The sequence below is a fragment of the Sceloporus occidentalis genome, unplaced genomic scaffold, assembly GCF_023333645.1.
Source record: "Sceloporus occidentalis isolate IW3139 unplaced genomic scaffold, rSceOcc1.0.p SCAF_1, whole genome shotgun sequence".
In the NCBI taxonomy this organism is placed as follows: Eukaryota; Metazoa; Chordata; class Lepidosauria; order Squamata; family Phrynosomatidae; genus Sceloporus; species Sceloporus occidentalis.
The window spans coordinates 48,858,286-49,121,105 of NW_028316981.1; the positions used below are offsets into that span (position 1 = coordinate 48,858,286).

At 41.5% G+C, this 262,820-nt stretch overlaps 7 protein-coding genes, 1 non-coding gene and 1 pseudogene across 15 annotated transcripts; 4 read left to right on the forward strand and 5 right to left on the reverse strand.

Annotated features, from left to right (window-relative positions):
- Positions 1-203: 203 nt before the first annotated feature.
- SEC13 (SEC13 homolog, nuclear pore and COPII component) lies at positions 204-14,972 on the reverse strand. Of its 2 annotated transcripts, none has more exons than XM_089520565.1 (9): positions 14,873-14,972; positions 12,339-12,383; positions 11,031-11,146; positions 9,523-9,674; positions 5,930-6,063; positions 4,120-4,253; positions 3,250-3,370; positions 1,513-1,659; positions 204-598 (listed from the first exon to the last, which is right to left on the reverse strand). In XM_089520565.1, the coding sequence occupies exons 1-9, from the start codon at positions 14,873-14,875 to the stop codon at positions 488-490; spliced, it is 963 nt and encodes a 320-aa protein (XP_089376691.1). In that variant the 5' UTR covers positions 14,876-14,972; the 3' UTR covers positions 204-487. The 2 variants fall into 2 exon arrangements, with proteins under 2 accessions (XP_089376691.1, XP_089376700.1); XM_089520574.1 differs by lacking the exon at positions 14,873-14,972 and adding an exon at positions 14,816-14,834.
- A 36-nt stretch (positions 14,973-15,008) lies between these two features.
- On the forward strand, positions 15,009-44,033 carry LOC149321373 (cullin-associated NEDD8-dissociated protein 1-like). 2 transcript variants are annotated; one of them, XM_089520551.1, is made up of 16 exons: positions 15,009-15,079; positions 19,096-19,280; positions 25,007-25,150; positions 25,964-26,118; positions 27,665-27,788; positions 29,076-29,332; positions 30,400-30,505; positions 31,133-31,281; positions 32,614-32,906; positions 34,564-34,705; positions 35,780-37,279; positions 38,405-38,500; positions 39,936-40,105; positions 41,226-41,390; positions 42,015-42,122; positions 42,849-44,033. In XM_089520551.1, the coding sequence occupies exons 2-16, from the start codon at positions 19,213-19,215 to the stop codon at positions 43,074-43,076; spliced, it is 3,705 nt and encodes a 1,234-aa protein (XP_089376677.1). In that variant the 5' UTR covers positions 15,009-15,079; positions 19,096-19,212; the 3' UTR covers positions 43,077-44,033. The 2 variants fall into 2 exon arrangements, with proteins under 2 accessions (XP_089376677.1, XP_089376667.1); XM_089520541.1 differs by lacking the exon at positions 15,009-15,079 and having other exon boundaries at positions 19,013-19,280.
- Positions 44,034-45,159: 1,126 nt separating this feature from the next.
- LOC149321374 (large ribosomal subunit protein eL32) lies at positions 45,160-50,638 on the reverse strand. Its single transcript, XM_089520587.1, has 4 exons — positions 50,535-50,638; positions 46,943-47,043; positions 46,389-46,570; positions 45,160-45,344 (listed from the first exon to the last, which is right to left on the reverse strand). Exons 2-4 carry the CDS (start codon positions 47,036-47,038, stop codon positions 45,215-45,217), a joined length of 408 nt encoding a protein of 135 aa, XP_089376713.1. The 5' UTR covers positions 47,039-47,043; positions 50,535-50,638; the 3' UTR covers positions 45,160-45,214.
- On the reverse strand, positions 47,094-47,232 carry LOC149321375 (small nucleolar RNA SNORA7). Its single transcript, XR_016279593.1, has one exon. It is a non-coding gene; the product is annotated as a small nucleolar RNA SNORA7 (small nucleolar RNA).
- A 2,349-nt stretch (positions 50,639-52,987) lies between the features above and the next one.
- On the reverse strand, positions 52,988-78,240 carry EFCAB12 (EF-hand calcium binding domain 12). Of its 2 annotated transcripts, none has more exons than XM_089520610.1 (10): positions 77,949-78,240; positions 73,315-73,825; positions 71,971-72,159; positions 66,748-66,910; positions 65,050-65,240; positions 63,707-63,920; positions 61,074-61,218; positions 59,188-59,283; positions 57,703-57,810; positions 52,988-54,862 (listed from the first exon to the last, which is right to left on the reverse strand). In XM_089520610.1, exons 1-10 carry the CDS (start codon positions 78,047-78,049, stop codon positions 54,604-54,606), a joined length of 1,977 nt encoding a protein of 658 aa, XP_089376736.1. In that variant the 5' UTR covers positions 78,050-78,240; the 3' UTR covers positions 52,988-54,603. The 2 variants fall into 2 exon arrangements, with proteins under 2 accessions (XP_089376736.1, XP_089376726.1); XM_089520600.1 differs by lacking the exon at positions 77,949-78,240 and adding an exon at positions 76,027-76,470.
- A 3,671-nt stretch (positions 78,241-81,911) lies between these two features.
- Positions 81,912-92,606, reverse strand: MBD4 (methyl-CpG binding domain 4, DNA glycosylase). 2 transcript variants are annotated; one of them, XM_089520670.1, is made up of 8 exons: positions 92,421-92,606; positions 89,857-90,093; positions 87,438-88,216; positions 85,528-85,602; positions 84,807-84,941; positions 83,919-84,068; positions 83,104-83,207; positions 81,912-82,175 (listed from the first exon to the last, which is right to left on the reverse strand). In XM_089520670.1, exons 1-8 carry the CDS (start codon positions 92,465-92,467, stop codon positions 82,095-82,097), a joined length of 1,608 nt encoding a protein of 535 aa, XP_089376796.1. In that variant the 5' UTR covers positions 92,468-92,606; the 3' UTR covers positions 81,912-82,094. The 2 variants fall into 2 exon arrangements, with proteins under 2 accessions (XP_089376796.1, XP_089376788.1); XM_089520662.1 differs by having other exon boundaries at positions 92,362-92,437.
- A 59-nt stretch (positions 92,607-92,665) lies between these two features.
- Positions 92,666-199,875, forward strand: IFT122 (intraflagellar transport 122). 4 transcript variants are annotated; one of them, XM_089520622.1, is made up of 30 exons: positions 92,670-92,922; positions 95,024-95,090; positions 95,398-95,482; positions 98,003-98,081; positions 100,152-100,228; positions 100,999-101,065; positions 102,365-102,511; positions 108,357-108,524; positions 111,072-111,147; positions 116,276-116,467; positions 118,675-118,813; positions 123,661-123,863; positions 125,024-125,161; positions 125,743-125,907; positions 127,882-128,079; positions 132,537-132,677; positions 142,228-142,281; positions 161,317-161,478; positions 173,603-173,769; positions 175,178-175,349; positions 177,831-177,933; positions 181,401-181,541; positions 184,177-184,274; positions 186,133-186,233; positions 187,746-187,911; positions 190,775-190,886; positions 191,428-191,556; positions 192,264-192,343; positions 194,923-195,087; positions 199,463-199,875. In XM_089520622.1, exons 1-30 carry the CDS (start codon positions 92,882-92,884, stop codon positions 199,547-199,549), a joined length of 3,720 nt encoding a protein of 1,239 aa, XP_089376748.1. In that variant the 5' UTR covers positions 92,670-92,881; the 3' UTR covers positions 199,550-199,875. The 4 variants fall into 4 exon arrangements, with proteins under 4 accessions (XP_089376774.1, XP_089376748.1, XP_089376756.1 ...); XM_089520630.1 differs by lacking the exon at positions 125,024-125,161; XM_089520640.1 differs by lacking the exon at positions 108,357-108,524 and having other exon boundaries at positions 92,671-92,922.
- Positions 199,876-214,374: 14,499 nt separating this feature from the next.
- RHO (rhodopsin) lies at positions 214,375-221,538 on the forward strand. Its single transcript, XM_089520683.1, has 5 exons — positions 214,375-214,794; positions 217,229-217,397; positions 218,310-218,475; positions 219,121-219,360; positions 220,845-221,538. Exons 1-5 carry the CDS (start codon positions 214,434-214,436, stop codon positions 220,965-220,967), a joined length of 1,059 nt encoding a protein of 352 aa, XP_089376809.1. The 5' UTR covers positions 214,375-214,433; the 3' UTR covers positions 220,968-221,538.
- A 19,266-nt stretch (positions 221,539-240,804) lies between these two features.
- Positions 240,805-251,228, forward strand: LOC149321380 (uncharacterized; annotated as a pseudogene).
- Positions 251,229-262,820: the final 11,592 nt, after the last annotated feature.

The window sequence follows — 262,820 nt, forward strand, 5'->3', positions numbered from 1 at the left end:
CTCTTCTTAAGGTCAGTTTTTCTACCACATATTTGTATAGCTTCTTCCCTCTTGTTAAGAGAGAGTATGTACAAAAAGGCTTCTAAATGAGAGCACTGTAATTAGTAGACAAATAATTTTGAAAGAGACTATTGAGCCACAAAACCCTAACCTTTCCCCCTTTCCATGGAAGACAGGAATTAATTGAAGGGTCAACAAAGCTCTCCAGTAAAATAATCAAGAAAACGAACCTTTATTCAAAAAGAAGAATTATACAGCAAAGTATAATATATTGAATATCATGTATAGTTTGCTTTGAATTTTACGAAGTGTCACTACAGGGGAAATGATAAGGTGTAAAGCTGGAACAAAAGCAGGTACAGAATGTTCTTCCAGAGTTTATTTTTGTGAAGTGCAGATTCAGAAAATCTGGTTTAATTAGAAAGGTAGTAAAAATCATGTTGACTTCTTGGGACTGAAAATTCTTGATTGCTGTTCACCCAATCTGTCACTGTTCATTCTGCTGCCCTTCTGTAATCGCAGATACTGCTCCTTGGCCCTTATTAACATCACTGATACATGCCCACTGTCCATCTACCGATTCTTTCCATAAAGTTACCTTAAACAAAAAGGATCAGAGTTAGAATCTTTAGTTCCACAAGGATTATCTCAATAAAGAAGATGCTGTACCCAGCAAGATTAATTTTGCCCTCATTTTTTCTCTTCACAACATTTCTGAATACTACAAATACCAGTCATTCCATATCTGAAGTGGCTGTTCTTGAACAAGACAAATATTTCTATTTATGATTTAAAGATTTTACAGAGAACTCCCACCCAGGTTAGATAAAGAGAATGATGATAAATAACATTTTCATAATTCTAATTTTAAAAAGAGAATTAACAAGCTTAATAAAAGGTGCGTTTAAAAATCAAATCTATTAATTGGTAGACTCAATAGTATGGAATCATTTAAGTTGCAAACACACCCACACCAAATTCTTATTTTCAATACAATCCTAGCTCAATTAACTTGGCAAAGTGGTATTCCTTTTGAAAGAAGAGAAAATAAAGGCAGTGTACTAAATGATGGTGAATGGTACACCAAGGTAACATTTGGGGTCAACTTGTAGTTTGGAAACAGAAGATGATTAACTGATATTAAGATACACACACACACACACACACCCCTATGAAATGTATGAGATGAGTAAAGATTTATTTCTTTGTCCTATCATATCAGAATTCAAGAAGAGAATGATCCTATTCAGACACAAATATAGCATAATAAACCATAATTTACTAAAACCAGGAAAATATATTGTGTTTGAGTTCTCTTTCCTCCTCCCGCTATGACACCATAATTTAATGGATTATTAAACCAGTCACTTGTTACATCTTCTGGAAAACTGGGTTAGTTTCTGGGTAATAATCAACTTGATTCAATTGGAAACTCGTAAGTCACAAGCATTTTGTATATGGCTCCCTGACTTCAGAAGATAAAGGTAATGTATAAACCGCTTTACCACTCACTTTGTTGTCTCCTCCAGAAACTGCAAGAATATTAGCAGTGATAGACCAGCTAACATGCCAGACTACATCATTGAACTTGTGTAACAATTTTGGTGACCATGAGTTTCCTGAGGCATCATCACACATCCAGATAAACACTCTGCCATCCTAGGGAAAAAAAGCAAACAGAAGATTAAGGACAATGGCAAACTTGTTTTCAGTATGTGTGGTAAATAGAAAATGATACCATATTTTTACCACTAATGCAATATCCAAGATGGGTGGATGCAAACCAGCATGAGAATCTTTGAGCTTCTTCAGATTTAGACATTGTATAAATTGGTCCATGTCCAAATTTTGTGGCAGTTCAGAGGTATATAGTTTAGAATAAAAGTTTTGAAATTCTTTATAATTTTGTCAGGAGCTTTCATTATATTCCCTTCAGGGCAAGTGAGAGTGGATATGGTTTTCCTCCCTACCTTTTGCTTGACAGCTCTAGCGAGGAGCTGAGAGCTTTTGTTGTTAAATGCATAACCGTAAGATTTAGTGTAATGTAAGGCAGTTTGAATCTTTCTATTGTCAAGAGCTGCCAGCTCCACTTTTTTTCCTCTGAATACCTGGGAATCGAGCAATTTTTTATGAGCTAATAATAGCTTTTCTATCTCTTGGAGGAGGCTTTCCATCTTCGCTCCCTTAAATCTCTTTTGTGTAGCCCCTTCCTTAATTAATAAGCCTCTGAGGACCACCTTCAGGGTATCCCATAACAAGACCTCAGATGTCTCACATGATCTGTTTTCAAGGTAAAATTGTTTAAGTTCATCTTGAATCTGTTTTTTAAAATATTCATTTATGAAGAGATATGGATTCAATCTCCAGATACACATTTTTGGTAGATCAGGTCGAAGCTGCCACGTCAACGTTGTGGCAGTATGTTCTGAATAAATGATAGACTCTACCTGTACATCAGCAATGTTAGGTAGGGATAATGTTAGAATGATGAAGTAGTCTATTCTAGAATAGGTGTGGTGTGTGTTTGAATAAAAAGTGTCCAGGATGGATGTAGAACTCTCCAGGGGTCTATAAATCCATGTCTAGTTAAGAGATCAGATACTGGTGATGTTTTCTTTTTCATCTTTCATGTGATTTGTCTAGTGTGTAATCTAGGACTGCATTTGCATCACCTCCTATAACAATATTGTCTTCTGCAATCTCCCCTAAGGTTTGTAGGGAAGAAGCCAGAAAGGTGTGTTGGTCATTGTTTGGAGAGCAAAATGTGGCCAATATGAAGATTTCGTTGGTCAGGATCTCTTTCAATATTAAGTAACAACCCGAAGGGTCCCAGATTACTTTGTCAACCTGAAAAGGACATGCTTTATCAAACAATATCGCAACCCCTCTGGATTTGTTAGAATTTCCAGTTGTATATTGTGAGTCAAAGGGAGATTGTGATAGAATATTTCCCATGCCCATAGTACAGGTGATACTAAATCATCTCTGCCTCAACTCAGAGGATAGCCTATCCTACAGAAGTCAGTCATTTATAAACAGGCAGCTCAGAGTTAGTAGCTGCCACCCCCAATTACTGCTGCCATCAACTTTATTATCTTTTCCTTGCTTCTGCTGTAGTTCTGTCAGCTTTCCACTGCTTATGCCTCTGCCAGTGGGATAATTCTGATGGGGGTAGCCAATAAGATTCTAGCAGAAATATTTTTGCAAAAATGGTTCCATTCCTTCCCCATCCCTTTAGCCATTTTTTACCTGTGAGCAGCTGGCAATAGTACTTGTTGGTAAACCTATGGAGGGGGCCCAGGCCACATCTCTGACCCAATCACTGTGAGCTTCTAGTTTCTGTTCTTCTTTCCACTGACCATCTTCTTCCCTGAAAGGATTGTGAAAAAGAGAGGTACTGAAACAGTGGTACTGACATTTACTGTGTTGCAACAAAGGAAATTGTGTTATTTAAGAAAGGAGAAGCATAGCAAGAAAAGTAGTAGAACTGGGACTATAATCAATTAATCATAAAAGCGCTTCTCTATTTTACGGCAAGATATGGCCAAGATACTTAAAGGAGTAGAGTTTCCCAAAGGCCTGTTTTGCAGTCCTATTTACAATTACATGTTAAAGTATCTGCTTTTATAGCAGGACTAAATTTATTTCCATTTTGAACAGCAGTTACCCATGCTATGTGTAAAGTTGCTTGGGGATATCATAGTAGTTTTTGTATACCATCTTTGGAAAACACCCAGAGAACTATCCTTTGAAATTCATGGGGTGGGAAGCAGAACCTGCTGCAAACGCAGAACTTCCTTGCTGGGGGCTTGAGTAAGAATCGCTACCCTTTAAGTGACTGAATTCCTCCAAGTGATTGAGGGCAAGGCTGAGAAGAGATTAAGCAAAGGGGAGCCTTATTTTCTTTTATAGGGAGCTAAGAGATACATTTATCAGGACAAGAGGCAGTGACTGGCTAGCATGTAGCACTGGAACTTCGGAGATCCACATTCAAGACCACATTGAGTGAGAAAACACACTGAGTGGCTTCAGGAAGAGGGAGGACACATGCCCCCTTGAGCTCATTCAAGGAAAAATGGGAGAGAAAGGTAACTATCAAAGAAAACATGAACAACTCACTTCCAAATCTTGATAAGATTATCACAGCCACCTGAAGCAAAACGCTTGATGTAGTTTGGTTTTTGGCTTGACGGCTGGTCTATGAGGCTTCCTGGCACAACAGCAGGGGCCCAGCTAACAGCATTGCAGCCAATCTAAGAAAAATGAAAAATTTATGCAGCTCCTTTTTATTTACAGCCACAACAAATACCCATACTTCATCCCTGAACACCTACTAGGCAGTTATGGTGAATCATTTAGTGGTAACATACTAAGCAGTCCCTCTCACATGATGTTCTGAATGGTAGTACCGTATGTCAAATACAATAGGAGAATCACTTCTTTTGTTTTCATGGCTTAATGGCAAATACCATGCCTTCTATATCAAAACCAAAACCATCCATACAGTGTGTGTGTCTGTGTATTTGTGTATAGATATGTCTGTATATGTTTAGCTATGTCTGTCTGTCTGTCTATGTATTTGTCTATCTATCTATCTATATGGGGGAACCCACTAAAAGAGGAAATGCTTCAAGCAGTGCAATGAACTGCTGGGGATGAAGGGAATAGAAGGGAATATCCTGAACAGAAGCATTACATCACCATGGTCTACTTATTTTGTGTAACACAGATTGTTATTACTCAAGGTTGAGAAGGAAGTTTTAAGCCCTCAGATATCTTTCCTGATCTTTAAAGGTATGAGGCAACTTGGATTATTCTGTGTCACTCACAGTTAGCTACTAGTTTTTAAAAGTGGGAAGAGAATAAGAGTACGGTTTCTCTGGCTGTAACCACAATCCCTGGACTGAGCATGGCACCACCCATATGAATAATGTACGTTAACTCTGACTTATGCTACTTAGCCCAAGATAAATGAATACAGTGTGTGACAATAAAACACGTGGTGTGCACACTGCGAGCACATGCCCCATTGTTTTCAATGAGGCACGAGCATATGCGGAATTCCCCTTACGCTGGGTGAATCCGGAATGGATCCTCCACATAAGGGAAGGGACCACTGTACTCTGTTTTATGCTTTACAGGAGTATTTTGTAAAACGTAAGGACTGATGTCTGATAGCTTTTGTGAGCAATAATAATAATAATTTTAAGAAAAATTATGATTCTAAATCAATACTCAAACTCCTCTGTTATTTTGTTTGAAGTATGAAACTGGTGTATAATGTCAGCCCTTCCAGACTACTACTCCAATCCTTAAATATACTATTTCCACTAATTCATCCTTGGAAACTGGATATTCAGTCACTACAACATGACAGCAAGGTTGTTTTTCATCATCACTTCAACTCAGTATTTTATGCGTGGGCAGAAGGAAAACTGTATTCTACTTGTTAATATTTATCTAATTTGTCCAAGATCAGCTTCTAATTCTCAGCTATTTCACAATTCAAACACAATGCTCTTCTCTTACCCTCAATTAGGCTGTACAAACAAAGAAAACCAGAAGGACATTTGTGTGGGAGGAAAGTATGAATTAGGTTCTACGACCTGGAACAAGAGACCTCTAATTCCTTAGTGTTGCGTGTGCTAACTCTCTTTCTCAAACATTCTGCACCTGACTCCAGTTGATGGATCTTAGAGTTCTAGTTGGGGGGGGGGGGGAGATCCAGCAAACAGATGCCATATTTGCTTTACAAAAGCAAACCTTTTTGTCTACAACAAATCCAACATCATGTCTCCACGATGCCCAACCAAATAGCCATGCAAGGCTCACAAGCAGTATATGAGTGGGAAAGTGCTCTCTCACCTATGTTCCCCAGCAACTGATATTCCCAATTGTTACTGGTATTGCAAAATGAAAATATACTCACAGTGTGTGCATTGCTGATTTTTTTCACCTCCCACTGTCCATCACCAGTGTAGTTCAACAGAGAGATGGCTCCATCAGAACTGCCACAAGCAAGGATAAGACCATAGTCTTGTGGGGCCCAACACACAGAATTCACTGACAAAATACAGAGAACATGGCTAGATTATTGTACACATGAGGCAAAAATCAAGGGGGGAAACATCTGCACTTTGTCCTTAGAGATGTATGAAATACAACAGATGTAGCTACATCATCAGATAAATCTTTTTGAGTGGGAAGTCATTCACACTATGCCAACTATTAGGCATTATGAATTTTAAATGGCACCAGCATAGATTGCTTTAGCACACATGCGTTTAAAATGGTAAACTGACTGTTGACTGCAGTGTTGCTTTTACATAAGCAGTGAATTAATGCAATAGCATTGTATCACATCTGCAAATACTGATGATGGCAGAATAGTTAGTATGCAACACTAAGGAAACACCATATGTTATGAACTCAAAGTTAAGAAGAGTTTTAGTAAAAAAAAAAAGGCAGAGGAGAAGAATCATAATGTGCAATAACAGTTTGAGGCCACACTTCTGTTTCATATTGCTCTGTTTACTCACTGACTGTTTACAAAACAAAACAAAACCCTGACATCATCCAACTTCGTTATGTCGTTCAATTACTAAAATTCAGCTGAAATACTTTGTGGCAATGTTCCTAAGGATCAGAATAATTCTGGAAAATGTAATCCAGTAATTGAAAGGAATTCAGGATTCTGCATGCTGAATGTGTCCTATGATACTAAGGCAGAACTTACTTTATTTGATATGAATAAAAGCAGCAGCAAGGATTAAAGGTAAAGGTATTCCCCATCAACAAGGTTGTCAGGTTGTGTCCGACCACAGGAGGTGGTACTCATCTCCATTACTAAGCCAAAGAGCCAGCGTTGTCAGAGACTACTCTGGGATCATGTGCCCAGCATGATTGCACAGAACGCTGTTTACTTTCCCACCGAAGTGGTACCTATTTATCTACTTGCATTTGCATGCTTTTGAACTGCTAGGTTGGTAGAAGCTGGGACTAGTGACAGGAGCTCACCCATCACACGGCACTTGGGCCCCAAACTGCTAACCTGCCGATGTTGCAATCAACAGAGTCAGCAACTTAACTACTTGAGCCACTGCGTCCCTTAGCAGCAAGGATTACTGACTTATATTTTATCGAAAACAAGCTAAAATCTGTCTGAAGGCCTATGGTGGGGCAATAAAGGTAACAAAAAATACTTTGTTGGCTAATGCCACTGCATCCTCACAGAACTGTCCAGCAGAGCTGTTTCAATCTGACCCAAAGGAAAATTTAAGTCATTTAATAGCCCACTGCAAACAATTTGGCAACCACCTTTTGCAAATAAAATAGCTCAGATTCACTATGACTTGGACACCAGAGTAAGTACAGGTCTGATGGATGTAACCTTGGTTCCTGCTTTTCCAGTGTTGATGGATACTTTTCAGTTTGTGCTACAGGTTCCCTGGAGAGGCAAGAGGCACTACATGTACACTGGACCCTTATGAAACAGGGCAGGGAAGGTACTAGAGCATGTTGAGGCTTCTCAACTTCAGGGGATCCTGAATGAGGTCCATTTCAGTCTAGTTTCAGACCCCGTTATAGAATGGAGACAGCTTTGGTTGCATTGGTGAACAACCTATATGGGAAAATGGACAGGAGGAGTGTGTCCCTGTTGGTTCTGCTGGACCTTTCAGTGGCTTTCAATACTATCAATCATGGAATACTTCTGGGTCACCTTGCTGGAATGGGGCGTGGAAGTATTTTCTACTATGGCTTTGTTCTTTCCTGAAGGAGCACTCTCAGAGGGTGGCACTGGGGGATTTCTACTCAACTCCTTCCCAATGGCCTGTGGCATCCTTCATAGTTCTCTCTTTACTCCTATGCTATTTAACATATACATGATATCTCTGGTTTCTCTGAAATTTTGGGTTAGGTGTCACCAGTATGCTGATGATACCCAACTCTATTACTCCTTTCCACCTAATTTCAAGGAAACTGTTTTTGTGCTACGTGCCTTGCAGCTGTAACAGACTGGATGAGTGCACACTAACTGAAACTTAATCCAAACAAGAATAAAGTGTGCCTTGTCAGTCAAACTGCAGATCAAGAAATAAGGAATCTGCCTGTGCTGGATGAGGTTACATTTCCACTGAAATCTCAGGCTTGGAGCTTGGGTGTACTCCTGCACTCAACCGTGAATCTGGATGTCCAGGTTTCAGTAGTAGCCAGAACATTTGCACAGTTAAAGCTAATGCACTAACTGCACCTGTTCTTTGATAACAGGCTAAAATACATGCCTTGATTACTTCCTATTTGAACTTCTCCAAGGCACTCGATTTAGACAACTGTAACATACTCTATTTGCAGCTGCCTTTGGAAACTGTTTGGAAACTTCAACAGATCCAAAATGCTGTAGGCAGAATACTGACAGCGGCAAGTTTTAAGCAGCTAACCCCCTTGTTAAAACAGCTTCACTGGCTACCATTTTGTTTTCAAGCACAATTTAATGTGCTAGTCATGACCTATAAAGCCCTATATGGCTTAGTTCCAGACTATCTGAAATCCCATGTCACCTTGTAAGAACCAGCAAGAGTTTTAAGCTCCTTAGGCTTTCTCTCAGTCCTACCATCATCACAGGCTTCCTTGGCGAGGACATGAAAGGCAGCTTCTAAAGTGCAGGTTCACAGTTTGAGGGTACTTCTAGATTCAGTCCTGACTGTGGAGGCCCTGATCGCAGTAGTGAACAGGAGTGCATTTGCACAATTAAAATTATTGCATTAACTGTGCTCTTTTCTGCACCTCAGATCTGTTGAATCTGCCACCCCAAGTTACTCTACACCTATGTTAGTTGCAGAATGAGCAGCTAGTTTGAAACAAAAACCAGTCATACCCATATATGCATACAGATGCACTTCAGGCACAGGCAGGAGGTTCTTTGCTTCACAAACGAACTCTCATATCTACACCATTTATGCAGTTAGGTCAGGTTTCAACACAGTATTACATTTAAAAGAGCACTGAGTTATGCAACAGAACCCCAGCCTAAACCAATTAAGGAGTACCAACCAAAGATCTTTAATCCCATGGTGGCGAACCTATGGCATGTGTGCCAGAGATGGTATGCCAAGCCATTTTTGAGAGCATATGGAGGATGGAAAAGAGGAGGAAAAGGTGTCCACCTGTTCCTCATCTTCCCAGCCATCCCAGACCTTCAGCTGTCTCCAGAGAGGCAACTGAAGGCCCAGGAGGGCGGGGGGAAGAGGAGCAGGTGCTCATCTGTTCCTCCTCTTCCCCCTGCCCTTCCCAGCCTTCAACTGTCTCCAGGGAAGTCCCAGCCCCAAAAGGTGGAAGTCTCCCCCATAATGTTCCACCCCTGGACATCCCACCACCTGGCACCTGGTGACACCCGTTAAGGGAACACTTTTGAGTTTGGGCACTCGGTGTTGCACACTGCATCAGTATGTGTAAATTAGAATTAAACCACAGAGAGGGTATTACACTGCTCTGTCCAACCAGCTAGCACTGGAACATCCATACCTGATGAATCGTGTCCTGTGTATTCATAGGCCTTTTCCCATGTACCATTCTCCTCCTTCCATATAATAACTTTCCGGTCATAGGAACAGGAAGCCAGGATGTTTCCATACATGGGATGAGCCCAAGCAACCTGCCACACAGGGCCTTCATGCCTACAAAATAAATAGTAGCAGGAGCAGAAAGAAATGTTAAAAGGTACCAAGATTTTCCTTCTTTAGTTATTAAAGATAGAGAGCATTTTGAAAAATTCAGGCCTGTTACAGACCGCCAAAATCAAGCTGCTTTGGGTCTCTTTGGAGGTATGCTATTTAAATGATGCATGGGTCCTAAGAGTCCGGAGGTCGCGCCAAAGCCACACTCCATTCCTAAGTACTGGAGTGCAGCTTTGGTGCAGCTTCCGGATTCTTAGAATGCATGCATCATTTAAACAGCATACCTCCAAAGAGACCCGAAGCAGCTTTATTTTGGCAGTCTGTAACAGGCCTTAGTATCATGAAAATATTTCACACTACTGATACACAGCATTGAAGTGTTAACTGTAGGCTTATTTATATAGTCTACTGATCCTATGACATTTTCACATTGCTTTTTTTTTTTTACTCTGATAATGTAGAAAGCAGCAGTGTGACAGAGTAAAGTGTATACCAGTTCTTTGAACAGACTGGTAAGACACTTATTCTCATTTGTCATTCACCTGATGAAAGAGATCAAAGCATGTACCAACTTGAAGAATATTGTTTTAAAAAGAGAAACATGTGCAAGAAAGGTGGTTGGTGGTAGTGACAGAGACCAACTATAAGAAACAATCACAGAACCTTTTTCTTAAAACACCTCCCATACGTTTCAGCTCCCTAGTTTTTCAATTAAGGGTGGTAGTCATTATGTCCAACCTCTTTTACTTTTGCACATAAGCTGTTCCCTCTTACTTTTCCCTCTGCCCCAACCACCATCTTAATAAGACCGTATTCAAAAAATGTTCCCTCCTATTCTGTGAGTGGGAAATTTATAAACTAAGACATAACAACAATTTTTGCCAACTAGATCCAAAACACACTGCAGAAGTAATCCAATTTGAGACAGCTTTAACTGCCTTGGCTCAGTGCTAGTGAATTCAGGGAACTGTAGTTTTGCAACACATTTAGCCTTCACAGTCAGAGAGCTCTGGTGCTACAATAAACTACAATTCCAAGGATTCTCTGCCACTAAACCAAGGTAGTTAAAGTGGTCCCAAACTAGATTATATCTGCATTGTGTTTCCGACCCTGGAAAAGCTAATATGCCTTCCAAGACGATTCAGAATTTGTATCTTACATAAACAGCTTCAAAGGAAGAAAATGTCAAGTAAATTAAAGATCACATTTAAAAACAACATCATGCACATTTTTACCATCCTCTTCAAAAGCTAGAATTCTACATATAACCAAGAGATAAAAATGAAGAATACATTATTATTATCATTATTATTATTACTGTTGTTGTTGTTGTTGTTTTGTCGCACACTAACTCACCCTCTTAAGTCAGCTATGAGAATTTGTCCTCCATTCCGTACATCAAATATTTTAACTGATCTGTCTGAAGAGCAGGTTGCCAACCGCGTGCCATAATAATCCATCTGAGCATCGTGCTGGGAAGTAATAAAAAAGCTTTCATGGTCATCTAGCAACTCTGCTTTCATCAATACAATTGATTTTGTAAACCTTAAATAACCAAACCTTACTCTGTAAAATGCCACAGGACAACAGGATGAGAAAATATGATCATGCAGCATTTTACTGAGAAGGAAGCTATCATTGTACCAGACTGCCCAAAAAACACAGACAAAACATCACTAGGGACTTAAAAAGGAAGAAACTTCTCCATCTTCTAGTGTGAACAGGAAAAAGTTACCAGTTGCCTGTGCACTGACATAAAGTATTTTAGAATGATCTGGAAGGTCAGATTAATTCTCTTTTGAAATAGTAAATACACACACACACTATACCATTAAATGCTATTTTGGATTCATTATGGTGCAGCATGGCCAAGTAGCAGTAATCCGTAACAGAACCTGGATTAAACAGTCAACAAGGGACGGGATGATGTAAGATTGACAAAGTGCTCACTACGATATCCAGAAAATATGTTATTCATACTAGGCAGTGGGCTAATAGCAAGAATGGCTTTGGAGGCTTTTCACACCAGATGCCCCGACCAGAAATGCTGAGATAAATGAAAATTGTAACAGAGTCCAGTTTTTGCACAATTTCATTTATTTCAGTGCCTACTGCCATTTAATTGTATCTTTTCTGATATTACTATATTCACCTGCACCTCCTACACACACACACACACACACACACACACACTATTGCTGCAGCTTTCAGAAAACATAAGTCTAAATCTAATTGGTAGTCCCAATTACAACAGAACCACTGAATTAGTACTTTTTACATTTGTGCTGACTTATCATGCAGAAATTGATTCTGTGGGTCTATTGTAGTTGGGACTGGCATTTGGACTGGGGCCTAATGCATAACAAGGATCTTAATACTCTATATACAAACATATCCCAGATTTACTAAATGAAAAAAAAAATCACCAAGTAGGACATTTCTAAAACATGTATATTATATAGAGTATAAATGCACTAGAGTGTATGGGGAATCTGCATGAAACCTTAAAACGACCCCCAGACTCATTGCTGCTCCCTCTTTCACCTCAAGAGTTGAAAGGCGTTACCAGCAACAAGCAGTTCCCTTTTCAATCATATTAAAATCAAATTCCACACAGGTATTGGGGGAGGGGGGCAGATACTTTCAAAAGCAGCAAATACTTACTATCATATCCTCATGGGAAGTGTCTACTGTATTAATTACAGACACCTAATTAAAAATACATAGTTAGAGATGATAAGACCATGAACAAATTTTCATCCTAGATTTTTAAATCAAGTATTAAAATAAATATAAGCTTTTGCTTCAAGTTTTTACATAGCATTTGATTGTATTAATCAATGGGTGCAGACGAGGGTGATTTAACCCTCAGATGGCTTTCTCCCCATCTGTACTGTAACCTGTGTCCCCAGTTAATCTGAGAAACTCCACTAAGATAATGCTGTAACTGGTGCCTTTAGGGTATTTAGGCCAGTCCTCTCTCAGGCTGAAGGCCAAACACTCAATCCAGTTCTATGAATATATCCAGAAGGCTCTAATTTAAAGTATTTGCAACCTAACAGATTCTAATTTGAATAATTTTATGGGATGCTTAGTACTTCCAACTAATAACAATCTAAATCAGAGTTGGACAACTATGGCCTTTCTGATGCTTTTGGACTACAGCTCCCAGAGTCCCTTATCATTTGGCTATGATACCTAGATTGTTGGCCAGTCCTCCCAAGGTATCAATAGGGCACTAGATTAGATCTGAATGTTCCTGTTATCACTTGCTTCTAATAACTTTAATGTATGAGCAAAAAGGACAGAAGACACCGCAGGAGACAAGCTAATGGATAAAACCAAAGGTATAACCAAATCCTTTATATTATTCCACAAATATGATAAAGGAATGCTTAAAAGTACAACTGTGTTTCACATGGGCATAAAAGAATCTAGAATGGGAAAGAATGCCCAAAACACATTGCAGAAATAATCCAGTTCGAGATGACTTTAACTGTCCTAGCTCAATGCTAGGACAGTTAAATCTTGGGACTGTAGTTTATGGAGGCCCCAGAGCTCTCTCTGACAGAGAAGGCTAAATGTCTCACAAAAACTCCAGTTCCTAGAATTCCCTCACACTGAGCCAGGACAGCTAAAGCACTCTCAAACTGCACTATTTCTGCAGTGTGTTTTGGACACACATTCCCAACCCTACAGAAATGGGGGGGGGGGGGGTCCACGCCTTTTATTCTGACATTTCACCCCATCCCTTCCCTCTACTCCCTTTTGCTTTGGGTGCCTTTCAAAACACTCAACCGAAGTTCCCACAATGCTATAAATAATAATAATAATAATAATAATAACAATAATAATAATGCTGAAGGAAACACAATTCTTATTGGTGATGTCTAAGCTTTTATGGCCGACATCCACAGTTTTTTGCAGGTTTTTCAGGTTTGTGGCCATGTTTTAGAAGAGTTTATTCTGGACATTTCTGCAGCATCTGTGGCTGACATCTTCAGGCAATACTGGCAGGGAAGAGAGTGGGGTATGTGTGTATACACACACACACACACACACACACACACATATATATATACACACACACTGTGTGACCCTGGGTAAGGAGGAGTGATTCCCATGCTAGTCTGTGTATAGGAATACACAAGTCTACATAGGGACCACCAAACGTGGGGTCTAAACACAGATCAAGGAACACGGGAGACACTGCAGACTGGGTCAGCCAGAAAAATTAGCAGTAGCAGAATGTGTTATAAACCATCCGGGACATAAAATGCTGTTTGAAAACACTGAAGTTCTGGACTATTCCAACCACTACTATGTCAGGATGGACAGGGAAGCCATTGAAATCCACAAACACCTGGACAACTTCAGCAGGAAAGAGGAAACCCTTAAAGTAAACAAACAGACAGGCCAAAATAAAGCTGCTTCGGGTCACTTTGGAAGTATGCTGTTTAAACGATGCATGCGTCCTAAGAGTCTGTAAGCTGCCCCAAAGCCATGCTCCAGTCCTAAGGACCTCTTAAGATGCGTGTGTCACTTAAACAGCATATCTCCAAAGTGACCCAAAGCAGCTTTATTTTGGCCTGTCTGTTTGGGCCCAAAGTCTGGCTGCCAGTCCTGAAAAACACCAAAATCAAGACCCAGCAAATGCCAATGAAATCACCCAGAGTCAGGGGTCTCCCCAGCAAAGAATGGGTCTGTAATTAAACAGACACTCATCTTCCTTGCATGTCCTCCCACCCTGAGTCCCTGCCATTCAACACACAGATTAACATGGAAGTCACCCCTCCTCACCCAGGGTCTCACAGTATACGTGTGTGTGTGTGTGTGTGTGTGTGTGTGTGTATGTATATATATATATATATATATACACACACACACACACACACCCCACTCTCTTCCATGGCAGCATTCTCTGAAGATGCCAGCCACAGATGCTGCAGAAACGTCAGGAATAAACTCTTATAGAACATGGCCACATAGCCCCCAAAACACACAAAAACCAATTCTCATTCCTAATCCTAATCTTGTTCCTATTCCAATTCCTATTCCCGCAGCAGCCTCCCTCCCTCCCCGGGGAGCCCATTGGGACCCTGGGGCTGAGGCCCCTCCGGGGGACCCCAAAAGGGACGGACCCAGGGCCTGCCGCCCTCCGACCAAGGCCTCGGGGCGCGCGACCCCTTCCCCCTCACCATGGCGGCGCCGGAGGGACGTTCGGTTCGGCTGCACGCGCCGCCGCCGCCGCCGCTGCTGCTGTTCCTTTCCCTCTCAGACGTGGCAAAGCGCTGGCCGGCTGCGGGTACGTCGGAGAAAGCGCCCCGGGCAGAAACACGGTCTCCCTGTGAGGGAAGCACAAAGGTTCCGCCCGCTCCTTGGTTCCGCCTCTTTGCTCCTCACAGGTTCAGACTTCTTATGACTTCCCTACTAGCTTTAGTTTCTGTCGCTGCATCCTCACTGCTTCAGGAATAATAACCCAGTTTGAGCCACCCCTTTCACTGCCACGGCTCAGTGCTAGGGAATCCTGGGGATTGTAGTTTATTGTGGCACCAGAGCGTTCTGACACAAGGACTTCCAATTCCTTATACTAATGTTATTGTAATTTGTTTGGTGTTTATATGTGTTTATATATGTTATAGGTTGTATGCATATGTTGTGTATGTGGTATTTTATGTGATTGATTTTAGTTATTGTTTAAAAAAAGAACTACACTTCCCAGAATTCCCTAGAACTGAGCCAGGGCACTTAAAGTGATGTCAAGCCAGATTATTCCTGCAGTGCAGACACAGCCTTTAACTAATAAGTAGTTTGTTATGGCGACGACACAGCTTTCTGACAGAGAAGGCCAAATGTCTCACAAAACTACAGTTCCCAGAATCCCCTAGCATTTGTTTATTTATTTATAGTTAAAGACTGCGTCTGCACTGCAGGAATAATCCCGTTTAACTGCCCTTGTTCAATGCTATGGAATTCTGGGAAGTGTATTCTTTTCCCCCCTTTTTATAATAACTTTTATTTCCACTACAATCAATCACATAAAATACCACATATACAACATACACATGCAGCCTATAACACATACCAACATCAAACAATTACAATAACATTTCTATAGGGAATTGTAGTCCTGTGAGTCATTTGGCCTTCTCTGTCAGAGAGCTGTGTGGTGCCACAGCAAACTACAATTCCCAGGATCTCATAGCATTGAGCCATGGCAGTTAAAGAGGTGTCAAACTGGATTATTCCTACAGTGCAGATGCAGCCTCTAGTCTGGTTAAGGCTGGAGGGTCTTGATGTGGGTTGCTGGATCTTTCCCTGAAGGACCAGTGTGTTTTGGGGTGTTGTTGTTTATTATTATGTTTATTTTTAATTTTTTTCCTGTGTGTTCAAGCTGTTTCCGACTTATGGTGACCCTAAGGCCACCCTGTCAGAGGACTTTCTGGGGCTGAACGGGGAATTGAACCCTGGTCTCCAGAGTCACTCTCCATCATTTTAATTAACATGTAATTTTGGATATGATATAATTCATCCCTCCCCACTCCTTCTGGTGCATACACAAGTCAATCCCCAAACAACTCACAAGTTTGTCTCCAAATTAAAAGCCTAGCCATCGATAAATAGGATAACATAACATTGCCTCAGTTTCCTTTTACTTCCTTTGATGGGGAGGCTGAAGGTTAAAAAGTAATTTTCTTTAAGATGCTATTTAACAATTAATGGTTCCATAAAGGTTTTAAAGTAGATTTTGTGGACCCAAATCACTCCATCCAATGAACAACCCCTTCTGTACTTACTCCTATTCTGTATGCCATTTCCTCCCTAGGGAGTTTTTCTTCATAAGTCACTTTTTGAAACAATAATTGTCTCTTTCAGCTATTGATTGATCCAACAGGTTCTTTTCAAATAGCTGTGTATGGTAGAAGATACTTGGATGTAAATAAGATGTAATTTGTTTTGGTGAAAAACAAACATGATTTGGTAACTTCTTTAATACTTGCAGCTCCACTGGGCTAGCAAGGCTTTACATTTTCCCTCAGTGTTATTGACTTGAAAGACAACAAACAAAAAATATCTGTTTATTTGATAATGTTCGTAGACACTGAAGATGCGCTAATAATAGATTTCACGGTGTTTTTTCAGTTACTATTAAATACTTTCCGACTGAGCTTGTTTCTGACAGAAATGGAAATATCCAGTAACCTGATTTTTTTTTTAAGCTTTGTTCCTGTGAGGGTTTAACCTTGTACTGAATTTTTTAAACTACGAACAGTTGCTTTGATTTTATGTGGAGAACTGGATTTCTTAATCACCAACAAAGTGCCTGTTATTTAGTGTCTGTTTCAAAGAGTAAGGTTTATTTGTTGTCCATTGGTTGCTGGCAGTTAGTAGTTTCCAGCTACTAACACTACAATATCTTGCAAGAATATTCTTTTAGCAGGGACTGTGCAGAGGACCAGATAACCAATATGTAGATGTGAGGATTGTGTTTTGGATGCCAGAGTGCGCATATGATCCATTACTAGAGAGTCAAACTATGACTACAGGCAACACACAGTTATTTGGGAGTAAATCCTATTGAACGTAATGGAATTTTCTTCTGAGTTGTCATGCATATGATTATGTTGTTCTGCTGTAGACTCATTATGTGGCCTGGTGAAATTCTTTCAGCTTCTAATTGTCATTCCTACAATGAAAACACTTGAGAGGGGATGAAAATAATGTGAACCTCTAGATATTTGACCTCAGACCACAGCATTCCTCGCTATTGTTCTGGTTAGAGCTTCTGGGAGTAGCAATTCCATGACATCTGGATGTCCACATGATTTCCACCCCTGCACTAATGTTTTACCTGGTAATGATTGTGATGAATTTGCAAAATGCACTTAGCAAACGTTTGCAGACCTTTATGAACTTTCTGATTGTAAAATGGGATTCAAAACATCACAGTCATTTATTTCAGTGTCTTAAACTTTGTGGGATTAAGATGTACAGTAAATATTTTCTTAACAATCCATTTTGCATAAAAAGATAACTTCACTCTTCTGTATTGGACAATGAAGTGTTTAAAACAATGTATTAGTTTAAAATAGTTTTGTATGGCTTTTATATATAGGTATTTCAATGTAAACCAGTCTAGAGGTTATGAAGTCTGGCAGTATATCCAGCAAGGTGTAGTGGTTTGAGCATTAGACTACTATGACTCTGGAGATCAGAGTTCGATTCCTCACTGAGCCGTGGAAACCCACTGGTTGACCTTTTCTGTCAGCCCCAGAAAACCCTGTGATGGGCTTGCCTTCAGGTGGCCATAAGTCAGAAATGACTTGAAGTCACACAACAGCAACAAAGCATATAAATGCTATCAATAAAGTACCTCATATTAGGTAAATATTGGAAATAAAATGTTAATCCTTCAGACATTTCATCATATGTATAGCTGTTTGGAAATTATGGTTGTACATGGGTTTTGTGATTCAGAATTCGAAAGTGTTATGTGAACAGCATGTATGTAGTTTTGCGGTTGTTTGCCTTCCAAGTCATTTGTAACTTATGGATACCCTATCACAGGGTTTTCTTGGCAAGATTTCTTCAGAGGAGGTTTGTCATTGCCTTGCCCTGCCTTGCCCAAGGTCACTTGGTGAGTTTTCATGGCTGAACTGGGAATCAAACCCTGATCTTCAGAGTTGTAGTCCAACACTCAACCCACTATGCCATGCTGGCCTATAGCGGCTACTTCTAAGTTCAATGAATCTAAACCCAGCATGGTATAGTAGTGGTTTGAGCACTGGACTAGGACTCTGGAGACCAGGGTTTGAACCCACATTCGGCCATGGAAAACCACTGGGTGATCTTGGGCAAGTCACAGTTCCTGGGCCTCAGAGGATGGCAACAAAATTTGCCAAGAAAACTTAGGTTTGCCAAAGGTGTGCAACAAGAAGCTGCTGATTTATATTTAGAGGGAAACTGATCTTCAAAACAAATCCTCCTGGGCCTCTGTGGTGAGTGTTACCTTCAGCAGGTCAGCTACAGGGGTGGTGTGTTCTCCTTTCAACCTGGGCCGATTGGGTTGCAGTCACTGGGGTTATTGCAGCGTGTTTGCAAACACCTGCAGTCCTACTGCAGCAATAACCAGAGTAGCCACTGGGATGGATGGGAGCTGTTCCTCTGCCTGCTTTCCTCTTTTCCATCCCTTGTAACCTGAGAGGCTGCAGATGTCTGTCGCCAGGTGGCGCCCTCAGCTCAGCTGTAGCTCTGACTATTGGCTATATATATCCTATGAGAGCAGTGTAGGGGCTCAGCTTTTCCAGCGACTTCTAACCAGGGGAGGGGGGTAGGGAAGAGAAGAAGGGGGGGAACAGAGAGAGGAAAAACACTACCCCAGCCTCACTGTGTCCTTTCTGTCGCCATATTCTCCATGCAGATCTCCAGTAGCACACAGGACAGCAAGAAACTTCCAACTCTGCCTTGAAATCCACCCTGTTAAAAGCAGGCTGCAGAGAAGAAGAGGAGATCACCTTTCAAGGCCAGCTGATCCAAGATGACAAACATATCCTATCACATCTCCAACCTCCTGGAGAAGATGACATCCACCGACAAAGATTTTAGGTGGGCTCTGAGCTGGGGTGGAGGGATTGGAGGGGGGTGACAGGCAAGGTTTGTATCTGGGGGTGTGCCTTGAAAAGCCCTGTTTGGGAGGTTGTTTTTGTGGGCCTCCTTGTGCACTGCACACGTGCATGCTGTCTTGCAGACCTTTTATGGGGAGGGCATTTTGGGAGGAGGAGGAGGGGCAATGTTTTTAATAGAAAAGGAACCCAAGGAGGATGGGTGGCTGTGACTCCGCACCCAGGGTCCCTCCCCCTCCTTTAGTGTATTTTGGAGCAAGCCAATAAGACAGATCAGGGTGCAAGCTTCCAGGGTGGGGAAAGAGACAAGCCTACCTCCTAGGCTTTCTTTTGCGGCCCTTAGGATCACACATGATGTTAACCTTTTATGTTCCGCCTCCAAGATAGTAGAGATGCCCTGCTAGACAGCTGCAGTCAAGAGGAGGGAGAGAGAAAGACTCAGGAGGGGGGTGTCTCTTTCTATCAGCTGTTACCATCTTGGAAATGACAGGCCGCCTTTACTGTGTTGTTTCAGAAAAACACATGTGATCTCTCTTACTAATTCGTAAAGCTGGGGAATGACAGTCAGCAGGCATCAGTTTATCTCTTGTCTATGAAGTTAAACCCAATTAGAGTTTGGTGGGCCTATCAGAAAGGAGATGCATTTAATTGCATTTCAAATTTCAAAACAAGTGCTGTCAAATTATGTTGTATGTATCTGGGATGGATGGTTGAAGGAATCAGTCTAGGACCAAATCAAAGAGAAAAAAATTCCGCTACTGGATTTGTTAAAGTGGATTTGTAGGTCAATCCAGAAAACAAGCCTGAGTACAAAAGCTGATGTCACAGGATGATAACGAGAAGTAAATCCCTTTGATTTCAGTGGAGCCTATGGCCTAAACTGGCTTAATTCCAAGTGCTGTGATTCTATTTTATCCTATTTGTCGATTGGATTGCTACAGAATCACTTTCCTGTTATTTGAGAGACACAAAGTTATTTTTTTGCACATCACCACATAGAAATCTAACTGTATTTCAATAATTCTGCCAATTATAAGGTCAAATTCTATGCACTGATATTCTAGTAAATATCCCACAGGTGTCAGAAGGTGATGGAGCTCTGTGACAGCCTGATACTCTTTAGTGTATCTAAAACATTATACTTTGCCTAATTCCTTACACCTTTTTGGATCACAAAGCCTATGTTTTGTTTCCATCAGATACTTAGGCCTGAAGCAGACGGGCAAAAAGGACTGTGCCGGGACTGCACCGGCCCCAGTCACACCGGGACCCTAGTGACCACACAGTCTCAGTCCTAATGTGGGCTGCCACCATCCTGAACTATACTGCAGAAAGGAGCAGACTATACCTGCTCCTTTTGGCCCAGTTCTTCTTGCTTGGCATGGCATCAGTGCAGCTTCTTGCTGTGTTAGTCAAGGCATGTGTCATCTAAATACCATACCCCCAATGTGGCCCAAAGCCAGCATTTTTTTGCCCATGTGTTTTGGACCATAGAGAGATTGTAACAGCTCTGTTGGAGTTAGAGTTGAAAGAGACCTCAAGGGCCTTCCAGTCCAACCCGCTGCCATGCAGGAACTCATGATCAAAGCACCCTTGACAGATGGCCATCCAGCCTCTGTTTAAAAACCTCCAAAGAAGGAGACTCCACAATTCTCCATGTTCCACCATCGAACAGCTCTTACTATCAGGAATTTTTTCCCAATATTGAAGTGTAAACTCATTTCCTATAGTTTACATCCATTATTCCATATCCTAGTCTTTGGAGCTACAAAAAACAAGCTTACTCCATCCTCAATGTGACACCCTTTCAGGTATTTAAACAGGGCTGTCGTATCATCTCTTAACTGTCTCTTCTCCAGGCTAAACATACCCAGCTCCCCAAGTCTCCTCTCATAAGTCATGGTTTCCTGGCCCATCACCATTTTGGACATGCTCCAACTTGTCAACATCCTTTTGAATTGTGGTGGCCAGAACTGGAGATAATATTCCAGGTGAGGCTTGACCAAAGCAGAATAGAGTGACACTATTGCTTCCCTTGATCTAGACACTACTATTATTGATGGGAGCAGTTGGCCTATTAACTCCACTAGTTCCTTGACTCATGATTACTCAGTGGAATTGGCCTGTGGAATAATAATGCAAAGAACTTCAGTTTTTTGTTTAAAGGAGATTATGGACTGCCTGCCAACCATGTAAAATGCTAAAGTGCTAAAATGTAGTATAACGTACTAAAGTGCAATGGGCTGCATGGGGGCAGACACATTGAAACTTAGTGTAGAAAAGACAAGTCTGCCTAGTCAGTCAAAAGGCAGATCAGGAAATAGGGATTCAGCTTTTGCTGGATGGGGCTACACTCTCCTTGAAGATGCAGGTTTGCAGTTTGGGTGTACTCCTGGATTCGACCTTGAGCCTGGAAGCTCAAATTTTGGTAATAAACAGGAGTGCATTTGCACAATTAAAGCAGCAGTTGCACCCATTCCTTGAGATGTAAGATCTGGCTATGGTGGCACATGTGGCATGCCTTAGTTACAGCCCAGTTGGGTTACTGTACCACACTATACACGAGGCTGTCTTTAAAAGTGCTAGAAAACTTCAGCTGGTCCAAAGAGATGCAGCCAGATTGCTAACTGGGCTGGCTACAGAGAGCACACAACTGTCTTGTTGCAACAACTCCAGAGGCTTCTGGCCCATTTCCAGCCACAAGTCAAAGTACTGGTTTTGATGTATAAAGTCCTACATAGCTCAGGTCCAGGTTATTTGAAGGACTGTATTCTCCCTTACAAACATGCCCGTACAGTATTTTGAGATTTGCTGGAGAGGTCCTTCTTTCTGTCTCACCACACTCATAGGTACATCTGATGAGAACTTGAGAGAGGGCCTTCTCAGTGTCTTCCCCATGCCCCTCCCAAATTGGTTAGACTGGCACCCTGTCTACTCTCTTTTTGTAAACAGCTGCATTCTTTTCTGTTTCAGTAGGCTTTTGAGGACTGATTGTTACACAGGACGGGTCTTGTACAATGTACTGGATTATCAATTTGTTATTTTTGTTGTTCTCTTGTGCTTTTTATGTCATGTTTTTAACTGATTATACATTTTTGATAGTTTAATAATGTTTTAACTTTTGTATTTTGTGAATTTTAACTATGTTACTTTAAAACTGTTGTATACCACTTTGAATCTCAAACTGGGAAGAAGGCAGGATGATGATGACGACTGGACAATATGGTATATACCGTATATGCTTGGCTATACGTTGACATCATGTATAAATCGAGGGCAGGTTTGGGGGCCAAAATTATGGTGTGACCCATGGTTAAGTTGAGGATAACCATAGCAATAGCTATACCGCTATCAGTGCACTTAAGCACTCCCTAAGCAGTTTACAATGTGTAAGCCAATTGCCCCCAATAAGCTGGGTACTCATTTTAGCAACCTATGGAAGGATGCAAGGCTGAATTGACCCTGGAGCCCTACCTGGGACCAAGCTCACAACTTGTGGCTGTGAATGGCTGCAGCATTTAACCACTGTGCCACCAGGGCTCCTTAAAACTTAGGGGCAAGTAACAAAGGATGTAAAAGATGAAGCAATGAAAAATGATGCCTAAGAGCTTACAAAATTCCAGGAGGCATGACTGTGATCACCCTAAAGGCTGGATGGATGAGAGAGTAGGGGGAAGGGGGATGGTGCTGCTTTTAGATGCTCCCAGGATGGACTCTCTTCTCCACCACTCTGCTCGAAGAGGATGTTTCTTATATTTGATAAGAGTTAAAGTACAATACTTACATTTACTCATAGTTAAGCCGATCCAGGGTTTTCTAAGTCAATTTTTTTACTAAAAATTTCTGGACTTATACATGAGTATATACAGTATATCTTTAGGTCTGATATGCTTGATCTTCCTCCTGTGCTCAATTAATTCACTTCTTATAGTGTATGCAGTATATTTATAAATAACTGTGAGCTTCAGCTGGTTCAAAATGTGGTCACCAGATAGTTGATGGGCTGGTTAAGAGAACCTATAACTCCCATTTAACCAGAGCATCACTTTCTATGGTCTATTTCTGGGCACGATTCTAAGTGCTGGTTATAGCCTTTAAAGTTCTATATGACTGGGATCTGGGCTATGTGAAAGATTGTATTCTCCCTTACAAGCTTGCCTGGGCTTTGAGATTTGTGGAAGGGCCCCTTCTTTCAGTCTCACTGCCTTTGGAGGCACATTTGGTGAGGATGTGAGAGGAAAGTGCTAAACCAGGCTTGGTGCTGAACATTAAGAAAACAGAAATAATTGTACCTGTAATTGCTGAGTTGTACCTGTAATTGCTGAGATTTATTAAACACCTATATAGCATGCTTCCTCTCCCAGTCTGTTTCTTGTGAATTTCCAGGACTAGCAATTTTTTAAATCCATGTCTGGATGTGGGTTTGTTTTTTTCCCTGTCCCAGGAGTTTCCCAAAAAGACAGGTAAATTTCCAGTGTATTTCTTCCTCTCCAGATTGAATGTTTCTCCTCCCTCTCCTCTTTCTTTTACAGTTATAATGCCAAAATGGTATAGCATTTCAGCAGTATAACTGAATAAGTATATAGTATAAGCCGCTCTGATAGCCTTTAGGACTGAAGGGTGGAGTATAAATACCATAAATAAATTTTAAAAACTATAATAATTTTTTTTAAAAAAACCTAAGGGAGATATGCCCAACCCTGGATAGTCTTCACAGTGAGATCGGACTAGTTGTATTCAGGATGGTATGTTGGTGTTATACCTATGGCTCTAGGACAGGGCTGGGAATTGGAAACCATGCCTTATGAGGAGAGACTTAGGGAGATGGGTATGTTTAGCTTGGAGGAGAGACAGTTAAGAGGTGACATGACAGCCCCCTTTAGTATTTGAAGGGATGTCACATTGCAACTGGAGCAAGTTTTTTGTTGTTGTTGTTCCAGACAATAGGACCTGGAGCAGTGGATTCAAACTATAGGAAAAGAGATTCCAGCTCAACATTAGGAAGGACTTCCTGACGATAAGAGCTTTTGGACAGTGGAACACACTCCATCGGAGTGTGGTGGAGTCTTCTTCTTTGGAGGTTTTTAAACAGAGACTGGATGGCCATCTGTTGGGGGTGCTTTGATTATGAATTCCTGCATGGTAGGGGGTTGGACAGGATAGCCCTGGGGGTCTCTTCCATTATTCTATTAATTCTGCCACCCTTCAGATGCTGTTTGACTGCATCTCCCAGCATTCCTCACCATGAGCTAGGGCTGCTGGGAGTTGTAGTACAACATCATTTGAAGGTTCATATGATTCCCACACTGCTTTAGGATCTCTGTAGGAGAAAAGCAAGGATGCTCTGAGTTGTAGGTAAATCACTGGCTGTTCTTCTGTCACAAGGACTGAACAGCAAGCTGAGCTGCAAGTATAGTTAAGCTGTGACCTCTAGGAGCAGATATGTATAGAATTCAGTGGTTTACACAGGGAAAGTGGCTCTCTTAATGCTTTAAACTAAGGCCTTTCAAATAGTCTCTTATTTTTAGATAAGGAGGCTTTGCATTTATTTGACAGCCATCAAGTTATTACTTTGCTACTACTTGTGAAAGAGTTGATCTGATTTGTATTGTAGGTCTAGATTGCCATTTGCTTTATTACTTCCAGTAATTGAAAATGGATCACTGACTACCACATGATTAACCTAGTTCTGATTATTGTTCTTTTCAGGTTTATGGCTACCAATGACCTGATGATGGAACTGCAGAAAGATTCCATAAAGCTTGATGAAGACAGTGAGAAAAAAGTTGTGAAAATGCTTCTAAAATTGCTGGAGGACAAAAATGGGGAGGTGCAAAATCTGGCTGTCAAATGGTAAGGCCCCCTGCTTCGATCCTATGGGAAAGGCGGGGAAACACAAATAAAATGTATTATTATTATTATTATTATTATTATTATTACATCTGTCCTGGGAGAGGTCATGCATAATCATATCTGTGCTTTTGAATGCTTGCCTGCCTTTTTGTATGACTACTGGGATACCAGAAATGGCCATGTTAGCTGTGGGATTTGGGGAGTGGTAGTCTAAAAGACAACAACAACTATTACTAGTACTACTATTACTAATATTTCTTACCTGCCTCTACCCATGGATTGAGGTGGGGAACAGCAACAGATTAATATGATTCCAAGCTCTAGGAGAAACTAAAAGTATTGAGGTATAGCAGGGGAGAAAATAATGGGGCCAGATGCTGTTGGACTTCAATTCCAAGCATTCCTCACCATTGGCTGTGCTGTTGATGGTTAGTGGAAGATGCAGCATTGAGCAGGATTCCCAACCCTAAGGAACATTTAATTTTAGGGGCAGACTTTAGTGCTAAATACTTGGTCTTTTCTGACTGCGTCATCAGTGGGCTCTTCTTGGCTGAGAAGGTACATATTACAAGAATGGGCAATAGGAAGGACTTTGGATTGTCCTTGACTTACTGACTCCTAGTGTGGCCTTGAAAAGAATCTCCTATAATTATTGCAAATCAGAGCAGGGAAAGGCAAATGGAAGGAGAGGGCTGTGTATATTGGCATGTTAGAAGGAGAGGGATTTGTGTCCCAATTGATATCATCCTGAGCTCTGCTGGGAAGTGTTCTGTCTTTTCTGTGTGATTTTGTTAGTTCTTCTAATTCTTGCAGTTTGGGCCCTTTGGTGAGCAAAGTGAAAGAATATCAGGTGGAAACGATTGTTGATACATTATGTACGAACATGTTATCAGATAAAGAACAGCTCCGGGATATCTCAAGTATTGGACTGAAGACTGTAATTTCCGAGTTGCCGCCTCCATCTACAGGTTAGAAATGCCAATTCTTCTCTTAAGAGGATCAGGATGATCCTGCCTTTCCCTCCAGCCTATACAAGACAGGATAATACATGGTTCTTAATAGTTTTTTTTAGAATTTCTTTTCCAAATCCTGTCAGTTATTAGAAAAAAATGGATATCGTGAGCGAGTAGGGTTATTTCAAACATTGTTTTTAATGCAAAAAATGAAATGATTGGGATTGATACTGTGACAAAAGACACATTTCACTACTCATTGGTGAAACAAAAGTGGAAATAGTTCCAGTTAAGTCCAAAATTTTCAAATAAATGTTGACCTTACTCCAAAATATTAACTATGGGGAATTGGTTTACTAATGGCAGTGTTACTATCCATAGGGTCCTCCACTGTTTTAAGGGCAGTTGCCTTTGTCATGCTTTCTTGATCCATCCAGACAGAAGAACAGAGCTGATTTGAAGAGATGTATATTTGAAGAGATGTATTGGATGAAGTATACTCTTGGCTATGAGAGTTCATGCCCTAAGAAATGATACTGGCTGTGACCCTAACCTGTTTAGTTGGCATAACACAGAAGCAAAGTATGCACATTCTGGATTAGGGAACTTTTGCCTCACAGATCTGATTTGAGATTTGCCATTGGTCCGTGGAGCCTATCCCAAAAGCTTCATACTCATTCATCCCAGGTGAGAGAGGGATCCCTGATATCCAGAGATCCATGGATCCATGAATTATAGTGTAAGGACTTTACTTCCCCCCCCCTCTGTACAGGAAGGAGGAGGAAAGTCAAAAGTGCTCTCAGCCAGTATTTGCAGGCTTCAGCTGCTCCTCAACATTGGGCCTTAAGCAGTACTTACAAGCACTGTTTGAAGGTTCTTTGTTCCTTCTCCCTATTCTTCACATGAGAGAAGGGATAGAAGAGTGGAGGCAGGTCCTCCATGAGGTATGTAGGAATACAACTCTCCTAGTCTCCACCAGGTTTGGAGATCATGGGAACTGCAGTCTATCACACCTGGAAGGTACCAGGGCAAGGAAGGTTGATGTAGAAGCCATGCAGAATAAGTTATGCTCACCTCTGGGAGTGCATCTACCCTGTAGAAATAATGCAGTTTGACTTCACTTTAATTGCCATGGCTCCATCCTACTGGGATTTGTAGTTTTGTGAGGCACCAGCACACTTTGGCAGAGAAGGCTAAAGACTTTGTGACACAGCAAATCCCAGGATTCCATAGTATGGAGTTACAGCACTTAAAGTGGTGTCAAACTGCGTTGTTTCTACAGTGTAGATTCACCGTGGGTCACTTGATGTCCTACACAGTAACTTGTTTATCCAGCATGAGGAACAGACTTGGTGCTTTTTGGTACTTGGAAATGCACTCTAATATATCCTGTTCAATGAAGCCTTATCTGTATGCAGAAATAATACATTTGAAACCATTCCATAGCATTGCCATGGCCCAATGCTATAGAATTCTGGGATTTGTAGATTTGTGAGATATTCAGCCTTCTCTGTCAGAGAGCTCTGGTTCCTCAACAAACTACATTTTCTTCTGCTTTTAGGTTCTACCATGACAGCCAATGTGTGTAAAAAAATCACAGCTCAACTGACTGGAGCCATTGGGAAGCAAGAAGATGTGTCTGTGCAGCTTGAGGCTCTTGACATTTTGTCAGATATTTTGAGCAGGTATGGAGAAAGTTCCTTTTTAAGCAGCAGTGTAGCAGGTTGCATCTATTGGTCGCTATACAAAATGTTAAGGCTGGGATAGGGGGGCTTTTGCCCTCCCAAATATTTTGGGCCTCAGTGTCAGCTTCATCTAGCTTGTCCTGTGGTAATAGACTGTGGGAGTTATAAGCCAAACCACCTAGAAGACCAGGGTTTCCCCATCCCTGCTTAGAATTGTAGAATCCTAGAATTAGAAGATACCATAAGTGCCAAGTAGTCCGGCCCTCTGCCATGCTTCAAGGAATTGTAACTGTACAGAACATATCCTCTTGGAAGTCAGTACTATTGAATTTATTGGGCCGACTCCAAGGTAACTAGGTACAGGACTGCAGCTTAGAAAGCTGGTTTAACAGTGCAACTCTTAAACATTTTTACTCAGAGATAGGTCCCTCTGTAATCAGGCTTACAACCTAAGTAGTGTTTCACTGAATAAGGCTATGACGAAGGCTTGTGATCCTACAGGTGTGTTGAGCTCCAAATCCCATCAGATGTGGCCATCAAACCATTTGCAAGGGTTGATGGGAGTGGTGGTTCATCAACATCTGGGCAGAGCTTGTAATTCTGCTTGGTGGTGCAAAAATTATTGGGTGCTCTTGACTATGACACTAAATTTACAAGTTACGTTTGGTGGTAAAATAATAACAAGAGCAACAACAACAACAGATATTTATTACCTACTGGACTGAGGCAGGGAACAATAACAAGCCCAACATACAACACAGTTAAACAAGCATATGAAACCAATACATATTAAAAACAATCAATACTAACCTTAAAATTCATAATTTAAAAATCATCTGGATAAGCTTGCTAGAAGAGACAGGTGTTTAGTGTTGTTTTAAATTTGAGCAGCATATCTAAATGAACAAAAACTATATTTTTACCCAGCCTGTTGAGTTCTTGGTTACTATGGGAAATGAGCATGAATAGAAAGTGTAAATTCCACTTCTTTTGACAAGTTTCCTGCTAATAACAAATTCTGTTATTTTTTGAGCACCAAATGGAAGTGACACATATTTTTATTTTTAAAAAAATCTTTTAAAATATTTAATCTTAGAAAAAGATTCATAACTTCATTTTAATAAACTTGTTTCATAAGCAAATGTTTAATGTTTGGTATTTGTATTGTATATTGAGAAGTGAGGACAAAATGGTTTTCTTCATAACATTATGGTAGAGTGTATTATCTCTCATTAGAGGGTGCTTCCACTGATGGACCTTTCTTGTGTCCCTTGCCCATGGCTGCAGGTTGGGGGGGACTCTATATTCCTTCCATTCCTCCATCCTGAATTGCCTCCTTCCTCAGCTCACAAGTCCCAGGTTGGCTGTGCGCAAAAGGGCCATCATTGCCCTCGGCCACCTGGTCTTGACTTGCAATGGAAACATCTTTGCAGAGCTTATGGAGCACCTCTTGGCAGAACTGAAAAGAAACAACTCTACTTCTACTACAAGAACATACATACAGTGTATTGCTGGTATCAGCAGGCAGGCTGGACACCGTATAGGTAAGTCTTGCTGTTCAGATTTTAATTTTCCAGAGTCTCCACCTATTATTAGGTTTGTTAGAAGAGACAGGCGTTTAGTGTTTTTTGTATTATCCCCCTATCTTTTGTATCCCAAAGCTCTACCCAACTCTGTTTTGTTTTCTTTCTGGGGTTTTTTAAAAACCTTATCATATTCTTAAGGTATTCCAGTATTGCTTGGAGTTTGTGTTTCTCCTTCTGCTGCTGATGCATCTCTTAAGTTCATTATGATGTAGGAAGTCACCAAAGATAGTTTTTATTGCCTGGATAAGTAGAGGACCCTTTATAGAATCAAGGGAGCTGGAAAGGGCCCAATTGTGAAGCAGTCTAGCTCTTTGGCTTATGATCAAAACCTCCTCACACACACTTCTCACCTACTGTACATCACCTAATCCTTATTCTGATAGGCCACAAGGAAAGAATAGCAGTGAAGAAAGTGTTCCATGTCAAAGGTACCTACAGAATAGATTGCTCCGGATGGCTCAAGGAAATGAGCTTAACCACAGAGGATAGGGAAAAACTTCCTATGGATGCTGGTAGGAGTTAAAAAGAACTTATTATATGGGTGAATTTAATAATGGGGATAAAGGGAATATTCTCTCTATAGCTGCCACTGTTTCTGGGGGTGGGTATTTGCAGTTCTGGAGCTTGTAATCTCCGACACTCACTCGCTGCACATCTATTTTGACTGTGTGCCCCTTTTTATGTCAGAGAGATTGAATAATTGGTTATGGTCTCTTTGAAAGACACACTTTAGTCTAGATATTATTTTCAGGTCTGCTTTGCAAAGAGGACCATATCATGGTCTGTTTGGAGTGTTGAAGTATACAGAAGGCACATTTATCTGTTCTTTAACTCAACCAGGCAACTCTGAGAAGGAAGGCTGTCTCTTTTTAAGATATCTCTAGTCTGGTGTTGCACAGTAGCCTTTGTTTCTGAGGGTCTGATCACATCTTTGCCTGTTTCACTTCAGCACTGGTAGTTTGTGGACAACTCACGGGATGCGGGAAGCATTATTGTTGGTAGTTTATTCTGTTACTCTTTCCTAGGAGACTATCTGGAGAAGATGATTCCATTAATAGTTCAATATTGCAAGGTTGAGGATGATGAGCTGAGGGAATATTGCTTCCAGGCTTTCGAGTCCTTTGTCAGAAGGTTTGTACCTTTATTACAGGGTGTTTTTTTTGGAGCAGAAGAGCTAGTCCATTTCCCTTGTGGAAGTGTACCTACTCTTGCTACATCCCAGCTTCCAACTGCTGACCAGATCTGCACCTGTAGTTTGAGATGATTAATTTGATTATCCATGTTTGATGAGGGTTATGGAAAATATCTCTCAGCAATTCTCCAGGGATGCTTTAAAGAAGGCTGGCCAGCCCCATTCTGTCCATGTACAATAGCTTCTTCATGTGATGTAACTATGCCCTCTAGAAGAACCATCTACCACTAAATAAGGAACTGTCAAGGTTGTCACATTTTCAGTGGTTTTTTTCTATTTTCTTTATTATTATCTTGCCGCCCCCCCCCCCCCCCCCTCAATCTTAACCTAAATTCTATTTGCAACTGAAATTTTTGGAGCTTTTCATTAAATTGTTTGTGGGATATAAAAGGGGACTTTAACTTTTTTTTAAAATGAAGGAAACTTTTGTGGCACATAAGGGTAGAACAGATAAGATTTAATTGAGTATGTAGGAAGAGATGCTGAGCAGAGAGAAATGAAGCACTGTTTATGAAACTGGGATGTTATTCTATATTAACTTGAGGTTATCTCACTGTTTTTCAAAGGTGTCCAAAAGAAATCGGTCCTCATCTTCCAAGTGTGACAGGATTGTGTCTCAAGTATATCACTTATGACCCAAACTACAACTACGACAATGAGGAAGATGATGAAGAAGAAATGATGGAAACGGAAAATGGAGAGGAGGAGGAACAAGGTGCTATATGTTTAGTTGAGTTTCCTCTGCTATTAGCCCAAACATTTCTTACAAGGCTCTTATGTGTTTCTGTTCAATCATGGAATCCAGAGGCTTGAAACTCTTTCCTTTCCATGGCCAGCAGAACATGAGGAATGTGTGGCGCTTTGGAGGCTATTGAATTATTTCTTCCATTGTCCTGCACTGTTGGTTATGCTGGCTGTGGTTTATGAGCAGTCCAGCATCTGGAGAGAGAGTGACATGCACTGCAGCACTGGTTTAAATGATCCAAGAATCATTTGAACAGGAGGCATTGAAGGCTATGATTCACTGCCACTCAGCTTTCCCTCTTGTAGAACAGCACGCACCGGGGTTGTTCTATCCTTGCAGTCAGCAGAACTCTCTTCACTGGTCTGGCTGAGACAAAGTATTATTTAACTTACAACTCCAAGACAGTTCAGCAGTTAGGAGGAGGAAAATGACAGGACTGTCCCTTCTGTTGCTCTGGCTGAGACATGAGGCAAATGTCTTTATCCCTCCTCACATACTTTTTGGCAGTGGGGATACTGAAGGATCTCCAGGACATTCCTTATGTTCCTAACCAGACAAAGATTTGCATTAAAAACTGCTTCTATTGAAATGCTATGTGAGAGTTTGATATGATTATAGAGACACAGTATTACCCCCCTTGGCTTTTTCCTTTAAAAAAGAAAAATTGGATGGATGGATCTTTTGGATAATATAGTGGGATATAACTATTTAAACAAAAAGAGATACCATATATACTCATGTATCGGTCAACCTTGTGTATAAGTTCAAGGTAGGTTTTGAGGCTAAAATTCTGGATTTTTATATGACCCATGTATAAGTCAAGGGTAAAACTTAAGGGCATGTAACTATGTATGTAAAGGATGTCCTGCTCCCTCCTTCTGCATCTTTCCAGCCCAGCTTCCCCTTCTGGAGGTAACCGGGCTGGGAAGAGGTTTGGGGAAGGGAGTGTTTGCTCTTCTTGCATCTTTCCAGCTGGGCCGTCACCTCCAGAAGCAACTGGGCTGGGAAAAGGCTTGGGGAGTGAATGCTCCCTCGCCCTGTGTCTTCTCAGTCCAGCTGCCCCCTCCAGAGGCAACCAGGCTGGGAAGAGGCTTGAGGCGTGAACAATCATTCTCCCTATCATCTTATTACTGTGTTGACTCGTGTATAAGTTGACCCAGGTTTAGGAGTCAATTTTACAGTATAAATTTTTTGACGTATACACGAGAATATACTGTAAGTGGGTGGATAGATAAATCAACCTGTTAACTTTTCAAGTGATTTAGCCCTATTTGTCTAACAGTGTTGTTTTTTCTTCCTCAGAAAGTGATGATGAGTATAGTGATGACGATGATATTAGTTGGAAAGTTCGTAGGTCTGCAGCCAAGTGCCTTGAGGCTATTGTCAGTACTAGGCATGACCTTCTACAAGATTTCTACAAAACACTCTCACCAGCGTTAATAAACCGATTCAAAGAGAGAGAGGAAAACGTTAAAGCCGACATCTTCTGTGCATACATATCTTTGCTGAAGCAAACACTGCCTATTCAGAACTGGCTGCATGCTTCAGATGAAGCGAGCAAAGAGGACATACCTCTCACTATGCTTCAGAACCAGGTGAGTGATGGAGCCAGGAGCCAGTGTTCTGAAGCAGGGAGCTTTCACATAAGGGAGAATGTGATTGGGCTGCTAAAGCATACAGACCATTGCATGCAACCTCCAAGTAGTTGCTGCAGTCACCAGAACCATTTCTGCAACCCCTTCTGCCCCTCCTTTGCTGTTCATGAAAAGAGAGCACCATCTTCACCCATTTCTGTGCATACTGCCAGGACTGGATAGTACAGGAGGATGTTCTGGCACACTCTGAAGCCACAATGGCACCATAGTTGCCACTAAAATTGTGTGTGTCCCTCTCTCTTTCTGTGTTGTGCGTGCATGCATGGACATGTTCTCTCCCTCCACTCACTCACTCACATACATGTATTTCTCTTGGGAAATAAAATGGTTGTGATGTATGGTAGTCCTATTCTATTTAGAGCAAGAAGAGGAGACAACAGGCATATATGCAGCAACAGTGGGAGGACCAGAACTTGAAGAAGTTTGGTCTACAACTCCCCAAATCCCCTAGAATTCTGGGGAGCTGTGGATCAAAAAGTAACATTTCCTGCCTCTGAAAAGGAAAATGGGTATTATATGGAGGACCCCTTCCTATCTGGAGGTGTTTTTTCTTGGAAGAGATTTTTTTTAATTAGAGCTGTTAATTATGGGCCAGGCTATTCAAGTGTGCTAGTAGCTTGTGGAAATGAGACAGCCTGCGAGAATGCAAACTAATGAAATAATAAAATAAGCCATTGCCAATGTTTGTGTTGCATTGTTTTCAAAATAATGTGGTCCTAGCACAAGAAGCAACACAAGTACATTGTTCATATATGTAAATTAAAAAATAGCTAGTGAACTCTTGTTTCCAAATTATTCTTCCTTGGTTATTTATTCCTGACAATTGAACCTCACACATTGTGAAACTGAGATAACATTTGATACTAGTGTTCTGTTTTGTAAATGCATACCTTAACTCAAGGTCAATTGGATGTGGATTTTACAGCAGTGTGTGAGACCACAAATTTATAATTTCTTCTCAGATGTTAGATATGCTTTCAAGACTCTGCAGCATATAAACTCAAATAATGCCATATTGATGTTCTTGATTTGACTGATCCTATTGTATGGTTTTGAGGGAGGGAGCATTGTAGCTCACCTAGAATTTAAAAGTCATTCTAGTTCAAATGAATATTTTGCCCTAGCATTCTTTTCAGTCTTTTTGAAACAGTACTTTATCTCAGTGCTACTCAAAGTGGTGGTCTGCAGATCAGTGCCAGTTTGTGAGTCATCAGCTGCCAGCCCCTGGAGAATTTCCAGGATTAAAAAAAAATATAGCCAATGGACACAAATATAGTAGAAGTCCCTGCCCCATTAGGAGAAAATACCCTGGTTCTCTAGATGTGAGACTGCTTTTTTCCTGCCAATCTTTTGAGCTAAAAGTCTTGAGCTGATCTTCTGGCCTTTCCCTTTCAAAAAGTCCCCTACATGCCCACATCAGTGAATATTAAGAAGAAATGACTCACAGCTGTAATCCTTGCTGACTAAAGAAACCATTTACCAACTGGATCACATTTCATTTTTCTACTAAATGATTAATATGGTCTTAGGCTTAGATAGCTTGCTCCTTTAGCTTTGTGTTGGGTTACTACTACTGAGTGTCTTTCTAATCTTACAGGTTCCACATATCATTAAGGCCTTGCACAAGCAGCTGAAAGAGAAGAGTGTCAAATCAAGACAGGGATGCTTCACTCTCCTGACAGAACTGGCAAATGTTCTCCCTGGTTGCCTTGCAGATCACATACCTGCATTAGTGCCTGGTAAAGCTTGTCTGTTGGCTGGAGGGATAGCAGGGTGGAAAGCTTTTCAGCGGGTATTGGTCAGCACATCTGCTGGGTGCAAGGCTGGTGTAAAACCTTTACCCCCTCTTTTCTGATGTGAAGCACGTCAACAAAAAGCACCTCAGCAAAAGTGGTTTCTTTTCTTCTTCTGTTCCTTTTCTGTAGCTTATGCTACAACTTCTTTCACACAGTTTCAAAGGTGCTACAGGATCTCCTTGCATACAGAATCTCTTTTCTTTTTGTTCACATTTTCTTCCTTGTATCTAGAGCTAGTCTTCTATTCTTCAGTGCAAGTCACCAACATTATGCTATTTGTTTAATGGATACCAAGAGTTGGTTCTCAGACCTGAGAATAATCACTTTGTTACAACACCCCAAATCCTTTTCATTTAAGAAACTTGTATGAATTTGTCTTGGACTGAATAGAATTTTGCACATTCACTGCCTTGTTTAATTTTCTGGATAACTTTAGTATCTTGGTAAATTCAGTGTTAGTATTTTATTGTTGTATTGATTGTAAATTGTACTAAGTGTCTTTTAAGGTTGTAATCCTGCCTCGATCCATGGGAGAGGCGGGAGGTATAAACTGTATCATCATCATCATCATCATCATCATCATCATCATCATCATGAAGAATTACACAGAGCTCATAGGAGGATGGAGGGTATAAAGTGACTAAATAAAGCTGACTAAATTATGAAGGATCATATTACCATAACTATTTCTGTTATCCCTTCTAATACAGTTTCCCCCCCAAATTCTGGTTTTTTTTAATGAATTAAGAGTGTAGACACACATCACTTATATACCAGGGTGTTTTCTAAAGCTGTGGCATGCATATGTTTTGTTGGTGGAAAAGTAGTCCCACCATGCCTGTGCTTTGGATTTGATTGGTTCATTGAATTACTTCCTTTGCACAGACACAGAGCAGAATTGTTGGAGTACTACTATCAGTTAATTCCTCCCCTTTGTTATTTTTTGAATTAGTTTCATCTATTTGAAGGTACTTCATGTTCCAGAACAAAATCAACACTAATGCTTTCTCCAAACAGGTATTGTTTTCTCCTTGACTGACAAATCCAGTTCATCCAATATGAAGATTGATACACTGTCTTTCCTTCATGTTGTTCTTTGCAACCACTCCCGAGATGTGTTCCACCCCCATGTTAAGGCCCTGCTACCACCAGTTGTGACTTGCATAAGTGATCCCTTTTATAAAATAACCTCAGAAGCTCTGCTAGTTACTCAACAGCTTGTGAAGGTGATTCGGCCCCTGGATGGGCATTGTACATTTGATGCTAAACCTTATGTGAGAGACCTGTTTGCTGCTACTCTGAAGAGACTGAAAGCTGCTGACATTGACCAGGAGGTGAAGGAAAGGGCTATAGCTTGCATGGGGCAGATTGTCTGTAATCTTGGAGACTACCTGAGCAGTGATCTCCATCCCACCTTGAAGATTTTTCTGGAGAGGCTGAAAAATGAAATAACGAGGCTGACCACGGTCAAAGCGCTCACTTTAATTGCTAGCTCTTCTCTCAAAATTGATTTGAGGCCCATTTTGGCAGAAGGCTTCCCTATTTTGGCATCCTTTTTGCGTAAGAATCAGCGTGCCTTGAAACTAAGCACCTTGACAGCTCTGGACATCTTGATCAAGAACTACAGTGATAGCCTGAAGCCAGCCATGATTGAATGTGTTCTCATGGAGCTTCCTGATTTGATTAGCGAGAATGACATGCATGTTTCTCAGGTTGCTATCACGTTCCTCACCACTTTAGCTAAGGTTTATCCCTCTTCCTTGTCCAAGATCAGTGGTACGGTTCTGTCAGAACTTTTTCAACTTGTTTACTCTCCCTTGATGCAAGGGGGAGCCCTGAATGCGATTGTGGACTTCTTCCGAGCATTGGTTGTGACCAAGACAGTCAACATGAGTTATGGCGAACTCATGAAGCAGCTGACGAAACCCATATATTCCTCAAGTGGAATATCTGCAAGTTTACACAAGCAAGCCTATCATTCTGTTGCCAAGTGTGTAGCAGCCCTTTCTTCTGAATGTCCCAAAGAAGTCCCTGGTGTAGTAAACCAGTTCATTCAGGATGTGAAGAACCCCAAGTCCAGTGCTGCTGTGAAAATGTTGGCCTTCCTTTCACTGGCAGAAATAGGACGCACCACGAACCTCAGTGCTCAGAAGGAACTCAAAGCTGTGATACTTGATGCATTTGCTTCTCCCAGTGAAGAAGTGAAATCGGCAGCTTCCTATGCTCTGGGAAACATCAGTGTTGGCAGCCTTAAAGAATACCTCCCTTTCATGCTCAAAGAGATTGGAGGTCAGCCAAAGCGGCAATACTTGCTGCTCCACTCCTTGAAGGAAGTCATCAGCTCTTCCCCAGCAGACAGCCTGAAACCCTATGTGGAGGACATCTGGGCCCTGCTTTTCAAGCACTGTGAATGTACTGAGGAAGGGACGCGCAATGTTGTTGCTGAATGCTTGGGGAAACTGACTGTTGTTAATCCTGCTCAGTTGCTGCCCCGGCTGAAAAAACAACTGTCTTCAGGTAATGCAAAGGCTACTACAGTAACTGTAGGCCTACGTAACATGCTGTTGGCTGCAAAAATCCAGAGCTTGGGAAAGTTAATGTTTGGATCACAACTCTTAGGACTGTTCTGTCTTCAGTGACCATTTCCTAGGCTGGTTGGAGATTCTGAGGGTTGTGGTCCAAAGAAGTAATTATTCTATGCTCTATTAAGACTCCACTGCCTGTGCAATGCTATGGCAGGCCCGTCACCTCTTCCTGTGTTGATCATTTTTTTTTCTCCTTTTCTAATATTAATATTAGTGTTAATAGTAATAGTGTAATTTTTATCCAGATCTCATAATATCTGCTGAAAGAAAAGTGTGTCATAACGAGCAAATCTAGATTAGTCACTTCGTTAGGTTTGCTGTAGAATGAGATTCCAGCCATGTTAGGCTGTCTGTTATAGAGGAATTATCTGAGTGCAACTTTGAGGCTTCCCCAACATTTTGCATGTTTAAAAAATGATGTCTCCACCCTTTGTGTAGCCGGGGAGCAGTGGCCATTTTCCTAGTTATGTGTGTAGGTGTGTGTGTGTGTGGGGGGGTGTTAGGTTACAACACTGTGGTAACTTGCAAAAAAACCAACATGGGCAGAAAGCTCTGTCACCAGGAGTACAGCAATTAGGCAAACATTTCAGATGACTGCAAAATATAGTTGAGTGTGTGTTAAGCCAGTGCTGATCATGGGAAATAAAATTCTGAATAGGTGTTTTAAAAATTCAGTTTTGGCCGTGTTCCATTGCCAGGCTGAAAGTTGTCAAAACAATTCTGCTCATACCCTCAATCTAAATAGTTGTTTTTATTTTTTGCTTTATTTCCTTTCTGCTTGCAAATCTTCAACAGCTCGAACACTGCCTGGCAAAACAAAACTGATAAATTGTATTCTCAGATAAGCATACTGCTAAAAAAAACAGCTGATGTCTACTATGCACAATTGCTGGCATTACAAAGCTTGCCACCTTAACTTCTATTTGTTTGCTGTTCTGTGTGATCTAGATAGGGGGAGATGGGAATAGCAACCTTAACTGAATAACAACCTTAATCTTGCTGTAGGTTAATATCCTTCTTAGCTCAATGATTATTTATCTTCCTTTTTTTATTATAGGTTCCCCATATGCTCGAAGCACAGTAGTTACTGCAATCAAATTCACAATTTCAGATCAGCCACAGCCTATTGATCCTCTTCTGAAAGGATGCATAGGTAATGTTTAGCTCTTCCAGAAAATTCACGATTGAGATCAGAACAGCAGGCAGTGTTAAATCTTAAAATGCATATGGGACAAGTAATAGATGGGGTATACATCTATTGGAATGCAAATTTTACTAATTCAAAATAATATTCAGGGATGGGTAGGTAGGGAAGTCATCTAGATATCATCTGTAGAACTATATGGCTGAATGTGTGCTTGTAGATGAGAGAGTAAGTATCTCATGGGGCTGTGGGCCTTATCCCTTGCCTTTTTGTGGCACCTACAGCACACTACCCATTTTTTTGTTAGTAAAACATAGTGAATCACACTCCAGGAACGATGGTTCCCCTTAACAGCAAGACACATAATATCCTGTGTGCCTTGTTTTTGTAAAAATGATTTTTTTTAAAAAAAAACTTAAAATGAAATTTTGAGCACTTTTGGTTTCAGAAGGAAGAAGTGGTGTGACATGGGCCTGGAGTGTGTGTGCACAAGTGCAACTTCCAGACCTTCAGAAGTTGTCCACCCATTTCAGAAGGTCTTTTGTTGTAACTTTTTTTTAAAGGAGGCTAAAAACCGGGAAATGGATACTGGGTTTGATTTAAAGTTGGTCTGTTATTCTTTCTTGCTCCTGTGACTACGTTACTTAGGACTGATTACATCGAAAATGGTGCACACATGGTAGAAGAGCACTTCTTAATTTGTGTTACTCACACTCCTTTGGAAGTAGTCTTGGACATACAGTCATCCCTCCATATTTGTGGCTTTGATTATTCACGGATTTCATTAATATGTTCTCTTTAGGACTGCCTAGGTCCTCCAGTGCAACTCTGTAGTCAACTTTAACTAAAAGTTGCACTGAAAGACCATTTGTAGCTACTCCAGTGCCATTCTATGGTCAGTGTATGTTGGACATTGACCACAGAGTTGCACTGGAGGACCTAGAGATTCCTAGAGAGGTGTCCTCTCAGGTAAAAACAATGTTTTTGTTATTTGCGGTTTTTCCATATTCATGGGGGTCTTGTTCCCCTAACCCTAGCAAATATGGAGGGACAACTGTACTGTCTTTGCAGGAACAATATGAAGCTTTCTTTCTCTGGAATACAGATTGATTCCACTATACAACCCTAAATATATCCCAGGCTGCATCTGCACTGCAAAAATTCACACCACTTTAACTACCGTGGCTCAATGCTATGGAATTCTGGGATTTGTAGTTATATTACATATTTAGCCTTCTGTGTCAGAGCTCTGGGGCCTCTACAAAGTACAATAGATGTTGCATGTTTATCTTTCCTAAAAATAAGTGAAGCGGGGCTGTGTGCACCAGACTTTGAGGAAGGCAGTTGTAGTGTGCTCTTTCCACATTTTGAGACATAACGTGTGATCTAGGCTGTATAGGCTTATGAAGTACCGTCTTGATAGTTTTGTGCTTTTGCCATGCAGGTGACTTCTTGAAAACACTTCAGGATCCTGATTTGAATGTTCGACGTGTTGCGTTAGCCATGTTTAATTCTGCTGCTCACAACAAACCATCTCTAATCCGAGACCAGCTCAGCACAGTCCTCCCACACTTATACAATGAAACAAAGATTAGAAGGGAACTTATACGTGAGGTATGGATGTGGATGATATAATCCATTTAATTTTATCCTCTTAGAGAAAATGGTGGCAAAGACAAATTGCCTTTTTCTACAAGAATATGTTTGTGTTACTGCAGAGTGCAGTGGGTTCATATTACTTTTGCAGTAGGGATCAACTGCAGTTTATGCTTTATGAACAAAATACATAAATGAGCGTTTTTTAAAAAAACAGTTTCACTATAAAAATAATTACAGGCTTCTAATTCTAAAGACACAGGCCAAGATTCTACATCATCATCTTGTTGTGTGCCTGCAACTCATTTCTGACTTATGGTGACCCTAAGGCGAATCTCATGGGGTTTTGTTGGCAAGATTTGTTGAGAGGAGGTTTGCCATTGCCTTTCCCTGAGGCTGAGCATGTGACTCGCCCAAGGTCACCCAGTGGGTTTCATGGCTGAACGGAGATTCGAACTCTGGCCTCCAGAGTTGTAGTCCAACACTCACACCATTATGGCACAGCTCAACATTTTATAAATTTATGAATCCATAGCTATTTTGTAGAAATGCAATAAAATCCTTAAATTGCAAAGATGTGCATTTGGGCATTGGAAAAAGTGTTCCAGTGTGCCTGAGGTACTCCTTTTGCATTCTAGTATGAGCCAGTGTCTGGATGTGACTGGTCCCCAAGCCACATTGGGCTGTGATACAGTAGTCACTTCACTAGCTACCATTGTGTAAATGACACCTGTATGTTGTAACATCATGGCAAACCTAGGTGAATGTAGATGTTGTGAACACGTATGTCCCATGCTGAATTCCAGCCGTAGTATCTTAATCCTTTTGGAGTTCATTGCTGATAGTGACTCTTATGGGTAACAGATGGTACAAATGAGTTTTGCAATGAGATTGAAACTGGGAGGGATCAATTTTCAAAGTTAAGGGGACAAGATGGCAGATGATAGCATGAGAATTATATAAGATTTGCCTTATACTGATTTTATCATGGTTAAATGGTGCCTTCATACACTGAGTAATTTAACTGTATAGAAAAGTTTTACATACTGACTGTAAGTGTCCTATGTACGCTGCTGACAGAAAGGCTCTCGCTGCTCCAACTTGCTGAATGACAAGCTCTTACTTTTTCTTGTTTTAGGTTGAAATGGGACCATTCAAGCATACTGTTGATGATGGCCTTGATGTGAGGAAAGCTGCCTTCGAGTGCATGTACACACTTTTGGAAAGCTGTCTGGACCGACTGGACATTTATGAGTACTTGAACCATGTTGAGGATGGCTTGAAAGATCACTATGATATCAGGGTAGGTACCTCTTGGTCCCAGCTTTTAATTTCATCTTTCACCGAGGCCTTAACAATGCTGTAAGGATGATTCAGTCCCTCTCCTTGCTCCCATTTCTTGAGACCACCACTGTCTTCTTCCTTCCCACATGTAAAAGAATGCCTAAACTCAGTGATCATTTTTATTTGCTGTGTCAAATTGATGGTTACCCTACCAGTTTTTTTTTTAGCAAAATTTATTCAGATGTTGGCCATTGCTTTCTTCCAATACTGAGCTAAGATGGTCTGTAAAGCTGTGTATCAAGACATTTCTCCAGTGGCTTCCAGAGACCCACATTCAGACATATTGTATGCAGAATGGTGGGGTGGGAGAAAGGTTCAGGCCTGGTCCCTATGGTCAGTCTTGCTGTACATATAAAGTGTGTGTGTGTGACAGACACACAGATAGCAGCAAAATGCCACTTATTTCTTCCGCCTTTATCTTGGAACAATCTATCATTTTTGGATGTGAAGGAGAATAGTGATTCATTTGGAGGAAGGTTGCTTGTTTTATGAAAATCAGTATGCGTTGGAAACCTAGCACTACAAATCTTCAAGGGAAAATAATCTTAATGCTGCCTTTTCTCCTCTCCCTTCAAAACTCAAGATGTTGACTTTCATTATGCTGGCTCGTCTGTCAACACTCTGTCCTAATGCAGTCTTACAAAGATTGGAACAGCTTGTTGAGCCCCTGCGAGCAACATGCTCTACAAAGGTAATACTTTACTAGAAAACGCAAATGTATTCATTTTTTGAAGCTTTTTCTCTCATGTCTTATTTAGACTAAATCAGGTACACCAACCTACCTTTGCTTGTTGTAAGTCATCTGGAGAGTGCCAAGTTTCAATAAGGCATGAATGATGTGCCTCACTTCTGCTGCTTTAACCCCATCTCCCTCTTAACCCCCCCTCCCCCCCCCCCCATGGCTGTTAAAAGCTTTATAACAAACTATTATCAGTTGCTGCTAAACTTTTTTTTGGCCCTAGGACTCACTTCCTGTGGCTTGCATTCATGGAACCTGCAGGTGGCTGCTCCCTTTACAACTATTGTAGCTAGAATGCCTCTCCCCAATCACTTTTAATCACCGGTAGCAGCTTTCTCCATGTGGCTTACAAAGGGTGACTGTCATGAGGTTTGGTTTATATTGATTTCTATATAGGTAGGGGTATGAATAAATAAATGCAATAGGAGACCTTGTACAGTCACAATTAAGAATGTGGTTGTGTTCTTCCAACTGTACTGTTACCAGTGCAGTTATTTCAGATAAGATTGCAACCTCACCTCAGCCTTCTAAATGAAAACAGAACAGAAATAGGTTTATTTAGTGGTTTTGAGCAGAACATGATGGGTCAAATCTCACTGGACTATAGGGCTGTGTTCTGCCTGAAGACTGTCAAGGTGGCTATCTCATTTTGCTATTCTTTAAAATGCTTTTCTTTAGGTAAAAGCTGGTTCTGTGAAACAGGAATTTGAGAAACAAGATGAACTGAAACGTTCAGCGATGAGAGCAGTAGCTGCTCTACTCACCATCCGTGATGTAGACAAAAGTCCTGTGATGGCTGAATTTTCTTCCCAAATCAGAGCCAACCCTGAAATGTCTTCACTTTTTGAAAGCATTCAAAAGGATTGTACTTCGTTATCCACCTCAGAATTAATGGACATGAGTTAGAATGCCTCCGTTCTATTCTTCCTACAAGTCACTATACTATGAGTATGGAAGAACACACACTAAGGTTGGTTTTAAATAACAAATGTCATTTTAAAAATGGCGCCTATTTCTACTGAAAGGCATGGTTTCAGACATAAAAATGATGGCTAGTCCCATTGAGATCAACAGGGCAGCACCACACTGAAGCTGTCAGTTACTTTTGTTTAAATACAATCGTGAATAGTCTGCCATGGTAAGCACTGACTCTGGCTTAAGCTAGAGTACTGAAAATTGTATTTGCTCATTTGATTCTATCTGAAGTGACAGCACTACGTTAGCATTTTTAAAAGCAGTGATAACTGGTCAAATCCTGCTCTACCCAAGAACGCCAGTGGCTATTAAGCTTCCATAATCACCTTGGTTAAGTAGTGTCTTTCATGTGTGTAGTATTACACAGACTTTTACAGTAGCAAAAGATGACACAAAGCTATTGCCCTGAATTCCTTTTTGAAACCTCAGTGTCAAACTATGGAAGTGAGGTGACCCAAGTTGTCTTCCAGAATGGAATGCCTTATGCTTGATTACTGTACTTTTGGCTGCTCCTACATCTTCCTGAAACAGTTTGTTCCTGTATGCACCTTCTGGCTAGTGTTTACTAATCTTTTCTTAAAGAGGAACTGATACCAAAGCACTGATTAAACTACAAAAAGTTAGCATGTTTCTCTTAAGAGCCACTCATCTGGTATAAAGTATGTAGTAATGAAATGGCACCACCTAGTTATATAAATGCTATTGTAGTTTTAATCCCAACAAGTGTGTTGCTCTTTTACTGTCCAGCAGAGATGTTGAGTTCTTGCAACCATGGATTACTAAGATTCACTTCTGGATTTACTCTGCTTAAGTCAATCTATGAATCACTCAAGTGCTCTATTTATAAATGTGTGACACTTTCTGTTCTACATCATAAGAAAATAAAGTTCATAAATGCAAAAGCATCTTGATTCAGCTACATTTTTATGGTATTTGTAGGGATAAATAGAAGATCCTATCTTTCCTGGCCCTGGTTAAAAATTATTACTTAGCAAGCCATTGTTGTTATCTACCTAAATAGCAATAGCAAGTACATTTTACTGCTTATCAGTGAACTAGCACTCCCTTAGCTGTTTACAATGTGTAAGCCAATTGTTCCCAACAAGCTGGGTACTCACTTTACCCATCTATATGCTGCATAGGCTAAAACGATACACATTTCTAGTATCGCAAAAAATGACTGAGCAGAAAGCAAAAGGAGGAAGTTGCTGCTCAGTTCCCTGAAACTTTCAACTATATTACATAAACCTGGCACAACTGGAGTATCTTCCAAGACAGGACATATAGCAGAGGTGAGAATCATGTGACCGACCCTCTAGACGGTATTTGACTCCATCTGCAACATTCAACATGAGATATACAGGCTAGAGCTGAACTGCAGTCCAACAAACAATGGAGATCACATGATTCCCACATATTATAAATGAAATCTGAATTTGCTCCATTGTACTTACACGAGTACCTATGATGACTTTAAGCATACTCCTAAAAAGCATGCTATGGGTGCCACAAATGTACAGCAGACCCTTGTTATACACTGGGGTTTGGTTCCAAGATCCCCCATGGATAACAAAATCCGTGGATGCTCAAGTCCCATTAAATATAACTTAGCAAAATGATGTCCCTTATAAAAAATGGAAAATCAAGGTTTGATATTTGCAATTTATATACTTTTTGTGAACATTTTCAAACCGTGTATGCTTGAATCCATGTATAAAAATCTGTGTATAAGAAGGGCCAACTATATATCCTAAGTCATTTTCAGAGCAGAGTTTTTCATTTCCAAACTCCCGCTTGAAAGTGAGTAAATTCATTCTGCTTATTATCTTGCAACTATTGCATTTTTCTGTTAAATAGTAAGGCGTGACATGATGCCTGAGAAAAACAGGAAGTAAGCTAGGTGTCAAGTACATGATACTTGGCAAGCCTCACCTTTTTGTCATCTGGTCCTTTTCAGAAATCCCAGTTTAGTTTTACCACTCACACCACTCAGGTCAATTTGTTCCACAAACTGTACTCTTCCAACATTTGGATACTTTTATTAAATACAGTTGTACAAAAACAACTATTTATTCATTTTCTTCACTGCGCAGTCTGGCGTTTGGATTGGTGACTTTGATAGCAAGCTGAGCTGCTCTCTCCACAATTACCTTCCGATTCTTGGATGAAACATTATGGGCAATCTCTGCACAATAGGACCTACGGTAATCAGAAAAAAAGCAGTGTCTAAAGTAGAAAATTGCCATTTTAAAGTTGCTTCCACTGAATGTTTCTCAAAACAATCACTTCAAATTGTAAGCTGCAGTCAGTTTATCTGTACTAGCAGAGTAAGAGGCTAATTTATGTACTCAAGAATTATCTAGCACAGCCCTCATGAGAGTGCACTGTTTTAACATGCAGGATACTGCATGTTTAACGATTCTTCATTTGATGCAAATATTCTGTCCTTGGAAAGCTTATAGAGACCTTCTCTCTGAAATAATTGCTTTCTATGACTATGATGTCTGTCAAAAGGTGGGAGGGACTACATACTCTTCCATATTTAAGATCTGGTCTTGGGGGTGATTGCACATAAGGATACAACAAAAACAAAATGCAATAAAACCATGTTCTTCTATTCTGCCCCCACCTACTTCTAGTGTGCAGCCCACAGGGGTGAAAATTGGCCTCCATCTCTCATGTAGTTGCTCACTCCTTCCACAACTTCACAAAAAGGATTTGCGTACTAGGCACTGGTGGACCAGACACAACAATTAATGCATGTCATCTGACCCCCACTCACTAAAACAGTGACTTCAAGAGGAAAAAAATGTAAAGAAGAAAGGACACTTTGGGAAGTTTAGCCCAGGCCTAAACAATCTCTGGAGCCAATTTTTGCCTATCAGCCTCAGCAAATATAACCAAGAGTATGGGATTTTGAATATCATAGTAAAACATCTGGAGAACCAATGGATTCCTCCCACACCTTAGCCTCAGGGACATAGTTCCTGGTGGGGAAAGACTGGCACCAATTCTTCTTATAACAGAATGGGAATGAACATACATGTGCACCTTGATTAGTGTAGGTATAAAACTACTGCCTGACTATGCAAGATCCCATCTGACTTTATTGACTGATGATACCCTTGTTGTTGGGGACTACGTTCAATGCTACCTGTCTGCCACTGGAATGGGACAGTGGGTAGAACACTCCCATAGCAACTAAACTTGTGTTAACCTGAAAAGTAGCAATATCAGACTTACTTGTTACTCATCATTAGCACTTCGAGTTCTTTGACATTGTGTACCAGAAATTTCCTGAATCCTGAAGGCAGCATATGCTTTGTCTTCTTATTGCTACCATACCCAATGTTGGGCATCAAGATTTGGCCCTTGAACCTTCTGCGAACTCTGTTGTCAATGCCTCTTGGCTTGCGCCAGTTACGCTGTGGACATTCAAAGAGAAACAGAGCATAACTTCAACATCTGCATCAAGACTTCTGAGTTATAACGGTTTACAACAGCTGTAGTGCAAAAACCCTACATGCTTGCAGAAGGTTTAAAACTTATCTTTTAGTTTTTAATTGTTGTTTTTATGCATTGATATTGTGTTTTAATATGTTATACTGTTTAATACTGTCTTAAAGGGGGGAGGGATAAAGTGTTTTTAATTGTCATATTTTATATTTTACTGTTGTTAACCGCCCGGATTGGTTTGCCAGAGGGCGGTATACAAATAATAATAATAATAATAATAATAATAATAATAATAATAATCTGAAGGCTTACACAAACCTGTTAATTACAAGGAGACCTACCTTGATTTTGACATAGCGATCAGACTGATGACGAATGAACTTCTTGGTCCTCTTCTTGACGATCTTAGGCTTGATGAGAGGTCTGAGGGCAGGCATGGTGTCTAAGAAAAAAAGTGCAATTGTGTAAGAAATCACACAGAACAAGCAATATGTATGTTGCAGAGTAACTTCCATTTACTAGCCTGTTTTTGAACTAGCAACGGAATGGGTAATTTTCTGCAGCTTCTCTCCCTCCCGTGTCCAAAGCTGGAAGAGTATGGAAAACTCTCCAGATGCGATCCTAGGAGGTCAGAAGATTAAAAACTGCTGTTAAAAATTCCACAGAATGACCTATATTTAAAGCAGGACTGACCAACCTGCAATAGTGTTAATGGATTGAGACTCCCACACCCCACACCACTGGCTATGGAGGACACAGCTGATGTGAGTTCAAGCCTGACATCTGAAGAGCTATAAATTACCCACAGCTGAGATTATGTTTCAAAAGCTGCTGCTTCAGAAATCTGTCATATGGTTTTGAACATAAATACATTTTAGTCTCCATTACAGTGGGAAAAATATCAGAACTGTTGGGAATGCTTTTGAACAGATACATGAATATCTATTTGATATTAAATCATTGGAGAATTACTCCCAGAATTATTCACTACTATTTTGGCTAGGGCTGTTGGTAATTGCAACTGAACAACACCTGGGAGGCTGTGCAGTTCCTTGTTGTGTGACTTCAAGGCATTTTTGACTTATTGCAAGGTATCATGGTTTTTCTTGGCAAGACATGTTCAGAGGGGGATGGTCTTTGCCTTCCTCTGAGGCTGTGATTTGCTGAAGGTCACCCAGTGAGTTTCTGTGGCTGAGCAGGGATTTGAACCCTAGTCTCCAAAGGCATAATCTGATGTTCAAATCACTATCCCACACTGGCTCATACAGTTCCTACCCCATAAAGATTATGCACAGATGTTAATATTACCAAAATATCTAAAATACTTCAAACTGTCTCTAAGCTCTCATGCCATTGTAAGAACCAAGGTGGTCCACGTTGGTGGTACTGTCTTCTACTAAAACAATTAATAAACCACAGACATAGCTATTGTAAAGAGGATTAGATCTAGAAGAGGATCCATTCACTGTATTATCAGGCAGGAACTCAAACCAGATACCTCTACAGTTGGTTTTGAAACAACAGGAAGAAGTAAAGAAAATCCCATTACAGTATGCTGATTTCTGGGCACCAGCACAGCATGGGATATAGACCAATGTCCACAACATATCCCCCAACAGCACCGAAAAGCCACCCCATTTTAGGTTTTTACATTTTCCAACCTTTCAACATCAGTGGTAGGGGGCATTTTAAAAGGTCTGATCCAAGATGGATTCAGTGTTTAGGAAGCAGAAATTTATCTGCCTTGCCCACTCTGGATTTAAGACTGTCCTATAAATTAGGTCAATTAAGTAGAAGCTACCAAAACAAGGAATCAGAATCATGACCAACTAAGGTTCAAAACACACTGTGGAAATAATCCAGTTTGAAGCCACGTTAATTGCCCTGGCTCAGCGCTAAGGAACCCTGGGGATTGTAGTTTATTGTGGCACCAGAGCTCTCTGACAGAGAAGGATAAATGTCTCACAAAACTACAATTCCCTAGCATTGGGATAGGGCAGTTAAAGTGATTATTCCTGCAGTGTGTTTTGGACCCAAGTCTCTCTGATAAAGCATCTGAGGAAGTAGACTGAAGTCTACAAAAGTTCATGCTGCCAACTTCTTTCAGTTAGTCTCAAAGGTGCTACAAGATTTCTCTACATACGAATGCATATGAGTTTAAGACTTACTTCAGATATGACCTCTCCCCAATACTTAATATTTTATCTCTTCCTAACGATTAAGCACTGCTAGCTTAATCCTGTAAATAACCCCAGAAAACACTGCTGGCCCCTGGCACTGGTTGAGAAAGAGCAGAGATTTGCATTCCTTTTGCAACAGACCCTGCCCTTTAGGCCAGTGTTTAATACAAGGCCATGCAAAGTGTCATCAGTGTGCCAAGGCCTTGCAGCCCAATCCCAGGGAAGAGGAGGAATGGGGTGTGTTTGGCCTCCAGATGTTGCTCAGTCAAAACTCCCATCACTGCTTCTCACAAGCTGTGATAGCTAGAACTAATGGAAGCTGGCACCTAGAAACATCTGGAAGGCCAAGCATTCCTCACCTTTCTATCCAAGGTCTGTCTACGTTCACAGACGTTCAGTGGTCTTAGTGTGGTGTGGTGGCTTGAGCATGGGATTACGACTCTGGAGACCAGGATTCGAATCCCGGCTCAGCCATGTAAACTCACTGGGGTTTGGCCTTGTGCAAGTCCCAGACTCTCAGCCTCAGGCCATGGGAAACCCCATCTGAAAAAATCCTTCTTGTGCCTGTTATCAGCTTCGGCCGATATGCCAGCGGAGTCCTTTCCTGGAACCAGGGCTACATGGGGCTACCCTTGCGCTTAGTTCAGAACATGGCAGCCAGGTTGGTGACTGATAAAACCATATGTGACCATATAACACCTATCTTAAAATGGCTCCACTGGCTGCCCATTGGTTTCCAGGCGCAGTACAAGGTGCTGGTGATAACCCTTAAAGCCCTACCTGGCTTGGGTCCAACCTATCTTGGGGACCTCCTCCTTCCATATAATCCTTCTGCACACTCAGGTCCTCTGGGAGGAATCCATTGCAGCCTTTGAAAACTAGGCTAACTGCACCCACCCAGAGGACCTTTTCAGCAACCGCTCCCCGATTATGGAAGGGCCTGACGGAGGAGAGCCATCAGATTACCAGTTCTCTTCCGGCAGGCCTTTCCTGAACAGAAAACCTGGCCCCCAATTTGAGCTTGCCACCCTCTGACTCCGCCTCAGACTATGCGCTTGAATTGTTACTTTAACGTGTGATTTTAAATTACTGTTTAATGGCATTTCAGGGGAAGGTGGGGTTATATGTAATTTTTAACTTGCAGACGCCTTGATTGTCACTCATGATTAATCAACCCAGTGATGTGTTTGCTTCTGGACCACCCTGAGCAGAAACAACTTGAAGGCACGCAACAACGAAGCCCCATTCAGTTGCCTAGGAATGAACTGCTGGTTTCCAATGCTGACGGCAAGCATGCAACAGACAGGAAGGAATAAAGGCAGCATACACGCCTTGGGCGCAAGACAGCTAATATCCCCGTAAGCTTCGCATGTGTATGTCGTTCTTGCAGTGAGGGAAGTCAGGTCTAGCAATGGAGCCATTGCCAATGCGTTGCTTAAAAGGTCAAAGTGTTTAAATAAGCCGCTGCCGTTCCACTAAGAGGAACAGGAAGCATTAATAACAGCCAACAGATCGAGCCAAACAAGCAGGGATCCTTTGTTAAACAAAGAGGTCATTTGGTTTAAACCAACCTTGGCTGCGCCCGCACTGCAAAAATAATCCGGTTTGAGACCGCTTTAACTGCCCTGGTTCGCCCTCGGGCCTGGAAATAAGGGCCGCCCCCGAAGGAGAAGGCCCCCGGGAAGCCCCTGGAAGCGGCGAAGTCCCCCCAAAACCGCCCCCCGAAGAGGATGGCTACGGATTGCAATCTTACCCGCAAGGAAATAGCGGCTCCCTCTCCTCCGAGGGCGCCCAGAGAGAAAGAGCGAAAGAGGAAACCGCAAGGCCTGATGGGACGCCGCTGGAAGGTCCTGGCAGATCAAAGCAGGTCCTTCCAGGGGAAATTGAGGGGTAGGAGGCCGCTCGCGTCACTTGTCCCGCCCTCTTTGGTGAAATTAAAATGGAACAGGGCAGTGTGATTTCGCCCCCGGGAAACGGCTTCTTTAAATATTTTGGGATGGATCTGATAATATATTATTATATGTTATTTCGGATAGGGACAGCCAGGACCTGCATACGTCACTTCCGCCAAAGCGTGCAGTGCGTCAGGGATGGAACCTAGAAGTAAGAAAATTATAGAGGCATCTATGACAGTGTGCACATAAGGGACTTCCGGGCTGCCTATGGCAGGATAAATAATAATAATAACAACAACAACAATACAGTTTATTTATAGACCGCTTTTCCAAAATAGATCAAAGCGGTGTACAACAGTCGCCAAGCGACTTGAAAGCCAAACTAAACAATACTATCAAAATCATAATCGTAATCAATAAGCATCACAACAGTTTAAAACCCTAAACTGAAAAAAAAATGTCTTCATGCCCTTCTAAAAGCAGTGAGTGGAAATGTTGTGAGTCATCTGGAAGTGACAGAAGGTGCTCTTCCACAGGATTGTTAAAAGCAGGCCTTCATGGACAATGGCATTTTCTAGAGGGCTTGTCCTGAAAGTCATAACATCTGGATAGGTTCATAACAAGACAATTAAATATTGAGATCCTTAGCTATTTAGGGCATTAATGGTTAAAGATGACATCTTGAAAGCAACTGCTAGCTGGTTTATTTATTTATTTATTGGATTCGTATCCTGCCTTTCTCCCCAAATGGGATTCAAAACCGTATCTGGATATTGTGTACCAATTATGAGCCGAACCACTACATTTTGTATCAAATTATGCTTCCAAGTAGTCTTCAAGGGTAGTCCCATATAAAGTATATTGCAGTACACAAAGTACAATATAATTCAGGCATGGAGGTCTGTTGCCAACTCAGCTCAGGGAATGCTGTAGCTTATTTGACTCAAGCAAGGTTGTAGGTGGTGCACTAAAAGAGTTGCACAAAAGCACTCTTCTCCACAGCTGCCACCTGGGAGCTTAGGAACAATGGAGGGGCAGAGAACTATGAACTAGTCGCCCTCTCTCCATTGCAAAGCCATGGTCCAGGCCTCAGAGGGAGAGAAGAACCGCTGGACTTGATCCCCTTCCCCACAGCCATTCCCTTCTCCTTTTGTGTCATGTCTTTTTAGATTGTAAGCCTGAAGGCAGGGAAATGTCTAATTAACTATCTGTAAGCCTCTCTGAGAGCCTTTGTGGCTGAAGAGTGGGGTATAAATGCAATAAATAAATAAATAAAGCAAGCAAGCAAGCAAGCAAGTCTTTTTGAGGGAGGAGAGTGCAACCCCTTCCAGAAGAGGTTGAATCTCCATTTGTAAGCCAGGGTTTTTCCTGATTAGCAACACTTTTATCTTGTTAGTGTTCAAACCAAGAGTGTCCAAGGGTTTGGACTGCTTCCATGGTGTTAGGTGACAAGGAGCTTGTCACCATCCCATTGGTGATACCATACTTTGACTGATCCCTTATAACATGCAATGTCATACAGATATCATTTGATATGCAATTTCATAAAGATTATTTTCTGCAGCTCCACAGAATAGGGTACGGAGCAATGGATTCAAACTACAGGCAAAGACAGCATGTTTGACAGTGGAACACACTCCCTCGGAGAGTGGTGGAGTCTCCTTTTTTGGAGGTCTTTAAATGGAGGCTGGATGGCCATCTGGCGGGGTGCTTTGATACTGTGTTCCTACATGGCAGGGGGTTGCATTGGATGGCCTTTGAGATCTCTTCCAACTCTATGGTTCTATGAATTTGGAGGGGTAGAACAGAATTGATTAGAGTGACCCTATATGATAGAGACCACAGCATCAAATAGTTATCACCCAGCAACACCTTTCTGACAGAAAGGATTGGAGCCACTGCAACCAAGCACTCCAAAGGCCCAATTTGAGCGCTTTATAAATAAAGGTTAATAATTTGATGGTATCAACAGCTGAAAAGTCCTCTAGGGAAATGAACAGGAAAGTCACAGTGCAAGCAGCATGAGCAAACCAGTCTCGGCTGCATGTCACAGCGGAAATGAATTTGGTCCAGAAGATAATTAGTGTCATCCAGCGGTGTCCACAAGTATTGCATTTGCTAATAGCATGCTAGATAGTTGGTGCTAGAAGTCCAATTCTCATCGATCCCCTCCAGCTTGGCCTGTGGCGTAATGAAGGTTTAGCACATCAGGATTTAGAGGAAATCTCCGTCCCATGTATATAGACTAAAAATCCCCTGTATTTCATGTCACAAAGCAGTGTTATTTTCTTTTGCCAACAATTTTATTGGGTTTAACACAAACAGAAAACGGGGAAATGATCAGCATAATCCAAGTCATTTGAAGATTAAAATCAACTACAAAAGAAGATCAATAGTGTGTACATCATTCCATAAAGCTAATTGAGCAATTGGAAGAAAAAATGTCTCTGTTTAGATTGATACAAGAATTAATGAGAATTAATTTGCTTCATAGTCTCCATTATTTCTAACAATTTTAACCTGGTTGATTAGTTTTGCCATTAATGACACACTCTATAATCTATTTTTTATTCATTACTTAAAATCCCACTGCACTCTTCCAATGTGTAGTAAATACCATCTGAGCTGACAAATTTATGGAGGAAATCAGGAGTTTATGGGAACTGTTGTCATGAAACAGCAAAAGCAAGCCCACTACAAGTGGAGATAAAATTGTCTTCAGCATTTGTTACTTAAATTTTAGATAAATATTGCAGATGTGCAAGTGTTAGTATTTTAGATAGTGTTCTTTTGATGTTTGCAGATATTAATTTAGTTTGCCCTACTGACCATAAATAACCTTGTCCACAAGAGATTTCAATATTGACGTTTTTTTTCCTGTGCTAGGTTTGGCCCAAATTTTAAGAAAAAGTATAAGACGAGAGAACTTTATGTATTCGGGATGCTAAACTTTTAGATCTTGCTAGAACACATGTAAGAAATTCTGCAAATGGAAATAACAAGTATATAGCTTGCTCCTTTTCTTGAAAGAGAGATGTAAAATGTAGTATTTGAAAAATAGTGAACCATAATGAGTTGTCATTGTCCAGTTGTTCATGTAGTTGGGTTCCTGTTTTGGGGGTATCAATGATAAAAAGGTCTTTCAATCTATAGAAGCCTGCAGATTTCCACTGATAAAAACTGGTACCACCTGTCTGGATTTAATGAATAAAAGATGTAATAAAAAAGGGGGGTGGGCAGTGGGAAATGAATTGCCATTTTCTCCATATTTAAAGGATATTGTGGAGAAATAATTTGGTCACCTTCTATAGAGAGTTATTAGTTAAATTTTGAAATGACTTTCTCTATAATGCATCTTACATTAAATGTATACTCAAGCTGCAACCAAATACAGTCTGGGTCTTGCATTATTCTAGCTAGCAAGCCCAGGTAAAATGCATCATGATACAGATTGTGGCTGGGAATTACCCATACCACCTCCCTTGGGAGCTTGAAATAAAATCCTAGCTTTTTCCTTTTTGTTACTGATAAAGTGATTTTGCCATATTTTAAGAAAAGACTCTGATAATTCCAATGGAAGTGCTTGAAACAGAAAGGTACATTTAGAAAAAATTACATTTTAATGGTGCAGTGCAGTTTTCTTTAAAGGGGGACAAAAACCTAAGCATATTTCAGTATCAAAGCTACACTCTCATTAAGTAACCTATGGCATTATAGTGCAAGTTGCAAAATGTAGTTGGGTACACATTTACTGATTGTCTGGAAAAGCTCCTTTTAGCTGTGCTGTTTCCATGTATTTTTCAAAGTGACTTTTTGCCATGCCTTTGATCATCTCATTTTCTTCAAAAGTTGGCTTATTACAGCAGGTGCAATGTAGACAGTTCAACATCAAGAAACACTAGCAATGTCAAAAGTTTCAAAACACTGTCAAATATAGTAATAATGCTTTCGGGAATCTGGATCTCCATAGGTCAAATAACCCTGGTCACTGACTTTCCAGCTGCGGTCAGGAGTGTACATGCCAGGATAGACTGGGCGTGTGCGAGAAACACGGCTGAACAAAGCATTCCCATTATCATGTTCCATTTGAGGTGAATAAAGACGCAGTTTATCAAGAAGATGTCCTGGCCAGAAACTATTGGCGTCAGTCAAAGGATTCAGGAAGCTAAACATTTTCCACAGCTGTCTGTCAAAAACAAAACAAAACAATGATTTGAGTAAGTTGTGGAGAATATCATGAGTGTAGAAAGCCAGTGTGGTGTGGTGGTTTGAGTACTAGATTATGATTCTGGAAACCAGGATTCGAACCTTGGGCAAGTCAGACTCTCTCAGCCTCAAAGGAAGCCAACAGCAAACCTCCTCTAAAAAAAACCTTGCCAAGAAAGCCCCATGAAAGGTTCACCTTAGTCACCAGAATTCGGAAATCATGTGAAGACACACACCAACAAAAAGAAGCTTCATGAAATCATGATCTGTAACTCTTTCAAACAAAAGGTGCAAATGAGCATGATAACATTTCCTAGAATGCCCCAGCCAGCATGCACTTCTGGCCATAGTGACAACTACTATCCTCTGCACAACAAACCTCTATCCTATATTAAATACAAATTTAAATTTAGAAAAATCCAGAGAGAACATTTCAGTCCTAAAAGGCTTAGACTAAGTTCCCACCATGTGAACCTCCTCCTGTACCAGCTAGGCTAATGTCTGTCAGTCAAAGGCCTTCTCTACTGCTGCGCTGAAGTTGTGGAACGACCTGCCAGAAGAGATCTGCCATATCTCCGTTCTTACAGACTTCAAAAAAGCTCTTAAGACAGATCTCTTTAATTCTAGTTTTAATACTGGGGAAGGGGTTGGGAAGGGACCATTTAGTATTTTATTGTAATGTATTTTTACTGTTCAAATTGCCCAGATTCCTAGTGATTGGGCGGGCTATAAATAAATTAATTATTATTATTATTATTATTATTATTATTATTATTACCACTTTTGATAGAACTCCTTCTTCATATTATGAACTGAGGTTCAGTTAGGAGGGTGTCAAAGACTTATGGTAAAAAAACCAAACAAGCATGCACACTACAATGGCTTTAATGTGTTTTAATTTCTTTCCGTGATAATGGCCTAAATATAATTGCTAGTCCCACCTACAATAAACTCACCGAAACAGTGGGATTTGAACAAAATGCCTTAAAAATAATGATTTCAATGACTTGCCATTCAACAATGGATTAGCTCATTCTATGCTAGATGAGGCTAGGAACTGGATTTCAGATAGCGTATTTGCAAATGGATTCATTTCAACATCCCTTATGCTGTGGCTTTAATGATTTAATTTATGCATTAAATTTGTTTTTCATTTTATTAAATAATTATTTTTGTTATTAACATTTTATTTCAGTTTTTCAAAACAGAAAACAAAAACGTGGAAGTACAAGGTCTAGTATTTCCTGCATCACCAACCATCAGTGTCCCTTCTAAACTGCACATTTTATGGTTACATGCTTTTGCACAGTCCAATTCACTTGTTAAGTTTCAACTTTGTTTCTGATTTTATTATTTAATGTTTTTTAACTCTGGAAATGTCCATGGGATTCCTTCTGGGGGCAAGAATATATCAAATTTGTCTTAAGTTACCAATTTCCTCAAAAAATCACACAGGAGTCACACAGGAATCATGGGGAGTGCAAAATGGCAGATCAGAATTCATTCAAGGCTCTGACTATGTCAACTACAATGTTTTCCTCTCTCTATATGAATAATAACAGGTTGAAATCATGAAGCCCTATTTGTTTTAATTTGTAAGACAGGTTGAGTCTCCCTTATCCAAAACGATGGGACCAGATGTTTTTGGGATTTTGGAATTTTTCAGATTTTGGAATATTTGCATATAGATAATGAGATATCTTAGAGTTTTTTTTTTTTTTTTGGGGGGGGTACCTTGTTCAGGATATATAAAAGGAAAAGCTTTCCAGTCTTCACATAGGTGGCAGTCTTTATAATAAGGGACACCTGCCAGTCCTATAAGAGACAAGCTTTCCAGCCCCCAAATACAAGACATCACTTACAATAAGGGACAATGGAAACCTTATTTAAACACAATGGTTTTAGCTCAATAAAACTATGGCTCACATTCTTCTCTTTCCCTTTTTCTGCTCCATCACAGCCACAAGAGAAAAAAATTGAAGCCTTTGTTTCAAACTAATTGCAGTTTGGGATATAATCCAAACCTTAAATTATGATTCAGCAACTATGGTCCAAAACACACTGCAGAAATAATCCTGTTTGAGACTGCTTGAATTGCCCTGGCTGAGTGCTATGGAATCCTGGGGACTGTAGTTTTGTGAGACATTTAGCCTTACCTGTCAGAGAGCTCTGGCATCACAACAAACAACAGTTCCCAGGATTCCCTAGCACTGAGCTAGGGCAGTTAAAGTAGTCTCAAAGTGGATTATTTCTGTGGTGTGTTTTGGACCTTCGTTTTGAGGTAGCCTTGATTAAAAGTAGAAAAAGCTTCCAAACTCCCCTTGTGGTTGTGCTAAAGGAGATGTGGGGAGCATGCTAAACCAATACCCGTTTTTGTTATGTTGAAGCGTAGTTTAGGTGTTAAGTTCAAGCATGACCCCCAACCTTTAGGCTCACAATCTTAAAAAATTAAAACATTATACCAATTTGAAAAAATTTGCATACAGGTTGGGAGGAGATAAAGAACTGGAGAGAAATTGTTAAAGAATGACATCATTAACTTAGGAAGGTGAAGAAACCACAGCGAAGGAGTATATCAAGAAGGAAAGACAAGGGGAAAATTTGCATTTTTAACTACTTTTTAAAACAAGACAAAGAGAAGGCCAGTTTCATCTTTCTCAGGAATCTTGTTATGAAAAAAAACCTTCAAGTATAACAGCACCATATAGAAAGATTTTAAAACTCTACTTTTAAATAAATAATTTACTTAACTCTAGTAAATAAATATTCACCTGTTCATTACTTTTAAGTAATAATCAATGAAAGAGTATTGTGTTATACCTTTCTACATACTGTTCTTCAAGTGTTTCAGGTGTCTCAAATAAGTTCTCATAGATTGTTCTATTTTTCCAAAGATCCATTGGAGGAAGCAATCTTTTTGAGCGGTATCTGTAAAAGCAATACACTTTAAACTTAGAAAAAGCCAAACAGGACAGATGAAACTGATGTCCAGCTTGGGGGTGCAGTGGGGGGGGGGGAGTACTAATGGGAGCACCACTCTTCCCCATAAGAATTCTGCCCTCTAATGAAATTTTCCTTCACTCCCCAAGTTTTTAGCATTGCATTAACTAGTTAAAATCTCAGAAGAGCATTACATTTTAGGTATCCAAAAAAGGACAGACATTGTTACCAAGGGAACAAAAGTTTCTAGGTGTGAATAATTTTCAATGTCTTAGGGGTGAGACAGATGGCATATGCCCCCAAGATGCCCAGAAATCGTGCCGGCGCTCAGACGTTTACACGCTGCACGCTGCTGGAGCGGTTTGAAGCTGCCCATGAGCTGTAATGGGTGGGAAAAACTGCCTTTTTGCTGGCCCAAAAAGAAGCAGCTCTTTGCCACTTCTTTTTTGGCTGGCTGCAAGGTGGATTGGTGTTACGGTGTGTGTTTGCCACAGCCCCAATCCATCTTCAGAAGGGGTGGCTTCAAGGGCTGTCTGTTTTGGTTCTTACTCTCTACAGTGCTAGGAAAAAAAGATTCCTTATGCTACCATTCAAAATCACTATGCATGTGTTGTATCTTTTCCCCTTTCTTTGTGAAAAGGAGACAGAAGAAAAAGTAGCAAAACATGGGAGGTTTTTAAATTAAAGATAAATGTCATCCTGATCACCTGTAAAATTTTGTGAAAGAGGCAAAGGGAGTGTACAGGAAAAGTCTCCTCTAAAAGCACCACAGCTCAGGTTCAATAGGAAGGAATCAGCACATCCATAAATCTAACTGGCCAAACTCAGTTATAGACAAGTTCTATAATAAAAACCCTAGTACAGAAAACTGAGACAGTAATTCTTTCTTATATAGCACATATATATCAGGACAATAGCTTTGTTAAAGTACAAAATGTACACATGTTTTTGAGAGCTGTAAAGCTCTTTATCAGGCATCAAGATACAAAAAGTAATTGGGGAAACAAAAAAGGGTTCTTAAAGTTATGGAATCTACATGGGGTCTTGAGCTGTAATGGAGGAAAGAAAGGATCTGCAAACAGTGAAATGAGGCAGCTATTAGATTTCACCTGCAGTAGAGTCCCTAGGCACACTGGGAGTGAGATAGGTTGGTTATTTCAGTTTTTGAAATATAAAATACCACTGCATGCTCAGAACTCCCTCCAACCTGGACTGAACCTCAAAGATTCCATTACTGGTGACAGAGTAATTGAAAAGTCTTAATACTGGCAAGATGGGATAATTTTAGTTGCTGGATTAGGTAAAGGAAGTCAGTAAAAGAAAAACTGGTTACTTTCACTTACTCCTAATGCATTGGACATATACCTCATTAGTTTTCTAAATTCTGTAAATGACATCCAGCGGCATTTTACAGTCTTCTCCGCTTTGAGCTCTTCCTTTTCAGCCTTTGGCTTAGGCTTTCTATGGGAGAAGGAAAAATAAGAGACTTCAGAAAAACAGAGAGTGCATCATCAAGAGGAAAGCACTTAGAATTAACTGTCCACATCCTTAATTTACAGATGGCAGCAAAATGAGATAAAATTTTAAAAAGCCAAAAGTTGCTAAGAAAATGTAACAATTTTTGCATGCATACACTTTAAGAATGTATAACATGAGGTATAATGTAACTTGATATTATAACAGATATGTGAACAGCCAATAAGGGCAATTCCCAGAAGCACATATGAATCTAGATTTCAGCTTCTTGTATCAGCAGCACACAAATGCCTCTTAACACTCTAAAGCGCTCTATAGCCATCCCTGGCATTTAGCATTCAGAGGTATATTTTCTTTAAATGTGGAGCCTCTACTTTCCTACCATGATTAATAGCCTCTCCCCTATGATTTTTCACCCTCATGGCTCAGCTCATCCTCAGCCTAGGAGATTTGAACCCAGAGCACCATGAACAGAGAGGAAACATATTTTCCAGGACTAAACCAATAGATCACAGTGCTCTAAAGAGCAAAGTTCCCAAACCAACCTCAAATTAGGCCAAGACCTTGCACTATTTTCTAAGCAATTGCAGTAGATTTTTTAAAAAGGGAGTAGTAGCTTGCATGTACTATGGTACATGTTGAAGCACCACTCACCTGACGCTCTTGCCCAACATGATACATTTATTTTATATTTTGTTTTATATGTTTTGTATTTTTAGTACATTTGATTATCTGTATTGCTTATTTTGTTTTATTTTGCATTATGTCTGTATTTAATACTGTATTTTAGTATTTTATATTATTGAATAGTATATAAATGGTTTTATGCTGCAACTGTTTGTAAAGCGCCATGTACATGGATAAGCACTATATAAATAAACAACAACAACACATTTCTCAGGCGTGGTTGTGGGATTATACTCCAAGCTCAGTCCCAGACTTGTATACAAGATCTTGTTATGGTATAAATATATATACAACATCTTTTTTGTTTAAGAGTAATAGTAGATGGGTCACACAAAAAGGGAAAAAACAAAAGGAGGTGCAAAGTGCTTTGCCTAATGTAACAGAGCAAGTTAGCAGCTGCAGTAAAAAGCAAATTTTAGGTCTCCAATCTCCCAGTGCTTCATCCTATCCACTAAACTATGTAAATTCTTAAATAAATATTTTAAAAATAACATTATCCAAAGTGGGATGACACACTAAAAAGAATCTAATGTATCTAAATCTTGGATCCAATCAACCAATATATTACTTCCTGCCCAGAAATGCTATGAGCACACTCAATAGTTTACCTAACCAGCTGCAAAATAATAAATGTAAGCATGACGTAGTGGTTTGAGTGTTGGACTACAACCCTGGAGACTAGGGTTTGATTCATTCATTTATTTCACTTATTTATATCCTGCCTTTGTTCTGGCATGGGACTCAAAGTCTCAACCTCCTCAACTGATAAAAATATTAAAACATTTTAAACCAATTATGATATTAAAATTTTAAAGCATGAATTCATTTTAAAAACTTAACAATAAGGTTAAAACACAGTAGTGTCCATAGACTCCCTGCAGCCAATTAAACATTAAATTCCTGTTTGAATACAAAGGTCCTTGGCTATCAGAGAAAGAGCAGAGAGGATGCCAACCTAGCCTCCTCTGGAAGGGAATTCTACAGTCCGGAAGCAGCCACTGAGAAGGCTGTCTCCTGTGTCTCTTCCACCTAATGGGCCTGTGAGGGTAGTGGGACATAAAGGGAAAAAAATAAATAAATCAACAAACCCCTTTTGAACTGCAGTTTTTTCTGATTCTTCATCTGATGATGGTGTTTGAGGATGAGGGGCAGTAGAATAATACCCTCCTGGCTGTCTGATCTTCCGAAAGGAGTTCCCCTCTCTTAGGAGTCTGTCTCCTGGATACAGCAAAGCTAATGGTACAAAGGAAATTTCCCCCCAAAATAAAGTTAGAGATAAGGATACTGTAACACAATCTCAGAGATCTGGTAATGGTCATAGCTACTGGCAGAACTGGTGTACTGGCTAACATCTGTTGCCAGAAGAGTCAATAAAAGATCCAAACCACCTTCAGCCCATGGACACAACCATAATGCCAGAGCAAGAAGTCTAAGTATTTTCCCACAGCAGTAGGCTGGGAAGGATTTGGATTCAGCACAGCTTCAGCTGGGGCCCTTTCACATTACACAATTTATAGCACTATGATTCCACTTTAACTGCCATGTTTTAACGAATATTGGGATTTGCAGTTGAGGGAGGGATGTTTATAATTCTCAGCTATAGAATTCTAGAGTCTTTGACCAAACTACAAACCACAGGATTCCACAGGATGCAGCCAGGACAGTTAAAGTGGAATCATAGTGCTGTAACGGAAAGGGCTCCTGGCAGTGGCGTTACTAGGGTTGGTGTCACCCAGTGCAGTAACTCATCGTGTCACCTCCTCAATGACCTCTTCCCATTTCGCACCATACAGAATCCCTAGTAATGCTTTTTTGCACTAGTGTTACTCATAAATTGTAATCCCCATATACCACTGAAAGTAATATTAATAGCTGTGATATAAACAACTAGCAAAATTAAAATTATCCCTTCAAATTACAATATCATAGGCACAACCTAATGAAGATTTGGTTAAAATGTGATGTTTTTAATTTCAAAAAAATAATTGTTTTTTTAAAATAATTTTTAAATTTAAAATTTCTAATTTTAAAATTTGAAATTTTAATTTAAAAAAATTCTGGTGCCTCTCCTTTCTCCTCCCAGAGCTTCGCCCCACTTCTACCATCACAATTTTAAGGAGACACAAATGAATGCCACAGCCAGTTTCTCCCAAAAGATAGGTATCAGACATATCTGGCCTGGATTTGATGTATGGTTTTAATCTGTATTTTGAAATGTTTTTATTGAAGTTTTATTTATGCATTGCAATTTTTATCCTGTATTTTGTATTTCATATTGCAATTTTTACCTGTATACCGCTATGATCAACATGGAATAGCCGTTTATAAATAAAACTTATTATTATTATTATTATTATTATTATTATTATTATTATCTGAGGAGCAATGGTGACACCCTTAGGGCCCATTCAGACTACGAAAAAAAGCGGTTTTCAAAGCAAATCTTGCACGTGAAGTTCCTACTCACCCCGAATCTCACACAAGCGAATCCGAGGCTTGCACACCCGTTCCGTGGTAAATGGCCCCTAGCGCGGGGTCTTTTGAAATCGGCGCAAATGCCGTTTCTTTTGAAAAACCCCGGGTCCTGGGAATGAGAACTTTGGCCTCGATCACAATCGAGGCAAATTGAGGGAGGGATTTAGGTCAGAGGGGAGGGGGAGAAGGAAAGAGCCCTGGGAAGAAGGGAGCAAGGGAAGGCATTCTTTAGGAGCCTCTTTTCCCTGCATCCCCTGCCCAAAGCCCTCTTTTCCCTGCATCCTCTGCCCAAAGCCCTCTGTCACTGGGCATTCCTTCCCTTGCAGGAGGAAAAAATTCAGGTCACTAACGGAGCTCACGTCAGGCTACCCCCCCCCCCCTTTTCAAATTCAAACCATTTTTTTTGAGCAACTATGCGCATTGTTTATATTCCAGAAGCAGATGGAGCCAGGCTTGCAGTTTATATCTTTGGATTTCCTTGCTTTCTGCAGAGGCGGAAGCTACAAATGTTGCAAACAATCAATGTTACATTTTTAACAATTTTTTTTTGAGCAACTATGCGAATGATTTGTCTTCTTGAGCAGATACAGCAAGGGAAGCAAAGGTAAAGCTAATGTTGCTTTTAAAAGCATAAAAAAAAATGCATGGCAATCCCATCCTTTGCCTGGGACAGGGGCAGATCTGACCCAAAAGCCCACAGGTTTATAAAAAAGAGAGAGAGAGAGAGAGAGGCATCTCTCTCCCTGCTTCAGCCGCTGAAACCCCTGTGCCTGGCTCTTTAAAAAGGGAGGACACTTCCCCCGATGCCCTGCAAACGTCACCATGATGATAGCTTGATTGGCAGCAGCCACCTCCAGAATGCATTCGATTTCTGTCAAAATGCATTCGATTTCAAATTTGTAGTGGGCACTTGCTAACGGAGCGATTCGGGGGAGGGGCATCCGGATCAGCCCAGTTCCTTCCAGGTCTTTTAGACCAGTATGAATGGGGCCTTAGGATGTCACCTGGTGTGGTCCGCACCCCACCCCCCGGTGATGCCACTGGCTTCTGGTCTAATCAGCTGCACTCCTTCATATAACAAACCCACTCCATAAAACCTACCAATATATATATTTGTATTTTAATTTTTATCAGCTAATGACTTCCATCTTGAGTACACTCATACATAGCATGAAGCAAAGTCCAATTGACACTATTTGGATTTGTGGCATTTGCCCCCTCACCTAGTCCCTTGGTTTTACTATACCTCTCTTCAGCAGTTTTTCAGTAAGTGGAACCTTATATTTTTCACAAAGCTTGACGCACTGAGTCCAGACCAGGTGACAAACCAGCCGATGCTTGTCCACCAGCTCCCCCATTTCACCTTCCATGGTGCTTGGCATGCAGTGGCCATCCACTGCGATGTCTCCGGTTCTCACCATTCGACACTGTTCTGCAAAGTCTAGAGGATCAATTTTCCTCTGCAAATATAAGAATATGAGATTAAACCAATTTATTATCTAGTCCAGCATTTTCTACAATAACGAGCATCCTTCCCTACCACAAAAAAGGACAGCTATCCTAGGTTCTGTGTAGAAGCTGGTGTGATAAGGCTGACATTGGGCGGGCATGGCTAGCTATCATCTAACTTGATTAGCTTGGATGGAATACATTTTTTTAAAAACAGTCTTACAGCAATTGCACTGGCAATCAGTTCTCATTGCAAAGTGGTACTTCCAACTCCTAAAACTTCATTCCTTCTACTAAGATCATTTTCAAAGGCCTAGCTCTGTGTGCCCTCATATTATGCAGCATAAAATCTTTGCCACCTCAAATTGTAGGATGAAATCTGTTGGTTTTGCTAAAGGCCTGTCATCATGGAAAGTAAATAGGCACAGAAAAGAACAAACAACCAAGCTGTATCATTTACAGAGTTCAGACATAGCAGCTACTATCTTACAAAGTTATTGTAGGATAAACTAGCTACCTATGATATGGAATACTGTACTATCCCTAGAGAAGTTAAGTTGTTCTTCTCATTGCCTGCTTTAAAGCAGACACTGAAAGACATATTCTTTTGTGGTTATGGATTATTAGTTTTTCTTGCGTGTTTTGCTTTTCCACTGCTTTTATTGTTGGTGATAACAGACTATAATTTACATAGTTCCTAGAATACTGTAAATAGCTTGCAATGGGCATTTTGCATGGACAGGTAGGATATAAAATTTAAATGTACAATTATATATGAGGGTACTTGGAATATATGAAGAACAGCACAATACATGGGGTGGGACAAGACTCAGTATGGTCATCTAAGTCGGTGGTACTCAAAGTGGTAGTCCCTGGGTTGATTCTGATCCCTGCGCCACTGGCTACTGGTCCCTGGTGAGTTTCCAAGAAAGAAACCATTATAGCCAATGGGAATAAATAAGGTGCTGGTCCTTGGCACACCAGGAGGAAAAACAATTGCTGGTCCCTCACATCAGATAGCCTGAGAAGCACTGATCTAAGTTACTGATACATACAGAGTTCTAAGACTTACTTCAAACAATTACTATTAGCCAGCTCCCCAGATAAGACAAGAATCAAGCTTCCATAGGACACAAGTACCTTTAGCTTCCGTCTCATTTCCCTGTATCTCTTCCCAACCATTTCCATTTGATTATATGTCAGATGCATGCGGTCGGTTTCAGTGTTGATGGGGGGAACTTCCAAATAGTTTATTTGACTAGATAAAAGTTTGGCCTTGCTATGAGCAATGGAAGCTGCTTTGGAGACAGTAACTGATGACTGTTTGGTACCTTGATTAGAAAGTAGTCAGGAGGTTGGAGAAGAAAGAACAAATATCAAGTTATAAACATATCAAATTTTTTCCTACTCACCCACCCACCCACCAAGCAAATACTCCTGGTATCTTCAGAGACACTTCACAGTTTTTCACACTAAAACATTCTGACTTTCTCTCTTTATGGAACTTTATGAGACATCAGTACATGTCATAAGAATACAATACAAAGCCTTATCTAGTCCAGTATCCTGTTTTCATAGCAGTCAACTAGTTACCTATGGGAAAACCACAATGGGGATGTTAGTGAAATAAAATTCTCCTACACATGTTTCTCAGCAACTGGATGCAGAGGCATTCTGTCTCTGATAGTAGAGGTAATATATAAGACATCATAACAAGCAGCCATGAATGCTCCCAATGGCCTGTTACAGACTGCCAAAATAAAGCTGCTTCGGGTCTCTTTGGAGGTATGCTGTTTAAATGATGCATGGGTCCTACGAGTCCAGAGGTTGTGCCAAAGCCACACTCCATTCCTAAGCACTGGAGTGCAGCTTTGGTGCAGCTTCCGGATTCTTAGGATGCATGCATCATTTAAATAGCATACCTCCAAAGAGACCCAAAGCAGCTTTATTTGGGCAGTCTGTAACAGGCCTAAGTCTCTCCTCATAAAGTGTGGTGAAGAGTCTGAAAACCATGTCTTATGAGGAGAGAGCTGGGTATGTTTAGCCTGGAGAAGAGACAGTTAAGAGGTGATATGATAGCTGTGATTAAGTATTTGAAGGGGTGTCATACTTAGGCTGGAGCAAGTTTGTTTTCTGCTGCTCCAAAGAATAGGACACAGAACATTGGATGGAAGCTACAGGAAAAGAGATTCCACCTAAACATTAGAAAGAACTTCCTGACAGTAAGAGCTGTCTGTCAGTGGTGCTCTGATTGTGGGTTTCCTGCATGGCAGGGGGTTGGAGTGGATGGCCCTTGTGGTCTCTTCCAACTCTATGATTCTATGAAATTAATGGAAGATACAGGCTTATCAGTGGCCACTGATCACAGACAACAATTGCTAAATGACCCTCCAGCCTCAGAATCAGTGTGCCTCTAAACACTTATAGCTGTGAGGCAATACCTTATTTGGGACTTTCCACTGACCATTGTAGAAAGCCAGAATATTGGAACAAACAGACCCTTTGTCAGCATCACTCTACAGGTCTGAAGTTACTTTTGTGGATAAATTATTATCTCTTCTCCAGGCTAAACATACCCAGTTCTTTAAGTCTAAAAAAACTGCCAGCTAACTCAACCACAGGCCTATGATGGTTGTAGATTCTGAGAGCTGTTGTCTCAAAAACTAACTTTTTCAAGATGAGCTACCAGACCTTTAAAAAAAATACTCCCAAAGTACTACAAAAAGATCTAGTTCCCTTTGCCTCAATTAACTGCAACTAATCCTGAGAATAAGATTCCACATTCAAGTTTATGCAGACGAGTGGGAAACTGTTCCACTGTTTGCATTTTATTTTTACCTTGCTTTGTCTCTTTAGTTTGTTTCCATTGGTCTCTTAGGCTGTCCATCCATATTTTCTGACACTCTGCCAGATCATCACTGGTGATATAATTCCCTTTCTTTAAAGACGATATGTAGATGACTATATCTTCCAGGTCATTTTTACTGATAGGCACCTTGGTCTGGTAAAGAGGAGAGTGAGAGCGGTTTCATATACAATAATTTCTCATCTGGGCATCTCCTCACTCATGATGTACACCATGACCATGATCCAGCTATAATCATGTACATGCACCTTCCCACAACTAGGAGAAATGTGCATGTGGAAGCAGTTTTATATATATTATAAGCAAAATCATGCAATCCAATGAGTGGCGGGCAAGCAAACAAGTATACTTTGATTTGGTGACAACAAGCATAACATTACAGATTGTAAGCCTGAGGGCAGGGAACTGCCTAATTAAAAGATTGTATGTACAGCGCTGTGTAAATTTACAGCGCTTTATAAATAAAGGTTAACAATAATAATAAGATGTATTACTAACACACTTACAACTTACACTAGCTATATGTGAGAAGGTGATCATTATATCTGCACAACAGCCTTATGAAGTAGATGAGGCTGAAAGATGATTGGCTCAAGGTCACAACTGGTTTCATGGCTCATTTGGTACCAGGATAAAAATCCCAGTCCAACCACTAATCTCTAACTAGAATACCATATTGGCTCATAAAGGCGGGTTACAGACTGCCCGTTTGTCAGCCAAAATGTCAGCCAAGACTCAAAGTGTGAAAGGAACTGGATAGCAGGGCCAGGGGCGCGATAGATGACTGCCACCCGCAGCTGTAGAGGAAAAAAGTGTAGTAATAGTAATAGACTGAGACTCAAATGAAGAGAAACAATAGCTAGGGAGGAAAGAAAGAACTTGAAACTGGCAGGAATTAGATAATAAGATACTGACCCCTCTTCCTCGACCCTCAGGGCAGCTTGTGTGGATGAAAGAAATGTCGGTAGAGGTAGCAGTGTCATGGGCCGGAAGCCAGGTTTCAGTAAGAGCAAGAAGATGGAATGATCTAGAACAGGGGTCGGCGGGATCCGGCCCGCGGGCGCCTTTCCGCCGGCCCCCGGTCCCTCCTGCTGCCGAAATCGCCGCCGATTTCGGCCGCTTCGACCAAAAAGGCCGCATGAGACTTCGCCGCCATTTTGAAGGGCAAAATGGCGGCGCCCATTAAGAGGCCCGCTGCAGCCTCCGGAGCCCTGGAACGGGGCTTCAGGGGCCGCACCGAGCCTCTGGGACGCCCGCTGCGGCCTTCGGAGCCCTGGAACTGGGCTCCAGGGGCTGCACCGGGCCTCTGGGAGGCCCATAGCCGTCGCTGGGGCCCTCCAGGAGAGCTCCGACGGTGGCAGCGGGCCCCTGGGAGGCCCGTTGCCTTCGCTGGGGTCCTCCAGGATGGCTCCGGCGGCGGCAGCGGGACCCTGGGAGGCCAGTTGCTGTCCCTTGGGTCCTCCAGGAGGGCTCCTGCGACAGCAGCAGGCCTCCCAGAGGCCCGTTGTCTTTGCTGGGGCCTCCAGGAGGGCTCCGGCGGCGGCAGCGGGCACCTGGGAGGCCCGTTGCCTTCGCTGGGGTCCTCCAGGAGGGCTCCGGCGGCGGCAGCGGGCCCCTGGGAGGCCAGTTGCCATCGCTGAGGCCCTCCAGGAGCGCTCCGGTGGCGGCAGCGGGCCTCTGGGAGGCCAGTTGCTGTCCCTTGGGCCCTCCAGGAGGGCTCCTGCGACGGCAGCGGGGCTCCCAGAGGCCCGTTGCCTTCGCTGGGGTCCTCCAGGAGGGCTCTGGCGGCGGCAGCGGGCCTCTGGGAGGCCCGTTGCCTTCGCTGGGGCCCTCCAGGAGGGCTCCGACAGCGGCAGCGGGCCCCTGGCGTCAGGGGCCAGCAAAGACGGGGAGGCCTCCAGCGCTGGTGGTCCCCACCGGCTCTTTCCTGGCCTCTGACAGGGCCTGGGGCCCCGTCAGGGGCCGGCAAAGAGGAGGTGGCCTGGCCCCTGGGGGTGGAAGCTCCACCCCCTGGGGGTGGAGCCTCCACCCCCGGCACACGGCCCCGCCCCCGAGGGGTGGAAGCTCCACCCCCCGGCTTCGGCCCCCCAGTTGTCTGAGGGACAGCAACCCGGCCCCCGGCTCAAAAAGGTTGCCTACCCCTGTAGAATCTAGAAAGTAGCTAATACCCCCGAGGACAGGATCAAACTTCAGAATGACCTTAATAGATTAGAAAGCTGAGCCAAAGCTAACAAAATGAATTTCAACACAGAGAAATGTAAAATACTGCACTTAGGGCAGAAAAATAAAATGCACAGATATAGGATGGGGGACACCTGGCTTAATGAGACTACATGTGAAAGGGATCTGGGAGTCCAAGTAGACCACAAGTTGAACATGAGTCAACAGTGAGATGCAGCAGCTAACAAGGCCAAGGCGATTTTAGGCTGCACCAATAAAAGTATAGTGTCTAGATCAAGGGAAGTAATAGTCCCACTCTATTCTGCTCTGGTCAGGCCCCACCTGGAATATTGTGTCCAGTTCTGAACACCACAATTAAAAAGGAATGTGGAGAAAATGGAGTGTGTCCAAAGAAGGGCGACCAAAATGGTGAAGGGTCTGGAAACCATGTCCTATGAGGAACGACTTAGGGAGTTGGGGATGTTCAGCCTGGAGAAGAGAAGGTTAAGAAGTGATAGGATAGCCCTGTTTAAATACTTGAAGGGTTGTCATATTGAGGAGGGAGCTAACTTGTTTTCTGCTGCTCCAGAGACTAGGACCCGGAACAATGGACGCAGGCTACAGGAAAAGAGATTCCACCTCAACATTAGGAGGAACCTCCTGACAGTAAGGGCTGTTCAACAGTGGAACAAACTCCCTTGGAGTGTAGTGGGATCTCCTTCCTTAGAGGTCTTCAAACAGAGGCTGGATGGCCATCTGTCGGGGATGCTGTGATTGTGATTTCCTGCATGGCAGGGGGTTGGACTGGATGGCCCTTGTGGTCTCTTCCAACTCTATGATTCTATGAAAGAAAGTGATTGTTGCCTTTCCTTTGAATTCAAGCCAACAATGTGACTTCATGTTATATGCAAAGTTTCTTTTTGTAAATGCTTCTATTATTGTTATTAATGGTGTTTCCCCAATATATGTAAAAAGCCTTTTAAATAATTCTTCTGTATATGTATGAGATGTATGTTTGTATGCAGGAAGAACAATAAAACCATGCTTCCCTCCTTCAAATCAAAGAACTGTCACTTTGTCTTCCAAAGAAATCCTCAAAGCAAAAGTGTAATTACAGTTGCCCCTTCTTATACATGGATTTTTTATACATAGATTCAAGCATCCACAGTTTGAAAATGTTCCAAAAAGTATAAATTTACCTTGATTTTCCACTTTTTATAAGGGACACCATTTTGCTATGTCATTATATTTAATGGGACTTGAGCATACACAGATTTTTTTCTACACAAGTGATCTTGGAGCCAAACCCCAGTGTATAACAAAGGTCCACTGTACTTTCAAAGAGGGAGCCAAAGCTGACAATCAAAATGAGGATAGATCAACATATACAAAACTCCTCTTTCTTTCAGGGCAGAGCAATGAGCAATAAGTAAACCAGCTTCACCAATCTGTTCCAGACCCTTCTGTGCAGGCCTGAGAAACTTTTGGTCCCTCAGATATTTTTGGGATGACAACTACTATCAAACCTACTATCAGCAGTGGAAAGGGACTGTAGGATTTATGGTCCAAGACACCTGGAAGGCCAAATATTACTCTCACTGAATCCAAACAAGTAATAGAAACATGGCTTGTACAAATGTAGGGTTTGGGAGGAACATAAGAAGAATGGAGGACTCTCTAGGAGCAAGGCCTTATGGATGATTATGAATCTACATCCAAGAACTTAGGAATCCAGTTGAGGGGGGAAGCTGTGTACAATGGCTATGAATTATGCCAATCAATGAACTGTAAATTGCTTCAGAGTGACTACGTTTGTACTATCTATGTAATGTGAATCCCGTCTCTTCAGTCACTTGGATCGCCCAACTTTTGATACCAAAAGCTCTCATACATCAGTGAAGTTTGGGAGAAGATACCTCTCAGTGAGAGAACAAAACAGCTCCAATGAAGTAATCCCAAAGTTTCTGGTGAGTCTAGAGGCTTTCTCACACTAGCCTCTTTCACGCTGTAGTCCTGCAACCTGGTACAATACCGGCATAGTAGCAGCCACCACCACACTTCTTTTAGTGTGACTGGGGATACTGCCAGCATCCCATTCCTTTCCTTTCCTCTCCCTTAACTTCTCCCTCCCTCTCTTATGCCTTGCTGGACATGCCTTTTTAAAAAAAATCCCTACTTTTCCTGTGCTATTTCAGAGCTCCGCAGCCCTGATCCACTCAGTATTGAAACTTCAGGCCTCCAGAGCTTTGAAATAATGCAAAAAAATTGGTAAAAAACTTGAAAGGGAGGGGGGAGGGAAAGGGGGGGAGGAGGGGACAGTGAGACCACGTGACTACCAATTTAGTTATTGCTGTGGGAATTACTTTCTGCACCTGTGGCAGGGTGCAATGGGCATTTCATTCACAGATTTCCCCTGTGAATGAAAAGACACAGGTCAGGGACGGGGCAGCTATGGGAAGGAAGTGGTGTTGTGCAATCAGCATCGCCAATGCCACTTCCTTCCCATGGGAATTGTGGCTTAAAAGTCGCGTGTGATAAAGCCCTAGGAACAGAACTCAGTACTAAAGAGATCTTTTCATAAAATTGTATATATCTTTTTTAGAAAGAAGAAATGGGAGGAAGCAGCATTGCTTTCTTATAATTCTAGCAGTCAATCCAGCTATCCCACTCTTGACTCTTCCGCAAAAGAAAGCAAAGGGATTTAGTCAATATATTTGGAAATCCGGCTCAGCTATAACACTATGAATTGGAGCCAGATGAAGCCATGCTTATAAAAAGATCAATGGGATAAGTGAGTGATGTCCCACTGATTACCACAGATGTACACTACATGTAGTTGGGTCTTTATGCCTTTGCCTCGTATATGACTTCACTGTCCATGAAGTAAAATGATGGCCAACACTTTTTGAATGAGGAGAAGGGAGGTGTCAAGATAAGGCTTATTCCTCTAACAGTATGACTTTTTCCTGTTTTGGCACCAACAGAAAATCTGCACATTCACATCTATTTGAATGGGAACATGCTTTCCCACCTACCGATTGGATTATTTTGATGAAATCAGCTCTCTTGAACTTCATTGACTTGGTCCTGTCGGCTTTGTTGAAGAGGTCCACAAGCTTCAGTTTCTGCTTGTGTAGAAGACTTTGTAGTGTCCTCAGTGAGTCAGGATAGGGAATGTTCAGACGTGGAATGCTTCTCCCTTGATCTCTCTTTGGCATCAGATGCTGAAAGGCATCAGAATGTGTTTAAAAGACTGATGTTAAATGTATTTACCTTTGTATCCTATATTTCCTCCAATGAGGCATGGCTTTCCCCCTCTCTGTTTTAAGTTCACAACCTTGGGAGGTGGGTCAGGTTGAGAGTGAGCGACTGGCCCAAAGTCATCCAGTGAGATTTACAGTTCAGTGGAGACTTGAACCTAGATCTCCTAAGTCCCAATACAACACTGTAATGATAAAGATTCTCTCTTTCCCCTTCTCTAACTAATTCATATGCATGTTGCTGTGAGCTTTTTTGGCTGGAGTATGGGATCAAAACCTTGATAATGGGGAGTATGGGCCTCCAGAAGTTCTTGGACTGCAATGCCCATTATCCCATTCAGCATAATCATAAGGGATTATGGAAGGTTCAGTCTAGCAACATCTGATGACCACACATTGTTACCCCTGATGTAAATAAATAACATAGCATTGACAACTATATTCTACTGAAGAATGCCTGTTGCCATGTCTTCTGGGCTGGCCTTTCCTCTCACCCCCATGGTTTCCTGGCCTAACACTGAGCACATACATTGGGTATGTATGTTTACTATGTGCCCTGGCTGGCAAATAATTGCAGAAGGGTGAAAAAGAAATGAAAAAAGCAATAGGAAGGAGATGTGGAAATATATAAAGAAAATGGGGGGAGGGGGACTGCAGGAGAATAGAATAAAAAGAAAGAAGATATAGGAACAAGACAAAATATTTTTCCCATCTTGATTGCATTTGCACTCACAATGCTCCCACAACAAGACAGTGTGTTTTATCACCATTATTCTTTGGTTATAAGGGGCTATTTTCCAGTAGGGTAATTCCCCATTGTGCTCTCATGTCCAATACAGAATGCAAGGGAGTGGGAAATTCCCTTTTTCTTCAATATCAAAGACATAATGGCACGATTTCCCTCCTGGCAGTTTTCATTCTCAACTGTGAAGTGAGATGCACAAAGGAAATTTCATTGATTTAGTGGGAGGGGAAACTTCAGGGAGGGTGAGCAGTCTCCACTGCACCCCTTGTAAATCAGACCTGTATCCTTTATGGGCAAGAATATTTTCATGGGTTGAAGGTTGTTTCCTAAACAAACAAACAAAAAATCCACACGGGCTCTTTTTTAATACTTACCTCAATGCTTTGAACTGCCTCTAACGCAGGTTCCATCTTAACCTCCTTTGGTTCTTTGCCCTCTTTTATCTTCCCTAAGACACTTGCTTCCAGAGCACTTACAGGTTGCTTGGCAGTCAACCATTCCTCTAGATTCACACAATTGTTCAGAAGATCCTGTAGTTTTTTCCTCTCCTCAATCCAAGCCTCCAGTTGTTGTAGCTCATCTTCTTCCTCTTCTTTATCCTTGGCCTGTGGAGGTATTTCCAAGACTGGGGCTTTCTTCTTCAGATCACAGGGTATGTCTGGCGGGGGTTTAGGGCTGCTAGGAACACTTCCTCTCATTGGTGGGGCGATAATAATGCGACGTCTACATCTGGGTGGGCCGAATCTACTTTTTTTTACTTTAAAGAAAAAATGTGGATATGCCTCTCTGAGTTTGAATTGTTTAAAGCAGTGGCCTAAAATCTTATCCGGGTCGTCAAGGGAAGATTTTCTGTGCAGGTCATCATTATGCATGGTGTTGCTTTCACTGGAAACAAAAGAAAACAAACATGGGTTTGACATTCATAGTAAACCAGCATGTCTACCCTTTGAAATAACCTTTCAAAACTTAATCTAAAGCAGTACTATTCAAAGTGGGAGTCCATGAACCAGTGTTGGTCCATGAGCCATCAGCTGCCAGTCCCCAGTAACTTTAATAACTAAAAGGTACAAACTGCTACTCAGATTTGAAGAAGAATAGGTTAAAACATATATGATCAGCGGGGGGGAGGTTACAACATCCAAATTAACCAGCGGGAAGATATATGGACAAAGGAATTAAGATTTAGTTGTTCATACAGTCTTAAAGAAAGTCTATGAAAAACGATGTTTAAACGGTACATTACACAGGAGAAAATAGCTAAAATGTGTATGGGGGTAGTAATATGAGTTGGAAATGTAGAACTCAAATTGGTTCTTTTTAAAAAACAAACAAACTTGGGGATCCTTTATAGATTTTATGAAAAATTACTGAAGAGAAGTAACTATACTTGGTTTCAAGTTACAGCTGGAGAAGCAAGCATTTTATAATTCTTTAATATAAAGTAATGTCAATTAATGAAAGTAGTGAAATGAAACAATTACAAAAAGTCCACCACATATGGTAGAATGAGTCTCTTTTTTCACCATATTTCCAACAGTTTCCCTCCCCATTTTTATACATCTTTGCCAATTTTGATGGTGTTATGTATGATCCATGCAACAGCTTAATAAAATTGTCTTTTAAATGAATACAAGTTGTAAATTCTCTGCCCCATGCTCTTTCCAACTTCTCCAATTGTATGTTAACTTATATCCTACATCTGTGGACCATTTTATCATTGAGGATTTTATGGTTTCTGATTCCAACTCTATTTTAAAACATAGGAACTCGACAGACAGGCGGCTCTGTGCCACCTGTCTTTGCCTTGAGTCGGTGCTGCAGCAGCAAGACACTGCAGCACTGACATGCCGCCAAAAAGTAGATTCATAGAGTGGCTTCTTTTTTGCGGTGCCATAAAGGGGAAAGGGCACCGCCATGACACCACTTCCTAGAAGTGACATCTAGACGCTTTGCAGTGTTGTCGTCATCATGGTGGCCCCCGTGTGGACGGGAAGCCGCCATTATGGAGCCGCCAGCATATACTAGGGTTCGGGAGCAAGTGGTTGGTGCATGCTCCCAAACCCTAGAATTGGGCCCAGAGCACCACAAAGTGCCTGTTTGTACCAGGACATACTTTATATAACTTTGATATTGTTACTTCTTTGTTCTCCATTAATACCACAGTGCAGAAGGGTCACACATAAATCGCACTATTGTGAAGGTGTGAAAGCTCATTGCAATCCATTCACATGACTGAAGTTTTGTCATCATCAATTTTTAAATTTTAGCCGGATTTCCCAGGGTTGGCAACTTTCCTTCCTGTGTCACTTGGCTGTCCCAATAGAATTACATCACTGGCTGCCGAGAAGGTTGCTGTCCTTTCTTTTAAATACAGTTGGCCTTTCCTTTATGTGGGGATCTGTTCCAGACCCTGCTGCGTAAGGGGAAAAGCACGTAAACTTAAGCCCCATTAGAATGGGGCTCGTTCCCACAGCACGCGCCCAGCACTTGCCCCATTACTTCTTCCGAGGCGCAGGAGAAGTCTTTCTAGCATTGCTTCCAGTGTATGCTGGAAGCCGCATATGGCGTGCCCGTGTATGACGCAGGCGCACTGTACTGTATTCTTTGTGGTTTACAATGTAAGTTTCTCTCTAGTAATGTTTAGCATTGCTAAAGTTAAGCGGAAGTTTAAGAACATGAGGAACCCGCTGTGATGCAGCTGAAATCCATGCATGCATGCGTGAACAAAAGCATTTCGTAAACAATCACAGTTAACAAGGGTTACGTGTGAAATTCTAAAGTGCAATAATATATAGTCGATGTTGCGGTATTGTGAGATGGTGTGAAACTATAAGGCGCCACAGTGTAAAAGTATTGGAACTGGCAGATAACGGGATAATTGCAGGAGGGTGCCGAAAACAAGCCTGGTGTGATAATCTCCTACCTTTCATTTTTTTGCCTCTAAACGTTTCTTGCTTTCTCTTTTGGTGAAAGTCAAAGGCAAATGCAAAGGGGCCATAGGCTCACTGAAAAGATTTGGAAAAGCTACACCTTTGAACTACAGTTTGCATTATTCTTCAAGCACCATGTATTCACCATGTATTCACCATGGGGATGGGTGAGTGCGGGATCTGGGACTTGATAATCCAAAACTGTAACTGTTCCAATCTCTGGCAAAAGTACACCTTCGCATATAGAAGATCCCAGATTCAGTCCATGGCATTTTCAGGGACACGTGGGAAAGACCCCCTACCCCAAACTTTGGAAAGCCGCTGCTAATCTGTGCCAAAAGGAGGGAGGTAGATAATTCAGTAGTCTGACTCTGCAGATTCCTGTGAACCATATTTTGATAACGTTTTATTGTGTGAGACACCTTGGGTCCCTTTTTTGGGAGAAAAGCTGCATAGAATTGATAATAATAATAATAATAATAATAATAATAATAATAATACAGAGTGTATAGCTGTTTAGTGGAAGGCCACTGTGAGTCAACTAGGCATCTCCCTGCACTTTGGACCATTGTCCCATCATCCCCAACTGCAACAGAAATGCTGACTGGGGACAATGAGAATTATATTCCAAGACATCTGGAGGTGGTAGACTTTCATATATTTTGGATCCAAGGCATTTAATAATAATAATAATATGTTTTATTTATATACCGCTATTCCGCGATGATCATAGCGGTGTACAGTAAAATCATAATACAATAAAAAAATTTAGGGGTTTATAGGTCAAGAGCAGCAACTTGAATTAAGTTTGGAGGCAACTGGGGAGCTGGTACAGTTCCTCTAAGCCCGTGTTTGTCTGTTTTCTAAAAGGCACACCTGGCAACAGGTTGGCTGCTGCTTTCTGCACTTCTGATACTTTTTCAAGGACAGGCCCATACAGAGAACATTAACAGTAGTCTTGGTATGTTATTTTGCTTTTTTGTGCCTTCCTTGCACATCTGTTACCTAGAAAAAATGTTTTGCTATGGGGGATAGTAGCAATAAATGACAGGCCCTCACACTGAGAACAGGGCTGCATCCACACTGCAGAAATAATCGTTTCTCTCTTTTGGACCCCCAACTGCACTGAGGCCAAGGAGAGCTCCATTATTCCAGCATTTCTTAAGCCCAACTAAGCCAGGCAGAAGTGTTTTCCTTACTATAAAGTTACTCCCTGTCAGAGTGATCAGGTGTCTTGACCACAAAGGAGGACAAGGTGCCACAAAATGTAGGGCATTCAAGAAAAATAAAAGCTAAAAACAGTCATATGAATATAAATGTATGCTTCTTAGCCATGTGCAAAACGGAGGGCCTTTTGGAATTCCTCCTGGATAGAATGTTGAAATGTAGGACATGTCCTGGATAAGGAGGACTTCTGGGAGGAAAGCTGCAAGGACGGAGTGGTGGTTCAAAGCAGGAACTCTTCCAAGCTCTGGGAATGGTTTTGTTCAGGATTCCAGAGACCACTGACTTCTTTCAGGGGGCTCCATTACGTTTCCTCTCCTTCTCTTTCTTGGCTTTCCATTCCTGTCCCCAAACCACAACATGGCTGCATCCACACTGCAGAAACCATCTGGTTTGACACCCCTTTTAACTGCCATGGCTCAGTGCTATGGAATCCTGGGAATTGTAGCTTTATGAGATATTTGGCCTTCTCTGTCAGAGAGCTCTAGGGCCACAACAAATGACAGTTCCCACAATCCCATAGCACTGAGCCATGGCCGTTGAAGCAGTACCAAACTGGACAATTCCTGCAGTGCGGACACATAAAATCCAGACTTGTTGGGGAGGAGGATGCACCGGAATTCTCCGACTCGGGTCCAAAACACACTCCAGTTTGAGACCACTTTAACTGCCCTGATTCAATACTAGGGAATCATGGGAACTGCAGTTCATTGTGGCATCAGAGCTCTCTGACAGAGAAGGCTAAATGCCTCACAAAAACTACAGTTCCCAGAATTCCCTAGCATTGAGCCAGGACAGTTAAAGCGGTGTCAAACCGGGTTGTTTTCCCAGTGTGGCGCCAGAGGCCCACCTACCGGCTCTGGGTGCAGCTCACTCGCCCTGCGGCGAGGCTGGAGAGGGAGGCGGTCAGGGCCTCCGGAGAGAAGCTCAGGCGCTCCATGCTGGCCATCATCATGGCGCCGCCGGGGAGGCCTCTCTCCTTCCCTCTCAGCAGCAGCCCCTCACTTACGTGCCCCCATTAAGGCACAAGGGCACCGCGGCATTTTGGCCGGCGCCAGGGCAACAAGGCCGCAAGCCCCGCCCTGATTGGGCGCTGGAGCCGCGGCTCCGAACGCCGCCTGGGCCCCGCGGCCGCCATTTTGTGGCTCGCCTGCCCTGGGCCTCCCTTCAGGGCCTCCCTCCCTCCCTCCCTCCGTTTGTTGTTATGAGAGGGAAGCTGCTGCCATGGACCTCCTCTGAGGCTGAGGGGCCAGGAGCAGCCTCAGGACATCATCATCATCATAGTTTTTGTGGGTTTTTTGGGCATGGCAATTAAATAGTAATAAAAAACAAAATAATAAATATATAATAAATAATATGATATAATAAATAAATAATAAATTAAGTCAAAGGCTTTCATGGCCAGCATCCATAGTTTTTTGTGGGGTTTTCCGGCTACGTGGCCGTGCTCTAGAAGAGTTTCTTCCTGACGTTTCGCCAGCATCTGTGGCTGGCATCTTCATTGAATGCTGGCATGGAAGAGAGTGGTGTGTGTGTATGTGTGTATGTATATGTGTGTGTGTGTGTGTGTATGTGTGTGTATGTATGTATGTATATATATATATATATATATATATATATATAAAAACTACCCAGGGTCACACAGTACACACACACACACACACAACATACACACACACACTGTACACGCAGCATTCTCTGAAGATGCCAGCCACAGATGCTGGCAAAACGTCAGGAAGAAACTCTTCTAGAAGATGGCCACTTAGCCTGTAAAACCCACAAAAAACTGGATGCCAGCTGAGGAAGCCTTCGACTTCATAATAATAATAATAATAATAGTAATTTTTATTTATATCCCGCCTCTCCCAAATGATCAAGGCAGGTCACAACCAAAATTACATCAATACAAATTACAGACATAGCAATTACATAATCCCCTTATCCTTCTTTCTAAAACATCCACGTAAGGAAACAACGACATTAAATACAAGTAATGTATCGTAAAAGTAGTAATCACTGGTGCAGGACATCTTGAGGCAGTTATTGGGACCGGGTGATCGATCGATCAGGGAAGGCCTGTCAGGAGAGGTCTGTCTGTGACGTTTCTTTTAAAAAAGCCATCCAGAGTGGTAAATCTGACAATCTCCTCCGACAGGCCGTTCCGTGATTTAGGAGAAGGTGATGAGAAGGCCCCCTGGGCAACTGGAAATGAGTACCTTTTGGAATTATTTATTTATGGCAACCCCAAGGGGTTTTCTTGGCAAGGTTTGCTAAGAGGAGGTTTGCCAGGTTTCTGTCCTGGACAAAAAATAAAAAGCTCAAAACACTTGTATAAATCTTTATCATGCTTCTCAGTTACGCTGTAAATGGAGAATGTTTTGAAACTCCTCCTGGACAGAAAAATAAAAGCACAAAACACTTCATAGAAATGTTAATTCATGCTTCAGTCATATTCAGAATGGAGGACATGTGGGAATTTCTCCTCTGGAGAAAACAAAAGCTCAAAACACTTCATAGAAATGTGAATTCATGCTTCTCAGGCATGCTCAAAATGGAGGATGCTTTGGAATTCCTCCTTAAAATAAGGTTGAAATGTAGGACATGTCCTGGGAAGGGAGGATGTCTGGTCACCCTGGAAAAGTGCCACTTGTGGCTGCTCAAGTTAAAAGTGGCCAAGGAGCTGAACAATAGTCCAGGAGTGGGCTTCCATGGCTGAGCTGGGATTCAAACCCTGGTTTCCAGAGACTGAGGGGCTAAACAGATCACCCCTTGGGAGCAGCCTGCTGAAGTCCCTTTCAGTGCCAGATCAGGGCCGTGGTACATGTCATGGCCCCAATCTGGCATTTCTGTGGTGCAAAAAGGGGCTCCTTTTTGGAAATGGCGCTTTTGCCTCTGCTGGGCATCTTCTGGTGTTTCTTTTGGCACTACATCATCTGGACACAGCACCAAAGGAGTGCTATGACGCTGCCTGCCATGTAGTCAGGCACACGGCGTACATTGTATGGATATCACACACCCCTCTGCCCTGAGGCCAGTGTATAATGCCAGCCTGTACAGCCTCTTAGTCAAACACTCACTCAAACCACTACACCATGCTGACTTGCCCTGAGATCTCATGATAAAAGAGCGGGATAAAAATACTGTAAGTGTTTAAAAAATTAAAATATTTTAATAAATATATACAACTCTAGCTAGGAAGCCATTCTTTATCAGAAACATTAGAGGTAAATTCTACTGGAATCAGTTGGGATTAGCTTACATGTAACTATATTCATAATGAAGTGAAATTCCAACATTTCTGCTCAAACTTCACATTTAATGTGAAGTTGAAGGCTTTCATGGCTGGCTTCCATAGTTTTTTGTGGACTTTTTGAGCTATGCGGCCATGTTCTAGAAGAGTTTCTTCCTGACGTTTCGCCAGCATCTGTGGCTGGCATCTTCAGAGAATGAAAATACCAGCCACAGATGCTGGCGAAACGTCAGGAAGAAACTATTCTAGAACATGGCCACATAGCCCGAAAAGCCCACAAAAAACTTCACATTTAATATTTCAAACATGCACCTTTACTTTGCCATGTTGTTCAATTTTCATCATTGTAAGTTTACAATCATTCAAAGCAGGGTGTAAAGGGATCTTGTAGCACTTTTGAGACTAACTGAAAGAGAAAGGCTGGTAGCATGAGCTTTCGTAGATTGCAGTCTACTTCCTCAGATGCAACTACGAAAGCTCACACTACAACTTTTCTCTTTCAGTTAGTCTCAAAGATGCTACAAGATCCCTTTGCATACTGATATTCCAGACAAACACGGCTATGTCTTTGAATCATTTAAGAACAATTCCTTTTTGCTCAAAAAGTTCCATTGGAGAAAAGGATATAATGTATTAAATACATATTTAAAAATAAATTGAGCAAATCATTTATATCTGGCAAAGACAAGTTAATATCATATGGAGGAATTTTCCCAGGTGACCTGGAAGTCACTGTTTCATGCTCTCAGAATGACTGCATTGCAAAGCCACACTGCAACCCTTTCGCTCTCCTTTTGGAGCAGGAGACAGAGGCCAGGGCCCCAGTAGGCAGCTGCATTTTTTGAGCAATGATATCTTGTACATCTACTATTCAACATAACCCTTGAGGATCTTTCTGTCGATAGAATTACCCTTTACAAAACTTGGAAAATAGATTCAGAGATAGAACTGTGTTAGTCTGAAATATCAATATGCAAAGAGATCTTGTAGCACCTTTGAGACTGAGCAAAAGATGTTGCAGCATAAGCTTTCAAGGACTTGTATCCAAGGAAGTAGACCAAGTCTATGAGAGCTTTATACTACAATGTCTTTTGTTTGGTTAGTTTCAAAGGTGCTACAAGATCACTTTGCAAACTTAGAAAAATTATTACTGAAATACAGCTTCCAGAACCTACCCAGCATAACCACTGGTCTCGTTGGCTGGTAGATTCTATAACAGCTTCAGAAAGCAACCTTTCCGAGCTCTGCTTTCAGCCTTCCCCTCCAGCAGTCTGTACAAATTCCTTTCTTCCAATGTTGGCTGAGTAATTGCATCACTTACAGTCCACCTGAAGCACTCAAAATTGGCAGAAGAAATTCAGGGAGTGCATGAGCCTATAGGTCAAGTGTGTATCTCTTGGAATTGTATTTCTTATATATTAAAGGTGAATACAATACAAAACTCCATCCATTGTAGTAGCTATTGGAAGATTATTTTGCACTAAAATTGTATTTTAGTAATGGTGAACATGTTCCACAATATGATATTTGCCCTGATGAAAGACTGAATGATTTGAACAAGCTGCCATTTATGTAAAAACAGTTCCTAGTCAACTTTAATTCCAATATCTGAACATATTATGTACACAAACCCACACTAGAATTTAATATAGCGTTCAAAGTGTCCAAATATGTATTAAAATAATATATTTATCATAACTGAGAGAGCAAGAAGATGTTTTTGGAAACAGGAAGGCATGTCTATATAGTATTAATTATTAAGGTTCAGTTTCTCATAGTTTTCTCGAAGCCAGGAATGATATATATTCAGCTTATGATCTTGTGGCTGTACCTGAAAAAAATAATAATCAAAATTTAGAAACATAAAATTTGTATCATACCTGCAGCAATTAAACACACAGTGGGAATCATCTTGTAGTTCATCTGTGCAAATGTTTGTTATTGTTTGTCTTTAAGTCATTTCCAACTTATGGCAACCCTATCACAGGATTTTCTAGGCCACATTTCTTCAGCAGAAGGCTCAGAGTGGGATTTGTCCAAGATCGCCCAGTAGGTTTCCATGGCCAAGGAGGATTCAAACTCCTGTCTTAGGGTCCTAGTCCAATTCGCAAACAACACCATGATGGCTCATGCTATGCAAATACACTTGAACCTTCACCTAACTGAGCAATATTAGGCTTATTTCTGAGCATACAAGAACAGGGTCAAACTGCTGGGGATACTGTAACATCTAGAAACAATGGGAGAATGGCCTTACATTATGCCTTAGCTACTTTATTCCATAGAAATATATTTCAATAGCTAAAATAGCATCTCATATCTTGGAAGTAAGATGACAAAATCATACACATACACATATATTGAAAAAAATTATCTTGAACAGCACAAAATAAGAAAGACTGAGTATGAAGGTCAGAAGGGTTTGGATAATCCTGCTCCCTCTGTGTTGCCACAAACCAAATTCAGAGAGCTAATTGCTCCTACACCTGCAAGGCCTAAACTGAAATAACTGGCAGCACTGCAACAAGAATACATTGAATCCCTTATACCTATTTTGGGACTACTAAGACAAAGCAAACATCGTAATAGTATTTCCAATAGTTCTACGTAGCATTCTAGTTCATGCACCATACTGCCACAACTGTAGGTCGTGCAATATATGAAAGAGGCCTAGATTGAGTACTGCCAACAGTCCATTCCAGACAATAAGGCCCTCGTGATCTTTCATGGATTTACGCACATTGCAGCATTTCTGTTACCTCTTTCCACTCATTGACACAGAAGATCCTGTAAGAGTCATTTCCATATTTTCCAATTCCATGCAACTCAATAGGATACTTCCATTGTTTGACCAAATATTCATCTAGGGAACAAGATTGAGTATTAAAAAATCTGGGGTGGATTTCATTAAATTCTAGTGCTTCTACATTTGCAAGAACTAGGAAAGGAGGACTACATAAGTTTATTTAAAATGCAAAAACAAAAGCACAGTACACCTGTACTAAGGAGAAATGCATCCTTTTTATCACTTCAGTGTATCAAACAGACATTATTTATGCTCATTGGAGCCCCTCGTTTCTAACTAGCGAGAACATGATAATGTAGGGCTGTGTGTTAACAATGTGAGTGGGAGCTTTAAATCCGTTGAGATCAAGGAATCACTTGACTGTTGCCCCACTAGACAGACTTTAATGTATAGGGGGCAATGGAAGTCTCTCCCATCCCTCAGTGATTATCAGGTGCTGTTTCTCTGCTGATAATAGCAGTAACTCCAGGCTCAAAAGCAACACCATTTCTAATGGGAAGGCATGTTGTTCTCTCCACACAGTGATCTCCAACAACATTGCTGGATTCATACTCCTAGCAACAATATTGGAAACCAAAGGACATTATTTTTTTTCCTGGAGGCTCAGCTGGGTTGTAGGAAAAAGTGGATGAAGTCTGGCCTAATTTTAGCGTTGAATAAGGGCCAGTGGTCTCAGGTTATATACTTCTGGTATACAAAAAACACCTCAATACTCAGAAAGCATATACAAGTTCTAAATAAGACTACTATGGACCCACACGAAGTTACCTGAAAATCTGATGATGGTCTTTGCTCTGAGTTCATACAGGCCAAGTGGTTTAAGGAGCTCTGACATTTCCTTCCAGTCTGCAGTTCTTGCTACTGTTGGTGAAGGATATTTCTTGAAAAATTCCCATAGCACAGGGATGGCCATTTTTCCTAGTTACAAATAAGATACTGTGAATAGTAATGTAAGTACAAACATCTTTTGCAAGGTTGACAACAGCTGCTATAAATCAGTTTCCTACACAGATGTCACTTGAGGTGAATCATGTTTTCAATCATGGCTTTCAGCTGTCTATAAAACAGCAAGAAAGATAATTATATCTGGAATACATTTGAGCTTCCTAAGTGCATGTGAGTTCCATGGTAGAAAATCAATCTGCAGAAATAGATTTATTTTCAGAATGCTCATGAAAATTTGCCAGCTAAATTTTTCTGAATGACGACAATTTTAATATACTCAAGCAATGCCCAAATTGAATTATTGTGTTAGTAGCACTAATTCACTTTGCAGAGGTTAAGGACAACTTTGCTACTTGTCTCTGTCCTGTCCCAGTCCAGTTTGCTCCCAACTACTATTCCACATTGTTGGGGAGCGTATGTGAATCAAGCAAGTATTTGGACAGGTCCACAAGTCTTTACCAGCTGAAAATACTTAAATGAATGGCTCCATTCACATAATTCAGGGGTGGGAAATTTAAGACCCTTTGGATGCTGTTGGACCACAGTCTCCATAATCACTTACCACTGACTGTGCTTCTAGGGCTAATAGGAGTTGCAGTCCAGCAACATAATGCCTGACATAACTATCTGATTCATGTCCAACAGTTTGGATTATATAACAGGGAAGCAGTTTCTTCTTGTTTTGCTGTGGGAGGGGGTGTCCTTATTTACCTGAAGTCTTGTTCAAAAATATAGTTGCAATAAGAAGCTTCCATGGATCGTGAAAGAGTGTTTCTTGGACCAAATTAAAAGGTGAACGAGGTGGAGTCCATTTTTTAAAGGCCTTTCTTCTAGGTGGGCTTGGAACTAAAACCAAACACATAAAACCAAAATGTGACTATAAATTGCTTTTGTTTTTCTTATAAAATATATTATTTAAAGCCATCTGTGTTAGTCAGAAAAGAAAGAGAAACTGGTACAGTAAGCTATTTTCTGAGTCATGGAGCTGTTTCAATAGTTTCTATGAAATCATCAGCAGTACTGTTCACAGTAACTAAGATATGTCTACTAATGTTGCAAACCTTCCTCTTCCACCTGCTTGACCAAAGCTGCAGTCATTACTGAGGACAGCGGTATGCATAAATCCTTAGTGAGTACAAATTATGATGGGAAACATTGGGCTGACTCTACTTTATTTTTATTAGCCAGAGTTCTAAATGAGGGTTAACAAATTTGGCCCTTCAAATGCTTTTTGACTACATTTCCCATCAGCCCTAAGCAGCATAGAAAATAATGAAAAACCTTATGAAATTCATGTGGTTGCCATAAATCACTAAGCGACTTGAAGGCACTCACACACTCACATGCAAGTACAGTTAGGACTCGGCTGCAGATACTATGGGAGATTTTATAACTCCCATAATACGTAGCCATATAACACATAACCATTTACCTTCTTTGCTGAATTTACTGGAAAAATATGGACTGGTTTTCCTTCTTCCCACTTGTGTTCTTCGAATACGGCTCTCTGAATGTCAAAAAGCGAGATAAAGAATACATGCAAATATATAATTTGTTTTGAATCTAGAACATAGCATTGTTTGCTCTCTTACAAGCACTATTAATTCTGTTGTTATATTATTGCCTAGAGGAATATCCTCATTAGTAAGCTATGGAATGAGAGCTATTGTGCTCTTTTCAAGGCCCTCGCTCTGTTATTTTTGAAAAAAATCTTTATTTGCTTTCTGCTCCAATCCCCTTCTAAATGTAGAAAGTCCAGGTAGAGCATCCACAGCAGGTAACCGTCTAAACTCTTCCTGAAGATGTCCAGAGAAAGAGTCCCAACCCTCTTTAGGTAATTGGTACCATCGAAGTTCTGTCTAAAGTTCAGTTGAAATCTAGGGGAGTATCACACAGGAGGCTTACTGTCAGTAAAACGTCGCTAAAATGTTCCTAAAGCACAAAGATGTGATAGCTGGTTGCACTTGTAAATTGTCATTGAGGCGTCCCCTCATCTCTCCCATCAATAATGGAGATTCCTGTTATTGAATAAATGGCTGCTCCACAAACGCTTTGGCAATGGGAGAGGTGAGGGAATGTCTCACGATGATTTACAAGAGCAACCAGCTATTACATCTTTGCGCTTTAGGAATGCTTTAGGAACGTTTTAGTGATGGTAAACCCTCCTGTGTGATAATCCCCTTATTCTCCCATAACCTATAGCCATTAGACCACGTCCCACCCTCTGGAGCAGCAAAGAACAAATCTGAACACATGTCTCTGTGACAGCCCTTTAGATATTTAAACAGTACAACCATGTCACCTCCTCAGTCTTCTCCTCACTAGGCTGAAGATGCTCCGTTCCCGCAATCTTTCCACATATGTTTTGTTCTCCATACCTATAATCCATATTTCCCTTCTCTGAACCTGCTCCAACTTGTCTACATCCATCTTAAAATGAAGCACCCAGAACTGAATGCAGTATTTCATCTGACTAGTACAAGAATATAGTGGGACTACTACTTCCTTTGTCTTGGAAACTACAGTTCTGTTAAAGTAGGCTGAAATATTATCTGCCTTCTTTGCTGCAGCATCACACTACTGGCTCATGATCAATTTATGACCAACAATAATTCCAAGGTCCTTTTCATATATAGTACTGCTAACCCAATTCTATAAGGGTGCATTTAGTTTTTATGGCCCAAATGTATAATTGTACATTTCTGTTGAATTTCATTCTATTAGTTTCAGCCCAATTTTCTAATTTATCAAGATCCTTTTAAACTCTGTTTTCATCTCCTAAGGTGATAGCTACCCTCTCCGGGTTTTGTGTCATTCGTAAACTTGGTAAGGATTCCCAGATCTAGCACATCATCTCATGATGCAGGCAAGTGATTTTCCTTATCAAGAACCAGTGAGATAGTCAATTACCATGGAGAGCACCATGCAATGAAGGAAAACAATATAAATTAGACATGGTGGTCAACATTATTTGGAGGAAAATATACTCAGAGGGAAAGTAGCTGCATCAAACTGTATGACTAGAACTAGGTTTGTGCCCAAATCCAGTGAAGACCCCTACTGAAGGAAAAGTGTGGAGAGGCAATCTCACTGGTTCACTCTTTCCCCTGAAGCTTCCCTTCTTGTACTGCTTTGGAAGATTTTCTCCTCTAGAGGAGTACTGAGGAATTACAAATACTGCATCTCCTTCTTCCAGCAGAAGCAAAGATTCACTGGTGCAGATCTAGCGCTATAGAGCACAAAGACAATGGCCACAAAGTGCTCTGTTACTTACAGACTCTATTCGATTAGTTTGTATCATTTCTAGAATTTCAGAAGGGCACTTCACAATGACATATATACCTTTTACTGAAGTAAAACATCTTTCATCACATGTCTGCGAAACGTCCACACTGAGAGCAATCTTTAAGTCCTGATTTTCTGGCAGTATCAAATTTCTCTGCATTTCCAGTCCTGAAACGTTTTCATCAGCTGGTACTACACCACTGTGACCCTCATCACAATTTAAAATGTCCGTGCCTGACTTCTGTCCCAAGAGACTTGCAATTGGTTCAATGAGGTGCTCCAGTTCTGGCTGGGAAAGCAGCATGTCATCCTTCAAGTGTGGAACACATACTTTATTCTTTCGTCTTGTTTTTTTAGAGTTTTCAATCCCTTGTTTTTTACGTGATGGTATCCTCTGTCTTTTGTTTCGGCCATCATCCAAACTTCTATTTTTTGAAGTGTTTCTAGCTTTCTTTATTTGAATCCTTATTCCAACAGTACCCTTTCCTTTGGCTTTGAAATTACAGTCCGTTGAGGTATCATCTGCAGTGGACTCACCCTGCAAAGAGATAGAAATATTTTCCAGATCTCCAGCAGTGGTCTGAAATGGCAATATTTTATTTTGCAGAGTATCCTCTCCTTTACTGCTTTGCAGTCCAAGATCTAGAATCTGGCTCCTAGTGTGAGAGTTCTTTGCTTCTGATCTCACAGTTATAGTGCTAGATTCTTTGGTTCTTTGTGTATTCTTCTGAACAGAGACAGTAAAATCAAAATCCGCTAATTTAAGGCTAGTTTCTTTGTTCTTTTTAAAGTAATCCAGAAGAGCACGTTTGGATCTCAACTTCTTTCCCTGAGGACTGAGATAAAGAAAGTGAATTAGTTCATTATTGCACATTTGGATGAAATAGATGGATTAGTGATATATCCATCTATATTCCAAATACGTGTTTTTGGAAAAAACACACACACAAACTGAAACCATACTGAAACATTTACAGATTGAGTGTGGTGCCAGGAGGAAACCACAACAAAAAAGATGTGACATACAGTTTTGTTGTTGTTGTGTGCCTTCAAGTCATTTCTGACTTATGTTGACCCTAAGGTGAACCTATCATGGGGTTTTCGTGACAATATTTGTTCAAAGAGGGCTTGCCATTGGGTTTCATGGCCAAGTAGTGAATCAGAACCTGGTCTTCACAGTCACAGTCCAACACTGAAACCACTAAATCAACATGTGGTGTTTTGTACATGCAAATACTCTATTCAGCAGTGTTTATAAAGCACTGAGTTGATCAACATAAAGAACACATGTTGGAGCACTAAAGTAGACTCTAGTAATTTCTCAGGAAACACCAAGCATTGGCTGAGGGAAAGGCAGAAAGGAAATGGCTCTTTTTTATCCAGTTGAAATTGGATTCAGTATTCCATCGTACTGGGTGGGCTCAATTTTCCCCAACCTTGTGCCCTTCAGATGTGTTGGACTACAACTTCCATCTTCTTCTTGCCACGTGAGTCTGGAAGGCAGTCAAAAATGATTCTGGAATATTTGGAATATAGATGGATATATCACTAATCCACCTATTTCATCCAACTATGTTTATGTTTTTAACTTTTGTATGTTTTATGTGATTTTATACTATTTTGGCAAAATCATTTTTAATTGTTTTCAAATTTTTACTGTAAAGTTTAAAAAAACTATTTTATCTATGAGCTGCCTTGGGCCCCTTTCTGAGAGAATGGCATTTAAACTAAAGAAATAAACCTTCACCACCTGATTAGCCAGTCCTCCTCTGGCAGCCAATTAGCCATTATGGACATGACTCTAACAGACTAGCAGTTGGCCTCACCTCTCCAAGCAACTTATCCACATCATCATGCTGAATAACCTGAAACTCATTCATCAAAATCAGATAAGTACCTCAGTTACTCTCCCTGTGACTCTGGAGACCAAGGTTTGCTCAGCCATGGAAACTGCTTGAATGACCTTGGAAAGGTCATAGTCCCTCAGCCTCAGATACAAGCACAGACAACCTCCCTCTGAACAAATCTTGCCAAGAAAACCCTGTGATAGGTCTGCCTTAGGTTTATTGTAAGTCGGAAGTGACTGGAAATCACATAATGATGATAAGCCTGCTTCACCATTTACCCCTCAGCATGTTAGGAAAAAAACAAACCCTGGATCCTGTTTAGAAGATGGCTTCATGGAGTCTCTAGAAGGCTCAAAATGTTTTTGTTTACTTGTTTTTGTCTTGTAAAGGTTTCCCGATCTGGCTGTTTCATTTCATGTTTGTAGTGAACTCCTCTTTTTAGGTATAGGAACCTATTCCTATTCTTTTCATGTTACTTATGCCCCTGATTCCAAATTTTCTGGTAAAATGTAATGCCCAGGAAAACATCTGCTTTGTTAACTGAAACATCTCTGTGCTGTGTATTTATACACTACATATATTCTTTTTAGTACTTTCTTTTCTCTGCTCTGTACCATAATTAGCATTACCTGACAAAATATATGTCATATTTTCCTGCTGTTTTTCCAGTCCGCCTTTGCTTTATTATCCTTTCCCACCCTTCTGGAACACCTTTGTGACACAGAGGAGCTGATAAAGACGCAGCTGCTTCATCGTCTTTCCACTGGATGGTCTCAATCTCTTCTTTTTCGGGACTGAGGTGCTCTGCTGCTTCTGCTGCAAGTTCTCTCTTCTCTTCTTCATCTTCTGCCACATGTTCGTTGTCACTGCAAGTGAACACAAGACCATCAGAAGGGGCCATCTTTGCAATCTTTCTTTGTGCGGAAGCTGCTCTAACCTCTACATCATTAATTCTCACAACTCTTCTTATTTTACCCCAGCACTGGTTTACTACTATTTATAGACACAGGAAGAAAAATAAAAAAAATAAAATTGTTCCATAGAAATGTGTCTCACTTATTCTCATACAGTGGAACCTCCTTTTACTGACATCGAAAACTGACTGGCACTAAAATCAGGTTAAATTAAAGAAAGCCTTTCCCTGCCATGCAACATACAATGCTGCAGTGATCACTACTAAAATATTCTGATACTATGTGGCTAGTCACTTTGACAGAGGACACCTCCAGCCAGATGGCTCTTAACAATATCAGTCAGAAGACATTTGCAGTCAATATTCTGTCTTTTCCTCCTTGTATGATTTTTAAAGGGTAAAATAACCAGGGAGGTTTACAGGTGGAAGCAAACATCTGAATGTTCCTCATTAAATTCTATGACTGAGACAGGGCAACTGTATAGTAAAAGTCTCATCTCTCAAGCCACCTAGAGTGCTGGGCTGAACAGATCTTTGGTCTAATCAATCCATGAAGGAAGTTCATGCTTTCTTAATTCAAATTAATTCGCCTCTTTCGCTTCCATAATCCATTAATCTCCAGGATTTATACTCTCCAGAAATATATGCTCTCACACATACTTATAAACATATGCAGCCTAATCCTGTGGATTTTCCCTCTAAGTTCAATGGTTTTTCTTCCAAGAAAACTCCTGTGCAACATAGTCAACAATTTACAGGTTTAACCCTAGTCTCACACAACGCTAACATTCAGCTATTCTATGGCTGCATTCGTCTTCAACCTTCATGGTTGGGTTCCAGAAGATAATAGCGGAGTAATGGTTTGAATGCTGGACTATGACTCTGGAGACCAGGGTTTGATTACCGGCTCAGCCATGTAAACTCAGTGGGTGACCTCGGGCGAGTCACACTCTCTCAGCCTCAGGGGAAGGCATCCTCCAATCTTGCCAAGAAAACCCCATGATAGCTTCACCTGAGGGTTCCCATAAGTCAGAAACGACTTAAAGGCACACACAACAGACACATTCATAAGTTGTCATTCCTGTACATCACTGAACGTAACGGCAATAGTTGTGACAGAAAACAACTAGCAAAATTAAAATTACACCTTTAAATTACATTATCACGGATACAGCCTGGAATGCATTTACACGTAGATAGTTACGTTGATGATAAGATCATTTATTCTGCAGTCAGAGACTCAAGAATTAAATTTTGTATGTTATTGTGTTAATTTTATACTGTTTTAACAACATGATTTTAATAGTTTTTTTTTAAAATATTGTAAAGTTTTAAAAAAGGTGTTTATCCGGTGAGGCGCCTTGTTGGGTCCCTTCCTGGGAGAAAGGTGGTGCAGAAATGAAATAAATAAAATACAATAGTTTCATGCGGCCGGAGTGAAAATTTAGTGAGATGAGATTTTTCTTTGTTAAAAAATGAAAATTGTAAAAGACTATAATAATAATAATAATAATAATAATAATATAAAAGAAGTGTAAAAGGCTATAATAAATAATAATAAAATTATATATATATATATATACACACACACACACAGTGTAAAAAGCTAGAATAATAATAATAATAAAAGAATATGAATATATATGTATATATATATGGAATATATATGCATATATATATAAAAGTATAACAGGCCATAATAAATAATAATAAAATTAAATAATATATATGTGTAAAAGGCTATAATAAATTATATATATATACATAGTAAAAGGATATAATAAATAATGAAATAAAATAATATATATATGTATGTGTGTGTAGAAGTCTATGATTAATAATAATAATAATAATAATAATAAAATTATATATATATATATACATATATATATATATGCTGCATTAGGCAGTGGTTCCCAAACATTGGTCCCCTGAATGTTTTGGACTTCAACTCCCAGAATTCCTGGCTGTTGGCCAAAGTGGAGAGGGCTTCTGGGAGGCGAAGCAGAAAGCATTTAGAGGATGAAAGTTTGGGAAACACTGGTATCATTATTACTATTATAAGGGATGGAGGACCATGAAGCCCTCGAGATGCTGCTGGACTACAACTCCCATCAGCCCTAGCAATGCTGAGGGATGATGGGGGCTGTAGTCCAACAAGACCTGGAGGACCGACAGTGGCCCACTCTTGCCTCCCTCCCTCCATAGCTCGCCCCCTCACCCCTTCCTCCCGTGGCTAAATCCATCCTTCTTATTAGGGAGCTGCGTCGCCTCTTGCACTTCCATTTTGCTCCTCCTTCTCCTCTCTGTTTAAGGCGGGAACCCATATCCCACAGACGCGCATGCGCAGTACTGCTCCTTCCGCAGCCGCCATTTCTCCGCCGCCAGGAGGAAAAAGGAAGAGGGACAGGGAATCGAATCAAGCAACGTCTCGCGAGAACTCCCGCTGAGATTCTTTTTTTTTAGTGTGTGCCTTTAAAGCGGCGACGCTTGTTCGCGCGCGCGCGCGTCTCCTAACTGAAACTGCAGAGGAGGCTAAGAAAGGAAGTGCGCATGTGCGTGCGCCCCGTGGCTTTCTCGTTCTCTTTTCCTAAATGCCCGAAGCGCGGCTTGGGGAAGGAAGGAAGGAGGAGGAGTGCGCATGCGCGTTGCCCTGGGAGTCCTCCTGGCGTCTTTATGTATAAATAAGTAAAGGAATAAAGAGAAGGGAGGGAGGGAAGGCCTAAGGAAGAGGGGGCGCCATGCGAGCAGCGCTGACTTGGAGGGACAAGGCGGAACAGTGGTAAGAGTCCCCTCAGCACTCACCAGTGGAGTAGCCTCTTAACGTTTGCATGATGGTCCTATTAACTGCCCTCTCCCTGGTCTTTCTCTTGCTCAGGCTCCAGAGGGATCCCCTCTCATAGCTGGAGGCTGAGGTACCTGGAACCCCCCCCCCCTTAATCTTTTATCTTTCTTACCTCATCTGCCATTCTTTGACCCCCTGAACAATGGGCAGATTGTGCCCTGGGATTGGTTGGCTGGTGTTTCTCAAAAAGGACATTGAGAAAGTAGACCACAAGTTGAACATGAGTCAACAGTGCAATGCAGCAGTTAACAAGGCCAAGGCGATTTTAGGCTGCATCAATAGAAGTATAGTGTCTAGATCAAGAGAAGTAATAGTGCCACTGTATTCTGCTCTGGTCAGGCCCCACCTAGAATATTGTGTCCAGTTCTGGGCGCCACAATTCAGAAAGGACATTGAGAAACTGGAGCGTGTCCAAAGGAGGGCGACTAAAATGGTGAAGGGTCTGGAAACCATGTCCTATGAGGAACGACTTAGGGAGCTGGGGATGTTTAGCCTGGAGAAGGGAAAGTTAAGTGGTGATATGATAGCCCTGTTTAAATACTTGAAGGGATGTCATATTGAGGAGGGAGCAAGCTTGTTTTCCACTGCTCCAGAGACTAGGACCCGGAACAATGGATGCAAGCTGCAGGAAAAGAGATTTCACCTCAACATTAGGAGGAACTTCCTGACAGTAAGGGCTGTTTGACAGTGGAACACACTTCCTCAGAGTGTAGTGGAGTCTCCCTCCTTGGAGGTCTTCAAACAGAGGCTGGATGGCCATCTGTCCAGGATGCTTTGATTTGGATTTCCTGCATGGCAGAATGGGGTTGGACTGGATGGCCCTTGCAGTCTCTTCAACTCTGATTTGTTTGCTGTCTCCCATCCAAGTCCTAACCCTGCTTAGCTTCCAAGATCAGGTGGGATCTGATACATAGCACCCTAATACCAGGAGCTGTAGGCAATATACAGTGGGCCCTTAGGGTCTGCTACGTTTGGTTCCAGGACACTCCCCCCCCAATTGATACCAAACTCTGTGGATGTTCGAGTTCCATTAATTACAGTGGATAGTAGAAATAGAAATGTTTATTGATCAGCACAACTTAGGCCGTTTCAAAATAACACAAAATAACACCAAAAGAAGTAAAACACACTATAAAACCTTATAGAAATTCTGTAGCGATTAGAAAAGAGCTAAAATGTAATAACACAGAATCTGAAATGTATATAAACTACTGTATGGATGTCATATAAATGTAAAACAATATAAGTACATTAGAAGCACAGTACCTAAAAATGAAACATAGTTATAACATAGTTATAAAACTGATGGGTAACAAGAATAAAACTGAATATATTACAGCATTAAGATGATAAAACATAAAGTAATAAAATTGAACATGAAGGATCACACATCAGAATTCTTCATTGCCTCTTCAATTTACCCCAGTTGACCCCAGATGTCTAACTCTCGACTGTATGGCTTTACGTAAAAACCGAGCTGTGATCATAGATATTTTTGGATCTTGGCCACTCATGAAGTAAGAGATTCTGACATGGGTATCCAAAACATTGTTATTTTGATATAGGGACCAAGATACTGATCTCTTTCCTGTTGGTACAGATGACACTTGAACAAAATATGAGCTAAATCCTCAATTTCCCACTCTCCACAGATACAGATTCGCTTATTGTAAGGAATACCATACAATGGACAGTAAAATGGTGTCCCTTATATAAATTGCAAAACTGTGGTTTGCTTCTCAGAATTTATATATTGTTTGAATATTTTCACGCTGTGGACATTTGAATCTGTGGATAAGGGGTCCATGCGTATGGTGAGCTGGCAGTATAGGCTTAAGGAAATATACAAATGACAATTCTGGTTTATGAATATTACTTCTGCACATGCATCCACAAATGGGCATCTTATAGAAACATCTTGTGGATGATCATGGCCTGTATCCAGGAGTCACATGGAAACACTTCACGGAAAAATATTGGAGATAAATTAGAATTCAGTGAGTCTTTTCACACTTTTTTTTAATATTTATTTTCACAGTATTTATGACCTTGCATTTAAGCCAGATGGGACTCAGCTGATAATTGCTTCTGGGAACAGATTATTGGTATGAGTTTTATTTCTTTATTTATTAAATCTGATTTCTTAATTGGAATCTTGATGCATGCCATAGTTTAATCTAGCTAAGCATTTCACTCCTTTGTTGAATAAAACACATTTTGAGAATTGTGTCAAACTGCAGAACTGCGATTCGTTTTGATTATGTTAAAAAGCAATTAATTTATGAAAGACTTTGAACAGAGAGGGCACTCTTGTATAGCTTAACTTTGTTCTAGTCAACAAAATAACTTTCTGCCCAGTAGTGTTGATTGTTTTGCATCTGAAGTCTTACACTTCATATTTTATCTCTACAGGTTTATGACACTTCTGATGGGACATTAATCCAGCCCTTGAAAGCACATAAGGAGACAGTATTCTGTGTAGCTTATGCAAAAGATGGTAACTTGAACCTTCTAGATTTCTCCATCTATCTGTTACTTGATCAGACTCTCATGTGTCAGAGAAACATCACTGTCAAAAAGGAGTTGTTATCTTTTGTTCTTATAATCCAATCTATTATTCATAAATGTTTTTAACTTTCCTGTTGATACACAAATTGACTGTATCAATCTGATTTATGGGTCAAAAAGATGTACAAAATAAAATACTAGATGGAAGGTATAGTCACACATCCTAACTCACGAATCTGAGATCCGTTACCTTGATTATGCACGTTGTTTCTAATGGCACATGTGCCCTATTCAAGCCTATGCTTGAATACATGCAAGCCTCTGTTTTCGTGGGGGGGTCCAGAATGGACCCCCGCACAAATGGAGGGCTAACTATATTGAGCATCGTATCACTTAAAAGTGTGTTACCACTAATCCATGCGTTATAGCATCTTTGGAGACCCCTAAATCTCATTAAAAAAAAGTCCCAAACATCCCATAACACTTCAAACGACCACAAAAACATAGCAATTTGGGGCCCCTTATTCTTCACAAAAAGTGAAAAAAAGAAAGAAGGAAAATGGTTGGTTTTCAATTAATAATCAAAGCTAAAAGTGACATGATGCTGCTTCTGTGAGAATGTTTTTGACTGCCATGGGGTGGGGTGCACAGGTAGAAAAATGGCCCTGATCTGCACAGTTGCTCACTTCTGCTTTATTGAGACTTTTACCTTTATTTTCCCAGTAAAACAACATAGATGCATCTCAGTTATTTGAGTTAGCAGTTCTACACAATGGAAAATACATAAAGCCTTTGGGATCTAATTAGTTGCCCAGAAGTCTGCCCATGTGCATGAAATTAATTGGTTTAAACAGTTTCAACTGGTTGTAAACTATCTTCTTTTAACTTGTAAATGGTTTAACATGTTTTTAGCCTTTTAAAAACATATTTATTGTTTACAATATTTTAAATTGGTTAAGTTTATTTTATTTTATGGCACCTTTTGATCTCTAGGTATTAGATGAGAAATAAAATATTTTAATTAAATAAATAGACCCATGAGAGCAGAATGTGAAGCTTAACTGATCCTCCTATTAGAAAAAAATGTAGTTCCATTAACATACTTACACAGTAATCATAATAATTAGATACAAATAAAAGTCCAATGTCAATCACATTTTGCAGAAGCTACTGCAGAGCCCATGCATGGTTTCAACATTTCACAACTGTGTGAGTGAGACAGATGGCACACTTAAATCAAACATATTTTTGCTTTTATATTCTGTCTTTGGCTTACCCAGAGAAATGACATTCTTTTGCTTTGTCTTTATGTCAGGAGTGGGGTTGTGGAGTTGTTATGCCAAACCTTCAACTTCTCTATTTTCTACTATCTGACTCCATCTATTCTATAAATGGCAAATATATATTAATGAATAATAACAAATTTACTGCAAGTGCACAAAACATTTCACCACCACCACATGAACCATCAGACTACTTCTATGGATAGAACATAAAATATATTTATTTTATTAACTATAAAATGATACCGTATATTGCCATATTTTGTTATACGTTTTTATTACTTGATTAAAATTTCTGAATAAGGAACCTTTTGTAAATTCCAGTGGAAGAAAATATGCAAAGGCATATAATAATTGTTTGAGAAAGTACAATATACGGTATGTACTGTATATAAAAATATATTTACTATATATTGTTATAATATTGTGTGTGTATATGCCTTCAAGCCACCTGTCAACTTATGGTGAGTCCATTAACTCCATAGGGTTTTCTTAGGCAAAGTGAATTCAGATGTGATTTTTCCAATTCCTTCCTCTGAAATATAACCTGCAGCACCTAGTGTTCATTGACAGTTTCTCATCCAAGTACTAGCCAGGACTGACCCTGCTTAGCTGCTAAGATCAATTGTAATTTTGGAGTCAGGTACATTTCTACAACTCCACAAAAAATTGTTGTCAACTGACTCTACAACCCTAGTTAGGAGAGGCATACCTTACCACTTATGTCAGTGTCATACAGAAGCAGGTTGTGACCAGAATCCTTTTGCTGCTCTGTGGCCTCATAACTACACTGGTATAAGTGATGGTGGGCAGAAGAACAAGGCTGCAGGCTCAATGGCCACAAAGAAGTAAAAAGAATCGGGCTGCTCAGACTTTGGGCCTGAACAGACAGGCCAAACTAAAGCCTCTTCGGGTAACTTTGGAGGTATGCTGTTTAAATGATGCATGTGTCTTAAGAGTCCAAAAGCCATGCCAAAGCCATGCTCCAGTCCTAAGGACTGGAGCACAACTCTGGCACAGCTCCTGGCCTCTTAAGATGCAAGTGTCATTTAAACAGCATACCTCCAAAGTGACCTGAAGTAGTTTTATTTTGGCCTGTCTGTTCGAGCCCTGAGTGTGTATTTCCTTATCACTAATCACACATCCTTATTATTCTGGGTGCTTTAGATTAAAAGCTGCAGTAAATACATTTCATAACTTTCAGTGACTTCCACAAAATTTCCTAGGGAAGCGCTTTGCTTCAGGAGGTGCAGACAAAACTGTCATCATCTGGACATCAAAATTAGAAGGAATCCTGAAATACACGTAAGTAATTCCTTCATGATTTTGCATATCTTATTTATTTAAATAGCAGTTTTCCACAACTGCTGTTACTATTCCTGTTAATGATGAATAAAAGAAATAGGAAAACAGAAAATGATACAAGCCTATAGGTGGAGTGGTGTTAAAAAATGCAGAGCATTGTATCCAAGATTTAAGAAAAGCATCGCAGAGTCTAGAGATTGAAAAACTTAATACTTGGGATGGTTCCCATTACATAAAGATCTTGAAAGCTGTGGTGTTCAGAGCTTGAACTTAATATCTCCTCTTCAGTTCAACATTAACATTGCAAATTCTTTACATCCAGTATTTCTGCTACACTTGCAAAAATAGTATGTGATTCTTTAAGATAATTTTAAGATGTGCTTTCACTTCGTCATCAAAAGGATAAAAGAACAAGCTGCTTGGTTTGATATTACTTAAGAATTTGTGTGATGGTATGCATTAATAATTTGTGCAAGTTTGCAGTATTTCACAGAGAGGTGAACATGTTATTACTTTTAAAGTTACATCCTTTTATCGTTTTCAGTAGGCTTTGCACATGCTGAATATACTTTATAGACCTGGCAAAAAGACTAAAATCAGAATTACTTTCTCCTGAGTTACTTTTTTACTTTTTTATTCTGGAAGAAGTTTCTCCTTTTGCCCTGTTAAAGAATTGCATATATTTAACTACTGTTTAATGTGGATTTTAAAGTTTATTGGCCCTTTTTTAATTTCTTTATTTTATTTATATAAGAATTGCTATCCACTCTTCAGGTAAAATCTCTCAGAATAGAAAACATTGGCTAAGTTCTTGTTCAGTAGTTACAATATTGTAAACTAAGCTAGACTAACAACATTGCAGCTACTGGTGCCTTAGCTGAAAGGTTTCTGAAGCACTGGAAATTAGGCTGCTGGGAAGTGATGTCTGCATCCCTCTTTCCTTTGTGAGGTGCCTTGGGGGAAGCAGTTGTGGCAAGATCCCAATGGGTGTCTCAGGCTGCATGTGCTTGACATGCCCCATGACTGGTAGAGGGCTACAAATATCATTTCCCACTACCTAATATGGAGAACCTCAGAAATCCTTTGATTTTGATGTTGGCTAGTTGAAACACCAGGGTTTTGTGAAGGGAGCAACATTGTCATATGTAACTACAACAATGGAGCTCTGTCATCTTAGTTATGTCTGATGAGGCAAATTCTTGGCCATCATCTGTCTGTTTTTCTGTTGGAGGCTATTTCAATCTGTGTAGAGACAAGTACTTCTATTAGTAAAAAGTAAAAACATATGCACACAAAATACAGTATGAATCAGTAGCAGCTGAAATAAAGATGAATCAAATTAACTTTATATAAAAACATAGCTTTTAAAAAGCCCTAGAGAAATAATAATGCATTTACCTAGGATCAAAATGGCATCAAGAATTTTATTTATGAAAAACAAAACCTTAAGGAAAAGTTGCTTAAATTACACCATCTAAGGTGTTAAGATAGGACATATGAATAAGTGTTTATGATTAGCACTGTGTATTTGTCAGGATTGCAAAGAAAAGTGCAAGAAATACCTATGTAATTTTCCTCATGCTCAAATGATTTTTCTTTTCAAATTAATATTTCACACCTGAACATTTGTTGAAACCTATTTGTTTGGGTCTAATTTTTGTTCAACTCCTGTGACAGTATGGTAACTCAGAGTCTTGTCGCATGACAAAAGAAAGCTGACATGCAGTGAGAAAGAAGTGGCTTTTTGCTTACCTCTCTGCATGCTCTCGGAGCACTTTTGTTTTCTTCCCAAGAGAGACGGCCATAAAAGTGTGTCTTTTTTCACACTGGAAAAATCCATTTGGCAAAAGGCATGCTTTTATGAGTGTCACTGGAAAGAGAACAGAAATGTTATGGCATCATACAGAGCGGTAAGTAGAAAACCACTTGTCTGCCAATGTGTGTTGGTTTATTTTTGTCATGTGATAAAGCTCTCAGTGAAGCTCTTCTTCAGATTATTTCTAAAGGTTTTTGTTTAAGTTAGCTACTTTTCAGAATGCTTTTTCAGTGTTATTGGTTAATTTGTTTCAGGCACAATGATTCCATACAATGTGTATCCTATAATCCTGTTACACACCAATTGGCATCCTGCTCCTCCAGTGATTTTGGTATGTCTTCCTCATTTTAGACCTCTTTAGAGCCTAATCTTACAGCTTCCCATAGCATTAAGGATGTAATAATTTCAACACCATAGGTGTAAGCTGTGCAACAATTAACTCTAACGTTGTGAGTTGAATTTTCTTCACGCCATGGAGCTTGCCCCTTCTCTTTTACTCTCTACAGCTCCTTTTGAAAGTCCCATTACTTTCCAGAATAGATTCTGTGGATGTGCACAAAAAAATCCTGCAAGGGCACAGGGAATTGCTCCCACCTTTTCTGCTGGCAGGAGGGCCCAAATGCATAACCCCCAAGACACTACAGTATGAGACATGTAGGAAGCTGTGCTTGTTTGGTTACCTGACATGTTAAAGTTCATAAATGGCAGCAGCTTCCCAGGGTTTCAGGTGAAGTCTGGTTTTTTTTTACATCAGGTATTACCTGGAATCATTTTGACAAGAGTTGCTTGTAACTGAACCTAGGGCTTTCCATATGTAAATCTTTGCCACTGAAGTGTGGTTGCTCCCTTTAGTCCTTCTGATGGTTGGTGTTGAGTTATATTATGTTAAGTTGTTGTGTGGTGCATAAATGTTAAGTTGTTATGTCATGTAGAAATAAACTATGATAAGATATATCATGAAGGATAGGTGGACCATGGAAGACATGTCTGAATACATATTTAGGAGGGCCTAACTTTCACAACCTTTTTAAAAAAGTGAATGTTTCTTATAATTTTGACAAAATAGCTTCAATTTCACTGTTGTGCTATCTTCTTTTGAAGGTCTGTGGTCTCCTGAACAGAAGTCAGTCAATAAACACAAAGTTAGCAATAAGATCACCTGTTGTAGGTATGCAAATATATTGTTTAAATATAACAATTTGTTTTTGCAATGATAAAGCATATATGGGTTGGTTGCAATAGATCTATGGTGGCGAACCTATGGCATGCAAAGCCATTTTTCTGGGTACCCCTGTTTTTCCTCCTACCAGCTATCCCGGGCCTTCAGCTGTCTCTGGAGAGGCAGCTGAAGGCCTGGGAGGGTGTGGGGGAGGTGGAGGAACAGGTGTGTGTCTGTTTCTCCTCTTCCTGGGCCTTCACCTATCTCTGGAGAGGCAGCTGAAGGCCCGGGAGAGTGGGGGAGAAGTCCTGCCCCTGGAAGGTGGAAGTTCTGCCCCTAGAGGGTGGAAGTCCCCCCAAAAATCCCACCCCCTGGAAGTCCTGCTTCCAGCACCAGGTAACTCCCAGTGCTGGAATGCCTTTTAGTTTGGCCACCCAGTTCCTAAAAGGTTTGCCATCACTGCAATAGACTGAATAACTGAATTAACATACAATAGAGTCAAAACCAAAATATAGCAGACAGTACAGTAATATGTACCGTGGTAGCAAATTAGTCTTTCTTCTGCATAATTTCATGAGAATGTATGCTTTCCCAGATGAGAGCAGTGAAATTTAAGCAGTAGCATTTTATCGAAGACATGTTAAAAATTACTGTCCAGTTGAAGCAGAGTTCTCCTTATGCTGCTCTTTTGAATTCTTGAATTCTATAGAATTCAAGAACAGAGATGGGCAACTGCACAGGAGATTGAGGCTATTTTTCCTCCCTGCGCTCAACTTTGGGGCACCCCTGAATTGATACAACATCACTTCCAACGACCATTTTGGCTGATTTGTGGGCTTTTCCCCCTTTTTGTGTGTTTCTAGGAGGGTGAGGAAGCCTTGGGGAGTTAGGGGAAGTAAACTCCTACATTTTTCAGGCAAGTTTTGAAGATTTTGGCAAACAATTGCTTGAAAATCATCCCAACATTTAAAAAAAAATCAATTTTTGGCAGGGTCTGGTAGCTTTGGCAGCTTTGGGGGTCCCAAGCAGCAGATTTAGAAGTTGCAAGGACCTGCATGGCCCACTCTTTGTCCATCCCTGCCTTAGACCATAAGGCATGTTTGATTATTTTCTTGAAGTTTAATTGGATAAAACTAAACATTCAGATAAATGTTTGTCACTGTCAGTGGAGTAACGTAGTATAAGAGATTAACAGTTCCTCTTGAGCTTTTTATCCCCCTCTTTCCCATTACAGAACTTAATTTCTGTCTTGGCCCTCTCCAGTGTTTAGTTGATGAGTATTATTTGAACTTTCTTTTTACTTTTCAGTTGGACAAATGACGGACAGTACCTTGCTTTAGGAATGTTCAGTGGTGTTGTCAGCATAAGAAATAAAAATGGGGAAGAGAAAGTAAAAATTGAAAGACCAGGTGGCTCTTTATCACCAGTGTGGTCTATTTCTTGGAATCCATCAAGGTAAACTTTTTATCTCTTCTTTTAAAGAAATATTTGCAATTCCAACTGTTAACAGGCTTTTGTACTTTTATTGTTTTCACTTATTCCTTCTATATACAGCACTGCTGATTCTCGAGACTTATTTGATTTCTGATAATTTTTATGGATTTAGGCTTAATTCATGGAAGCAAATACATTATTCTAGATTTACAGTAGTCGGGCTGCATCCACACTGTAGAAATAATCCAGTTTGACACCACTTTAACTGCTGTGGCTCAGTGCTATGGAATTCTGGGAACTGTAGTTTGTTGTGGACCCTTGTCTGACAGAAAAAGTTAAATGTTTCACAAAACTATAATTCTCAGACTTCCATAGCACTGAGTCATGGCAGTTAAAGTGGTCTCAAAACTGAATTATTTCTATAGTGTGGATGCAGCCTATGAAAAGAATGATTTGTTTTTTTCTGTTATTAATATCCATGTCATGTATTTGTTTATATGTGGAAGGTAACTTCAAAGGCTAGGATTATTAAAGATTCACTCTTCCTGGGATGTCTTAATTATTTGAGGTGGAAGTGAAAAGCAGAGGAGTACACCATCCCCAGTTATAACAATGCGTGGAATTTTAATTATTGTCTTGCTGTTTCACTAATAAGCATTGAAGAAGAAACACATGTGTAAAACTATTTGGGATTATTTACCTGTGCATGTGTTCAGTGTGTTTGAAATAATTATATTTTATTTTTGTGATAAATGTAGAGAGACAGTTTTTAAAGTATCAACCAGCACATCAAACAAGTCCATTCTAGAATAATGCAGTTAATCACTTAAGATTATAAATTTATTGAAATCATTAACAACACAGAAATATTTGAGTATCATAGCAGACTGTTTCAGCTTCTGCCTTCTTAGAAAAAAACAGCTGGTATAGAATACAGGGGATGGAGTATTCCAGAGTAAATACATGATGTTAGGTGTTACACTCTAGACTGAATTACTGGAGTACCAAGTTTAAGAATTGAGAAATCATCCCTGTGCTCCAGCATTTCCTATATCCAGTGACATTTCTATTAGGATTACTAGCAAATCCAATAGGCTGTCAGTTTTTGAAATAAATTTCCGGGCCATTTGTTTTTCTGATTGGTCAAGATTACAGACTTGTGGGTTTCTGAATATGTTGAAAGTATTTCTATTTTGTTAGTCACTGAGATGGAGAGATAATAGTGTTTACCTTTTCCTTCTTTCAGGTGCCTGTAATATTTTGATACTCTTTGTTGTTCTTCTTGTGTTTTGTGCATTGCAGAACTGCACGTTATTTAGAAGCATTTTAAAGCTATATCTTGGAACTAACAGGAGTCTACAAATAACAGATATTGAAATTACAACATTCTAATAAAAATGAGCATAATTTCTACATTTAGTCATAACAGTTAAGTTCCAAGTAGAATAAGAATGTTGTTGCTGTCCACCTAAACACTATCAAAGTTGTGCTAGTCTCACCTTTTTGAGGAGCGAATTCCTCAAAGAAAAGTTCTTGCCACAGAGGGGTTGGCTTGAAATCAGCTGCTTGAAATCCACCATTTGAAATCCTATGAAGAGCCTCAGTAAACCCCTTGACTGCTGACTTTCAGCAAATGAAATCCTTTTGTTTCAGACTGAGGGGGAAATCCCCCTCCCTCCTTCTCCTCTACTTTCCTGCTTTTTGTCTGTAAAAATGGAGGACAGGAGGAAAAGAGTCTCTTTGTCCTTTTCAGATTTCAGATGGCATTTAGGCTTCTGAATCTGATCATTGTCGTTTCTCCACTGTAAGAGTTTAAATGTATAGTGCGCCCTTGCTTTATGCAGGGATCCGTTCCAGACTCCCCTGCGTAAAGCAAGTATTGCCTATGCTCAAGCCCCATTTAAATGGATGGGGCTCATGCACACGGTGGTGTGGTGGTGCGATGGTGCACACATGCCATGGGCACAGGGCGCATTAGTCTCTATGGGACACGCCACCCCTTCTCCCTACGCGGCTTTCAGCTTATGCTGAAAGCCGCGTAAAGCACGCTTGTGATGTGGCTGCACTGTATTTTTTGCTTTTCTTTTGGAGGGGGGTCTGTTGTGTGTGCGTTTTAATAATCTTTTGAATCGGAAATGCGATTTCTCATCATCTTGTAGAATCACCAAAGGAAGCAAGGGCTTTCCTGTCATGGCCATGCGGCTACATGGCTAAAAAGTAAAGACAGTTGATGGGGGAGGGGGGAGGGAGCACCACAAAGTATCCTCATTTAGTCGAAATTATAGCTGGCTGTGTTGCCGAAATTATGCCTGGCTACGTCACCAATGATTCAGCAATGCGATCAGTTTCATTGGCATTTAAAGGGGGAGGGCAAAGTTGTGACACAGATATAAGTGGGAACAACAGTGGGGTAAAAAAACACCCCAAAGTGGTTTACAGTGTAATATCCAGTTGCCCCCAACAAGCTGGGTACTCATTTTACTGACCTATGAAAGAATAAAAGGCTGAGTCAGCCTTGGAGCCTTGGGATCAAACTCACAGCGTTGTGGCTGTAGTACTGGCATTTAACCATGGCCACCCAGGCTCTTTGAGATGATCTCAACTATAGGCATGTTCATATGGATGGGAGATGGTCTTTTCAAAATGTTCTGGACTCAAGCTGTTTGGAGCTTTATAGAGAATCACTATCACATTTAATTTGCTTTGGAAACAAATCAGAAGCAAGTGCAGTTTACGTAAAATCAATGCAATCTGCTCTAAAACGCATATGGCAGAAAGCAGTATGGCTAGTGCATTCTGCACCATTTGTAGTTCCCAACCAAAGCATTTGTCACTGTTGCCAGTTCTAACTTTTCCAAAAAGAGGCAGAACTGGTAGTAAGTCTCATCACAACAACCACCTGTACATGTAGGAACAACAGTGGAAAGAGGAGCACTCCTAAACTGCTAAACTAATCCAAATCCAAATCCAAAAACATCTAAGGATGCTAAGCTGAGGGACTCCAATGCAATCTGGAATAGGCTGTACTGCAATCTGGAATAGGCTGTACTCTTGTTCAGTGATTATCTGTGTACCAGTATGATCTCTGACATGTTTGGATTGAGCTACAACTTGTTGGCCTGATTCTAGTTCATTATTGCATCCTGGCATCTCTTCAGTACTTCCATCGTCTTTGTGGCTGTCATTAAAAAGGAGAGCTAAAACTGTTTATTTTTCAGCATATTGATGAGACCATTTAAACCTAAACTATCCCAGCCATTTCTTGCTGATATTAGAAAACAGGGTTGAACACTGACCTTCCAGCACCTGTTTCTGAGACTGTTCAGCAAGAGAGGATCAGAACCACTGTATTTCCAGATGCAAATCTACAGCGCTATATAAATAAAGCATCATCATCATCATCATCATCATCATCATCATCATCATCATATAGGAAAAGCACCATAATTGAGGATAGTGAATGCCACAGAAAGTTTCAGCAAAACTAGGAAGGAAGTGCTGACCTTTGTCTAGTTCCCAGTATAGGTCTTTAACAAAGGCAGTCAAGGTTTTCAGTTTCAGATCAGGGCCTGAAGCCAGGTCAGAAATGATGACCAAAGTTCTTTGTATTGTAAAAATAGAAGAAGTTTATATGACCAGTAAGCCAGCATGATGTAGTACTTTGAGTGTTGAACTATGATTCTGGACTGGAGACAAGGGTTTGAATCCCTGCTTGTTCATGGAAACACGCTGGCTGACCTTGAGCAAGACACACTCTCAGTCTCAGGGGCAGGCAAAGGCAACCTTCCCCTCTGAACAAATCTGGCCAAGAAAATTCAGTGATAGGTTTACTGTAGCATCACTGTAAAATGGAAATGACTTGAAGGTACACAACAACAAACATATGACCAGTGGTTGGCTGTGATTGCCCACAGTTAGCTGTTGGGGAGAACCACCTATACATTTAATTGCAAAATGTTATGGGATGATTTGTGACATGCAAAAGAAATTGGATCACAGCAGAAAAAAAACCCGTGTAGTGATTTTCCTTCTGTTTTAACAATCCAGAATTGGCCCGTTTTGTAGTTCACTGTTTGGAGTGCATGGCTGTTAAAAGTAGATTTATGTCCCTAGTTGCTTGGCTAGCTAGGATACCGGCTGGCTCTCATTTATCTGACTCACATTACTTATTATTATTATTATTATTATTATTATTATTATTGAAAACATGAAGTAATTATATATTCCAAATACATACAATATTTCTCTGATAATTATACAAAATTACAGCTTACACAAATGTTCCAGTGGCTCTGTTATTTATATTTGCTGGTGTCTACACTTCACAGCATGATGTAATGGTTTTGGCATTGAACCTGGACACTGTGGGACTAGGGTTTGAATCCCAGCTGGGCCATGGAAATCCACTTAGTGACCTTGAGCAAATCACACTCTCAGCCACAGAGGATGGCAATGGCAAACCCCCTCTGAAGAAACAAGAAACCCCATTTTCTTGGCAAGAAAACCCCATTTCCATAAGGAAAACAACAACAACAAACATTGCTCACTAGTCTCTGCATTTAATTTTAACAATTAATGCATGACCATATTTTTTTAAAAAATCCATATTGAAGGAACTGAGAAAACTATTTTTTATGTGGGGGGACTATCAAGTTTCAAACTCCATGAATGAAAGCATGAATAATTGTTACAGCTAAACTATACCCAAGTCTTGAGAAATCATTGGAGAAATAAAGCATGGAATAATTAATCAGTTCTATCTTTTCAGATTGGTAGGAGGTAAATACAGTCGTCCCTGCCGATTCATGGACTTGGAGTCTGTGGTCTCACCCATTTGTGGATGGCAAGCAGGGAGGAACAAAATGGTGCATGCGCCCAGGAGCACACCACCATTGAAATAAATGGCAACTTGAATATCGGCGTTTTCCCGGATTTTGTGGGGTGGTGGTGTCTGGAACAGATTCCCCACGAATCAGGAGGGACGACTATTTTGGAATAAACCCTGTACATTTTATGTGATGTAATTTAAAAGTCTATTTGTTCTTTGTAGCCCTTCCTGTCTCATTAAAGAAGGTAACACTAATTCAAGGAAAAACAAATGTAAAACATGTTCCATTTAAAATAAACAGGAAAAACTGAATTTGTAATAACTCTGATCCTGTTTTCGGCATAATCCACTGCATAAAAGCAAGTTTAGCGATAATCAAATGTTACTGAAAAATTCTGAAAGTCCAGTGAGTTTCTTTGCAAAGGGAGTCTTTGCAAAGTGAGTTTATAGCGTAGCTGCCAAGAGTGCCTCTGTGTTTGCCTAGCTGCTTTGACAGATAGCAATCTCACAAGATACTCTTGGTTAATTTAGTGATAATGGTAAAATATGGGAGAGGAGTCATCTAAAGGCATAAAGACCAAGAACCATTACACACTGTATACGGCAGCAAGTATCCATTATGTGTACATGTAACAAGGCACTTCAACTAATCTTGGCTGTCTGGTACATGTAATTATACCAGGGTATGTATGTAAACAATTTTGTAGGTACTTCATGTAAGAAGTTGGTAAGTACATGTAAAACAAATGTTACATCCAGTTTCTTAACCTTTCAGTGTTTGGAAGGCATAGTGTTTTGACAGTTTGACAATTTCCTGGCATTCTCTTTATGTTGCTGTACCCCACAGAGCCATGGTGTCCTAACTGGGCGAATAAAGGACTTTGCATTGATAAGGACTTAATGTTCCAATTAATAAATTTCATAGAGGATCATTTAAAAATCTTTCTTTAATGTCAGGGTAGTCAAGCTTGCATTAATATATTTTGAAATTTGAGTTTTATAGCAGTGGTTATATGAATGAACAATTGATGTTTACAGTCGATGGGAGAATCTCTGGACTGCTAGAGACAGCGAAGAAGAGGAGGAGGGAGGTCACACCTGTTTAGAGGACATACCAGTTCTGAAGTCCATCACATGCAGTAGTCAGGGTAGTGAGGCAGAGGAAGAAGAACGTGAGGAAGATGAGAGTCCTAGGAATGCCAGCTCGTGAGTCAAGGATGTAAAACTTGGAACTTGTATAAAGTTGTATATTTAAATCGTAACCTTCTGAAATCTCAATATCAGTTTGTATTTTTATTAACACGATATGAGCAACATTATGTGACTCCTTGAGGTTCTTCAGGAATAATCTCACAATGTTGCCCATGCTGACCTTTCCAACATGTTCCTAGAATCATAGATTAATAGAGTTGTAAGAGACCACAAAGACCATCCAGTCCAACCCCCTGCCATGTAGGAAATCTCAATCAAAGCATACCTGACAGATGGCCATCCAGCCTCTGTTTAAAGACCTCCAAGAGGGAGACTCCACCACTCTCCGAGGGAGTCTGTTGCACTGTTGAACAGCCCTTACTGTTAGGAAGTTCCTCCTAATGTTGAGGTGGAATCTCTTTTCCTGGAGCTTGCATCCATTGTTCCGGGTCCTAGTCTCTGGAGCAGCAGAAAACAAACTTGCTCCCTCCTCAATATGACATCCCTTCAAATATTTAAACAGGGCTATCATGTCACTGCATAACCTTCTCTTCTCCAGGCTGAATATCCCCAGCTCCCTAAGTCATTCCTCATAGGGCATGGTTTCCAGACCCTTCACCATTTTGGTCGCCCTCCTTTGGATATACTCCAGTTTCTCCACATCCTTTTTAAATTATGGTGCCCAGAACTGGACACAATATTCCAGGTGGGGCCTGACCAGAGCAGAATAGAGTGGCACTATTACTTCCCTTGATCTAGACACTATACTTCTATTGATGCAGCCTAAAATCACATTGGCCTTGTTAGCTGCCGCATCACACTGTTGACTCAGGTTCAACTTGTGGTCTACTTGGATTCCCAGATCCCTTTCACATGTAGTCTCGTTAAGCCAGGTGTCACCCATCCTATATCTGTGCATTTCATTTTTCCGCCCTAAGTGCAGTACCTTACATTTCTTTGTGTTGAAATTCATTTTGTTAGCTTTGGCCCAGCTTTCTAATCTATTAAGGTCATTTTTAATTTTGATCCTGTCCTTTGGTGTATTAGTTACTCCTCCTAGTTTGGTGTCATCTGCAAATTTGATAAGTATGCCTCCAATTTTGTCATCCAAGTCATTGATAAAGATATTGAATTGCACTGGGCCCAGAACAGACCCCTGTGGGACCTCATTTTTAATACTCTAATCTGAATTTTCATGTTTCCAGTGTATTTGTCTCATATTTTCCTAAATTCATTTGCTTGACACAAGTTCTCAGAGCTTGGAGGAAGCTGGTGTGGGGCATGTTTGGGAAAATATCCATGCTATTGCCACACAGATTGATTCTAGGAATCTTCAGCTCACATGAAGAAGCTCCCTTGAGTTCCAGCAAGCAGTTGAATGGGTCAATGCTATACAGGTCAACTGAGCTCCTGAGCTGACATATGTAGTGTTTTTCTTTGAATAGAATTGTTTCATAAAATCCAATTAAATAGAAAGTTGTGACTTAGAAATAGACAAATGTTTACTTAAAATTTTGAGCAACGGAGTTTCAGGAGGATAACTGAAGTAAAATAAGACACTTCTGCTGAGATAGGAGAAATATTTTAGTTCCAGAGGTGTATGTATTGTGATTTGTCAAGTTATGTGCAGCTGTGTGAAGCAAAATTATATATTCAGTGAGACAGAGTAACTGTTCTTCTATGAGAGTGAGATTGATGGATGTGTTTCATGCAATGGAAGATGGAGATCAGCAATAGAGATTCCAGGGGTAAGTCCTGGTGGCAGGCAAAATATACTGCAGGGGAGGAGTCTTGACAACATGGAGGCCAGAGTGTGTGTTGAATCATGGAAGTTATAGAAGTATAAAATTTGAGCATTACACTTTAAATATAAATGAAGGAATGTTGCTTTAAGTTTGGATATACAGTATTGTATTTCCCTTGAGCAGGTAGAGTTAGATGCATTTCCTAACCACCAGTGACTGCTAAAGCCAACTTCATTTACAAATTGAAGTTAGATTATGTAAATTTCTAAGCAAGCTAAAATCTCATTTTTTTCACAATGCTTAGAATAAAATGAAATGTGTATCACACCATTGCTGTAGGGTACATGCTTTGCATGCCAAGGATCTTACTTTGAGTCTTTGGTGTTTCCAGGTAAGGCTGAGAAAGACACTGCTTCAAAACTGCAGAGGTTTGCTGCCAGTCAATATAGACAGGATTGAGTTAGACATAGATAGGGGGGCATAGATCTGTCTATGGGACATAGACAGCTGTCTCAGAGTCATACCATCTAACTGTTAGACAGCTATCTATGACCCACCAGGCCAAACATTTAAGAGATAAGAAACTACATAGAAACCTCACCATCACAGGTGTTTTGTTATCAGTCCTTTTGGGTTAAAATCTGTTTCTTTAGTACAGGTGCAAATTTCATGCAGTCATTCTGCCTTAGTGCTCTTGATACTACTGCTGTCTGACATATGTCATTGTAGTAGAAAATACTAGAGGCTATCTGGTGCTTGTAGTTGAGGAGGGCTGTTTACTACATAACATAATTGGGCTTTCTTTTGTACTTGGCAGAGATGAACACAATGACATCTTAGCTGTGGCAGATTGGGGACAAAGGCTTTCCTTTTATCAGCTGAGTGGCAAGCAAGTAAGTTATATGTTAATACATTGTCTTGGAAAACATACTTTGTTTTTTTCTTCCTTGTGAAGTTATGTTGGTTGTTAATAGTTCCTCTTATCATGTAGCAGAATCTTGAAAACCATAGGTCTGCTTTCTGGCCCTTTTATTGCATTTTTGTAGTATGTTTATAGTATTTTTGCAAGAATTTATATTTTATTATTATTTATATTTTACAGTGCACCTTTGCCTTACGCAGGGGATCCGTTCCAGACCTTCCTGTGTAAGGGAAATAGTGCATATGCTCGAGCCCCATTGGATATAATGGGGCTCGTGCATGACGCGTGGCGTGCCATTGTTTCTTCTTTCGCACGGCTTTCAGCATAAGCTGAAAACCGCATAAAAGGTGCCCGCGTATGATTGTTATTATTTATTATTATTTATTTATGGTATTTATACCCCACCCTTCAGCCCTAAAGGCTATCATGTATGATGTGGGCACACTGTATTAATTAATTAATTATTTAATTTAATATTCTGTTTTTCTCCTGCCAAGGGACCCAAGATAGCTTTCAAAATTTAAAATAACAGTTTAGCTAAAAATATACGGTTTAAAATAGATAGTTAAAACATTATTAAAACACACATGAAATGTAATTAAAAAGATGAAACAAAATAAAAATAGAAGCACACTTTATTTAAGTATTGCTCTGACATATGAGAAAAATGAGTCAAAGGCCCACTTAAATGAAAAGATCTTAACCTGTAAGCAGAAAGAGAGCAGAGAGGGGCTTCTCTGAACCTCCTATAGAAAGAAGTTCCACAATATAGAAGCAACCACCGAGAAAGCTCTTTCCCATGTCCTTTCCATCTATGCCTATGAAAGTGGTGGGAGTGAGAGAAAGGCCTCCCCCAAAGATCTTAGAACTCTGGCTATTTCTTATGGGAAGATATGATTTTTTAGATAGTCTGCACTAAAGCCATGTAAGGCTTTAAAGGTCATAACCAGAACTTTAAATTCTCCCTGGAAATGGATCTGTAGCCAGGGAAGCTGTTTCATTAGAGGAGTTTCAACAGGGGATTCCTGTTACCAGCCCCAGTCAGCCTAGTTGCAGTGTTTTGCTCGTCCTGGAGTTTCTGAACAGTTTCCAAATACAGTCCCTTGTAGAGTGTGTCACAGTTGCCCAAATAGAATATAATCAAGATATGTGTTACTGTAGCCAGATCTGACTTCTCAAGGAATGGGTGCAGCTGGCACATTAGTGCTCAGATCTGAGTTCAGGAATATGTCCAAGCTGCAAACCTGAAATTTCAGGAGTGTAACCCTATCCAGTTCAGGCTGAATACCTATTCCCTGATCTTCCTTACAACTGGCTAGAGGCATCTCTGTCTTGTCTGAGTTAGGTTTCAGTTTTATCATCCTCATCCAATCCCTTACTGACATTAGACACTGATTTGGTATAGAAACAACTTCCTTGAAATAAGGTGGAAAAAAGAGTTGGATGCCATCAACATACCAGTAACACTGAACCCCCAAACTTTGGATGACCTCTCCTAACAGTTTCGTGTAGATTTTAAACAGACTCTACAGGCCAGGGGCCAGGATAATGAACAGGCATCCTCCAGCACACCGAGTCCATCCCTCTGAGAATGATGGAAATCACTATTCAACAGTGCTCCCTAGTCTCATCACAGAGAGTTGCCCTAAAAGTTTACCATGGTCAGTGGCATCAAAAACCACTGAAAAGTCCAGCAGAACCAACAAGGACACACTCCACTCATTTAGTCCGCTGCATAAGTCATCCATCAAGGTAACCAAAGCTGTCTCAGTCCCATGGCCAGGACAGAAGCCAGATTGAAATAGATCTCATTAATCCATTTCATCCAGAAATTCCTAGAGCTGAGATGCTGTCATATAATCTGTTTGCACAGACTGAAATGTATCCGGTAACATAGGGCAAGCAGGAGCCAAGTTTACATCCACTATAACATCCAGGTCTGAGTGAATCTCAGCAGTTTTATCCTCAGATGTCACACAAATTGTTCACAGTGGGATGCTAAGTGGGGCAGAACATAAAAAGCCCCAACCGCTAGAGATAACTTTGTTACATGACACTGTGCAGATGCAATAGTGGCAGAGAAGAAAAAATTCTTTGCTGCCACAACATGGCACAGGCTTTCCAATAAGCTCTAGAATGTATTTGGTTGGACTCATTCTGAGTCACCTGTCATTGTCACACTAGTCTCCATCCCATTCATTTAATCACTTAAAACTCCCTAGAAAACCTGGAGGCTCACTTAGCTCCACTCCATGAAAGAGGACACTCAGGGTCAATTGTGCCCATCATCTTGGCCATTTCTGTATTCCAGAAGTCATCTAGGGCTTTGACAGGATCACCTTCCCTGACAACAGGAAGCTCCCCAAGAGGATCAAGAATCCATCCAGAACTATAAGCCTTCGGGGGCAGACCATCTTAATTGGTTTTCCCCTCACACCTGCAGAAGCTCCAAGTCCCTGTGAGTCTAAACCCATCAGATAGTGATCTGTCTACAGCAGTGCAACTATAGGAAATTCCTCCACCCCAGATCACCAACATCCAGCTCAAGACAGAAAATTAAATCTAGAGTATGGCTGGCAATATTGGTGTCTCCAGAAATTACTTGTAACAAGCTCATGGTCATGATGGAAGGACATGAAGTCCTCAGCTACTGTCAACAGAGTGGTCTCTGCATGGATGTTTAAGTCTTCCAGCACAGGTTTGGGTGACTCCCATCACTACTGCTGAGACTAGCTCAGCAATCTCAAGAAGGGAGACTAGAGTAGGGGGTACACCAAAAGAATTCCTATTCTGTCCTCACCATGAACCTTTAAATACACTCAGACTCAGTAGACTGTAGAGTGGGGTACTTATTGAGGGAGATGGAATCCCGACAGACCACTGCAGTTCCACTTCCCCTACTCCCCAGCCTTTGCCTGTTGTTCCACAGAAAACCCAGGAAGACAATTCTGGAAGATATTAGCACTTCAACATCACCCAGCTAGGTCTTTATAATACAAGCTAGGTCAGCATGCTCATTAAGGGTCAAGGTTGTTTTCTGATTAATCAACATGACATTCAGCAGCATGATTTTTAGCTAAGGGAACCTGTTACCAAAGTTATGCAGACTATTTAAAGTGAGGGCAGCTTGGAGCAACCTATACCTTATGGCTTTCTCTTCTCTCATGATTTTAACAGTGACTCCGCAGTTCATATGCCCCTCTATCCACAGTTGTTGAAATGGCTGCTCCCACTCCAGTGCTAGTGTCTGTACAAGTCATAAGGAAAACTTGTATCAAATTTACAAGTTACAAAGTAGATATCACCCTAGATAACAAGATAGTTGAAATAGTCAAAGAGTTCTCACATCGTGATTCAAATATTGATCAGAATGGGGACTGCAGTCAAGAAATCAGATGAATAGGATTGGGAAGGACAGCTGTGAAAGAAATGGACAGGATCATAAAGTGTAAAGACATACCTATGAAAGCTAAAGTGAGGGTATTCCAAGCCATTGTATTCCCCATCAATCTGTGGATGTGCAAATAGGACAATGAAAAAAGCCAATCGAAAGAAAATCAAACCATTTGGAGAAGAGTGCTAAGGATACTATGGACAGCCAAAAAGACAAACAAATGGGTCGTAGAACAGATCAAGCCCAAACTATCCCTGGAGGTCAGGATAACTAAATTGAGACTGTTGTATTTTGAAAGTCCCCACGTGCTGTGTGATGGTCCAAAACCTTTTATGTCTTAAAATCTGCACAATTAATCTAAGTGGACTCTCTGAGTACAGTGCGTCCTCGCCTTACGCGGGGGATCCGTTCCGGATCCCTCCGCGTAAGGCGAATTCCGCCTATGCTTGAGCCCCATTGGAAACAATGGGGCTCATGCGCGGCAGCGCGGGTGTGTGTGGGCGCAATGGGCGCATGCGCCCATTCAATAGAATGGGACGCGCCGCCTCTTCTGCCCTGCGCGCGCGCCGCGGCTTAAGCACGTATGCTCAAGGCCGCGTATGGCGCGTCCACGTATGGCGCGGGCGCATTGTATTAGAAGGATCTCTAATACTCAGAGATTGAGAGTGCAGACTGCAACTCCAGAAATTTCTGGTGATAGCCCCTGAAGAAGGCCAAATGGTGACAAGGCTGAAAGGCATTGGACTTTTTAAGAAATAAAAGTTTTTGAACCATCACACAGCCATTGGGTCTTTGTCTCCTTTTTCTCTTGTATGTGAATATGTGCTTTCCCGTTTTTTGTTCTGTTGTTTTTTGTCCACATCATGAGGGGAAAAAAATCATTAGCATAGCAATAGCAACTTCATTTATATACCATTTCATATTGCAGTAAGGAGTCTCTAAATAGTTTACATCTAGAAGCTAATTGTCCCCAACAAGCTGGGTACTAATTTTATCGGCCTCGCAAGAATGCAAAGCTCAGTCGACCCTGAGCCCCTCACTGGGATTGAACTCACAACCTTGTGGTTTGTGAGTGAGTGGCTGCAGTACTGGCATTTAATCACTGCACCACCAGGGTGTAGAAGAGGCAATTATGCTAGGAAAAGTGGGAGGCAGGAGAAAGAGAGAAAGACCACATGCCAGATGGTTAGACTTAATGAGGGAGGACACGGGTCTGGGCCTGCAGGACCTGAGCAGAGAGGTTGAGGATGAGGTCCTTGGAGAGGTCTCATCCACAGGGTTGCCATGAGTCAAAGTCTACTTGCAACGAAAGAGAAAGCATTGTCCTCCTAATCTTTGGCTAATTCAAATGGAGCTGTTTCTCAGGTGTAACTTTAGCGTATTTCCACAGATGTGTTGAGTTGTGCCAATTGTCAATATTATAGTCTGTTTCAAAGCCAAGGATTGATAAACAGGATTATTGTAAGTGGGCTCCCTCCACTCTAGCTAGAGGAACAGAAATGACATAGAAGGTAGACTTATACCTTGACAGTGCTAAACACTGACCAGAGTCTCTGGCTTAAGTGTGCATTGTGAAAATAAAAGGTTACTATAGCAGGTCTCATCTGTATGTCACATTTACATTAGATTTTTTATTAATTATATATAGTTTCAAAGATGCATGATTTTAAAAAATATTTTGATACTTTGTTTCATATTTTTATAGATTGGAAAGGATAGAGTCCTGAATTTTGACCCTTGCTGCGTTAGCTATTTTTCAAAGGGTGAATACATCTTGCTTGGAGGCTCAGACAAACAAGTATCCCTCTATACAAAGGATGGAGTGCGCTTGGGTACTATAGGAGAACAGAACACTTGGGTGTGGACATGTAAAGCTAAGCCAGATTCCAATTACGTGGTAAGAGTCTACTTGCAGAAACCTTGCTCATACATTTTCCCTCTCTTTTTAGATCCTTGCTTTTGTTCTAGCAATCTAGTCTGGAGGGGCTGAACCATTTTGAAATGGCATTTTACATTTTTTCAGATGTCATTTCTAGGATCATTTCCCATAGTGTGAAGAAGCTCAAGCATACAGGATAACACAGTACCCTGATGGACTTCAATTCTTACCTGTATTTATAATTTTAGGTGTAAACCTAAAAGTATAATGTGTGAAGCAATACAGAGAGAGAATGATGAACCCTAGTGGACTTCATTTGGGCTGCTGCTGCAACTGGGTTTTCATCTTCTCTTTGTAAAATCAAAGGCTTTCAAGGCCGGCATCCATAGTTTTTTGTGGGTTTTTTGGGCTATGTGGCCATGTTCCATGCTGGCGAAACATCAGGAAGAAACTTTTCTGGAACATGGCCACATAGCCTGAAAAACCCACAAAAAACCACCTTCTCTTTCTTTCTGACTAGGAAATAATGAGCAACCTCATTATGATCACAAGGACCATTTTCCTTCTTCTCTCCTTGTTAGTCATCTTGGTGGCTGTTCTGACATTCAGTTCCCCACTTTCATGGCCTTTGTTTCCTTGATTTTCTGTAATTTCCTGAAGGGTCTATATACAGGCTTCTTTTATTTAAATCTTGATCAGTTTAGCTTGATCTGTTATATAATGTGGAGAAAAGGCAGATTGGAACATTGACAGTATCCAGTCAGAGTGAGCCTGGCAACAGCCAGTGGGAATTTAACCAAGAAAAGGTGGAAGCTACTCTCAGGAGCGGGTATGAATAGGCTGAGTGAGGCATATGTAGATAGATAGGGAATCGGATAAAATGAGACAGGAAGATGAGGACTGGGCTTAAAACTAGAGTTAAAGGTTTTTTTGACCCTGAGGGGGCTTTATCAGCCAGGGAGGCTGAAGTATACTGCTGAGAGAAGCTGTTGGATAGGGATTTTGAGTTCTCAGGTTAGGAACTAGGAGAGTGCTTGGTAAATGGTGTCCAGAAAATCCTGAGGGATTACAGCCAGGAAAAGGCTGGGGAAACTACCATAAACCGTTTAAGGGGTGTATGGCCTCTTTTAGGTCAAATGTGGAAATTGAATAGGTGTGGTTAGGAAAATCATAAGTATCAACAAAGTTCTAAAGCTCAGGGTCTACTCAAAAGTTTCATGTGAAACTGTAACCTAGAGACCACTTATAGAATATAGTAACAGATACTGTAAATCTTTGTAACTGTTTAAGCAAATAAACACCATATCAATTCTGAATAACAGCCACAAGAAAGATACTGTAACCAACCATCTGGTAAATAAAGTTTCTTTTTTGTTTTGGCTGAACATGTGGTTGCTTGAGATATTTTAAGAAAATATAAATAAAACGCTACCATGAATTAATAATACTTTTATCGCTGGGAACTCTCAAAATAGTGAGTGCTCTATCTTCCTAAAGAGTGGCACCTGAGCGACTGAGCAAGTGTGGAAGGAACTCAAGCAAGGGATCTGAGTTCGAGAGTCTCATCACGCAATTTGGTGGCAAGCAGTGAGGTGAAATAAGAAAAAACTAACCAGGGGATTCGGAGGGGAAATCTCACACAGCATCCCATCAGTTATTGGTAGCAGCTAAGGAGGTAGCCGTCACATATTAGTGGCATTGGTGGGATAAAAAGACCCATTGTGCTGCCATGAGAGAAAAATAGTTGGGTGAATGAGACTGACTGTCACAATTATATAAGATACATCTATTGCAAATTTTTATTACACTAGGGATTTATATATGGGGCTGCACGAAGTTAAAGAAAATGTGTATTTTATTAAGTTCAGCTACAGACAAGATGTCTGAGAACAGATCTCTGCAATGAAAATTCACTGATAACTAGCATTACTTACATTTTGAATAAATATATTGGAGCACAAAATTCTCTTGTTTGCTTTCCCTTTCCTTCTGAGACTTGTTTGCTTGTTTGGAAAAAGATATTGACCTCTGTGAAGTTTCAGCAAAGGTCAAGTAATCTTAGATTATTTTCACCTTTATTAGTTACTTAACAACTACAGTTCTCTGCATATCATGCAAAGTAAAATGACATTTCCAGTAAATTCTGAGCTTTTTTCAGTCTTTCAAACTTATAGTTAACTTATGCATGAATTTGAACTTTTAGTAATCTTTTGCTTTCTTTTCAGGCAGTAGGAAGTCAGGATGGAACAATTTCATTTTATCAACTGATTTTCAGTACAGTCCATGGCCTTTATAAGGATCGCTATGCTTACAGAGACAGTATGACTGATGTCATAGTTCAGCATCTCATCACTGAACAGAAAGGTAAATTTTAGCAGACGTTCATGTAGCTTATTATTTGGGGGTGAGGGTCCCTCGCCTCTCACCAGTAATCAATAGCTGTCTGCATTTTTTGACAGTAAAAAAACCAACAACTTTATGTGGAATATATTTCTTTGCCTGTGTTCCTTGGATATTCCTTTTGCATGAAACAATATATTCTGCTGCCTCAGGAAACTGAGGTGCTGTACAGACAGCCCCTGAAGGGGTGGCCTGAAGCCTTCTCTGTCTTTGCCAGATTGGGGCCACAGCAACCACATGCTGCAGCCCTGATCTGGCCTTTCCATGGTGCAAAAAGGAGCCACAAATAGCGCTCCTTTGGTGCTGCGTCATTTATGCCCTGACTCGGCACCCAGGCTGTGAGTTTACATCCTTAGCAGGCCCAGTTTTGATGTGGATGTTATTTTAGCTTTTTGTTCTTGATGCCAGTGATTGCTTATTAAATTGATTGTTTATTAAGTTGTTTTTTTATTGATGTGATGGTTTTATTGTTTGTTTTGGATCCTAAATTGTAGGCTACCCTAAGGCATAGGAATGGAAGATGCAGGGCTGGAATTATGCATTACCTTATGTTGCCTTCTGTTTCTGGGAAGCTTTGATCTACCAGAGGGATTTCAGTGTTGGAAGGAAAGTAGAGTATTGTCGACCCCCCTCTTTCCCATCAGTCCCCAATTCCTCCGGCAGATTTTCAAAAGGCATAAGGGTCCCCAGGGAAAGGGAGGAAATTGGCACCCCATTATCTTCTACTTTCTGCATGCGGAAGCAAAGTCTGGATTTAGATTATATTTTAAATAGTGTTCAGATCTACACTATTGCTTTACACAGTTGATCGAACCAGTGAAATATATCCATTCATCAGCTAGTTCTACATTTTTATACAATACATAGAGAAGTGTATAGCCCCTCTCCTATCATGCTGTCCTTGACAAAGTGTGATTGGAAGATTCAGGAATCCTGGATGATTGTAGGCTGTTGTTGGGGTTTTGGGAGGGGGGCGGAATAAGTAGATACTGCAGAAGAGAGTTCAAAAAGTGAATTTTAAAGAGTTAACGGGGGATTTGGGGATCAAAAGAGATGAGATGCTGAGCTTATAATTAGAAGCTAGCACATATTCCCTCCAGCAACAGAATTGCTTTAGAAATAAGAGCCTCGGCAGTCAGACCTGCGTATGAAGGTTGTGTTTACAATTGAAGTTCCATAAGCAATTGCAGTTCTGCGTGTCCCAAGTATTTCTCATCATTCTATATTCTTCTTTTCAGCTTTTTGTCACTCTCTGTGTACCTTTTTTCTGGGGAATTTTCTCATACTTTTTTACTTTGCTTGCATGTGTTTGCACTGTACTCTTCTCTTTATGAAATAACAGTATTTCAGTATGCATCCTCCAAAGTAATAATTCATTCAAAATTAGCATTATCTTTCTCTATTCAAAATTACTATGAAAATAAAGGCCTTCTCATTGCCTGCTCCTAGACTCTGGAACCTCTCTCCTAAGGAGGCTAGAATGGTCCCTTCCTTCTTTCCTTCTGTTGGCAGGCAACTTGGTTTTTAATCTGATGCTTTAGTTCTTTTAATTGTACAGTTTGTTAACTTGTATGTTTTAAATTGTTTTAATGTTATTGACAGTTATGTTTTAATGTTAACTTAAAATTGTTGATGGCAATAACAGTAATGGAGTGAAAGGGTGGATTTATCTGACATTATAACTGAATAATCTGCCAAATAATGTGAAACAAGGGGACAAGGAATTAGCATTCCTACCAACAGTGGAGGCCTAACGTTCCCCCCCCCCCCCAATTTCTAAATGAAACACAAAGTTCAGAAATTAACTTTGGGAATATAAATACATTTTACACGGGTGCTGTGTGTCTGGAGAAATTATTTCAGAGTGGGAAGACGATTTCTTTGTAACTCTGCATCTCGTATATATTTAGATGCAAATCTTCCTAGTGCACATATTCCTTTCTCCTTTTTACCACGCTTCACTCCTCATTTCTGGGTTGAGGTGAAAAAATAGTGCATGGTGAATTCTTTCTAGATATATATATTTTAGCCAGTCCAGGAGATAAGGTATGAAATGTTACTGACCACTACTCTTCAAGCTGCCTCTGAAACCAAGCCTCATCTCCTTACTTGAATATTGTTTTGTTTAGTCGTCTGCTTTGTTTAGTCGCCCATTGCTCAGGGAAATGTACAGATGGGGAAGAAAAAACAAGAACATTTTATCAGATAATTCACAGCTCTACATCAGTTACTTTTTACCCATAGGATCATCCTTTGGGACATGGGCAGGACAGGGACTGATTCACCAGTTGCCTTCTCTTCCCAAACCCTATATCCTTTGGATTGTTGCCATTTAAACACACTGAACAAGATAAACCGCTTCTGTTGGTGGCATATTTCCACTCTAGGAATCAAAGTCTTCTTTTGAAAAGAAAGAAAAGATATTATAGCAGCTCTCTTTTACAAAGTTAATAGTGAAAAACAGAAAAGCAGTAGGGCGGGGGGGGGGGGGGGGATAAGCTGAATTTTCCATTATTTATCTGTATGGTAAGGAGCCAAGCATCAGGATTTACAGTTCATATCACTGAAACAGTGCACAAGAAGTTCAAATTGTGTATAGGTTCAGTATCCCTTATGTGAAAATCCAAAAATGCTCCAAATTTCAAAGCTTTTTTATGGGTGGTTGAGATAGTGACACCTTTGCTTTCTGATGGTTCAGTGTAATCAACCTTATTTGGAGACCAAAATTATTTAAAATATTGTACAAAATCGCTCTCAGGCTATGTGTAAACATAACTGAGTTTTGTATTTAGATTTGGTCCCATCTCCAAGGTGTATCATTATGTACAGTATATGCGAACATTAAAAGAGAAATAAATCCAAAATTTGAAACACTTCTTGTCCCATGCATTTTGGGTAAAGGATGTTCAACCTGTAGTATGTGTGGGGAGATAGGACCTTTTTGCATTTAGGTGAATTTCACCACTTGAGGGAGCACTCTTTCTAAATTCAGTCTCAGTATGTCATCTATTTAAACCTTGAGGTGTTCTTCAAACTGGCTCAGCCCTAAGTTTGGAGCACCAGCTGTGATGAAAATGGTAGTATAGGAAAGCAGACAAAGCATTACAGTTGCACTGTCACTTCCCTGTCCCACTGAAGCTGGTCTGAGAGTTTCTCAACTATCTTCACTGTTCAGATAGTTAAACAGGGCTATCATATCACCTCTTAACCATCTCTTCTCCAGGCTAAACATTCTCAGCTCCCCAAGTCTCTCTTCATAAGACATGATTTCCAGACGCTTCACCATTTTGGTTTATTTATTTATTGATTAGAGTACTTATACCCTGCCCTTCAGCTTTAAAGGCTATCAGAGTGGCTTACAATTATTATTTTTAATTAGACAGTTCCCTGCCCTCAGGCTTACAATCTAAGAAGACATGACACAAAAGGAGAAGGGAGTGGTGGTGGGGAATGGGATCAAGTCCAGCAGTTCTCCACCTCCGAGGCCTGGACCAAGGCAGATGGACTGGAGGAAGTGCTTGGCTTCTTAATTAATGGTTAAAAGGAGGCTTCCTGGGTCAGAGAGGGGCTAGCCTCTGGGAATGCTTCTCTAAACAATATAGTCTTTAACTCAGTTTTGAAACTGGGTAGAGAAGTGATGAGGTGTGCATGTGGGGGAAGAAGGTTCCAGGAGTAAGGGGCAGTAAGCGAGAAGGGACGAATTCGGGAGGGGGCAGTGGTAGTCCTACACTGTGACAGGAGACCTTGACTACAAGAGCGGAGGGTGCGAGTAGGAATGTAAGGAGAAAGAAGGTCAGATAAGTAAGGAGGGGCCAATCCATGGAGGGCTTTGAAAGTCAATAATAAAAGCTTGTACCGGATGCGGAAGGGGAAGGGGAGCCAATGAAGGGAGGATAACCTGCAAGTGGTAGTGGAGCCAGCTGCAACAGAGCTGTTCACAGGGAATATCTAAGACCTATAACCTTTGGCGGGCCATATGCGGCCCCTGGGCCATATGTTATGCAGGCCTAGTCTAGATCAAGGGAAGTAATAGTGCCACTCTATTCTGCTTTGATCAGGCCCTACCTGGAATGCTGTGTCCAGTTCTTGGCAGCACAATTTAGAAAGGATGTGGACAAGCTGGAGCATGTCCAGAGGAAGGCAACCATCAGGCCTGGCCTAGAGCAAGCAGATGAGCCCTCCCTTTGTCATCTACATCATCAGAGGGAGAGTGAGACCTGCCAGCTCCATCAGGCCTGGCCTAAACTAAGAAGCACAGCCCTCCTTCTAGTCCATCTGCCTTGGTCCAGGCCTCAGAGGGAGAGAAGAACTGCTGGACCTGATCCCCTTCTCCACCACCATTCCCTTCTCCTTTTGTGTTGTGTCTTTTTAGATTTTAAGCCTGAGGGCAGGGAACTGTCTAATTAAAAATAATAATTAGCCTGAGGGCAGGGAACTGTCTAATTAAAAATAATAATTAGCCTGAGGGCAGGGAACCGTCTAACTAAAAGATTGTATGTACAGCGCTGTGTAAATTTACAGCATTTTATAAATAAAGGTTAATAATAATAATAATAATAATAATAATAATGAAGAAGGCTAAGTGAAGTATGGGGGTGGGTTGGAATAGTAGGACAAAGATTTGGGTAATGGTTTTATGGAGAGGATGCCATTTCAAAAAGGTTTAATTCGTTAAATTACAGTGTACACTGATAATATATGAAATGCTAATAACTAACACTAGATTATCAGATCTTTCTTGTAACTCTAGATAAGCATAACATTAATTCAGCCTTGCAAACTATTTTTTTACTAATGTTCTTTCTTTTCAGTTAGAATAAAAAATAGAGAGCTTGTGAAGAAAATTGCAATCTACAAAAACAGATTAGCAATCCAGTTGCCAGAGAAAATCCAGATTTATGAACTGTATTCAGATGACTCATCAGACATGCATTACCGTGTGAAGGAAAAAATAGCAAAAAAGTTTGAATGTAACTTGCTGGTTGTATGTTCTGAGCATATTATCTTATGTCAGGTAAGGAACAGAAAATCACATCTAAAAATATCATACCTCTTTGCTGTGCTAGATTATTTCAGAGTTGTCTGTCATATTAAACTGAGGCAACTGTTTGTTAAAGTGTGTGTTTCTTGTCCCATTCCATCTGAAATTTCATATGTACTTTGTCCTAAAAATAGTGTTTGAATTCCTTGAATTCAAGTATTATATAGACAGCTTCCTTATATATTTCTGGTATTGATCTAATGGATGTATACGTTTTTAGAAGAAAAACCAGTTTTTTATGGGGGATTGGATCTCCTTACTGTGCATATTCAAATAAATAACTTTGAACTTGTAACTCTAAGCAGCGGACAAAAATAAATGTGCCACTCATAAAAACTATGTTTTTTATCGCAACCTTGTTACTCAGTGTGGCATCACAATAACCCATTGGTGTAGGAGTAATTCATGTGATACATTAAGCACATGTGTAGTGTGTGTGGGCACAGATTGTTGATCTGTGCATCTGTACAATTATTAATATAAAACATTCAGCATGTGTGCAATCTGTGTACACATAGAATAAAGTACATTGGTAATTCTTACCAAAATGTATAATAATAATATATGATGTGACTCTCCAGCAAATGGAATAAAAAGAGTGAATATGTCAGCTTTCAAAACTTCTTAATGTGTTGTACCTGCAGGAATTTTGATTAAATGGTTCGAAATGTTACACAGTTATAAACCTAATTAATTACATTATTATTGATTCCAAATTTCAGGTTACTTGTTCAACAGATGCTGTTTTTCTGAATAGTAGACTTTTGAAATTTATAATGGTAGAAACTTATTTTTGTGACTTGCCTTAAAGGAATACTACTATACCCTTTAAATATAAATATATATCTACCTTTTTGTTATGAAGGTGACTGTACTGTCTCAATAAAAACTTGGACATTACTGTAGATTATGAATGACACTATAACAATTTCTAATTAATGGTCTTAGAAGAAATTAAGACATTTTATGTTTTATTTTGTAAAACTCTCAACAACTCCCTAGCCAGTTGTTGCTATAGAATCAGATTGATATCTGTATCTGGGATACCTCATGTTAAAGAGACCAGCATATCATTGTGAGGCAGAGATATATGAGAACCTTTAGTAGAATATAACATGTTATTTCCTTTTTAGGAGAAAAGACTTCAATGTCTTTCATTCAGTGGCACTAAAGAAAGGGAATGGGTAATGGAATCTCTCATTCGCTACATAAAAGTAATTGGAGGACCTCCAGGCAGAGAAGGCCTTTTAGTGGGTTTAAAAAATGGTCAGGTGAGGTTGCATAATAAAGTTCATAGTACAAAAAAAAAAAAGTCCTTGATTTGTTTTACTAAGGAAATGTAGATGCAGGGCTAATAATATTTGCTCTCAGCAACTTTGGCAGCCACTTTTAGCAATGCTGGTATTTGATAAAAAAATACGAATGGTATGTTCACAGAAGGTGGCAGTTAATCAAAAACATTATGCAACTGCTTCCCCCTTTTAAAAATATTATTGAGTATGTGATTAGTGTTTAGTAAATGTTAAAAAGATACATTTGAGAGCCTCATAAAATTATGGTTTTTGAAACTACTTGAGAATTCCAAGTTACTAGGTTTGTTTTACACTGGATTTAATACATTTGATACAAGGCAGGAGAAGTATGGAGTTAAATTTTGCTCTTGTCTTCTGTGGAATAAGCTTTACCATTGCCCTAAAGTCAAATAAATTGCTTTAAATATGTCAGACTAACTATTTTCCTGTATTTTGATTTCTGAAATATAGATCTCATTCTAGTGCATGAGATTTGTAAATGGAAATTGTACAACTTTTAACATGTACCTCATTAACCCGCTGAATTTAATTACATCCAGATTCTAAAGATATTTGTAGACAATCCTTTTGCAATTGTCTTGCTGAAACAATCCACAGCAGTGCGCTGTTTGGATATGAGTGCATCTCGAAACAAGCTGGCAGTGGTTGATGAAAATGACACATGTCTGGTATATGATATTAACACCAAAGAACTGCTGTTTCAGGTAAACGTTGTGGAACTTCACTCTCTTCCTTTTGCCATCCTCTGCCATCCAATTGCAAAGAGCTAGTTCAGAGCAATAGTGCTCTAAAATAAACAAGTTGTCTGTATGGTTGTGTCCTGGGTGCTGCTTTCAGCAAGCAATGTCAACACAGCTCTTTTGTTAACCTGCATCTCCAAGGGAAAAATAAATGGATTAGGGTATCTTGTTTATAGTTTCTTCTAAGTATTTGTAAGTTCAAAATCTACTGTTGTGGTTGGGTTTGATAATGTTTGAGTTAAATGTTTTTTGTGTAGGGCAATATTTTTAAAAAATAATTCTGTTTGGTGTGAGAAGAGATCCAACAATGGGTTAATTTCCAGATCAACCAGGAAAGGCATGGATCATATCAAATAATTCCTTGGATTATACTTGTTTATTTGTATATTGATTGCATTTCTAAACCTCCCAATAACCAAAACTCGGTGGACATTACCTGTGGAAAATTTAAATTTATCCTGTAGTTAGTATTATAGAATTGTATTATTGGCCCTGTACTAGGGTTGCCTCAGAGCATTGCTTATATATGCTCCGCAACCTAGTACGTTGCCAGGATGTAACGGCCGCATCACATCCAAACGGCGCGGTGCGTTGCGTCCTTTATGTCCTGGCACCGCTGCAGGGTGCTTGTGGCGCCCTTTCAGCGGCGCCGGAAGGAGCTCCGAAACGGAGCTCCTTTCGCCACTTGTATCACTGGCTCATCCTTTACATGGCTGTGCCAGCGATACAAAAGAGACGTTTTGCCGCTTCCCCGAGGCCTGGAAAAGTGGTCGATCGGGGCCTCTGGGGTTGTCGCTGTGGCCGCTGAGGCCCCAATCCATCGGGGAAAAGGGTGGGTGCAGGCCACCCCAAAGGGGCGGTCTGTATCCCGCCATTGTTTAAATACAATAAACACAATGACTAAAGATGCAGGAGATAAAATTAAGATACATTGGGCCCTTGGTTTCCACTTGGGGTTGGTTCCAGGCCCCTCTATGGATTCCAACATCCATGGTGCTCAAATCCCATGAAATGCAATGGCATAGTGAAATGGTGTCCCTTATACAAAACTGCAAAATCATAGTTAGCTTTCTGGAATTTATATCCATGGATTATTGAATCTGTATATATGGAGGGCCAACTGGAACTATACAGTACAGCATTTTGGAACCATACAATCCAGCAGTTTGACATATTTTATAAAATGAAACTAAACAGCAGCAGAATAAAAGTACAAGGAGTAAAAGCACTAAAATAGTTGAGAAAATGCTTGGAAGGGTGGGTGGGGTGGTGGTGGAGGGAATCTTGACCTGAAACCATTAAAGTCATAATTAGATACCAGGTGAGTCTTTTTGGAAAGGGCATAGACAAGATACCACCCACTAAAAATGCCATCTTATATGTCCAGGCACCTTGCCTCCTTTCAGAGTAATTTTAATTGGCTATCAGTCTGTTTTCAAGTCCTTTGTAGATTCATGCCAGTAGATTTTGCCCAAGTTATTTCTTGCCTTTTGTCTAGGATATGATTGTTTTCCCTTTGCTCCTGTCCCTTCAGGTAGCATTTACGTTACTAAAGTTGTGTCTCTTCTTGCATCTTGATTCTTGTGCTTGGCCTCAGTTTTAAGATGTTTTAAAATCTGCTTCTTCCTTAAAATAAAATATGGTAATAGTTCATCCTTCTCTACACTTCTGAAGCTTTATCCCTCTTCAGAATGCTTCTGTATAATTAACGTTCATTGGAATTTTAGCAGGAATACTAAATAAATGTTAATGGCAAACAGCTTTTTTGCTATTTTGCAAGCCTTTCTTAACAGGCTATGTATTTCTAAACATGAACCTCAAGAATGCACAGAAGTGCTTTAATGTGAGCTGTAATGAATAGCATATATGATTGATGTGCACTGCTTATTTTTTTTTTGTTTATAGTATGTTTAATAATTTGTTCAATGTGCCCATTAGGAACCCAATGCTAATAGTGTGGCTTGGAACACACAATGTGAGGACATGCTTTGTTTCTCTGGAGGGGGATATCTCAACATCAAAGCTAGTAACTTTCCTGTCCATCAGCAGAAACTTCAGGGTTTTGTGGTTGGCTACAATGGCTCTAAAATTTTCTGTCTCCATGTTTTTTCTATGACTGCTGTTGAAGTTCCTCAGGTAATCTTTAATCCTATTCATTCATTCTCTGCATTTGCTATGTTAAAGAAAATTGGTTGTGTTCTAAATATTTCACCGTGGTCTCTTTTTACGGCCTCCAATTGATTTATGCCAGTGTTTGTCTTGTCTTCCTGCAAAAGGGATAGTTTGACCTATCCTTTTTTGATAGGTGACACAACAGTATAATAGAATAGGTGAGCAAGAAAACTTCTAGTAAAACTTTTACATTGTAAACATCTTTGGTAATCTTCCTTTGATATATTTTCACTTGATTGCTATTGATTCCCATATTTAATATTAGAAGAACAGAACTTTAACAAATTAATTACAGGTTGAGTCTCCCTTATCCAGAATTCCAAAATCTTCAGCACTCCAAAAACCAAAGCTTTTTTCATGGGTGGCTAAGGCCTGAAACAGATACAGCTTCTGGGCGCTCCGGGGCATGACATTTACACGATGCATGCCCTCATAGCACCCAGAAGCTGCCCAGGGGCAATGCTGGAGCCACCTTTGGCAGCCCAAATCCAACCCCAAAAGGAGTGGATCTTTTTCCGCTCCTATCTGGGATTGCATCAGAAGGTGCTCTTGGGGCTGCAGCATGTGTTTGCCATGGCCCTGGGGTGGGCTGGGAGCAGCTTTTGGCTGCTCCTTCCTGCCCATCTATAGTGATGCCTGTTTTCTGATGGTTCAGTGCACACAAACTTTGTTCCATGCGTAAAAGTATTAAAATACTGTATAAAAGTACCTTCAAGCTATGTGTATAAGGAAATACAAAACATAAACAGATTTCATATTTGACTTGATTCTCATTCCAAGGTGTCATTACATATATGAAAATATTTCAAAATCCAAAACACATCTGGTCCTGAGCATTTTCCATAAGGGAATAATAGCAAATTGATTTGTCCTTAAGTAACTTGGATTCTCAGCTAAATTATTGTTTAGCCATGGTATGAAGTCCTAAAAATACAACAAACAAATTATTCATTGTCAGGTTTGTTGAAGAACAAAATCTTGAGCATACGCGCGGGGCGGAAGGGGCGGCGTGTCCAATTCAATTGAATGGGCGCGCGCGCACGTTGCACCCCGTACGCCGCCCCGTGTAAACAATGGGGCTTGAGCATAGGTGAAATTCGTCTTACGCAGAGGGATCCGGAACGGATCCCCGCGTAAGGCGAGGGCCCACTGTAATATGTTGCCTGGAATGGATCTGCATGCCATACTTTAATAAGCCTAGATATATCTGCAGTTTTTAATCTTCCTATAACCATTCTGATCTTGAACTGGTAGTGTCAAGATATGTATGGATGTTCTATCATTAACCTGTATGTTCCTTTCTTGTGCTATTCCACTGTCCCACATTCTTGGCATTTTGTTGTTAGTGTTCAATCAGCTGTAGGCTTTATTACATATAAGCTACGATTGCCAGGAACAAAGCAGTGTCTTAAATCACACTTTGCAGTTGGTTTGAAATCCTGGTTTGTTCTGTTCTAAGAAATTCTCATGCATAATATCTTGGTTAAACAAGCCAAGCTATGTTATCTGAATGAGACTACAGTCGGCCCTTCTTATACACGGATTTCTTATGCACGGATTCAAGCATCCACAGTTTGAAAATGTTCAGAAAAAGTATAAATTTCAAATATTAAACCTTGATTTTCCATGTTTATAAGAGATGACACTATTTTGCTATGTCATTATATTTAATGGGACTTGAGCATCCACAGATTTTGTTATCCACGGGGGATCTTGGAACCAAACCCCAGTGTATAACAAGGGTCCACTGTACTAACTTTCAATTACTTTGTATATACATTTTTTTTTAAAAAAATCCCTCTTCCACAATTATATGTTTTTTCTTGTAGACTTTATTTTGGTCTTTGTCTGCAGCTTACTAAAGTAGCAGAAGGAAAATGAGATTTAGCTGTTACAAATTTCCCTGATCAAATATTTTGTAAATGCTGTTCTTAGAATAAAAAAGATTTGGAATACACTTGGTTGTTACTTAAAAGAATGTAAACATTGAATAGAACAAGTACAATTACATATATATGAAAATTTTGGCTAGGATGTGTGTCTTCACCATCTTAAATAGTGAGTTCACACTATTAGCAAGCTGCAGAATGTTAAGAATTTGACAGTTTTAAACTGAGAAGCATAAGCACTTTGGAGATTAGCATTAGAAACTATAATAATTTTGATAAATTTGACTATAAGATAAAATTCAACAGAGATAAATCTAAAAATGCAAAAAATGGTAAATTTGTAGAAGTGAATATGAGGTGTGATAACTTGTAAACTGGATGTTAACCCACATTGTTGCACAAACAGGTAATTCCAATTACTCTGCAACAATAAGACGTTTGCTTGCAAGACATGGGTAGGATCACTATTAGGTGGTAGTTAGGCCTATGCAGAAATCTTTTTCAGAAAAAGTAGTCCAGTACAGAAATAGAAATACAAATGTAACACGTTGCATTTTGAGCATCTTCTCCAAGAGAAACATAAAATAACATAAAATGTGAGAGTTTAGTGAATAAATGTTAATGTATTTATATTAGGTTAGGGAATTTTCATATTTTGCAACTTGGATGTTGCACCAGCAGCTATAGGTGGGGCCCACCTTATGCTTTTGGACTACAACTCCCATTGACTCCAATAATCATAGTTTTGATGGATGATGGGAATTAGAATCTAGATTTCTAATGGACTACAAGTTATCCACACCTGACCTGCAAGATAGATTTGTTACAGTACAAAAATGATGAAGGTACTGGATAAAGATAGTAGATAAATGAAGATTTATTTTTAATTACAGGTTGGCTCAAACATAGCCTTAAGGAAAGAGAGTATTAAACCGGATAATACCATGGGAATCATTTTCAAACATTAAAAGACTGCTATAAATGAGGACAGAGTAATTGCATTCTGTTGCTTCTAAGAGAATGAAAACAAACTGCCATCTGTAAGAATAGTTTGGCAACAGAACAAGTTAGCCAGGGGATGCATTTTGGAATTTACTTAGGATTTTCTTCCTACAAAACTTTTTGTGCAGGGAACATCTGTCATAAAAGAATCTTGCTACTAGAGTGAGAGTACACTCTGATCCAACAAGCTGCACTTAAAACTGTTATTTATATGTCACTTATTATGCCAGAATGTGGGGGAAGATACACATTCAAATTGAAAACAATGTTGTGTAGATAATGACATCTGCACTTGGATGCACATTCTAATCTCTGTTCGGATGTGCATCACATTTCTGCCTACCATTCATGATCCAGCAAATGATACACATACTGATTTCCTTAGCAGGTTGGGGCCTTGGTCCAAGTTGTCTTAAATATTTGATATTTCTGCAATGTCCATCATATAGTGGAACAACAGAAAAAATAGGCCAGGATCCAACTGTGTACTCTTACTGATACAAATATTTTTGTTAGGGGAACTGGAAAGGATTACTCCCGTTAAGTGAGAAGCTGGCAAGATAGGGTAGAGACAGAAGTCATGGTTCGTGGAATAATATTATGGGGGGTATAGGGAAAAGATACAACCAAAGCTGCTTACACACTGCAGAAATAATGTACTTTGACACCACTTTAACTATCATGGCTCCATCCTGTGGAATCCTGAGATTTGTAGTTTGTCATGGCACCAGAGTTTTTTGACAGAGAAGGCTAAATATCCAACAAAGCTACAAATCCCAGAATTTCATAGCTTTGAGCCATGGCAGTTGGTGTCAAACTGCATTAATTTTGTAATGCAAATGCAGCCTTGGAGTCTTAGCTATTACATGACTAGATAGGAACAGTCTGAAATAGAGCTAGGGCCCGCCGGAAGATGGGAATACACAGGGTGACCAAACATCCTCCTTTTAAAGGGCATGTCCTACATTTCATCCTTCTGCCCAAGAGGAATTCCAAAATGTCCTCTATTTTAAGCTTGACTAAGAAGCATGAGTTTAGATTAGTGTTCTTAGCTTTTATTTTGTAATGCTCTATATTCTTCTTGAATGTCCTACATTTTGTGCTGCATTGTCCTCCTTTGCACTGAGGACATCTGGTCACTCTGGGACTGAAGGAGATCTGAATAAGGTTTTTGGGAGCTAGGAATGTGGAAATAGTTCAGGAAAAAGTCTTGCAGTACTTCATTTGAAATCCAGTGTTAGTATGTACTGTGTAAGGACAGACATTTATTTTATACAATAAATTTTTACTGTTTTTGTTTTCTACATTTCCATCTGAATATTTCAGTTCAGTAATTAACAAGGGCAGGTACGGGTGCAACCCACTTTGTTCCAGAAATTTTGCTCCAGTTAGTAGAAGCGCACATGGCTTCTGGTCTTGGCTTCTACAACACTTGTGTAACTGTGATTTGAACATGTAATTTTTCCTTGTTAAACTTAAAAAATGGAACTAATGTCTTAATATTTTATTTGTTTAAATGAACACTTGCAGTCAGCACCTATGTATCAATACTTGGAAAGGAAAATGTTCAAAGAAGCCTATAAGATTGCATGCCTGGGAGTAACTGACACAGATTGGAAAGAACTTGCTATGGAGGCTTTAGAAGGCCTTGAATTTGAAACAGCTAAGAAGGTAAAGCACTTTATCTTCACATGTAAGCACATGTGAAATTTCTGTAATTAGTACAGTATTAACCTAAAATAATTATCCATATATATTGTATTATGTCAGCTGAAACTGAAAGCTGAAGTTTAAGTATCACTTCAAAGCCTTGAAAACTGTGGTAAGAAATTATAAATTATTCTCTCTTCAATTTCTGTTCAGAATGCTGTGGAAGTTTGGTGAAAGTTAGGATGTATGTTTCATTCTCAGTCTCTAACATGCTAATTAAATCTTCTAATTCTGTTTGAATTACAGAGATAGCTAATGGTTAAAATTAAGTTAAATTAGAATAACTCCTTCACTATGAAAATAAAACACTTATATTATTAGTCTGTGCCTGCCTTCATTGACCACTGTGTGGCAGAAATGATTTGTTTTGCTATAATGTAGTAAGCCCACTAAAAAAAAACCTTTCAGATTTCTTATCCCCGCTTCTCCACTGAGAGGCATTTTAGCTTTGAATGTGGGCAATTTATTGCTTCTACTTTCTCATTCAGAGTAGCTTTGAACATTTCCTTTTAAATTTCCTCCTGTGGGGGCTTCACATATTCAAGCAGTACATGCCTTGCTTCACTGTGCATCTGGAGCACATGTGGCTCCCACAGTAAGAAGCTGTATGGGCAGAGCTTTGGGGCATTCTTAACAAACTTGGGAAGAGGAAGCGCAGCTTGCTTGTGCTTTCTCTCTTCTTGTTCTAAATGTCTGCTCTTAAATTTCCTTACTATTAGGATTGAGCTGTTCCTCCCAAGCTTTTGTACTCCCCACAACTTTCAGATGCCTTCTGAAGTAGTATGGGTAAACTTATATTTGCATTATGATCTTTCTTCCAAAATGGAGGTCCCAGGGGCCTTTCATCTCAGGCACTGACCAGACCCAGAGTGGATTAGCTTTTAGAAAGCTTTCCTGAGCTTGAATCTTCAGACCTTGTCCTAGGCTACGGTTAACTTTTTGTTTTTGGCTTTGTTTCAGTTAAAGTATTTTTTTTAAAGAATCATATTTAGATATGTTTTTAGAAAACAAAATTCATGTACAGGAATACACACACACACACACACACACTTTTTTCTGACATATTTCCCCTCAGTAAACTTAGGATCACAGAGTTTTGGGAGTACATGCTTTAAGAATTTATAAAGAAGTGTAATAAATAATAATAATAATATGTTTACACAGTGGTAGTTTTATACTAGTGGAAAGCACTTATGCTAGTATAAGGTGAGGCACCCAATGTCACCAGCTCCCCTCCCACCTACATATATCCACATCTACTGCAGTTCTTCTTCACTATCTATGTGGCTCACACAAATGGAATTCTCCAGTGCCTGCCTAGTACATCTTTTGGAACCTTCTAGAGCGTTATCTAAGTATTTTGGCTGTAGCCCTGCCCATCTTCAGTAGTTGTATATAGGAGCCTGTCAGTTTCTTTTCATCTGCCACTGCAGCAAAATCAATAGGAACTGTGTTCATTGATCTGCTTTTGGCCTCATCATGGCCTCCTATGGCTGATACAGCTGCCGAGTTAGCAGGGCTCTTTGGGTATGAGTTGTTTAGCATTGGCAGTTAAAGCTATGCTTGCCCTCTGGGCTTCTTTCCTTCCTGGCGTCCTTCAGAAGTATGTCTTTTGTGGAGTGAAAATCATGAGAGCGCCTAGACACTTGAAGTGTGTTGGCTGCTTAGGCAAAGTTCATGTGGTTGCATCTTGTGCCCGGTGTACCACCTTTACACCTCAAGCGAACTGAAACACGGATTTGCGTTTGAAGGCACATGAATGCCGTCTTCTCAGCCATCTATGTCTGTCAGTATGGAGGCTGTAGAGAGGCCTTTGAAATCTGCTTTGGTTCTGACTATCAGCTCTTCCTTTTGTCGTGGAGCCAAGTGTTCATTCATAGAGTCCATCTTCATCCCATCAAAGGTTACATGGGCCAGGTCTGACAGTCGCATGATCTATTTGTGTCCCCACACACCAGGAAAATCCTTGGTGATTTCTTCTTGAAACTTGAGATGATCTCTTTGCACCCAAAGAGTGACTACCTCCTCCCTGTTGCGTAACCAGCCAGACATTCCCATCCATCCATCCATCCATCCATCCATCCATCCATCCATCTCAGAGATATCCTGATTCAATCACTGTTATTGTTACACTAAAATTAAAGCCATCAACCAGTCCAGAATTCCATTGTCAATTTCTGGGATGAGACATTCACCCTTTGTTACCTGACTAGATAGTCCATTGCTTGGAGGTATTTTTAAAATATAAATATGGTTCTAAAACCTAACCTGTGCATACACACCCACACTCTGTGTATGTTATGTGTTACCCTCGGACTTCCCAGTCTGAGCCAATCCAGCTTTCTCATTGGACAGGTAATTATAACTCCATTGCAAACCCCTAAAAAAATCTGCTATTCACCTGTCATATTTCCATCTCAGTTAGGTCTGTATGCTGTGTATGTGTGAATTGCTGTCTTGTGTGTATGTGTTTGAACTCTGCATTTTTCTAAATAAAACATTAATTAACCTAAGACCTGGAGTCCTCCTCAGTTAGTACTGATATAAACTGGTGCACATAGTTCAAAGGTTACACAAACCGCTTGCAAAACTAATTTCCTCAACATTTGAAGCTGATTGTTGGTGGGGACCTCCCAGACCCTCCCATCTGTTCTTTGGGTAACAGCCTTCCATAATACCATCAGATTTTCTTCTCTCAGTGCTTTATTGTCACCAAGAATGATGATGGCCTGGGTTCCATCTTGGACTTCAGAGGCCTCAGTCATTACATTTGTCCATAGGGCTTCAGGATGGTGACTCTCAAGTCTATCTTCCTGTTGATGCAAGTGGGTGAAGGATGCCTACTTCTGTCATGGCCAGCCAAGAGCAGGACGAGGAGGACGAGGAGGAGGATGGGGCTACTCCAGAGCAAGGGGTAATTGAGGCTACACCAGGTGCTAATCCTGCTCTGCCAGAGCCCAGCCCTGATCTCCCAGCCCCACAGGAGGAGGCTCAGCCAGGTCCTAGTGCTGATGGGATTCCTCTGGTGGTACAGCAACTTAGTGGTGACTCTGAGGAGGAACCAGGCATGGAGGTTCCCTCCTTTAGGCAACGCAGGGCTGAGAGTGCTGGCAGACGCAGGTCCAGGAGGCTTGCTGAGAGACAATTGGCAAACAAGCCGCAGCTGGCACCGAGGAGAGAATCTCCTACTTAACCATCTGTGAGATGCTAACTTGGTGCCAGAGTTTATTGCATGATCCTTTGGTGTGATTGCTGCTGGCACTGGCTCTGTGTATCCTGACTCCTTGTTGCCTTGACTCTTGACCTTGGAACGGACTGGACTCTTGCTACTTCTGGCTACCCTGACCCTGGACTGGACTGACTATTCTGACCTCTGTTTTCCTGACTTTGGCTCTGGCTTTCGGCTTGCTCCTTAACTCTCACTCCTTGCAGGTTTGTGGACTGTTTCCAGTTGCTTGCTAATTACCTTGCTGAGCCATCCTTATCAGCGTTGTTTGTGTGTGCTGGCTGCAGTCCAGGAGATCTTCTGTATTTCGATTTGAGCATCTCACTGATGGATTCTGTGCTTCACAGTGGGGGAAAAAGGCCTACTGGTTTCAGGTTCTGTCCTTTGGTTTCAGCATGGCTCCCCATATTTTCACAAAGATTGTGGCAGTGCTGGCAGCTTTTCTGTGACAGCAAAGTGTCGTCATATCTCACTGCAATCTTTTCTATCCTGCCTTGGAGGCTAGCCAGGGATGAAGTACTAAGCAAAGTCCATTAGAGGCCAGGTAGTAGCAAACCCAGTCATGTACAGAGGCTAACCAGCCAGTTACAGTTCTCAGAGCCAGGCAGTTCAACTCAATAGGGTAAAGCAAGAAAGCCAAGGCAGGGGTCCAGGGGAGCATCCGGTTAACATAGTTAATTTATAATGCAAAGTCCAAGTTTCTTTAGAAACACAAGCCAGGAATCAAGAAACAAAAGTGTTGCTTCCACATGAATGATTGTCAGCAGTGGTCTCCTCCGAGAGTTCCTGGATTATTTATGCCCTGGCAGCCTCTTGCAGCTGTTGCCTGATTTAAGAGCATTTTCTATATAAACCCTTCCTCTCTCGTCTATGATTCACTGTGGTAGGTATTATTGTGTCCCTGTCTCTGTGTTGTGGATTTTGGAGAGTGTCACTGTCCTTAAACACTGGTATGTCCCTCTATCCTTTTGTTCCACGATCTGTGTCACAGTCTGAACCTGATTAGTGAGAACAAGACAGGATGCTTTCCAAGATTCTCACCATTCCGAGAACTATGCAACATTCCTTTTGATGGTGGTTGAAGGCAGTCGACATCCAGAGTGGCATGTCTTTCTCCTGAGCCCCAAGTGCTTGTCACAGTGGACATGTCAGTGATGGGGTGGGGAGCTCACCTTGATAAGTTCTTCATGGCAGGCCTGGGGGTGCAAGAAGAAGATGGCAACACCCTGGAACTGTTGTTGGTAGAAGGCTTTCCACTTGTTTGAGATGCTCTACTCGTTTGAGACACTCCTGTAAGGCAAGGTGTTGACCGACAACATCACAATCATATATTACTCAACAAACAAGGGGGAACTCGATCAATTATTTTCTCTGTTTCATGGAACAGTTTTGGGATTGGTGCATTTAAAGAGGCATCATAGTCATGGCCATTCACTTTCCTGGGGAAGACAATACCCTGGTGAAAAGTCAAGCTCTGTCAGAACAGAGCAATGTGCATGCTGGCAGTCATAGTTCACTCCTCTCCTCCATTTGTCTCAAAGAATCTATGTTTGACCTCCACACACACCAGATCTCCTCACCTTTTACTGAGGCAAGATCAGGCATCCTGAGCTTGACACAACCTCAGGGCATGGAGGATTGCTCACTGGCTTCTTTTCTTGCTGCATTCAGGGATGTCATTGCAGCTGCTCATTTCACAAGGCGTTCGTACTTATATAAGTGGGGGAAATTTCAGGACTTCTTGGAATCTCTCTGTATTACCCCCTCTGAGGCCAATCTCGGGCATGTACTGGATTGCTCATTCTTTTGACCATTCTGTTAGCTTATCCCCATCTTTGATCTGGTGTTACCTCGGTGAAATTTCTGCCAACTTCCACATCTTTGGGAAAACTTCCTGTTTCCTTAATCCTTCCTTGAAGGGCTGCAAGAATCTCTATCCTCTGCTACACTTTGGTGGAGTCTGGAATTAGTCTTGGGACAACTCTGTGGGAAGTCGTTTGAACCTATGGCTACTCACAGTCTCTGGTTTCTGTCCTGGAAGACTGCTTTCCTGATCACAATTGTTATTGCCAGGCGGGCTGGCAAGCTCTGTGCTCTCTGGGTGCACCATCCGTACTTGAACATCCACAATGATCAGGCCATCCTGAGATCTTATGTTACCATCTTGCCTAAGATGGTATCGGCCTTCCATATCAACCAGGACCTTGATCCTGAAGAACACTTTCAGACTTTGAGAGACCATGGCTCTGTCTTGATTGTAGAGGGCTCTAGCCTTTTACATCAACAGTACTGTGACCTTTTGGGCCTCACAAAATCTCTTTCTGTTAGAATCCTGTAGTATTCTACCAGATGTATTCTACTGTGGATGCTGGGGGGATGGGTTGCGCTTTGCATAGCTTGTAGAGATGGTGATATGGAGTAGGCTGGACCAGGTGTGAGTTATCTAGTGTCCTTGAGAGGCTGGCCTGCAGAGACTTGGAATGCAGTTTCATTTCTCAGGGGATAGGGATGGAGGATGGGAACTAGTGCTGGGAAGGAGGGGTCCTGTTGCGCGGGCTTTTGCTAGGGGTGGAGTGCTTTGGATTCGGGGGGAACTTATGCATTGCTTTGGCTGGGAGCGGTCAGTCTCAGCTCAGAAGCTGAGTGATGCGACATCGCTGATTTTGGAGCCTTCAATAAAGTTCAGTTGTTTCAATAAACAAGCTGACTGATTGATTGTCCAGGATTCTGGTCCGCACTCTGACACTTTCTGTGCTACTTTTCAACAAAGAAGGGATTGCCTGTTTTGTCACAGCGCTTCTTGAAGTGGGTGGCATCTCTCATTCATCTACCATATGAACAGACTTGAAAGGATCCTCCAGTTTGGATTCGAGCCCATTCCACTTGGGCCACTGCCACATTTTCTGCCTTCTTGGCTGGGATGCCACGTGAGGACATTTGTCGGGCACCTATTGGATCACAGCCCATGACCTTTATAACTCACTAGAGATTGGACCTGAATATTGGGTTGACACTGCTTTTGGGAGAGTTACGGTTAATTTCAATTTATCTTGAATGTAGCTTTGACATTTTGGCTTCTATACTTTGTTTTGATATTTCAAGGTACAGCGCGCCTGCGTCATACGCGGGTGTGCTTTACGCGGCTTGAGCATACGTGCTCAAGCCGTGGTGCGTGCGTGGGGCGGAAGGGGCGGCGTGTCCCATTCAATTGAATGGGTGCGCGCGCCCGTTGCGCCCTGTGCGCCACCGTGCACGAGCCCCATTGTTTCCAATGGGGCTTGAGCATAGGCGGAAATCGCCTTACGCGGAGGGATCCGTAACGGATCCCCGCGTAAGGCGAGGACCCACTGTATTTCCATCCCTTGAAACTGCTTCTGCACCATTATTGCCTTGAATGAATGGGAGGTATATGCTCATGTTTCATACTGATATCTTGCATTTCACTTACTGTTCAGTAAACTTTTCACTTGTTTGCATTGATATTCCTGCCTCCTTGTGTAGCTTGTGAGTCTCCCATTTGTGTGAGTCACAGAGACAATGGAGAAGGACAGGGTACATACTTGTAACTGTAATTCTTCAATTCTTCCTCCACTAGTCGTGTTCTACCTGTCTTATGAATTGCTGCATTGGCATCCATGGAACTGACCACTTGAAGAACTACAGTTATGGGTATGCAACCTGTTCTTATCCATGCTCCATCATCTTTTAGAGCAGTTATTCAGGGTACACTGGGCAACATAATGAATAGAGGGTAATACTGAAAATTTACTGATTTGCCTTGTGCAAGTAAATGTTTTTACTATTAAAAAGCTACAGTGCAATAGAACTTAATGGCTTGTTGCCTAACTGGTTCTATGTTGCAGAAGCATCACCTCAGATGATACAGTTTTGGCTAATTTCCTGTCTATTCTGGACCTTAAATCTTCAAAAATCTTCACCAGAAAAGATAAGAGAGGGATAGGATGGATGAGTGGCATTAGGTTTTGAGAGAGAAAGCAAAATCTGGCAAAATTGCCTTCTTCCTCCAGTGGAAGCTTCCAACTGAATTAATTTTCTCTTTGTAAAAAAGAGCTCAGGATCCATTCCATGTATTTGTTTTATCTATTTTGTGAGATATTTATGTATGTATTCAGTTTAAAGGGAAGCAGTTATTTGCTTGAAAATGTTGTAATCTTCTCTCTCAGTATTAGAGCATATTAACATGACAAAAGCAGCTAGTATACTCAACACTATATAGAACTGTAAACACCAAGATGCTTATTGTAAACTGAATATTTGTGTCCATAAAGATTCATCACTGTATTAAGCAGAGCAGGTTTTAGAAATGTAAAAAACTGTGGCTTATTTAGGATGTTGAGATTACATTCTAAACTCCTGTAATGTATTCAGGATTTGTAATTGAATATTGCTATCTTCCAAAGTACAGCATAGCTTGTAAAAATGAAAAACCAATGAAATACAACAGCTTAAAAAACCTTTTGAGAAAACATCAGATATAAGTAACAGAATTAATACTAATCATCATCAGTAAGAACTTGACAGGTTTGTCCACATATCCGCAGCCTCACATTCACCTATCTTATTTCTCTGAACAGATATATATATAGGGGGGCAGTCTATATATATAGGGGGGCACTCTTCAGTCCAAAAGGCACTGCAGAAATAATCCAGTCTGAGACTGCTTTAACTCTCCTGGCTCAATGCTAGGAAATTCTGGGAACTGATTCAGGGAACTGTAGTTTTGTGAAACATTTACCATTCTCTGTAAGAGAGCTTTGCTGCCACAATAAACTACAGTTCCTAGGATTCCCTAGAAGGGCAGTTAAAGCGGTCTCAAACTGGATTATTTCTGCAGTGTGCTTTGAATTTAAGTCTCCAAACCAAATATCCTTCAGTACACTAATAAAGATGTAGATGTGTGCATGTCTTCACTTTGTATGGTGTTCCCAGACTGCTGCGGGCTCTGTAAGTCAAAGTCACTGTGTGTGTCTTCAAGTCACTTGTTAACATATGGCGACCCCATGAAGTTCATATGGTTTTCTTACACAATGAATATTCCGGGGTGGTTTTGCCAGTTCCTTCCTCTGAAATGTAGTCCACAGCACCTGGTATTTGTTGATGGCCTCCCATCCATCTGACCCTGCTTAGCTTCCAAGATGAGATCTGATGCCTTTTAGGGTATTTAGGCCCCCTTAGGGCCATTTATCACAAACTTTATCTGAAGGTCTCTGGCAAGCATTTTATAGTAGCTTAAAACATTTTGAAAGGGAAACCCCTGCAGAGTGCTTTGCTCTAGTCTACTCTTGGGAGCACAAAGGTACAGTTGACAATGGTGGGAATTCCAGTTCCCTAGGAACAGGTAGAGGAGATATATCAAATAAGCTTCTGGCCAAAGCTGACATACGGTTTTATTAAAGTATTAAACCAGGATAAAGATGTTTCCATAGATTACACATTTAATTCAATGTGCATTTGTGGAGACACTGCTGAGCACAGTAGCTATTATTCAGATTGTCACCTTGATCTTTTCTGGATTTATTATCAGTCGGTGAGCTTCAGCTATTTGACCATGTATCTGTTCTTAGATGTTCAGTCAATGAAGTGATGAATAGTCATGTTCCAAGCATAACTTCATATGAATGTTAAACAACATAGGGAGATAATCCTGACCCCTGCATAACATTTGTATCCAAATTATTGAACAGAAAGCTTTTTCTCATGACGATACAAAATTCTCTCATTGTCCCCCAGAGTTCCTCACATCGTGTTAAGTAAGCTTCTGATAGAAGGTCCATTGTTTTCAATGGGAGTGATCGGGCAGCATGCACCAGTAAATTATCTCAGTTTTCAAGAATTCTGGCTTACTGTGACTTATGAACATATACATTGTATCTCAAGGGTACATAAGGCAGCATGGGGCAAATACAAACAAATATTCTCTGCTTGAATTATAATATGACTATAGACGTAAGGTTAAATTTATTGCAGAGTTTGCTTAATGTTACTGATTTTTAATGTGCTTGCTATAACTTTGTAATTTGTTTTGCCTGTGGCATATTCATTCCAGGTATTCTATTAGAAATTCCTTTTTTTTCTTGTGTAAAAACTAACGTGTATAAACAGCATTTGTAGCCATTGCCATTTATTTTAGTTCACAATAATAATTTTTGTGTTTAGTCTACATGGCAAATAAACCATAGTCACACATTGATGACTACTGTATTTTTGAGTGTAAAAAATTAGCACATGCTGATGTATACTATTTTTCTTCCTGTGTTTTCATAGGCGTTTACCAGAGTGCGAGATCTTCAGTATCTAGAACTGATAAGCAGCATTGAGGTAAAGAAAAAGAAAAAAAATTGTAGAAGTGTGAACTGAGATCAAACATGCTTGTTTGTTTAGACCAAAATTTAAGTGGTTGCCTTCTATACACATAATGACCATCTCACACAAGCTGCTGCACCTCTTCCAGGATTGTGAAGCAGCAGCAAAGGAACCAACACAAAGTCATTGTCATCCCGAAGGGAAGGCTGCATGTTTAAGCTACCAGTTTCTGGATTCTTTGGAGTTCTTTGAGACAAGTGCTCTGACATGACTAGCTTTGAAGATTGTGTGTTCTGTAGCACAGATTCTTGCTAAAGCCTAGATTACCTTGGCTCTGAGCATGCTGCCGCCACCACTACCAAAACCTGGATTGAAGAAATAGACTGCTTAGAGCCAGCAGCCTTACCCTCATGATGTCAATTTCATCTTTGTTTCTTCCTTGGCCACTGCTGCACTTGCAGTCCTTTTCCTCCTGATGACTCCACTGACATCCAATAGAATCTCGCCTTTATTATTTATTTATTCTATGTCTCAGGCACCTTTCAAGACCACAGCCTTCCTTGATTCTGTGCTTAGTGTGGAATCCATATAGCACAGTATTAAAGGAACAATGAATCTATTCAGATGAAAAAAGTGCCAAAAACCTTTGATTTGGAACGATGATTGATATACACCAACTTTGATCTACTTCTATAACAGAAACTTAATGAAAAAATGGGAAAAGGCCCAAATATTCAATTATAACTGTTACAATGCTGTAGACTCCTCTGGCTTGTTTCAAAGTATTTTATAAATAGGAATTAATTAAGTCTTACATCATCCTCTTGAGATAGGTAATTATTTTTATCTCCATTTTGCAGAGCAGGGGACTGGCACAGAGGTACTGTGATTTTCCCAAGGTCACATGACAAATCAGTGACAGCTGGGAGTAAAATTTGGGGCTTGCAGTTTTCATGTTGTGCTCTTAACCTATTCAGATTCCTAGCCCATGACTTGATAGATTTTTAATTAAAGAAGAATCTAAAGGAAAAACAAGTCTGCCACCACTCTGACCTTCTTGTAGGATACTATAATAATGGAAAATATGTAGGTCCACAATGAAAAGTCTAAAGGGAATCTTTTGTGCAGATTTTAATTGGGGTTCCTGTCTCCTGTGTAGGGATGCAATCTTTGCAGCCTTACTGAGGCAATGTGTCCTTGTTTTATCACAGTGCCAGAAGCAGTTCACTACAGATATGAATTGCATCAGATGCAGGAAGCAGTGCCACTGTTATAATTCTTTTTATGAACCATGAAAAAATAAAAGTGCACTCAAATTACTGAATTAGCCTCTCATCTGCCCTGTTGTACAGAGTCTCTTGGCCAGTCATCATGCCTGAAAATGAATGGGAAAGGTTCTCAAACTGTCTGGAACAGCTTTGTGTAGCAAAACCCTCTGGATTTGAGAGTGGTTCCATAAGTGATTGCCTGTTCATTGCTCCCCTTCTTTCAGCTCACAGCTTTCTAATTATCAGGCAGTTTAGGAGTGAAATTACCCTTGTTGGTATTTCAGGATTATTTTGAAGCTTGGTCAGCATTAGTTTGTTTAAGGTAAATTAAACTTTTCCAGCAGAATTTATCTGTGGCAGATTCTGTCAAATGAAAAAAAAAAGCAGAGCTTCAGGGCCCCATAAAATTCTTTCAGAGTTTACATTTATTGAACTTTTGATATATGGAAACAACCTAGCTGCCTTGTTCAGATCAATGCAGAAGTAGAAAAAGTTACTTTTTTGCCCCACCTAGCGTACACCAGCAAGCGTGACCAGTAGCCATGCTTACTAGGGGATTCTGGGAACTGGGTTCCAAAAATAATGTTTCCAATCTCTTTCTGATTCAGTTACCTAGATAATGCTAGGAGGCCCAGAGGGCAATGATTTCTTGGCAAACAGCTTTAAACAGTTAAATAAATAAATAAAATATTTTTTAATTTATATCCTGCCTCTTTGTCCGAGACAAAGAGGCAGCTTACAAGTTTAAACTGTACAATCCCAGATCCCACTATCCCACCCCCTCTAAAATAATGGTTAAACAATTCACAATTTAAAACATACTTTAAAATTAACAAATTAGACAATGGCTATAGCAGATTCAGAGGGGTAACGGTTTCCGATTTTGGTGGCCAGTTATCTATTCGGGAAAGGCCTGCTGGAAGAGATCCATCTTAACAGCTTTTTTAAAGCTGTCCAGGTTGATAATGTGATGGATCTCCTCTGGCAGGCCGTTCCATAATCTGGGAGCGGTAGCTGAAAAGGTCCTCTGAGTGGTTGCAGACAGCCTAGTTTTCAGGTTTATTTTACCTCTGAACTGGGAGGTTCCACTTTGCCATCATGACCAATACACACTGAATGATTGATTCTCAAGGGAATATGTTTTACACCAAACATATTTGCCTCACTTTCGAAGTGCCCAAGGACCCAGTATTTAATTCTTCTAGACAGAGCATCCATAGCAGTTGAGAATTCTGAATGTTTTTAGATTTGTAGTTTAGCTGGGTACTGAGAGTTCTGTGGTAGAGGGCTCTAGTCCACTCCCCAAAATTACAATACTAAAACCCTTTACCAAATAATTCTAACTACCACATCATCATATCTCACATTCTATACGGCAGAGCCATGGTGTTAAAGTGATATCATGCTGGTGTAACAGAAATACACGTTACTTGTGACCTTACTGGGGATGTGACTCAGTGACTTGTATCTAAGCTCCAACTGATGCCCTTCTGTGACTTTTGTATTTTTGTTAATTTTTCAACTCCTTGCTGTATAGAACAGCAGTTTTGGTTTTCTCTTTTCCCCTCAGTTTATCAAAACCATTTTGCCTTAAGGTTTTTTTCCCCATTTGAAGATTGTGTATTTTTCTTTCTTGAGAACACAGAAAAGCCCTAAAAAATCATCATCACGTTTGCTATGAGAAACAGAATTGATAAAATGTGTTTATGATTCTGTGAGTCAGGAAAGAGAAATATCTTCCACTTTCTTCAGCAAATATCTAGTACATCTTTTTCATAGATACTCAGCAATCTGGTAGCCCTCCCAAGTGAGTCTAAATCCTTCAAAACTAGGCATTCCCCCCATCCCCATATCCAGTGGGAATTATTTTAGTGCCATTAGTAAATAACAAACAGGTGATCACAAGCAAAACAAAATATGCTTGAGCTGCATCTTGTAATAATGTGTAAAATGAGCCATTAAGATACATGAAAAAAAGATCTTATACTGTTGAGAGCAGGGAGGAATAGAGGTCTATCCTATTATTATTATTACACTGTCAATTGGATCCTCCAAAAAACCCACCATATCATCCGCAAAAATTTGTAGTTTGTATCTAAACCCATATATACTTGGACACTTGATTCTTTCTTCTTTTCTAATTCATCTGGCTAGAATTTCCATTATAGTTATGAATAATAGTGAGGATAGTGGGCAGCCCTATTGGAGGAGCCCTGGTGGTGCAGTGGTTAAATGCCTATATTGCAGCCACTCACTCAAAACCATAAGGTTGCAAGTTCAATACCAGCGAAAGGGCACAAGCTCGACTCAAGCTTGCATCCTTCCAAGGTCGCTAAAATGAGTACCCAGATTGTTGGGGTAATTAGCTTACAGTTGTAAACCACTTAGACACTGTTAGTTCAGTATGAAGCGGTATATAAATGAAGGTGTTTGTTTGTCTGGTACCTCTTTTTATTTCAAATGGTTTGGGTTTTTTTCTCCGTTTATTATTATCTGTGCTGTCTGATTTTGGTAGATCATCTGTATCCAACCTATAAAATTCCCCCCAGATCCATTTTATTAGAACTTCCTTCATAAAGTCCCAATTTACTTTATCAAAGGCTTTTCCATATCTTAAGAACACCATAGCCAATTTCCTCTTGTTGTGTTTTTCATCGTATTCTGAAATATCAGCTACAATTCTTATATTTTCTTTCATTTGGGGCCCAGGTAAAAATCCCGTTTGATCCTCTTCAATCCATTCATTTAATACCTTCTTTAGTCTTTATGCTAAAATTAGTGTGAATATTTTATAATCATTATTTAGTAAGGAAGTGGGTCTGTAATTTTGTGGTTCTGTATTGTCTTTGTTTTCATTCGGTATTAAAGTTATTACCGCATTTCCCCATGATTTTGGTCTGTTATTTTGATTTATCTTCACTATCCTTTGAAATTGAATCGATAATAGGCTGTTAATCCATCTGTACCAGATGCTTTGCCTGGTTTTGATCTTTTAATCACTTTGATGATCTTCATTTGAGTAATTGGCATGTTCAATAATTCTTGGTGCTGTTTTGAAATTTGTGGAATCTCTTTCCTCTCCAAATAATCTTCCATTTCTCTTTTTTCTTTCATTGTCCAATTTAGAATAATTTGGAGTAATACTTGTGAATATACTGTGTGTGTGTGTGTGTGTGTGTCTTCTCTTCTATGAATTTGATTCCTGGGTTCCAGGGTTGAGCTTTGCATCCTTCCTTAGTTCGCTAAAATGAATATCCAGGTTTTTGGGGCAATTAGCTTACATGTTGTAAACTGCTTAGAGACTACTTAGTTCAGTATGAATCAGCATAAAAATATAAATGTTATTGCTTTTGCTATTAATTGAAAAGAGGTGAAAGAGAAAACAGTGTCTTCTACTTCAGTGAAAACACACAATGGGAAGAAACAGGAAGCTCTGTTTCTGTTCCCCCATAGCTCCTCAAGCTTCAAAAAGAAGTCCACAGTGTCTGTGCAAATATTGGTCTTGAAACTTAATGGGGGTAATTAAGCATCCCACATTCATACTAGACTACTAAGCTGCCTTCTTTTCACTCAAAACATGTTATTCACTTGGAGTACATGACAGCCAAATTTTGGCTAGAGCAGGGTACATGATAGCCAAATTTTTCAGTCTTTCATTATGTTCTTGTCAGATTAAATTTTCTTCTAGCCTAGATAGTTGTACCTCAGATATGAAATGAAAAAGTTGTAGCCTAAGCTTTCAAGGGAGTAGACTAAGTATGTGGAAGCTTATGTTACAACTTCTTTTACTCAGGTAGTCTCAGAGGTGCTACAAGCTCCCTTTGCATACTAGATAGTTGTTCTTGTCTGCCTTCATTTGTGATTTATGGCAACCTTAAGGCAAACCTTGCATGGAGTTTTCTTGGCAAGATTTGTTCAAAGGGGTTTCCCCATTGCCTTCCTCTGAGACTGAGAGTGTGACATACCCACGGTCCCCCAGCAGGTTTCCATGGCTGAGCAGTGATTCGAACCCTGGTCTCTGGAGTCATAGTCAACACTCAAACCATGCTAGCTCTCATAGTATGACAATTTTTGACAGCAATTTGATAAATTTCAACACAATTAGCTATTATGAGATTGAAACAGGATAGCAAGATGTGATTTGGAATTAAATGTTTGCACACTAAAAGAAAGATTGTGTTTATATAATCATATAAAATTTGTGGTTATAGAAATTCAACATTCACATTTCTCACAGAGTTAATGGGCATAACGTCATCATGCCCTAATTTTATTGAGTTGAACACATCTGTGCAGTTTGCACATTATATTTCTTTTCAGAGTTTGCTGGAAGACTGACCTCCCCCCCCAAAAAAAAAACAAAACAAAAACAAACAAACAAAACAAAACAAAAACACCAGATAGACTTACTTGAATAAGTTAACAGGAGTTCTAGATGTTGTTATTTTCAGTTAACAGCATTCCAGTATACTCTCATTGTTCTTCTGCAATTTTACTTAATGGAGAAACTGTTTAGGAAAAAAGAAGTTACCTTTCAGTGTAGCAGCTGTTGGAGAACTCAGTCTGGAAGCACCTTGGTTAAGGATTCAGTAAGTTAAGGAAACCATTTTTCTGAAACACATGAGGCAAGAGATGAGCCTGGGAAGCCATGAAACTCACACTGGATCCTTCAACCGTATTTCATGTTTTGCTGTGTCTTATAAGAACTGCTCTATTTTATGCTGCCATACACTAGCGGCATCTGATGAAACAGACTGTAATTCCCAGAAAAGTTTGTACAGTGGACCCTTGTTATACGCTGGGCTTTGGTTCCAAGATCCCCTGTGTATAACAAAATCCATGGATGCTCAAGTCCCACTAAATATAATGACATAGCAAAACGGTGTCCCTTATAAAAAATGGAAAATCAAGGTTTGATATTTGAAATTTATACTTTTTTTGAACATTTTCAAACTGGATGTTTCAAGCCATGTATAAAAAATCCGTGTATAAGAAGGGCCAACTGTACCATAATAACGTTTAGTCTTTAGGATGGCACAAGCCTCTGTGTTAGACTAACAGAACTGCACCTCTGCAAATTGTTACTAAGGAAAGATACTTGTCATACAAGTAGTGATTTGCATTTTCTTTTTTAAAAAATGTGTAAATGTTCAGTCTCTTTTTTGGTATCCATATTTGCATCCCCTGAGGAAACCCAAAGCCAAACTCTCACCTCAGTCCAATGTCTCTCGAGGGGATGGATTGCTTTTCTGTTCCATGAATGATCATTTCTGCATAACTGGAAATGTTTCTTGTTACAGAGGTTGGGAGGAACAAAGAGAATTTGATCACTTTCAGAATTAAATGTTCCTGCTTTGCAGAACAATAAGAAGTAAGCAGAAGAGAATAGGAATTGATTTCTTCAGTGGGTAAAATAGAATAAAGAGAGACTGTTTCCATTTCTGACTAATCGTTGTGGAGGATTAGAGGAGAGAAAAGGCAAGATGATCGGGGTGGCAGGTATCATGTATTAAACTATTAGATGCTTCCTGGATAATGGAGAGGTTGTGAACAATATCAATAGATATATTTTAATCATTGTGTTAAGATATCAGGATATTAAATTCTTTCACATGGCACTGGGTTTAGTAAGGCCAGTTTCAGCATAACTGATAGGAAATGCCAGCAATACTAAGTAATAAAAGGCTTGTAAGTGGTACACTGTGCTTTTTAAATCACATCAATATCCTTAGAGCTTACTTCCCTTTCTGACAGGATTGAAAGACAGAATGATTCTTTGAACAGCTAAAGAGGTAATCCAGGTGGTTTGCTCAGCCTTTCATTTCAGATATTTAATGGCAAAAGTATGTGAGTAATATTGTTAAGGCCATTGCTTTTAAATGAATGTGGTGTACTTAGAGGAGCAAGTGATTTTATTTGGATCCTGACAGCACTTTTGTTGGAGGTGTGTGCATACACACACAAACATGAATGTAAATACAAATACAATTCACACATATTGTCCAAGAAGTTTCATCTAATGACTGGAAACTGGTTGTGGTCCTGCTGATGGGCTATGCATTTCAAGCAGGTGATAGCCAGTTAAGGGTAATACTTCCTAAAGACTTAGATTTGTTTCACTAGGAGTGGGACATAGGTTTGTTCCTCTTTTTGGATGGTATTTTTATTTCTTCTTCGTGGTCTCTGCGAATCATACAAATGGGTTTCACTGCGCCTGCACAGTGCTGCTCGGATACTTCTGGAATCACTGGGCAAAGTAGACTTTGCAACTTATGGCAACTTTTTGGCAGTAATCCCGCCCACCCTTTATAAGGCCCCTGCTTTCCCGCTCTTTCCTCGGTTCCTTTCTTCCGCCGCGTTGGTGCTGTTGGAACTTCGCTTGCTCTTGTTCTTCGAATTACTGGACTTGAACTTGGACTGTTTGACTTTGCTGACCTCCCCCTCGCTTGACCTTCGGACCGTTTGACTTCGCTTTCTCTTACTCCTCCGGACTTGTTAGCTTGTTCCCCGACTGCATCCTCGGTTTCCTCCGACGCTGTCGGGCATTCTGCAATGTCTCCCCCCTTCAAAAAGTGTGACGTCTGTGGGGGCAAAGTCCCGGTGCAGGACCCGCACTCTTCGTGTCTGCTATGCCTCGGGAAGGACCACGACATGAAGACGTGTTCCCTCTGCAGATCCATGACATCGCAGGCAAGGAAGAATCGTGAGTCCCGATTAACCTCTGCGATCGCCCAGGGAAAGGTTCATGGGGAAGACTCCCGCCTGGCATCAGCCCCATCGGTATCTGCCTCCGTTGAGCCTTCCATGGCCCGCGATAGCCCGGCGAGCGCTTCCTCCGCACCTCCGGCCGTGCCCGGGTTGACTCACCAAGTGGCCCGTGACCCAGATAGGTCCAGAGCCACCGACAAACTCCCTAAGCGCCCCCACAAACAGTCGGGGACAGAGGGGTCGGCACCCATTGCTCCCACTAAGGCGCCGTGTGTCGTCTCCACCTCATCTTCCAAATCGAGGCGCGACTCGGACTCAGTGGCCGCTTTGGGCTCGAAGCCGCCTAAGGTGCCAAAGAAGGATGTTAGGGAGCCAAAGGCAAAGGACCCTAAGCTGATAACTGGGTCCGCCAATTCCAGGACCGACCCCAAGGCTTCAACCTCCACTACTGTAGCCACGCCAGACAGGAGTGACAAGACAAAGCCAACAAAACCCTCGGGTCCCTCCATTGTCTCCGACCTGGAAGTTAACCCATTCTTCCTCCCGGAGACCCCGAGAGCTCCTAAAAGAAAGCCCAAGACACCGGAGCCTTCTAAGGCCCAGGACCCGTTGCAGGTGGCCCCGAAAGGAGCCAAGCTATCGGGCGACTCCTCCTCTAAGAAGGTGTCCAAGGATTCGGGCCATCCCTCTCCATCCAAGCGCCGTCGTTCCCAGGACCGACAGAGCTCTAGGTCATCAAAGGAAAAGCGATCCCCGACCCGGGGCAAGGTCCCTCACTTGACCCCAGCCCTGTCGGGCATCACCACGCTGCCCTTTGATGATCAGGAGGAGAGCGCCTCACGGATACGGGACCATTCACCCACTCCAATGCCGAGCCAGCCTGTGGAAGGGCCTTCCAACATCGATTCCAACGAGGGAGTCGCTGACGACGTCTTCTACGACTCCGAGTCGGGCAGATACTATATGGCGGTCTCCATGGACACGGCCATTAGGAGGTTTAAGGCCAAACCCCAGGCTCGGTTGACCTGCGACCACCCCTCCAAGGCGCCAGAGCCAAAGTCAAAGCCTAGCAGGCCGGCACGCAGTGAGCCACAGCCGGGACCTTCCGACCCTAGACCCCGAGCAGCAGCTCCAGCTCGAGCCCCGGTCAGGGAGCCGACACCTCTGGACCAGTTGGAACCGGACTCGAATGCAGAGACTGTCATATCGTCTGGCTGCCCATCAGATGATGACCTCTCGCCACAGGACTCTCCCCAGGACATGCATCGCCCTGAGCCAGCTTCCCCCACGGATGACCTCAGGACATTTAATGAGCATGTCATTAAGATGTCAAGGGCTCTTGACATTGATTTACAATACCCGGAAGACACGGCCAAGGACCCTGTAGAACGCCGCGTTCATGGTCGGGTCCCGACTCCGCTGTCTATCCTGCTTCTCCCATCCCTGGAGTCAATCATCAAACGGTCTTGGGACTCCCCGGCTTCCCTGGTAGGAACCTCGAGAAAAATCGAATCCCTCTACAGGGTTTCCCCAGCGAGTTGTTCATGGCTCTCCAACCATGCGAGGCAGAACTCGGCCATTGTGGAAGGGGCCCAGCTCAATTCTGCCCATAAACAGGCCACGTCTCCCATGGACCGAGAAGCCCACAAGGTCGACGGCCTCGCTAAGAAGGCTTACTCAGCTGCTTCGTTGGCGGTAAAAGCTATCAACTATACCGCCTGTATGGGAGCCTACATCCAGGCTCTGATGGAGGACATTTCTCCCCTGATCCTGGACATACCAGATGACACCCAGAGGAGACGGTTGAGATCAGGGACGAGACCCACTCCATTGGGGGTTGGCTCATCACAGCCTCGCACAATGTGGCCGACTGCGCAGGAAGAGCAATGTCGGCTTCGCTGGCTCTCCGGCGCCACGCCTGGCTACGTGGGACCGACCTGACTCCCGGTGTCAAGACCGCCATTGAGGACATGCCGTTGGATGATTCGGGCTTGTTCCATTCCGAGACCGACGATCGTCTCAATAGGAAATTCAAGCTCAAGGCGGCAGCCAAAAAGCACGGTATGTCCTCCTCCTCTACTCCTCAGTTCCGGAGAAGGCAACGCCAGTGGCAACCCCAAGGCCAACAGTTCAGACCCTTCCAACAAGACCGACAGGGTCAGCACCAGGGTTCTCAACGCCCTAGGTACCCGTCGCACTCCTCCTCTTCCTCGGGCAGACGAGGTCCTCCGGGCCGGTACCGTAAAACCCACCGGCAGGAGACTGATCAGGCCAAGAAAAGAGCCTTATGGGACCCCGCATACTTTGTCACCCCATCGCCTTTCTTCTTGGACATCCTGAGGCCCTTTGTTAACACCTGGGCCTCGATAACATCTGACTCTTGGGCCCTTAACATCGTCCGCAGGGGTTATGCCCTTGAGTTCAAGGAACTTCCCCCAACGGGGACCTTTATTCCTACCCCACCCTCGGACACCCTTCTCGACGAAGTGCGCTGTTTGTTACAAAACGGGGCCATATCCCCAATACAAACGGTCCATTGGCCACGATGCTTTTTTTTCAGATATTTTACGGTACCGAAACCGGATGGTGGTGTCAGACCCATCCTGGACCTAAGACACCTGAATTGTTTCCTCCGGTACCATCTTTTCCGCATGGTGACTCTGGCTTCTATTTTGCCTCTCCTTCACCAGGGCCTGTGGTTCGCGACTGTTGATCTGAAGGATGCCTACTTTCACATTGGAATCCGAGAGTCCCACAGAAGATTCCTCGCCTTCGCCGTCGGCTCTGTCGCATACCACTACAACGTTCTTCCCTTCGGCTTGTCGACGGCACCCAGGGTCTTCACCAAGTACCTGGCTCCGGTGGTCGCTTATCTCCATCAAAGGGGCTACCGATGATGTGGACAAGATCCTCGGAAATGTTCGGAAGGCAACCTGCTCTCTCGATCCCTGTCCCTCATGGTTAGCAGCGCAGGGGGGACCGGCAGCAACTTCGTTGCTGCGACGGATTATTAATACATCTTTGAGGGAAGGGCAATTTCCATCTGAATTAAAATTGGCCATCGTAAAACCTTTGTTAAAAAAGCCCTCCCTCGACCCCCTGGTACACAATAATTATCGGCCAGTTTCGCTGCTGCCATTTTTGGGGAAGGTGATCGAGAGGGCGGTTGCAATCCAGCTTCAGTCGGTCTTGGATGAAACGGATTATCTGGACCCATTTCAAACTGGCTTTCGGGCGGGTTACGGGGTTGAGACGGCCATGGTCGCCTTGGTCGATGATCTCCGTCTGGGCATCGACAGGGGAAGCATGTCCCTGTTGGTGCTCTTGGACATCTCAGCGGCTTTCGATACCATAGACCATGGTATCCTTCTGGAGCGCCTGGCTGAGGTGGGTATCGGGGGCACTGTGCTCCAGTGGTTCCGGTCCTACCTCTCCGGGAGGTTCCAGATGGTGCAGCTGGGAGACGTGTGCTCCGATAAGAGGGCCCTCACAACTGGGGTCCCTCAAGGAGCCATTCTGTCTCCCATGCTATTTAAGATTTACATGAAACCGCTGGGAGAGATCATCCGGAGACATGGGGTGCGGGGTTATCAGTACGCTGATGACACCCAAATAGTTTTCTCTATGTCTCCGACTGATGCAGTGACCGAGGATGGCGTCTCTCCTCTCGTGGCATGCCTGGAGTCAGTAATGGGCTGGATGAGGAAAAAACGACTCAGCCTGAATCCAGAGAAAACGGAGGTACTCGTGATAGGTTCCCCTGGCCCAGGAATGGCGGTAGTTCCACCTGTCCTGAACGGGATCACGCTTCCCGTGAAGGACTCCGTGCGCAGTCTGGGGGTGCTTCTTGATTCGTCGCTTCACCTTACATCTCAGGTGAATGCGACGGTCAGGAACACCTGTTACCAGCTTCGGCTTATTCGCCAGCTGTGCCCATACCTGGCCCAGAGGGACTTAGAAACGGTGGTACATGCTCTGGTAACCTCTAGATTGGATTTCTGCAACGCGCTCTACATGGGGCAACCCTTGTATCATACCCGGAAGCTACAGCTGGTACAGAACATGGCGGCCAGGCTGGTCACTGGTACTTCCAGGACCAGCCACATAACACCGGTGCTCAAAGACCTGCACTGGCTGCCTATTCGCTTCCGGGCACAGTACAAGGTGTTGGTGATTACCTATAAAGCCCTACATGGCTTGGGCCCAGGATACCTGAAGGACCGCCTCTCCCCATACATTCCGCCCCGCACCCTCAGAACTTCTGGGCAGCAATTACTTAGGGTACCTGGGGCTAAACTCTCCTCGACATCGAGGAGGACGTATTCCATCGTTGCCCCGACCCTTTGGAACACGCTGCCCACAGAGCTCCGCTCGGCCACCTCCCTGGCTCAGTTTAGGAGGGAGTTAAAGACCCTCCTATTTCGAACTGCATTCCCCGAATGAAGTCCTAGATGGCCTCTCTCTCTTGCTGACGGCAGTTTGGAGAGCTGACCGGGGGTTTTATGATTGTTTTTAAAATGTTTTACTGTATGTATTATTTGTATTATGTTGTTCACCGCCCTGATCAATGGAAGGGCGGTATATAAATAAAAGTTTTATTTATTTATTTATTTATTACAGACTATTTCCATATCTAGACGACTGGCTCCTGGAGGCCGTCTCGGAAGAACAGCTCCTTCAGGCCATCGACTTCACGCTTGTCCTGCTCAGGTCACTCGGGTTGGTGCTGAACTTGGAAAAGTCCCAACTCACCCCCTCCAGGCGGGTCCGATTCATTGGCGCCGTGTTAGATTCCGACACCTGTACCACATACCTGCCTCAGGACCGTTTCCGGGCTTTGGAGTCATCGGTGATGCCGCTTCTCACCCACAGGAGGATCAGAGCCAGAGATGTTCAGGTAGCCCTAGGCCATATGGCCTCCACAACCTTTGTGACCCCGTGGGCAAGGCTCCGACTTCGACCGCTCCAGAGGTGGTTTCTCTCGGTCTTCAACCCGATGACGGACCAGCCGCTCAGGTGGCTCACCATTCCGAGGCCCGTCGCTTCTTCCCTCAGATGGTGGCTAGACCCCTGGCACGTCTGCGCCAGCTTACCCTTTTCACCGCCCCAACCGCAGCTGACTCTGACAACTGATGCGTCCCTAGAGGGATGGGGAGCCCATCTGCTCGAGTTGGTCATAAAAGAGAAGTGGTCCCCGGACAAGAGGCTACTCCACATCAATGCTCTCGAGATGATGGCGGTGGAGAAAGCTCTCAGGTCCTTCGAGCCTGCCGTGTCCGGAAAGGTGGTACTCCTGAGGATGGACAACACGACTGTCCTCTTTTACATAAATAAGCAGGGCGGCACCAAGTCGTCAACACTGCTGGACATTACGATGCGGATTTGGGAATGGTGCATCCTGAGACAAATCCATCTTCAGGCAGTCCACCTCCCAGGAGAAGACAACGACCTGGCGGACCGACTCAGCAGGGTGTCTTCGGTCTCACACGAGTGGAGGCTTCATCCAGAGACAGTTCACAACATATTCAACCGGTGGGGAACCCCCCAAATCGATCTCTTTGCGACCGAGACCAATGCTCAATGCCCCCAATTCTGTTCCAGGATGCGCTGCGGGAGATCCCTAGGAGATGCGTTCAGCTTCACATGGACAGGAAACATGCTCTACGCCTTCCCTCCGTTTCCGTTGATCCTCCGGGTGATGTCCAAGATGACAACGGATGGGTCGGATGCGATCCTAGTCACGCCTTGGTGGCCCAGACAGCCGTGGTTTCCATCTCTCCTACACCTGTCGGAGAGGACGTTCATCCGGATCGAGTTTCGCCCAGACCTTCTCACAATTCGGGACGGCCAGGACATGCAGAATCTACCCCTGGTAGCTTGGAGACTCCAGCCCTAGCATCGCTACCGGACTTGGTACGGACGGTGATCCTGGCTGCCCACAAACCGTCCACTCGGAGATCTTACGCCTCAAAATGGAAGAGATTTGGCCGGTTCCTCTCCGAGAGCGGCATCGATCACAGCTCGATCTCCACCCTGGTGGTACTGAAATTTCTTATGTCACTATTGGAGGAGGGGCTCAGCCTTACCTCCATCAAGTGTTACCTCTCCGCCATTTGTGCCCACTTCCAGTTCGGGGACAAACCTTCCTTCTTCAGGGAACCTTTGGTTAAAGCCTTCCTGAAGGGATGTGGTAATTTGTACCCACCGATTTCGATGTCGGCCCCGGCGTGGAGCCTGGGCACGGTGCTGGCGGCCTTGCAATCCAAGCCCTTTGAGCCTATGGCCACAACAGACTTGAGACTGTCAACTTGGAAGACTGCCTTCCTTGTGGCTATTACCTCGGCCTGCCGTGCAGGCGAGCTTTGTGCCTTATGGAGAGACCAGCCCTTTTTAAGATTTCATAAGGACAAGGTAGTTCTCCATACCGATATCACTTTCTTGCCTAAGGTGGTATCGGCCTTTCATATGTGCCAAGACATTGTGCTGCCTACCCTGGCCTCGAACCCGACGATGGAGGTCGAACGAACTTTACACACTTTGGATGTTAGGAGGGCCTTGGCCTTCTACTTGGAGAGAACTGTGGGTTCGAGCCGTTCCGAGAGACTGTTCCAGTGTTACTCGGAACCGAAAAAGGGACTGCCTGTATCGCCGCAGAGGTTTTCTAAATGGGTGGTCGGTATCATCCACCTCTGCTATGAACTACTGGGCAGACCTCTCCCTACCAGGGTACGGTCGCATGCAACTAGGGCGGTAGCAGCATCCTCCGCTTTTTTGACAGGGGTGCCTTTGGAGGATGTTTGCAAAGCTGCTGTCTGGTCCCAGCCAATGACCTTTATCAAACATATAGACTGGATACTAGGGCCAGACAAGATGCAGCGTTTGGTAGAGCAGTGTTGGTCTCTGCGTTGAACTGAAATGTGTATTACAGATGCCACATTATGTTCAGGGTTTGATTCAAACTCAGGGAATGTTGATGTTGCTATTGATGTTTTTAAAGTTACACTACACTGTTGGTGTCTGCCTGCTTACAGGAGTTGCATCTCCTATTCTTTGCCAACAAATGATTGACAAATGACTGACAACGATTGTGGTGAAAAGCTTTATTGTTGATAATAAACCACATTGCTTTAGCCTATTTGGTCTCAGGACGCTCCCTCCGCCGCTTGCTTAAGCTTGTCAGTCTAAACCCATTTGTATGATTCGCAGAGACCACGAAGAAGAAGGACAGGTTGCTCACCTGTAACAGTATTTCTTCGAGTGGTCATCTGCGAATACATGCAAATCCCACCCATCCTCCCCTCAGTGTCCTGCTCTTGATTGGCTCATTCTTCGCTTACGCAGCGTAAAAACCTGGAACTGAGGAAAGAGCGGGAAAGCAGGGGCCTTATAAAGGGTGGGCGGGATTACCGCCAAAAAGTTGCCATAAGTTGCAAAGTCTACTTTGCCCAGTGATTCCAGAAGTATCCGAGCAGCACTGTGCAGGCGCAGTGAAACCCATTTGTATGTATTCGCAGATGACCACTCGAAGAAATACTGTTACAGGTGAGCAACCTGTCCTTCTTACTGTAAATTACTTTGAAAGTACATCATTGAAACTTATTCTTAGCTATCTGTCAGGAATGACTTTTTAGAAGTTATGTTTAGTGCCATGTTTCCTAAGTTGAAAAAGACAGAATTTAAAATGCAAAGTGCATAATTAAAAATTATGGGCATTTCTGTGGTGTCGATCACCATAACAACACACTGATAGTACAGATGGTAACCATTAATTTTTAGAATAGAAACAAGATACAACATTTTCTGATGTTCATAATCTTAGTTATTAAATCCATATTATGTTATAAAGTCTAAAGTTACCAGATACTTGAAAATACTTCTTATTTTTCTGCCAATATATTCCTTTTGAAGGTCTGTTAACCCTGTTAAAGTTCTAAGAGCATTGCCAAGAAACAAACATGCCGACAAGTAGAACTAATCAAAAGAATATATGTTCATCAAATTTGTCCAGTTTGTGTGTGTCCTGGAAGAACTTTGTGAAAGGAAGACTAATGGGGAATGGAAATGGATGGAGTAACCTACTGTAGATTTAAAAGGCTCAGGACATGTGAAGGTGCAAAATAGGACCCCTCAAAAACTTCATACTAGATGGAATAATTTAACAGTTCTTTTTATATGTTTCGTTACAACTTGAAGAGATAGAAGCATTTACAGCAGAGATTCTTAGATTAAGATTATTAAAATGTACTGTGCAAAGAACCTGGTACAGCCTACATTCATTTCCAAAGGGCTTATGGAGAGCAACATGATCAAAAGACCCTTGTATGAACTAGAAAAGTTGTATAGCAAATATTAGTTTTTGAAAAGCACTCAGTTTGAATGACTTGGATTAATTTCTCTAGTGGGTGAAGAACAGTAGGTCAGTCGAACCTGCTGCAGATTTAATACTGCCATACACTAGCGGCATCTGATGAAACAGACTGTAATTCCCAGAAAAGTTTGTACAGTGGACCCTTGTTATACGCTGGGGTTTGGTTCCAAGATCCCCCGTGTATAACAAAATCCGTGTATGCTCAAGTCCCATTAAATATAATGACATAGCAAAATGGTGTCCCTTATAAAAAGTGGAAAATCAAAGTTTGAAATTTGAAATTTATACTTTTTTGCAACATTTTCAAAGTGTGGATGCTTGAATCCATGTATAAAAAATCCGTGTATAAGAAGGGCCGACTGTACACGTAAATCTCATTTATCAGCACTATACTTTTTACACTGATCTTTATTATACTATAGAAATCATTTTGTAGAACTGTTTTGCATATTAGACCAAAATCTATTACATGTTTGCTTGAGTTTCTTTGTATTATTGCTTCTTATGATTACACATACATTTATCTTTGAGCAACTTTAGTCACCTTCTTGGCTCCTTTGCATTAGCTGTTTCATTATAAAGTGTATCCTTTTGCATGGTTCTTTGATATTGGGATTATTTTGTATATATGCCACAAGCAGCACCATTTCTGTTTGAGAAGAAGCAAAATGCTTCATAAGCTGTCCTGAAAAAAGATATCCATACTGATGACTTTATCTTACCCCAAAAGCCAAGGATGTAAAAAACAAGAAAAGAAGTGGAAGCTGTTGAGTTTTCTTCCTTGACAACAAGAAGTGGGTCATTTCTCACTAGCATGTGAAAAAATAATGGAAACACAAATCTGGTGGTTTAGTATCATTGGCTTAATGGAGACTTTGGCATTGTTTCAAGAGCATTGCTTAAATGTACTAAACTAAGCCATGATCACTTTCACACTGTATTTAGTTCCTTGTTAAATTACAGATTATTAGTCACAATTGGTCCAAGGTAGCCATTTAAGCTCCTCAAGTTGTGTTGTCAGGTTTTATCCTAGGTTGTTGTGTGACACTGTGTGGGATCATTTGAGGAGAATATAGCTCAAGGGAATGTTCCAGCCAATGTGACATCTGCTTCTACTTTTTGCAGATCCACTCACCAGCAAATGCCTTCGGGGAAATGAGCTTGAGAGTGGTCTTAAACCCATCATATACAAGTATCAAGGCAATTTGTATTTTGTGGTGCAGTTTTGTCCAGTACAGATTGGTTCAGCATCTGGTTGCCTTTTGTGTTCTGTTCTTTGCTGATGAGTTCCTCAAGTGCTTTTGATCATGGATCAGTATTATGTTTGAGAAAGTTAACATTCTTTGCAACACTGGCTGGCAATAGTTTTTGCATGTGGGGGAGAGAGAGAGAGAGAGAGAGAGAGAGAGAGAGAGAGAGAGAGAGAGAGCACTGAAGAAAGCCGTGCTAATGTTTTTTAAAAAGAGAAACCTAAGTGGCTTAGCATTTTCCCTCAGAGGTTTCCCTTAAGTTTTCTGTCATTGGTAGATTCTGAAGATTAGAAATAGATTCCTCGGTATTTCATGTTGAAAGTGTTGACACTGTATATGTCATTTTATGTATGGAATTATACACCTTTGGAGTTTTTTTTTAAAACAAGGTCAGGATAGAATTAGTATTGGGATAGAAAACTCATGGGAGATATTTGAATAGGTTGGATCTCAGTATACTTTCAAGATTGGGTTGGTATTACTTTCCAATTCTTAGCTGTCATCAAGAAAACTAGCATACCTTAACTGTATAATATCAACAGCAAATCCATGAGGCACATGCTAGTTCGAAATTGTAATGGGTTGATATGTTACTAAAATTGTTATTCTGCTTCCAAAATTCCAGCTGAAATTGGAATTGGAAAGTATTTAAATTTGTCTGGAAGCTGTGGTTTGGTTTCTGATAGTACAGTGTTGTATGTGTCTTATCATAAGTAATCTCCAGTGAATTCAGAGGGACAACTGGCCAAATGACTTTATAGATTTCTGAAGTCTAAGGTCTCTTTCATACAGCATTATAATGGCACTTTGATACCACTTTAACTGCTATGGCTCCATCCTAGGGTTTGTAGATTAATAAAAATCCACATTGTGCTGGTGTTGAAATGTACGGGAACAGAAGGAGGGTGTCTTATACCTGTCCACCCTTTCACGCACATGTCTCTCACTCCAAAGCCTTCCTGAGTTGCTGGAAGGTGAAAGACACTGAGGTAGAGTGCAGGGAACTGCTGGAAGATGGAAATTATCTTATTGGGTTTGCACAACAAATAGAGGTTCTGATTGGGCTTTCTAAAAATACTGTGGCTTTTTGCATCATTAGTAAAAAAACCAATATACAATTAAAGTAGTTTGAACTTTCTTATGGAACACTTGTTTTTAAATGAGATGCTGTTCTGCCTTTTGAGTGTCCCCCCCATATTTATACTGGATTCCCCCCCACCCCACCACCTTTTACCGGAATTATAGGGGTGGGAGAGAAGGATGACTTAGTCGAAAGAGATTACCAAACAATGCAGTTGATATCTAAAGGACTAAGTTGGTTTAAAATTAAAATGCAAATAATCCAGTTTAAAAGCTTTGTGAGTCATGGTGTAATTTTTTCAGTGGCTGTAGCCAATCCTGTTTCCTGACTGATTATGTTGGCTAAAATATTTCCTGTACTTTATTATTTCTTAAGGAGAGGAAGAAGCGTGGAGAGAACAACAATGACCTGTTTCTAGCAGATGTTTATGCATACCAGGGAAAGTTTCATGAGGCAGCCAAACTGTACAAAAGAAGTGGCTATGAAAACCTGGCTCTTGATATGTATACTGACTTGCGCATGTTCGACTATGCAAAGGTATGTGAACAGTCTTTATAGGATGTTTATGTAAACTGGCCTTGGTATGCAAGAATCTAGTTGCTTCTTTCTGGTCCATGCATCTTCTGTTCTTTTGCTAGTTAGAAACCCACACTGAACTTCACTGACCTCTCATGAACTTACATGGTGGTATGTTGCTTTGTATGCACCACATTTATATTTACAGCATATGATAGAAGGATGCTAGGCCAGCAGGACCACTAGCCAGTCCCAAGTGGACTGCCAAGAACAAGCCTTGGTAGACATCACATTTCCTCCAGATGGAAAAATGTTCTTTCCCATGCATGTATATTTCTGTTCCTCAGGAACAGTAGGGAATAAAGAACAATAGGAAGTAAAGGGAAAGGTATGGGTAACAGGAAAAGTTCAGCAGCTGGAAAGAAAAAAAAAGAGTGAGCCTGAAACAAGATGTAAAGTATGGATAAGCAAACATTGTCACTCAGGACTCATTACTAATTGAGGGCAGATCTACAAAAGGATTCCTTAGGGGAGGCTGGGAGAAGCATTTCTACTTTTCAAGAAATTCCACGTAGAGACTATTCTATGTTGCTACTATACCATGCGAACACTTACCATACTAACTGCCAAGAATATATACTGTGAGCATAATTTCTATGCCATGTGGAGAATAAACATGATAGATAATACTGCCTCTACATAGAGCCTATGAAGGTTTTTTTGCAGCAGTGTCTATGTGAGACTTTCCTCTGATGAAGGAAGTGGAAAGTCAGGGACTCAAAAATAATTTGGAAATTGCAGCTGTGAACGTCCTGGGAGATAGAGAGAAAGGCGACCTGAAGGCGACCAGCAGCTGTTTGGGGATATGCTAAATATAGCAGTGCAACAATGGGTGGGTTGTGTGGAAGGTCCAAACAAAAATGGCTAGCCGGCACATGTATATTCCTGCAAAATCTTGTCTGAAGTCTTGCTGGATTTCTGAACCCATGAGACCTCCGCTGAGATCAGGTGCAAGGTTTTCCAAATCTTGCTTGAAGTCTTGTGATGGCAATGTCATCATGAGACTTCAATGAAAATGGACTCTGGGCAGCTCCTCTGAGTTCTCAGAAGCCCCGGTGTTTTTCTCAGGGGTGCCTGGCACAAGAGCATCCCTCCAGACAGTGTTGGGGTTAGTCATCTGTTTAGAGTTCATGTTTGCCAACAATTTGGTGTATTTAATGTATGCATTTATTTTCAAATTTTACAAAAAAATGTTCTTTCATTAATATTTGTTTGCTCAGTTACCTCATTAATTCATATCTTTGTCAGTTGTTGCCTGGTGGTGCAAAATTTCAAACACAGGCATAAGCTGGTTTGGTGAGGTAGACAGTGTTTGAATAGAAGGAAGGGACAACTAGGTATAATAAGTATAATAACAGCATTACTAGATCAGGCCGTCAGGGCAGAAGCAGGCAATTCTTTGTTGTTTGTACACAGCAAATGAGATTCACTGATATCTGTCCATTCAAGTAGAAACTGATATCTGTCAATTCAAGGATAATTCCCTTTGATTTCAAAGGGGCTTTCTTTGTGAGAAATATATGTAGAATTGTAATCTCAGTGGCATATTGCCACTTCTGAAAATAGATGTTTTGTTTACCTATCCTGAGTAATAGCTATATGCTAAATAAATTTGTTTAATGCAGCTTTCCCTAAGCAGACTGCCCTCCAGTTGTGTTGGACTACAACTTCCATTAACTCAAGTCTGCAGGGCCACTGTCTGTGGTAGCTGGCAACAATAGTTGTAGTCCAACGTAACTGTGGAAGGTTCTGACTTGGGTGAGACTAGCCTTTGGAAAAGAGAGGATTGGCTCTTAGTGTAGTTTGAACTAAAAAATATCTGTGGTACACAATTATGATGCCATTGTAACTTCACTGGCTCTATCCTACAGGATATTGGGATTCATAGCTTGCGTGAGGTACTTAGAATCTGCTGCTACAGAGATGTAATATACTTCCCCTGAACTGCAGTTTCTGTGTTACCTATGAACACTACATAATTAAATTGATTTAATCTTTTGTCTCTTTCTTATTAGTACCTCCTAAGTATCCCATGACATTACAGATCTCAGCTTGCTGTAGGTTAGCATCATGACGGTTATAAAGTGGTAGAATTGTGTAGTGTAAATAGACCTTGCTAAAAAAAACCACCCCTAAATGTGTACCTAAATACTGGCTCTTCAGTTGATGCTGCTCCTGCTCAAGACAAGCTTTTTTACAGCTTTCGACGGTAGTTACAACACAAGAAAGCTTCAAGTGAAATGGGCCCTTTCGCTTAGCAATACTTAAAAGTGTAACACATAGAATTAATGCAGGGGATTTAAAAGGAAATAAATTTTGGATTTCGGACTACAGTTTCCAGAATCGTCTCACCAGCATAACCACTGGTGATGTATTCTGGGTGTTGTAGACCAATGCTCTGTTCTTTTCCAAAGCTCTGTTCTTTTCAGTCCAGTGTATAATGTTAGGAAGACATGCAAGGAATGCCTTCCAGACCTGTTCAAGGAAATATCAAACCTCATTCTCTGTGATCCAAAAAATGAAATGAGACAAAAAAAAAGCAATGTCTTTCAGCTCTAAAAAAAGAACGTTAGTACTGTATATCCCTATGATCTTATCTAGAGACATAGATTTTCTCTGAATCATCCTTTAAAAAATATGAATATATCATATTACAGAGGCCAAAATTATTTTCATCCTCATTGCATCAGATATTCATAGAGTTGTTCAACTGGAAAAGATCCCAAAGGTGATCTAATCCAGTTTCCTGCCAATGCAGGGATTCACAGCTAAAGCATTACTGACATAAAGCCATCCAATCTTTGTTAACACCCTCCCCCCCCCCCCCGCCCCACACACACACAATATGAAGGAAAATCCAGCACTCTCCAAGGTACTCAGTTCAACATCTGAACAGTAGGGAGTGTCAGGAAGCTCTTCCTAATATTTACTTCGAATCTTCTTTCTTATAATTTGTATCCATTGGCTCAGAACCTACTTTCTGGAGCCCCAGAAAACAATAGCTTTTTCACTTTTGCACAAAATTGCACTCAATTTTGCACGTTTATCCTTAATAGGAATAGGATGGCTTTCCCTTTGGGTTGTCCTCAAGGTTTAGCCTGGAATCGTCAGGAGCTGAGCTTTGTCTCAGGAGAATTGTCATTTCAATAGATTTCAGTCTCCAAGAACCTTACCTAATAGTCAAGAAATCAGAAGAAAACTAGGACTCAGAAAGACAGTTACAAAGGAACTAGGTAAGAGTCTGAAGTGAAAAAATATATCACTAAATACTAAAGTTAGGATTGTCCATGCCATCATATTTTCCATCACTATGCATGGGTGTGAGAGCTGGACAGTGAAGAAAGGGGATAGAAAGAAAATAAATTAATTTGAGGTATGCTACTGGAGAAGAGGTCTGTGGAGTCTGCAGATGGCTAAAAAGACAAATAAATGGGTCATAGAACAAATCAGACCTGATCTCTCCGTAGAAGCTAAGATGACTATCATAGTTCAGCCACGTCATGAGGAAGCATGATTCACTAGAACAGACATTAATGCTTGGTAAGGTAGAGGGTGGTAGGAAAAGAAGAAGATCCCATTTCAGGTGGATAAATTCAATTAAGGAGGCCACAGCCCTTAGACTACAGAACCTGAGCAGATCTGCTGAGGACAGAGTGTCTTGGAGATGTCTTATTCATATTGTCACCATAGATTGAGATTGACTTGAAGGCAGCTAGCAACAACAGTGGAGATGTGCTACTTTTTCATGCTGGTCAGAAATCCTACTGAATAATATCAGTAAGACTCTAGGGAAAGCCTGTCATCATAACCATCATCCTAGTTTATGCTCCAAATAGAGAAGCAGAAATGGAAGAAATTAAAAGGTTATGTGTTGGAGTCCTGGACAGAATTGATCACACACTAAAACAAGAAGTGTTGATAATCATAGGTGAATGGAACACAAAAATAGGAAACAGAACACAACCAAATATGGTTGGAAAATTTGGTGTAGGATCAAGAAATTATGTAGGAGAGTGACTTAGTGAATTTTGTGAGGCTAGCAGTTAGAATCATAGAGTTGGAAGAGACCACAAAAGCCATCCAGTCCAACCTCCTGCCATGCAGGAACTCAAAATCAAAGCACCCCAACAGATGGCTATCCAGTCTCTGTTTAAAGACCTCCAACGACGAAGACTCGACCACTCTCCAAGGGAGTGTGTTCCACTGCTGAATAGCTCTGACCATCAGGAAGTCTTTCCTAATGTTAAGGTGGAATCTCTTTTCCTGTAGTTTGAATCCATCGCTCTGTGCCTTATTCGCTGCAGCAGCAGAGAACAAGCTTGCTCCGTCCTCCATATGAAACCCTTCACATAATTAATCAGGGCTATCATATCACCTCCTAATTATCTCTTCTACAGGCTAAACATACCAAGCTTCCTCAGTCTCTCCTCATAAGGCATGGTTTCCAGATCCTTTACCATTTTGGATGCCCTCCAATGGACATGCTCCAGCTTCTCAATATCCTTTATGAATTGTGGTGCCCAGAACTGACACAGTATTCCAGTTGAAGCCTGAATAGAGGGGCACTATTACTTGCCTTGATCTAAACCAATGGTTCTCAACCTGTGGTTCGTGACCCCTTTGGGGGTCGAATGACCCATTCACAGGGGTCGCCTAAGACCATTGGAAAACACATATTTATGAAGTAGCAATGAAAATAATTTTATGGTTGGGGGTCACCACAACATGAGGAACTGTATTAAAGGGTCGTGGCATTAGGAAGGTTGTGGGTTTTTCGGGCTATGTGGCCATGTTCTAGAAGAGTTTCTTCCTGACATTTCAGCAGCATCTGTGGCTGGCGTCTTCAGAGAATGCTTGCCTAGAAAAAGTTATGTGGGTATGTATATATATGTGCGCTGTGTGAGCCTGGGAATGCAGGAGTGATTTGCATGTGTATTGTTCCGTTGCTGATGGCAGGCTTCAGGCTGGGAGGCTAATGCAAAAGAGGATTAGTGTCTGCTAATTGGTGATCATTATCTGCTGGGAAAGATAATGATCATCAATTAGCAGACATTAATCCTCTTTTGCATTAGCCTGCCAGCCTGAGGCCTGCCATCAGCAACAGAACAATACACATGCAAATCACTCCTGCATTCCCAGGCTCACACAGCACATATATATATACCCAACCTTTTCCAGGGAAGCATTCTCTGAAGATGCCAGAGAAACATCAAGAAGAAACTCTTCTAGAATATGGCCACATAGCCCAAAAAACCCACAAAAAACTATGGATGCCAGCCATGAAAGTCTTTGACTTAACCTTGAATAGACTTGAATCCTGCCTGCCTCCCATCTAGAGATCTCACCACTTGTAGCTGAAATCATCATTTCTCTGCAGTATCTGTTTTAGTACTGCATAACCTATTACTTTTCTAATATTTTATGGCAGGACAGTTGCATGTGCCACTCCTAAAAGTAATTTAATACCAAAGTCAGGATTGCTCATGCCATAGTATTTCTGATTTCTATACAGGGTTGTAAAAGCTAGACAGTAAAAAAAGCTTGATAGGAAGAAAATAAACTGACTTGAAATATTCCGAAGAAGAGTTCAGCAAATACCATGGGCTTCCAAAAAGGCAAATAAATGAGTATTAGAGTAAGTCAACCCTGGTCTCTCCCTGGAAGCCAAGATGACTAAACTGAGAATGTCGTACTTGGGCCAATTCATAAGAAGACTAGAAAAGACAACAGTGCTTGGCAAGGTAGAAAGCGATAGGAAAAGAGGGACATCCCATTACAGATGAACAGAGTCAATCAAGGAAGCTACAGTCATTCTGTGAGATCTGAGCAAGGCTGTTGATGATAGGGTGACCTGAAGGTCTCTCATTCATAGGGTCGCCATAAGTCAAAGTTGACTTGATGACAGTTAACAACACCAATAACAAGGAGATGTGACAAGGTACTCTTGCAATATTCACCAGCCAAAGCAAGAAGGTTCAAGAGGCACAAAAAAGAATAGGATTTTAACAATAAAGAGAAGGAAAATTATGGAAACAAATCTTGGGTAAACATTGCAACACAGAGTTAGGAGACTGCTAGAGGTGCAGAGACAACCAGGAGTTAAACAGAGGAGGACCTGGGTATTCAAAATTCAATACAGTTCGTTGCACCTCTCTATAGCTAAGCCATGTTGCAGCTGTCTGCTGAGTTAGGAGAAACTCTGTCTGCAGTGTGAACTGAGACCCTTGCTGCAGCCCTCCACGTTGAGCTTAACATTGATAAGATGCATGATGACTACCATATGTTAAAACATGTAAAGAAGGTAGTCCCCAAGGAGCAGAACACAGATCAGAGATGGGTGGAGGTTTTTGCATAAAGGCCAGAGGGTAGTTGTAGCCAAAGGAAGAAACTGATCTCTTTTGCACCATCCATTCTGTAAACTGATAGTAGTAGGAATAATAATAACAACAACAATAATAAAAGAACAAAAATAACATGAAACAAAATAATTTAAAAGGAGTGTGTGCTCTGGCCTCTAAAAGATCTGAGTCTCCAAGTTAGGGTTTAAATAGTAAAGGAGAATTAAAGAGGTAAAAGTTTGATCTCAGATTGGAAAAGAAAATTCCATGAATTTCCTCAGCTAAAGTTGGCTTTCTTTCTCCGGGCATCTTTTGAGTCTTGATTTTGTGGCTTCTGATCCTCAGCCCCTCCCAGTGCAGCACCTTCATCTTGGTTATTCTTGGCCCACCTCTGATGATTTTGCTTTCTATCCCAGCAGTTCCACTAGGCACCAGTTGCCACGGCTAGAGGAACTGCTGCATTGCTGTGCAAGGATGTGATCAAAATACCCTGAAAATTCAGGGTACCTTGACAGATTTCATAGTACCAATCTTGAACTGACAACCTATTTGATTTCTTTGATCCTGTAAATGAACCCTGAAGTTGTATTTGTATATGTCTGAAAATTGAATTCCCAAGCAGAGATAAATTGAACTCTGTTTGAAGAATGTGACAGTTTTATACTTGAAAGAAGGAACTTTTAAAGCCTTCTGTGGTATTTTCTTATCAAATCCCTGAAATGCATTGTACTGTATAGTCTCATTAATCACTCATTGCAGACTTACTCTATCCATTACTGGACAAAAGCTTTGCCGTGACATGTATAGACTTCTGAATTTTGCTCAGAGGCATGGGGGGGGGGGGCTGTCTGAAATGCAGACTTCACTGCCAGTGCTTGAATGACATTTTTTTAAAAAAACTGCAAGGTCTTAGTGAAGGATAGTATTTAAACTCCTCTGAACATAAATCTCATTCATGGACTAGAAATTTGCCATTATACTAATGTAAATTCTGGCAATGATAAATTCCACTTAACTAACTGAGGTTGGAATCCTAGACACACTCTTCAGTGAATAAGCCCTATTGAATTCATTCAGGTAGATATGTATAGGCTGCACTATTAAACAGTTAAACTGACACCTTTTCAGAATGATTCTCATATTAGGGCAGGGAACCGTCCAATTAAAAAGATTGTATGTACAGCGCTGTGTAAATTTACAGCGCTTTATAAATAAAGGTTAATAATAATAATAATCATAGGCAGAGCATCATATCTAATGATAAACCACCCATGTTTGAAATCAGTCTGTGTATGCAAGGAATAAAAACTTTGGGAAAGGATCCTGTGACTACAGAAGCAGTAGGTGAGGTGTTACCCAAAAGAAGGTGGGGTGGACTGGGGGGATGCTACCAGTTATGTCAGTTTCTCTTTAAATGTTGGGGGAATTGTTTAGCTCAAGGAAGCTTAAGTCTGGGTAACTTGAAGATCATTTCCACCTGTCTGTCCTAGTACTAACTAAGGAGAACTCCAAGCTTGGGTGAGTAACGAAGAGTTTCATTTGGAAATATGCAGGAGTGCAACCAAACACATGGTAATAATTCAAACAGACACACCATTTAGAGGTAACCGAAATAGAGGTATGGACACGGGATAGTGGAGTTTTAGGGTTTTAGAGGGGACAGTATTTACCTTCACTGGAGAGAAGGCCACAGAAAGTGGAGTATGGCTCAGAGTGTGCCTGAGGGTGACACAATGAGTGGAACAACCTCTCTGTGCACACACGAGGCTAGAGCTGGGGCTGATCTTTATATCTGAGAGCCTTGAGGGGTGGAATGTAACAAAGGCCTGATGGTCTTCCCAGAAATTGACAGTGGGATTCCGGAATGACAGATGGAGTAACTTCGGAGTAACAAAAACAGTGGTTGGATTTAGGACATCTTCAAGATAAATGGATAAGGAAGTTGGCTGGGAACACAGCAGGTGTTAGGTAGTAAGTATTGACTTACTCAACTTTTGCCTTTGTTTCTAGTGTGAGAGAGTCTTGGGGATGATGGAGCAATCAGCAAACCCATTTAGCTTTTATCTTGATGTTACGTTATTTCTTCACATGTCCTCGTGTGTCCGTGTCCTTCCCAGGGAAAGTCTCCTGATGTTCCAAAGGTCATTGTGACCTCTTAAGAACATGCCTGGCTCCAGATATGAAAGTATGAAAATATGGAAGCCCCAATATAATGTGGGGTATAGGTATGCTAACAACGGGGGATGTTAGTGTTTTCCCTGTTCTGTTTTTCCCTGCTGCAAAGCCGCCCGCATGAAGCTTTCTTTTGTTAAATTGACTATCTGGCTTTCATTCCCTATATATGTATATAATGCTTAAGTGAACCCCATGAAGTTCATGGACAAAAAGAAAGCTGAATTGAGGATGTTATTTTGGTAGTTTGACTTGGATAATGTGTTTGGCAGTTGTTCTTTTCTAAAGGAGTGGTGTTTTTTTTAAAACCAGCTAACCTCAGGCTGCTATCGATTTGCAAAGTCTTTCTTCTGAGCCTTGATGGTTCTGAAGGATGCTGGATCAGGATTAGAAAATTTAACAACAAACAAATGAAAAATGGTTGTTACTGTTTTGGGGTTAAATTGTTTTTTGGGTGGTTTTTTAAAAACACTATTTTTTTGGTTGTTTGGATTTATTTATTTATTTATTTATTTATTTGCATTAGTGTGTTGGACTACTCCAATATAGGGGACTAAATCAGAAAACTAAGTAGCAAAATGCAGTTCAGATGTTATGGCCGCTAGCTTAAATAGTAACTGTTCATTAAAAAGTGCTCTTTTAAAGCATGTTGTTTTGGTTGAACTTATGTTAATTGAAGGATTTGTTTCCAAATGGCATTTCCATCACTATAAAATAGCGTGATTAAAAAGAAACAACCAACGCTGGATACTCGTCTAACAATGGAACAACTGCCAATAAACTGTTAAGCTTAAAATGTTTACATTCAAGCATTTGTTGTTCCAGAAGTAGGGTTGGAAAACAGAAATAATAGCCAGATTATTTTTTTTAAAAAAAGGGACAATCAATTTTTAAAAAAACAGAAGTGGGTTTGTTTTAAAAAGTAATTTCGTTTAAACCATTCAATTCTGCCCTGGATGGTTTGTATTGGAGGATCCCACAGTCTGGGCACAGTTCTGGGGACAATGTGTGTATTTGGCTTTTGACTTAACAGTATACCAAACCACATTTTACTGTCAACTTCCAAGTAATTAGTTTCAGTTAAGGAAGTTGAACTTTTTGCTCCTAATTCAGTTCAGTCATCTAGGCTACAAAATGAAGTTACACAAAACAAACACTGTGTATCTCGTTCCTTTATTAGCTTCTTAACAAGCATAAAACATGGCATACTTATTTTTAACTTGGTCCCATAGAGCAGCATGATGCTCTTAAATGGAATTGAGTTTAAGGGGCTGTGCAGACCGACCACTCCTGTGGGTGGAGTCGTGCTTGGTACCCATACGGTGCATGCCCCAACTCCGCCCCCATAGTGGCGTGATGCCACACATTGCTCCACATGGCATCATGGCACTCCTCTGGCCCTGCATTTACATTACACAGCACCAAAGGAGTGCCTTAAAGCCGTAGCAATGCGGCTATCGCTCTTTTTCCAGGATGCAAAAATGAGCCACTTTTTTTGGCTCCTTTTTGTGCCTTGGAAAGGCTAGATCAGGTTGCCAGGGCCCTGATCTGGGGGAGATGGAGGCAGCTGTAGCCCGCCCCTTCAGGGGCGGCCTGTACAGTCCCTAAAGTTCTATTAAGGTTCTAAAGTTAATCCTATTCTATGTGTATCACAATGCACATGATAATAAGAAATTGAGATCAGCATTATTTGCAAGGCAAGTGGGAACATGTTTGACTGACCCAATCATCAAGACTTACTTCAGCACTTACGTGCTGTTGTTATTAGCTACCTTCAAGTGCTTCTGACTTAGGCAACCCTGACATGGGGTTTTCCTGCCAAGATTTGTTCGGATGAGGTTTGCCATTGCCTTCGCCTGAGATTGAGAGCATTTAACATGCTCAAGGTCACTTAGTTGGTTTCATGGCTGAACTGAGAATTGCACCCTGGTCAAAATGTATGGGCAAAATGATGCGAATTCAGGCCACAGTGGGGGCTTTCCATTTCCATGACACTGTCCTTGAACATGGCCTGAAGCTGTGCTGATACCATGCCAAACAAGAAGAACCAGGCCAAGAAGGAGCAGATAGAATCTGCTGCTTCCAGCAACCTGGATTGGGCCCATGCCCGTGTGGTTGCCAAGCTCCTGGCACAGTTCTTTTGACCCGACTGCTTCGGGCCTTAGTCCAACATTAAAACAACTACAGCACGCCAACTCTCTACAGGCACCATATCTTATCATATGGTAGAACCTTTATTCTAATATTATATTACCAGTATGGGTTTGTTCAACTTGTAAGTAGAAAATATTATATGAAGAACAGGGCTAGACTTAGAAGGAGGAGGAGTAAAGATAGGATGAAGGGACATCAACAATCTAAGATATGCGGAGGACACAGTATTAATAGCAGAAAACATCATTAATTTGAAATAATTGCTAAGGAAGATAAAGGAAAAAAGTGCAAAAGGCAGGTCTGCTATTGAACATTAAGAAAAAAAAATGACCACAAAAGACCTGCATAAATTCGAATTAAACAATGAGGAAATTGAAATAGTCAAAGATTTCTTGTATCTGGAATCAAACATCGCCCAGAATAGAGGCTGCAATGAAGAGATAAGAAAAAGACTAGGAATGGGAAGGGCAGCAATGAAAGAGCTAAAGAAGACCCTAAAGATAAAAAGCACTAAACTTAGAATCATCCAAGCCTTAGTATTCCTAATCACTATGTATGGATGTGAAAGCTGGACTGTCAAAACAACAGATAAAAAGAAAATCAACTCATTTGAGTTGTGATGTTGGAGAAGAGTTTTGAGGATACCATGGACAGCCAGAAAGACAAACAAATGGGTCCTTGAGCAAACCAGGCCAGAAATACCCCTGGAGTCCAAGACGATTAAATTGGTCTAAATGTCTCAATGATGGTGCAAATGTGAGACGCCCACAATCTCACACCATCCTCTCCTTCTCTGCCTAGTTCTATTCTCTTTTGTAAACTTTGTTTTTTGCTATCCAAAAACATGTGGAGCTTTTCCTTATGTGGTACCATTAAACCAATCTTGCAGGGATCTCCCATCATCTATTGTGATGCCATTATTCAACTTGAAATGATTTTCTGCAGGCTTGGTTGTAGCATTGTTCCCATTCTATATCTGTGTATACTAGGCCTGCACAACATATGGCCTGGGGCCTGCATGAGGTCTGGCGAAGGATTTTAAGAGGCCCATGAGATGTGGAATGACTTCAAGGCTCCTTCGCCACCCAGCTTTCTTCTGGGAAAGAACTGTGCAGTGGAGGAGGATAGGCAAACATTTGCCCCTCAAAGCTCCTCTGCCTCTCAGCCTTTTATAGGGCCAGGAGGAGGAGAGAATTAATCTTAATAATATTAATTGTTATTAATTAATAATAATTACTAATAAGTAATTAATAATTAATTAATGATTGAATAGTTTTAACCTTTACCCTTTTTTTACCTTTATCCATATGATTTAAATGCCAGTTTAATTAAGAATAAATTGAAAAATTTGCAATTGGCATTTGGTACAGCAAATACTGTAGGTTGTATAATCAAAAATGACATCTGTTGCACTTCCCCAGGAATTCCTTGGCTCTGGAGACCCCAAAGATACAAAGATGCTAATCACAAAACAAGCAGACTGGGCAACGCACATCAACGAACCCAAAGCAGCTGTGGAGATGTACATTACTGCAGGCGAGCACATGAAGGCCATAGAAATCAGTGGAGATCAGGGCTGGGTTGATGTGTATGTTTCATTTGTTTTTCTGAAAAATCTGCTACCCTGTTTTTGACCCCCCCCCCCCAAGTTGCCTTGTCTCTTCAACAATTTTTTCTGGCTGTGTTTACTCTTTGGATTGCCCATACTGAAAAAACAGTGGGATAGTCTTTCCAGATTTGTAGACTGAGTTCAGGATCCAAAGAATTGAAACTGCCAGATGCTTTACAAATAGAATATAGTTGTAGGTTATGATCCTTATTTCCTGATGCAATTTAAATGTTTAGTCACCTCATCTTCTCTTCCAAACATTTTGTTTGTTTGTTTGTTTATCTGAATGCTGCTTTTCCACATAATATACCTAAAGTGTTCACAGTGTAGCAAATGTATATTAACAAATTGTAATTGTACACTTCAGGAACACTAGCCTACACCAGTTTCAGAAAAGTTTTATTCAGCAAGCAGAAATGAACACAGTATATACAGTAGTTGTCAAAACCGGAATTTTCCCAGTTACAGTGGTATACTTAGAGTTCATACAATTCACCTGTTTATTTTATACAAAAAAGTCTTCTCTCAATTTGTCAGTAATTCAAAACAAATTGTTTTCCAAGGTCTGGCCCCTCCATATTGCCTATGCTTATTCCTATGGATTACCACAAGAACAACCTTACTAACTGGCAATTCAGTTTTCTCCCCACACATCTGCTCATTATCCCAGGTTGTGTCTGATATGCAATCATTACTTCTCCCAACAGTATATCATAATCCATCATTCTGCATATAGACACACAAGTTCAAACACAGCAATTAAGCATGGCAACAATTAAGCATAGCAGGACCATGTCTGAACCTAACACAAATACTGAGTGTGAAAAGCAAAGTATGACCTATTAAAACTACAAAAGCAGTTAAAGTTGAAGGGATTTTGATATCCATGGGGGTCCTGGAACCGAACCATAGCAGATACTAAGGGCACACAGTACTATGCATTTGCTAAATGTTGGCTTCAGAGTCTTAAAAATACATTTCTGGAGATAATGTATATTTGCAGTAAAATATGATATTTTTTAAGGATTTTAGTAAGATTCAAAAAGTTCATTAAAAGTCTCTTATGTTCTCTATTAAGTTTGCAAACTGTGGGCTATTTCTAAGCAAGGCTCTTCCATGCATAGAAATAATTGCATTTATTTAGTCAGGACATTTTGCTTACAGGAGTTTTGTTGTTCCTCTAGTCCTTTCTAATGGACAGACACATTTGTGGGTGAGCCAAAACCTGCTAGAGTACTAATGTAAACAAAATATCCAGCTATATGTGTGGCCCTATAGAGAGCAGCCTATGCACGTATATATGTGTATAGATGCAGCAAGAATTAAAAAAAATGCTAACCACTGATATGACTGGATTTCTGTTTAATTGTTGTTTTTTAAAATCTAGGTTGATTGATATTGCTCGGAAGCTTGATAAAGCCGAGCGTGAGCCTTTGACAAAATGTGCATTTTATTTCAAAAAGTTATTAAATCATGGCTACGCAGCAGAAACATACATGAAGATTGGTGATTTGAAGGCCTTGACACAGCTCTATGTTGAGACTCAACAGTGGGATGAGGTAAGTAAAGTATTTGCAAGAGGTTTATATATTTCATTTATTTATGGTGGGGACAGGTACATTTTGTTGTCCCCCCCCCCCCCCCTTGCAAACCTTGAAGTTTTCACAAGGTTTCTGACCCTTTCCACTTGTTTGGAGTGTTATTGTTTTAGCTACATAAAGCTTGCTACTTAGAAAAGCAGTTCACTGTTAGTGTATAGCAGGGGTAGGCAATTGTATAGTGTTTAGCAAAGGCATGTCCTGGGACCAGTTTACTACCCCATGGCTCCAGTAGAGATCACACAGACTGTCAAGAGTGCCCCCAAAATATGGGTTAGAAAAACCCAAAACACAACAACTTAATTGGATGGAAGGCCATTTCTGTTGGGGTTTTGGTTTTTTTTTGGCATTTTAAAAATATTAAACAGTACATGATGTCCTGGAACCTATTTAATTGTAAATTATGCTTCTGGGGGCTCCAGGTCTGGCAATTCACTCACCTTTTCTGACCAAAACTACCCATGCAGCCCCAGGGCAGCACTTTATCTACCGCCAGTAAATAGGATAGTATAGGTAAGAGCAATCTGATAGGTTCTGCAAAAATGATTCAGTCGTTTACATAGGAAGCCAGCCAACTAAGGCAAGTTTCTTAATTACAATCTCAGCTATTTAGCCAATGTGTAAAGTTGTTACATCAACATTAGTCACTATGTGATTTGTTTTATGACAGGAGTTACAGCGAAAGAGAGTGTGGTTGATGTTACTCTGTTACATATTTGATTTCATTCATTCATTCATTCATTCATTCATTCATTCATTCATTCATGTGTTTTTACCCTACTTATGAGTAAGAAAGAAAAGGCCAGATGAGGGTTCTGGCTGTTCACCTTGATTATTCTCTAGCTGGCTCTTTTAGTATTTTCTGCCCTTGCTCTCTCCTCCAGCTGGTTACTCATGGCTTCTGCAATGCTTACATTATTGTACATTACATTACTTTATCACTCGTTATGTTGCCACAATAGTGTAAATGCAGTTCTGCCCTTATTATTGGGGGAAAAGGAATATATTACTTTCAAGCTTTGAGACAAATATCATGAAGAAGGTTAATAAAAATGTGAAAACAAACCTATATGCATCAATTCAGTTGATGTAAAACTCTCATGAACTATATATTTGCAATATATTTATAATACATGCTTTAGCAAGATGTTTGCTGTTGCGTGCCTTCAGGTCATTTCTAGGGTGACCCTAAGAAAAATCACAAGATTTTATTGGCAAGATTTTTGCTTTGCCTTTGCTGTCCTCTGAGGCTAAGAGAGGCTGATTTTTCTCAAGATCACTCAGTGGGTTTCCATGGCTGAGTAGGAATTTGAACCCTGGTCTTCAGAACTGTAGTCCAAAACTCAAATCGATACACTAAGCTGGCTTTCCTTAGCCAAATATATATACTCTTTTATTAAGATTCCAGCTGCTTGTATCCTGGCTCTGAAGTTGTACTGTTGAAAGAAAGAAGGCCAACCTAGAGTCAGTAGAAGTCTGTTGTTATGAAGCAAAATCTTACACTTCACTATTACAGCTGATGGGTTTGATTTCCTGAATATTAGAATGATCTGTTCACTTTAGACAATGCGTGTTTCCTCTGAAATAAGCCTCATTTAGGACATAAGCTGCAAGAAAATTTACTACTAGATAAATGTAAGTCTGATTCAAGACATATGTTCCAGCAGAGCCTACTTCCTGGTAAATGTATAAAGGATTGATGGATTAATTTTTGATAATCTGAGGAACGGTTTATTAAAATGATCCCACTGTTGATTATTTCTGTCACATATTATGCTGACCAGTGCATCAGTTTGTGTGTGTGTGTGTGTGTGTGTGTAACATTTATTGAACATATATGTATTCATACATAAAACACAACACATACATACATACATACATACATTAATACATTAGCATCACTACACTAACAACATCTTATCTATCTTTATGTCACATTATTTATTCTACTGTTAAAACACTTCATGTCCATCTCCTTATTCTTGAAGTACTATGCCCCCATATATTGAAACAGGTATACTAGTTCTTGTAACTATTTTATAATGATCTAAACATTCTTTTCCCTTCCCATCTCCTCTTTATCCTACCTTCTCTTCTTCCTGTTCTTCCCTCTTTCCTTTCCTCTCTACCCCTACCTCTATATCTCTACCTCTGTTCTTTCTACTCTTCTTTTTCCATTACTCTATTTCTTTTGTCTATTATTTTTATTTTCCTGTGATATTTCCCTTCTTCTCCTGCTCCTTCTCTTCTCTATTTCCTTTTCTCTTTTAATCAACCCCAATTCTTGGGTATATTTTGAAGTCAAGGTCACAAAAAGCTTGATTGTTTGAAACTATATAAAACCACTGGAAATAGTTTCTCAGATGTATTTGTGAATTTGAAAATAATAATGTTCAGTTGTATCTTGCAGCCTATTAAAAATGAATTTATCTTGTGTGTCAGGCCTTTGCTTTGTGTGAAAAGCACCCTGAATTTAAGGATGATGTCTATGTTCCCTATGCTCAGTGGCTGGCAGAAAATGATAGATTTGAAGAGGCCCAAAAAGGTAGAATTACCTGTTTTTGCTTTGTTGTTGTAAGGCTACTCAAAAAACAAAAATTGGACCATTGTCTGTTTGGAGGAGGTGGTCAAAGGGATGCAATAAAAGCATAGGAAGAATCTTACTAAACTATTTTGGGTGTGACAGAAGCATTGTTTTATTTTATTTTGCTAAAACAGTACCTAATCATAAACATATTTAAATAAAAACATCACCCACCCTGATAGTGTGATTTATACCCTTTACAGTGCCTTCCAGAATTATTCATTGTTCACCTTTGACTTTTCCACATTCTGTTATATTACAGCCTGGAACTGAAGTTCAATTGGTATTGTAATCAGTTGACATCTGCAAGATACACTGTGAATGTGCAAGTATTGTTATTGTGGGACAAAAATAAATAAACAAAAACAAAATCCTGTTACAAGGATACACAATCTGTACCCTCTAGTTTTCTACAATTCCCAGCTCACCCCCACAGTCCACCCCAACAGACACATTACTTCCTTCCAGTTTCCTTCTAGTTTCATACAAATCAGTCTATGCCTGGGTTATGTGTGTGTGTCTGCGGAGAAGGCTCTCCATCCTCTCCCCCAGTGATTGTCAGAGATCATCCTTTCCTTGCTAGGGGAGATGGTGGGAAAAAGGCTTCTAGCTTCTAGCTGGGATGCATGCATGTGGAGTAAGGTTATGCACCATGTTATAGAGTATGCTGTTTATCGACCAGCAATTGCTTTGCGTACAATTCCCATGTATTATTACAAAACAAATTGTGTATTTCTGGATAAATTTATGGTTTATAACTTGAGCAAGCTTGTTTTCTGCTGCCCTAGAGACTAGAACACAAAACAACTTAGGCCCAGTACAGACTGGTACTTTGCGCCAGCCTGGGGCCATAAGTTGGCTTTTGTAGGGCTGGGCATCTGCACGCGCCCAGCCCTATAATCGGCGCACGGGCGCCATGATTGTGCATGCTTATCCACATGGAACATGCACTGATGACGTCCGCACAGCGCAGCACCCAAACTGTGCCACACCACATGGATGTCATCGTTGTATGTGAGAGCGCCAATGGTGCCCCGTGCGCAACCTAAAAAGAACCCGCCGGGAGTGGGTTCTTTTTAGGCCACCTGGAGGCCGCAGCATTTGTTTGCTGCGGCCTCCATCCGGGGGAGAAATCTGTATAGCTCCTTATTCAAACGACAGGAAAAGAGATTCCACCTAAACATTAGGAAGAACTTCTTTACTGTCAGAACTGTTCAACAGTGGAATAAATTACCTGGGAGAGTGGTGGACTCTCCATGTTTGGTGATCTTTAAACAGAGGCAAACCTGTTGAAGAGTACTTTAATTTTTCAGGAATACTTTACTTTTTCAGGAGTACTTTAGTTGTGTATTCCTACCTGACAGCTGGTTGGACTAAATGGCCCTAGCGGTTCATTCCAATGGTAAGATTCTATGGTTCTATAAAAATTCAATGAAGAAACATGGGAGCAATCACATTACTAGAAAATATAGAGCAAATCAGCACTGAAGCTTGTATATCATCTATATTTGGTTTTTGTAGACAACATTCATAGTATAATCTATAGACTAAACCCAACATTTCAGTGGGGAGGGCCTTTTGGAACTTTCTTCTCCTATCCCACCCACAGGCCTTCAAACATTGTGAAACAATTTCCAGAAGGTTTTCCAGCATCACAGAACTGAGTTTTTTGGGAGGGGGGGAGTGCATGGGAGAGCTGCAGTAGGAAAAGGGGGTTGTCCCCCAGCTCCACTGGAATTGACTTCCACCAGCAGAAGTTCAACATTGCATCCTGTCCTGTGACTGAGTTTAAGTGCACTTAAGGACTCATTATAGATAGAGCTGAATTGCACTTTGCATTTTGATCTTCTGTACAGGAACCTGAATCTAAGTTGCAAATACCCCTATGGCATTGTTGGTCTGGAATCTTTTCTGTGTATCCTAATTGACAGTTTATCAACACTAAACAGGAATCATAGCTGAGAAGGGATCAGAGCCTTGCTTTTACAGTCATTCCAGGGAAACATGGCCACTGTATTCTTGTCTCTATTTCCTCAATGACATATGTTCTTCAGTTGCTTAGCACTTACAGTATGTCATTGGTCATTTTAACTTGAGTTTGTACTACATTAAAAAAATCCCTAAAGTATGAATTGCCGTATATACGCGACTATAAGTCAACCTCATTTATAAGTCAAGGGCAGGTTTTGGGGTGAAAATTATGAATTTTGATATGACCCATGTATAAGTCGAGGGTAAAACTTAGGGGCATGCAACAAAGAATGTAAAGAATGAAGAAGAAGAAAATAATGCCCAAAAATGCTGCTATTTTCCTGTCTAGGCATTCAAAAAGGCCAGAAGTGGCATCACAGTGGAGAGAACAGAGGGGGTTGGTGCTTCTTTGAGGTTCTCCTGGGATGGACCTTTTGCTACTCTACTCAGAGAGGGAGATGGTTCCTATTTTGAGTTACGGTATAGCACTTGCATTGACCTGTGGATAAGTTGCCCCAGGTTTTTTGGATCAATTGTTCGACTCAAATTTCTAGACTTATAGAATCATAAAATCATAGAGTTGGAAGAGACCACAAGGGCCATCCGCCCAACCCCTGCCAGGCAGGAACTCACAATGAAAGCATCCCTGACAGATGGCCATCCAGCCTCTTCTTAAAGACCTTCAAAGAAGGAGACTCCAGCACTCTCTAAAGGATAGCGTTCCACTGTTGAACAGCTCTTCCTGTCAGGAAGTTCCTCCTAATGCTGAGGTGGAATCTCTTTTCCTGTAGCTTGCATCCTTTGTTCTGTGTTCTTGTCTCTATTTCCTCAACAACATGTAATTGGTTTCTTCACAATTTTCTAAAAGATTTGAAATTGATGATAAACTAAAAGGAACAGGAAAAACAGAATTTGATATATTATTACATTCAGGGAAATTATACATGAGTATATACAGTAACACTCTCTGTGCTGCCTCTTTTAATCATGGTTAACTTGGAGCATTCAAGATAAGAATAACCCAAAGTGTTGCTTTGAGAGAAGACATTAATACTGATTTGATGTGTCATCTTGTACTCCTCTCTTCCCCTACTAGTACAGTGCAGTGTATTTACCATTACGTCTGCACTATCTTTGTTTGTTTTAATGGGACTATGCAGGAACAATAGAAAAACAAGTTTGAAATGAATGAAGGTTGTGCTGTCTCCATGCTTGGTGGATTATGCCCCCCAGAATACATTTAAAAAGCTTGAGAGGCCACAAAAGCCACAAAGTACCATTTTGATGTACGTAGAGCTACGTTAATTTCCCCAGAAGCACGTAGAATAACACCAGAGTCTAATCCTTTTCATCTGTTTCTTTGTTTAGCTTTGTTTGTGAGACCTGTTCTTAATTTTAATCAGGTTAATTAGTTTAATCACTCTGTAAAATCTTTTTTGTTTTGGCCCCCTTCACAGCATTCCACAAGGCTGGCAGACAGACCGAAGCTGTAAAAGTGTTGGAACAATTAACTCGGAACGCTGTGGTAGAAAGCCGATTCAATGATGCAGGGTATTATTACTGGATGCTGTCCATGCAGTGTTTAGATATTGCTCAAGGTAAGGAAGTAAGTTTGCATATTGCCTATTCATGCATGAAGGCAGAACATCTCACAAACTGATAGTTTGACAGCTCTTTGTAAATTACACTCTATAAGACTTATGGACTATGTTCTTTAGTAGGCAGCTATTTATACTTAGGATTTATGTGTTTATGATTCTTTTCATGTATGGTTAGAACAGGTGACAAACACAAACCGTATTCTTAACTCATACTTTGACTATATTTTCACATTTCCTGCTTCTAAAAAGATGGAGGGGTGTTCTACTACTCAGTTTTGATATTCTGTATACCTCTGAATAGTGCTGGGCTGGCTATGTCCATTTCTTTGTAGGCAACATTGGCACCCCTCTTTTTCATGGGCATTTGGCTCTTTTCAAATTCCTTTCCTGTGGACCAATAACAATTTGGCCTTACTTTTTCCCTCCTCGCCTTCCTCTTAAACATTGCTCCTTCCAACACCATAGACAGCGAATGTGGGTTTATATAATCCTTGTTTTGTTTTCTTTTTCCTTAAAGGAGACCTCTGCCATCCCTCTTTCGTTAATATGCTACTGAATTTGTATTTAGAGGGCTAAAGTTTAGAGCTATTAGTTTTTAAATATTCAACCCTTTTATAGGGAAGAAAGGTTGTCATTAATTCATTGGTCTATATCATTATGTTTCTTTTTGGTAATAGTGCTGGGGAAGCTGAATCATGGATCCAGGACCTAATTGGGCATGCTCCAAAGCTGTGGGTTGTTAGAAAAGTTTCTAAATGTCTTCAGACAGATTGCTGGAAGTGAGAGGGGTCTCCAAAAACTATTCTGGCTTATTTGTTACTGTGTTATATTGGTTGGCTAGTTAGTTAGTTACATCTATATCCCACCTGCATACATGGCTTTCTTCCCTACTTTTCCTTCCTAAAATCAGCCCTGTGAAATATGTCAGTTTGAGAGAGTAACTGGCCCAAAGTCACCCAGTGAGTTTAATCACTTGGTCAAAACTCTAAACTGGGTCTACCAAGTCCCAGCCCATCAGCCATACCATATTGGCTCTGGGAAATATACTAACTGCATAGACTTTCTGAGGATACAACCTTGACCTCAATCCTAAATAAGTTTCCTCAAGAGAAGAACTTAATAGTATTCTGTGCAGAGTTTTTTTAGGATTGCAGCCTTTGCACACAAAGGCGGGATACATACCGCCATATAGTACGTATTGTATACGTACTAGGGTTAGGAAGGGGCGGTGCTTCCACACCCCCCTAACCCTAGTACGTATACAATACGTACAAGATGGCGGCGCCCCTTCCACATGGGCGCCGCTATCTTTACGTACTGGACGCATAGCGTCCAGACGTGTCGCGGCACCTATGACGTCGCGAGTCCGCGCCAGGCGCCTCGCGACGTCATAAAGGCGCCGCAAGAAGAAGCTCCGAAATGGAGCTTCTTTTTTGCTCCGCGCGGGAGCCGCGCGGTTTGGCTGCTGCGGCTCCCTCGCGGAGCAAATGGCGCCGGCGGGAGACCGCCGCAAAGCGGCGGTCTGTATCCCGCCAAAATAATTTTATAGTTCTTTCCTCGCTCATTTAATGGCATTTTCAGTCAGGCAGTTCCTGTTTCATACGTTGTAGCACAGGTTTGGACAGATCAGTTTGCCCAGTAGTTGTCTGGAACTGAGCTGAGATGTGAAGTTGGGCCCGATTTCGCTAGTCCCACCACTGTAAGACAGTGGATGTCTCATAGCATGTCTCTTTATAGAACAGAATTGTTGTGTAGCAACATAAGGGCTATACAGACTGGCATTTTACGCTGGTCTGTGAGCGGGGTGAGGGCTGACATCTGCACGCTCCAAGCCCTAACAGTGTTGCCCAGGCACCATTTTGGCACAAACTCTTTTAGACAGCGTGCACCACGGTAATGCACCTCCAGCACAGCGCCCAAACGGTGCAGCATGGAAGAGGTGTCAGAAGGGCTTGCCACCCTTCTTTTTGCTTCCTGCAGAGGCCACAACGTGCAGTTGCCATGGCCCCAGTCTGGGGCAAAAAGGGGCAACATCCTGCCGCCCATCTGTACAGCCCCATATTTCGTTATTTGACACAGTACAAACCTCCCTTTAGTTTCCCCAGTACATCTAAACTATTGGTCTGTAGTCTGTATGCTAAGATGAGGTTATAGTCCTTACTACGTACTATTCCCTAGGAATAAACCCACTAAATTCAATGGAACAAACTTCCAAGTAAACCTTCACAGCAATGAACTATAAGCCTGTACTGTTCCAGGATGCCTGGTCAAATCTAAATGTAGACAAGGAAAATATTGCTGCCTTTGCCTGTAAATTCTGCAGATTGAGTTCCCAGAAGTGCATGACAAATATAGTTTACTGTTACCCATAGCCCCTGGCTTTGTTAAAACTAGGCACCAGTGCTGTTTGTCATCTTAATTGTCCTGCTTTTAGAGTACAAAATTGCATATGAAGCTCATCAGACTGCACAAGGTAGATTTGAGACACCACTTGTTCAGTAGTGCTAATCTCCTAGAAGTGCTAGTATAGTAACCAGAAAGGTCTGTGCTCTTTCTTGAGTAAGTCTGTCATTGTTGGTTGGCAGCTGATCAGAGATTTTTAAAAAACTGATACTGTCTTTCCCTCCCTCAGAGAATGAACAGCAGAAGACTGAAATGTTACAGAAGTTTCATCACTTCCAGCATTTGGCAGAACTTTATCATGCCTATCACTTCATCCACAAGTGCACTGTAAGATATTCACTAAAAGCTTCACAGTTAATTTACTCTTTGTACTTTAAACCAGTGGTTGTTAACCTTCTCTTCACCATGAACCCCCTTTAAATCTCTTTTGTTGCTGCAGGCCACCAAGATTTAACTCAAGATTTAAAACACTAAAGTGCATCAAACATGCATATCTGCAAAGAAAGAGGACACAAACTGTACCTCACAAGACCTTTAGTCTAATACAGTTCAGTATACTTTGGCCTGGGAGGGGTGAGAGGAGTGTGGAGGGGCTTGCGTGACCTCTTGTTTAATGTTACTTTGGAATAAAAGCTACTAGGCAGTATAGGGACTTCTGTGAAAATGTGCTCCTCCCCCAAACAGACTTCAATTCTCACAAGTAGCAAGGCCACTTGGAGCTGCAAGAGATGTTAGGAGTATGGAAAGCCACCTTCTACTGAGTCAGGCCCATTGTACCACCTAGCCTAGTATTGTCAATGGCATCTGGCAGTGATGCCTTTCCAGAAACTCCAGGCAATACCCTTTCCGAACCCAACCTGCCAACCCCTGGGATTTCCTAGAGGTTGCTGTCCAAGTGCTTAAGCAGTTCTGACCCTGCTTAGTGTCCAAAATCTGTTGAGACTATTTGGAGTGGTGTTTTTCTTTCTCAAACCACATACAGGAGAGGCCGCTTGTAAGAAATAGAGTTACACATAAAGTTAAAGGGAATGGGCTCCACGCCTAGCCACCCCAAACATTGGCCAACATGATGGGCGCCCTTCTCCAAGCTCTTCTTTGGATCACAGCAATGCCAGTGATGGCAAAGCCTTTTCCTCTTCATCATTCATACCTGGTGTCAGTCTCCAGGGATGTGGTGTGCTACTTAAGCTGCTCCAGCACCAACTCCGTCTTCTGCCTCTTGGTGGGGGAAGCTGAAATAGCCCTTCTGCAAAGAAAGGGGACACAAACTGTGACTTGTAAGTAGTGCAAGCAAAAAAGAAGGGTGCATGAGTCTCTCCATGCTCCTCTAACCCAGCCCAGAAGGGATAGGGGGATGAGAAAAATGCAGAGAGGCTTGTGTACCCTTCTTCTGCTTGTGCCACCCAAGAATGTGACAAGCTCTAGCAGTCACTCAAGACTGAAAAGTTGAGTGCTGAGCTCTGCCAGTGAAGGAGAGCCTAAGCTGGGCCATTTGACTGGAGACCAAAGGCCCATACGCATCCCCACCCTCCACAGAAAGCAGGGGAATGTTGCACATGTGTCAGAGCACATCAAGTCCCCCCCCCCCCAAATTCTGTATCACCACTACCAATTGCAGACTTACAGCTAACTGTTGGAAGAGAAGGCCTGTGGCAGAGTTCATGGCACCCTTGTAAGGAGAGGGAAATGACCAATCACAGGAGAAGGAGGGGAAAGGGGAATGCACTTGAGCAGCTGATTTCTCTCACTTTCCCTCCTTTAATAAATGCTATGAGTTTTTAAAGGTAAAGGTTCTAAGACTGTAAACAGCTCATGACATTTGTTCAAGGCTTCATGGCCCTCCTGTGTGGACATCATGGTCCCTTAGGAGTCCACGGACCACAGGTTAAGAACCACTGCTTTAAAGTATTCAACAAAAAGTTAAACAATATAATGTATTTTGTTGCTTGAATTTATTGTGTTTCAGGAATCTGCTCACCTCAGTTCATACTGGTTTAGAATTGTTCCCTGAATGGCTTATCTTTGTGACCCCTGTCTTTAGAGTAGATTAGATCTATTCCTTTTGGACTGTTCCAAGTTGGCTGCTTTCTGGATAAAAGGAAGCAGTGTCATGTAAGCTAAAATGAAGCTAATGCCTAATTTTGTGCATTTCTTATTGGTGTAACTTTTCTTTTAAACACTGCAGGAAGAACCCTTCAATCACTATTTGCCTGAAACACTGTTCAATGTGTCTAGGTTTTTACTTCATAGTCTCACTAAGGAAACTCCTTTGGGAATCTCTAAAGTGTATCCTTTGAAATTGATTGATTGACTGATTGGATGTATACTGCATCTTTCTCCCTGGATGGGATCCAAGACTAAAGGTAAATCCAAGAGATGTCTGGCAAACCAGACCAAAGGTTCATTGGTGTGGGTTATATACTGAAATACAAAAAATATAAGCAAAGATTTGTTACACAGAAAATCGTTGCAGTGTTCAAAGCCTCCAAATCTTGTTAACACTCAGAATCTAAAGCCAGTTCCTTGGTTCCATAATAGATGCCTGTAAGCCATGCAGGCATAGAGCTTAAAAATGTTTTCCTTCAGTTGGGCAGAGCCCACTAAGATCATCTCATGTGATGGGCTTTGTCCTGAAAGAGCTTGTGACACAACTAAATTGGCTGGCCTTTAAGGAGCCATAATGTTGTCATTTTTGCAGCAACTTTGCATGCCAGAAGTCTCTGATTCATTTCCTCACATCTTCATGTATATTTAGAAACAACTTATTGCTGTAACCCTAGAGAGCTACTGTTCAGTGTAAGCAATACGTAGCTGTTATGGAACAATTACTGGACTCAATATAAAGTAGCTCCTTTTTTCCTTATTTTCTCTAGCCTGGCTTTGACAGTGAAGCTTTCTTAGCTTCTTCCCAGGATTGTCTGCCTAGTAGATTTTCCCTGATCAATTCAAACCACATTTATGCTTGGTATGAATACAGAATGCCTTGTATCAGACTTAAGCTAAGTTTTAGTGCTCTTTTTGTGGTATTTGAAGTTTTAAAGGCAGAATATACAAGCAGCATTTTTAAATTCTGAAGGATGCCAAAATTCTTTGCATACTATGCATAGAAATCTCACCACTATACTTCATGGCCCAGAGTGAAGGAGATAATCAGGGCATACTTTAGTTTCTTGTGATTCAGGAGAGGTACCTGATAACTTGCCATTGCTGAAAGGTTTGGAATCCAGTTAACCCAGATGCGGTAAAGTATTTAAGTTTAAGCCTATTGAAGCCTAATTTGTAAGACAAGACTTATCTGAAGACTAGACCTGTTGTCTTAGTGGCTGGCTGGTAACCTGTCAACTATATACTTTCAGGATTTGTGTATACAGAGCAGATGTAGTGATACTTCTTGGTGTGCTGACTTTTGCATGTAACATTTTATGCTGCATGACAGAGGCATTTTGACCAAGACTGTGGCAGAAATGTTTCATTGTAAGCCATCTTTATGTCTTTTGTTCTCTCTGTATCACTAATCCCTGACTTAAAATAAGGGCACTTCATACTGACATATCCCTTTATCGTGCACACACACACATGCTTTCTCCCTGCCCCCCATGCCATTCCCTTCAGCAATCTAGCAGTTGTTTCATATTGTGTTTATGTAAACATGCTTATGTAAACAGACTTCTTAAGCTGAGGCCGCTTCCAAAGCCTGGCTTTGGTTGTGCTTCAGTGCATAGCTCTTCTGATTGAAAGCAATGATGTGGTTTTTTCCTGCTTGCCATATGTACGTTTTGTTCCTTAATTTGATTACAGCAATACATTATTTGCCCTGGCAAAGCAGAGCAAAGCTCTGGGCGCCTATAAATTGGCTCGTCATGCCTATGACAAGTTGCAGGGGCTGCAGATTCCAGCTAGATTTCAGAAATCTATTGAGCTGGGGAGCCTGACAATCCGATCCAAGCCTTTCCATGACAGTGAAGTAAGTTTCAGTTTTTACTGTTCTCACCTTTTAATATTTGATGAGGCACAAGAGATCACTTTTGCACTTGTGCAAAATCTGAGACATGCTGTAAGCAAATGCAGAGTTTCTGCAGCAATATGTTACTTTGCATTCAATCTCTCTATTCAAATAATAATTTGAAAGGAGAATTTGTGTGTCCACTTTGTCTTTCAAGAATCTACTTCACCCTCTAATCCTTATGCACTACTCTCCTTTTTTCTGTTCATTTATCAACTTCATCTGACTAGCTTCTGATGTCATCTACAGAAGCATTTACAGAAGCCTACTTTGTCCACAGTTTCTCTTGCATAGTCGACCCTCTTTATCCATGGATTCAAGCATCCAGGCCTGAAATATTCAATATAAAGCAAATTTTGATTTTGGCATTTTATATAAGACAATGCAGCCTCACCGTACATGGGTGCACTATATGTGGCTTCAAGCTTACGCTGAAGCCGTGTGACAATAAAACATATGGCGCACCCCCTGCTGCAACATGCACCTCATTGTTTTCAAGAGGATGCAAGCATACACAGAATTCCCCTTACGCAGGGGGATCCAGAACGGATCCCTCACGTAAGGGAAGGGCCCACTGTACATTATTTTACTGTGCCATTCTATTTAATGAGACTTGAGCATCCACAGATTTTGTTATCCACAGGGGGTCTTTGAACCAAAGCCCAACGAATATCAAGGGCCCACTTTGGATCCCATCTTTTCAAGCTCTTGGGACCCATTCCTCCCTGAAATTATGTTGCTAAAAGCTTGCCTTACTCTTTTTAGTGGTTGTCCGAGCCTTTCCCTTTCCAGTGTTCAGTGAAATTCTGTCTAAAAGGGCATGCCGTCAAAATAAATTGCATTGTGCAAATGCTTAACCTTAAATGAACAGGAAAAAAATGCACTCCATCTGGCCACCTGAAATAATATAAACACAATAAGGCCCTGGAGATCCATATAGCTGCCTGAAGTAATTGTGCAATTTAAAAGAACACGAAGAGAATGAATCAAAGGTCCTAAGCTTCATCAAGCCTCCAAGCCAGAAAACCTGCTTCAGTAACGTTTGTTCACATCTTTCTGGCAATGTGCTGCATAGGATTCATCTAATTGTGCAGCAATGGAAAATAGAATAGGTAATGACTCAAGCAGTCATATTCTGTAATATTTATAGAAGTTTAAAGGCCCCAATTTCACTATTTTATGTCTGCCTCGATGCTGATACAATTCCACTGGTGTAAAAGAATATAAGAAAATAAGAATGAATAGGCTGGCTCAGATAATCCAGGGATTCATTTAAGTAAAAATGTTGACTTGTTAATAGTGCTCCAAGGAAGTTCACACGCTACCACATGTATACAGTCTCCGTGGGTCGCTAATAGACACCCCCCCCAGGGAGTCTTAGTTATCCTCCCACACCTTAAATCTGCCACTTATCATTTTATACCGTTGAAGAGAAAGTGAATACTGTTTTTCTTATTCATTCACTTTACACTAGCCATGTGTTTTGACTGTTACTCCTTTGCCTGTTCATTTTTTTACACCATAACTAAAAAAATGAAACAGAAACTAAACCTTGGCCTAAACATCTTATGTTATCATAGAAACAGACTCCTCCAGTGTATTCTTTCATGATTGCTGCTATCTACTGAGCACTCTCTACTTGCAATAATGCCTTCTCTGTATGACATAATGCGATGGGATGGATGGATGGATGGATGGATGGATGGATGGATGGATGGATTGATAGATATAGAGAGAGGGAAGAGAGAGAGAGAACTTTACTGGTAGCTCCTGTCTTGATATTTCCAGATTCCGGAGGCTCCATTAGCATCTTGAATTTAAGTCATTTTAAGGGGTAACAGGCATAGGGATTCCAAAATCTTTATTAGGCTAAACAAGAAGGCCAAGAAATTAAGCTTTTATTGGACTAATAATGAAATCAAGATACAGCTTTTGACATTATTCTTGTGGCCAACATGGCTACCTGTACTTCTTTTAGAACACAAATATTTGTACATATAGTCAGCTTTTCCTTTCTGCGGGTTTGCCCTCTGCAGATTGGAGCATCTGTGGTTGGCCCTGCCCCATTCTCTTCAATGGCAGTGCATGCAAGCGGCCATGCCAACATGGTCATGCACACATCATACACCACCTTTATGTAGGCTTGCCACCCACAAATCGAAGCATCTGTGGATGACCCTGCCCAGTTCTCTTCAATGGTGCTGCATGCAAGTGGCCATGCTAACAAGGTCGTATGCACATCACACACCATTGATGAGAATAGGACCTGAGGTCCCATGGAATTTGTCATCAGCGGTGAGCGTATTTAGAACAGAACAGGATCTCCACGATACAAAGGGCTAACTCTATTCAGTCTTTTTTACAATTGCTGATGCTTTCTGATGTACTGATTTATTATGTATATAGTTTTAAATGGTGATAAGTTGTTAAATAAATAAAATGTATAACTGATGACGACTCAGACACAGTGGCTAGAATCCAAAGAGTGCATCCCACACTTAGACAAGTGTTGGTGGATTACATTGGAAGCTACCTTGTAAGGTTGTCTGATATTCCTGGAACAGTGTTTTTCCAATGTAGAATAGAAGGCTATAAAGCAGTGGTTCTCAACCTTCCTACTGGCGTGACCCTTTAATACAGTTCCTCATGTTGTGGTGACTCCCAACCATTTCCTGGACTTTGTCTTGGTACCTAAGACCATAGGAAATAAGTAAGGGAGAGAGTTCTCAGATTGGTGCCCATCCAAGAATAATACCACCCAGACTACTCAGACTGTGTTAATTTGTTGATCGTTAGTCACTTGCAACTTTGTGTTTCTTTTCAGGAGCTTGTGCCTTTATGTTACAGGTGTTCCACCCACAACCCTTTGCTGAACAACCTCGGAAATGTCTGTATTAATTGCAGGCAGCCCTTTGTCTTTGCAGCTTCATCTTACGGTGCGTTGAAAGATTACACTTTATATCAGTAAAAAGTAACTAGTATCTCTACATTTTCAAATTATATTGTTGAAATTAGAATGAGCAGTTTAGTGCTGGACCTTCTCTGCCTTCCTAACTGTACAAATCAGCCTGTTTCTCAGGTTTGACAACATCATAAAGATGTTCTTCAGTCATTGTAATTTTTTTCACAGTTAATACCCCAATACAGACACTAATGCTTCTCCCCCAGAAAAAAAAACTGAATAGCTTTTTGAGCCCAGTGGGAGAAGGGGAGGGGAGCATGAAAAGGGAGTGAAAACTGCTTTCATTGTGCATTTTTCAGGTCTGTTAATCAAATATATGAAGTCTTTTACTAATGGAAGTTTGAGCTAAGAATGTGTGTATGCGTGTGTACATGGAACTGTACAGTTTTACCGTATGAGTTCTTATAGCCACCCTGAGCTTTTATAACCAAGGCCAGTGTGAGTGGACATACCAGTTATTTGTAAAGGTTCTGACAAGTAACTGTCCTTTCCCTTTTACCTTGTACTTTTTTCAGACATCTTGCACTTGGTTGAGTTCTATTTAGAGGAAGAGATCACTGATGAAGAAGCGGTTGCTCTAATTGACCTGGAAGTACCAAGACGAAACAAAAGAGATAGTAAATGGCAAGAACAGATGAGTGACGGTATCCTTCCACTCCTGGCACTTCCCTTGGAAAATGTGTCACTGAGACAAATATATAGCTATCCTAAACAGTCTTAATATATTTTTAAACCTTCTTCAACAAACAAATCAAAATGTAAAGGCTAAAAATAATTGTTTGCTTTATTTTCAAGAAATTGCTTTCTGTTTATTACATCCTCCAGCAAAGGAGCAGTAGTTTGGGCTTATTTTGCAATCCATCATTATTGATAGCATTGCTGATTCTTGTCATTTTTATAGGTTAGGTGCTCCTTTCACTGTCAGACTCTAGTATTGCTGGCTGTATAAAGGCATGAAGCCAGAGAAGATGAAATCTATTTTTAAGATAGGATGCAGTGTGCAACAACACACAAAAGAAAACTGAAGATGAAAAAGAATTAAGATAATATTAAGGAACTTTGAAAAGATAAGAGTAATAACTTAGCCATGGGACTATTTAATAACATGAATGTATCACATTTTTATTATTTCCTACTGTTCATCAAGATGGTGCTTCTGTGCCTAGGTACTGTAAATGCTTGTTTACAGTTTTAAAAAGTCATTATCCAGAAATTGCTAAAATTTGATATGAGGAGAGTAGAAACAAGTACTAAGATATCATTGTGGTTCTATAACGTTACCTTTGCAACACCATGCAGACACATGATGTATATGTTGGAGTCATGTTTCATCCCTAACAAACATCCCTAGGTGCACAGACAATGACACTTCTTTACAAAGCTGAGGAGCTTGAAGAGGATGATCCATTTACAGCAAAATTGAGTTTTGAGGTTAGAATCCTTCACTTGGCTATTTTCTTTGTGCTGCTAATGAATTACAGGGACCAGTCCCTACAGCCAGATGTCTTATGTCCACCCTGGAAATATTTCAAAATTTTGTGAATTCTTTCCCTTTTGTTACAACATTGCTTTGAGTTTTCTGGCCGTTTTATTTTTTTGATCCCCTGCTGCTCTTGATGCAGCATGAGACCAAGTTAAAGAATGTCTGTTTCATAAGAAGATTGGATGACTTGTACTCAACCTGATCAGTTAGAATGACATGAAAATATCATGTCAAGTGGCTAAAACTCCAAGGAGACTCCTGAAAATCACTCAAAGCAGATCTTAAAACACAGTGATGACCAGCATTTTGGATATGAAGTTTTCTGTTTTCTTTTAATTTTAAGAGATTCCTACACAAGTTTTTCCCAACTTGAAAGCATTTCAAAACACTTCTTGGGAAAGAAGGTAGCCATTTGATGTCAGTGCCAATTGCAGCAACTGTTGCAATAGCCTTGGGCCCAGCCAGTGTCACTGAGCTGCACTGTGCCATGTTCTAGTGCTGGGCTGGATCCCATATTCACACCTCTCTACCTGCTGCCATACTGACCTATATGACAATATTATTTCAGAGTATAACACCATTTTATTGTTCTAGAGGTCTTGGCAGCAAAAGTCACAAAGCGACCAATTTCTTAGGACAGCAGCTTTCAAAATTAGCCAGTCAAAGTCAGTCTTTAAAGTCAGTCTTGTTGGGCTATAGAGTCACAAGGAAAATGTACAATGTGGGTTTTAATAGTAACCAGGCATTAAAGGGTTACTGTGAGCCATAATGATTGGGCATTTAAAGAGAAAGTGACATCAAAAAGATAGTCAAAAAGTGCTGTAAAGTCCTGCAGAATGCTGCCTGTTTGAGAAGTCTATCAGGCAGGGAGGCTGGGTTCTTTGTGAGACCAGAGGGAGAGGCAAAGCCTAGTACGCCTCAAGGAGCCTTTGCTAGAGTAGTGACGAGTGGGTTGTTACTAGTGTGGATGGTGGATGGTGTCGATGTATATATTGTTGCACACAGTGGAACTTCTAAGAATAAAAGCCTCATCTGAGAGACGTTTACAGTGTCTCTTTGCTCATTCAGAAAGGGAGAGGTGTTTCTCCAGCTCACAAGCTGCTAACTACAGTCACGAAGGTGGAAAATCTGGTGCCAAACGTTGACGTGTTGCCTCACGCGCTGCACAACATCAAAAGCATTTTAACAAGTCCATCAAAGGCAGTTCCAGTGGCATATGAATATTTAGTGATCAGTAAGGACTATGCAGAGGGATAATATAGCACCATTTAAAAATGGAGCCACAGCAGTAGCAGAATGGCATCATGATTAAGAAAGTGATTATTTGAGGTATGATGCCTCTGAAATAACAAAGAGGTCTGAATTTCTTTTGGGTGCACTCCAGGTTTTAGTGGACAATTATGGCAGCCCTATGCGTGGCCACAGATATCATGATACCTCTCATCATCATCATCTTCACTTATAGTGCCATCACTTACATGATGCTTTACAAGTAAAATAAAACAACAAACAGTTCCCTGCCCTCAGATTTACAATCTCATGAAGGCATGACACAGAAGGAAAAGGGGATGGTGGTGCAGGAGGGGGATTAAGTCCAGCAGATGCTACCTCTTCCTCAGAGGCTACAGCAGGGGTGGTTGGGATGGAGCAAGGGTCTTTCATCTGCTTCTGGGCCAAGGCATGGTGGAATTGTACCAACCTTTTCTCTCCCTCCAAGGCCATGACAAATTCACTTTTTGAATGAAGTTTATTGCACGGGCCCTGAAACGGGCCCTTTGCATCCTGAAACGAGTGCGTGTAGGGGTGCGCACGGAACGGGATGGGGCTAAGTCCCGCATTTTACTGCACAAGGGAACGCTGCCGCTGCTGCCGGCTGTTCCAATCGCGCCCTCCGGCCGTTCCAGAGGGCGCGATTTCTGAGAACACTTTAGAACAGTTCTCAGAAATCACCCCCCTGGAACAGAGGGAGGATGTGATTGGAACGTCCAGCAGCAGCTGCAGCGTTCCCTTGTGCAGTAAAATGCGGTACTTAGTTCATCCCGTTCCGTGCACGCCCCCTTTTTAGGACACAATGGGCCTGTTTCAGGGCTCATGCAATAAACTTCAATGTGTCACTAAAACAGCAATAATTTGTGGAAACTGTTCCTGTAAACCAACAAGCATTAAAAATTATGGGACAATAAATACATGAGGAATGTTTGAAGTGTATAATGTCTGCCGTAGGTGACAACTGTTTTTAGTTCTAGTGATGAAGAGTTCTGGACTGTAGGGGAACCTAGGACTGCTTACTGCTTCTTCAGTGCTTTCCAAGCCTCAGGTACAGGAGAACATTTACAAGCCCTCCAAGGGTAGGAATATTTTCAGGGCTAAGCAGAGAACTGAAAAAAGCTGACAGCTCAGTGCAAATACAGTCTCAGTACAGGCAAATTTAATTTTTTTGAAGAGATCACACATACATATTCTTTGAAAAGAGTTAATCTTTGCAGTGATCTGCCAAATTCAAACATTTTATTCCTTATTCCTGCAGCAAGGAGGTTCAGAATTTGTTCCTGTGATAGTGAACCGTGCAATTCTTGGGTCAATGAGCAGAAGAGATGTGCTGGTTAAACGCTGGCCAAAGCCATTACGGTGGCAATACTTCCGGTCCCTGCTACCAGATAACCCCATCACCATGTGCCCTTTCTGCTTTCAGGTATGAGCAATATTTTACTTGGGGACTGAGAGCGCACTTGAATAAAGTTTGTCCTCAAAAATAAAACACTGGGAGGATATGGCTTGGTTATTACATACAACTGACTGATTTTGAAAATAAAAAAATAGAATGAAAGCTTAAAATAAAAAGAGAAAAAGCGGTTGCCCGACTCGGCGGGCTGACTGCTTTGCCGCTAGACGCAGCGAACGACTACAAGCCCCAGAGTGCTCTGGGGCTTGCCCCAGCTCCCTATTGGTGCGCAGGGTGAAAGGGAGTCCCTTCCGCCCTGCGACGCTCTGGGAGCTGGGCTCGGTGATCGGGAGTTCCGGTCCTCCAGGGCAGGTGATTGTTTCAGCTGCCCTGGAGGAGGAGTCTCCTGGTCAGGTGGTACTGAGGGCGGGGCTTAGGCCTATATAGGCCGTGCTGCCAGCCCCGGCCCTCAGTCGGCGCTTGGCTCCGGATGGTTAGGAGCCAAGCAGGAAGGGAGGAGGAGCTGAGCCTTCTCCCACCCACCCACCGCTTGGGTTTGGGTTTTTTGTCACAACTTTGGGGCGGCAGCATAGGCCAGGATCTGCACGGTGTGGTACCAGGGCTACGGAGCTCTGGTTTGGGAGTCAGTCGGGACCCGGGGGCGAATAGGGCAGGCGTATGGCCATTGCGGGGGCCATAACGCGAGAGCGCCTCCCGGTGACTAGGGGCTTAGCAAATATGTGAACGCATGGCAGAGATGCGGTCATACGGTGTTCATTAGCCCCTAGGTCATCCCAATGCCTGGTGGGTGCCACGTTGTGGTTAATCAGACAAACGTGGGGTTGTTTGATTTCGCAGATCCTGACCTCATGCTTTGTGCCAACCCTACCAATGGTTTGCTTAATAAAGTTGTGGCCTTTCCTCCAACACGGTCTCCTGTGGTTATTCGGCAGCAGCATCTGAGGCAAAGGCTTGAATCCACTTGGTAACCTTAACTAGATCACACCAGTTGAATCAGTTGGATTTACTTATGTATTGACTTAATGTTCAGCAGTTGATTCAGTAGGTCCCATAGCTATTTGATTGCTATAGCATAGTTTGAAAAAGTAAATAACCACCAGGCAGGATGGCTGAGTCTTGTAGGATGACCTGAAAACAATTAGAAGGGTGAATTGTACTTCTGTTTGGGGATTACATCCCTCATTTTCTGATTGGTTGAAATAGTCAGATAGGTTCTATGGGAGGAGGGAGTTATTAGTCTGAAGGAACATAATATGAGGTTATGTACCGGTAGATAAAAGTTAAAGCATGATTAAAAGGTATTAGAGTCTGTATTCAGTGTATTTTGTTTATGTTGTGTTCAGTATGTGGAACTAGTCAAGGCCCAAATTTTTAAAAGGGAAACTTTGAATGGTGCTTCAGAATCTTTGTTTATGATATCCCAAATATTGGAGTTTGTTGTTGGAGGTGGATGCCTGAGACTAAATCTTCTGAAAAAGTTGTACACAAATGAGCAGTTCATTATGTTACAGTTATTTGCTTCCTGAGAGATAACTATGTTAGTTTATTTATACAGAAAGCTACCAAAAGTCTTGTGGCACCTTAAAGACTAACAAATGTATTTTGGCCCAGTTTTTCATGGACGGGAGCATTAAAAGCATGAAGTGTATCCTCAGTTGGCATGGGTTCATTTACACATGTAAAGAGGGGACAGTGGATCAAAAGAACATGGCATGTCAATGACAGCAGTGAGTCTATCATATTTCGAGGCAGAGCCTAGAACTGCAGCAAAATCCCACTCAAACCAAAAAACAGAATGATGTACTTGCAGCAGCAGTCACTGGAGATGCTATTTAATGGTTTGCTGTACTAAATTAATTTTTGGGTTTTTTTTGGTTTTTTTTTTTAAATTTTGCTATACTAAAAGACAGAGAGCCAACATGGTATAGTGGTTTGAGTGTTGGACTAGGACTCTGGGGAACAGGATTCAAATCCCTGCTAGCCAGTGGAAACTCACTGGATGACCTAGGGCCGTGATGGTGAAGGCGTTGCACGCATGCCACGGGTGGCACGCGGCGCCATTTCGCCAGGCACGGGGCGAGGGAGAAGGCGGAACGGGCGCGTGCCCATTCCGCCTCCTCCCTGCCATTTTCGGGCCTCCTGCTGTCTCTCTCAGAGAGTGGGAAGCAAGAAAATTGCACCTGGGAGGAGGAGAAAGAGGCGCGTGCGCCTGTCTCCTCCTCCCAGCCGACTTCCCATTCCTCCGCGCGAAAGGCCTCCATGGAGCCCTTTCGCGTGGAGGAAAGGGAAGCTCAGGAGGAGGAGGCTGGGACACGTGCCCAGCCTCCTCCTCCTTGGCTTCTCCTTCCCCCGTTCGCCCTCCCAGGCCCAAGGCAGCGCTGCCTTCGGTTTGGGAAGGTGAGGAGGGGAAGGAGAAACGGCCCGTGACTGCCTCTCCTTCCTTCCTCGCCCTCCCAGGCCCAAGGCAGCGCTGCCTTCAGTTTGGGAAGGCGAGGAGGGGAAGGAGAAACGGCCCGTGCCTGCCTCTCCTTCCTTCCTCGCCCTCCCAGGCCCAAGGCAACGCTGCCTTCGGTTTGGGAAGGCAAGGAGGGGAAGGAGAAACGGCCCGTGGAAAGAGTGCAGGGAGAAGCTGGCTTCCTCCTCCTCCTGTCTGTGGGGCTTCGCCAGGCCGGAGGTGTCCTTCGGAGGACACCTCTGGCCTGGGGCAGCCCCAGGGACAGGAGCAGGGCCTGCGGACCCTTTGCTTCTGCCCCCCACGGGCCCTTACTGGTCCCCAGCTGTCTCTGAGAGACAGCTGGAGGCCAAGGGAAGGGCAGGAGGAGCAGGTGTGATCCTGTCACTCCTCCCCCAATTTTCCCCGACTTCGAGCTGTCTCTGAGACAGCTGGGGCGCGGGGAAAGCCCCGCCCCTGGAGGGTGGAAGCCCCGCCTCTGGCATGGGCCCATGCCCCCAGGAGGGCAGAATCTCCACCCTTGGCATGGCGACCTAAAAAGGTTCGCCATCACTAACCTAGGGTATATCTCTCTCTCTTAGCCTCAGAAGAAGGTAAAGACACCTCTCTCCCAAACAAATCTTACCAAGAAAGTGATGTGATATGACCTTAAGTTGCCCCAACAACAACACACTAAATTAATACTTGAAGGAGAACTGTTTCTTTCTCTAATCCAAACAAAAATCCATCAGTGATATCTTTATTGGCCAAACAAAATGCACAATGTCTTTTGCAGGCAAGCTCCTCGTCCTTCTGGCCTTGCCGTAGGGAGATTTTCAAAGTCCAGGAAATTTAAAGTCCATTTGTATCTCAACAGGGACCCCTCTTTTACAATCCAGTATGTCTCCATTCCAGTGAGGTAACAGACTCCTTTGTAGGCAGAGAACAATGGATTCGTCAAGAAGTCTCCATGTTTTTGTATCAGGAACATTTTGTTTGTGTAGAGGTAAAACATGCAAATTCAATCCAAAATTGAGAAGGCTACTCTTCATGGTTCCCCTGTTGAAGCTGCAATGCGGTATCTCACAATACAGAAAATATGCAGGGGTAGCTGTATTGGCCATTTAACAAATCCAAACAAAAATCCTTCAGTGATACTTTTATTGGCCAACCGAAATGTACAATATACTTTATTTGTTGCAGACTTTTGAAGCTCCGTGGGCTTCTTCATCAGGCAAGATGTTACAAACCAAACAGCAGAAAAAAACTATTGGAGATGTTAATCAGATGCCTGCATGTTGTTTCAGTCCTTAGTAAAGATGGTATGCAAAAAATGGAGACTTCTTGAGGAATCCGAGAATCCAAAAGATATCCTCCCCAGCATACCATCTTTACTAAAGACTGAAACAACATGCAGGCATCTGACTAACATCTCCAGTTGTTTTTTTCTTCTGTTTGGTTTGTAACATCTTGCCTGATGAAGAAGCCCATAGAGCTTCAAAAGTTATGTATTCACAAATTGTGTATTCACAAAACCCATTTACTCATTTTCACCCTACAGTCTTTTATTGTAGGTTTTGTGCTGAAGTCTGGTGACTTTGAAGTCAATAACAAAGTGTCCTGGGACACTGACATATTCCCAGTGGTTTCTTAATTTGCCCCCTTTTAACTGTCAAATCTGACTCCATTCATGTTCTTTTATATGGAGACTGACATGTTTGGCCTATGGAAACAGCAGGAGGGCATTGCTGACAAGTGATGACATGCATTATGTGGGAAAATGTTATAAATGATGATGTGAATGAGGCTGATATTATTAGGGTGCTGTAGCATAGTTTGCATGGCTTCTCACACACAGGAAGAAAATGCCAGAAAGGGCCTCAAAACAACCACCCTCCCCTGCGTTGTGACTTAGACTGAGACATATCTGACACTTGCACCCTTCATTTGCAGATGTTTCATTCAGAAGATTATGAGCTCTTGGTGCTGCAGTATAGCTGTTGTCCATATTGTCGGAGGAAAATAGATGAATCCTGCTAATGAGGGAAGCCATCCGCTGAGGCACGAAGCAGTTCTACTAGCGGGGCTCTTATAAAGTCTTTCCAAGTATTTCTGTGTGTTTTGTAATAGTTTGTTTGGGGAGGGTAAAGTATGAGAAGAATAAAAAAATAACTACTTCTGTACATATTTGATGTGTGTAACTGAGGAATTTGTATGACTATTTTGTACATCTACCAAATTAAACAGAAAGAACAATATATATGTTATACCCTGTTGTGCTAGAATATATTATCACAATTTTCACAGATTGACAAATTTAAGGCTGAGATCCTGGTTGGAATAAACTCGGATTATTATTATTATTATTATTATTATTATTATTATTATTATTAACCTTTATTTATAAAGGGCTGTAAATTTACACAGCGCTGTACATACAATCTTTTAATTAGACGGTTCCCTGCCCTCAGGCTTACAATCTAAAAAGACACGACACAAAGGGAGAAGGGAATGGTGGTGGGGAAGGGGATTAGGTCCAGCAGTTCATCTCTCCCTCTGAGGCCTGGACCAAGGCAGATGGACTGGAGGGAGGACTTGGCTTCTTGGAGCTCGCCTGCCTCCCTCTCCCTCAAGATGGTGGATGAAGGGAGGGCTTGTCTTCTTCCTCCTGGTATTAATTCCATACTGATCCCTTAATATATCTAGGTTTTATGATAATTTCCAATAAAATGTTTTTTAAATGTACACTTTTTTGTTAAGCATTTTTGAGCTTCCACGTGTTTGACAAAACTGTGATAAAAGAAAGATATTTTTCAAGATTTTATTTGCTAAGAAGTGCTAAATATTATTGTAGCAGTAGTCCCAGAGAACCCAAGACATAAAAACACTCATTTGCAGGGTTGCCAGAATTGTTAAGAATCATTTAACATGTCCAGAAGATCCAATTTTTGGCAAATGTACAAGAACACGAATTACTAAAACAATCTGTGCTGGTATTAGCGCAGATACCAGAGTAGAGGTCTCCAGTTCGTCCGTGGACTTGATTGTACTGGATCATTTTGAGTCTGTTAGTACCGAGGATGTGGACAAGATCCTTAGAAGTGTTAGGAAGACAACCCTCGATCCCTGTCCCTCATGGCTAGCGGCTCAGGGGGGAACGGTAGTAACTTCCATGTTACACCGCATAATTAATACATCACTGAGGGATGGGCAATTTCCATCTAGCTTAAAATTGGCCACTGTAAAACCCTTGCTAAAAGAGCCCTCCCTCGACCCCCTGATGCATAATAATTATCGGCCAGTATCGCTATTGCCATTTTTAGGGAAGGTGATCGAGAGGGCGGTTGCAATCCGGCTTCAATCGATCTTGGATGAGACGGATTATCTAGACCCATTTCAAACCGGCTTTCGGGCGGGCTGCGGGGTTGAGACTGCCATGGTCTCCTTGGTCGATGATCTTTGTCTGGGCATGGACAGGGGTAGCGTGTCCCTGTTAGTGCTCTTGGACATCTCGGCGGCTTTCGATACCATTGACCATGGTATCCTTCTGGAACGCCTGAGAGGGTTAGGAATCGGGGGCACTGCACTCCAGTAGTTCCGTTCCTACCTCTCGGGAAGGTTCCAGATGGTGCAGCTGGGGCACATGTGCTCCGATAAGAGGGCCCTTACATCTGGTGTCCCTCAAGGAGCCATTCTGTCCCCCATGCTTTTTAACATCTACATGAAACCGCTGGGAGAGATCATCCGGAGACATGGGGCGCGGGGTTATCAGTATGCTGATGACACCCAAATAATCTTCTCTATGTCTCCGACTGATTCAGTGACCATGGATGGCATCTCTCCTCTCGTTGCCTGTCTGGAGTCGGTAATGGGCTGGATGAGGGAAAACAGACTCAGTTTGAATCCAGAGAAAACGGAAGTGCTCGTGATAGGTTCTCCAGGCCTGGGGATGGTGGTGTTTCCACCTGTCCTGAACGGGATCATGCTTCCCGTGAGAGACTCTGTTCGCAGTCTGGGGGTGCTCCTTGACTCGTCGCTCCACCTTACACCACAGGTGGATGCGACGGTCAGGAGCACATGTTATCAGCTTTGGTTGATACACCAGCTGCGTCCCTACCTGGGCCGGGAGGACCTTGAAACGTTAGTACATGCTCTGGTAACCTCTCATTTGGATTTCTGCAATGCGCTCTACATGGGGCAACCCTTGTACCTTACCCGGAAGCTGCAATTGGTGCAGAATATGGCGGCAAGACTGGTCACTGGTATTTCCAGGACCAGTCATATAACACTGGTTCTTAATGACCTCCATTGGCTGCCTATTGGCTTCTGGGTGCAATACAAGGTGTTGGTTATTACCTATAAAGCCCTAAATGGCTTGGGCCCAGGGTACTTGGAGGACCGCCTCTCTCCATACAATCCGCCTCGCACACTCAGGTCAGCCGGGAAGCAATTGTTAAGGGTCCCAGATGCTAGATATGCCATCACCACTCAGAGGGCTTTTTGTATCTCTGCCCCCAAGCTCTGGAACTCGCTTCCCGGCAAGCTCCACTCGGCCGCCTCGCTGGACCAATTCAAGAAGGGGTTGAAGACACACCTGTTCCAGCAGGCATACTCCTGACCCCTGAAGTACTCCCCCCCTCCCCTCAGCAGCATTGGAAGCTGGCTTGAGATTTTTGGGTGATGATGTAATTGTGTTTTATCCTGATTTTACTGTTGATTTTATTGTATTGTGGATGTTTTTAACTATGTTGTTAAACCGCCTTGATCCTTGGAAAGGCGGTATATAAATAAAATTTTATTATTATTTATTATTAATCTGCACATAGGTAGAAACCAAAAGGATTTGAATATATCAGCATTACTTACAGAGCTGAATTTTGATATACATATTGTTTTGATAATTAGAAACATATGATGATGTGACATTTATATATCTCTGAATGAAAAAGCACCATGAGGGTATACCCTCAAATTATTAATGAATGATTGAATGAATGAATGAATGAATGAATGAATGAAGGTTTATTTATATACCGCCGTTCCAATGATCACGGCGGTTAACAATAATAAGCAACTCCACATTAGCTGGAAAGCATTTGCTTCAAAAATTAAACTTAATACAAATGTTCTCTGTCACAGTGCTTCTTAAGGTTTCTGAAGAGGGGTACTAGCAGGTTTTGTTCTTAATATGCCAGGCACTTGCATCATATTTGTACACAATGACTATTAATTAATTAATTAATTAATTAATTAATTAGTTAATTGTTTTATTTATATGCTGCCTTTCTTATGGAAAAGGACCCAAGGCAGCTGACAGATGAAATAGTTTAAAAACTTTACAATAAATTTTTTATAACAGCTAAAATAAACTGTAATTGTTTCTTTCCTGGAAGCTCTCCACAGGCCACCATTTAAATATTGCTGGTCTAAGACATGCTGATCATTATAATCATTATAAAATCTAAAATGTGCGCTTCTTCAAAATAGGAAACATGAGCTGTACTTCAAAATAGTTAAGCTACTTTCACATTGCCTGCAAAGCTGCAGTTTTGTATACAGGCACAGCAATATACCATACAGTGGTTAAAACAACAACGACAACAAAAAACCTCAGCACACAAGAGTTTACTCTAGAATAGAACAGCAGAGTGAACTGAACTGCTCATAGAACTGTATTATGGCCTGTGGGAGTTTCACTGTGTATCTACAGTCATTATTTCCTCTAATGAGCAGACTCAAGAGTTTGGGTGCCTGTCAGTTTGGAAGCAAAAAAGAAACACTTAACTATAAAGCAGTTGTTTCTCTATATGCAGGGAGCTCTCACTAAATGCAGAAATTTGTTTGCCAATTTACAATTTACAACCATATTTTTCAGCCACCAAACAGCTTGACAGACATGGATGAGTTGCTAAATTTAAAGAATCATGGTAGCAGTTGAGTGGGGGCAAGGGGAAGAAGAAGGAGCAGGAGAGATCCAAAGTACATACTAACAACTCCTGTTCCACCTATGATCCTCAAGAAATCCCATGCAATGTGAAGTCGAAGGCTTTCATGGCCAGCATCCATAGTTTTTTGTGGGGTTTTTGGGCTATGTGGCCTGTGGCCATGTTCTAGAAGATTTTCTTCCTGACGTTTCGCCAGCATCTGTGGCTGGCATCTTCAGAGAATGCTTGCCTGGAAAAAAGTGTGTGTGTGTGTGTGTGTGTGTGCGTGCACACACACACTGTGTGAGCCTGGGAATGCAGGAGTGATTTGCATGTGTATTGTTCTGTGCTGATGGCAGTCCTCAGGCTGGGAGGCTAATGCAAAAGAGGATTAGTGTCTGCTAATTGGTGATCATTATCTGCTGGGAAAGCTCCTGACTCTGAGTGGTTTCCCATTTGCATTTGCCAAGTCCTTATTTTGCTATTCCTCAGGACTGGTAGCCAGATTTTGTTAACTTTAAGGGTTTCCCATGCAGTTCACAGCCTCCCTTCCTCCTCCACCTGCTTCATCTGGGCTTCCTAGATGATTCAAACTTGAAACCCCCATAGAGCAAGTTACCCTCAAATGATATGCCAGAATCCTCTTGTTGAGTTATGCTTGCAGCACTTGCAGTTACTCCAGCGTAAGTTCTTTTTGCAGATGTTGTGCAAGAAGGTATCCACTATCTTTTTCCGCAGTGATTCCCCTAGTCACACAACAACTATCAGATCATGCCAGGCAAAGCTCTGGAAAATTCTGCTGCCCCATTGCTCTCACAGCAGCTCTCCCCCTCCAGAACCTGTATATGTATATACTGGTTCTTCCACTATTAAGCAAGATCTCAGACTTAAGAGTTTATAAAAAGAAATGGGAAGCAAGGAATGCGAATAGAAAAAAAGAATGCGAGACACTATTTTATTTTCCATTCCAGACTATACCAACCCATATATAATGATTCAATGATTCAATATGAAAATGGCAGTCTTCTAGTGTTCTCTATATGTGTGTGTGTGTGTGTGTGTGTGTGTGTGTGTGTCTGAGTAGGTGATGATCGCAGGAAGCCAGATGTGCTTTATCTGTTCTGCCTCTGTAAAACTTGGGCACACCTCTAAGCCTGACCAGCACTGCAAGATTCCTCTCCCAAATTGTTGAATCCCAGACAGTGTGGCATTCCTCAGGAACAGTAATATTCTGCAAACACTGTGTTGCACATCCCAGTTGTTCCTCCTAGTAGTTAATTAAGGTAACTGCATGATTATTGGAGATACCCAAACAAAGTGGTTACTACCTAGTGGTTTCTGCCAGTTTGGACGTCTCTTTAGGTATGCAGAAGTATACACATCGGCAAACTAAACAATGATTGTATTTCCCTTATAATTCAAATGCCCTGACAATGACACATGAGGTGTCTGTTGAAATAAAACGGAACAGGGGTGAGGAGGGAGACACAAGGGAATTGACCTGCTCATAGTTTTAACTGCTGGCGGTAAGTATTCTGGGAAGGGAGGGAAGTGAAGTGCTGGTGGGGATATGTGTCATAAGGACGCTAGTTTAATTTAAAAAACGCTCTACGTTTCCAATACAAAAAGGGTTTGCAATGAAAGAAAGACAAAAGGATATATTTTCTTTCCCCCCACTTTCTAGATTCCCCCAGCTTGTGATATATAGCTAGAAAATAAAATCCTATATTATTGAGAGCCTCTAGCAGTAGAGAACACAGGGAGCTGATTTATACCCTGGCAGACTTTCTAGTTAGCTTAATTCTGTCTACTCTGAAAGTGGCTCTCCAGAGAGTTAGCCAAAAAGTCTTTCACCTCAAGAAGTAAAAGGGAGGGGGCGGGGGAAAAAACTTCTCCATTTTCCTGATAGCCCCCCTCCACACACACACACCAGCCACAGCAAGGCTCCTCTTCCAGCTACATCTGGCTACATGGATCCCAAAACTAGAACATTCTGCTTAAGGGGTGTTGGTATTGCAGAAGCCTGTGTATCCACTGTCAAAGAACTTGCATTTCAGTGATAACTTGCATTTTATCCTCTTTTTTCTGGCATATCTGCATCAAAAGAGAAAGTTCTGTTTTAGAATAGATTAAAGTATTCAGGAATTCAGACATGCAGTTGTTAATGGCAACCCTTGAGAGCTCATACCAGTGTGGTAGACCTTTTAATGTCCTAATCATTAGTACTTGTGTCACCCCATCTTCCAAAAAGTTATCATTAAATCAGTGGATAGTTATGCGGCACAATGTGAACCAGAAGACAACTGAGCTCATTCCCCAGAGCTGTGCTGGTTCCAGAATATATAAAAAGTTTTCACCGCAGTAAATTATTTTTCAGCAATGTTAAGTCCTTAGCCGTAAATTATATGTATTTGCTTATCTGGGAATTTCTATCCCAGTTATAAGAGACCTCACAGTGGCGGCTTAACAACATTGTTAAATATGAAGCATCCAATAAAATGAAACAATAAAAATACAGAGCAAATGAGAGCTGGAAACAAGAGCAGCACTAAAACCATCCACAGCAGCAAGAAGAGAATACGACCCCAGTGTGTGGCAAATAAATAACAATAATTAAAAGATTATCCATTTACCTAAAGTGGGCATGACCACTGACATGCAACAATTGTTGCGGGGAATGTTTCCCACTCTTCTATAGTGAGAGACTTAGCATAACCCTTGTTTGTGTTTTTTTTCTTTTTTCTTGATCCAGCAGTCTTGAACTAATCAAAATTTGTCATTGGATTTGTATTTATGGAGCTCAAGGCTTAAGCATATGCTTTGCATGCAGAAGGTGTAGGCCTCAATTCCAGCCTTCTCTGGGTAAGCAGCTCAACCCTAACATTAGGCAGGGCAAAATGGTAGCATTAGGCTATAGAATCTGGAGAGTTGGGGTAGGTGAGGCAGTAGGGTGTGTAAGAATTGATATGTGTGTGACAGGCAGGCTGCCCTACAACCCCTCAGATAGCCTCAATTTCACTGGAGCAGTGCTACTTGACAGTGGAACACATTCCTTTGGAGAGTGGCGGAGTCTCCTTCTTTGGAGGTTTTTCAACAGAGGCTGGATGGCCCTCTGCCATAGGTGCTTTCATTGTGAGTTGGACTGAATGGCCCTTGGGGTCTCTTCCAACTCTGTGATTCTCTCATACTCAGAGTGGTTGCCTGTAAGCCATCAACTATTGCTCTACAGCAAGTTTCCAGGAAAGAAAGAAATACTTGATAAAAATATAGTGCAAATGTAGTCCCAGACCCTGGCACACTGGGAGGCATATTGCTGCTCCCCCTTATCAGATAGTCTCATGGTCTGAGCAGAGGGGAGACCTCCTTTCCCCCACAATTTTGAGGTGAACCCCCCACCCACTCCCTTTGTCTACAAGCCAGTGCTAGCTTCCCACTGATGCCAAGGAAAGACTCCTCTGTATATGGAATGAGGAGCCCCATCTTGTCTTTCACCTCAAGCAGCGAAATGTCTTGGAACAGCCTTGCCAGGTAAGGTAGGAGAGAAGCTCTTTTTGAAAGCCACTGCCAGTCAATGGAGATAATACTTGGCTAGATGGATTAATGGTCTGACCCAGTAGATGTCCACTTCGCATGTCGTAGTTTTGAATGAGAGCAAAGTACAAATGGTGCTGGCATACACAACTATAATGTTTATTTTGACAGATATTTGGCAGTAGCATTGTCCTACAGCATCATATGTGTCTTTTCATGATTGCTCAAACCTGTCAGAGGTTCTGATTTTTTAAAACATACCACACTTAATATAGACATGACAGCATATAGTCAGGATACAAAGATGACCTTTGCTATGTAGTTATTACTCATACAGACTCACCAAGCAATTTTATAAAACCATTCCACACCTCTTTGCTTTGACTTTGTCTCTGGCTGTCTGTCTGTTCCTCCCTCCCTCTTTCTCTCTCTTGTTCCATTCTCTTTCCAATAATAATAATAATAATAATAATAATAGTTGTTGTTGTTGTTGTTGTTGTTGTTGTCGTCGTTGTACATCAGGAACAAACTCTTCTAGAACATGGTCACATAACCCGAAAAACCCACAAGAAATGATAACCTGAAAAATCCACAAAAAACTATAATAATAGTTTATTTATATAGTGCCATCCATGTACATGGTGCTTTACAAACAGCTGCAGAATAAAACATAACTACCCCAATAATATAAAATACTAAAATGCAGTACTAAAATGCAATAAAATGTACATACACAATGTAGAGTAAAACAAAATAGTCAGTATACTTAATCCAAAATTCCCAAAGTTTTAAAAAACAAAAGCACTGCATTGATGTCAGTGACACCCTTTTGTCTGTAAACCATGTCCACCTCAGCAATGGCTTATTGACTCAGGGCTTAATATGACCCATTTGCGTTATCTGAAAATTAAACCTATAATCCTACAAGGCCAAATCCATAGAGGAGTTAAGTAACTATTAAGATATCTGGGCCATGTCCATATAGCAGCTTCCCATGCCCTCGGATGAGCCCTGTAGCGCGGGAAGCATTCTTGAGAAAAAATCTGCAGGCCTTCCCTCCCCTCCCAGCTGCCCCATTCCAGGAAAGGGGGAAGTCATGCTTGCCTGGCTCCTGCAGGGTCTCAGACAGAGGACAGGGGAGGTCAGAAGCACATTGCATCGGTGATCAGCCATCTCCTGAAGAATTCAGGATGTATTTGTTGGAACGGCTGCATGAGGGTATTGACAGAGAAAAGTACATCCTTTAGGTTTCCACTTGAAATTCATTGAGTTTATTTAGATTTAGAAATGCAGCAAGGGAAAGTAGCCACTACAAAACAGGCAGGGCTTAGAAAACTTGGACTAGGATTCTCAGAATTCTCCTAACAATATGGCCAGTGATAAACTGGCCAGGGGATTCTGGGCACATAATCTAAGAAAGGTAACTTTTCTGGAAATATGAAATGTGATAAGAATTTCCAACCACTGAGGGCTCACAGTCAGAGGCATACACACAACTGCTCTGCAAATTGTAGTCCAATGAAAGAGTTTTACCTTTGTTGGCGGTAGACAACCTCAGAGTTCAGCTCCAGTTCTTTGACCCCCTCTTCTTTGTGTGTGTGTTGTGCCTTGATGTTGGTTCTGACCCATGGTGACCCTATCACAGGGTGTCCATGGCACATTTCTTCGGGGGGGGGGGGAGTTGCCTTTGCCATCCTCTGAGGCTGTGAGAGTGTGACTTACCAAAGGTCACCCAGCGGGTTTTCTTGTTTAAGATTTCCTAAATTGGGTTATCTTGAAATTCAGGAAAAATTATTTAGGGATAGCCATGTTTGCTGTACAGCAAAACACAACAAAATACAAAATCTACAAGCTGTGATACTTTTCTTGGGTGAACACCAACAACGGCTCTGGAAATGGATTTCTAGACACGAATCCATGAAATGACTTTTTCTTCTTGGTGATCTCTGTGCCTCATGCAAATGGATTACCCTGTGCCTGCGCAGAGTGCTCTTCTAGAATGTTATATAAGCATTTTGACAGTAGCCCCATCCACCTCCATCAATCCTATATAGGGGGCTTTTTAAAATTGCTAGTTCCTCTTTGTCTGCCATTACAGCAGCAGCATCATGAGGATCCGCTTTCATCATTTTCATTTTTGCTTCAGTTTGTCCAGGGTCAAGCCCAACAGAATATGGTTTGGAGCAATGGCATAGACTGACCGGCATCTTGTAATGACATGAACCCTCCCTCTCTCAACTTCTCCACAATCCTAGACTAACTCCACAGTTTTATTCAAAACAATGAAAGTGAAAAGGAATTAAGGCTTCAATTGACCAACTGTGTGAGTAGCACTGTTAAAATAAGTATAATATGAAATAATTGTGGGTTTCATTGATATTTACACCTGCCTTTTGCTTGGAAAAAGGAGCAGCAGTATTCCTGAAAAGTGGGAGGGGTGACAATTGCAATTGGGACATAACTTTCAATGGTCCAACAACTGGATCAACATCTTTTCACATTACATTTCATTTTTTTGGTCTCTTGTTCCCTACCATATGTTTTCCCCCCTTTTTTTCTTTCAGGCATAGTTATTCCTCCTGGGAGCTTTAAATCCTTATTTCTATAAACAGTGTATATCCACAAATGCAGACCTTGAGATGGGATTGTGAAGTATTCTTTCCTCCATGGTTGAGGAAGTTAGCATGTTGAAGGTCCCTTGTTTACTTTCATGCATTTTGAATTTAAAGGTAATTTAAACATTGCCAATTGTGGCAGGTTTTTCTGGGCTAGAGAATGACAAATAGCCTGACCTGAAATACAGTCAGCCCTCCACATTCTCTTGTTTAGCATCCACAGATTTGGTTATTTGTGAATTTGCCATCACCAGACACATTACTCCTGCTTTCCAGGATGGAAATGGCACTTTGTTCAGCTTCCTTAGTCCATATAGATAGGGATGTAGACTGAGTTAAAGTCCTCCAAACCTTTGCTCTTTCTGTGTTCCCATCTTTATGAGCTAAGGAACACAAAGAGTGTACCCCTGGTGGTCAGCCACTGCCACCCACCGCCTGAGGCTTGAGGCTGCTGTGTCCACACTCATGGGGCAGTCTTGGGCTTCAGGAGGGTGGTAGTGGCAATGGCACCCAGCTGCCAGGTGCATATTTTGCCACCAGGTGCACATTCTCCTTCCTCTTGAAGCTTGAGGCTGTCGTGTGAATGTGCATGCAACAGCTTGGGTGGATGGTGGTGGCAGCACCTGGCCACCATGCATGCATTCTCTCTTCTCCCCCAGCTTCCAGGGAGCCCACCAGCTTCTTACTTTGTACACACCACCATTCATCATCGCCGCTGCTTCCCATTGTATTCATATTTTTTCCTCACTTTTGTGTGGGGTCCTGCACCCCTACCCCTGCAAAGATAGAAGGCCAGCTATAAAACAACCTCATCCTACTGTCTTAAGGAACTGGCAGAAAGCATCTGCAAGCAATGACAGCTCAGGGGTCTACAGTGCAAATTTACCATTTAAGATGAGGCGGAGGCAAAACCTGGACCCTGCTGCTAGTTCTAACTAGATTAAACTTACTGAATCAATGAGAGTTACTCATGTGTTGATTCACTATTTCACAATTGGTTTAATGCATCTACATTATTAAAATAATGCTATGACTTCAAGGCAGGCAACAACAACAAATCATTTAACTTGGCACCAAACTATAGCCAACATTGGTGCCAGTCATGGAGGAAGGCATCCCACAGCCATTTTCAATGTCTTCACTCAGTGTATTGCCTCCCTTACTGGTGGGCTCCTCCTGCAGATCTTAGTCCTTGGGTAGGAGTATATAGGAAGTGGCACTCAGGGACGTAGCCAGGATTTTAGGAAGGGGGGGTCCAGACTAATAATAATAATAATACGTTTTATTTATAGACCACTATTCCGCAATGATCATAGCGGTGTACAGTAAAAACTGTAATACAATACAAAAAAACAAGGTGACAGTTAAAGGAGGGAGAAGTCTCGTCCTTCAGGCAGTCCCTGATGTAGCTGGGTCTGCCTGATCTCTCCCCCTGAGGCCAAGATGACAGTTGAGGAGGGAGGGGCCTCTTCCTTCAGGCAGTCCCTGATGTAGCTGGGTCTAGCAGCAGGGTCCAGGTTTTGCCTCCGCCTCATCTTAAATGGTAAATTTGCACTGTAGACTAAGTGCCACCATTATAATGGGGCTTGGGCGCAGCGGCGCAGCAGCACACACCATTCATTTTTCTAATGGAAGGGGGGGTCCGGACCCCAAGAACCCCCCCCCCCCTGGCTACATCCCTGTGGCACTCCTTTAAGTGTGCAAAGTTGTTTAGGGTTAGCAACAGCACAAATTAGGAAAGAACATTGTGTCTTCAATCCAAACTGAAGTGGAAAAAAGTCTAACACTCCTTTCCTCCGTTCTCCAAGATAGTTGGGATGCACAAAAGGTGAGAGGAATAAGAATTATAGGGAGATGATAGAACAGCGAAAGGAAGGAAGGAAGGAAGGAAGGAAGGAAGGTGTATTTCTTTTGCTTTTTCAGTTTAATATCACCAACTGTGGTAGTGAACAGAGAACACTGAAATTACACAGTCCTTATTTGAAGGGTTTATAGTCTAACATGATCTGAGATTCTAGATCAGCTACTTACTTAAGTAGTGTCTCCTAGACTAACCTGCTCATTTGACTCCTACCTTACTGGAAAGCAGCCATTTGTGCATTCACAAACATCTGTTGGGGTAAAAAAGTCTTTGCCTGCCCACAGAAAGGCAGTGAGTAGGGGACTATTCTAGCTTTCCCAAGAAGGGAGTTTCAGGGACTTACCTAACTACGGCCAGTCACTCAACAAGTAAGACATCTTTTAGTACCTTTCACCCATCCTCTGGAGGTCCCAGAGGATGTTGTTGTGCATCTGGCTATGGGAGTACATACAGCCATGTGCTTCTTGGTCTTCTTCCACTCTCCACCAGCCACTACATGGTTGTGTTACAGGGGAGCAAGAAACTGCTGGGTTGTAAGGAAGGGGAGAGGAGAGGCAGGACATAATTCTGCCTGGACAAAACTTTATGCCTCATCTCCTAGTGCTTGTGGTTAATATAATTTTATGAAGGAATATTTGGCAACAATCATAGCTGGTCCACCAATGTGGGGGTAAAATAGGATGTGAGCACAAGACCTCCAAATCTCTAGGCTGGCTGTTTGGCTTCTGATTTCTTTTCAAGTTTTGTTTGTTTGTTTAGTTACAAACTGGCACAAAGTTAAGAACGCTTGAACCAAAGGAAAACTTGTGGATTCACTGCACCTAACCTACATATATAATCTCTCCATTTGGAACTATAGCCTTTCAGCAATAAATAGTAAGCAGCCTCAGTGATTCCTTACGATGAGTTAAGAGGAACAGAACAAGGTCTCCCTTACTAGAATGTAAATATTAATTCTGGAAACCACTCACCAAATACAGTGTAATAAAGCAGGGGGATTCTCTCTTGGAAGAGTGAAGAATTCTGTAGTTAAAAAGCAACAAAAGCAGGTGTAGCTGCATGGATGGCACATGAGGTCATTGCTCCCAAATAAGAATTCTTCCTCCAAATTAAATTTTTCTTTGGTCCCCAAATTTCTAGCATTGGAGTAACTTAAAACTTCAGTGGAAAATTTAGAAATACAGTGTAGGCATCCACAGAAAAGGGGGAAGGCAATGTTACCATGGCAATGCAAACACAGCAAATATAAGAATTCTAGGTGTGAACACTTTTCAGTGTCTCACTCTCTACAATACGAGAAATTTGGGGACTGAAAGAAAATTTCATGGGGGGGCAGAGTTCTTATTTGGGGTGGTAATGGCCTCATGTTGCTCCCTGCATAGCTGCCCCCCTGAAAAGGGGTAGGCTTACCTGGTATCCGGTGAAAAAGAAGACCAGATGAGGATAAGGCTTTCTATTTATGTCCCATTGTGTATCCATGTACATACACTGGACGTTGGGAGAATCCAAGCACAGGGTGTGGAAGGTGTGCCTGCAGTACAAGTAGATTATGGCCAGTAAATTTATGTGTAAAGCATGTTTTTTTTTTTTAAATTGTTCTCAATTTTATTGTTGATTTTTATGACTGTTTATTGTTATGATGGTTTAATGTTGATTTTTATTATATTGATTTATTGTTGGTTTTACATTTTTGTTTTTATCGCAAGACACTTTGGACACGGTTGAGAGGCACATTATGAATGATGGATGGTGTGCAAACTTTAACAAATGTAAAATTAAATCCTTTGTTCCTATCTCACCACCCTGGCTCCTAACCACAGGGACGTGAACATTGTAATTCTATGGAGCGCAGGTCCATAACAAAAGCAATTTCAGCATCTGCATAGTCCCCAGGGTTTTTTCAGAAAATCTGTTTCAGTTAAACCAGCTTCAAAATGGTATGTACACAGTTCCAAGGCTCTGTTAACATTAGGCAAGTGAGACAGCTCCTTCACGCAGCAGATTTCGGGTGTCTCGAAAGGGTAACAAACTGCAAGGTTATTTAATTTGTCAGTATTGTATTTTTACTGTTATGAATAGGAAGAGATCCTGCAAGGATTTTTTTTTCCTCCTGTGCCAAAATAACCTGCCTGTGTTTGGATACTATGTATCTTTAACTGGATGGGAGAAGGTCATGGAGGATGGTGGCTTTCATGTCAGTGAGTCAGTGAATCTGCTCCAAGGTTTAGCCTGAACGTTAAAGAGGCTATCCAAGGTGCTGAACTTGTTTTGGCACTAGTGTTTTGGCTCATTCAAAATTCATCCGGATAGCTCATTTAAAGTTCGAATTGAAACCCAGGAAAGACACGCTGTTGCCACTGACATAGAAGCCAGCAGCAAAATGTCTTAGGCCAGTCCTGCCAGTATGGTAAGGGTCTACTGTCAAATTGGGCATCTAACTGAGGAGATATTTCAGTGTGGAAAGAAGTGAACGTGAGTCAGTTACCATTCTTAATTTTAGGTATGATTAGGCAAAGCACAGATTTAAGCATCCTTGGTGGCTGCTCTTTGGCCTGGAGATTTCTAATAGTCTTGATTTTTTTCAGAAATAGCATGTGATGTTAGGTTTGGCAGATGTAAATGGAAAGGATCAGCCTTTTGAAAGGGACAGTCAGGAAAGTAACTATTTCCTCTACCAGTTTTGTATCTATGGGCTATATCCAAGCTCTGTATTTCAGTATTTTTGTTTTGTAATATAGCCTCAGATATCACCTGTCAGTCCTGGATACATAATTAATAGTGCCAACCTTAACTTGGATTATTATGATCAGTGCTGACTTAAGTCTAGATTGTGCTGACACCAATAAAGCAGGCTTACCCAGGATAACATTTTATAAAGGCAGGATTATTATCCTGGAATATCCCCACAAATATCTTCTGCTGTTGAGGGGGTTATTCTAGAGAAGAAGAGAAATACTTACTTTCTGGAAACAAGTACCTAAAGAGCTGTCACGATGAATGGAACAGAAGGTCAAAATTTCTACATTCCCATGTCTAACAAGACTGGTGTTGTTCGGAGTCCTTTTGAATATCCTCAGTACTATTTGGCAGACCCTTGGCAGTTCTCTGCGCTGGCTGCTTACATGTTTCTTCTGATTCTTCTGGGATTTCCTATCAACTTCCTGACTCTCTTTGTCACCATCCAGCACAAGAAACTCAGGACGCCCCTGAATTACATCCTTCTAAATCTGGCCATAGCCAATCTCTTCATGGTTTTAATAGGCTTTACCACCACCATGTACACATCTATGAATGGATATTTCATTTTTGGGACGATAGGATGCAACGTTGAAGGCTTCTTTGCTACACTGGGCGGTAGGTGTCATTGTGCTAGACATTAACCATAGAAAACAAATCCAAATATAAGATTTTTATTCTAGGGTTCTCAGGATGTTAACTGAAACTCTAAAAAATGTGAATATCTGGAGGTCCTAGTAACATTTTGCTATGTAGATTTGTACTAAGATGGTAGCTTGGGTAGCACATTAGTAGAACTGACTGGGATCAAGTCTAACACATTTTCTTCCCTATTAGAGTAAACAAAGTAAATCAATAGGGAATCAGTATGTCTGCACTTAGATAAATTCTATTGATTTAATGAGTTTACACTAGCTGGGACTATCAATTGAATTTAGGGGTGAGCCATTGAAAATGGTGGTAAATGGTTAAAACCAGGTTCATTTTCAAATGCACAGTAGAAAGATTGTCACAATATATGGATTTTTGCACCATTCTTCCTAGACAGAGCTGTGGCTATTCTCTGGTTCCAACAGAAGACTTTTGGAGATGTGTCCTGCATGTCTCACACCTTAGTTGAAAAGGCAGACTTAATGAAGCCATTTTTTTCTTCCACATGTCAGGCAAGAATGAAAGCAAATTGTCATTAACAACCACAAGAACAAAAAAAGCCAGATGAAAAATCTTGCTATGCTCATGTCAGTTTCAGTCTTTACCTTTCAATCATTTTGATTCTGTGATGTATCTTCCTTCTTAAAAAACAAAACAAAAACTGGTTCACTCACTTGACATACAGTCCTCAGGGCAAAGAAGACCTAAATCTGAAATAAAACAAAACTAGCAAAAAGCAAACAAACTATCAAATTGGCTCAGCTTCTTTAGACTGCCTCTATCCATGACCAAGAAGGGCAAAAATCCAAGTATTATTCCTTTTACACTTGCTTCCATACAACCCCTATTCATTTCCCTGTGGCTTGTAAGGAAGCAAGCGTCTACAAAGCATTTGCTCCCAAGTTGTGGTTTAGCTACAGGCAGACAACAGAGAAAATACATTTTCGCTCAAGACTCAAGAGTGATATGACTCAAACACATACCTGTCAAGTGCCCCTTCTTGGGAGGGATACCCAGTACTTAGCCTACTCTTCAAGGAGTGAAAAATGTGAGTAACAACTATGGGGTGATGGAGAATCTTTTATGAAAGGATTAAAACAAATGTAGTATGTGCTTAAAGCTCAAGCTCAGTGTGATGGCAAAAGTGCAACATGATTAGATGTGCTAGCAGTGGCTTCGATGTAGTTTTACTTACGTTTTTGATCCATTTGGTAGGATTTTGAATTAGTTACTGTAGCTGGAAGATGGTTTAGATTCCCTTTCAGAAAAGAAAGGTTTTGAAAGGAAAGAATGAATTCAGATCTGTCCCAATCATACCACAAATGCAGCAAAAGTGGGTGGGCAGCCTAATGTAATGAGGAAAACAAGCATTTGAGAGAGAAGTGCTCAACTCTTTCCCCATAGATTTCAAAGACATAGCCATGTTAGTCTAGAAAATCAGTATGCAAAGGGAGACTAAATGAAAGAGTGAAGTTGGTAGCATGAGCTTTTGTAGACTTGAGTCTACTTCCCATACAACTGAAGAAGTAGGCTCAAGTTTACAAAAGCTCATGCTACCAACTTCTCTGTTTCAGTTAGTCTCAAAAGGTGCTACAAGTTCTCTTTGCATATTCTGTGTCCATAATTCACCTTCCTGTACTTGGTTCATGATCCCACTTTCCCCTCCTTCCTTCTTCCTAGAAGTGTACTTAGCCAAGAGAGAAGCAAATGGGACTAGGAAACAACTACATAGCTTTTGTCATTGAAACAGTGAAAAGCAATACGGAAATGTTGGGAATGATTAAATGAATCAGTAACAAACATGAGGAGAGTTCAGCTCCCTCATCCCTTTGCTCTCAAACTGGACTCCATTCAACCCCTTCAACTTGTGTTCTGTACTGCAGAGGCAGCGCTTGACTTAATTTCCAAGGTCACATGTGGTTTGAACATCAAAAAATAAGGCAGTCAGGAAGGGGTCTGACCAGACGTAAGAGCACACCATAGAGTAATAGACAATAGAAGCACATTGTAAAGTTTAATAATATGGTCCGATATTTGTGCCTTGAAAGCCAGTCAGGAATGTAATTCTGCCTGGCAGTACTTCTTTGGTGTCTCAGGCAGAGGTCTTTCCAGTACCAATTAGTTTTTAAACTGAGATGCTAGGGTTTAACTCTGGGACTTTCTCCATGGAAAGCATGTGTTCTACCACTGAACTATGATCTCTCTGCCAAATGTTCCTAATATTTTAAGTGCCATTTGCTCTTGTCATCATTAAAAACAAAAACCAGTGGAAAGAAAGAAGAATCCTTTTAATTCTTAAAGGAAGTGGCTTTTCTATTTCTCCGTTTGTTGGCTATTTCTAGAATCTCATGATGGGAAAAAGTTGGAATATAAATTAAATATCTCTTTTGCTCTCTTTCAGGTGAGATAGCTCTGTGGTCTCTGGTAGTCTTGGCTGTTGAAAGATATGTAGTGGTCTGCAAGCCTATGAGCAATTTCCGTTTCAGTGAGACCCACGCCATCATTGGGCTAGGTTTCACTTGGATCATGGCATTGGCCTGTGCTGGTCCTCCTCTCCTGGGATGGTCAAGGTAGGTATGCATGAAATCTCTGGCATGAATAATTTATGAGTAGTACATGATAGAAAAGAAAGGGAAAATGGATCAAAAGGATTGCTTAGAGGTCTCCAGCACTCAGAGACAAAGTCTACCAGGCACATCTTGTGTTAGGCAAATTATAATGTAAATGTACCAGAATGACAGAACAATAACTGGGGAGATTTCTGCAATGTAAAAAGCATTTGCAGGGTTTCCAAAGTAAAAATTAGAGAGGGCTTCTGTACCTTTAATGGTTGCGTAGAAGAATAAAATTCAGCAGGTGTTATTGTCATGCAACCAGGTAATAAGCAACACTTGATGGAATTCCCTCTTGTACACAACCACTAAATGTACAGGAGATCTCGTACTTTTTACTCTAGCAGCCTTACAGTTTTGGCAAAGGTTCATGTAATCTAGGATCATGTGTGTTCAGCACAAGGAAGAAACACTACAGTTTTAAGCAGGACAGTAAGGAAGCTTTGAAAGCAAGCATGTAAGCATATTTTCGGGTCCCATGTCTACTTCTTGGGGGTATGATGTGGGGCAGATGCTATTGCAGTATTTTGTTTGTGCAGCATCTCAACTGATGTTCTGCTTGTTCTAAATAAACCCAAATTTTATCCAGACACTGTAAGTCTCCAGGAATCTCATGTTCCAAAAGCAATTAAACCAGAGTGACTCCTTCTCATCATTCTGAGAGATAGCGTGTGCATTAACAATATGAATCCCAAAATTCAAATATCCAAATTACTCAAATTGTTAGATCCGCTAAGTCAATGGGAACTTGGTAATACGTATGTTAGATCCACTGATTCAGTGGGTCTACTATAGTTGGCCACAGTGCCATCACTGCAATGTTATTGTGCAGACTGAAATCCACACTAACACATTTTGGTTTGACTGTAGGTACATCCCGGAAGGCATGCAGTGCTCATGTGGAGTTGATTATTATACCCCAAACCCAGAGGTCCACAATGAATCCTTTGTCATCTATATGTTTTTGGTCCATTTCGTCACACCATTGACAATTATATTCTTCTGCTACGGGCGCCTTGTCTGTACGGTTAAAGCGGTATGTAATCCTATGGGAGGGTGATTGCCTGACACAAGCCAGATCAGAGTGAAAATAGGTAATCCTCTCATAATGTTCAGTCCTGTGAGAGGAGACTAAGCAATAGAGGTGTTAGGTAAATGCAAGTTTTGACTTTGTAGCTTGGGTTTATATGTTAAACAATTAGAAACTAACTCTTTATTGTACAGGAATAGCAGGCAACTTCCTGGTATGTGTGTTGAATGTGTGTGGTGCGGTGATGATCCCCGTCACCACAGAGGGGGCCACATTGGTGACTCTCCTGTCAAAGACTCATAAACACAGCAGCAAATTCAGTTGATCTCTATGATGCAGGAGGGTGACAGAATGTGCTCCTGCACTGTAAAGTCCTAGTAGAGTGTCCCTTCAGCAAAATGAAAGGGAGTTTCATGAATTTTGGCAGGGCCAGATTTCAATGGCATGCTTCTTTTGTCAGTGCCAGTGGCAAATGGGGAGGGAGGATGCACAAAAGTGGTTGGAAGGGTGATGTGCTAGAAAGGATTGGTGGTTTTAATTGCACAAGGTTGCACATGGCCCCCATGTGCTATGTTTTCAAATGCACAATATGTCAATTCCCAAGCTGTACTGTTGCAGAGTGCTTACTGCCCACTGTTGTCCTGCTTCTAGGCTGCAGCTCAACAACAAGAGTCTGCCACCACCCAGAAAGCTGAGAGAGAAGTCACTCGCATGGTCATCCTCATGGTCATTTCCTTCCTGATTTGCTGGGTCCCCTATGCCAGCGTTGCTTTCTACATCTTCACTCACCAAGGATCTGACTTTGGCCCTGTCTTTATGACCATCCCAGCCTTCTTTGCTAAGAGTTCAGCTATCTACAATCCGGTGATTTACATCTTAATGAACAAACAGGTAACTTGGCAATCTTGCCTGAGCTTTTTCAACAATATAATAACACTCAAGAGTTTATGGCACTTTCCCTAAGTGCTTAAAGTGCTCCCTATATACACTGCCTTAATAATTCTTGTAACAAACCCTGTAGGTTAATCCTCCCTATTACAAATGCAGGTGTATGTGTGTGTGGCACATACTGAGAGACAGAGACTTCCCTAAGCAAGTTCATTGCTTAGAAGAGGCTTGAACTAGGCTCTTTTATACAATAAATTTATCCTCACAGCGTTTTGCTCCTTCCCAATTGTGCTCAGAATATAATGCATCTCTTGGTGGGTGGCAGTGGTGGTTAATCTGAAAAATCCCTAATCACCTGTTTCAAGTCAAATAGCATGGCAAGGGACCAAGAGAAGATGTTCTTACAAACACTCTGGAGGAGGATGCTTGCTTTCAGCAGTTTGCCAGAAAGCCTCCACTGCCTTTCTTTTTATCAAAACAGCAAGCTGCTAATGGTGCTCACCATTGGTGAACCATTCAGGGCAATAGGACTAAGCCTAAGCACTTTTCAGTCTATGAATTATAGCTTTATCAATTATTTCACTGAGAGTTAGTTTGTGCCAAGGAATCAGCATACAGTCCCAGAGGATTTTCACTTGCTTTGAAATACAGGACTGTCTTTCTTATCTAAATGGGCCCAGAGGTACAAAATAAAACAGAATGGTGTTCACATGTGGAGGAGAGAATTCATGTAGCCCTCCAGCCATTGTTAGATTGCATCTCACATAAGCCCTAGCCAGTGGTGAAGAATGCTGGGAGGTGCAGGCCAACAACATCTAGGGAAGGCCACACAATACCCACCTTTGACTATCAGGTTATAATAACAGCAGAGGAATGAACAGCCTTTTTGTTGTTGTTATATGTCTTCAAGTTGTTTCTGACTAATCTTGACTCTGAGGTGAAACTGTCACTGGGTTCTCTCAGAAAGATTTGTTCCAAGTGAGTTTGCCACTGCTTTCCTTTGAGGCTGGAAGAGTTTGACTTGTCCAGGGTCACCCAGGCTGCATCTGCACTGCAGAAACAATCCAGTTTGACACCACTTTAACTGCCATGACTCAGTGCTATGGAATTCTGGGAACTGTATTTTGTTGTGGCACCAGAGTAATCTGAGTGAGAAGCTTAAATGTCTCGCACAACTACAGTAGATAGCCATGGCAGTTAGAATGATATCAAACTGGATTATTTCTACAGTGCGGATACAACCCCTGTGGGTTTTCATGGCAGAGTTGGGATTTTAACCCTGGTCTCCTTGGAGTCCTAGTACAGAACTCAAACCACTGCATCATACTGGCTCTCTCTGCTCAAATTCAGGAGATTTGTGGAGCCAGTTTTCACGTGGTCTGTTTGGATGCCCAGAGGCTCTGCTGTCCCTTTTACATGGCTTCTACAGCAGGTTCCTGATGCTGAAATTTTTACATGCCACTGCTATTGTTATTTTATTTTTACAGTTCCGCAACTGTATGATCATGACCCTCTGCTGTGGAAAGAATCCTTTGGCTGAGGAGGACACTTCTGCTGGCACAAAGACAGAGACGTCTACAGTCTCCACGAGTCAGGTTTCCCCTGCATGAATTCGCCAAGAAAATCTTTAACTTTGACATGTTTCATTTGCATGGTTGCACTGCCACCCACACAATCTGCAGCAAGCTATTTGCAACTCAGATGGCAGAATGAACTGTGACTATCAGGCAAGCAAGATAATAGTCACTTTTACGGCCACATTTGATATGGATATCAATCCAGACCCATGGCCATGACAAGTCACACACATTAGATTCTAGAATTCCCCTCTCCATCTAAGACCACACATGCAAATCAAGTTCCTTATTTAGTGCTTGCATTGTCACAATCCCTTTTATTCTGTTCTACAGCTGCTCCATCTGTGTATATAAGCTTGCCTGAGGATGTGTAACTATACCTAAGGATCCATTCCCACTTTTGGCCTTTCCATCTTCCTCACAGTCTCTTTTCCAAAATTTATATAAAATGAAAAATTGCTCATTTGGGGATAGCAATCAAATTTGGGTTCTACTTTTGTTTGTATCATGTCTTATGTCAAGACTTATTGGAGTTTTAATTTAAAATAAATAATTAATGAACCTCAGTTTTGGGTACTAGGAGTGAATCTAAATTTATATTGGTTTCATTTATCATCATAGAACTTCGTAGCATAACACAGAATTTTGTTTATCTTCAAGTAAATACAAGTTTAAGTGCAATAAACATGTTGTACCCCCACTAACATCAGTGCCCATATGTTGTTGGTGAAAATTGTTACAGGAAGGATTTTCAGTTCAGTTCAGACATGTTCTCTGTTAGCATATCCCTCTCTCTTTATCTGCATATCTATTTCCCCAGAGTTTTTGCAACTTCAGTGCCGATCAGCATTCAAGGGCAGTTTACAGAAAACAAAAACCCATGGATATTAAGAATGATTAAGTAAACTGAGAGAAGAAAATACTCCATCAGGAAAGGCTATTGGAAAGATCAATTCTGCCCCCCCACCCCAAGAAATGTGATTCAGGGTGCTGTGTGCTGCTTGGAAAGAGAAAGCAGGTTTATCCAAAACTGGATTAAAAAAAATGGACACCAAAGTTCACAAAAGCAAACTGCTAAAGCAGTGAGGCTTCTCTGGAGTTACATGTGGGAGGAAAAATGGGAAACTTTCCACCCACAGGCTCCCTCAAATTAACTTGGGGTCCAGACTGAAGTCATCAGATGGTCATCAGAAAAAAACATTCCAAAAACAGCAGAAAGATAATACTATAAGATTATGTTTGGTATTGAACAGTAGCAAATTAGGCATCTATGAGATAAGTCTATGTAGTGCAACAATGTTCCACAGGTAGAATGTCACCACTGAAAAGGTGTCCTTCCTGGCTGCTATCCTCTTTACCTGAGCAGGTGGGGGACCTGGACCCAGCAAGTGAGTGGGGTTGGTAATTGCTAGAATCATAGTTAAAACACAGACTGCGTGAGAGGAATATGTATCAATATGACAACCAGTTAACTGTATTTTAATATTATACTATCTTATGACATGCTGTGTTTTAGATTCTGTATCTCTGTTTTGGTTTTTCTTAAATCAACTGCCCTGAAAAATCTTCAATCTAATCTGTGTTGGAGAAATAACACAGTTTGATGCTGCTTTAACAGACTTGGCTCAATGCTAAGGAATTCTAGGATTTGTAGTTTTGTGAGATATTTAGCCTTCTCTGTCAGAGAACTCTGGTGCCACAACAAACTGCGAATTCCAGGATTCCATAGCACTGAGCCATGTAACTGTTACATGGATTTGTAATTGGTTGACTGGCTGAACCCAAAGAGTGCTCAACAAGGGCTCCTTTTCATCCTGAAGAGAAGTGACCAGTGGGGTCCCACAGGGCTCTGTGCTGGGCCTAGTGCTATTCAACATCTTTATCAATGACTTGGATGACAGAATTGGGAGCATACTTATCAAATTTGCAGATGACACCAAATTAGGAGGAATAGCTAACACCCCAGAGGACAGGATCAAAATTCAAAATGACCTGAATAGACTAGAAAGCTGGACCACAGCTAACAAAATGAACGTCAATAGGGAGAAATGTAAGGTACTGCACTTAGGGTGGAAAAATAAAATGCACAGATATAGGATGGGGACATCTGGCTGAATGAAACTACGTGTGAAAGGGACCTAGGAGTCCAAGTAGACCACAAGTTGAACATGAGTTAACAGTGCAATGTAACAGCTAACCAGGCCAATGCGATTTTAGGCTGCATCAATAGAAGTATAGTGTCTAGATCAAGGGAAGTAATAGTTCCACTATATTCTGCTTTGGTCAGGCCCCACCTGGAATATTGTGTCCAGTTCTGGGCACCACAATTCAAAAAGGATGTGGAGAAACTGGAGCATGTCCAAAGGAGGGCAACTAAAATGGTGGAGGGTCACAAAACCATGTTCTATGTTTAGCCTGGAGAAGAGAATAAATAAATAAATAATAAATAATTAAAATGTTTATTTGTATCCCGCTTTTCTATGATGAGACAATCAAAGCGGCTCACAACACATTAAAATCCACATTTACAACATTGTGTCCCAAATTCCCCCCCTTAAAACAGGATTAAACATGTTACAATTAAAATATCTATTAAAACAGAATTAAAAATATATATTTATAATGAGGACAGAGAAGATTAAGAGGTGATATGATAGCCCTGTTTAAATACTTGAAGGGATGTCATATTGAGGAGGGAGTTGACTTGTTTTCTGACTAGGACCCGGAGCAATGGATGCAAGCTACAGCAAAAGAGATTCCACCTCAACATTAGGAGGAACTTCCTGACAGTAAGGGCTGTTCAACAGTGGAACAAACTCCCTCGGAGTGTAATAGAGTCTCCTTCCTTAGAGGTCTTTAAGCAGAGGCTGGATGGCCATCTGTCGGGGATGCTTTGACTGAGAGTTCCTGCATGGCGGGGGGGTTAGACTGGATGGCCCTTGTGGTCTCTTCCAACTCTATGATTCTATGATTCAGTTAAAGTGGTGTCAAACTAGACTATTTCTGCAGTGCAGATGCAACTCTAGTCCTGGGAGAAAGGCAGGATAAGAAAGAAAGAAAGAAAGAAAGAAAGAAAGAAAGAAAGAAAGAAAGAAAGATTGGTTACTGATCAAAACCTGAAGAGAAGCAAAGTATATAAACATCAAAAATCCACAAAATAGCAATACCTTTATTGGAACAACCAAAATGCACAAAAGACACGATGTAAGCTTACCAAAGCTCCACTGGCTTCTTCATCAGGCAAAGATGTTAAAAATCACACACGAGAAAGAGAGGAAAAAATATCTTAACTCTTTGCTGTACAGCCATCATGGCTATTCCTGGATATGTATTTTCTGAAGAGAAGCAATAATTCCAGGTTAGTGCCTATCAACATTTCCATATATTTGCCCATTCAAGATATATTTGATAATTTTAGTACTATCCTACTGATAGACAATGAAACTTTTAAAGAGTACATAAAACTTCCAGTTGCTTGCAAACCTCCCTCAGGATGGGCTGCTAGAAGAGTTACTTTTATAAACTACAGCCCCCAAACTCCCCAGATTCTGGGAGCTGTATTTTTTTTTAATGTAACTTTTCCATGTTCTGCAGAATATTTCCAAATCTTCTAGCTGCCGCAGGAGTGGGAGGATTAAAATGTTCATAAGCTGCAGCTTCTGTAAGAAGATTCAGATATGTGCTTTTAATACTGTTGAATGTCTTAATGTTTCAAGTACTTCCATGAAAGCTATTTTTGGCATGTTGGTTGCAAGCACATTTAATAGTCAGACTAGAGCAAGAGGATAGTGAGGGTGAAGATGCTGAACTGGAAGATGGCTTAGAAGGCAGAGAAATGAAGGGAGCCAAAATGGGAACCAAGAGCTACAACTGGTAGTGTACTCATGGAATTAGAGAGAAGGATAGATGGAGGAAGCAGAATGCTGACAGAAACAAAAGCAAGGTTGGGTCAGAGCTGTGATGGGATATTTTAATCTGTAAATTGCCCTGAGTGCCAATTTTAAGACAAAGCCAGGTTATAAAGATGATGGTGGTGACAGTGCTGGCGATGATAATGATGGTAGACCCCTAAAATGAAGTGGGGGGCTCATATTGAGCTTATGGACAAGAAAGGTTGGATACAGTTTACAAGTGGTGAATAATAGAATCATAAAGTTGGAACAACAAAGGCTATGTAGTCCAACCCTCTGCCATGCAGGAACTAAAGCATTCCTGAAAGTTATCTATCCAACCTCTGTTTAAAGGCCTCTAGAGCACCCTCTGAGGCAATCTATGCCACTGTTGAACCACTCTTGCAGTAGAAGAGTTCTTCCTGATGTTTAGGTGGAATATCCTTTCTTGTAATGTATATCCATTGGTTTGTGTGCTAGTCTCTGGATCAGCAGAAAACAAACTTGCTTCATGTTCTACGTGACATCCTCCAAATATTTAAAGGCCGCTATCATTTCAAACCTTTCTGAACAAAGTCTCCCTTGAAAACCGCATCACCATAAGTCAGAAATGACTAGAAGGCACACAACAATAACAAATCATATCAGCTCCCTTGGTCATTCCTCATAAGGCTTGATTTCCAGGGCTTTGAGCATCTTGGTTACCCTTCTCTGGACATGGTCTAGCTTGTCAATACCCTTTTTGAACTGTGGGGCCAAGAAATATTCCAGATGAGGTCTGACTGCAGAGTGACACTATTACTTCCCTCGGTCATGCAGAATATATAAGAACTCTGAGGGAGGAATAACAAGCGTGATCTGGAGAAGCAAAATGGTAAGAAAACCACAAAGAGAAGGATGCCTAAATTGTATTTATAACGACCCACCATATCTTTGATTCTGCACAGTTTCTGAATTGTGGGAATTACCTTATGTGATAATTCTCTTAGCTCCAATTTCGAGGAGGTTTATATAATTGAATTTTGTCTCATGAGTCATGTGCAGCATGAGAAGGCTATGTGAGTTCACTGACAGATTTACCTTACAGCAAAATCCCTTTTGCATGGTTGTGTGTGTGTGTCAAGCCATTTCTGATTTATGGCAATCTCAAGACAATGCTTGTTCTCTTGGCAAGATTTATGAGTTGATTTGCCATTGCCTTCCCCTGAGGCTGAGAGAGTGTGACTTGTCCATGGTCACCCAGTGGGTTTCATGGCCAAGCGGGAATGAAATCCTGGTCTCCAGAGTCATAGTCCAACACTCAAACCACTATACCACACTAGATCTCCATAATCTCATCAGGGCCCTGAAGAGCCCTGGCCCTAAATCACCCAGTGACCAGAGACAATTCTCCATTAAGTTGTGCTTTTTTGTTTTTCTCCGATCCATGTTTTTCTGCCTTGTATTTTCCCAGGGAGATGCCAACATTAATAGCTGAGTTTTGGACAGAATTCCACTCTCACATATACCACCATTACTGGAGTCATAATTTGGATGAATTTAGGACAGAACCTGGTGGGTTAGACTCCTGAATTTCAGTCCTTATTGAAATCCACCCCAATTTAAACACTTTTTATGTATGCCAGTTTGTTTTCAAGCCCTTTCCAATTTATGGAGACCCTAAGGTGAACTTACCATGGGGTCTTCTTGGCAGGTTTCTTTAGAGGGAGTTTATCACTGGTTGCATCCACACTGCAGAAATAATTCGTTTTGACACCACTTTAACTGCCATGGCTCAAGGCTATGGAATTCTGGGATCTGTAGTCTGTTGTGGCACCAGAACTATCTGACAGAGAAGGCAAAAGATTTCACAAAACTACAAATCCCAGAATTTCATAGCCTTGAGCCATGGCATTTAAAGTGGTGTCAAGATGGATTATTTCTGCAGTGTAGCATCAAACTGGATTATTTCTGCAGTGTGGATGCAGCCCTAGCCATCCTCTGAGGTTAGAAAATGTGACCTGCCCAAGGTCACCCAATGGATTTTCATGGCCAAGGCAGGATTTGAACGCTGGTCTCCAGAGTCATAGTCCAACACTAAATCACTACACCACATTGGCTCTTATGTATTGAATAAGTAGAATAAACGTACTGCAACCCATCATTCCTTTACTTATTTTCAGGCTTGCTTTATACTCTGCCTGGCTGCTGCAAAGAGAACTCAATTGGGAAGGGTTAGTCGCTTATCCATCTATTTTGCTGTTGTCTTCTCTCTGCTCCTGAAATACTATGCATAAATGATTTATGTCCTTAAAAAAAGAAAAGGGGGGGGGGGAAGCAAAGGCCTGTGTTAGAAGAGCCTTAGGCAGCCGAGACAGAGTCACAATATGTCTTCTTAGTACCGTGTGGCTGTTTCCATGGTAGCATACACAGGTTGTCATGCGGCTTCATTTCTCTCAGCTCCCCTCCTGTTTCCCAAATGGACCACACAGCTTCTGACCTTGAGTTTTGTACCCATCTCTGGTGGGCACCTTTTTAACTGCAATTCCATTTGGCGGCATGCCCAGTATCAGAAGCTCTTGGCCAACATACTCTCTTCAGAGGATTAATGGGCAACGCGCTTTTTCCTCACGCTGTAACAAGCAAACCAACTGAGCATATGGACCTGAGATGTTGACATATGTTTGAGGCGCTGCAAGATGGCATAGTGTAATTGTACTGAAGTATTTGGTTTTTTATTTTTTATTTTTAGCTCCGTTATTATTATTATTGTTGTTTTTTTAAAAAAATCTCACATTTTGCTTGGAATTATCAATGTTGGAGACTATTTCTGTTCAAGCCTGATGATCCTCTTCGGTTTTTAATCCGAGGCAGCTTTGCCGAGGGTGATAGGGAAGGTAGCAGGAAACAAGAAAGCTAAATCTTCAATAAAGAGCTATTTGCAAAGACTGCCCTTCTCATTAATTTTACTGACATTTCTACAAGTTAAGCTCTCTGTACTTAAGCTGTCACCTCATCACTTAAAAATAAAAAACTCAAAACTTTTCCTGGCATTTTAGAGTGTTCTGGTAGGAATAGAGGCACGCTGACAACTTCAGTATTGCATGGATATATTTTAATTTTTTTTAAAAAAACCTTAATAACAAGGTGTGCTATAAAATAGATCAGTGAAAGAAAAAAAGTGCCCACTTCCAATTTAGGATTTAAGCTTCGAATGATTCATTTTTATGATTAATCACCTGAAAGATTTTATGTTCCTTTTTGACAGTCTTCTGTTCTGTGCATATCAATGATGGCAGGGGTCAAACCTGTAAATAGCAGGAGCTATTTAGATACCCCAGGGAGAAAATACCAGTGCCAGAAACACCTGTAAGAAGACTCCCCCGAGGAGAGCCCAAGGTGTAGGATGTTCCACAACCCATTTCTGAAAAAGGTATTTAAAATGCAGAGCAGAAACAATGTCACGGCACTTACAGTACTAGTATTATTATTACATTTTCTATAAATATCCCACAAATGCCAGAGCTGAGCCAATGCGCTTCTCACTCTGACCCATCTTAAGACCAATATTTTCACTCCATTAGCAATGCAGATAATCACCACTTTGCCACAGAGATACCGGAGACTCTTTTAAAAAGAGTTTTTAAACTGCTGGCTTCCATTTGTCTAGGGCTGCATCTGCAACGGAGAAACAATCTAGTTTGACACCACCTTAATGACCATGGCTCAGTGCTCCAGAATTCCATAGCACTGAGCCATGGTTGTGATGTCAAATTGGATTATTTCTCCAGTGCAGATGCTGCCTATATTAGGGTGCCCATACCAGTTGGATACCTAGGGTTTATCTGGATTCTAGGCATGTCATGTAATGTTCTTTTGGACCAGGATTTCACCTGGATCCCAAGCTTCTAGCTCTTGTAGAAGCTAAGATATGGGGGGAAACATTGTGCAGTCAGGGCCTGTGATTTCTCCTGCTCTTCACCAGTCACAAAATGCAGTGTGTGTGTGTGTGTGTGTGGCTGCCACAGCTCAGTTATAAGTTGAGAGGGTGTTGACTGGCCAGCTGTGGCATAGTCCCACATGTGGAGCTTATACTAAGATGTGCCATACAAGATCTCAACCCCAGAAGGCAAAATTTTATATACACACATACATGCACAGGCATGTGCACATGCACAGACAAGCCATAGGATTTTTAAAAAAAGATATGCACAGACTCATAGAATACCACACTACACTGTCATAGTGCTATTTCCCCATATTTATTGCTATGGCTGCCTAATGTGGCATTATGGGGTATGTAGTTTAATGAGTCCTAAAAGCTCTCTGGCTGACAGTTCTATACATCCCAGAATTCCCTAGAAGGCCATCTTAGCAGTAAGAGTGGAATAGCAGTAGCACTTTACATTTCTATACCACTCTCTAAGCAGTTTATAATTGCTCCCAATAAGCTGGGCACTCATTTTACCAACCTATGGAAGGATGGAAGGCTGAGTCAACCTGGAGCCCTGCTGGTTCAAACTCACAACACTGATAACTTGACAAGGAAGAGCAGGAGCCGGACGAATCCCTAGGAGTGTTTTGTTTTCTTTTGCAATCCTGTATATTTTGCTGAAAAGTAAGTTGTTGCACTGAAAAAACAGGCACACCAGTAAAGGATTTCCAAAGCAACTACCTTATACATTGTGTTTCATGAACAGAGCAAAAACTGACGCAGTACAAAAATGCAGTTTACAGTTTTCTTCTCAGAAGTATAAAGGACTACTTTATTCAGGCATATGTATGGGCAGTGCAGTTTGACAGAATTCAAGACCATACTATTGTTTCTAGCAGCCACAGTTAAGATAATTCACAATCCAGCACAAGAACAGTCTGCCCTTTCTCCCATTATAACTCAGCTTTCACAAGAAGAAAGTGAATCAAATAGCTGACTGTGAATCTAATATGGGTTGAATACAATGGAATCAACACAAAACCATTTGTTCAGAAGCACAGTCTCCCAAGGCCAGCAAGAAAGAGAGAAAAAAGTAAATGAAATGACTAAATTCATAAACTGCATCCCAAATCTGCAAAAAATGCAGAAGTAACTAAAATATTACATTCATATTGAAAAGGCATGACACCATGCCTTCGTAAGCCACAACTGTAATATAATTCAATTGTACCTCTGTTATTAAATAAGGGAATTAATTACAGGTTAATAGTTATTTGTAAGTAGTTATTCCCAAGCTGTAGTTTAGGTTAATAGAAGGAAATACCATGGGTGCATCTCACAATCTCACAGTATAACTCCGCTGTTCTACAAATGTTGTGTCTGACTAAACCTGAAGTTGCTTCTGGCTCTGGATTCTGCACCTAGTGGTTTTTTAAAGCAAATTCTTTGCCTCTTCAAACTGTTGAACATTCAATTCATGCTTCCTTGTTATTGCAGTCAGATGTTTCAATCCATTGTGTGCCTTCCAAAAACTCTCTGTGATTCTGCTGTTGGAGTTCTAGCTTTTTCATTTCCAGCTTTAAAAGTGAAACATTTTCAGTGTTTTGTATTGTTTCCAAAATCTTTGTTAACTTGTCCTTCCCTGCTGGTTAATGTTCGCAAGAATCATTAGTTGGCTGGTTTTTAGAAGGCATTTCCCTTTCCTGTGCTAATGGCCTCACTGGTATAGAATAAGCAAGCTTAAATTAACAAGTACCTGCAGTGAATTATGCTTTAAAAAAAAACCCTTTCAATAAAACTCAGTATAATTCTCCAAATCAGGGCTGACAAAGAGAAATAGGTTGCTTTGGGCGACAGAATTAAGAACAGGAGTGGCAGGAAATATGATTGGCATCCTGTGAGTGACAGATGCATGTGTAAATCATGCTACACGTGTGAGATGAATGATTTACCTTGACAGAACAGGTGTATTTCTCTAACAGAGACAGAAGTAGATTTATGCATACAGCAATCGTTTGCACTGCAGTTGTGCCGTGCAATGCACGGGGTGGTTGCACACTGTGCTTTGTGGCTGTGCACTGTGTTTGGTGGTTATGCATTGAGAGCATGTGACTTGCCCAAAGGTTTCATAACCGAGTGGGGAATTGAATCCTGGTCTCCAGAGTCATGGTCTAACATTCAAACCACTACGCCACACTGGCTCTTTGAAACAGATATAGGGGGATAAATGCAGGTAGAATTTAATGTCTGCATTAAGCAGAAAGATTTCTGAAAAACATGGGATGAGATCCTGCATCAGAGACTATGATGTAAAACTTGATGGAGGTGGTGATGACGACAACGATGACAACAACAACGTTACTTTTTAATGCCTTTTCCACCAAAGGGTGGAACATCCAGGAGCCCTGGTGGTACAGGAGTTAAATGCCAGTGTCGTAGCCATTCACTCACAAACCACAAGCTTGTGAGTTCAATACCAGCCAGGGGCTCAGGGTTGGCTCAGCCTGGCATACTTCTGAGGTCGTTAAAATGAATATACAGCTTGTTGGGGGCAATTAGCTTACACATTGTAAACTGCTTAGGGAGTGCTTAAATACACTGATAAGCGGTATAGAAATGTACTTGCTATTGCTAACATCAAACATACACAGTCAGAGACAATGCTGCCAGAGCGATATTGCTGACATGATACACATCCATACTAATGAATTGGGACCATGCACGATAGGGCACTGTGCCTGATGTCAACATGCACAGTGGGGGCTGCGGGACACATTGTGCCTTGGAGTGTGTTGCAGATAGCCACACTGTTGGGTCTGCATTCGCAATGGTCCCAGTGACATATGCTCCCTTCCTGAGAATACAAATGCTGTGCAATGTGGCAATTCAACTTTACATCATTCTAAGTTGGTTTACAATGACAGAACCTCACAACAGGATGCCAGCTACTGGAGGTTTTTTTATTGCTTTGTTTCTGGCAGAAAACTACCCTGGGTTGGCATTGTCTCAAACTGCTGCCTTCTCAGACCCTGAGTGAGGCAAAGTGTTTCTGCCTATTTCTCATGGTCTGCATGACTCATAACAGAGTCTAAAGGCTGTGTGAGATACACACTGATTACATTGCCAGCTGCTATAGTGTGTGTGTGTGTGTGTCTATATCGGGGTCAGTAAATGTAAGAGGAATACAAACAAGGAGCAGCCAGTGAAACAGTGGCGGGATACACACCGCCATATAGTATGTATTGTATACGTACTAGGGTTAGGAAGGGGCGGTGCTTCTGCACCCCCATAACCCTAGTATGTATACAATACGTACAAGATGGCGGCGCCCCTTCCACATGGGCGCCGCCATCTTTACGTACTGGACGCATAGCGTAGCGTCCAGACGTGTCGCGGCGCCTATGACGTCGTGAATGCGCCAGCGGCGCTTCGCGACGTCATCAGTGCGCCGCAAGAAGAAGCTCCGAAATGGAGCTTCTTTTTTGCTCCGCGCGGGAGCCGCGCGGTTTGGCTGCTGCAGCTCCCATGTGGAGCAAATGGCGCCGGCGGGGAAGCGCCGCAAAGCGGCGGTTTGTATCCCGCCAGTGTAGCCTTACATCAAAGATGGCCAAAGTATTTTCATGGCCCTCAGGATAGTTTTGGGGCCCTTTACCTCTTCAGGTTCCCCAGACCCCCATTTTTCTGACCCCCAAGCCTCTCATCTTTCAAATAGAATCGACTGCAGGTGGTTCATACACAATGTTAGAAAAATCCACCTCCAAACCAGAACTGAATTTCTGGCTAGTTTCAGGGTTTTATGAGCATTTTGGAGAGCCCATGCTGTCACTGGAGGCCTCAAGATGACTAGTTCTGCTTTATGTCATGGAAGTTGGTCCTCATACTTTTAAAATCCAGATTCAATTCAAATAAATTTCTATATGGCTAAGGTTTCTAAAGCAAATATCTTCCAGTAAGTGGTTGATGCAGAGCTATGGAGTCTACAGGATGAGATAGTCATATGTGCTACAGATCTGTGAGCCCACTCTGCTGTTTCAGAACAGGATTGTCCAAGGAGAAATTTTTTAAAGTAAAGGACGTTTGAAAACTCAGTTCAGGCAGTGGCTGAATTCAGGCAATGCAAGCAGTGGCTGGCACCAATAATGTCACTTGGAGGTGCAGGGAGTATGGACGGCACTGGGTGACACCACTGAAGGGAAGTGACACCACAGAAGGGGGTTGACATCCTTTGAGTACCCTCCCATCTTTCTGCCATGCACCACAGACCACAGCAGGGAGGGAGAGGGCCTGACACCGCCCCCCCCAGTCCCTGTCCTGTGCAGCTTTATTCTGAAGTAAAGCCACATGGGGCAGGGACTTGGGAGCAGGCCCTTTTGGCTCTGTCCTGAAGCACTGAACCTGAAACGCCCCATAAACCCACCCCTGAAACCCCACACTTGTATCTGAAGCCTCACACCAAGTGACACCCTGGTGCGGGGCGCTACTGGCCAGAACTCAACAGAGAACTCACAAGTGAAATTTTTTATCTTTCCTTTCTTTAGGAAATTCACTGTGACCTAAATGTTTCTCCTCACCCCCTTTGTTTCGGTTTCTTCTGCTCTCACTGGCAGATTGGACAGTTTACCAAAAAGGCTTTCATGACCCCAGAAAATGGAGGATCACTTGCGTGGACACAAAGCCTGCTGTGCACATGCATTCCATGATGAAGGGAGTGTCTCTGGCCCAGGTATCTTTTACCCAATTTATGATTTCCTAAAGAAATACAAATGCCACCAGAGGTGTAGCTACACATAAGAGGCAAAATTAGAGCATATCTTCCTTTCAATAAGAATTCTACTCCCTAGACTAAATTTCTGTAGTATCCAGTTCATTTATCTTTTTTAGCACTGCAGTAATTTAGAAAGAAGGCAAAGTTACCAAGAGAATGTGAATATAGCAAATATTGTATCTTCCAACTGCCCCAATTTGGGAGGGACAGGCCCAATTAATCATCTCTCAGCCCACTTTTTCAACTGCTTTTAAAATATAATAAATAAATAATAAAACTTTAATTTATATCCTGCTTTTTGTTTCCACAATCAAAGTGGCGTACAACCTTTTAAAAAATACAATATATACAATACTCCCCCTTAAAAACGGATTAAACAATTCCATCTATTAAAATTACAGACAATAAAAATCTAAAAACAATACTACAATAATAAAATAATGGTGGGCAGAGTCTTTGCTTGTATATGACTGTGGGGGGAGCGTTACATGGCCGGGATCTATTTCATTTTCTTTCTCCTTCCACTTTCTCCCTTTGTCCAAGGCTTACTGCAATTGGTTCAAAGTGAGTTAAAAGTGCAATAGTGTGAAATCAATTAACTCAGCGGAGGGGGAAAGAGAAGGCAGTGGGGATCCTGCCCTTTCCAGGAGACTCATGCAAAAGCAAATTGCTGCAGCATCTCCTAGCTCATGTGTCCTTCCTCATTTTGCCATCTTGACCACACTCTGATATTGCTTGGCTACTTGTGTCTCATTTTCATTTGTGAAATTTTGGAGAATATGAAAAAGAAGAGTTCCAGGTGGGTGATATGATAGCCCTGTTTAAATACTTGAAGGAATGTCACATTGAGGAGGGAGCTAGCTTGTTTTCTGCTGCTCCAGAGACTAGGACCCGGAGCAATGGATGCAAGCTATACAGGAAAAGAGATTCCACCTCAACATTAGGAGGAATTTCCTGACATTAAGGGCTGTTTGACAGTGGAACACACTCCCTTGGAGTGTAGTGGAGTCTCCTTCCATGGAGGTCTTTAAACAGAGGCTGGATGGCCATCTGTTGGGCATGCTTTAATTAAGATTTCCTTCATGGCAGGGGGTTGGACTGGATGGACCTGGTTGTCTCTTCCAACTCTATGATTCTATGAACAATTTTGGGGAGGCAAGCCTTCATTTTGCCCCTTCCCATACCCTGATTGCCATTGCTGTCTGGACTTGAAGATATCTAACACTGAAGTTTATCGCACGGACCCTAAAAGGGGCCTGTTGCATCCTCCTCTGTGCAGCCCTCTGCAGTCCCTTAAAAGCTGTCCTGGGAAGTTGGGAAATCTTCCAGAGCAGTGTTTTGATGGTTACAAGGCTGCAGGCAGGACAAAAAGGGAAGAAATTGCATTAACAGGTGTATAATGTTGCAACTGCGCTACAGAAATAATGCAGCTCAGTATAGAAACACAAACCTCAGGAAAGGCAGAAAGCTTTCTTCAAAAAACTGATTTGATCACAGCATAATGATGTTGTCAGGACTGAAGCATTTTTGGTTACACAATATATTAAAAGCACATAGCAATTGAAATGTTTTCGCAGACTTACATCCCATTCATCTACAAACCAAAAAATTCCTTTCCCCAGAAGTACTCCTCTTTTCCTCTCCATACCAAGCATTCTCATAGAGCTGACCTTGATAGTTCACAGCACATATTTCCTTCCCTCACATCTGCTCATTATTCAGCTCCAAGCTCCAAAACAATCTTTCCACCCAGCATCACCAATTGTGTAATACATCCCATCATCCTGTAACAGAAAGCATATGCAAAATATATGGATAGCAAAGATGGCAGGAACTATGATCCGGATACTGGTTTTGTCTCAAGGTAAAAACTCGTCCTCATCCTAATTAAGACCTTATAGTCTGATTCTATTATTTATTTGGAAGTGGCAAATCTCCTCTGAACAAATTTTGGCAAGAAAACCCCATGATACATTCCACCTTAGGGTCACCATAAGTCAGAAATGACTTGAAGACACAACAACAACAACAACAACAACAACAACAACAAATAAATGCACCCCCCTCTGTTGACCAGGACTCACCCCCCAATAAGTCTGATAGGGTTTTAACCTATGGAGGTATTCCCATATTCCATTCAGTTCTTTCCAAGCAGGAAGCAGTGCCATTAAAACTAATTATGCTACAAAACAGATTCCAATTAAAATACAAAATGCCACAAATTAAATTTTTCCACATGCCAACTTACTGCTGGTTGTAAATGGATGGTAGCCCATCCCGGAAAAATCTCAGGGTTCTTTTAGAAAATGGCAAGAAATGAACTTTAAAAGATGAGGATAAGTTATTTTTGTAGGCAAGTCAGCATCTGAGGTAGCTTTTACGTAACTCAAGCCCTTGCTTACATACAGCTCTTGGGTGCATAGCACATTGAAGTTACCTACCTCTGAACTGTAGCACTGGTCTCTTCAGCTACTCCTTTCTCCTTTTACTGGTTATTGGGCAGAAGGAAAAACTTCTTGCAAAGGCAGAGAAGGGAGTGACAAAACAAGAGAGATCTTCCCTACAACAGCAGGTACTATAAATGCTTCCCATGCTCCAGGGACTTATCATGGCTTAAGCTTTGAAATGTTCACAAATTCCCAATGCCTTTTAAAAAGGCTCTCATTATGTAGTATTCACTTACTGTTATAGTTTGAGAAAGTCACATTTTTAGACTACGACTCCCAGACTCCCCCTGGGAGTTGTGGTCTAAAAATGTAATTTTCCTCAAGCTGTTTTTTTTGTCAGCTTACTGATTTGCCATCAGGGAAGAAGGCTCCAAGTGAATATTTCAAACAGCTAAGAACTTGTCAAGAGGACCTGGGGTAGCTAGATAGTCTTCTCTAGATGTTTTAAGGTTGCCATATTTATCTCTAGATGAATACCTGTCTATCCTAAACGTTTTCTCTGATCTGTTCCTGATGCAAGGGAAACACATACAAAATGTTTACTGGAGTTGTCTGATCTTCTCAGTTGTGCCAACATGTGGCAAAAAGGCACACAACTTACATGCCCCTATGCTCTGTCTTTGAGAACTAGCATGAAACAGTGGTCTCTGTGCTGGACCCGAGCTGCATCTGCACTGCAGAATGAATGAATGTCGTAATGTTTCAATGCTATGGATTTCTGAGATTTAATTATTGTACCTTTATCATCTTTGCCCACACATACAGTCAGAGCAGTTCTGCTGGAGTAATAACAGCAAGACTAAGGCAACCAATGGCATAAGATTCATTTGCCCACCTTTTAAAATTATTTTTAGCAAATTGGCCATCTTCTGTTTGAGTGATTCACGACAGTGCGCCCATGCCGACACTAACACAATTAGCCTTTTTTATTATGTTAAAAAAAATGAACAATGCAACTTTTCCTTTCGGAGCAAGGAGGTCTTCCTAGGTTTACCTCGCTCTCCTCTTAATGCTTCCGATTAGCATCTTAATTGAGAAGGCCGCCGTGGCAGCTGCTAATTATTCTCCTTCAAGTCCTCTGCCAGCATGATTCGGAACAGGTGGCAGCAGGGCTGAATTTAGTTTGCCAGCACTTTTCCAGGCAGGAGGGTGGGTGAGGTAGGGAAGGATAATTAGAGGTTTCAGCAATAAAAGACAACTCTTCAGGGGCTTGTTCTAGCTGCCACCTTTAAACCGGAATAAATTGCAACAGCAGTTACTTGGTAGGGTTGTCACCTTCCCTCTTCCCGTGAGAGGGGCCTGACAGGCAGATATTTGGCAAGGGAGGCTTTTCTCACAGCTTATCTTCCAGGGCTAGCCCTAGGCAGATTGTGGAAGCTGCCTCAGGTGGTAAACATGCAATGCTGCCCTATTCTTACTCTCCCTTGGGATTAGCTGGCTTCCATATCTACAGTAAACAATATTTTCCCATAGCCAGTGCTGAAATAATATCCAGCTGCAATACTAGTCAGAGTCATAAAGTTAAAGGGAAGGTGTGGGTGACATTTTATCATTTGCTTCATGCAAATAGCCTGTCTTGGGCAATTGCCTGTCTTATTTTCACACTGGGAAGAAAGCAGAGACAATATTCATTAGAACTGTGGTTTGCTGGCAAAACAATCTTTGAGTAACCCTTGCCCATGAAAATGGTATGAGATTCATGAGCAGACAGGCAACTTGAAGGCACACACACACCACACAATTTCCAAGTCTAAGGGAGTAAAAGTTGCACTGTATTCTGCACTAATCGGGCCTCATTTGCAGTCCTGTGTTAAGTTCTGCTTGCCTCATTTTAAGAAGGATATAGACAAATAGGAGCTGGTTTGGAGAAGGGCAACAAGGGGCTTGTCTACATAACTAAAATACTCCTCATTCTGTTGGAATACAATGTAATCCTGCCACATGCAATTTGAAGGGATTCAGGCATTTTGGTGGGGTGGAAAACTCCATAAACTCAGCAGAAAATGGATTCATAGTTTTTATCAGAGCATCCACATGTATCTATGAGGATGCACATTACTGAACATATGGTTGTCTGTCTGATTCAGATGGATTCACATGGCTCTGCGTTTTTGGCAGAGGGAGAACGAATAAGTGCAAATTTGTGCAGGAAAGTGAAGACAATTAAACGTTGATGTATATGAATGTGAAGCGGGAAGGGGGTTGGGAGGGGGGCTATGGTGTGTTCTTGTCATGTTGAGGCTTATGTGTCTGTTTCAAGTTGTTATGTGTTGGTTGGTTGTATGATATTGTTTTATGTTTTTAGTTTCCATTTTTAGTTGGTTTTTTGTTTTGTTTTTTGTTTTTTTAACTAAAGGAATAAGAAATAAAGATTATTTGCAAAAATAAATGTTGATGTGACTATGCAAAAATCCACAGCATGTTGTACAATAAACTTATGTGTAGTCCATGGAGAATAAGAGGTATGAGGAACAAAACATATGAGGAACAGTTGAGGGAGCTGGGCATGCTCTGCCTATAGAAGAGAAGACTGAAGGATGGCACTCTTTAAATACCTCAAGAGCTGTCACTGAGAGGAGATGCAGGTTTGTTATAAACATGGCTGGAATCCTGAATCATAGTTATGAATACATAACCTGGAGTTATACACCCATGGCTGTTAGGTATTTCCCATGTATCCCCTAGTTTAGGGGCTATGGAGGGACCGTGGAGCTTATTACTCAGCATTTTAAACTGGCTCCATCTTCCAAGGCTGGAGGCAGGATGGAGGTGGGGATTATTGTGCACTAAATCACCACCGAATCGCTGACTGCCATCAGCCCAGGTCCAAGCCATGCTCCGCCAGCACTTTTTAGAAGCTGAAAAGCTTTTCGGCTTCTAAAAAGTGCTGGCAGAGCACAGCTGGGACCCAGCTTGGTCCTGGGCTGATGGCAGTCAGCAGTTTGGTGGCAATTTAATGTACAATAATCTCTGCCTTCATCCTGTGTCCCGCAGGGACATAGCCGGGGGGGGGTCCTTGGGGTCCGGACCCCCCCCTTCCATTAGAAAAATGAATGGTGCATGCTGCTGCCCCACCACACCCAAGCCCCGTTATAATGGTGGCACTTAGTCTGGACCCCCCCTTCCTAAAATCCTGGCTCCATCCCTGCATCCCGGTTCCAGCCTTGGAGGGTGGAGTTGGTTTAAAATGCTGAGTGATAAGCTCCCGTGAAAGTCCCTTGATCCCCACTCAGCAGGCAGCAGCCACTGGGATTGATGGGATTCTGTTCCCCTGTCACCAAGGAAGCAATTGGCTGTTTTTCCCTTTAGTGTAACAGGGGCCATAAAAGAGTCTGGCCTAAAAAAAAATTGCATGTCAGACTGCCATTGAAGACACAGGTAACTTAAGGAATAGACACATGTTATGCAACTGGTGGGACTTTTCCATTCAATGGAAATCAATTTCAATGAAATGTGCATCTACTGAATTAGAGCAAGGTAATAGTCAGTACCAGTCTTTCCTAATATGCTGGTTATAACCTATAAAGCCCTATATAGTTCAGATCCAGAGTATTTGACATACTGTCTATCCCTGTACAAATTGGCCCAGACTCTCAGATCCTCAGGAGAGGCTCTTCCCTCAGTCCCACCGCAATCACAACCACAGCTGGCAGGGACACAAGAGAGGGCCTTGTTGGTGGCTGCCCCCAGACTCTGGAACTCTCTTCCCAGGGAGGCTAGAATGTCCCTTTCCTTCTTGTCCTTCCATTGGCAGGCTAAAACATTGTTATTCAGACAGGCTTTTAAAACAGAAAGTCTTTAAAGAACAGGCTGGGGTGTGGTGTATTGTTTTAAAGTAGAGTCGGCCCTCCTTATACTCGGATTTGCCATCCACGGATTTGAGCATCTGCGGATGGCAAATCGGGAAATTGTCCCCAATGGCGGCGTGCGTGCACGCGCGCTGCCATTGGAAACAATTTCCTTCTCCTCCCTCCCCTCCCTCACTTCCCTTCTCCCTTTCCTCCCTGCCTCCCTCCCTTCCCCTTACTTACCTTTACTCTCTCGGCGCAGTGGTTTGGCCTCCGCCGCCGCCGCTGTGGGGGAAGCCGGGTGGCAGCGGCGGCGGCAGAGGCCAAGCCTCGGCTTCCTCGCCGCCGCCGTGAAAGGGCGTGATGGCGGTGCTGGAGGCCTCTTGGCCCCCAACAGCACCGCCACCGGGCCTTTCCCACGGCAGCGGCGAGGAAGCAGGGCTGCCGCGCCGGAGGCCTTCAAGGCCTCCCGCGCCGGCATCCGGCCTCCTCCAGGCCTCTGCCGCTGCGGAAGGGGCGGATACCAGTGCTGGAGGCCAAGAGGCCCCCAGCACAGACACCCGCCCCTTCCGCGGCGGCAAGGAGGCTGGGTGATGGTGCCGGAGGCCTTGCCTCTGGCGCTGTTGCCCTCTGCACCTCCTCTTCGCAAGGAAAAGCGAAGAGGAGGTGTGGAGGGAAGCAGCGCCAGAGGGCTTCAAGGCCTCCGGCACCATCACCCGGCTTCCTCCAGGCCTCCGTGGCCACGGAAGGGCCAGGTATCGGTGCTGGAGCCTCTAGGCCTCCAACACCTCTATCCGGCCCTTCCGTGGCGGCGGAAGCCGGATGCTGGTGCAGGAGGCCTTGAAGGCCTCTGGCGCTGTTGCCCGCTGCGCCTCCTCTTCCCCACCTCCGCGCCTTTTTTGGAAGAGGAGGCGCGGAGGGCAACAGTGCCAGAGGCCTTCAAGGCCTCCGGCACCGTCACCTGGCCTCCTTGGGGCCTCCGTGGCTGTGGAAGGGACGGGTATTGGTGCTGGGGCCTTTTGGCCTCCAACACCGGTATCCAGCCCTTCTGCGGCGGCAGAGGCCGGATGCTGGAGGCCTTGAAGGCCTCCAGTGCGGCGGCAGTGCTTCCTCACCGCCGCTGCAGGAAAGGTCCGGTGGCGGTGCTGTTCGGGGCCAAGAGGCCTCCAGCACTGCCATCGCGCCCTTCTACGGCGGGGGCGAGGAGGCCAGGGCTTGGTCTCTGCTGCCGCTGCCTCTGCCACCTGGCTTTTCCTGCGGCGGTGGTGGCGGCAAACGGAGGCCTTCAAGGTAAGTAAGAGGGAGGGGAGGGAGGCAGGGAGGAGGGAAGGGAGGAGGGGAGGGGAGGCCAGGGAGCTTTTGTTCCCAATGGCCGCGCGCGTGCACGCGCGCGGCCATTGGGAACAATAGGGACTTGAGCATACGCGGATTTTGGTATACACAGGGGGGGTCCGGAAAGGATCCCCCACGTATACTAAGGGCCCACTGTACACTGTTTTTAAGTGCTTTTATGTTTTTAACTATTTTATTTTTTATAAGTGATCTGTTTTAATATTATAATAGTTTAATTGTATTTTAATGTTCACTTTTGTATGTTTTTGATAGTATTATTCTTTTAAATTGTAAGACACTCTGAGTACCAATTTTGGGATGATTATGATGATGATAATAATAATAACAACAACAACAGTAATAATAATGCTCCATTTAGATGTATTGGACTACAATAGCCACCCACCCCGACCAGCATGATCGGAGATGAGGTTGTAAGATTGTCTGGAGAGGCCCTTCTCTCTGTCTCTCAGGCTTGTTTGGTGGAAACAATGGGGCTTATCGCACAGTTTTTAAAATCGACTTACTACTCCCAAATTGAATTCTAATTTGGGCTGCATTCAGATCCTATCACATGGATTTTTGCTATCAACACCACTAGGTGAATGCAGTCCATGTAACTTCCGGATAGAATTTGTAAAGCCGAGAAACTCCCAGATTTGAAAAGAAACTGGATTAACTTGGATTCTACCCAGAAGTTACATGGGCTGCACCCACCCTGCGGTGTCGTGGCAAAAATCCATGTGATAGGATCTGGATGGAGCCCAAATTAGAATTCAGTTTGGGAGCAGTAACTCGATTTTAAAAGCTGTGTGATAAACTCCCTTAAGGAAAAGTACCTTTTTCAGAAGCTGCTCCCAGGCTCTGGAATGGACTCCTTAGGGAGGCCAGGATGTCTCCATCCTTGGTCTCCTTTTGGTGGCAGGTAAAGACATTTTTGTGCCAACAAGCTTTTTAAACTGATGAGGATTGGGCTTTTAAATGCTGTGCAACGGCCACGATAAAAATGAACATTCTACCTCATATTCTTTATCTGTTTCAAAACATCCCTATTCTAACCAATGAAAAACCCTTTAAAATCTGGCATAAGGACCTATCTAAATTCATCTGGGGAGGGAAAAAGGCAAGAGTTAGATTTAAAGAAATGCAGTATAGCGGTGAGAATGGAGGCCTGGCAATTCCCAATCTAAAACTCTATTTTTTCATGTGCTGTTTAGAATGGCTACGAGACTGGTATACACTTGATAATAAGCCCTTATTACAATTGGAAGGATACAACAACGTCTTCGGCTGGCACGCTTATCTTTTTTATGAGAAATTAAAAGCAAATCAGGACTTTAAAAATCATTGTATAAGAAAAGCCTTAATAACAACTTGGCAAAAACTCAAACCTAGACTATTCCCTAAAATCCCTCTCTGGGTTTCAATTATTGAAGCATTCCATTTAAATTATGATCTCATACCAAAAGGTTGGGCTAACTACCACCACCTTTTGACAATAGATAAATCAATAAACAATATAATCTTGAAAACTCTGGAAATACTAACTAAAGAAGGGTTGAATATAGGCTGGTTCACCTATAGGCAAATAAAAGAAAGATTTTGTTTAGATAAAACCCATCCGGGTTTGGACATTGGTAAAACTGAACTAGATGACATTCTTTTGTTGAATAAACCTAAAAAATAGCTAAATTTTATAAACTATTACTGGCCCAAGAGATGGAAGAAGAACACATTAAAGTTGCGATGTCTAAATGGGCCCAGGATTTTCAACACACACTGCCTCTAGCCCAATGGGAGAAAAACTGGAGAACAAGAATTAAGTGTACAACTAGCTATACCCTAAGAGAAAAGATGCAATTTCGCTGGTACTTGACCCCTACGAAATTGGCAAAAATATACAAAGGTGCTGACTCAAATTGCTGGAATTGTAGAAAAGCGCCTGGCTCCTTGTTCCATCTTTGGTGGAATTGTGTTTATGCAAAAGAATTCTGGAAACAGATACACCAATGGATTCAATTAATATCGGATCGTAAATTTAAGTAAGAACCAGAAATCTACCTTTTGGGTATGATACTAGATGATAGTTTAGACAAAAAGTATGGGAGATTATTATTTCATTTAATAATAGCAGCTAGATTAATTTTTGCAGCAAACTGGAAAAATCAAGAGAAAATTGACTGTAATCAGTGGATATTAAAGGTATTAGACTTAATAGAAATGGATAAACTTACCTGTTTGGTGCATGGAGATTCATGGGAAAAGTGTAGGAAAATTTGGAATCCTTTCCTTGAGTTCCCAGAAAAGAAGAAAAATATTAAATGTGACATAGTCTAATGCGATTTAGAATTTCATCATAAAGGTTATTATCTATGCTCTTGATATTAATTCTATGTTTCTTTACTTTATACTAGAAGATCTATCAACCGTACAAGGAAACGGAAGAAATTTGGATTAAACTATACAATGTTATGCATTTATATATATAATTTAAAAATAATAATTGGGATTTAATTTTTATTGCATTATCATATTATATATACCTGTAGATATGTTTCAGGGCAGAGTTTCAGTTTGTATAAATTTATATGTTAACCTGATGTAAAAGCAAAAGCTAATTCCTTTATTAATCAAAAAAAGTAGTAGAAAAATTATCTTTAAATACCTTCAAACTGATAAGAATGAGTGTATTGGTAAACTCCAGGAAGTCAATTTTTATGTTAATTGTTGTTTGATTTTAAATTGTTGTCTAAGAAACAAGTGTACTGTTTGTTATTTAGGGATATATGTATAAATATTTGTATCATTTGTACTGTACGTGTGTATTATGTGTAATTTACGGTTTGTATGGTATGTAAATTGTTTTTTTTAATGCAATAAAATTTATAAAAAAAAAGCTGTGCAAGTCAGAGTAAGGTCTGTATATAGTTTTTAAAATACACTTTACTATATTAATGGATAATTGTTTTAGATTTTAATATTGTTTAATTGTTTTTAAAATTTTATACTTTATTATGTTTTTGTATTGTTTTTACAGTGGGGCCTTGTTACCCACGGGCTTGCCATCCGTGGATTTAAGCATCTGTGGATGGCAAGTCCCCGTTGTCCCTACTGGCGGCACGTCTTCATGCACATGTTGCCACTGGGGACAATGGGGGCTGTCCCTAATGGTGGCATGGCTGTGAGCATGCACCACCATTGGTGACAATTGGACTTGAGGTCCTGTGGCGTTTGGTATCCGCAGAAGGGTTGAACAGATCCTCCATGGATACCAAGGTCCCACGGTATATTGTACTGGTTTAAATTTGCTGTTGGCTGCCTTGAGCCCTTATATTGGGAGAAAGGTGGGATATAAATAAAATAAAATAAAAATATTAATTAAGGACTAAAACTTGCTATTATAAAAGGGGGAGATTCTCAGGGTGCTGACTCATTTAGCAAGCTCCAAATGTTGGACTCCTTCAGAGTTCATCCCTATCCATTGTTCTAGTTTGAAATTTATCCTCAGACCAATAATTTTGGCATTAACTTTCCAGAATGTCTGTAAGTTTTGACTGCAGACAACAGAAGGCATCTCTTCCATGCTGTCAAGTTGCCACCCATATTGCAAAATGAGGGTAAATGCCTTAGGTTTGCTTTCACTTCAAAGGATGATTGCAGGACCCACATAATACATAGCTGATAAATCTGTAATTTTTGTTTTCCTAAGTAGTAGGAAATTCTGGCCAACCTTTCTGGAAGTGGATTCATCCTCAGGAAATTGTGGATGGTACTCTGCTGGAAAAATCTGTTTGCACATTGATAGATGTAGGCAGTGATGTAGTCCAGGCTCACAAAATGAAAATATTGGAACATTTTGTTTATCATGTAGCAGTACCACCCCACTTAGATTTCTCTACATACCAATATACTATTTTGATCTGTTCCTAATTTCACTCTGATGTTCATGAACCTCCCCAAGTTCCTTCTTCTCCTAAAGAAATCTCATTTGCCCTTGTCAGGACCCCTCACTTTTGTCCAAAAGTTCCTAGGAGTCCTGTTCTCCCTTCCCATTTCTTCTCACTACTTTGCAATACAATTTGTCTTTGTTATATTTTCTCAATGAAGCTTCATTTCTAGATAGCTCATCTCTCGTCTCTGTTGCTCCTGTGGGTACTTTTTGTAGTTGCTCTGCTGTCTTGGTTGTATGACCCAACACTACTTACTTTGTGTTCCTTTATATTTGGAAAACATGCTGATTAGACAAATCATTCTCTTCTGTAACTGTATTCCTCAATATGCAGCAAACAAACCTCAGTATGGTTTGTTTGGAAAGCACCTATGTATGACTTGAATACATTAAGTTTTAAAAAACTGAAATTGCCCCTGAAGAAGACCCAAAATGGTTGTACAAGTCCCTGGATTTACAGCCTGCCAATCATTAGTAATTGTTTGCTAGACCTTTGAATACATTCTTTGTTTTGGTTGGGTTGTTTTTCACTCTTAGGAGTTTATCACACGGGGGAAATCCCGTGCAGAAACGGGGGTTTAAATTAGAAAAACACTGCAAAAGCAGGATGTCATTTTTAAACTTGTGTGAACATAAAGTGGACAGAAAGTAGACAAAAGCCACTCCTTTTTACTTTCGAAAAATCCCAAAAGTAAAAAGGAGCGACTTTTGTTTATTTTCTGTTCAGGTTAACATAGGTTTAACAACAACGTGCGTGAAAATCAATCCGCTTTTGTGGGTTTTTCCCTAGCTTTTAAATCTGGTTTCTGCATGGGATTTCCCCTGTGTGATGGACTCCTTACAACCACTGCTTGATCCTATAGATGAAGTTTGTTTACTTGCGGTGGGGTTTTACCCTATACAAGTGCCTCCAGCAAAAAAAGCTAGAACTGCAAAGGGAGATGGTTACCCTAGTGCAGTCTCCCCCAGCGCCCCCAGATATTTTTGGACTATAGGGATTCTGGTAGCTGCAGTCCAATATATCTGGAAAGAACCTGATCAGGAAACATTGCCTTGGCATGCTTTATCTACATTTCCCTAAGTAATTTATGTTCGAGAAAAGCACATTTCTCTGGGCATGTATGGAGAAATAGTTTGCAACCAGGCTTGGAGAGACATATGTCTGAGCAACTCTGGTAATACATTAGCTCTCTGAAGGAGCTATCTGAAAGAGATGATAAGTGGAAAATCAACTACAGAAAACAAGTATAACCAAACAGGAAAATGAACAGAATATTTGTCAGAAGTCCACTTTGAATCTTTGAAGTCCACTTAAGGGTGCTTCTTTCAAAGCCTTCTTTGTCAGATAAAAGATGGAACTGAGGAATTTTCTGTGAAAGATCTTAACAAGTGAGATGATACATATGGGGAAAGAAGCTCATACAGATATCTGACACGATGCCATAAAGAGCTTCAGCAGTACTTTATGCACCAGCACTTTGAATTTATGCTTGAGTGCAATAGTAGCTAGTTGCTGTCATGCCAGTGGGGATGGTGAACCCATTCTGTGTTTTAATCCAGACTTTCAAGAAGCTATTCAGGGTGTTGAACTGTTTTGGGAAACAGGGTTGGATAACTCATTTAAATTTCAGAGTAAAACCCAGAGCAGATTTAAAGCCTCACTGATATGAAAGTCATCAAATGGACTACCTGAAACAAACTTCTTCTAAGTGGTGGAGATTGGTATGATCTAGGCTGCATATGCACTGCAGAAATAACCCTTTAACTGTCACAGCATGCTACATAATTCTGGGATTTGTAATTTTGTGAGATACTTAGCCTTCTCTGTCAGAGAGCTCTTGTGCCACAACAAACTACAATTTCCAGAATTACATACCATGGGGCCATAGCAGTTAAAGTGGTGTCAATCAGGATTATTTCTGCAGGGCAGGTGCAGCCCTAATCCTCATAGCTGACTCCACAAATCTGAGAGCCAGTGTGGTGTACTGGTTTGAGTGTTGTAGTAGGACTCCAGCAGATTAGAGTTTGAATCCCTGCTCAGCCATGGAAACCTAGTGGATGGGCCTTGGGAAAGTCATACTCTTTCATCCTAAGAGCAAGGAAATGCAAACCTCCTCAGAATAAATCTTGCCAAAGGGGGAAAAAATCCCCTAGGATATGATCACTGTGAACTAGAGTCAACATAACAACAGCAACACTAGAAATTAGTTGGGCTGCTGTGGCATTGCTGACCAGCTGCAAGTTTTGCACAACTTGTAGCAGAATGCCTACATAAAGCAGACTTCAGTAGTCTAACTGAGAGGTTATAGGGCACCAGAGAAATCTAATTGGAGCTTGATAGAGCACCACAGAACTCTCTATTCCAGAAATGGACAAAAATGTTAAATCAGTCACAGCCAATAAAACATGTTATTGGCCAGTACTCAACCAGGGAGAAGATTAGATTCTGACTGAAGCATTCTTATCCCATGAACCTATCCTTCCCATCCTTCTTGGGAGGTATAACCGATAGTGTTGCAACTCTGTTCTTTGGCCTTTCATCAGGCTCCAGTACTGAATTATTCAGAGATTGGGATTTGGCTATTCCAGCTCTGATAGCCTATTTGCCTCCTCATTTCTGGAAGAAAAACAACACAGCTAAACTGCTGGAGGCCAGTCTAGCTTTGTGTCAGTGTTTTATGGTTTTGATAGACAAATTAGGCCTACTGGCTAAAAAGTGGCGGGTGGGTGGGTGGGTGGGTGAGATTAAATAGCCTCATATGGTGCTGCTTCTGTTGTAAACAAAAGTAAATGATTCATCTGTGTTGCACTCCTCTCTCTGTGCTTCCTATTCTCAATCTTTTCAACAGATGCTAAGGAAGAGAAACCAAAAGCTGTGAGCGAAAAACCTAAGGCACAATCCAGCAACGTGAAGTCTTGGATGCCAATTGAAGGACGCCCATCTGTTTGCCTTGCTTGGTGCTTTAAGTTTCTTGATTGTGATTGGGAGCTGCCTCTCAACAGAGTCTAAACTTGACAGTATGGGGAATGTTGGACAGGACCCAGCTTCCTGCAAGAGAGGTCTGAAGTATTAAACTTTTCCTCAAAGCAGCAAATTAAAGCAGGAAATACTCAATCTGATGTTTGACAGCATGAGAGCTCAGTTTTATCAGATGTGACTCTGTAATGTATTAAAATGTTAGAGCCCCGTTGTAGGCACACAAGCTTACAAGCGCAGGCTGTTGTGGTGATGTTGACCAAACTTTCATACAGGTAGGCCAACCACACTGAGGAAAATCTACTGAGAGGAAGGATGTCAAAGCAGAGGACCACCAAGGTATCCTGATGAATGTTGTCCAGTTCTCTGTGTCTGGTCTCCTTATTTAATGAGTTGGTCAGCAATGCTTTGGAGTGTTGCTCTGGACTAATAAAAACAGTATGAGAAAACTTACTTGGTAACTATGGTGCAATATTAGGGTTGCCATAAGTCAGGACCTCCAGGACCTCCAGGACAAATGTAGGACAAATGTAGGATAACATTTTCAAATGTAGGACACATTTTTTAAAATGGAGGACAGCGAAACCACGCTCCTTCTTGGCCTCTGTGGAGGACTCAGCCTCCCCAGAGGCCGGGAAGGAGGGGGGAGGCAGCCCGCGATTGTGGTGGCTCCCCATGCTCCTTCCCGGCCTCTGCAACAATAAGGGAATTTCAAGAGCTCATTGGCCACTTGAATTTCGACTTTAGGGTTGTGGCCCAGGCAGGGCCTTCTTAAGATGTCATGCCATTGGTGGGATTTCACACTTTTACCATAGGACAAGGTTGATGCAAACTATCCGCCATGATCTACATATTTGGTCTATATTCTTAGATAAGTTCAATAGTATAACCATTTAGAGAGAGATTAAGAAGCTAGATGTCGAGCTACATATTTTCTGATAATGCAGGTTCAATAGGCTTTGGAGTCCACTTTTGGAATATATGATATGCCCACAGGTGGCCTGTGTAATAGTTAGAATCAGATATTACTTTAGACTTAACATTCTTGCAATTGTTCCCCATTTTAGTTGTTGTACGTTTGTTGGCCATCTCTGGTGTGACAACATGACGTTTGTGACCTCTAGATCACATAGGGTTATGAGATTAATGTGTACATTGCATTGCTTGTCACATAACATTCTCTTTGCAGCCTCCCTGGAATTGATAATGAGATTCCTGATTCTATTTCCTGTATGCAGATGGAGCTTTTCAAGCAACTAGCTCCAGAGGTGGCAGATTCTCTGCACCTGATGCCAACTGACACAGAAAAGTAGTTCGGGTTTTCGGATTGTCATTGATGCCTGCGTCAAAGAAAAGCTATGTCTGGATGGCCAATGAATTTATGACAGTCCGAAGATGCTCAGGGTTGGCTGACCGGTACCCTGTGTCTGTTATACATTTCTTACAGTTTTGTGTGTCCTTAAATGATAAAGGTTGAACAGTTTTGTCTGGACAGGATAGGCTTTCGGCTATAGCCTTTTGCTTAAAGACTCAGGACATCCATGATACTTCAAGTGATTTTAGGATAAACAAGCTACTGGAAGGATGGTACAGGGAAGCTATAAGAACTAGGGACCCACACAAGCTTCTGTCACCCAATATTTTAAAGGGTCTCAGCTCTATTTGGCTATCTCTATCCACTTCCTCTTATGAGGTGATGCTTTTCCAGGCAGCCACACTAACTGCCTTTTTTGGCGTGCTGAGGATAAGCAAACTAGTGGTAGCTTCAAGGCAAGATCTCGCCAATAAGGCCCTGTTATTTCAAGATGTTACTCTATCCAAGCAGTCTGTCCTCCTTTTTATCCATTCCTCCAAATCAGATCATTCAAAAATGGCAGGGAGCTGCAACTGCTATCATACAGTGATAAATTGCTCTGTCCTGTTAGAGTCTTAGACAAATTCCTACAAGTTAAAGGTCATGCCCCTGGCCCTTTGTTATGACATTTGGATTGGCTACCAATCACCAGGTTCAAGTTTTGGTCAGTTACAGCAATAATGTTAGATTGTTTATGCCTTAAGGGAGTCGGATTTGCCACACACTCCTTTCAACCTGGCCTTCCCTATGTCATTCTCCATATGAAGCTGTGCTATTCCATGCTGCAGCCTTAACGGCCTTCTATGGAGCTTTAAGATTAAGCGAGCTTGTTCTAGCTTCTAAAAATGATCAGACCAATAAGGCTCTATTATATCGAGATGTTGAGCTCCATGATAATTCAGTCCTTCTTTATATATGATCTTCCAAGACCGATCAGTTGTCCAAGGGTAGGCAAATCAAGTGATTGACTTGCACTGATAAATTACTTTGCCCTGTTAGTACAATGCAGTCCTTCCTGATCATTAGGGATCCTTCGCCTGGTACTTTATTCTGCCATTCAGATGGCTCTCTTACCAAATTTCAATTTTGGTCTGTTACATCCAAAGCTTTGAATATTTTAGGACTTCAGGGAGTCAAGTTTGCCACCCACTCTTTCCACATAGGTGCGGCATCCACTGCAGCGGCATTGGACATGTCTTCTGATGACATTCAAAAGATTGGTTGATGGAGAGCAAAGCTTATCGATCATATGTGAGACCTCTGACTCAATAAATCTGTTGTTGTTTTGTTTCAGATGCAGTTTGCAGTTTGATCTGCGGACACAGCATGGTGTTCTGGGTGGCCCGCCAAGCCAGGAGGAGCCATTTCGGAAGCCAGCTGGGGCTGTCAGATAAGGCTATCGTTGAGTGGAGAGGTAAACATGGCCTGCGGTGGCATGGGCTCCTGCAGCTGTTGTTTGGCGAAAGCCAGTGTCTGCCCCCTCATGTTCTGGTTATACATTTGGGCGGCAATGATTTGGGTTTTGTGAAAGGCAAAGCCCTGGTTCTTCAGGCTATATGCGACAATGCGTCTCATTCGAGAGAGATGGCCTTTTATTAAGTTAATATGTTCGGCAATGTTGCCACGCCAAGTTTGGAGATGTGGTTGTGAGGTACGCATCCTTAATAGGGCCTGCAGACGGGTCAACAACGAAATTCGCAAGGCGATAAACGGAGGACTAGGTTTTTCTTTGGTACACGACGATGTCGTGTTGCTGAGGCCTGAACTCTACTGAGCTGATGGCGTTCACCTTTCTGAGGTGGGGAACCAGATATTTCTTGGAGACCTGCAAGCTGGGGTGGTGGCCTGCTTGGCAAGCCTTGTGGGGGATAGGGGCTAAGTTATACTTGCCCCTTATCTGTGGCATAGGCGGGGGGAGATAGTCGGTTTGGTGAGCACCTCGGCACCCTTCTAAAGAGTGAAGGTGGGTCTCTGGAACGGAGGTTTACGTCTTGAGGCTAAATACGAAGGGAAAGAGACTTGCCTTGGGGCAGGCTTGAGATTCAAACCCTCACTTAAGTCTTGAGAGTTAAGTGGGGAAGTCTTGGGTTGGCCTTCTGGATGAAGGCCGGCCAGGGGCAACCCAAATTATGGATTGCGCTTGGGGCTCAGGTGTTTTCGCCCTTTTAGGAACCTGGGGAATTGGTCTTGGAGCAGACCATCCGCCAGCTGTTCCTACACAAGGTTCTCCCCCCTGGGTTTGCCGTTCTCAAGAAATAAATAGGCTGAATTTTAATAAAGTTGCCCATTTTATAACCCAGTTCTCTGTGTCTGGTCTCGTTATTTAATGACTGGAATGCCTTATTTGAAGAGAAAAGAGCGCACCCTGTTAAGATGACTCTGGTGACTTTTGAATACATAATATTTACGACTGATACACTCACCCAGTAAAGGCACTTAATTTTAATTTTCAGCTAACTCCCTTCTGCTCCTAACACAGCTGCCTCTCTTGAATAAAAATTCAGTAGATAATGTTCCATTTCCCAATCCCTCTAGATCTGCATCCTCCATTAAGATATTGTTACATAAGATCAAAAGTTGAAAGCATCAGAGAATTTATATTTGTGTTTGGTCTGACTTGCAACAGTTACAGTACATTATAAGCATCTACCTGGCAGTAAGTTCATTTCCCCCCAGATGGGCTAATTTCCAGGTATGTTTGTGTAGCCAAGGAGAACACTGTCCTGCTATGTAAGGGCACAGAGATATTCTCTCAACTAGTCAGAATCACTGCTGCCACAATTCAGCAGCAGGAACTGACTCTGCAAGAACACAGCCCTGTTGTCTTTTGTTCTGATTTGGTCAGACCTCACCTGGAATACTGCGTCCAGTTCTGGGCACCACAATTCAAGAAGGATGTGGAGAAGCTAGTGTGTGTCCAGAGGAGGGCAACCAAAATGGTGAAAGGTGAAACCATGACCTATGAGGAGCAGCTTAGAGAGCTGGTTATGTTTAGCCTGGAGAAGGTAAAGTTAAGAGGTGACATGATAGCCATATTTTAATGTCATATTGAGGATGGAGCAACCCATTTTTTTGCTGATTCAGAGACAAGGACACAGAGCAATGGATTCAAGCAGCAGGAAAAGAGATTCTACCTAAACTTTAGGACAAACTTTCTGATGGTAAGATCTGTTAGACAATGGAACACACTACCTTGGAGTCTCCTTTGCCCATTTTTAAACAGAGGCTGGATTATCATCTTTATGGATTGCTTAGATAGTGTGTTCCTACATGCCAGTGGGTTAGACTGGATAGACCTTGTGGTCTCTTCCAACTCTATGGTTCTATGATTCAAGTGCTCTGTGGGGCAGGGAAATGCCAGAGTGCTCTCCTTGAACATAGAGCCCTTCAGACAAGCAAAAGAGAGCCAGTCTGATGTAGTGGTTTGAACATTGGACTGCAACTCTGGAAATCAGGGCTCTGTTCCCAGTTCAGCCATGAAAACCCACTGGGTGACCTTGGGCAAGTCACACACACTCAGCCCCAGAAATCCCTGTGATAGATTTGCCTGAAGGTAATCATATGCTAGAAATGACTTGAAGGTACACATAAAAAACTAAACAAGCAATGTTTTCTCTTCCATCTAGGTTGGCAAATTTTCCGCAGAACAATATGGGACACATGAAGGAAACCTAAATAAGGCCACTGAACTGTACATTACTCTTTGGCATCAGCCCAGCTGGGCAGAAAGGAGGAAAATCAGCACCATGCCTACTGCATTACAGCAGACAGACCTCTGGTTAGCTTTTGGTATGAAAGGCCTGACTGCTGTTTACATACCAAATGCTTGATGAGTTGGTCTGATAGGAGTGTGGATGGTGCTTGCACCAATATGGGATTTGGGGTGCCCTGTATTACCCCGATAGGGCATTTAACTTGAGGATCCCCAATGGATCAAACCAGACTCCAGCTATCCTTCAAGAAAAACAAGTTAAAAAGATAACTACATAGGCATATGGGTAAGCTTTTTTGGGTGGAGGGGGTATATGTCTTTTTAAAGTTTTGCTACCCAGTTCCTATCTGACTTTGAATCTTGGCTGACATTTTTTCTATCTGATGAAGTCCCTTCTCTGATCCTAGGTGACTTCAATATTCACCTTGACAATCCCAACAATCCTTCTTCATCTCGCCTTAGCTCCCTGTTTGCTTCTTTTGGCCTTCAGCCTCATTCTAACTCCTCAACCCATTCCTCTGGTCACTGTCTCGACCTTATTCTTGCAGCTAAATGTGTCATTTCCGACTACCTGGCATCTGATTTTCCATTGTCTGACCACCATTTAATTTCTTTTACTCTTACTTATATCCCACCTCCTCGTCGTACTGTCCAGCGCCATTTCCGCAACCTTCAGTCTGTTAACTCTGACCATCTCAGTAAGACTTTGAATTCATCTCTCTCTTCTCTTGATCTTGGGGACTCTGCTGATTCAGCAATGTCTTTATTTAATTCCACTCTTTCTTCAACTCTCGACAGCTTTGCGCCTGTATCTGTACGCATGTCTTCCCCTAAGACTAGGCCTCAGCCCTGGCTCACTCTCACTATCAGGTTCCTCCGGTCTTGCTCTAGAGCGGCCGAACGTCTTTGGAAAAAGTCTAGGAAACCGGCCGATTTCATTCATGATAAATTCATCCTTTTATCTTTTTCACGTGCTCTGTCTATGGCAAAACAGAACTATTTTAAATCGCTGATCTGCGCTAATGAGAGGCGATCGCAGCGTTTGTTCTCCTGCTTCAATACACTACTAAAACCTTCCTCTCCCCCTGTCTTCTCATCATTTTCCCCCACTGACTTTGCCAACTACTTCATCACTAAAGTCACTACTATTCGATCTGAAATAGCTCCTCCCGACTTGCCCCTTACCACTAACCTCCTGGTACCTTCTACTAATAAACTCTCTGGGTTTCCCCCTGTTTCTCTGGATGAACTCTCTATGCTGCTAAATTCTTCCAAACCTACTACCTGTTCTCTTGATCCTATTCCCTCCCGTCTCCTAATCTCTATAGCCCCTTCTCTTCTGCCCTCGCTCCTCTATATCTTTAATCTCTCTCTCTCTATGGGTTCCTTCCCTTCTGACTTCAAACATGCTCTCGTTTCCCCAATTCTGAAGAAACCCTCTCTCGACCCCTCTTCTTTGTCTAGCTATCGTCCAATTTCTCTTCTTCCTTTTCTTTCTAAGGTCCTAGAATGGGTCGTTTATTCTCGCTGTAGTAAGTTTCTTGAAGCCAACTCCATCCTAGACCCTTTCTAGTCTGGCTTCCGCACACGGCACTCTACAGAAACAGCCCTCACCAAGATCTCAAACGATCTCTTGCAGGCCAAGACAAACGGCCTCTACTCTATTCTCATTCTTCTTGATTCGTCTGCGGCCTTTGACACTGTTGATCACTGTCTCCTGGTTGATTTACTTTCTGACCTTGGGTTCTCCGGCTCTGCTCTCGACTGGTTTAAATCTTACTTGTCAGACAGATCTTTTGCAGTGGTCACGGGTGGTCAGACTTCGTCCTCTGTTCCCCTATCTGTTGGAGTTCCCCAGGGCTCTGTCTTGGGTCCCCGTCTGTTCTCTCTATACACACTGTCCCTAGGTAAACTCATCAGTTCTTTTGGTTTCTCCTATCATCTGTACGCTGACGACACTCAGCTGTATCTCTCCACCCCTGACCTTTCTCCAAGGCTTGAACAGCAAGTTTCTTCTTGTCTGACTGCCATCTCTCAGTGGATGCGGCTTTGGCGCTTGAAGTTCAACATGTCTAAGACTGAGCTTCTTGTCTTTCCACCTAAACCCACCCTTCACTATTCCTTTTCTGTTTCTGTTGACGACACTTCTATTCAACTGGTTCATCAAGCCCGCAGTCTTGGCTTCATTTTTTACTCTTCTCTGTCATTTATTCCCCAGATCCAGGCCACCGCCAAGGCCTGTAGATTCTTTCTCTACAACATTACCAAGATCCGTCCATTCCTCTCAGCCTCTACTTCCAAGACTCTAGTCCATGCCCTAGTGGTTTTGCGACTAGATTATTGTAACCTCCTTCTGACAGGACTTCCTCTTTCACACCTCCATCCTTTAATCTCTGTCCAGCATTTAGCTGCCCGTATTGTCACATCCGCTCGCCGCTTTGACCATGTTTCACCTCTTTTATCCTCCCTTCATTGGCTCCCCTTCCTCTTCCGCATCCGGTACAAGCTTTTATTATTGACTTTCAAAGCCCTCCATGGATTGGCCCCTCCTTACTTATCTGACCTTCTTTCTCCTTACATTCCTACTCGCACCCTCCGCTCTTGTAGTCAAGGTCTCCTGTCACAGTGTAGGACTACCACTGCCCCCTCACGAATTCGTCCCTTCTCGCTTACTGTCCCTTACTCCTGGAACCTTCTTCCCCCACATGCACACCTCATCACTTCTCTACACAGTTTCAAAACTGAATTAAAGACTTAGAGAAGCATTCCCAGAGGTGAGCCCCTCTCTGACCCAGGAAGCCTCCTTTTAACCATCCATTAAGAAGCCAAGCCCTTCCTCCAGTCGATCTGCCTTGGTCCAGGCCTCGGAGGTGGAGAAGAACTGCTGGACCTGATCCCATTCCCCACCACCACTCCCTTCTCCTTTTGTGTCGTGTCTTCTTAGATTGTAAGCCTGAGGGCAGGAAACCGTCTAACTAAAAGATTGTATGTACAGCGCTGTGTAAATTTACAGCACTTTATAAATAAAAGTTAATAATAATAATAATAAATAAAAAAGATATAGTCTTTTTTACTAAAATATAAGGAAAGACATGCTATTCTCTTTACATTATTACACTCATTCCAATAAAACAATTTCCAATCAAGCTTTCAATGTGTTTAAATATAACCAATAAATCAAATGTGCTAAATCAGATAGCTTGTTTAGCCCACTGGATAATTTTTCAGTGTTACTTTTTCCAGAAAACCACATCACTAGCACTGCCTTGCAAAGGTGTTTTTTTAAGTGTGTGTTTACAGAAAACAACATTTTCTACTGAGGAAACAGCATTTTTGGTGCAGAAAATGGCTCTTTTTTGAGCCCTGGAAAGGGCAAAAACAAACTCCACATTAACCATATAGTCCTCACTGTTTATACAGTATTTTGACAGGAGTGAAACCACTGTCTTCTTTTTTCATTTTTTCATGTGGCTTCTTTCTGCGGTGTGGTAATGACACCGTAAGGCGCCAATGGTGCACTTGCGGCATCATTTCCACGCCACGATGTGAGGACACTAAGCATCCGCTACATCAAAATGGTGGCGCCCATGTAGAATGGGTGCCGCCATTTTGTATGTACTTGGCACATACTAGGGTTAGGGCGTCCGGAAAGGACATCCTTTCTTAACCCTGGTGCGTGCCGATCATGTACTATTGGCACATCTGGAACGCGCCTAAGAATAGTTAGGAATTCTCCTGTGGGGAACTAATGGAGTATCAGATTACCAATGAATGCTAGTCATGGTGACTCAGAGTCAGCATGCTTCTGAATACTATTTCTTGGGGGGAGAACAGTGGCAGATGATTATTCCCTTCAATTTCTGCTGTTTTGCCACTGTGGGAGCAGAATGCAAGACAAGATAGGCCACTGGTCCTATGCAAGGTCCTTCTTATGTTTACTATGGCATTGTATTATTTGTTTATTTATTTAGCGCTTTACAAATAATAGAATAGCAAAACAATTCCCTGCGCTCAGGCTTACAAACTAATTAAGTCATGACACAAAATGCAAAGGGGATGGCAATGTGGGAGGAACTGCTGATCATATGGTTTGAATAGCATTCAACTTGTTGCTTTATTTTCCAGAATTTAAAATGTATGAAGTGAGCAAGGAAGCAAGCCATCCATTCAGGGTACCAGCAGTGAATGGAGGAATTTAATTAATTAATTACTTGTGGCCCTTCCCAAAGTCACCAGCATTGGATTTATAACAGCACTGAAAATTATCACAACATTCATAACTCATGTAGCAATTTCAAATAGACCCCTAGCCAATTTCAATGGTTTTATGGATAAATCAGGAGTGAATCACACAAATAGCAGGTGAGTGCCTTGGGTTATGAGATGATCTAGCCCATGTGGCTCAGGGTTACAGAACAGAAATTGGTGAAGGGTGTAGGAATGATTGTGGCAAAATAAAATATGCATTTATTTTGAAGGGAAGTGCCGTGTGTGTACACATATATATTCTAAGATTAGCAATGCAGGTTTCCCTGAATGAATACTAGGCCGGTGAAGACATGACAATGACTGGGTCCAGGACTAGGTGAGTAATTACTATCATAACATAATTACAGCAAGTCACCCCTAAAAACAGAGTAGGCATTGTGATTTGCATTCACATCTCCTCACAACAGTCACCTAATAGTCACATTGCAAGAGAAGTAGCCTGAAATACTTTAGCTGAATCAGAGGATAAGACTGGGCAACGCCACCCCTCATGTTTTAGGATCTGTATTTGTGCTGCATATCAAAGAGACATTGTAAAACTATTGATTCTGAGGGATTGATGACCTCACTAGTGCTCAGCCAATCCCTGAGGCTTGTGTTAAGTTTCTGGGTCTTTGTGACATCACAGAGGCAGGCTAAAGATTACTTGCCTGCTTGGCAGGCTTCAGAGCAGTCCAGCCCACAGAGCAGGATGGATGGCAGGCAGAGGAGGCCAATTGGCAGATGGAAGGGAGATGATCATAAGAAGGCAAGTCCTTAGTGGCTTGCTAAGCAGGTGTTGAGTCTAGGGACCTGAAGCCGGCAGAGTTCCTTGACCTAACACTGGGCTGATGTCGGCTGACAGACCCGGCAGAAACCTGTTGACGGAAGCTTGGTGGATATTTGTGGGTTGAAGCTGGGGCGTGTCTGTGAGTGAAAGGAGAATGAATGGAGCCAGCATTCATATATGTGTGGATGTGGTCGAGGCGAATGAATGCACTTCAGGCTCTGGCAGAGGTGCAGGCGTGACTGGGGACACGTGCTCAGAAGGTGGCGGAAGCTCCCTTCCAAACACAGAATGAATGTGAAAGCTGGTGGATGTGTGAATATGAGGCGGAGAATGTGGTCGAGGCGAATGCGTGCGTGTCTGTGAGTGCTCAGCCGTCCAAATCTGGGTGCAGGTGTGACTGGGGACACGTGTTCAGAAGGTGGCGGAAGCTCCCTTCCAGACGCAGAGTGAATGTGATGAACCGGTGGATACTTGTGGGTTGAAGCCGGTGGATGTTGGCAGGCCGAAGCTTGGGGATGAAGTCACCGATAGAAGCGGGTGAATTATGTCTGGGATGAAGCTGGGGGATGGTTGCTGACGACTCACATCTCTTAGCTTGTTTGTGTTTCTCTTCCAGAGAGCTGACGCTTCTTCTGAAGGTGTGACCATACAAAGGATCCTGGAGGCAGGCTTCTTGTTGAATCAAAGGAGCTCTGGGATGGGTGAACATGAAACGTCCTGTGAAATCTGTGTAGAACATCCTGGTTTCACTGGTGGACAAAGACTGAATTAACAGTATAGGAAATAAATCTACAACTTCCTTGAAGGCTATTTATGATATTTGAATAAAATATTTTTGACAACAAATAAAACCTCTATTATTATTATTTTTTCAAAATATTATTGTTATCATCATCATCACCCCACCAGTTAGGTAGGTCAAATGCCCTGCCAAAGGAGCTTGAGTGAGATGAAGAAAGTCTAGAGGGTTGTGTCTGGGTTTTGTAAATGAATCGTCTTTTCAAGTGTCAGTGTCCAGAACTAGGTGAGTAATTACTATCATAATTACTATCATAACATAATTACAGCAAGTCACCCCTAAAAACAGACTATTTGTACCTCAATAAAGTTCCATTAACAAAAAGCAAAAAATGACTGTGTGTCAGCTGTACTACTATAAACACCAGCATGTACTGACATACAGGCTTTATGTATGTGTGTGTACATACATTTAGAGCCTCGTGGGGCTTTTATTGTTCCCTTTGTTGCATTTCAAATTCCCAACATTGTTGGAATCCCTGCATACTTCCTCTCCCTCCCCTTTATTTTCTTTCAATTGATTTTCCTCTTTGGAAGGAGCTGGAAATTATTCAAAGTCTAGTAATCTGATTTTGATAGATTGCAACAGGGACTCCTCTCCTGTAAATAAGGAGATGAGGCTTTAGTTAATTTATCCTGCAGTGCCATCCTGATGTTGAACAGGGGTTAGACTACATGTCATCTAGGATGCTATGTATTCCTATGTATTTCTTCATAGCAGAAGAAGGTGGGACTGGATGGCCCTTGAGGATCCCCCCAACTCTACCATTTCTTGTTTGGGCTGCAACCAAAGTCTATTTGTTGAGAATGTTGTTTTTGTTTTCATTTTTGTGTGCCTGCAGGTTTTTTCTAGCAGAGGAATGTTCTTTAAACCTCTGCCAAATTTCTTTTTGACATGCTAATTGACTTTGAAATGCCAGGTAATGTTCACCTCCCTTGTCTTTTATTTTCATTCCACTTCTCGACAGGGAGAGAAAAAATAACCTTTTGAAAGTGTGACTTTTGAAAAGAATATTTTTTTTAAAAAATTCGCATATAGTTCTAGATGGGAGAGAAGAAAAACATTGCTTTGTCACAACACTAGCTGTGTGCTTCTCATGCCCTGCTTCAGGATCCCAGTGTAGACTCTGACACTGACAGGGAGTACTCAGATGGAGAATTAGAGTGACAGGGAGACCTCCTGGTGCCAAAGACAGATGGTGAGACCTCCTCCCCCAGCAGCCACAGCCTGACATAGACACAGATGGAGATACAGACCTAGTGGTATCGAGCTTGGTAGAGCATCGTTGGCAGGAGAGATGCAGAAATCATGAGAGTTTATATCTAAAATGCTCAGCAATCAAACAGCACCTGTGGGAGATTTAGGGATGCCATATTCCGCCTGGAGGCAGGACAATCCCGTTTTTTGGTGGGTTGGGAACGTCCCGCCCTGCTTTTGGCCCTCGCCTGGGTTTGCCCCGGGTTGACTTGGCCGCTGTTGCTGCGGCCGCCACAGCCGCAGCAACCACAGCCGCTCTGCAGCTGTCGCTGCTGCTGGCCCACCACTGAGATGGTGCGGTGCGGCCTTCACGTGCGCCGCCTGGCCCTGTCAGCGCTTCCTCCTGGTGTCCTCTTTGGGCTGCCCTGCGTGCTCTTGCATGGCCATGTGCAGGGCTGACCACGCACTCTTCCTGTTCAGGCTGCCTGGCCAATGGCTGGACAGCCCGCCCCAGCTCCAGTCTTCCCTATTGGCCAGCCAGCCTGAATGCTAACCATGCTTGGAAGTGGGACATGTAGTTTGCAGTGGCACAAGGGACTGCCTGTTGTCTTTCCAATGCTAACCATGCTTGGGAGTGGGACATGTAGTTTGTAGTGGCACAAGGGACTGCCTGTTGTCTTTCCAATGCTAACCGTGCTGGGGAGTGGGACATGTAGTTTGCAGTGGCACAAGGGACTGCCTGTTGTCTTTCCAGTGCTAACCATGCTTGGCAGTGGGACTTGTAGTTTGCAGTGGCACAAGGGACTGCCTGTTGTCTTTCCAATGCTAACCGTGCTGGGGAGTGGGACTTGTAGTTTGCAGTGGCACAAGGGACTGCCTGTTGTCTTTCCAATGCTAACCGTGCTTGGGAGTGGGACATGTAGTTTGCAGTGGCACAAGGGACTGCCTGTTGTCTTTCCAATGGCAACTGTGCTTGGGAGTGGGACATGTAGTTTGCAGTGGCACAAGGGACTGCCTGTTGTCTTTCCAATGCTAACCGTGCTTGGGAGTGGGACATGTAGTTTGCAGTGGCACAAGGGACTGCCTGTTGTCTTTCCAATGGTAACCGTGCTTGGGAGTGGGACATGTAGTTTGCAGTGGCACAAGGCACTGCCTGTTGTCTTTCCAATGGCAACTGTGCTTGGGAGTGGGACATGTAGTTTGCAGTGGCACAAGGGACTGCCTGTTGTCTTTCCAATGCTAACTGTGCTTGGGAGTGGGACATGTAGTTTGCAGTGGTTCAGTGCTAATATTCTGTGGACTTTTATTTCCAATGAATGATATCTAATCCAGATTGGTGTCTTTTTTGTACTTTTAATGTTAACACAAGTCTGCCTTTTTGTGACAATGATGGTGATGGTGATGATGGTGATATTTATATCAGCAAACCTCAGAGGCATGGCCAATGTAATTTGCTCTGAGTTTTACAAACTCATGCGCAGTGAAGAAAAACCAAAGTACAAGTACACACTTCTGAGAAGTACAGTTGGTGCAAGAAACCTGAAACCGAAGGCAAATCCACATCTTGACATGTTCAATATGCATAGCCATGTTAAGCCATGTCCAGTGTTGAACCCAAAGGGTTTGGTTATGCAATAAGTCTCTGAAATATGCAAGAGGCCATGTTGAATAAAGCCATGTTAAATGTCTAAATGTGATGTTGTGTGTGCTTTGGAATGGAGGGCGAGAGGTGTTTGGCCAGAAAGGGAAGTACATTTCTGCCATCTGTCTAGGAATAATGCCAAAATGTCCTCCATTTTGAGCATGCCTAAGAAACAGGCATTTATATCAATGCTTTAAAAAAAATTTTAGTTGTTCGCATGTCCTTCATTTGGGCCTAAAATTTGTCCTACATTTGTCCTACATTTGTCCCGGTTTGGAGGTTGACAGTTATGGCAGCCCTATACCCAGTACTTGCTAGGACCATTACCTGGATTAGATTTTAAGGTTTATTAAAGCAAATCTGTGACTCAGAAGCAGAGAGAGTGCAGAAAAGGAAAGCCCTCTAATCTTGAGGGAAAAGACAAAGCTTGCGTTTGTTATCCCAGCACCATGGATAAAAACTGCAGGTTGAAAACTGGTCTCTGCAAAGAGCATAAGGGTGTGTGTATTTATACAGAGCTACACCAGCACACAGTGGAAAGACATAGCAATTATTAGAGCTTTTCCAGAAATATATAAGCTCTCTTTTTTATTTCCCCCAGGCTTCTTGAGAGTAGAAATGGATGCTCCTAGATGGAAAAGAACTGAAAGAAAGCCAGATAGAAGACAGACAGATGGATAAATAGATAGAAGTTCATTGATGAAAAGTAGATGTTTACTGTGGGTCTTAGATTTCTTGTAAGTAGTTTCAATAATAAGTTCTTTGGGAAGGGCTAAGTCCACATTTAGCTGTCTTTGGTATATGGTACAGTCTTTGGAACCCTTTACTCAGACACATGACCTCCTATGTTAAATGGATAAATATGAGCTATATAGAGAGACAGCATGGTGTAGTGGTTTGAGCATTGGACTATGACTCTGGAGATCAGGGTTGAAATCCCCACTTGGGCATAAAAACCACCTGGGTGACTTTGGGCAAGTCACAGTCTCAGGATGGTAATGGCAATCCCCACTGAAGAAAATTGCAAAGAAAATCCTATGATGGGTTTACTTTAGAGTTACCATAAATCAAAAAGCAGTTGGG

Coding starts and splice junctions, on each gene's coding strand:
- SEC13 (XM_089520565.1), bottom strand. Junction 4,254..5,929: donor AAATCAGCAATGCACACACT/GTGAGTATATTT, acceptor CATTTTTCTTAG/ATTGGCTGCAATGCTGTTAG. Junction 599..1,512: donor TTTCTGGAGGAGACAACAAA/GTGAGTGGTAAA, acceptor TTTTTGTTTAAG/GTAACTTTATGGAAAGAATC.
- LOC149321373 (XM_089520551.1), top strand. CDS start 19,213: ATGACAAACATATCCTATCACATCTCCAACCTCCTGGAGAAGATGACA. Junction 34,706..35,779: donor CATACCTGCATTAGTGCCTG/GTAAAGCTTGTC, acceptor TTCTCCAAACAG/GTATTGTTTTCTCCTTGACT. Junction 42,123..42,848: donor GAGCAACATGCTCTACAAAG/GTAATACTTTAC, acceptor GCTTTTCTTTAG/GTAAAAGCTGGTTCTGTGAA.
- LOC149321374 (XM_089520587.1), bottom strand. CDS start 47,038: ATGCCTGCCCTCAGACCTCTCATCAAGCCTAAGATCGTCAAGAAGAGG. Junction 46,571..46,942: donor ATCGCTATGTCAAAATCAAG/GTAGGTCTCCTT, acceptor GAATGTCCACAG/CGTAACTGGCGCAAGCCAAG. Junction 45,345..46,388: donor GTGCTAATGATGAGTAACAA/GTAAGTCTGATA, acceptor TGATTACCGTAG/GTCCTATTGTGCAGAGATTG.
- EFCAB12 (XM_089520600.1), bottom strand. CDS start 76,439: ATGGTCCAAAGTGCAGGGAGATGCCTAGTTGACTCACAGTGGCCTTCC. Junction 63,921..65,049: donor AAATGAGACGGAAGCTAAAG/GTACTTGTGTCC, acceptor TTATATTTGCAG/AGGAAAATTGATCCTCTAGA. Junction 57,811..59,187: donor GAATTTAGAAAACTAATGAG/GTATATGTCCAA, acceptor TTGCTTTTACAG/ATACCGCTCAAAAAGATTGC.
- MBD4 (XM_089520662.1), bottom strand. CDS start 92,426: ATGGAAGTGCAAGAGGCGACGCAGCTCCCTAATAAGAAGGATGGATTT. Junction 85,603..87,437: donor ATGTTTTACTTCAGTAAAAG/GTATATATGTCA, acceptor TTTGACATTCAG/AGAGCCGTATTCGAAGAACA. Junction 83,208..83,918: donor GACCATCATCAGATTTTCAG/GTAACTTCGTGT, acceptor CTTGTTCCCTAG/ATGAATATTTGGTCAAACAA.
- IFT122 (XM_089520622.1), top strand. CDS start 92,882: ATGCGAGCAGCGCTGACTTGGAGGGACAAGGCGGAACAGTG. Junction 118,814..123,660: donor TCTCATCACTGAACAGAAAG/GTAAATTTTAGC, acceptor CTTTCTTTTCAG/TTAGAATAAAAAATAGAGAG. Junction 186,234..187,745: donor CCTTTGGGAATCTCTAAAGT/GTATCCTTTGAA, acceptor ATTTGATTACAG/CAATACATTATTTGCCCTGG.
- RHO (XM_089520683.1), top strand. CDS start 214,434: ATGAATGGAACAGAAGGTCAAAATTTCTACATTCCCATGTCTAACAAG. Junction 217,398..218,309: donor CCTCTCCTGGGATGGTCAAG/GTAGGTATGCAT, acceptor GTTTGACTGTAG/GTACATCCCGGAAGGCATGC. Junction 218,476..219,120: donor TTGTCTGTACGGTTAAAGCG/GTATGTAATCCT, acceptor TCCTGCTTCTAG/GCTGCAGCTCAACAACAAGA.